This window comes from Mytilus californianus, unplaced genomic scaffold, assembly GCF_021869535.1.
Source record: "Mytilus californianus isolate M0D057914Y unplaced genomic scaffold, xbMytCali1.0.p SCAF_7, whole genome shotgun sequence".
In the NCBI taxonomy this organism is placed as follows: domain Eukaryota; kingdom Metazoa; phylum Mollusca; class Bivalvia; order Mytilida; family Mytilidae; genus Mytilus; species Mytilus californianus.
The window spans coordinates 58,699,103-58,969,135 of NW_026262723.1; the positions used below are offsets into that span (position 1 = coordinate 58,699,103).

Here is a 270,033-nt window from a genome sequence, read left to right on the forward strand (position 1 = left end):
ATCAAAGTCATCATTTCATTTATTTTGTAATTTAGCAATCACCAATCAATCAATTATATAAAGTCCTAAATCTGGATTGTTCTAGAGAAAAAAAAACAGAACACAATAATCATAGTTACATTACTCATCATGCATTCATGATAAAAGTAAAATAAAAGTAAAGGTTTCTTCCAAATTGACTAATGATTTACAAATATTTTTTTTAAAAAGGTTCCAATTTAATCCTGCGAGGGCCTCATGTTTTTTTACGAAACAGTGGCCAGAACCTAATCAGCTGAGCGCATTGTTTAGGAAAATCAACATGGCCGCTATGGTATGAAAATTTATTGTCGAAGTCAAACTTCGACTGTTAAGTATTCAACCATCTGTTGACAATGTGAAGCTGTTACGGTCCTAAAATGGATGAAAGTCACAAAGAGTTGCTGAAAATACACCAGGATAAGTTTTTAGCTTCAATAGAAGTTGACAGACTATTTCCAATTTTACAAGATGCAGGAGTCCTCGATTCGGATGACATTTCATTGATCAAGTCAGCAACAAGTCGAAGTAGTCAAGTCGAAAAACTGTTGAACATCCTTCCAGAAAAGACCAGCTATTCATTTCAGACCTTATGTCTTGCTTTAGAACATACTTATCCACATCTATTGACTGTCATGTTTCTTGGGAGTAACAACACTGTCTCAACACCAGGTATAAAACTTGTTTGTTTACAATATTTGTATTCAAAATTATAAATTTCGTCTTTATAAATGTACATGTAACAACTTCTTAGTTTCAACACTGGAGAGAGAGGTGTGTAACTGTGTTGATGAATTTAAAATGCAAAATCTGTTCATAAATTTTAGAGTTAAGAACTTGTCAGAGGTGGATCCAGGGGTTGCCATCCGTTGGCAAAAGTGTTGCACCATTTAGAGTATAATTTAAATTTTGAGAAGGCTTCTTTTTTCTCTTTCTCGTTACACATTGTCTGCCCTACTGCCATCATTAAGTTAACTCAACTTCTCAAAGGCATTGACAGCCGTTTATGCTTCATCCTGAGCCCAATTCTGTGCAACATTAGCGAAATCGTTTTTTTATAATATGTGGATTGATTTTAGTAGTAAATTGAACACGTTACATTCTAAATCTGTTTGTCAATTCACCAACATATACCGTCTGTCCAACCTGCAAACATTCTGACTTTTGGTCTAAAGAAAGGTTCATCATATCGTAATTATCTGGAATTGGTGTCATTGTATTTTTTGCGTACATGTGATCACATTTCGCATATTTGATAACTAATACGCGACATGATTGTCGACAAGCCTAGGACCTACAGGCTACGGTTCCGCAGCTACGACAAGCCATGCTTGTTTATTAAAATCTTGAATCTTGATACACTTTACTGATGCGTATTAGTCTTAATTATCAAACGCTTTGTCACTAGGAAAGCCATATGGTTATAGTGCCCGATTAATGGCAAGAACGCCAGATTATGGTTAATAAATAACCATAATTCGTAATTATAGATGTTTGACACAGAAATAGACGTCCTCCTCTGACTTTAGACGTTTGCTATATTTTTAGACTTTTGTCCGGCGTTTTAGATGTTTGCCGTAATCCCTCTCATACTCTTAGATAACGATGTCCCTTTAATAACTCGCGCGAACGACGTGTGTATTATTTAACATTAGCTATAGTATTTTTAAAAGCGTTTCAGTTAATACACATGATTTATCGTGTCGACGGGAATTAGCTGTTTGTCCGATAAAACTGATGTGTATTGAGTCGTCAATAGAACCAGTGAAGCGTGAGCGACGGTTATAAATACATCGTTAAAATGTAGAACAGATATATATAATCAATGCAAATCAGAATCTGTTAAAATTAACCATCTTATTTACGATGTATTTGAAAATATAGTTACCTGTAAATGAAGGCAGAAACAGATAGTATAGATATATGGAGTAGACTGAGACTTATAATATAAAATGTCGCTGGATTAGATGATTAGTCTACATTTTTTTTCTTGGATTCTTTTATCAGTGTTGCAGGTTTCAAATTAAGGGGAAAGATCGAAATACAAATACGAAACGCTTTTAAGCATGGCTTTTCTGATGAATTAAATATCGAATTTTTTCATTGGTCAATAATAAAAATCTATTTTAATACGACCAATGTACACGATGAATACACGTGGTACCTTTGCAATACACAACTGCAAATATTTATGAATGGAAGTGGTTTATTAAGTTAAAGGTTCAAATTAGAAAATACGGAAATAAATGCAAATAAATTAAAGGTTCAAATTGGAAAATACGGAAATGAATGCAATCAAGTTAAAGGTTCAAATTGGAAAATGTGTTTAACCAGAGACATATATATATATACACAGAGATTGACAACTGTAACAATGGTCAGCATAAGTCTCTGGTTTAACTTTGAGTTTTATTTCTATTTTTGTCACTTGTCAGTAGCCTATTCATTCTATATACAGTGTCTCATATAAAGTCAATTTGTTTGGCTGGGTGTTGATTATTTTAATTATTGCATATGTTTTAATAGTTATAATTTATTATTATAATTATATATAAACATGAATCGTTAAGTATGTCCCAGGTTATAAATAGGAGGGACTTAATTATAGGAATATTGATTGGTATGAACACACTTAACAGGCACCTGATATTTATTTTTGTTATAATATGATGACCATACTAGAATTTATTAAATGCATTTCTGGTGATATTACTATTTAATTTTAACCTGGCTTATATTTTGAATACCTATGTCTCTCATATATAAATATAGATACTGTTCCCGGATTTACTCAATATATACGAGTACTAACAGGACACTATCCAATGTCTTTGTTGCATTTATTTGTAATGTAAAGGTCTCCCATTTAGATAGGCGTGCAGAGTAATAAAGTTGCAATCGATTTTGGTAAATTGCTAACAATAAACAAGGTATAATAAATAGTAAAAGCTACAGGCTCAGCCCTTTATTCGTGAAACGAACTAAATATTCGATCAGGACAGGAAATACCTGATCAATATATTTCAGGATAACATATTTATCTAAAATAATGTCCACTTTAATGTTTACCATCTTCATGGCAATTTTAGATATTTTATTTTGTTGATAAAATATATTTTGTTGGCCGGGAGCGCTTTTCCTTTTACAATCACCAGCAAACCACATTATTTAATAATCGAGGGGTGGACAGGGGTACTGTAACGTACAGGAAAATGAGAATGAGTGGTCGGGAAGAGAGTGTCGGATGGAGGAAAGCGGAAGTCAGAGGGTGTCAGATGGAGGTGCGGGCAGAGTTGGAGTAAGAATAGTTTTTTTCTTTTCTCTCTCCTCTCCTTACTTTTCGGTAATTAAATCCAAATAATAAGTACGTATAATATACACTACATACGTAATAAATACGGTGTACAGAATATATATATAGAGATGAATTTGCAAAGACAACATTTCATATAAAATAGTTAAAGGTATGTTCCTACCACACAAAGAGCATTACAGTACAAGTAAATCAAATATGTTCCCAAACTCCATACACCACAATTATTCTCGGTGTGACATCAGGAAACTCCAATAATCCTCCCTAAATTCCCTCCGACTTCCGCTACTTTGTTTATTTCATTAGCGACATCTCTCCCAGCACAGTGTCACATCAGGTAATTAATTGCCCTAATCCTCTTGATCTATGCCAGCACGCGACAGTCAGGGTATGTGAAATTTCTTATGTAATTAAACAATTGTATTTCCTGTCTATTTATAATCAGGTTATATATCTAATTGCTTGAAACAAATAAAAGATTTAAAAGCAAAATGTTGTTGTTAATTCCTTCAATTGCATTAAATAAAAAAAAAAACTATACTTGATTTTGACCTCGTTTTTTTTTTCTCACCGGTAAAATGATATTTTATTTACGAAAAGGGACATACTTGTGTAAAAATAAACGTAAACTACCACTTAATAAATGTGATCAGTTTAAAGAAAATTACGTGTCTCAATGTTTTGTATATGCAAATAAAAAATACCCAAATTATTCACCATTCACTATGTTTAAGTCTACGGCATTTTCTTATTACGATTTGTTGGCATTATTTTAGGATATTTAATACATTTCGGCTACAACAGGAATACTTCCATACATGTAACTAAATCAACCTTGGTACACAAATACGTGGTCTACGCGTGACATATTTGTCATTCGATGGGTATACATTGAATGAATGAATGAATGAGAATTAGGTCCGGGCGATCTTTTCTAATCAAATTAATAATTAAAATTTGCTTTTTCTTACGAGCAGGGGAACGTCATAACCTATGCAATATCGTGCTTTTAGGTTGCTGCATTAACTCGTCGCTGCATAAATAATATTAATTTACGCACAATGAATGTAATCTTTGTGTGTTGTATTTTGGACAATTTAAAAAAATTAATTTGCCGTGGGAAGACAATTCCACGATACACATCTCAGTGAATAACAGCATGTGGTTGAACTTGAACTTGAACTTGACTTCGCTCACTATATTGAATGCTAAAAATAGCCGACATCAATTTTGTCCACGGCACGAGATTTTTAATGGCGGGAAATTTCACGTTACATTAAACTCATGTGACCTTTATGAACGACCGTGGGAAAAATCATTCAGGTTTTAAATTTGCTATGTAATGATGTACATTTTTGTGCCTTAATATTGAGGCTCTATCAGGTCCTTTTACAATTGATTTACCGGAATCTAAAATATAATCCTTTTCCAAATAAACGATGATACGTCTTCTTTAACTATTTTATTTTTTATCAGTCAAAACAGGACATAGTCCTGTTAGTTAGGGGACGATCATTTGATATTTTGGGGGAGGGGCCAGGAGGATTTTGAAAAAAAAAATAACTCCGCCTTGATAATAACAAAAGTAAATGGTTTGTTCTGGTGTAGTTTGAAAATAAATAACCTGACTTACGATGTATTGAAAATAAATAAGTCGGCAGGTCTTTTAAGCCATTTTATAATAAATGCTATTCTTAAGTATGAGATGGCACCAGATTCTCCCAAAATTCGTCTTTTTATGCCCCCGCCGTAGTGAAGGGGGCATTAAGTTTTACCCATGTCCGTCTGTACGTCCGTCCCAAAGTTGGTTTCCGTTCTCTAACTTTTAATAGTTTGCCTAAACCAAATGTTATGAAACTTAAACACAATGCTTATTACCACTAAATACAGACCAAGTTTGAATTTTGGTGGCGTCACTTTTACTGTTCTAGAGTTATGCTCCTTTATAAATGGTAAAATTGCTAAATTTTTCGTTTCCGTTCTCTAACTTAAGTTTGCCTCAACCAAATGTAAGGAGACTTACACACAATGCTTATTACCACAAAACTCAGATCAAGTTCAAATTTGGATAGCGTCACTTTTACCGTTCTTCAGTTATGTCCCTTTATAACTATATGATATGCAAGCGGGGGCATCATCTGTGTCCACATGTGGACACAATCCACATTTTTTTCATATTTTTTTCGGGAAAAACTTTCCAAATCTTTTAAAAATACAATGTATAAATATAAATGTATTTGAAATGTCTGAAAATGGGTTTTATTTAACTTGAGGTATATTTTCTCAGGAACATTTACCTCCCTTTTATTACAAGGCTGTTACTACATTATGGCAAACGCCTCATGTGGGAAGTTTCAAAAACAAAAGCTTGTCTTCATACCTACTTAATGAGGGTTTTAATATTGTACTACTGTCTACTGAACTCCTTGATTCAAAATAATTCTATAATATATAATTTGTAGATTAATTTTAAAAAAAAGTTGTGAACGTAACGTAATTGCAATGCATTATTACTGTATGCTGATTTTCTTTGAACATATATACAAGGATCTCTATTCTTTATAAATTTTGCCCATTATTCTCTATTATTTATAAATTAGCACAGAGTGACCCTTAATTCTCTATTCTTTATGGTCTATTTTTCACTAGTCTTTTTTTTTTGCCCTTTATTCTGTAAACCCCATCCAGACCCTCATATACATGATGAAAAATCTAGTACGTAAGTTCTGCTTCGAACACTAGTTGACATGGGTATAGAAAATTGTCATCTATGTTCTTTTCCCATCCGCAGTATCTATTACCCTTTCTTGCAACGTTAGGCAGCTCTGGATCTAGGATTTATACAAAATTTCCATTATCTCTGCATGATATGACATATAGATTTAAGTATTTACAGGAAAGAAACCTGCGCTAGCCAAACTAAATAAATGCCGAAAAGCAAGATCTCAAAATGACAGTAAAACAAAACGGATTAAAACCACAGGGACTCGGTTAGCAGATTAAAATTGTATTAATCAATGTTTATCTAAAAATTTTTCGTATTTCCTGTCTATTTGTATAACATTATAACGTTTTTAACGTTGGCATCAATATTTTTTTTGTATTCTAACAATGTGCAGTTTACTATCCATATCCATATACTGAAAAATCTTATTCAGGCAAAGGACTGAAATAAAAATAAACAAAAGAAATAAAGATAAACTTGAAACAAAATATCGGACATTAATCGTACATTAACGTATGCCTTTATTAAATGTGGACACCTGTAACAAATAAATACACAGTTTATTTATGTTTCAGTTAACGGTTCTCATAAAATATTATACTTAACTGCGGCCAAGCTTAGCGAAAGGCCGTGCGACATAATCAGTCAAACAAACTTTATTAGATCAACCCGTTAAGGAACGAGTGTTGTCATTGGTCAATTCAAACCTTTGACCTCAAATAAACTCAGTTAAGCCCCGCTCAAGCACACCTGCTAAAAAAACAAAACACGCGTACAATAAACGATCGAAAGTTGAATGATCGCGTACATGATTGTGTACTTGATTATCTCAAGACGTTCTAAATTATATACATGTGCATGTGAAATTTATTTATTTCATAATGTGCAAAAGTTCTAATAAGGTCCTTTTGTTTTAAATTTGATTTTTTTTTAACAAAGACTCTTAACAGTTTTCACGGCGAAATATATTGAATCCAACTGTATCCTCTCAAGTAGTTCTGGACTAACCCCGTGCACCTTTTCTATCTGTTAATTTACATCATCATGTGTTTGCAATGAGACCAAATTAGGAATTATGAATGAAATGACTCGAGGCTGTTGGATAAACGTAAATGAGACCGTAATTAACTACAAACATAATTAACCAAATTACATAATATACTTTACGGTAAATAGGTTTTGTGTTCAATATTCATATTCTTTAGTAAGTATATCACAGCCTCCTCCTCGACCCTTAAACTAATCTCGCGTATACTAAACTTTTTGTTATAAATATGAAAAAACATAGAAATAAGAAAATAGAATCACAAATGACAACTTAAATTTACATATCATTTCATGGCTTTTAAAAACAGGGACGTTTTGGGATTTTATGGATTTGACTTTGGATTGTGTGTTTTTTCCCTTCATATTCAGTTTACTCTGGGACATAATATATTTTAGTATAATAGTCCCAGGTTTACTTAATTTTGAAAACAAATCCCGAATTCTAAGTAAATTCGGTGCAGGTAACCATGCTTTCTTTAGAGGAAAATGGAGATAGCAAAACACTGGCCACAATGAAAGGAAATGTACTTTACACATGTTTGAAACTCCGGCGATGTAGGTGATGAAAATATTTACATGGATTTACATAGAAAACCAAGTATTATGTCAACGAACTCGCTAATTGGTAATGAAAAACAATCAATTGAACATGTTTAAAGAAATTGTGTTCATTCATTAAATGTATTAATAAAAAGGTGAAAGGTGGGTCCCTCCGGATCCATGTACATTTATTTTGTCATCCTTAAATTTCTTTATATTTGGTTTAACAGTTTATTGTACATGTATTATTTTGTACTTCATTTAAAATAAGCATACTAAATTTGTTAACCTTCAATTTCATGTTTCTCGATAAATTCATTCAATTCCAAGTTTTGGGAGAAATGTGAAACCCATCATGAATTATTTTTATTATGAGATCTTTATTACATGTAACTAAAACATTGTCGAGACAATAAGGTAGGATATAATTGTATCCCGTCAGTGTGAAAGAAATTTAAAAGTATCAGTATTAATGTGGCACATGTATTTATCCTTATCAGTGGCGGATCCAGAACTTTTCATAAGGGGGGGGGGGGGGGCTCCAGTCATGCTTCAGTGATTCCCCATATAATCAACCAAATTTTTCCCACAAATTGGATTCGCCTATGCTAATATTTTTCATAAACCGGTACATGATAATTGGGTTGTTACAAAGAGAACATTTATAAATACAAAAAATATATCACAAGGATAATATTTCTACCCCGTTATTTTTAAATCAGGCGACAACACAGCAGTACACAAACCTGTTTACGTTCGTAGTAAAACATAGTACATTCCATTGTCGGTCACTTGTGTCAATTCACGTGCACACTACGATTGTTGCTGTATTTGAATCTTTCGGCCAATGAAATGGGACGTTACAAGTTGTTTGTTTGTGTTACACCAGAATGTTATCAATGAATTATCAAATGCTAAACTGCAGTGTAAAATTGAAAACATTATTTACAAATAATAAAAAAATGGAATACTCTCCTGTTCTTTTGAGCCTTTCCGAATAGCATTAGTTATGTCCGTGTCTAGTGCATCTGCTCCTTCTAAAGACATTGTTATTTCAAGAATGAACAAGAATGTGTCCATAGTACACGAATGCCCCACCCGCACTATCATTTTCTATGTTCGTGTGCGGGATTTTCTCGCTGCCTTGAAGACCCATTGGTGACCTTCGGCTGTTATCTGCTCTTTGGTCGGGTTGTTGTCTCTTTGACACATTCCCCATTTCCATTCTCAATTTTATTAGTGGACCGTGAAATTGGGGTCAAAACTCTAATTTGGCATAATAATTAGAAAGATCATATCATAGGGAACATATGTACTAAGTTTCAAGTTGATTGGACGTTAACTTCATCTAAAACTTCTTTGACCAAAAACTTTAACCTGAAGCGGGACAGACGAACGAACGGACGAACGGACGTACAGATGCATAGACCAGAAAACATAATGTCCGTTCTTAGGAGAAAATTTCAGGGACTGAATTATCGGCTCTCTCTTGACACCTTTTGCGAGTATGGCCCGTGTTATGAGAGAGCAATATCTCTTGCACGTAAAAGACACCCTTGTAGATTTCGAAAAAGAGCAGGCTAATGCCGCTACAAGGCAGCACTCGCAAAGTGGAAAGGGATTAATATAAGTTGCAATAACTTGTTTCCCAATCCTCTATAAATAAATATGTTTAAACTAACATAATGTCCATAAATGGGGCATACAAAGATCTAAATGAATTGCTGCCTAACTTCTACATTTTGACATTTCGAGATCGTTTTCGTGTGTATTTTGTATTTTTTATCTGTTCTAAAACAGTCCCAGGATTTTGAAGGCGGAAAGTTTACCCTTAGCAATAAATAAATAAAAACTTTACTCTACAACATTATTTATCAGAAAGAAAAATATATATATATATATATATATACAAAATATTTGCCACTGGACTTGTAACCAGTTTTCACGCTTAACCAGTGGCGGATCCAGAGGGAGGCGTAGAGGGCGTACGCCCCCCCTTTGCTTGCACTTTTTTTTTTTTTTTTTTGTAAAATGATTAATCAGACTAGACTTCGTGAACTTTGCCATGTCCCGTGTATTTAATTTTTATGCGACAATTCTTTTCTTATAAAGATATTTTTTGCTCGTATTTACTGTAATATATTATTGATTTTGTCAATGTCATATGATTCGCTACGGTGGAGTTGAACAGTGCGTCGAAAAAACGTCACTCAGTCATTTTGAAATTCAAATTACAGTAACACATTGCTTAGGCTTAGGATGACAAGCATGACACCTTCAAAGCGACAAAGGATTGAGCAAGAACGTATTGCCTTTTATTCCACAATTCCACCAAACAGAAAGTAATACTCTTTTACACTCTCATGAAAATAAAAGTTCCACAGCAATATTATTTACCTACGAAAACATGTTTAACCCCACACTCCCCAGCCTATTAATAACATAGCTGAATAATGATCCCCAGTCAGTAAGCTCTAGATAGATTTAAAGTCTAAGGTACGGACCATTTGATTTAAGGGGGCAGTCTCAGATATTTGAGAAAAAAAAATCTGACCATGAGTTTTGCCTTAAACAAAAATTCTGGCCGTATCTGGATTGATAACAATAATCTTGTCCACTTTTTTGCTATTAAAAACAAAAATTTCCAACAGAATTATTTAGCCTTAAATGAACATGATGAATAAAAACGGGCGTAATTTTTTTGGGGCCGGGGGTTTGCATGTAAATCCCATATTTGACCAGAATGTCTGTTTCGCCGAACTGATATATTGAATACTTTTTTCAAGGCCCGACTGCAACCTGCCTGCTGGGTGTGGCCTTTATGTCTCAATTTGTCGACCGTCATTCATAAATTCGTTGTCATTTCAGACTCATTCGTAGCCTTTGGTTGATTTGGAACCCCTCACTTCCCTTGTTGGGTGAAACATTTCAACCAAACATTTGGATAAAAATTGCTTGTTTGTCTTTCTTAACTCGTGTCGGTCGTATTATAAATTTCATTGAATAGCCCGGCGTATATCTTGTTTACAACAAGAAATCTGTGAGGATATGCTTACTAAACATACAACAAACGAGAATTTTCCATGTCCATTTTTTACTGACAAGTCCCACATCAAATATATTAATACATTGCTTTGGATCCATCCAATCATTTTATAATAGACAATTAATGGGGAGAATACGGCATCAAAAATGTCCAACCCTTACACTTTAACTATAAAATATACATGCCCCATGTCAGGAACCGTTAAAAAAGTGCATTTTACACTTATTTTATGTTTTTTAGCCAAAAAAAGGTCCAAAATTTTTTTCGCCTCGCTCTGCTCGGCAAACTTTCAATACTTCGCCCCCCCCTTTCCAAAATCCTGGATCCGCCCCTGTTAACCACAAGTCCTATGGCAATGGCTTGTAAAATTGCTTTCGGGCTTGTAAAAGCCTTCTCTACAAGCCACAGAATCCAACTAAAATTTTAAAAAAATTGAGCTTCTGGCTTGTGGACTCCAAAGTTAAGCGTGAAGGCTGTGTAACGACAAACTTCCAATCAGTCCAAAGTGAGTAGAAATATGTCAGTTAGTAATTTGCTTTAGACATGTTAGAACGAAATCATACTTTTAATTTTAACATTTAAAAAGTTAGGGGGAGTTTGCATCTTTAAAACTTTGTGTCATATATATTTAATAAAATCGCGTCGAAGACAATAATCAGACAGTCCGATGACGTCCTATCTTTTTGAAATTAATGCATTAAAGTACATTAATTACATATGATGTTTGCAATCAATTTACATTACTTTGTCTAAACCATTATTCAACAATCAATGAAATAATTAAAAATGTAACCGCAGCAGTTATGCAAGTGTTCAATTAACACACTTCTGTTTACCTGTTGACGTTTAAACTGGACACAAATTTGTTTATAATAGTAGGTGTGCGTTGTCTAATACATTTTGTATTTAGGACAACCAGTCATGCGTTCTCAAACATCTCGGGGTAATGATTGACAGGTATTGTAATCTATGTAACATATAAATCGGGGTACACTAAAGGATAGCATGTTTTCAATTAGTAAAAACAGTTCACTTTTTATAGGAAGACAAAATTAAAATATTTTCCGTTGAATCAACACAAGTAATATAATTATCACAATATAAATTTGTTATAAATAAACAAGTGTTTAAATTTTTATTTAAAATTCTACACACAGACCTTGATAGACCTCGTTGCTTGTCTTAATTGCTCTCACTAAAGATAGCAAACTTCAGTATTGGAATTGATTTTAAAATCTTAAATTCCCAATAATAGACTGTCAATGCCGACTTCGCAGATCAACGGGACATTATCTAGGTGACATGTCGCGATCATTTAATTGTATGTGTTCATAAGAAATTTCAGTAAACTTTAATTAATGTCCATCACGGAATTGAGGGATACGCGTTTTCCATTATAGCTGCAGAGTAGAAACCTGACAAATTCTTCAAGTCAAGCCCAACAATTTTTTTCACTAATGACATTATCCATATACTTCTGTGTTTCCGTGACCAATATGTATTTAGTTTTCCGGGACAAGGACCAAAAATAGACATAACTGATTTATTTTTCTAAACATGGCAATTAAAGACGAATTTAATTTGATAAAAAAAATCACATTCTGACCCAAACTATCGGTTAACGTTATGTATCTACCATAGCTGTAAGTTCAATTTACGTTTTTTGTTTTACGTAAAACGACTTCCATTCATAGATATTTGCAGTTGTGTATTGCAAAGGTACCACGTGTATTCATCGTTTACATTGGTCGTATTAAAATAGATTTTTATTACTGACCAATGAAAAAAAATCGATAGTTATTTCATCAGAAAAGCAATGCTTAAAAGTGTTTCGTATTTGTATTTCGATCTTTCCCCTTAATTTGAAAAAACCTGCAACACTGATAAAAGAAAACGAAAAAAGATGTTATCATCTAAACCAGCGACATTTTATATTATATGTCTCTGTCTTAACCATAGATCTATACTATCTGTTTCTGTCTTCATTTACAGGTAACTATATTTTCAAAAACATCGGAAATAAGATGGTTAAGTTTAACAGATTCTGATTTGCATTGAATATATATATATATCTGTTCTACATTTTAACGATGTATTTATAACCGTCGCTCACGCTTCACTAGTTCTATTGACGACTCAATACACATCAGTTTTATCGGACAAACAGCTTTTCCCGTCGACACGATAAATCATGTGTATTAACTGAAACACTTTTAAAAATACTATAGCTAATGTTAAATAATACACACGTCGTTCGCGCGAGTTATTAAAGGGACATCGTTATCTAAGAGTATGAGAGGGATTACGGCAAACATCTAAAACGCCGGACGAAAGTCTAAAAATACAGCAAACGTCTAAAGTCAGAGGAGGACGTCTATATCTGTGTCAAACATCTATAATTACGAATTATGGTTATTTATTAACCATAATCTGGCGTTCTTGCCATTAATCGGGCACTATAACCATATGGCTTTCCTAGTGTGTAGATCAATAGTATTCTAAACGAATAATCAGATCCGTAAAGTCCGACAATTCCGGATTTAGAATTTTTTTTATATCGTCAATAAAATGTGTAGGGTTGGTGTCTGAAACAGAGGTAGGGTCGGGAAACAGGAAACACAAATTTATTTATTTTGGCCTTACCAATTAGTCTATCATTAATAATAAATTGATTTTTTTTCTTATGCAGTAGATATACCTTAAATGGGCATTAGCTGTCAAATTCATGTTCTCCGATTTGACTCAAATTCTCATATTTTATTTATAACAAACTAAAACATCTTTATATCTGAATTACAAAAAGTCTAAAATAAACAATAAACAATGCATGGACTCAATAATATGTATCAACATTCTGTGTGTATTTTTGTCTAAATGTCATCTAATTAACCATCAAGAAGACCTCCGAAAACGGTCATATAACCCGATATAAACATAAATATAAATAGATAGCGACCACATGCAATTGGATTTTTCTAGGTCTGTTTGATTTCATACTGTAGGTTTAAAAGTATGTTTATCATTGTTTTTACCCTTAGAAGAATGATTTTTTGTGGATCGAATCAGCCAACCAAATGGTTCATCCTTGTTTCACTTTAAATGTTGATATTCTTGTCCTTTTAAAAGCTGCATTCATGCTAACCCATCTCCAGCTGATGGGTTAAATTGATGGTCACATGAATACGGATTCAATGAGGTGGAATTATTTACTTGCAAGTGAATAATTCATCAGTGATGTTTCTCAGCTTATTTTTACAAAATTGAACCAAATTGGCTGCTAAAAGCGAATCATTATTTCACTAATACACTTTTATGAATGATTGAACAAAGTAAATCATATTTTATTTTGTTATATCTCATAGCTAATGCCCATTTAAGCAAAAAGACATGTTTATACAATGACCATGCAATTACCCAATTGTTGATTACTAATTCAGTTCCCCTGATGTGGAGTTTGCAAAATGAGAGACAATTCTTAATTATACCCCACGCAATTTATTGCGTTGGGTATAATGTTTTTGACCCGTCCGCCCGTCTGTCCATCTGTCAGTCCTGTTCTTGTCATCGCAACTCCTCTGAAACCACACAACAGAAATTCATGAAACTTTGTAGATAATAAGGACATACTATGTAGATGTGTATATTGACAGGAAATTATGATTCAATTTTTTTTCTAGGAGTTATGCCCCTTTGCACTTATTGGCCTCAATATACTACTGCACAGTTTGTCATCGGAACTCCTCTGAAACCACACAACAGAATTTCATGAAACTTTGTAGATAATAAGGACATACTATGTAGATGTGCATATTTACAGGAAATTATGATTCAATTTTTTTTCTAGGAGTTATGCCCCTTTGAACTTACTGGCCTCAATATACTACAGTCCGTCAGTCCTGTTCTTGTCATCGCAACTCCTCTGAAACCACACAACAGAATTTCATGAAACTTGTAGATAATAAGGACATACTATGCAGATGTGCATATCGACAGGAAATTATGATGTAATTATTTTTCGAGGAGTTATGCCCCTTTGAACTTACAATTTTGGCCTAGATATACTACTGCAACAGTTTGTAATTGCAACTCCTCTGAAACCACACAACAGAATTTCATGAAACTTTGTAGTTAATGACGACATAATATGTTAATGTGCATATCCACAAGAAAATTTTTATCAGTTGACTTTTGTAGAGTTGTGAGTCTTTGAACTTAGGAATCTGGTGAGATTTTGTTTGTCCACTGACAATGAGGGGGAGTGGGGTATGTGAGCGTGCTCACAAAGGTTCTTTAATTTTTAAATGTTTTTTCTCTTATTAAGTATGTCTATATAAATTTACTTTAGTTTATAACTATTTTATGTTATTGATAAATTTTTTCAAAATTTTATTTTTTCTGCTGTGATCCCTAAATCCCCAAAAGGGGGTATCTCTCTTTTATGTGGTGGTCTCTCAAAGCAGGTTTCACTGTATATTGATTTTTATTTTTTTCCCACTGTTATGACATGATTGAGGACTTTCCTCTATAATTATTTGTTTAGTTGCAATATACATGAATTATCATATGAAGCACCATTTTGTATCAGATTAAGTGATCAGCAGAATTTGACCAAATGGTGATGTCAAAATTAAAATTTAAATCAGTCTGTAGTACAATTATTGATCTTAGTTATATCTGAAGCAGCACAAGATATTTTTTAATTGATATGCTCCTCAAACAGCTGTTGAAATTTGCATAGTTGAAATACTGTTATAGGTTTGATGTAAATTTCATGTTTTTTATTCCTGCCTACCTTACAAATTTTAATCCATTATCACTGAATTATGAATAAAACTATGTGTTATTTTACAAGACCACTTACTGATCACACTAGCTCTAGGGTAGCTTTCAACAAACTGACCATGGCTGTCATGATCAGCAACACTGTCTGATCTGGGAAGAAACACTCAGAAAAGAATTTTGGAATTGAAATTAAAAATATTGAGAAGATGTTATTTAGAGGGTTTATTTGATACTACAAAAATGTCACTACTAATGACAGATGTATAATTTAATGCACTGCCATAGGAAGTTCACCCAGTGTTTTTTAGTTGTTTTGAACTATGGGACTGCCTTACAGGTGTAATACCACCAAATCATAGTACGTCACATCCGGTTGCATACGAAAATAGGTCGAAAAAAAATATTCCCTTGAATTTGACAGTTGTAGATAATTGATCCTACATTTCATTGCAGTAAAACATTTCTGGGTCATAAACATATATCTTGGGTATTTCAAAGCACCATTTTTTTTTTATTTGGGGTTTCTATAGAATATTTTGGAAACTTGAGGTTACATGGTTACTAAAGCTTGTACACAGGTTAAAAAAGGGGGAAAATTTGATTGGTTAACTTCCAGTGATGGTTATTTTCTTATATGCAATGAAATGTTATGTGAAATTTTTTCTATAGTACTGGACAGGATCAAACTTTACTCATGCCAAGTATTTCTTTATTTGAAACAAAGATAAGTTCTGCACAATTTTTTGAAAAGTGCAAATTTAACAAAGACTAATAGGGGAAAATCAATGGTGGTATTACACCTAATATGGGAAGCTGTACATGCACCTTTGACCTTGTGAGTACTCTCATGTGTTAAAATTTCTTGCTATTTAAGTGAAATATTACTAATAATGAAATATTCTGAGTGGATTGAGTCTCCAAAACACATTTTATGAGAAAATTTCCTTGAAATAGGACTTTACCATGAATATTAGTTGACAGAATAAGCCATACTTAGAGTTTTGGGGAGCTTTTTCTCCTTTTTTCTTATATTCTGCTATACTAGAAAATTTTTCCTAAGAAATACTTTAATAAATATATAGTTTTAAGTAAATGAAATTATTTTTAAAGCAGTAACAACAAATTATTCACCAAAAGAGAAGCTTTTTATGTCCCTCTCTGGAACGCGGCATAAATTTAAGTTTTACGTAAGGACTTATGGAAACCTCCTTGGAGACAGTAAACTTTTATACGGATAGTTCATTCAGCTTGAATACTTCAATTAATCATTTATTATAACATTTGTATCATAAATGAGTGAAAGTTACCCCAAAATTTGTATTTATTGGCCTATAAAGTAGAAATTTTGAGGAAATGAGAGGTATAAATGGACCAAAAGAGACCTTATAAAGAAGACAAAGAGGTCCATTAGTAGTATTTATCATCCTAAAGTCATCTTTTGTATCATATTCAACTGTTTGTAGGCAGATGAGATAAATATTTGATCATTTATTGGTCCACACTATATTCTATCATGATGCGGCTTGGTTTGGATTTTTCGAAGAAATTTAGCTCGAATCGCTGTAGATGTCGTCTTACATTATACTAGATTTTTCTCAAACTATTGAACTGATTATGACAAAACTTGACAGGAATGCTTGAAATAACCAGTATTACAAAGGAAAAAAGTCACATTCAGTTTATTTAACAAAAAAGTCTTCTTTAGGTGTAATACCACCAAATCATAGTACGTCACATCCGGTTGCATACGAAAATAGGTCGAAAAAAAATATTCCCTTGAATTTGACAGTTGTAGATAATTGATCCTACATTTCATTGCAGTAAAACATTTCTGGGTCATAAACATATATCTTGGGTATTTCAAAGCACCATTTTTTTTTTATTTGGGGTTTCTATAGAATATTTTGGAAACTTGAGGTTACATGGTTACTAAAGCTTGTACACAGGTTAAAAAAGGGGGAAAATTTGATTGGTTAACTTCCAGTGATGGTTATTTTCTTATATGCAATGAAATGTTATGTGAAATTTTTTCTATAGTACTGGACAGGATCAAACTTTACTCATGCCAAGTATTTCTTTATTTGAAACAAAGATAAGTTCTGCACAATTTTTTGAAAAGTGCAAATTTAACAAAGACTAATAGGGGAAAATCAATGGTGGTATTACACCTACAGGTTTTAGTTTTTATACGCCCGTTTACGGGACGTATTATGGTATACCGTTGTCCGTCTGTCCGTCCGTCGTCAACATATCGGACATTAACTCAAAAATGCTTTAACCAATTTGCATAAAACTTTGGTGAATTGTTTATATCTATTGACGTGAGCTCCCTTTCGTTTTTTATAAAATTTAGATTTTATGTTTCTGAGTTATGGGGTTTTATTCATTAAAAAAAGGGGGATTTTCCAGTTTTTGAACAATAAGTCAAGAATGCTTTCACCAACTTGCAGGTGTAATACCACCATTGATTTTCCCCTATTAGTCTTTGTTAAATTTGCACTTTTCAAAAAATTGTGCAGAATTTATCTTTGTTTCAAATAAAGAAATACTTGGCATGAGTAAAGTTTTATCCTGTCCAGTACTATAGAAAAAATTTCACATAACGTTTCATTGCATATAAGAAAATAACCATCACTGGAAGTTAACCAATCAAATTTTCCCCCTTTTTTAACCTGTGTACAAGCTTTAGTAACCATGTAACCTCAAGTTTCCAAAATATTCTATAGAAACCCCAAATAAAAAAATAATGGTGCTTTGAAATACCCAAGATATATGTTTATGACCCAGAAATGTTTTACTGCAATGAAATGTATGATCAATTACCTACAACTGTCAAATTCAAGGGAATATTTTTTTTCGACCTATTTTCGTATGCAACCGGATGTGACGTACTATGATTTGGTGGTATTACACCTAAAGAAGACTTTTTTGTTAAATAAACTGAATGTGACTTTTTTCCTTTGTAATACTGGTTATTTCAAGCATTCCTGTCAAGTTTTGTCATAATCAGTTCAATAGTTTGAGAAAAATCTAGTATAATGTAAGACGACATCTACAGTGTTTCGAGCAAATTTCCTTCGAAAAATCCAAACCAAGCCGCATCATGATAGAATATAGTGTGGACCAATAAATGATCAAATATTTATCTCATCTGCCTACAAACAGTTGAATATGATACAAAAGATGACTTTAGGATGATAAATACTACTAATGGACCTCTTTGTCTTCCTTATAAGATTTCTTTTGGTCCATTTATACCTCTCATTTCCTCAAAATTACTACTTTTTAAGCCAATAAATAAAATTTTTGGGGTAACTTTCTCTCATTTATGATAGAAATGTTATAATAAATGATTAATTGAAGTATTCAAGCTGAATGAACTATCCGTATAAAAGTTTACTGTCTCCAAGGAGGTTTCAATAAGTCCTTACGTAAAATTTAAATTTACGCCGCGTTCCAGAGAGTGACACAAAAAGCTTCTCTTTTGGTGAATAATTTGTTGTTACTGCTTTAAAAATAATTTCATTTGCTTAAAACTATATAGTTTTTAAAGTATTTCTAAGGAAAAATTTTCTGGTATAGCAGAATATAAGAAATAAGGAGAAAAAGCTTCCCAAAACTCTAAGTATGGCTTGTTCTGTCAACTAATATTCAGGGTAAAGTCCTATTTCAAGGAAATTTTCTCATAAAATGTGTTTTGGAGACTCAATCCACTCAGAATATTTCATTATTTGTAATATTTCACTTAAATAGCAAGAAATTTTAACACATGACAGTACTCACAAGGTCAAAGGTGCATGTACAGCTTCCCATATTAGGTGTAATACCACCATTGATTTTCCCCTATTAGTCTTTGTTAAATTTGCACTTTTCAAAAAATTGTGCAGAATTTATCTTTGTTTCAAATAAAGAAATACTTGGCATGAGTAAAGTTTTATCCTGTCCAGTACTATAGAAAAAATTTCACATAACGTTTCATTGCATATAAGAAAATAACCATCACTGGAAGTTAACCAATCAAATTTTCCCCCTTTTTTAACCTGTGTACAAGCTTTAGTAACCATGTAACCTCAAGTTTCCAAAATATTCTATAGAAACCCCAAATAAAAAAATAATGGTGCTTTGAAATACCCAAGATATATGTTTATGACCCAGAAATGTTTTACTGCAATGAAATGTATGATCAATTACCTACAACTGTCAAATTCAAGGGAATATTTTTTTTCGACCTATTTTCGTATGCAACCGGATGTGACGTACTATGATTTGGTGGTATTACACCTAAAGAAGACTTTTTTGTTAAATAAACTGAATGTGACTTTTTTCCTTTGTAATACTGGTTATTTCAAGCATTCCTGTCAAGTTTTGTCATAATCAGTTCAATAGTTTGAGAAAAATCTAGTATAATGTAAGACGACATCTACAGTGTTTCGAGCAAATTTTCTTCGAAAAATCCAAACCAAGCCGCATCATGATAGAATATAGTGTGGACCAATAAATGATCAAATATTTATCTCATCTGCCTACAAACAGTTGAATATGATACAAAAGATGACTTTAGGATGATAAATACTACTAATGGACCTCTTTGTCTTCCTTATAAGATTTCTTTTGGTCCATTTATACCTCTCATTTCCTCAAAATTACTACTTTTTAAGCCAATAAATAAAATTTTTGGGGTAACTTTCTCTCATTTATGATAGAAATGTTATAATAAATGATTAATTGAAGTATTCAAGCTGAATGAACTATCCGTATAAAAGTTTACTGTCTCCAAGGAGGTTTCAATAAGTCCTTACGTAAAATTTAAATTTACGCCGCGTTCCAGAGAGTGACACAAAAAGCTTCTCTTTTGGTGAATAATTTGTTGTTACTGCTTTAAAAATAATTTCATTTGCTTAAAACTATATAGTTTTTAAAGTATTTCTAAGGAAAAATTTTCTGGTATAGCAGAATATAAGAAATAAGGAGAAAAAGCTTCCCAAAACTCTAAGTATGGCTTGTTCTGTCAACTAATATTCAGGGTAAAGTCCTATTTCAAGGAAATTTTCTCATAAAATGTGTTTTGGAGACTCAATCCACTCAGAATATTTCATTATTTGTAATATTTCACTTAAATAGCAAGAAATTTTAACACATGACAGTACTCACAAGGTCAAAGGTGCATGTACAGCTTCCCATATTAGGTGTAATACCACCATTGATTTTCCCCTATTAGTCTTTGTTAAATTTGCACTTTTCAAAAAATTGTGCAGAATTTATCTTTGTTTCAAATAAAGAAATACTTGGCATGAGTAAAGTTTTATCCTGTCCAGTACTATAGAAAAAATTTCACATAACGTTTCATTGCATATAAGAAAATAACCATCACTGGAAGTTAACCAATCAAATTTTCCCCCTTTTTTAACCTGTGTACAAGCTTTAGTAACCATGTAACCTCAAGTTTCCAAAATATTCTATAGAAACCCCAAATAAAAAAATAATGGTGCTTTGAAATACCCAAGATATATGTTTATGACCCAGAAATGTTTTACTGCAATGAAATGTATGATCAATTACCTACAACTGTCAAATTCAAGGGAATATTTTTTTTCGACCTATTTTCGTATGCAACCGGATGTGACGTACTATGATTTGGTGGTATTACACCTGCAAGAAATTGTGGTGAATTGTTAATATCTATTGACATGAGCTCCCTTTCGATTTTTATAAATTTTAGATTTTACGTTTCCGAGTTACAGGGTTTTATTCATAAAAAAAGGGGGGATTTTCCAGTTTTCGGACAAGAACTCAAAAATGCTTTCAGCAATTCTTATGTAACTTTGGTGAATTGTTTGTATGTATTGATGTAAGCTCCGTTTAGAATTTTATAAATTTTACATTTTACATTTCTGAGTTGTGGGATTTTATTCATTAAAAAAAGGGGTGATTTTCCAGTTTTTGGACAATAACTCAAAAATGCTGTCACCAATTCTCATGAAACTTTGGGGAATTGTTTATACCTATTGATGTAAGCTCCCTTTTTATTTTCATAAATTTCTAATATGACGTTGAGAATTAATTGAACTTTTATTTGTTTATAGTCTGACAACAGATTTACTAAGTATTGTGCACAACAGCAAGAAATCTTTAATTGAATATAAATTCAATTCATATAACCAATTTCAAGTTCTTTGACTACATTTATTCAGAAACCTATAATATGTCAAATATTTAATTACAATCCAAATTCAGACCTGAATCAAGCTTGAATATTGTGTCCATTTTTGCCCCAACTGTTCAGGGTTGGACCTCTGCGGGCGTATCTAGCTGCGCTCAGCGAAGCAGTTTATTAAGCTATTGGGTCAGAACTGTAGCACTAGTCGGGTCACCAATTGTTCCATGGATTCATTTTGGGTGATTCCCTTAAAAGGTGGAAATGTTTCTCCTTAATTTTATTGCTATTATTAACTTTGCATGAATCCAGCAAAGCTACAAAATTTACATTGTAAAAATATAGATATAAAATAAGGAGATGTGGTATGATTGCCAATGAGACAACTATCCAACAGAGTTCAAATGAAGCTATAACTATAGGTTACTGTACATACATTTTTATTCATGTTTCAAGGGGGGGGGGCGAAGTATTTTTTGTCCTTTGTAGGGCACAAGTTTCTTTTCAGTGTTACATAATAGCATAGATATCTGAGTAAGTTTGAGAAGAAAACTTTTTAGCAAACATTAACCCCCATTCCTACTTTGGATACTGAAGTACTAACAGAAAATCTATACAGTATAACTGGCAGGAAATCTAAACAGTTTAACTGGCAGGAAATCTAAACAGTTTAACTGGCAGGAAATCTAAACAGTATAACTGGCAGGAAATCTAAACAGTATAACTGACAAGAAATCTAAACATTATAACTGGCAGTAAATCTAAACAGTTTAACTGGCAGGAAATCTAAACAGTATAACTGACAGGAAATCTAAACATTATAACTGGCAGTAAATCTAAACAGTATAACTGGCAGTAAATCTAAACAGTATAACTGGCAGGAAATCTAAACATTATAACTGACAGGAAATCTAAACATTATAACTGGCAGTAAATCTAAACAGTATGACTCACAGGAAATCTAAACATTATAACTGACAGGAAATCTAAACATTATAACTGACAGGACAATCGAAAATGAAATTTGTTTTGAAAGTACATGTGTTCCCGAGATGATTCAAACTAAATAATGAATAATGAGTTAGAAAACAATATGTTCACTATTCATGCTAGTTTCAGGAATTCTAGGACACAGAGTTAGACTGATAAATATAATCTGGTTGTAGAAGGGACATGCAAAAAAAAAGGGTGACCTCAATTAAGATATACTTTGTAGGCTCTGGTTGATTTTGTCATTTCTTCCTGTCCATCATGAATAGCACATTGTACTATCTGGTTAACCTCAATTTAACTGAATTATGTAAAAATTTTAAAGAAAAAACATTTTACTTGTTTCTCAAGGTTTTGTATGTACAAGTCTCAGGATAACTAATATGAAAGAAAAGTATACAAAATTCATTAAATAGTGCTGAATATGGTTCATGTACCTAAATAGTGGATTTAGGATTTTCGCTATTGTATCTAAGCATTTTAATCCTTTTCGCTATCTGTCATGGTGGCCTACCATAATAATTTATAAGGGCAGATCGTACATGTAAATTTATGTCATGGTAGAATGAGCAGATCACACCAAAAACCATGCAAGATTGATGCTTGTCTAAGTTTTTAATGATTGCCTAAATAAAAATACATGTATAATACACTTGAAAGGATTGATTCCTTCCCTATGTGCCCTTCATCGATCCTAAAGGTAATCTTCATGTGGTAGACAGTGGTATGCCAATAGAAATAATCTTAATAGTTTATTTGGTCACTAGCACCTTATTTGGTGGCAAATCCTGATTCCTCTGTATTTGGCCAAATTTTCACCAATCATTCTTGGTATTTTTAATATTTATATATTTCCAAATTGATAACGAAATATTGCACCCTGAAAATATAATTTCTTGCTTTCATTGTCCTTAATGTTATAGCAATTCTATTTTTATTTTATTTTGTGGTAGGAAGAGGGGGGGGGGGGGGGGGGGGGGGGGGGGGGGGGGGGGGGGGGGGGGGGTAGTAGGAGGATTTTGGAATTGAATATTCTGGCCTGATACATGTAAAAACTGATAAATAAAAATATTGCCTGAGACAAGATGAAAATGAATATACTAATCCACCAACAGATTCCAAAGAGGTTCTGAACATAACAAACAATAATGCCTCTTTCAAACAATACTTTGAAAAAAATCCATTTAGAACTGCTGTGCAATCTCTATTAAGGAAACATTGAAGAAAGTGTCCATGATCATGCTTTTAAACCACTTGAAATGTTATTCAGCAAATATTTTAATGATACATAATGTCCCTTACAGAACACAAATGCAATAGGAAATTCTGCTATGGTGAATACTCCATAATTAAACCCTTTTAATATTATACATGCGTGTATCCCTATCCAACATACCCTCATTTTCCAGTGGCAATCTAAATTTCCTCCCTTCTTTCTGGTCGACCCTTAGGCTTACTCCTACTTTGCAGAACCTACATAGTACATTGCACCTATGGTTTTAATTATTTATTTGTGGTCATTACCATGCATGAAATATTTGTCACTGGCCCATGGACATAAAGCAAACTGCAATCAATCTATTTGATTTTAAATGTGTGAGCTTTAGGATATATATAAAAGAGTCATCTCACAAATTGAATCTTGTGAGATAAAGAAATGTTCATCCATCATATACATGTAATATGTAAAAGTTCTTGGTGCCCAATGTCTATTTAAAAGTCCATTGTGTGAAATTGATTATTTCACAGTCTGTTTGTGCAAAAAGATGCCATAATTTTGTTAATATTTTTGTTAGAATAATCATGCACAAATTTTGGCCATTTTTGTACATTTTCCTAAATGAAACAAATTAAGGATTTCCTGGTTTATTTTTCATTTTACCCTGGTTATAATGCATTGTATTCTGATATTACACCGTTTCAGAATCTAATTCATTCTTAGTAATATTTTCAAAAGCGTACACCAAATCGTTGTGATTAGTGTAAAACGTCATAACTTAGCTATGTTCCATTTAGGGTAAAAAAAAATAAAAAAATAAAGCTACCCAGGGTAAAATCTCCAATAATAGTTTAAATAATCTCAATCTTTAAGCTTCTCTGTTGAGTGTTTGTTTACTCCAACAATGTGTCATCCTGCATTTGGGCGGAGTGCACTTTAAAAAAATATAAAATGTAGCACTTTAACAACTAATGGATCAGTTAAATGAAGTCTGAGTTAAATACATGTATAATAGTATATATTGTGTTATCAGTTTTCTGATAAGTCGTAAATTGCCAATTTTTGCTGTGCAAGATAAAAACCCTAATACCGGTTTGTATTGATTATTTTTTATTCTAATGCTTTATTTATGAGTAATACGCAGATGTCACCAGTTACTGAAAAGGTCATTTGTGTTTCTACATACAGGACTGACATTTTTAACATTTAGGGTAAACCTGTTTGCAGATTATTTTCGTGGTTATTTATCACTTTCATATTTGTTTTAGAATAGAGAACTTAGGCCTGTCAATGTATTTCCAATTTCTTTTTTCTAAGGGTGTGGAAAGAGGGGATATTGCGTATGTAGGAGATTAGGAAAAATAAAGGAGATATAGTTGGAGATTAAGGGAGAAAATTCCAAATCTATCCCATGTCTTTCATTTCTTAAAACATTTTAAAAATTTGAACATTGTTAAAAACATTTATACTTTTAAATGGAAATCTTACATTTTCATTGAATTTGAATTCAGGAGCACAAGTAGTATCCTAAATTTAAACCGAAATAATGAAATAATCAATTATAACTGACCTACATGGAATTTTTCCTTGGAATTTTTAACATTAATTTACATTAAGTTTTTCTGATTAGGTCTGTTTCAAACAATGGTACTAGGAGTAAAAAGTTATGTATATTTGATTGAAAAGATCATTGTATTGAAAGAGTACATTTCCAACTAACAATTTTTTAAATTTAAGCATTTAAATGTTTTCAGGAATCCTTATGAAATGTTCACATATTGTTATTATTATTTACAAATAAAGAAAAGCTTACATTAATAAAGTTTATGACCCCTTCTGTAGCCATGTGAATTAGGAAATTTTCAAAGTGTAATTATATAAAAAAAAAGCAAAGATAATGAATAATAGAGATGTGCCATTTTGTACATATACCAAAGGGAAAAGTTCAAAGCAATATTATTTATTGTTTTATTGCATTTTATAGAAAATGGGGGTTTTGTGGCAAATAAAGCCAAGATTTTTGCAGAAAATCCACAGACTTTAATTCAGAAATTTTAGTTATAAAATTTTAAACATAGATTACTCACTTGCTTGTCCATGATGTGCTAGTGTCTTTTGTTTACAAAAAATCCTAAACAACCTTTACATTCCAAAAAACCTCCTGCTGAGTCACTTAAGTCTAGTGCACCCTGGAAGGTGTACTTGAATTGGTTCATATTTGTATTTGTTTAAACCCATATCTTAATTTATAAACTTGTTTTAAGGAAATCATTGCTAGCACTGCATGCAATAATCCTCTATCTATCAAGCACTGTATTGTCAAATATTGGAGTACAAGGGTAAAGGCTGTGGATTTTCTATAAAATTTCCATATGTTAAGCATTGAAATAACAAAAGGGTACATAATCCTTAAATTTTTATGATTTTTAGCTCAGTCATTACAGATTTATTGGTCTTAATCTTAATCTTAAAAGCTGAGGCAACTTTTCATATTTCTCTCTCTGTCATGAATATTCATTCACAAATTTGTATGAAAAGAGTAGGTTCATGAAGGGCCAGTATTGGCGCAATAATTCTGTGAATTTTAACTTCAGTAATAACAGCAAGGATTTATATGGTAACTCTTACTATATAAATCCTTGATAAAAGTAATTAGTTGTTGACAAAATATGTAAAAATACAAAATCAACAAGTTCTTGTGCATTAAAACCCTTATGATGTCACGAGATCATAAAGGTATAATTTTAGGAAGAAAATAATCATTTTGACTAATTTCTTGGCTAAATTATAATAGACTTTTTGTGTTTGCTTCAAACAGCATTGGCCAGATGCTTCAACCACCATAATTTTTTTGTTAGGAAGTGTATATGACCCATATAATATGTTGCATAACACATTTATTTTGGTCAAGTTTTTAGAAGGAAATGGATCCTTTGAAAAAATGCATAAAAAACAGATATTCTGGCTAAATTTTTTAAAATACCTTTAAAGTTGTGTATTTAAGATCGTAAATCTAGGTTTTTACATATGATGACAAAATTCAATTTTATGGCTATCTAAAACCCTTCATGCCCTCTTTTAAACACAAAGTTTGCTTTTATATTAAAGGCAAGTAACTTTTGATTTTTGTAATTTTCAGATTACTTGTCTCAGAGTTGTATTTTTTTTAAACCTTAATGAAATAGGCAATAATTCTTACAATTCTCAAGAGTTTAAGTATGCTTTCTAAAGTATCTAAAAGTTATTGTGAGACGTATGAATTATTATTTATGCTTCACAAATCCTTATCAATATTTTAAACAATTTTAGGTTTTATTGAGACAAGCTACAACTTTAAAATTTGATGGTTTTCAGATCAGTGATGCCAGAGTAATGGGACATTTAGGCAGTTAATACTTGTTTGATGATAAGTCAAGTTTACTTTCATGAATGACATGATATGTTTTTTTTAACTTCACTTTCATGAATGACATTATGTTTTTTTTTGCAATTTTACAACAAATTAAAGTAAGTTTCCTATTGATTTTTTTTTTTTTTTACAATTGTCAAATAAGTCATTCCTGAGTTAAGGGACTTTAATTGTCAAGCAACTAGGCAATTTTTCATATCCCATGTTAACTTAAACATGCATTCATGATTCATTATGCAATTTTTACACAAATCTAAACTTCAAAGTTATGCTACCTTTTGAATTTTTTTTTAAACATGTAATATGTTCTACTTTGTGTGATTTCATATGCATGTAAATAATCATATGTACATGTATACAAATTGAAGCAAGGAAACTTTTTAAAACTTATTACATGTATACATATTTGATGTGTCTGTTAAAAAAAATATTCAAGACATTTGGTCCGAGTACACAGTTATTTCGTAGTGCATTTCTTTTAGACAATAAATGAAAATAAAAAAAATCCCACCTGCGCTTTCTCAATAATATTTTTACAGTGTGTTGTACTACTTTTGGGACAAATTATATCAAAATTATAGAAAACTTCATCGGCTCTAACTCAAAATATGGACAATTCTATGTTAAGGGGGTCTTGAAATCTTTTGACAGCTTCCGAAGTGCTAATTTTTAACCTTTTTCAGCTGGACCAAATCACTACTTTACTTTACAATTCATGACCCAAATTTTTTTACAGTGTAATTTCATCCCCCTACTTGCTATTTGAGGCATAAAACATGAAGGAATACATTTGGAAGGGGTACTAAAAAAATTGGCAAGCAACACACTGTCCACACTAGGGACTTTATTCGTGGACAACGAAAATCAAAGGACGATAACTGTGTACTCGGACCTAATAGGATAGAAAAATTTGACCAATCTTAATAAAACTTGGTATGACTAAAGCTTAATAAATTATGAGACTGCTGACAAAGTTTCATGGCAATAGGATATATATTATAGACAATATGATAAATTCTATATTCAACTTCGCGTGTTAAATTTTGACGTTTAAATTGAAAAATTTCAACTATCAACATTTGGGCTTTAAAAATTAAAATATTGCAAAAAATTACATTTTAAAGGGCTTTATATATGACATATTATGTATTTAAAGCAATAGAATACTCATTTGATTTATCAGACTTATCACAATTATTTAAAAGTCAAATTTATATGAGCCTGTGCCAAAAAATGGAGGTTTTCCAATGAAGGGGGGCCTTACATGAAGATGTATTTTTTTCCAGCAATTTTAAATTTGTGGAGTTTTTTGGTTATAAATAATCCTTACATATGTATTAAATGTACTTTAAATGGAAAGAAAAATTACAAATAGCATACCATATTAGTATAAAAGGGTCTTAAGCCAAGTAAGACTGAAAATAATTTAGGGTCAATTTAGGCCGTAGCACATATTTACATTTAAAAATGCATACTGAAGCTATAGGAAATAAAAATTTGTGTCTCTTTTATAATTTCTATACTCAGGTTACATGATACAATAAATCTGAGCATAAAGGGACTCTTGCATTCTACTTTTTTTGCAGACAGTATGGTCTGATACAAAGATTTTTCACTTTTTAGTGAAAAACTCGCATGCAATTTTAGTCTCAGCAGGCTTATATTTGAACCACTTGCTATTTAACATAAGAAAAGAAAGATACTATGTGAAATGAAACAGGTACAAAAGACATTGTGAAGTGCTTTTAATACAAATTTAGTGAAATCTTTATTATGGACTTCAACTTTTATGTACCTAGGTCCTCACATTTAACTTGATCCAAACAGGCCGTTACACGAGGGTCATTTATACAACACATTTTGCACATATTGTCTGAGATAATCTTATTTTCTGTAGATTCAGAGTTCACAAATGAGTAATACAACTGGGTTAAAGCATAGAAACACAAATATTGACACAGGAAAACCTGTCACATAGAAAGTCAGAATGCCACTTATGCATCAAAATTGAAAAAGCTTTGAAATGCTTATTTTGACCATATAATGCCAAAATTGGTAATTTTTGCAGAATTTCTATCAAATAAAAGTTTAAATCCTTTAGTTTCATGCTATCTGACAAATTGACACCATTAAATCATTCAGGGAAGTTGCCAAAGTACAGATTCTATATTTACTGATTTCGCCTCTTAGGTCCGAGTACACAGTTATTTCGTAGTGCATTTCTTTTAGACAATAAATGAAAATAAAAAAAATCCCACCTGCGCTTTCTCAATAATATTTTTACAGTGTGTTGTACTACTTTTGGGACAAATTATATCAAAATTATAGAAAACTTCATCGGCTCTAACTCAAAATATGGACAATTCTATGTTAAGGGGGTCTTGAAATCTTTTGACAGCTTCCGAAGTGCTAATTTTTAACCTTTTTCAGCTGGACCAAATCACTACTTTACTTTACAATTCATGACCCAAATTTTTTTACAGTGTAATTTCATCCCCCTACTTGCTATTTGAGGCATAAAACATGAAGGAATACATTTGGAAGGGGTACTAAAAAAATTGGCAAGCAACACACTGTCCACACTAGGGACTTTATTCGTGGACAACGAAAATCAAAGGACGATAACTGTGTACTCGGACCATTTGTCAGAATATTAATAAAAATGATCTTAGAGTTATTTCCCTTAGTTCACTAAGAAAAAATATTGATAGTCTTTTTAATGTTAAGGTAATCAATATTGATACAGGTAATAGATATAACAAATGTAATCCTGTCATTTATTATTTTGATTCAAACAGGATTTGCAAAAACCCAGGTTTTATGAGTATTGCCCATCTCAGTGGGGAATACTGGGAAAAGTCAGGTTTAATTTTACAGGGTAAAACTGGGCAAAACTGGGTAATATGAAATAATGGTCTGAAACTTTAAGAGGATTCAGTGATCAATTACAAATGTAATACATAAAAGATAATATTTATATATATATATATATAACCCCTGTACCAAGAAATTTGTTTTGCATGCACACGTATAAAAATTGCGGTTTTTATCCAACGCAATCACAGGTTTGAACGTTGTTTTCAATGTAGACTTATATATATATATATATAAACAAGTCTAAATTGAAATATATATATATATATAAATATACATTTATAAGGCATAATATCTTAATTTAAAAGTTCACTTGTTTTAGACTTATTTTAAAACTTGTTAAAATTTGAGGAAGTATTGGTGCAGCAACTCTTTAGAAATACATGAGCAGTGCACACATAGACTTATGTGAAAAGTTTTCTCAGTAAGATTAAAACATATACAAATTAAATAATGTCTTTTTTTTTTTTACACTGACAAGTGTAAAAAAAAAGGAATACAGATAAACTTCTCTTTGATCTTTACATATTTAAATTTACCCAATGGTATTTTTTCCTCGAAAGTGACCTACCGAATTAGACTTATCACTGGGTTTGTACTTACATGAGGAATGTGACGGGTGCCAAGTGTGGAGCAGGATCTGCTTCCCCTTCCTTGAATGTCCTTTTGGTATCTTTCCCTTCTCTTTTGCATTCATCCGAGTTGTCCTTCCATTTCTCCATCACTTTCCCAGGTACTACAGAAAAGAATGACTTCATATTTGTTTAGACATGATGTTGACAATGATGATTCGTAAAATGTGAACCTTTTTTGCATCAGTCAGACACCTACTTCCTGTTTGCCAATATTTTGAATCATTTAACATGATGCATATTTCTTCAGCATGAAAGATTGCCTTGTATTTATCCCATATCAGATCTTTACCCTATCACCCTTGAAGTTGGGTGGTGATTTAAACAATGACATGGCCACTTAAAAGATAAAAATAGTTCATAAAGCAGTGGGTATCAATCTTTTTAAAAAAAATGCTGAAAACCCTATTATAAAGTCCATATTCCTGCTTTATTGGGGAAAATATTACATTTGTGATTCTAGTTAAGACTTTTGGTAGATGATCTTAACTTAGATTCAAATTGACTGCCACAATTGCTAAAGTTTGATATAAAAAAAATCATGTGAAGAATGCATTTGTCATGAAACTTAAAAAAAAAAAAATGTTAGTAGATATGGTATGACTATATGTACTTGGTTCTGATGAAAACTTGTGGAAAACACAACATTACCATTACTATAGATGATGAACAAAAAAATGTCATAAAATTCAATAAGAAATATCTGGAAAAACTTTTTCCATTACAAGAAAACTTCTTTAAATATATGCTGATTTTCAAATAAGCACATTTATCTAACCTGCAATAAGGAAATTATCCAATTAAGATATTTATTTATTTGCTTAATGTGCTGATTTATGTTTTATACCCAAACAAATGCATATGTGACGTTTTTTAACACAATCTAACATCAAATACTATGACTGAAAATAACCATTGGTACAAGCATAGTAGTACCAAATTGGTTAAAAAAACATGAGTGATTGATCCGCTTTGAAAATAGGGTTGATGACTTACTTCTTGCTAATGTATTAAAATCAAAGTTTTACACACAAAAATTAAATAAAAAAATATTGTGAAAATCATGTGAAAGGCCAAGTACATGTACTATCAAGCTTTGATATGCTTTTTATCCTCTCTGATAATTATTGTTGATAATCAGGGGGAAAAAAACAGCTAACAAAGAGATTTTCATGACCCCTATATATATATAGAAGGGGAAAATATATTTTATTGCAAGACAACAACAGACCTTGGAAAGTTCATTTGATAAATGAAAAAATAAGAATTCCAATATACCTGCAAAAAATATAAGCAATATTGAATCTCTTTGATTGAATTCAAAAAGAGATGCAGAAGATACCAAATAGATATAAGAAGATGTGGTATGAGTGCCAATGAGACAACTCTCCATCCAAGTCAAATAGATATAAGAAGATGTGGTATGAGTGCCAATGAGACAACTCTCCATCCAAGTCAAAATTTATAAAAGTGCAAAGCCTGTAAGTTTTTATACGACCACAAAAAAATTTTGAGGTCGTATATGGGTATGACGTTGGCGTCGTCGTCGTCGTCGTCGTCGTCTGGCGTCGTCGTCCGAATACACAATGGTTTTCGCACTCTAACTTTAGTTTAAGTGAATGGATCTCTATGAAATTTCACCATAAGGTTCAATACCACAATAGGAAGGTGGGGATTGATTTTGGGGGTTATGGTACCAACAGTTAAGGAATTAGGGGCCAAAAAGGGGCCGAAAATAAGCATTTTTGCAACTTCCAGACATAACTTGTGTGTTAGCATATGGATCTCTTTGACATTGTACCACAAGATTCCATATCACAAAGGGTCAATGCTGGGATTGATTTTGGGGTTAATTGCCTCAAAATTTTAGGAATAAGGGGCCAAAAGGGGGCAAAAAACAAGCATTTTTCTAGTTTCATGACAATAACTTGTGTGTAAGTGTATGGATCTTTCTGAAATTTTACTACAAGGTTCCATTTCACAAAGGGAAAGCTGGAATTGAGTGTTGTGGTAATTGCCCAAAACGTTTAGTAATAAGGGGCCTAAAAAGGGGTTTAAAATAAGCATTTTTTAGTTTCTAGACAATAACTTGTGTTCAAGTGTATGGATCTCTCTAAAATTGTATTACAAGGTACCATACCACAAAGGCAAGGCTGTTATTGAGCTTGGTTTGGGGGGAAAGGGGGCTGGGGGTGATGAATCATAAGGGGGGCGGGGGTAAAAAAAGGGGTAATTTTTTTTTTTCCTTTTTTTTTTGTTTAAAATTTACATTTTAAGTTAGTTATTTTTTATCACGAAGAGAAAGTATGAATTGAGTTTTGGGGTTAATTGCTCAAACATTTATGAATAAGGGGCCAAATATTGGTCAAAAATAAGGATTTTTTTAGTTTGCAACAAAAACTTGTGTTCAAGTGTATGGATCTCTGTGAAATTGTATTGCAATGTACCATACCACAAATTGAAGGTTGTGATTGAGGTGGGGGATGATGAATCAAAAGGGGGTTGAAAAAATGTGTGGGAGGTAGGATTTTTTTTTTTCCTTTTTTTTTCTTTAAAATTTTCCATTTAAAGATGGTTGTTTCAGATTTATATATGAAAGAAAATAATAATGATACGGTTATATATCATGAGGAATTGAAATTTAAAATTATGTATATTGGAAATTTAAGTTACATTGGAAAGTAATAATTGGCTTTGGGGGGGGGGGGGGGGGGTGGTTATGGCTCTAATGTTTAAGGAATAAGGGGAAAAAAGGTTAAAAAACAAGGGTTTCCATTTTAATAGACAAATAATTGAGTAAAGAACATTATTTAAAAGCAGTGTAAGGTTGGTAATTCAAACTCATTTAAATATCTCATCTACACTGCTTTTAAATTATGTAAATTGGAAATTTGCCAATAACTTTATTGTTAATAAATGCATTTGAAATTTGCCAACAATTTTAGTGTAATAAACTTCATTGGAAATTTGCCAATATAAAATTTTGCTGATGAAGGTTTTTTGTTTACCTTTAGCCTTGACTATGAAGTCATTTTCTATTTTTATAGCCTTATGATGTAGTTGAATTATTTAATACTTTTATGAAGTGTTTAAATGGGGTTTTATCATGTTTATGGTTGCAAATTTATTGTTTTAGTATAATAAACTCCATTTAAAATTTGCCAATAAAAAAAATTTTTGTTTATTTTTAGCTATGATTATGATGTCATTTTCTATTTTACTTTTATGGTTGCAAAGAAATTTTTATTTTTAGATATTACTGTTAAATGATGCTGATTAAGGTTTTTGCTATGTTTAGCCATGACTATGATGTCATTTTCTATTTTAATATCTGTTATGATGTATTTAAATGGGCTTTTATGGTTACAAAGGAATTTTATTTTTAGATATTACTATAAAATGTTGCTGATGCTGATTAAGGATTTTGTTTATTTTTAGCCATGACTATGATGTCATTTTCTATTTTAATACCTTTATGATGTAATTTCCATTTTTAGATATTACTGTTAAATGATGCTGATTAAGGGTTTTTATACGACCGCAAAAAAATTTTGTGGTCGTATATTGGTATGACGTTGGCGTCGTCGTCGTTGTCGTCGTCGTCGTCGTCCGGCGTCGTCGTCCGAATACACATTGGTTTTCGCACTCTAACTTTAGTTCAAGTGAATGGATCTTTTTGAAATTTGACCATAAGGTTAAATACCACAAAAGGAAGGTTGGGATTGATTTTGGGGGTTATGGTACCAACAGTTAAGGAATTAGGGGCCAAAAAGGGGCCAAAAATAAGCATTTCCTAGTTTCCAGACAATAACTGTGGAACGGTGTATGGATCTCTCTGAAATTATACTACAAGTTTCCATACCACAAAGGGATGGTTAGGATTTGCTTTGGGGGGTTATGGCTCAAACCGTTTAGGAATTAGGGGCAAAAAAGGGGGAAAAACAAGGTTGTCCTGGTTAATGGACTAATACTTTAGTACAAAACATAATTTAAAGCAGTGTAAGGGAGATAAATCAAATACATCATTGAAATTATCTCCCTTACACTGCTTTTAAATTATGTATAAAGTAATGGTTAATGAACAATAAAGATAAATTAAAACAGTGTAAGGGAGGTAATCCAAATACAACGTTTTGGTTACTTCCCTTACACTGCTTTTAAATTATGTTTAAAGAAATGCATATTTATAAAGGAAGACCAGTAAAAATATCTGCAAATGTTGCATCTTTTTTTTTACAAAAAAATCCATATGAAAGATTTGACACTATATTTTTAATTCTATTATAAAATAGATTAAGTTAGCACTATGGTAAATTTAAATGGGTAATAATGGTTGCCAACTCCATTGGAAATTTGAATTGAGATTTTGACCATATCTTGAGGGAAAGAATTTTTTGGGGGGAAAAAGGGGGGGGGGATAAAAAGAAATTGTGGGGGGTCAATTTTTTCTCATTTCAGATTTCAGAAATTAAAAAGAATTATTCTTCAAATATAATTTTTTTTCAAATTTCAAATATTGAAAAATTTCAAGAAGTAATCTTTAATTGCACAGTATGGCGCATTGGATTTGTAAAATCTTTCATCACATTTATTTATTTGTTATGCCGAATCTAACAGTGTATTTAGATTTTTAATTTTGGGTCCAGTTTTCAAATTGGTCTACATTTAGGTCCAAAGGGTCCAAAATTAAACTTTGTTTGATTTTAGCAAAAATTGAATATATGGGGTTCTTTGATATGCTGAATCTAAACATGTATTTAGATTTTTGATTTTTGGCCCAGTTTTCAAGTTGGTCCAAATTGGGGTCCAAAATTAAACTGTGTTTGATTTCAACAAAAATTGAATATATGGGGTTCTTTGATATGCTGAATCTAACCATGTATTTAGATTTTTTATTTGTGGACCCCGTTATCAAATTGGTTCATATTGAGGTCAAAAGGGTCCAAAATTAAACTTTGTTTGATTTCATCTAAAATTGAATTATTAGGGTTCTTTGATATTCCAAATCTAACCATGTATTTAGATTTTTAATTTTGGGTCCTGTTTTTTAAATTGGTCTACATTAAGGTCCAAAGGGTCCAAAATTAAACTTAGTTTGATTTTAACAAAAATTGAATTCTTGGGGTTCTTTGATATGCTGAATCTAAACATGTGTTTAGATTTTTTATTATGGTCCCAGTTTTCAAGTTGGTCCAAGATAGGGTCCAGTATTTAAACTTTGTTTGATTTCAACAAAAATTGAATATATGGGGTTCTTTGATATGCTGAATCTAAACATGTATTTAGATTTTTGATTATGGGCCCAGTTTTCAAGTTGGTCCAAATTGGGGTCCAAAATTAAACTTTGTTTGATTTCATCAAAAATTGAATTATTGGGGTTCTTTGATATGCCAAATCTAACCGTGTTTTTAGATTTTTAATTTGGGTCCCTTTTTTTTAAATTGGTCTTCATTGAGGTCCAAAGGGTCCAAAATTAAACTTAGTTTGATTTTAACAAAAATTGAATACTTGGGGTTCTTTGATATGCTGAATCTAAACATGTGTTTAGATTTTTGATTATGGGCCCAGTTTTCAAGTTGGACCAAGTTGGGGTCCAAAATTAAACTTTTTTTGATTTCAACAAAAATTGAATATATGGGGTTCTTTGATATGCTGAATCTAACCATGAATTTAGATTTTTTATTTGTGGGCCCCGCTATCAAATTGGTTCATATTGAGGTCAAAAGGGTCCAAAATTAAACTTTGTTTGATTTCATCAAAAATTGAATTATTGGGGTTCTTTGATATTCCAAATCTAACCGTGTATTTAGATTTTTAATTTAAAGTCCCGTTTTTTAAATTGGTCTACATTAAGGTCCAAAGGGTCCAAAATTAAACATAGTTTGATTTTAGCAAAAATTGAATTCTTGGGGTTCTTTGATATGCTGAATCTAAACACGTGTTTAGATTTTTGATTATGGGCCAAGTTTTCAAGTTTGTCCAAGTTGGGGTCCAAAATTAAACTTTTGTTTGATTTTAACAAAAATTGAATATATGGGGTTCTTTGATATGCTGAATCTAACCATGTATTTTGATTTTGGACATTGGACCATAATAGGTAAATTAAAAAAATTCAAGTTCTTAGACCACATTCTTTCTGTGTCAGAAACCTATGCTGTGTCAAATATTTAATAACAATCCAAATTCAGAGCTGTATCAAGCTTGAATGTTGTGTCCATACTTGCCCCAACTGTTCAGGGTTTGACCTCTGCGGTCGTATCAAGCTGCGCCCCAGCGAAGCATTTTATTAGCTATGTTTAGCCATGACTATGATGTCATTTTCTATTTTAATATCTTTATGATGTATTTAAATGGGCATTTATGGTTACAAAGGAATTTTATTTTTAGATATTACTTTAAATGTTGCTGATTAAGGATTTTTGTTTATTTTTAGCCATGACTATGATGTCACTTTCTATTTTAATACCTTTATGATGTATTTAAATGGGCTCCCATGTATTTAGATTTTTGATTATTTATACATGTTACCAAATTGGTCCACATTGAACAAAAACGGTCCAAATTTCAACTTTATTACATTACATCAAACATTGAATTCTACATATTCTTTGATATATTGAAATTAACAAACAATTTAGTTTATGGATATTCCACCATAATAGGTAAATTAAATTTTTTCCAGTTCTTACACCACATTCATCCTGTGTCAGAAACCTATGCTGTGTCAAATATTTAATGACAATCCAAAGTCATAGCTGTATCAAGCTTGAATTTTGTGTCCATACTTGCCCCAACTGCTCAGGGTTCGACCTCTGCGGTCGTATCAAGCTGCGCCCCAGCGAAGCATTTTATTATAAGTTCAAATCCAAAAATCAGCTTGGTGTGGCCTTTATTTCATCTATAGGTACTGTGAGCTCGTACTGTATGTGAAAGGTAAATATGTCTGTATTTATAATTTATATATATCCAGACTATTTATTATTAATAATGTCTTCATTTTAGTTGATGTACAGTTCTATTCATAAAATATAATTACAGGTGATTTTCTTCTGTAAAAAAATTTGTCACCTGTAGGGGGTTTTGTCAGGGATGAAAACATTCCTGTCTAGTGATCCGGAACTGACATTTACCCTAAGATCTTCCCATGTATATGAAATATACAACTGGATGTACATTTCCAATTTTTTGTGATACATTTGGGATAAAAATATGGATATACTTTGGCTGTTATTCATCTAATTGTATATGAATAATTAAGGTAAGGAAATGGCCAATTGAATTGTTATCTTATTTAGATAATGCAAAGATTAAATAAGATATTAAAAGAAATTTACATACTTATAAATATTCTATAGATGGCTTTGACATATGATTTAAATTTACAAATGGATATATATAATATATGTAGAGATACCAAACGTAACTTACATCATGTACATTGAATGCTAAATAAAAATGTGGAGAGCTTCTGCAATCTACAAAATTTCAAAACTTTTTCATTTAGAAATCAAAAATTCTGCAATATGATTTTGAAGTTCTATGATATTTTACAGTTGCACTTTACACTTTCTATATTTTCATTCTGATGGCAACTGCTAAGTTAGTTTTATGACAAACCTTCTGGGACAACAAAATGTGAAGGATTCAAAACCTCTCGAAAAAAGAAAGTATATTTTAGAATCAAGTAATCAGATTCAAACAAGTTCACTTTTGGCATGATTGTATTGCTTAGGGCAATCATAAATCTAATACTTGTGAAAATATAGTGTCAATATTTTTAGTTGTTTTAAATATTGTTTGTTTCTTGCTGTAAGGATGGTATACTGTGGAATCATTTATTTTCGTGGTACCAACTTTCATGGATTGCAGATTTTTTTGTTGTTCATGGATTGCAGATTTTGTGGTTTTGCCAAAGGAAATTGACTAGTATGCATGTTGTGTGTTGCATGTTGCGTGTTGCATGTTGCATGTTGCATGTTGCGTTTTGCGTGTTGCGTGTTGCGTGTTGCATGATCTTCGATTATTTCTTTTACATTTTTTGTAAAATTGGAAGAATTTTAAATTTGGATATACAAAATATGTAAAAAAAAAATTATCAGTCATCGTATTTTCACCCTTATGTCTTTGACATACATCATGGAGTCTGCACTTTTATCAATATCTTTTTTTTAATTAAAGTTTAAAATACTGTCATTGAGCTTAAGTTTGTAAACTATATCTTTTCTCTAATATGTATTTAATTGCTGACAATAATTTGCTATTTTCAGGAGTGTTGAGATAACTAATTAATTAAAGACTGAAAATTATCAGTACTTAGAGAGGTCCTCATGCCACCCATCCACTACTTTCAGAGGCATAATTAAAGGAGAAATGCTTCGCTTTAAGAGATGTACGAATGATCCAGTAGATTTGCAAACAAAATATGCGTTATTTTCTGAACGCCTTATTAAAAGGGGATATCCTAAAAATGAAATCAAAACTGTTATGCAGGAAGTGACTGCAAAACAAAGAAATGACACATTAATGGTAAAACCCAAATCTGTATTACAGTCCCTTCACTGAAAATTTAAATTAGTCACTATGACTATTCAGTTAGTCAAATATTAGCCGAAAGGTAGTCAACAGCATATATGACTACCCATCAAGTCATTGTGACTACCTGCACGGTCAATTTGACTATGTTAGTGGTCACATCACCACGTGGTGTACAGTATCGGTTTTCACGCGCACTCTTTCGCGTTCCCTTTGTTCCCTAGATCGTGTAGATGTAAACAAACCAGGAGGCACGAAACTGTTATTTTGTCAATTAAACCAATTGTTTAAAGTAAGTATCATGTATATTTGTTTTAATTTAAACTTAAAAAAATTAAATTTAAGAAAAAGAAGTGTAATGAATGTAATATCGACACATGTTGACGTAATGACAATAAAAAAGGGGGAGATATGTCACATGATACGGGATATCAATTTTGATACAAATACAGCGTATTGTCGATTGAAAAGAGTATTCAGCGATATCTTTTTTTCACCTGACCAAAAGCTGTTAAAAATAAACACTGCAATCGATATTCACAACAATAAATTTAAAAAAAAGCTCAGGATGGCTGTCAAGATACTGGTGCTTACAATACAATGCTGTGATATAGGATGGGTGGCTGTCAAGATCTTGGTGCTTACATTACAATGGTGTGGCATAAGATGGGTGGCTGTCAAGATCCTGGTGCTTACATTACAATGTTGTGGTATAAGATGGGTGGCTGTCAAGATCCCGGTGCTTACATTACAATGTTGTGGTATAATATGGGTGGTTGTCAAGATCCCTGTGCTTACATTACAATGTTGTGTTATAAGATGGGTGGCTGTCAAGATCCTGGTGCTTACATCACAATGTTGTGGTATAAGATGGGTGGCTGTCAAGATCCCGGTGCTTACATTACAATGTTGTGGTATAAGATGGGTGGCTGTCAAGATCCCGGTGCTAACATTACAATGTTGTGATATAGGATGGTGGCTGTCAAGATCCCGGTGCTTACATTACAATGTTGTAGTATAAGATGGGTGGCTGTCAAGATCCCGGTGCTTACATTACAATGTTTTGATATAGGATGGGTGGCTGTCAAGATCCCGGTGCTTACATTACAAAATAATGGTATAAGATGAGTGACTAAATCACTAGATCAAAGATTTTAAAATTTGTTTTTTTTCTTTTAACTTTTAACATGACTGATATACTTATTTATTGTTATATTTAAACTTCTAAAATGATATAATTATATTTTTCAGCAAATGAAGACATTGCTATTTGTATGAACACAGCTGAGAGATTTTTGGCCAGAGAGAATATTACACTGACACATGCAGAGTTGATACCGACAAAATATCTGAAATAAACACTTCAAATTCTGACATACTGAAAATGTATAAAATATATATTTAAGTTGGGATATCATAATGTACGTAGAAATGAGTTTATAATAAATATATTTTCTTTATTTGATTTTTAGACTTCAATATATGTCACTGGGTAATGGTAACACATGGAAACTTAAGATATAGGAAGGTTTTGAACATTGAGCACTTTGTGGTCCTATACTGTTGTCATTGTTAGTATTGCTGCTGTGGTATTTTTAATGATATTATATTCCAGATGTATTTGTCAATCCTATGGAAGAGAAACAACATAAAGTAGAATAACAGAAGAAATGAAACATAAAAGTACAAAACGGATAGAAACACACACAAAGTAAAATGGTAGAACAAAAAAAACACAACACAAATTAAAATAACAGTCTAACAGTCTATTGGTCGTGACTATTCACAGTGATCATGTTGACTAACCAACATGGTCACTTCGATCATTTCAATAAGTCATATGGACTGCATTCAATTGTCAAACTGACAAATGTGCATTGTCAATTGAAAAATCCAATTCGTCAAAACGAGTATAACATATAGTCATTTTGACTTCCTAACATAGTCATAATTACCACCCTACTCAGTCAAATGTGACTAACCATCTAGTCAAACGACTAAGAGCATAGTCACAATGATTAAAGTGCATTGTCATCTAGAGGACAGTCAAAATGACCAATTAAATTGGTCAAATTGACTAATTTAGGTTTTCAGTGTTCCCTTGATATTCTCTACAGTGTTTTCAAGACAGAAATCACACATAAAGAACAATATCTTAAAACACTGGGATAAATTAAAGGATGACGAAGAGGCAAAACTTTTATTTTATAAAAGACCTCTTTTTGCTTTCCGTAGGCATAAAAACTTGAAAGAAACAGTAACATCAGCAACTCTGGGTAATTAACATATTGCAGATTATGAAAATAGATTCTATACAATATTTGTTAAATTGATAAACATGGTTAAATAGAAAAAGAGTATAGAAAAGTATTATTCAAACAGATCACAAGGTGTGGAGCCCCTAATACAAATTACAGTATTTTTATGATAAGTGTCACTATGCAATGGCTTGGGCTCCTGACGATGGACATGACCATGGTCAATTAGTTAATTCTAATTGGTCTAAATAGATGTTCGAAACACCTTGTGATCTATGGAGTTGGGGTGCTGGGATAGGATTTGACAACGATTTATTGAAATACAGATTAGAAAAATGAAGCAGGCCTGTCCTCGTTTCGGAAAAATTGGATCGCTTCTGATTAGCTATTCCCGTTTGATACGCCTATGCTAATGAATGTGTCTCTTTTTAACTATGAATTTGTATATATGATCAAACTTGTAGATAACAAATATGAATATATGAAATTTGAATCAATTCAATTCCATATTTTAGTTAAGTCTCATCTCTCTCAACAAGTATAATACAGTTATAAAACTAACAATGCAGCATCAAATTGTGAGTATAATATACATTAAAACAAATCAAAACTATTGATGTTTATTGAATGTTCACATTGCTTCATCTTTTTATACCAGTTTTGAAAAAGAAATTCAGGAATTTAAGATATAAACAAAAAATTCAATAAAAATTACTGTAAATATATGTTAACATTGATACGTAAATATGTATTGTTCTTTTTATGAAATCATTATAATGAGTGGCAACTTATTGCTTTCTGAAGGATGTACTTAATAAAATAACTATTTTTATACAGTTGTCCATCATTCAGAATAAAATCCTTGTTGTAAGCAAATTTGAATTTTCCAAAAATAACTATTAAACATTGCTAATTATCTATTAGAATATATACCAAATAAGAAGGAACTGGCAGGAGATACCCAAAATGGACAAATAAATCGTATAAAGTAGACTTTTTAATAGTAAAGCATTTGTTCAAACATACATGTTTGAAAATATATATCAGCTGTGTTTGAATCCAGACTGCATTCTTAAAATGTTTTTTTTTTTTATATTTGTATAAACGAATAATACTTCTGATATTATAAATGATCTGATATGTACCAATATTACAAAAATAAGAGACATTAAGGTTGATATTCTCATGATTTAAACAACAGGTAATTTAAAACACAAGTTAAATCTGGGGTTAATTCGAGCAAACCTATGTACCTTTAGCTTGATTGTTTATTTATTTTAGCAGGAATATAAAAATCTCTATGTTGAGAGAAAATCTCTGTCATTGAAAATAATTAACAGGTCATAAAATTCTATCAAATTATCCCATATCATCTAATTAATACTATAGATCAATCTCCAGAATCCAAGTTTTGATGACTTTTGTTGATAGGTTAATTATAAATTTCAAATAAATTGAAGGATACACTATGTCAATAGATAGTTTCATGTTTGATCCATTTATTACCAAGAATATTATAGTGCAGAATAAGTTTGACTCATATACATTTAGTTATAACATAAACCTAAACATTGAACCTCATGTAAATTTAACAAATGAATATTCAAAATTTTTAGCCTTTATTTTTCAAATTCTTTTACTTTTTAAATACAGACACTGGTAAAAACATAAAATACATAAATTTGTTCTCATGATAATTAATTAACCACCCTTAAAAACCAACCCACCATTCATCTAACATGTAATGAAGGTATTGTAATATAATTTTGAATGACATCATTGAAACAGAAATCAAACAACAACAAACAAAAAAATGTCATTTAACTTTATCCTTTAAGTCAACATACAACACGCAAAACGCAACTCGCAACACGCAACATGCAACACGCAACATGCAACATGCAACATGCAAAATAGCAGTACCCTTGCCAAAGTAGGCATATAAGCCTATGGAAATTTTGCACTTTGTTGAATACTTGAATTTGTGGTTCACCTATTCCCATGAAATCCAGGAAAATTGGTATCCCACGATTAATAATGAATCTGCAGTATTTTGTATTAAGACAGGGTCTTTGACATAGTTGTGCTTTAAAACATATAACTTTCAGCCTTGCTGATTTAGTATACCTATACATCCATTAGTTTTATGTTAAAAGATAAATTGCATGACTCAAAAACATCAAATTTAATCTGAGCTGAACCATGCTTTGACAGACAGTCTTTATGTTGAATGATAGGGGTATGATGCCATTGACAAAATCACCATCCATAATCTGGCCTTTTTGGCATTGCTTGACATATTTGATCAAATTTCTTCAGCATGAAAGAGTGCCTGTTGATATGTATATTATATTTCTCCCATATCAGATCTTTGCCCTATCACCCTTGAAGTTGGGTGGAGATTTAAACAATGTTGATTATAAACCTATTGTGTGAGTATAGATATTCAGGTCACCTCACTTTTCCTTCTCTAATCAGCCATTGATAGTCAAAATATCTGTCATGTGTCTCCTGGCTTGTTCATGTGTAAAAAAAATTGTGGTCTGGAAAAATAATTTGTGTCATCCTTTAGGAAAACATAACATTATTTTGGTTACAGCCAATTTACTTCAGAAAATGGATATTGTTATTATTATGCAAAAGAAACTAGAGACTCCACATTTTCACTGGTTTTTAATCTATTCCACTGGATTTAAATTTTCTTGACGCTAGTTTCACTGTGAATGTTAATTTCATAGTCACAGTGTGGGAAAAACTATTTTAATCCAGTCTGTTTCTATATAAGGCTGGAATAAGCCCAAAATAGTTCTGGATTTGTTTGTAACACATCTACAGGCAAGTTTTTATCAAAAATTAATTAATTTCATTTAATTAAATTGTAATTGTATTCGTGTAAGATATGTATGTACAGGGTTCTCAGTAAGATGAGTTCATGAGTCCTGCACTCATGAAAATCTGTCTGGACTAATCATTTTCAAAACTGAGTTCAAAGATGCATCAATATTGTAAAATGTTGTATCAGCTGAGCACATATATCATCATTTTATAACCAAAGTTTAAAATAACCTAAATTTCATGTCATTTCCTTGCTCTATTTTGTCATGGAGACTGAAATAATGAATTATATAGTAATAAGATTTCATCTTCATACTGTTGGACTAATCGCAGCCATGGTCAAAGTTGTTGAGTCACTGACCATCCATCTGTGTCATCCTGTCTGTTCTCAACACTGTTTGAGGCCATTCATAAGACCAATCTGGCCTGTATACTTTGTTCTGTGCTTGACGATTGAGAGTATTTATTTTAAAGGTCAGAGGTCAAAGGATAAGTACTCAACCTGAAATGAGAATACTAAAGAGCAATCTTGCATCATAATTTCACAATTCTTGGAAGAGCTTGAACCTATATTTTAACTCAAGGTCAAAGGTCTACGACACTTGATAGCATAATGGGGGTGTAAGAAGATGCTAAGATTATACACATGTACTAGTTTTGGGGCCTTAGTATAGATGTTTTTCAGCATAAACTAGCTGATTTTTCATATAACCAGTATTACTGCAGATTTATTAATGTTCATGGTATGGGATACCAACTTTTGTGGATTTTATACATTTACAATGGAAGGAGAAACCAAGAATTTAAATTCTCAATGAACTACAAAATTTAGTTACTAAATTGATTGGAGCAAATAAGGAAACCACAAAATTTTGAAAACTTGAACTTAGTAAAATTTTTCTCAATAAGTAAAAAAAAAAATTCATTTCGATAATTCGCAGCTACTGGGGATTCATTAAGTCGTGGGGACCAATTCTCCTACTTGGATACTTGATTTTGTGGTTTTGCCAAAGTTTCTTTACAAGCCTATGAGAAATTTATACTTCATTGAAGTGGTTAATCTATACCTATGAAATCCAGGAAAATTAATACCCAAATGAATAATAATGAATCCACAGAAATACATATATTTTGCAAAATTTCCGATATTAAGAAATTTGGTAAGCTGCAGGAGTCTTTTCTGCTTTTGTTTAAAATTTTGGACATATATTCTTAACCTGAAATAAAACATTATGTGAATTTGGGTATTCATATTATGAGTAAATACGGGTATAATTTTCATGTTATTTATTGGTCATTAAATCAATTTTTAAAGGTTGAATGATTTATGGTATTATTTTCATTTTTATTGATCTTTGGATAACTTGATAAGTGGTTGAATATATCCCAATACACCAAAACCTGGTTGCTTTATTTATTGTATTTATTTAAAAATTTTAAATGTGTATCAGCTTCTTAAAAGAAGTTTTGAATTATAAAGTTTTGAAAATGTGAATATTTTGTAACAAAAGATATTATTACGCTTTAAGAGTTAAGAATTTGGGACGTCTTTTAAAAGCTTGTATATGTACTGTAAACAAGTGTGAGATAATGTTATTTCAAAGTTTTTACATCTTTGTTAAATGAATGATTTTTATTTTTAAGGATACATTTAGCTTGTGAGAAGTAGAGCCTTGGGCATTGTCAAGTAAATTTAATTTGTTTTACAAGGTGAAACTTGTTTATATAGTTGAAAAAAGTTGTTAGTTGTAATAAAAAAGCTTTCACAGAAAAATAATGGATGTAACTTGAAAACTAATGCTTGTAACTTGAGAATGTTTATTTGGCCAAAAAACCATTGTATTTCATTACCTTTTTATGAAATAATTATATCCTGTATCTATAAAGAAGTGAGTGTGTTTTGGTCCTTCACTAGTGAAGTAGGGTACATGATTTTTGAAACGGATAGTAATTTGGAATATGTACAATAGGCTATTGGATTACCTTACTTAACTTTTATATCAGTCTATATGAGGAGGTTGTGAGTTGGAGCCTCGCTCGTGGAAGCTGGTGTATTAAACTATCTTAATGACTAGGAATGCAAGTTGTCCTGCAGAAGGACGATGGTTCTGTACGGGTACTCTGGCTTCCTCAGACCAATAATAACTGTCCGCCAAGACATGGCCAATTGAGCTGAAAGAGGTGTTAAACACCATCAATCAATAGTCAAAATGAGGTTAACATTCAGATTTTACAGTTTTTGCCTCGCCTTGACAGAGTAAAAAAGCGAGACATAGGTATGCTGTTTCCGGCGTCGGCGGCGTCAACAATGTATTAGTTTGTGATTAGGTCTAGTTTAAGGTGAACCACTAGTGGTTGGTCAATGATATTTGGTATGCAGTTGTATTAGCATTGGCATATCACATTTCCATGGAGATTATTTGGCCCTGCCCCTTCAGTCATGGTCTATTGACTTTGAAACTTTTGCTTAGTTTACATGTATTAATTTGTGATTAGGTCAGTTTTCGGGGAACCACTAGTGGTAAGTCAATGATATTTGGCATGCAGTTGTATAAGCATTGGCATATCACATTTCCATGGAGATTATTAGGCTCCTCCCCCTCAGTCATGGTCTATTGATCTTAAAACTATTGCTTAGTTTACATGTATTTGTTTGTAATTAGGTCAGTTCAAGGGGAACCACTAGTGGTAAGTCAGTGATATTTGGTATGCAGTTGTATAAGCATTGGCATATCTCGTTTCCATGGAGAATATTTGGTCCTGCCCCCTGCAGTCATGGTCTATAGACTTTGAAACTTTAGCTTAGTTTACATGTATTAGTTTTTGATTAGGTCAGTTCAAGGGGAACCATTAGTGGTAGACCAATATCAATTGGTATGCAATTGTATAAGCATTGGCATATCTCATTTCCATGGAGAATATTTGGTCCCGCCCCCTGCAGTCATGGTCTATTGACTTTGAAACTTTAGCTTAGTTTACATGTATTTGTTTGTGATTAGGTCAGTTCAAGGGGAACCACTAGTGGTAAGTCAGTGATATTTGGTATGCAATTGTATAAGCATTGGCATATCTCATTTCCATGGAGAATATTTGGTCCCGCCCCCTGCAGTCATGGTCTATTGACTTTGAAACTTTAGCTTAGTTTACATGTATTAGTTTTTGATTAGGTCAGTTCAAGGGGAACCATTAGTGGTAGACCAATATCAATTGGTATGCAATTGTATAAGCATTAGCACATCTCATTTCCATGGAGAATATTTGGTCCCCCCCCCCCCCCCTCAGTCATGGCCTATTGACTTTGAAACTTTTGCTTAGTTTACATGTATTAGTTTGTGATTAGATCAGTTTAAGATGAACCGCTAATGTTAAGTCAATGATACTTGGTATGCAAATTTATTGGCATTTGCATGTCTCGTTTCCATGGAGATTATATAATCCCACCCCCTCATCATGGTTCATTGAACTTGAAACTTTAACATGTTTACAAGTCAATGTTTGTGTTTAGGTTTGTTGAAAGGGAACGACTTATGAAAAGTCAATGGTATTTGGTATTCAGTTGTATTAGCATTGGCACATCTCATTTCCATGGAGATTGCTTAGCCATGTACCTTCAGTCATGGTTCATTGACTTTGAATATTTGCATAACTTACATGTTAAAAGTATTGCTTTTTTAATTTCAACATTTGCATTATCAAAAGTACAAAAAGGCGAGACATATCTCTGTGTTGACAGTTTATTGCAATGATATTGATAGAGACTAATAATATTTCAGTTTGAATTTGACTAGAAATCACAAAAGTATATATGGCAATGTCTAGATAATTTATATGCATACAGTTGAAAGAAATATCAGTAATTATGCATGCATTTATTGGATTGTTGTACAATGGAAAGAAATGCTAAGGTTTAATTATAATGATTTTAGGAAATGTTGCATATAAATAATGCTATCAAAAATGTAAATGCAAATTTTATTTTTGCAAAACCTGTCCCGATAATAAACACATCCCAAAAATTTCTGAATTGACAGAATTATTACACTACTTAAAGGCATTAGCAAAATATCTGTTGCATCATCATAAAGTCTGTTTAAGGAAGCTGAAGGTGTGAATGTGTTAGCACAATACACAAATGAAATATGTCGATTGATATATAGTGTGTCTGTGATATAAAAAGATACCATCTAAACTAAAGGTAAGACTTGAAGTTTGAGTGAATAAGTCATTACAATGAATGTTTTAGAAAATAAGAAATTTTCTTCTCTTTTTTTTCAGACTCTCGCTCACTGTCTCTTGCATCCTCGGAAGAAGATATACTTAACCAATCCAGCACAACAGGTAATCTATACCAAAATTTCAGACCTGCAATCATTCGAAAAAGATCTGTTATATGCAGTTTTAAGAGTTAATATAAGTAGATCTCTGTTAAAAAAAACAATTAATTATTGTATATATCTTCATTAAGAAACCAATAATCAATCTCTGTAGATTTCTGTCAAGCAACCTTCAGTCAATATACAAATGTTAAGCATTTTGCAATCAATCTAAATTGATGTCCAGGAAGCATCCTGTAGTTGATGTACCACAGTCAGTCTTATGTATACCTCCATAAAGTGACCTGAAAGCAATATACAATCAGCTGTAGACATCCATGAAGTATTATAATCTATCTACACTGATCTCCAGTGAGCATACTGTACCACAGTCAGTCTTATGTATACCTCCATAAAGTGACCTGCATGCAATATACAATCAGCTGTAGACATCCATGAAGTATCATATTCAATCTACACTGATCTCCAGTGAGCATACTGTAGTCAATTTACCACAGTAAATCTAAGTAGATCTCTATGAAAAACTTAAATTTGGAAATATATTTAAAATGGTGTTCATTTTGAAATAAAGTCTTGGAATTGGATCTGCCCTGAATAAAAGACAACACCAAGTTATTTCACTTCTTAAAGGCATGTACAGTCTCAACTCTTGGAGCTTTAATAATATTAAATACAAATATATTGTATGAACAATTTTATCCATTTTATTTGTGAAAATTAAGAAAAAAATGTTCTGTCTGCAATATTTAGTCATGGTAAAAAATGAGTAAAAATAATGAAAGATCATGATCAGTAGCAATTTTGATGTACATCAACTCTGACAAGGCCATTTTGCATTGTTTACTCTGAAACAAACATTGACCTAGAATAATCATATATAATTTATTCTGACTGCTGGACATAGGTTGATGTGGCTTGCTTTGTCAGGTAATTGTTTATTTGATGTTTCGAATATGATTGTGATTGAGATATAAGTGACCCACCTGTGAGATCAAAGGGAAGTTATCCAGCAGCAGCAAGAAATTGAGTTATGTCCCTTGGTTTTTTAGTACTCTAGAATATACAGAAACATTTGGTACAGATATTTACATCCCACGGATATCAGGTTATATATATTTGTGTTGTAATTAAAGGCATTTGTTTGTTTTTTAGTCTATAATTAAATATAACATCATGGATATAGCACCTCTGACATTGTCAGGATAAAAATATAATAGGTAAACCTAAAATGTTCCCTGATCAAACCATTACATGTAACTGATAGACAGACTTAAGTAGTGTAAAGTTGACAAGTAAATTGAGAAACTTGAAGTTTCATATCTACTTTTAAGCTTGCAGTCTTTTAAGTAGGCGTTTAAAAAACCTTTCAGGACTAACCAGTCAATCTTATCATCTTTCTCACAAATCTCGCATATTCAGACATTTTGAATATAGTTTTTTTCACTCCTGAGATAAGGTTATCCTGTGTCCACTCAGAATTCGTTTGGATCATGCATGTCTACATTTAAGGCCACTTGAAACCAGTTCTCCTTCCTTAAAAAAATATGGGAAAAGAAGGGAAAAAAGTTTTGCTTGATTTTCATTGAAATTTCAAAATGTTTTAGAGAAATATTTCAAAATGTAAAATGAAATATGGCAGTGAGGGAAATAATTTGGAAAATAGAATCTTAGAAAAGAAAAAGAAGTGACTGAAAGCAAATTCTATGCATTATTATTGTGATGGAGACTTGACCTTGCAGGTCAAAAGTTCACTGACCACCAACATAAGAGATAAAAACTATACAAATGCAATATGACATTTACTGGTCAGTGGGTGGGTGGGGTTAGATCAAGAACAAAAAAATACAAGAGTAAAGAGAGGGGTTTGCAACAGAATATTAAGTTATATTTGTAAATACCAAAGGTGAAGGATATAACATGCATGTTATTGCTACATTTTGAACTCTAATTTAGCACACAATGGGATTTTTCATTGCCACACAATGACCACCAAACCTCTCTCGCTATTTACTTAATACTGAAATCAGCTTAACTATATCCATTTAATATATTCAGAAATGAATACCTATAATAATTATTGTAGATCTCTAAGGATAAACAAAACAGTGTCAGATGTTAAATATTATGCACATATTGTAAGGTACATACGACTGGTTTATATCGAGTAGCACTTCATACTCTTCAGTTCTCCTCAAGGAAGTGTATATATTTGAGGCCAAATAAGTGTATCTGCCCACTGCCAGTTGACAAACAACCATGTAATTTGGTATGCAGGTGCATCTATGAGATTTCACTGCTTACTACAATATTGTGGTTATAATAATTATTATGTGGCCATATCATATGAATCACTGGTTTAGGTCATTTTACATTTTGAGTTACAATTTGACAGAGGAAACTTATTTGATAATCTCAGATGTCAAATGTACATGAAAGTTGATACTGTGGATTCTCTATATTTATAATTCATGGGATACCAATTTTCATGGATATTGCTGGTACAGATGAACCATATATTTAAATATAACGAATTACAAATTTTCTCTAGTCTTATGCAGTTGATCAGGTTTCCATTAAAATGTAGGCAATCCTCATTGAATCCTGACCTTCTTTTCATGCTGCATCGACTTTTGTGTACGGTATCTAAGTCCGTGTTTTAGCTTGGATTTTAGGGCAGAGGTGCACAGTTTTAAAATGATTCGGACACATCGTTGTGGTTTCTTGCCTGAAAAGGGACAAAGTTGATCATGTTTAAAGATAAAAATTTGAAACAATTAGATAAGTAATGTATTATTGGTAGATTTATGGTATTTGGGGTTTATTAAAAGCTTGTCTTGTTATGATATTTGAAATAGCTCTCACCGATGAGATGCGGCGTAAAGCAATTACCAATCAATGTAAAAAGCTTAATTTTGAGTTATTTAAATGATTTGTTTTCATTGAAAAGGGTTTACTTTCCTTCAGAAAGCAAAAATGCATAGGACAAGACTATAAGGACAGAGGGTGCATTGAAAGGGCAGATGGGAGCTTCACCCCTCTATTTTGGTCAACTTTGGACACTATAAGCAATACATTCTATTATTAAATGATTGATATTTCTTCCTCTTTTTCCTGAGAAATGCCTTTGTTCAGGATTTGTTTGGCTGCTGTCTCGTTGAAATATTCTTCTCGTCTCCTTTAATTCATATGTATCTTTATTTAAGCCAATTTAGAGAAAAACACAAATTTGAATTTCCTGAAGGAATTCGTAAGAGATTATATGAAAATCCTTTAATAATATCAAGGATTTTTCCAATATTATTTCTGAAACACAAAGCTTCGTAATCATAGGATTTCATTATGGACTGAACTTCAATTAAGAAAAAGGCTTAAAGGCTGTCTGACTAATTTAATTGCTCACGACTTTTTCAAATGCGTAAGGTATTATTTTTATAACGAAGACAGGTTTTAAATAGTAATGGAAGTAAAATATTCATGTTTTTAGTATCCAACTTTGCGTTAAATGTATTTCTGCTTGATTCGTTAAAAGAAATAATTATCTAGTTTGCGTAATTAATTTGGGACGACATTGATTTCTCCATAAAAAAAAGCCAGTCCTGAATACTTGTTGTAGAAATTGTTCCATATGGATATATGAAGATTTGATTGACAATATATCATAAAATGTCAAAATGGTTATGAATTTAAGATGAATCAGTTTCATAAATGATTTTATGTGTTACATGTTCGACTCAGGAAATTCATATTACAAGATAGTGTATTGGCCGGTATGGTTATCATTTCCAAATTAATTGGATATATATTTATATAAGTGGGAGTCATTAATTGCAAGATTATTACATGTACATGTAAAAATTTGTATAAACCATTAATGGCTGGAGAGGATTGGAAATATATGATAGGGTCATGTACTTTTGTAGCTTAGAGGCTTTGGTTTGTTTACATTTTGTTTGTGAAGTCAGAATATGACTTTGTGCGTATGCAGTGTAACATCCATGTAAATGTAGATTGGATGAGACTTTTTTTATACTGTCTTCACCCGACTTTGTTTCTTCAATAGTAAAATAGACAAAACTTAGAAAAAATGTTTAGTAATAGGAGTGATTAGGATAATTCTTTAAGATTTTTTTTTTTTTTTTTTTGTATGTTTATTTTTTTTCAGTGTAATGTATTGTTGTTGATTGAAATCTTATGTTGGATTTTATAACAATGAAATAATTCTTAGAGACAAAACTTTAGAATGCCATCATGATAATCTTGAACTTTTTAAGCAGATATATATATACATGTACTTTGAATTGTAATGAAAACATTGGATAATCAGTTAAATAAATTTTTTAACTTTACAAAGAATAAATAATCCTGACAAACACGATAGACTTTGAATAGTGGGTTTGTTTCTCATGCAGTGGATTAACAGATAAAAGGAAAGTAGATTTTGTGGTTGATCTGCAATGTTTATCAAACATACTGAGTGAATGTTTAGATTGAAGGATTTTGATGTGTAATATGTGTAATTTGGAGTGAACTATCTAGGTCAGGCGAATCTAAATACAGCTAATAGCTTTGCACACTCAGACAGATGTTTATAGCACAAAACAACCTGGTTTCTCCACCAGATTCAGTGTAATTTAGACATGGACTCTCAAAATGCAAGGAATTATGGATTTATGGTAGGATTTCATAGGGGTAAGTTCAGCAACAATTTATATTGTTTGATTGTCTTGAAAGTGAGCTTGTTTTGATGATGGGTGGATTATAATAATTTTATCTTTTCTTCTTGCATGTAAAACTGATTGGACTTTGACCTAGCTGTTGGTGCAGTCAATGAGGTTTTTGTCTTTTTTTTCTAGTTGAGTTTAAATAATGGTTTCTTGAAAAGGATTGGTATTTTTTTTTTATTTGTGTAGAAACTGTCCTACGATTTCAGAATTTGAGATGTTGGAACCTTTCTTATGGTGATGATTTTATTTAATAGAAGTGACTTTATTGTTGATTTATTATTATTTAATTTTATTGGCCACCAATTTTCTTATATTTTGTGGGTATAAGTAAACTACAAATTGAAATGTTCAGCAAAGTTATGCTTGTATGCAGACTTCATCAAATGAAATCGAAATCAAATGTCTGTCAAAATACTATTTTCCCTCAATCCGTGAAAAATTGGTACCCATGGAAATAAATGAATCCACAGTAACTACAAAAAGGTGTCTTCCAAAATGTGATATCAAAAATGAATTTTAAAACTTTAGAAATAGGAAATGATATTGTTCATTTGAATTTAAAATCATTTCTGATGAGCTTGCAATTTAAGTCAAATGTATGATTAATTGTACCCAAATGTACCTCATATGTAAATGGTAAAAAGAATGGATTTCTTGGCTTGAATTTGTTTTTGTAGTGTACATGTTTTAAGATGAAAAAATATGATGTAGGATTATTACTGTTGATATTATTTTGCCACATTCCCAATTAGTGCTGTTGAACTTTTGATAACCTTGAACCTTATGTACTTCCTGTCTGCAGGTTTGGAGAATCAGTAACCAACTCTCCTCAATACTAAGTATTGTTATGACAGTTATTGCCATGTATTTGTCTCATCAACATAGGAAATATTACGTTTTATCTGATATATCATAATAATATTCCTTCAGATGTAATACTGTAAAAATCTTCTTCCATTTTCTTTTTTTTTTGGATGTGGGGGAGAGAATATTATGAACAAACAAATTGGAAAATTTGATGTTTCTGCATTGTGTATATTCAGTGTGATTTATGAATGTCATATTTGATCTAAAAACCAGAGAAAAATTTGTTGTATCTATTTTGGTTGTGTCTCCTTGAATAAAATAACTTTATAAGGGTTTGTTTAAGATCAGAATAAATTATTGATTTTTGTCGAGCCTGCGACTTTTGTCGCAGAAAGCTCGACATAGGGATAGTGATCCGGCGGCGGCGGCGGCGGCTACGGCGGCGGCGGCGGCGTTAGCTAACTTCTTAAAAGCTTTATATTTTAGAAGGTGGAAGGTCTGGATGCTTCATACTTTGTATATGGATGCCTCATGTTACGAAGTTTCCTTCAGTCACATGTCCAATGTCCTTGACCTCATTTTCATGGTTCAGTGACTACTTGAAAAAAAAGTTCAGATTTTTTGTAATGTTAGATTCTCTCTTATTATAAGTAATAGGATAACTATATTTGGTATGTGCGTACCTTGCAAGGTCCTCATGCCCGTCAGACAGTTTTCACTTGACCTCGACCTCATTTCATGGATCAGTGAACAAGGTTAAGTTTTGGTGGTCAAGTCCATTTCTCAGATACTATAAGCAATAGGTCTAGTATATTCGGTGTATGGAAGGACTGTAAGGTGTACATGTCCAACTGGCAGGTGTCATCTGACCTTGACCTCATTTTCATGGTTCAGTGGTTATAGTTAAGTTTTTGTGTTTTGGTCTGTTTTTCTTATACTGTATGCCATAGGTCTACTATATTTGGTGTATGGAATGATTGTAAGGTGTACATGTCTAGCGGGCAGGTGTCATCTGACTTTGACCTCATTTTCATGGTTCAGTGGTCAAAGTTAAGTTTTTGAGTTTTGGTCTTTTTTTCTAATACTATGTGCAATAGTTCAACTATATTTGGTATGTGCGTACCTTGCAAGGTCCTCATGCCCGTCAGACAGTTTTCACTTGACCTCGACCTCATTTCATGGATCAATGAACAAGGTTAAGTTTTGGTGGTCAAGTCCATATCTCAGATACTATAAGCAATAGGTCTAGTATATTCGGTGTATGGAAGGACTGTAAGGTGTACATGTCCAACTGGCAGGTGTCATCTGACCTTGACCTCATTTTCATGGTTCAGTGGTTATAGTTAAGTTTTTGTGTTTTGGTCTGTTTTTCTTATACTATATGCAATAGTTCAACTATATTTGGTGTATGGAAATATTTTATGATCTATTTGGCAGTCACGCAGGTTTTATTTGACCTTGACCTCATTTTCAAGGTTCATTGCTCAGTGTTTAGTTTACTTGGTTAATGTTAAGTTTATGTGACAGTTGTAATAAAGCTTTATATTTAGGACTATCAACATAATATCAATGATTAGTAAAGAAGGCGAGACATTTCAGCGTGTGCACTCTTGTTAAAGAATCCACAATTTAATTTTGGTTATTAATATAAATCCTTGTGTTGTAAATATACCCACGAGTACCCTTGTATTTTTATTGCATAAAATACATGTGAAGTGGTAAAAGTTTGTAGCTTCCAGATATTTATGTCAAAAAGTTGTGAATCAGAGGAATTAACTCCATAAAATATAACTTCAGACCCCTTAGGATGTGTTGTTTATATCAGGCAAAATTATGTAAACAAACAAAGTTTGATTAATGTTTTTATTGATAACGATTTATGATAGTTTTGTTGATCTTTTATTTTATTGTCAACCCTCAAGATCTCAAAAGAATTGTCTGAAATTTAGGACATTGGTTGATCATGAATTGATAAAGTAAAATTCAGATATTTAGTCAGAAGCGTCCTCATTTATAAGAAAAATCCATCACTGTTCTCTTTTTTTTGGCAGCAAAATATGAAATATTGATGATACCTGTCATTAACCTTTACTTAAACATAAACAGTAAAATTGATGTGTTTTCTTAAGACATGTTCAACTGTTGAAATTGAATATTCCTGTCCCCTATTCACAATTTTGAAAAGAAAAACAGGGTGATCATACAGGCATATTCATTTATCTTGAAATCTGTTGTGTTTAAAAATACTACTCTACATAAAAGTATAAATTGGCTATTGTTTGGATAATGTCCAGTGGCAAACATTTCATGCATTTTGTGGGCATAGCATGGAATGAACAGACTAATGGAACTGGTCAAATTACAGGCCAGCATTGTTTTGAATTCTGGACAAGGCAATAAGCCAATCACCAGGTTGTCTAAAAGTGACAGGAAACATAAAGTTATTGAGATTTTAAAAAAGTAGGAAGGTCTAGTACCATCACAAATGTAAAACAATAAGTGCATTTATAAGCATGAAGATAAGAATCACTGAAGCTGTAAATAAAAACAGCTTGTAATCAGTTTGATGCATGATATCAAACTTTATATTGGATGGATCTAAGATTTAAAAAAAAAACCCAAATATTAAGAATATTAAAATATTTTTATTAAAGAAAGATGTTACAAAAAATTTTAATGATAACAATATTGAAAATATAAGACAACAAAGAAAAAGTGTGCAAACTTCTTTTCTCTGCAGTATTTAAGAAAATAGAATTTAGAACGTATTTTATTCAAGTTTAATAAGTGATTGATAATAACAAAATGTTTGAAAATATATAACGAACACAGAATTTTATTTGGACCAGGAATATTCTGTGAAATTCATGTCAAAAAGTCATAAGTTGGTAGAATTTTTTGTAACCTGGTCCAAAAGAGCATTTATGAGATATATATACATGTAAGCATTTTTATTTGATAGTTCTGAATACCAATTTATGTTTGTAACAAAACTTTCTCATCATGAATATGCATGAAATATTTGCCACTGGACATGAAGCAAACAACAATGAATCAATGTTACAAAACTGAATGCGTGATTTAAGGTACTAAGCAATCAATTTGAAGTCAACATAAAAAGAATCTATCTAAAGAAAATATCATGTTTTACTGTGATTAGTATCAATTTTTTTGTCTTTCATTAAAATCTGAACAAAATATCAAGCTTAATTGGTCCTAACGGTATTCATCAAAGCACTAGATCATACTCTAACTAATTGTAGGTTTTCCTATTGTATTAAATTCAAAGCAAACAAAATTACCGTGTATTGTGTAGATTTACTTTATAAAAATTTGATGATCGATTTATTTTGTCCTTGCTGTAGAGATATTTACCTGCATGATGTTGTTAAATGCTCATACTGAATTTTTGAAGCAACTGTTTGAATTTTGAGGGTTAAAAAAAATTATAAAGATTTAAGGCTTGAAGATAAAACGAACAAAATTTCAAAAGAGGATAAATATGTTGCAAAAAAATTAAGTTTGCAATGACATGAACATACAACTGAAGAAAAAGATTAGCCCTGTTAAATTTAATCCAATAAAATACTGCTGTCGTAAATAAGTATTTTACAGAAAAAATTACTTGATGTGTAAAGCATCAGTTAGTTGATACTTAAATGGCTATTCCATCCAATAAGGCATTCATGGATGGTCATAGTCAAATTAAATGATTGCAGGTAAGTATACTTTTTTCCTTTTCCTTTTAATCTAGGAAATATAGTGCTAAAGGGAGATTACTCTCTTACCTGGTTTGTTTTGAATTTGGTTTTTATACAATTATACAAAATGCTGTATGAATCAGACAAAAGTTGGTTGAGAATGTATAAAACATTAAAATTCATAAGTAGATAACAAAACTGACCATGCCATGACAAAAAACTACGTATAGACAACAGTATACAAAACACAACATAGAAAACTAAAGACTGAGCAACACGAACCCCACCAAAATCCATGGGTGATCTCAGGTGCTCCCGATATAAAATTAAGATTACTTTTTGCACCAAATTGCAGAACTGAAGTTAAAACTGGTACTAATTTGACATAGAGTTTGAAAACTTGTGCAGATAACAGCAGCTCAGTCAGAAAATTGTGGTAGTTTTATCTTTACTGAACAATGTATGGTGCTGAGAAATGCAAATTTTATCATAGGATCTGTATATACATAAGATAAAATGGCCAGATGTGCAGTTCCAAACAACATAGATGGCAGATGCGATCTTACCACCAAAGGAGTATAATCACCTTCTTCCTATCTTGTCAATTATAAAATCAGTTTCAGAAATTAACAAGTATACAACAGAATTGCTTTATCATACACTGTGATGATGCGTTTGCCGAAAAAATCTGTTCTGTTGTTGTATAACTCAGCTAACTCTGCTATCTTTGTAATCTTTCTATCTTTTATTCATACCCACAAAGGGGTTAAGTTAAAGGAACCATACTAGAAGTGTAAGATACACCTATGAGGGTGTTAGTGACTGACTGGTTGTATCCAATAATTACACTTTTATATCACAGTAAATGCCAATTGGTAGCTTTCAATGAATTAGGTTAGGGGCCTCAGTGGCTAAGTGGTCTAACTACCGGACATGTTAGGTGCGTTCAACTGCAATCTTAATAATTGACTAGTATATCCAGTTTTCCTGCCTAATTGTTGATGGTTCTCTCAGCACTTTGGCAGGAAAATCCTTGTCAATTAAGATCAGAGTCGAACACACCTTGAACAAGCAGGGCTCTAATCACAACCTCAGCATTGAAAGACTAGTGCTCACTGTAGATGTACTACTTAGACCACCAGGCCATTGAAACCCTTATAATATTTTAGCTCCTCCTGTATTTTCCTCATTGATGCATTAATTAAATTTGCTGAGTAACCCCTATATTTCTTCTTTCTTTAGTATTTAGACTAAAATCCAAAGATGTTATATTCAAGCCAAATTTTTGTTTTTGTGAAAGATTTTCATCTCAAAACCAAGCACATAATCTTTATTTTACCATTTAGTTGGTGCATGGTATTATATCTGATAAGTATAATGTTAAAGTAAAAAAGAAAATATTTTGACTATCTATTCCTAACATCCTTGAGTGCAATTCTTCGGTGACTCTTCCTCCCATAAGATTTTGCACTATATAGTATTGACCTAGTTCTGTGACGTCAAACTTACATTATGATAGTGGTTGATTCTTTAGAGTATCTAATTTGATTTTTTTTTATTCATATAAAGCTCTCACTTCTATACACTAGTAAGCTTTTCAAAGCTTTCTGAACCAAACTTATGAACTGTTTGTTTAATTAATTGCAAGCTTATGATTTAGCAAATTCCAAGTTGGCAAATGTTACTACATTTTATATCAACACAGCTATTTTGTGCAAGATTTATGATTCTAATGAAGATTTATTGAAGATATATATTTTCTAGAGGAGTCAAAAGCTGTGTTTTATAGATGCACGTCAGAAGCAGCCAAAATTGTAGAATGTGACTTCGTACAGTCTAGTTTCACTAACAGAAACGTCATTGTAAATTATGATAAATTTAATGTTGAACAGAGTTGAAATATGTCAAGGATTTTTCTGACATTGTCAAAGGTTCAGCTAAAGGACCAAGTTCAAAAGAAACGTCATCTTACCCACTTCTTTGGAACCAGGTGACCCGATTTTGTGTAACGACTTGAAAAAAAGATAGCAAATGGTGGTTCCGAAAATGAAGAGATAAATTTCTTCAGTATTTGTGTTTAATAGAAGAGCTTCAATGGAAAAAAAAAAAGAACATTCTTCATTATTCCTTGGGCAGGCTCAACCTGCCACAATATGAAAGATTAAACATAAGCCCTATGGATTTTTTTCAGCTTTGATTTCGGGACCTTGTCCAAATTTTAGTAGCATGGGCATCTGGACCCCTGCTGATTTATTTTACCTGTTTAAGAATAATAGAATAGAATATCATATAACAGGGCATAAATGAATTCAAGAAGTGGTATTTAGTACCTGATCATATATTCTAAACAAATCACATTTCAAAGGGAATTGGGCCTCTGTTGCCCAGTGATCTAAGTAATTCATCTACTGCAATCACTAGCCTGTCAACACTGAGGATGTGAGGTTGAATCTGATATGTGGACGGTGCGTTTGACTCAGAGGTCTCCAATCTTAATTGACTATGATTTTTTTTGTCAGTTTTCCTGCCAAAGGTTGGTGGTTTACGGCACTCCAGCTTCCTCCACCAATTATAAATGGCCGCCATGAAATAGCCAATAGTGCTGAAAGTGGCGCTAAACACCAATAGTTAAAAAAGAGAATTACCAACATTTTCTCTGAAAAATCTACAAAAGTAGTGTTACACTACCTGTTCATCATTGAAAAACTCTTAGTTGGAATTTTATGCCCCCGCCTTAGCAGAGGGGGCATTAAGTTTTATCCTTGTCCGTCCATATGTATGTCCGTTAGAGAACGGAAACAAAAAAAAAAGCAATTTTCCATTTGTTAAGGGCATAACTCTAGAACGGTTAAAGTGACGCCACCAAAATTCAGTTGCTGATATCCACATCTTTTTGCAGAGATCTTGAAATATTATTTTCCCTGGTGGTCCTTTAAGAAAATCTGCTAGTCCTCTATTATTTCTATTGCAAAATACCAAAATTGTGTCGGTCCTTTGCAAAATTTTGGTGGTCAAAACCTTCAGACCATCACTTTTCGAGAACTTTGCTTTTTATCTCTGGTGGATAGTTATCTCATTGGCTATCATATCACAGATCCTTATTTTATTTTATATTGCTAAGCAAAATAGAAAAAAACTTATCAATTACACAGTATTGAAAACAGAAGTCTTACAAATAGCAGTATTCCAATTATATTGTGCAAAATGAAAAAAAGTATTATCATCTGCCTTGAACTGAGTCTAGGTGCAAAGTTGGTTGTAATTGTCAAGGTTGCTAATATAATGAGGAAAACAAAAATTATTGAAGGTGAAATTACTATTAGGTGCCAAAATTATTTTTAACAAGTTGGTTAATTAAGGATGATTACAATATTGATGATGTATTACCAGTAAGTTTTCAAATGGTTGACATATTGAAGTTTGCTTCCTCAGATAATCTTATAAATCAGGGTGGGCCCCCAGGCATAAAATGCATAAAGTTGTAAGTTTTGTTGTTGATACTGTAAGAGTTAAGCTTCATTGCATTTTCTCTGTTAGCCTTTCGAATATATCATGCTTGCAATGAAGGTTTATTGTCGTAAATTTTGTCTCTGATGCTATCACAAACAAGTTTTATAAAACTTTTGTAGCTTTCAAAAATGTTGACAAACTTAAATTTTTGTTTATATAATAACTCTTAATTTTATTTATTGGACTTGAAGTGAAGATAGGAAGATTAGGGAACATACTGTAAATTCAGAAATTATTGGTGCATTTATTATTGCTATTTTTGAAGAATGGACAAAAATGCAATTTTAATTTTTGCGATTTCAGAAAAATCTGCATAGAGATCAATGTATCAGATATCATGCAGAATGCCAATTCTTATTATTGCAATACCCACCCAGTCGCAATATTCGCATTAATAAAAACCTCACAATAATTTCTGAAGATACATGCAGTCATTTGCATTCCTGCATATCAAAATATACTAAAAATTAGTGTCTTTAGCAATAATTTTCTGTTCATGATATGTTTAGTAAAATAATTTCCAAGAAACAACACATCTATAAGATAGATAAATTTTATTTCCAATAGAGGACCCATTATTGGCATAATCAGTACAGTGATTTTTTTCTCGCCTTGACGGAGTCAAAAAGCGAGACATAGGTATGCTGTTTTCGGCGGCGGAAGCGTCAACAATGTATTAGTTTGTGATTAGGTCTAGTTTAAGGTGAACCATTAGTGGTAAGTCAATGATATTTGGTATGCAGTTGTATAAGCATTGGCATATCCAATTTCCATGGAGATTATGTGGATCCGCCCCCTCAGTCGTGGTCTATTGACTTTAAAACTTTTGCTTAGTTTACATGTATTAGTTTGTGATTAGGTCAGTTCAAGGGGAACCATTAGTGGAAGGCCAATGTTAATTGGTATGCAATTGTATAAGCATTAGCACATCTCATTTCCATGGAGAATATTTGGTCCCGCCCCTCAGTCATGGTCTATTGACTTTGAAACTTTTGCTTAGTTTACATGTATTAGTTTGTGATTAGATCAGTTTAAGATCAACCGCTAATGTTAAGTCAATGATATTTGGTATGCAAATTTATTGGCATTTGCAAGTCTTGTTTCCATGGAGATTATATAGCCCCACCCCCTCATCATGGTTTATTGACTTTGAAACTTTTACATAGTTTACAAGTCAATGTTTATGTTTAGGTTTGTTGAAAGGGAACAACTTATGATAAGTCTATGGTATTTGGTATGCAGTTTTATTAGCATAATTTGGCACATCTCATTTCCATGGAGATTGTTTTGCCATGTACCTTCAGTCATGGTTCATTGACTTTGAATATTTGCATAACTTACATGTTAAATTATTGCTATTTCAATTTCAACACAAATTTGCATTATCAAAAGTACAAAAAGGTGAGACATATCTCTGTGTTAACAGTTTATTATATTAAACAATTGCAGTATAGACAATACACAAGAAAAAAAACACAAACCATGATATTCAATTGATGTGTTAAAAATACCATAAAACTCATCTCTTCTGAAATCATCTACATTTTTTAGAATTGATTGAATGGTTATTCATTGATTAACATGATTAAGATGGTTATTCATTGATTAAGATGATTAAGATGGTTATTCATTGATTAAGATGATTAAGACATCGTAAGAAGATTGTTAGCAATACCTTCATATTGTAAGAAAATTAATCCAAAAGCTTTTTTGATGCAAAAATTGTCATTATATGGGAGGCTTTTTCAAAGAAAAAAAGTAATACACATATGAAAAGTTTAATCTGTGACAGTGTGGCTTTTTAATATTAACAATATTCATAGACATTAAAAACACAAGTGATAACATAAGATTAATTTATTTTAAAAAAAAATGATGCATTGATTTCATGCCATATTTTCGAGCTAGTAGGAATTATGGAGCACATATAAGAACTGAGTAAATGTATGTGATAAAGGTGTCTTCATAGGTATTTAGACCTAGTTTATCTACTGAAGGTCGGTGGTTCTTTCTTGGTATCTGGCTTCCTCCACCAATAAAAACGAGACCACCACAAAATAGCACAATAGTGTTGAAAGTGTTGTTTAACACCAATCAATTAATCAAACATAGGTATTTGTTGCTCTTTGCATTAGCATTATATTTGCAGATCTAAAAACCATTTGAAAATCAACCAAAATATATGGATTTGTTTACGAAAACACTTGAAAAGGCTTTCAATTTATGTCATGGATTTGATACATGTACTTGTTTTTAAATTTACACTTTCAAACAGACATAAAAATGGAATTCTCAAGATTCAAGTTGCAATGAAAAGTCCGTCTAAATAAGGTCCTCGTTACACCAAATGTTTTTATTTTGTTGAGTGTGTGCGAAAATGAATTTGTGACCCAGTATATAATCACATTAAAACTGTACCCAAAAGAACAGCTGATCTGTAAGATGTTCTAATTTTGTTTGTACCTACTTGTGAAGACAAATTTTGATTTCTTTTTTTACTTGGAGATAACCTGAGTGTTTGGAGATTTCTGTATAATGAGATTTAAGTTTGATATAATCAGTTCAGCTTCCATCTGCTTGATGAGGTTTTGAGGCTCTTCAATTCGAATTGCTATGTAATTTTTGAGTTGGTGTAGAATTATATATAATATTGAAATTATACTTGGGATTCGTTATTAATCGTTGGATACAAATTTTCGTGGATTTTAAGGTTAGGTTAACCATGAATTTAAAGGTTCAATGACATACAAATTATCTTTTTGTTTGTGTATGAAGACTTTTGTAGAACCATGAAATCAAGTATACACGAAAAAACTCATTACCCATAGTCCTTGAAAATTGATATCTCCAAAAATAAATGAATTCACAGAACATTGCCTTATTTTAAGGACAGTTTATAGTAATAACAAAACAAATCCATGTATGTTTTATTACACTGGACAAGAAAAAATTGTATGGATATGTTGAATCATGCGGTAATGTGTACCATAAAGGCAAATTTAGAGGAACCTTGATTTCCTATATAGCTGCCAGGAAATATCTGTTCATTTTATATTCACAGTGTTTTTTATTGATTGAAAGCCAACATGTTTTTTTTGGTTTTGAACATCTTAATTACTAGTTTCCATAGTAAAACTTTTTCTAAATCTGTAAGTTAGCTTAGTTTGTAGGTCAGTATCCTACCATTTTAGAGAAGATGGTTAACTAATTGTCCTGTGACCTAATGACCTTTAATCATCCCTAATTACCTTTACATCTGCTGACCTCTATGTAGAGCCTCATTATGGCTTTGATACTCAATAATAATTTGATGATATTGGCCCCCATCCAACATTTAATGTTTTCTTCTGGTATCTGTCCATTTTGTAGTATTTTTACAGAATTTGTAAAAACAGAGCAATCTATAACACATTGAAATTGGAATAAGAAAGAGTTTGAAACTTGGTAAATGTGTTGTCACTCCCACGCTTGTTTGAAAGGTCACTTATGGTAAATAAACAATCTTGATTGCATTAAAATTTTGAAGTTTTGACTTTCAGAACTGTTTGTTTATAGACCTAAAAGTATATAATACATATGTTTCTGTTGTAGTTGGGTATGGAGGGTAAAATGTCATGTATTTGACCAGGCAAGGACACACAGGGGGGCAAAAAAAATCTAACAAGTATAATTTCAAACATACAAACACATGTGTTACACCACTGCAATTAAGCTTTAAAGAAATAGTACGATTAAAGCTTCAATAAAAAAACATGACTATTAAAGTTGATGTGGAATATGAATTAGGTCCAGCAGTCAATATGTGTATTAGGCCAAACAAATATATAGTAATATACTGTATATACCTCTTGCCATAAAAAGAATAGGGTTAGTAGGTAGGTTAAATGATATGATTTTTTAGAATATTTACATAGACTATATACTGATATTGGGAAATGTCCAGGTCTTTAACAGGACTTCACCAAAAATGTCTGAACTATTATTTACTGTGCTTAACTGAAAAATTTTCCATAGAAAGTTTTAGGGTAGATAAGGAGGCAAGGGGGGGGGGGGGGGGGGCTTAAAGAGGTTCTGTAGCCTATATGATAATAAGTATCTGTAGATATGTAGTTTTAGGCATTAACTGATATTTCGGTGAAAATAAATTGTTTGTTTGAAATTAAGACCACCAATATCAATTTAACCAAATTTGATGATGCTATCTGCTTGCCAGAAAGCAGTCACAAGTACATTAGTGAAACCCAGTAGTTAAATCATGGTGAATCAAAGTATCGAAGGTTTTAATTTTCCCGACTGAATAAGAAATAGATCTCTATAATATAGCACCTGACACCTATATTATAAAGGTGTTATAAACTGTAAGTAATTTCATCTGTCGCCTTTTATGATTCCTATGAGTGAGTCACTCGTCTGTTTAAAAGAAAAAGCTCAATGTCATTTTATGGGATCAAAAAGTACAAGTAGATGACAATTTGAATGTTTTAACATCTCCTAGGATAACCTAAGTTCAAGAATATGAACAATTTTAACCATAAAGTTTTTAGAATGTTAGGAAGGATGCTTTGAGCTGAATCACATGGCACTACTTTTTTTTCATGAAAAAGGTAAAATTTGATAAGATTGCACCTCTTACTAAAGTTCTTTTATACAGTGGTGTGCAAAGGGTTGTTAAGATTATCCCTGAATGCATCAAAATAGTGCCAGTTCTTGAAATTTTCTTTCATCATTAATGGTTACCATCAGACCATCACACCTGATATTCAGAAACCTGATTTTGGCCATGAAAGCAAATAAAAGCCTATAGTTATGTCATTCAAATCTGCAGGGTAATTGATATTGTTAGTATACTGAATGTACTATAGGGTTAGTTGTCACTTACCCACAGTATATCATGTAATTTATATTCTTGTGTCCTTGATTCTAGTACAGTCTGCTTAGCTATATAAATTTATAAATTTCATGCATCTGTAGCACTTTTCTAGATTGACCATCATGACAGGAATGCTCAAAGCTGAATATTTTGAAAGCCAAGGATGTATTAATATTGAAACAGTTGAAGAGCTATATGACCAAAAAGGATCTAGAAATGATAGCCAAATCATCTTATCTATTATTTACCATCAACAATTCCATATACATGTACTATTAAACTAAAAAAATTCCTTTACCATGTTCACCGAAACTTTTTATTTAAAAATCCTTAGGAAGTCTAGCCCTAACCTTATGGATATTCAAAGACAGCTTTAATAGCTCTTCATAGATTAAAATAAATGCAGACTGAACAGTTTATCAGTCAAAATTACAATTTTATGATGAATCTTGAAATTAAAGATAGATTTATAAAATCAGATAGATTTGATCCACCCTTATTGTTTGTTATTGGCGATAATGTCATCTAGATATAGTAACATAAGATTTTACTCTGCCATAAAATACCCATCTCAGAAAGTCAAGTACGTAATGGTCAGCATAATGTTTCTAAGGCAATATATAGTTTGAAATATTCTTTGGAAGTTAAATATATTGTGTGCTCAATTGATTGTTTTAGAATAAACAGTTGCATAAGTGTTTAGGTAGAAGGAAGTTTAAATAATAATTTTATTCATACATGCACTGTAATATAAACAGAGATTATAATATATTACAGTAGTGGAAATATACATGGAAATTGGTCAGTCTGCATTCACACTTTATTCACAGTTGTTTTGATTTACTTAAGAGTGGTAGATGTGTTCTGTTTTCAGATTTATTATTTTTATGTGGGAATAGATGATACCTCTTTGTGTGCTGTATTAGGTTGAAATTTATCTTTACATGAACATATAAGCACTTATTTTGGATTGATATCATTCAATTGATTTTTTATGTGTGGTTGATTTGAAATGATAAATTGAAAAAGAAAACATCAGCAATGTGATAGTACCATTTGTAAAAATTGGAATTTACAAAATCATATTTTTGCAGTATGTGGATGCACAATTGATCGGTGCATTATGATTTTCTAAAATGTGTTATGAATAGAAAAACGTTATGCCGTGGATTCATTTATTTTTGTTGATACCAATTTTCGTAGATTGAAATTGTAACTAATGATTAATATTGATTATCTTTAATATTCTTTTATCATTTTAGATACTCGCTCACTAGATGGCCCAAAGACCTACACACGTATTATCCCTTCACATGAATATGATTTGCCAGAAACTTATCCATCTCTCACTAAAGATTCAAAAAGCAGTAAAAGTAGTAAACATAAACACAGAATGGAAATAAATAGTCGTTCAGGCATGAATGAGGACAGGACTTCACTAGATCGCCAGAGGGAATATGACCGTCTCAAAACCGAATGTGAAAATGCCATGGCCGAAGTTCAGTCCTTGAAACGGCAACAAGAAGAAACTGTTAAACGATACAATCATGCTTTAAAAGACACAGACAGTTATCAACAAAAATACAAATCGGTACTTTTACAATTGCAACATGCTAGGGACGAAATTGACAATTGGAAATCACAATGTGAAGATTTACGAAGTTTTCAAAATGTTTCAGGAAACGATTCATCTGGAAGTGACATATTTGAAAATCAGGCTGAAAGGTATGCAAATATTTTAGGAAAATTCAAAGAATCAGAAGGTAAGGTAAGACTTTTAGTTGAGGATAATATGAAACTTAGAAAACAATTTGAATCCGTTTCTCTCGAAAAGGAGTCTGCTTATGCTGAGAGAAATGGTTTAAAACAGCAATGTACGGCTGCCATTCGGGATCTTGCAAAAGTGACACAACAAAGAGATGACATGATAAAAGAAAATCATAAAGTAAACTCGGAATATCTGTCGAAAGTGTCAAAACTTCATAAAGAGTGTGAGGAAGCTAAACAGGACCAATATCTTGTTTTATCTGAAAGGGACAACGTTCTGAAGGAAATTAACCAATTACAAGATGAGGTTAATGATTCGAGACAAAAAATCGAAACAATGGAAAAAGAGAAGAAATTCTCACTTGAAGAAATTGATAAATTAAAGTTAGAAATGTCACAAATTAAAAAGGAACGTGAACAATTATTCAAAGATCGTAATGACATATATGATAAATATGGCGACTTAATATCAAAGAAAGATCAGATTGAAAATCAGAGGAATGAATATAGGAAAGATTTCCAACTAGCTAAACAGGAAAGGGACATGGCAATCAAGGAAAGTCAGGAAGCAATCATGGAAAAGGAAAGAATACTGAGGGAAACGTATGAAAGAGAGAGAAGTAGGAAAGAAGAGGCAGAAGACCGAGATCACGATTCCAAAGAAACGGAGAAACTAAAGAAACTTATAGAAAAGTTACAAAATGATTTACATGGTAGGTGTATATATTTTGGTAAGGATTGATTCTTTGTAGATCTGTAGGATAAAAGGTACTTGAAAAGGTGGACCATTTTACCAAACATACATGTACTCAAAAGCAAGTTAAGAGATGCATAATAAAAAAAAAGAGACTTATAAAAATCATTTCCAAAAATATGAAATAATGTAACAGAATTCAATACCTAATTACATCTATGGGGTTAACTCGCATACCTTGAAGAATTGTCCAAATTAACTATAAATCAGAGAATTGAAATAAAAGTTGTAAAAGATTGTAGGCAAGTTGAATCTAAATTGTCTGAAACTTTAAAAGCTTGCAAATTTTGGGAGAAAAAGTAAACACTTTGCAGTGCCTAAAATCTAGCAGATATACATAAATAAAGCACTTCCATGTGCATGCATTCATTATTCAAACATAAATCATAAATGACAAAAATAACAATTGGCCTTCATGTACTTTACCTACATGATAAACCTGTATGACTAGTGTGAAACATGTAAAGGGAATACAGGTAAGGTTTTTATTGTACACCTGGCAAGTGTAAACATTATTTATTTATGTGACAACTGAAGCATGACAAGAATATATCCTTAGCCAACAACTATGTCAATAAAAATGAGACTTTTTTTACGATTCCAATTAACCTTTCCTTTGATCAGCGATATTAATTTAGCAAATGACCAGGTTCGGTGATTGACCGACTTCAAGGTTTACCACAGTCGTTAGGTGAAACTATCGACTCTTTGTTTATAAGTGGTAACAACTCACCCTCAAGTGTTTACAGTATACTTATCTTTTACTTACAAATAACAAGTGCTTCCGAACTTATTCAGGGTTGTCAAGAGACACTTTTGATGAGCAAGGCTTTTGTGTTTTTCTCTCAAGTGGGGTGGTACTGTTCATAAAAATTAAATATTTTACAACTGTACTTTTACTTATTTTGGCTCATCATTAATAATTAAATGTGGTGTATGACTAAATACAATATTATTATTTTAAAGTTGTCAAGGATAAAATGTTTGCATACAGTTGCTCTCAAAACTTAGAAGCATTTCTCTGTTATTTTGAATATTATGGAAGAAATATCCAAAATGCAATGGTTTGAAAAGGAACTAACAGAAAATTTTAAAGGACCCTATTAGATTAGTTTCTTAACATGACTTTTATATTTTTCATGAGAAAATTATATATTCAAGTTTGAGAAAAATGAAAAATTAGAAATACAATGCCATAATGATAAAGAGTAATAATTTCTAACTCAAAATGAGATGATTATGATCAACTGTGTTTTATTTTCATAATTATAATTTGCACAACACAAAAATACAGTTTTCATTAGGATACTTTTTACACAGTCAAGGTTATATTTTCCATCATTAGACCTAGAAAAAGTAGGATGAAATTCAGTCAGGGGTACTACTTGTACAAGTAATCTTTATTTACTTGAAGAAGTAAATAAAATATACTTATATAATTTAATTTTGGATATAACGCATCTTCTGATTGGCTGACGTTGTTTTGTTTATCAGCTCATAGACATAATTTTGTCATGTGACCGTGACGTCATCAACGTTTTTTCATGATTTACTCCGGTTTAAAATGGGTTTTAGAATTAAATTATAAGGAATGACTGTAATATTTTTTTCTGTCTATTCGAAATAACATAAAAAATGTGGTGCACACTTTAAAATAACTCGCTACGCGGGTTATTCAGTGTGCACCACATTTTTGATGTTATTTCTTCATAGACAGAAAAAATATTACAGTCATTTCTTAAATAAGTTAATTATAATGTTTGAATAATCTCCACTTAATTTTCTCAAAAATTCACTTGTATAAGTATTTTTTTTTTAACAATCCCACAAAAATTCTCAAGTTTTGAGATGTAAAAACATGCCTTTAACAATTTTTCTCAGGTTAGCTCATAATTTTTTATTAGAGTTCAATGTTTCATCTCATTAATTCAACAAAGAAACTGATTGCGCAAAGATCTTAAGTATTTGCGCAAGGCCTTCAAAAATTACCCCTTGGGGGCTTGTAAATGAGCAGTGTTCTGAAGATAACAGACAAATGAGATTTTCATTGTCCATGAAATTACACTTAAATGATTAGTAAAGACATCTGTAAAGGACAGACAATTAAAAAATTCTATTAGAGCAAAGAAGTCCTAAGAATTCAAGAAAAGAAGATAGGATGACTTTTTTACTTGTATAAGTAAAAAAATCTGAATGTCTAAGGGACATAAGTAAGCCAAAAAATTATTTACCTATACAAGTAAATAAAATACACTTGTATAAGAATCCTACAAATTTACTTGTACAAGTATATTAATATTTAATTCTTCAAGTAAATAGAAATTACTTGTACAAGTAGTACCCCTGACTGAAATTAGGTTAAGTATCCTGATGATTCAAAGATGATGCAAGGATTGTTGCATAAAGAAAGGGAAATATGAGGCAAAGATCGTTTGACATGAACCCGACAGCAAATATTGAAAACACATGTCATAAACATTATTTTTTGTAAACAAAGTTAAGAATTATAATTAGGGGCTCGTCTTCACCATACATTTGACCTTCACAGTGCAGTCTTCAGTAAAGGAGGAAAAAATTATATTCAGATGTACAAATGGTTTCATGTGGTTAATTACTTGATATACATGAAAGTCTCCAGATAGCTTGAACATGATTTCCCTTGAGACATATACATATATATAGTATATATACATCTGTTTTCTTTTATTGTTTGATTGAGTCAAGATTTTGACACACTATGTGGTTGCCCTCTCCATACGAGGTTATTTCCCCCAATAGAAATGTACAATGTCCCCTATTGTTTGTCGTGAAAGCGGTTATTGATAAGCTTCAGTGTTTCCCAGGCACTTACGATCAAGTAGGTTGTAATGGTTTACAGTCTATTTAAAGATCATGAAGGAAGTACTCCCGTAATGATCCGTCACAACATTCGTCAGTTGAAGTATAACGTTTCCTATAGGGAGCATACACTGTTTCCTATTACATTGTGAAAAACAGGAAACATTACACTGTTATCATTTTTGATAAACAATGTACTGTATCCCTGTACAAAAAACAAAGTAATCTCACTGTTTCCCTTTATACTTGATACTGCTGTTAAAGGCCAAGGGCATTCAATGAGTTGCAGACAGCAACTGTAGAATTACTTGAAAACCAGTGTATAATACCTATATATATATATATTGCCGTGGTCTATTATAAAATTGAGAATGGGAACAGAGAATGCATCAAAGACAACAACCCAACCATAGAGCAGAAAATAGCCTAAGGCTAATGTATCCTTGTTGTTCAGCAGTCTACGGGCCAACTAGCCTAGGCTTGTAAAATTTCTATTGGGCCTGAAAGAATTTCTACTATGTATACAAACCAATAGAATCCTTACAAAATTTCCAAAAAATGAGGGTCTGCATATTTTTCTGTGTATATTTGATTTATTCTTGAGGGTGTATTATATAAGCTGTTAGCATGGTTAATGCAAAATTATAGCATTCAATAATTTAGATACTATTGAAGGATCTTTCAGGAATTAAACACTATTTTAGGATAGAGAATGATAATTGCATAATATTCAATTACATTAAGTGACATCATGTGTGTATAGAGATAGACAGTGAGCAAGAATTATATTAGGATTTTATTTGTATCACAGTTATCTGCTATAGGCTTCATAGTACTGCTAAGCTCCTATGATAGATAAAATATAGCCAATATCAAAATTAGAAATATTCTGATTCCCAAATTCAGTTTGGAACAACACTGACAACAAAATTTTATTTCAATGTGTGCATATAATATGGTATTTTGTAATTTTGCATTACATATATACGCTAATTTACAAAATGCTGCTAAATTTCCAAACCGTTAGAAAAAGGTTTATTTATATTTCAGATGCATTGGGTGAAGTTGAAAAGTACAAAAAGAGCAGAGACTGGGCACTTAGTTGTAGAGAGAAGAGCTTGCAGGAATGTGACAGTATCAGAACTCTTGGAGAGAACTTGCGTCGTCAGAGGGACAGAGCAGACAATGAGAAGGCTCAGGCTCTGAGGGATTATGATAACCTGAAGAAGCAGAAAGATGAAGCTGTACGGGAACTGAAGGAAATAAGGTATAACCTTGATTAAGTCATTAACATGATTTATTTATTATTATACATGTTCTGTTAATTGCTCATGTTATTAGTTAGTCATCATGTCATATTATGATAATGAAACTAACACTTATCTAATTATTGAAATTGACAAATACTATTTTGGGATGTGGCCACTCATACTGTACTTATGAAATTGATGTTTCTTAGAATCCTGGTCCAATCCCTTCTTTTGCAGATATAAATGAAAGTTCAAATATAAATCAGAAATATTGAAATTATTTCCATGTTATTTCATGTAATAAATGAATCATATGAATCTAGATTAATTTAATTTTGAATTCTTGAAAATTGATAAAAAATGTATAATGAAAACTGACTAAACTAAAGAGGCCCATGGCTAAGGTTCACGTTACTTTCACTGATAATTCAGTATGAACTAACTAACCCCATTAGCCACATGCATGGCTAACCCTCCTTAATTTAGAAATTATTCCAGATTCAACTTATTCCTTGTTTGTATAGATTTTATCCAATCTTTCTGATGTCCAGAACATAGACAATGAACAATTTCGTACTTTTATATTTTTTATTTGCAATTTTTTAGCCACTATCTAATTTCAAACTTGACACATTCTTTAGACATATGTTTATTGTTGAAGACCCTTGTTGACCTTGAGATGTTTTTTTTGTGTTTGGGTTGCTGTCTCATGGATGTACACCCCACATTTACTATTATTCATGTTAAAATAAATAATTTGTAGAAAGAAAAAATAAATCACAGTAAATTTTTAACCCATCAACATTGTATATGTGCCTGTCCCAAGTCAGTAGTACCCTGTCATTCAGTGATTGACATTGGTTACTGTCTTAAATTTGTTTCATTTAATGTTTTCTCATAAATTAGGCCATTGTTTTTTTTTTGTTTTGAATTGGTTTAACATTTTGCAATAGATAACGTTTAACATTGGTTTGTCATGTCTGGACCTTTTGTAGCTTGCTATATGGTATGGGTTTTACTCATTGTTGAAGGCTGGACTATGACCTACAGTTGCTTAAATTCACATCATTTGATCTCTGGTGGATAGTTGTCCCATTGGCAATCATACCAAGTCTTATTTTATATGCCTTATTATTTTAGGGAGAAATATGAAGCCATGGTAGAAAAAGAAGCAAGGAAAAGTCAGCTGAATGGAGTTGGACACAATCATAGTCGAGATTCAGCCATTGATGCAGACTTACAGGAATGGGAAACAGAAACACACGAAATAGAAATCGTATGTAGATTTACACCTTGTACAAAACTACTACATACATTATAACAGAAAGAAAAATGGTAAAAACACATGGTTGAACTTAATAGAGTTATATTTTGTGGAAGGAAATAGGAAATTATCTCTGATTAAAGTCTAATAACAAAATTATTAAAAAAACATAAACTAATCTATAAAACTACTGAATATTAATGCCTCAAATTTTAGAAATGATCTTAAATAGATATTCACATGCACAGATAAGCTACAAATTTAAGATGACCTGCAGCAGAAATCTTATCTCTTACTATATGTAATGAGTCAATATTGGTCAACTGTGTTGGTCGATAAAATTTTATGCTTACATTTTTCTGACAACAGTATTCTGACCTTGACCTCATTTTCATAGTTTATTAAACTTTCAGGATAGGGCAAGCTTCTGTGGCTGTTCATGGTTAATTTGTTCTTCTGCTGATCAAAGTACTAAGCGGAAAAAACAAAAAAACATTTTAATGCATTTTATTTGCATGCAACATGACGTCAGATACAAGAAGGTACAAATTGCAAAAATGACATTTAAAACATTATATGAAATTATTATAATACTGACTTCACCTGGTTTCAATTTGGTCAGATATTGGACCTGAAAAAAGACTAAGAAAACAATGTAGACATGCATAATACACTTTCCATTCTTAGAAACTTTTATCAGGTTAAAAATCTATTGAACACAACCGAAAAAACTCTTGTTCGTCATTGAAATGTATGTTTACATCTTAATGTCATTTGGTTGTTGTCTTTTTAGTTTCCTGACTTTCCATTTTATTCATATGCATTTTTAGAAATTTAAATGCACTTTATTTTGAAAGAATTTTACCAAATTTATCACACTTCTTCAGTTAATTACATATTATTAAATGACTAATTACTAAAAATCTGATTACAAGTATTTTGAATTATTTTAATTTCAGGGAGGATTAAACCCAGAAAATTTAGGATTTGATTTATGTGGAGGGAAAGAGGACCCACAATGTCCTAGTGATAACTCTATCTTAGTCAGTTATGTCAAAGCATCTAGTCCTGCTGATGGAAAGTTAAGGTAAGACCAAGTACACAGAGTGTCCCAGTGATAATTCTATCTTAGTCAGTTATGTCAAACCATTTAGTCCTGCTGATGGAAAGTTAAGGTAAGACCAAGTACACAGAGTGTCCCAGTGATAACTCATCTTAGTCAGTTATGTCAAACCATCTAGTCTTGATGATGGAAAGTTAAGGTAAGGACAAGTAAAAATATAAAGTAGATTATCATTTTTAAGAAATATAATCAAATATCTTTGAAAAAAATTGCCTTGTTGATTCAATGGAAGAGTGGTTGCATCATGTTGAATACTATCAGATTGATCATTGCTTGGGTTATTTTAACGATATTGATTACAATTAGTACTTGCTGCGAGTTTTCTTCGAATAAGAATGAACTGGTTTGTTGTCTTGATAATGAGCCTGTACACATGGTACAGCAATATTCATATTCATGCTATAATTATTGATTTTTATCATAGACATGATAGATATTTTTCAAAAATCCATTAGTTATCATTAAACTGAAGTTAATCCAATGAACCTCAATATTTAGAGATAGACATACAAGCATTTGGGATCCAAAAACAGATAATGTTTAAGTAAATCTGTTGCTCTATCTCAATAATATCAAACAAAGTAGATGCAAGATGTAGATGAAAGAGTTAACTCTCTGCTTAGACAGTCATTCATTAAACACTATATCAGTGACTTATGCCATAAAGAGGTATAATTATTAATAACATGTATTATTTCTGCATTTAAAAAAAATGTTTATTTTTTTTTTTTTTTTTTTTTTTATAGAGTAAATGATGTTATTGTACAGATAAACAACATTGATGTCACAAATTTTGACAAGCGATCAGCTTTACAAGTTCTCAGGAATTCTTCTTCTAGTGTAGCTTCATTTGTAAGTAGAATGTCAAACAGATCATACTATACTCAACAACAAAAGAAACGCATCACCATTATTAATTTCTTTGGAGTATCTTTTCTCTGAAAACAAAGAGAATGACTTTAATTTTCACTTTCTTAATCCAATTCTTGTATAGTGACCAATTTGAAGTTGACTTTTCTGAGACTTGTTTTTGTGGCTGAAATCTCCAATGTAGCCACATAAATAAAAATTTCTCTGTAAACTCAGCATTAATTTCAAGGTTGGGCTTAAAATGAATTAGATTTTTACAAATTTGTAGCAAAAAACAAAAAAGGTGAAACTGCTATGGATGGTAAGATGTTGTGCGTTATTTATGTTGTTAAGTATAGATCATACTAGAATCATGTTGACCAACATCTGAACAAATTCTGACTGGATGTTTTTTCTTCTATTTTTAGATTTTTATTAAAGTATGAATTTCATCAGGTTCTATTTAAACAGAACTTTGTTCGGTATTGATATATGTAAATATTGTTCTGTCGAATCAGCCTCTGTCCTTTTGAACAATTTTGTTTTCAACATCTGTCACAAGAAAATTAATTTATGTGTCTGTGGTTTATGTTTTAATAATTTCAATCCTTTTTACATAATAGGGGAAAACAAACATGACAAATGTTAAACACAATAGCTTTGTAAACAGAAATGAAATGGATTTTTTATTTGTGGTTTCTTAGTCAGACTTGAATTTAATAATCATAGAGCATATATTAGCTTTAAACACCAGTTGTATTTCAAAGTACCATTTATATAAACATTTCATGAAGTACTTATTATTTCTATAGATAGATATAAGAAGATGTGGTATGAGTGCCAATGAGACAACTCTCCATCCAAGTCACAATTTGTAAAAGTAAACCATTATAGGTCAAAGTATGTCCTTCAACACGGAGCCTTGGCTCACACCGAACAGCAAGCTAGAGTCTGATTTGGTTTTGCTCATTTTAACATTTTGAACAGAAACACAGAAGAAAATTAAAAGACAATAAAATTTTAAAACGATTACTGATATCTGTAAACATATACAGCCACAAGTATAAATTATTAGTTGTTTCTTCCTATAGATAAAAGATGTGTGGTACATGTCAAAGAAACAGCAACCTAACAGCACAAAAAAAAAAATAGACAAGAAATTTAGTCCATCTTTTCTTTTTATATTAATAAAAGGAGAAATGGGGTATACTTCAAAGAAACAGCAGCCCATTAACCCATTGCCACAAAAAAAAAACAACCAAAAGACCAACAGAGATCAACACATGTTTTTACATGTATATATGTAGATGTGGGTAAAGGTCAATGGGACAGCAACCCAAATTACCAATAGACATCTAGATGTCAACATAGAGTCTTTGACAATAGAAAAGTGTCTGCAGTTTGTCAAGTACTTTAATAATTGTCCTTTGTCTAGATATAGTTAGAAGAAATTTAACAGACACCATCAAAGATTTGCTACACACAAATTAATTTGATCACATTTACTCATTGTTATTTTTGTTGTTACAGTTGGTAAGAAGAAGAAGATGCATTACTCCGAGAACCTGGCAACCATTACAACTAAGTGTCATGCTTGGCAAAGGTTGGTATTGATTAGTTAGATTGATTAACTGTTTTGGAAGTCAAGTAATTTGGAATTTTATTTTGTAATCTTTAAGAAATCACTAATAAGAAAATGTTATAAACAGGCTGTAAGTTTAGGTTCATACCTTTGATCTGTCACTGAATTGAATAAAGACTTTGAAAAAAGGCTGTGATAGTATGTTCACTGTGTTAGAATATGCCTATCTAATTACAGACCTTCACATTGTCATACAATAAAATTGAAAGTTCCTATTCACACATATTCCTACTTTTTGGCCACCAAACTTTCCTATGGTGAAATTGAACTACTTTTTAATTGCCCATAATACATTGGTAGATGTCACACTGGCACACTGGTTTGATAGAACATTTATCATAGAAAAACACAGGATTTGGGGTATCCATCCATGACACAAAATCAGTACATGCACAGCAAAAAACGCACAAAAAGCGAAAGGAACAGCGCTTTTATTGCTTCATCTCAAAGTCACAGTGAGGCCTTCAACACGGAGCAATCAGTCAATTACAGTCAAAAGAAACTTATTCAATCATACTGTTAGGATTAACAACCAAGATGGCAATCTTGTTATGTTGCTCCTAGTAATATAATCAACTTATTTTTAAAAAAAAAATGGTGTAAGACCTGAGAAGTCATTGACAAAATAAAATTAAGATTCTAAGAGCAAAATTGTATTTTTAAAAGTTTGTCATTCAAAAAAGGAGGGATGTTGTTACATTCTGAGTTCCATAAAATCAGGCACTGACTTTTAAAGATTGCATATTCGAAAACAATATTCTGCTTTACAAAGTGAGTATTAGTATTACTCAGTCTTCGTTGGCTATGTACATAACTAATGATTGACAACATATTCATTATTTCTTTCAGATCTTGGATTACATATAGAACATGGCTTATACATTAGTAGGATCACACCAGGATCTATTGTTGCAAAGGAAGGTATTCTTACCACTGGAGACAGAATTGTCTGTGTAAGTCATGCTATCATTATACCTAGAATGTAGCTTTGGTCTAAAATACAAATATTGTAATTACAAGAACATGTACAATGAAACTGGTGGCTATATCTTTTGAGGCATTATTTTTTTCTTGTCATACCTCAACATTGAGGCATTATTTGTTTCAATTGTTTCAGTTAGAATCATACCAGGAAGGTAAAAGATGATGAATAAAAATACATGGCACTTCCTTCATTATATCTGGACTTGTTTACTTCACAGATTTTTGCTAAGATCTCTATGTATGGTGTTTCTAGTTAATCCTTGTTCATAATTGTCATGGATTATGCATTTTATGTTGGATTTTAAACTGTTTAATATTAAAAGAACATGAGCTATTCCGTTGAAAATAGTAAAAATACAAAATCATGGTTAATTAGTTGTGATGAGTTTTCTTGAATTTGTCTGTTAAAAATGTGCTACTCTCACTCACTGCATGGATTTTACAATTCAAAATATAAGCCTATCAGGATGGTAAGACAGTTAAACTGCTGGAAAATGAGTTATTTCTCCGGGAATTAATGTGCAAATCATTAGATATATTACTAATAGAGAAATTACAATTTACTTCTCTCTTTTTTAACAGGTGAATGGCCGTTCAGTAGAAAATTTAACCCCAAAGGAATTAATAAAAGTTTTAGAAGACTGTAAGGATCCAGTGTCATTAGATATTTGGAGGCAGACGACATTTAATTCTGCTGCTTCTTCACCGACACCAATAACACAAACCACAATCTCGCCAAAAACCGAACAAATGTCTTATTCAAAACCAGAAACCATATCCATGAAGAAAAATGCCTGGGAACCAAATAGTTCTCCAGATAATAATAAAAACTTAAAAAGTAGTGAATCACAAACTGATACTATTAAAAAAAGTGATTCCAAGTTTTTAAATGGGAGTAATCGACACAAAGAAAATGATCATAAACAAGGGTTGTTAAAAAAGTTTTTTGGTGGTAATACACGAATGGGAAAAAATCATGATAAACCACATAATTTGGAAGAATCAAATCATGTGTCACCAATGACAACATCACATATATCTTCACAACAGACGACAGATGATGACTTTTGGAAAGACCTTGGATTACACACAGGTTTAATGGACAAAAAGAATGATTACTTTCAAAAGTCCAGCCGGAAACGTGAATATGAAGTAGAAAATAATGGCACATGGCCAAAGTGTAATAGGATTATTCCTCCTCAAGTGAATGGAACTGTGATGGTTCCATCTCCTCGTAAAAAGCAGGAAAGACCAAGTATTCTAACCTCTAATTTAGATGGCACACAAAAAGTTCCACCTGATCCTCCAGAGAGGACAATTTCTTCATATGAAGCTGTTCGTCATAGTCCTCAAAGTTCTGATTCTACTGTGAAATACCACCATAGTCCACAGAGTAGTGATTCCACAGTTCGTCGTTACCCTTCTTATTCTCCTGTAAGTTCACCAAAACCAAGGGTAAAATCTTCACCGTTTGTGCAAAATTCTGCTATGACTACCAGCATGCCGCCATACTCTTCCTATATTCATGAAAATTCATATCTGCCCAGAAAGACAGTGTCTCCAAACCGTAATTCTTATGTTTCACAGAAAGCGTATCCACATAAAAATAGACATCATGATGTGCCATCCACTTATTCAAGAGACATAATCAGAGAACCTGGAGGAAATAATAAACCCCAACGACGGCGACCTGTTGAACGTGACAACAAGGAGCGCCGTCATCATTATTCAGGACCACATTCTAGATCTAGTCATCCATTTAACACATCAACTGATTCACAAAGTAGTCGAATGTCAACTTCAAGTCCGCGATGGTCAAGTGAAACATCAACATTTGATTCATTACATTCACCACCATATCTAACAGAGAGAGTACCGTCAACTAGTTCATTCCCGTCAAGTAGAGGCAGCCATTATGGGTAATTATATTTTTTACCAGAGTTCTCAAAATCAATTTTTCTTGGTGGTCCTTGAAGAAAATCTGCTGTTCCTCACTATTATTTCTATTGCAAGATAACAAAAATGTGTTGGTCCTTTAAAAATTTTGGTGGTCAAAACCTTTGGACCTCCACTTTCCAAGAACTCTGTTTTTACTCAAGCAAACAAAGTTTTGGGGGTATTTAGGAATCACTCTGTCAGTCTGTCTCTTGCCTGTCCATGTGTCTTACAAGTGCAACTCCTCCTTAACAACAGGAAAGAAATTGATGAAATTTTACACAGTTATAGAACACTACATGAGGATGTGCATGAAAGAATATAATCCTAATCAAACATGTTAAAGGGGAGACAATCAAATTTACTTACTTCAATATACTAATAGTCAGGATAGTATTGTGTATTTAATCACAGTTCTAGTTTTGGATTGTTTTCCTAAAAACATTTAAAAAAGTTGATAACAAAATTTTAGGTTAGTATAGTATGGTGTTTCCGGTTTACTCACATTGCAAAAATCCCTTTAATTATTTACATACATAAATGTTTTCACAAAAAAATCATTATTTGTTCATATCATTCTGTTCTCATATTTAAGGATGGAAATGTGTAATTTCCCTAAACATGTAAGGCATTAACATCTCACTCATCTTAACATCTTTTAATATTAGAAATTTCAACTTGGAAAAGTTAGTGCAAACCTACGAAGCCCAAATTGGTTAACAAAATAATAGATGACTAGGACCAGTTCTTTATTGCTGTTCTTCATCATGAAATCGTGACAGCAGTCTTGTAGGTGGTTGAAAACTTTGTGTAGTTAATTCTGATAAAGCAGATTGCACAAATACTTTAAAAAGTTTTATCAGCTGTACTTTTATATATATAAAAATAAGAAGATGTGGTATGATTGCCAATGAGACAACTCTCCACAAGAGATCAAATGACACAGAAATTAACAGCGATACGTCACCGTACGGCCTGCAACAATGAGCAAAGCCCATACTGCATAGTCAGCTATAAAAGGCCCCGAAATGACAATTGTAAAACAATTCAAAAGAGAAAACTAACTGCCTAATTTACGTACTAAATAATGAACGAAAGCAAATATGTTACACAGCAACAAATGATAACCACTGAATTACAGGCTCCTGACTTAGTACAGGCACATATGGAATGTAGCATTGTTAATTTTAGAGGATAATATTAAGCTATGGTCAATCAAATCAATACATAATTTCCTTTAATTTATGACTTTATGTTTTTATTACTGCAGAAGTACAGGGATGTCTCCAGTTGGCCCTAAACCATTTCCAATGCCACATACAGACCAAGAATTCAGAAGGCCCTCACCTTCCTTCCCTGAATGGTGTAGTTCTCCTAGTCCTTCTCAGATAAGTTCTACACCTAGTGACCATATGTTATATTCAAGTCACCAAGGACCCAGGAAGTCAGCGGAATATGAAACCAGCACATTTCCCAGAAAAGTGCCACAGTCCAACTGGATGTGGATTCCTCCATCTAATCAGAGCATAGCTTCTACAGGTTCTGTTGAAGTTGGTAAGTTTCTGTTCCTACTAGGAAAATAAGCATACCATATATTTTGTAATTTAGTAGATGTCGCATTATCACTAGTTTCTTTGAAGACAATATTTTGTAAAATTTACCCTACGCAAATATTTCTTTGTCACTTTGAGTGCATTGAACAAATTTAACTGGCCTATTTAACATACAAACCACGAACAAAACCTGATGCATATATTGAAATCCTTGCAGTTGTTTGCTGGTAAAATTAAATTCTTGCAATGTAATAAAAAGCTGGCAAAAAGGTCAATGTAACCATTAAAACCTTTATCTTACAAAAGCTACAAAAAGTTTGTCTTAAGGTAGATCATAAGTAAATATTTCTTGAGATTGAATTTTCTTATACTTTGCCAAAATGAAGATTTTACTATGCTTTTTTCAAAAATATAATAAAAAGTATGGGTCACCGTGCTATTTTCCAAGCTATGAGTCGTTGAAAATTGCCTAAATTTGGTTAGAATGTTCATGAAAAAACACATTTGTGTGCTTAAAAAAAAATCTATGAGATAAAATTTTGAAATAAATTGTGAGAAGATAGGTTTTATAATATGTTTTATGAAAATGAAAAGAAAAAATGGTGTCACCGAACTTGTTTTCGTGCTACAAGTAAAAATTAAAATTTTCCCTATCTGCCCAGTATATAATTTTTACTAAAAGAGTTATCTCCCCTTAAATGGCTTATTTGAAAAAAATGATTCTGAAAACACAAAATTTGATATTTGTTTAAATATTTTGAGTTATACAATAAATCACCAAGTTTTCTTTATATAAATAAACAGTCTAACAAATAAATTGCAAATCTGTCTCCAAATTTGCAGATTTGGGCAAATAACTAGACCGATTTTATACTGGGATTGTACAATCCAAGATGGCGGTATACCATGAATCTACCTTAAATTCATCAAACTTTCGGATCAGGAAAATAGTAACATTTAAACTATCTTCATTTTTTAACAAGTTGATCAAAGAAAGTTAACATTCTCAAACTACACATCTATCAAAATAGTTTTCTTAGTCATTTTTACAATATTATTACAAAAGATAGAGTTCAATGTAGAGTGAAGTCATTTGTGAGTTTGAAAAGATAAAAAAACAACCATAACAGATTTCTTTTCAGGCTAATGTTTGTATATGCAATTTTTTCACATTATATGTATAGTGCTTGTATTCCATTTTGAAGTTTCTAAGTAAAGCTATTAGACAGAGTATAATAAATTTTAACATACATCTTTACAATTGAATGGGAGTCTGTTGGCTGTATTTTTTTATGCCCCCGCCGTAGCGGAGGGGGCATTAAGTTTTACCCTTGTCTGTCTGTACGTCCCACAATTGGTTTCCGTTCTCTAACTTTAGTTTGCCTCAACCAAATGTTATGAAACTTATACACAATGCTTATTTAAAATACCACAAAACACAGATCAAGTTTGAATTTTGGTGGTGTCACTTTTACCGTTCTAGAGTTATGCCCCTTTACAAATGGAAAAATTGCTGAATTTTTCGTTTCCGTTCTTTATTTTTAGTTTGCCTAAACTAAATGTTATGAAACATATATACAATGCTAATTACCACAAAACACAGATCAAATTTGAATTTTGTCGGCGTCACTTTTACTGTTCTAGAGTTATGCCCCTTAAAAATGGAAAAATTGCTGAATTACGTTTCCGTTCTCTAACTTAAATATGCAAGTATATATAGATAACACAATCACTATTTGATACAAAAGCTTTGAAATTAAACTTTATTTCAGATTACTTTTTATATGATTATTTTTTACAGTGTCTGCCAGAAGTAGCCCCGGATCTCCCATGTTTGAATCAGAAAATATTGATGACCCAGAACATGCAAGAAGAAGGTAAATTTAGGCTGTTGATTTAAATATGTCTCCTTTGTAAAGAGTGTCTTCATGTTGAAGTTTCCATACAGATCGAAGTACATTCTTTCCAACTGAAAAGAGTACATGGCATGACAAAAGTCAAATTTTACTGGATAAGTAAATTGTTATGATAGTAAATACTTCATTAAATTTAGATGAGTAACCATTTACAGAGGGGTGGTAGGAGGGGATGTCATCCAGTATTCCCCAAAAAATAAATCTTTCTTTCCCGGATCCGAAAAATTAATTATTAATTCCCGAGTCCCAATAGGTGTAAATCCTGAATTCATGCAAAAATAAGGGCCCAATCCCGAATTCCTGTAGAAATAAAAGCCAGATCCCAGCTTCCCAAAAAAGGTCCTTCTGCCCCTCTTCCCATAATATGTTGTGAAGAAATATAGACAAATGACAGAACATTGTACACAGAGAATCATGATTATTTGTATGAACATTTCATCTGAAATATCGGATAGAAAAAGAAGTTATAAACACAAGTCGTGTAAGAACATTAGTACAATGTTCTTATTTTAGCAGTGAGAAAATGATAAGTCTAATGCTTATTAAATCATTTGCCAATGTTTAGTTATTTAAAACCACAATGTGGTGACTTAGAGAAATTAGCCATAAATTTGATAGTTAAAGGAAAGGTAATGTTACTGTGTAGTGCTAACAGTGCCTAATGCTCATTGTATGCCTGTCTGGTTTAGGTCCTTTATGGACCTTCTTCAGATGCAGAATTATGTGGTGGTTGTTAGAGTCTCCTTTAAAGTGTTTCTTGCACTGCATCCCTTTAAATCAATACTTAGAGACCTCCAAATATCAGTTTACGTCTCATTCTGTTCTTTCTTAGTCATATATTTTCTTTGTTTAATATGAAACATTAATCACTTGATAAATATATACTGTACACTTTACTGATCTATGGAGCCTTGGTGGCCAGGTTGTCTTAAGAAGTTTATCTTCAGTATTCACTAGTCTGTCAACTCTGTTGTTGCAAGGTTTGAAACCCCACTATGGTAAGGTGTATTTGGTTCTGATCTTTATGGACATGGTTTTCCTGTGGAAGGTTGGTGGTTCACTTGGTGTACTCCAACTACATCCACCAATAAAAACTGGCTGCTTTACATAAGGAAATGCATGTTCCAAGTCAGGAATATGACAGCTGTTTTCCATTAGTTTGATGTGTTTGAGCTTTTGATTTTGCCATTTGATTAAGGACTTTCCGTTTTGACTTTTCCTTGGAGTTTGGTATTTTTGTTATTTTACTTTTTTTTTAGCTAAAGTATTTGAAAGTTGGATTAAACACTAATAAACAAGCAAAACTTTACTGATCACTTAAACCCATGTTCAACATTTACATAAACCTGACTCAGAAAATTTTTAAAGATTCAAACCCACCTATTCATACATACAAAATCCATAAATTTTCTTCAATCATGCAGTTGTGTGACTTGATGAAATATGAACTTTTGTTATAGATTCATAATAAAACTATGACATTTTAATTTCAGACTTCATCCAGGACAGACCAGAACAATATATATAGAACGAACCTCACAACCTGTAGGATTCCAGATAGAGACTGGTCCTAAAGGAGGAACTTTTGTCTCCAGTGTAAATGAGAATAGTTTGGCAGCTAAAGCAGGACTTGTTATAGGGGATCAATTTTTAGAGGTGAGTTAACAAGGGAAAATCTTTTTTGCCTCACTTTCAGGATTAAATGTCAGTTATGGGTGTCTGTCTATATTGTATTTGAGCTGGCATGGTATTGTATCAGCATACAATATTTACAGTGTTTGCAATTTATTTTTCATAGAACCTTTAGAACAGAGAAGGAAAGCTTGATTCCTTGCCCAATTTTTACTTTTTTGTTTTTGTTATTATTAAAGCTCTTCATATTTTTAATATTTTTAATATTTGGCGTCCAGCATCACTGAAGAGACATTTATTGCCAAAATGCGCATCTGGTACAGAAAAATCGGTACCGTTAATGTTATTTTAAAAATGAAAAGGATTGCACTTCACCTCAAGCTATATTTTTTTTTTTTTAAAAAGACACAATTGATTTTTGGAATTAATTTTGTAAGAAGCTTTTTTTATAACAAATAACAAAAGAGTAAACTTGACATAAGAATCAGAACATTTAGCATGCCTGTTTCTACTTAAACTACTATAAACAACTTAATTTTGCATTTAGCTCTTTTCAGTGATTTTGCTGTGATTTATATTTACAAGTTCCTAACTTTGTTTGTGTGTGTATATATATATTTAAGAAAAGATATGACTTTGACATATATATTCATGCCCATTTATATTTGTGAAATTCACAAAAAAAATAAGCTGCCTGCAAATATAAGTAACATAATATTTGGTTTACATTTTCCATTTTATAATTATGCAAAACAATGGAACAATATGTAAATATGAAAAGCAATATGTTTATAGATGAGGCATTCCAAAAAGAAAACAAGGTATAATTAATATGAAAATATATCTTTATTTTTAGATTTGTGGAATAAACATGAGAACTGCATCTCAGGAAATGGCGTCACAAATATTGAAGCAGGTGGGGAATTCCCTCAGTCTGCTTGTACAACATAATCCTGATGGTAAGTGGTCTTATCAACATACATAGATCAAGGTATGGTTTAGAACCATGAAATGTGGCAAAATTGTTGTTCCAAAATATCTGCATGTTTGCTTCAATTACTTTGTAAAAGTCTATGTACTATAGTTCTGTATTTTAAAACATTGACAAGCCATAACTGCCAGCATTCATTGGTGTTCATTGGGTACTCTCATAATCCACTGATATTAAAAATAAAATTGTATTTATCTTATAGATGGTCTTAGTTTTTTTGTTGTTAACATTATATAATGTAAGGGTTACATTTTTAGACATAAATAACTTTGACAAGTCTTAATTCCAATGTGACCAATCTTGAACAGAAGAATCTTCAACAAAAAAGCAATATTATTTTTGGTATTTCACTGATAAATTGACTTGTTTTTAGTCCGTCAACATTTCACTTTTAAGCTGATAGCAGCAATTACTAATGAGACATGTTTCTGGGGAACTCTTTACAATTTTTTATTTTGATGGCTTAACCTCCAGTGGAATTTCACAAATGAAATTAGGCCTGTAGCAATAATGAATATGTATTAAGAAATGAATTATCATTGTTAAGTTTATATTTAGAAGACAACATTTATCTTCAAATTGCGAGTTTATGAACAGATTTTGTAACACTTATTTTCGGTTACAGAATATTACAGTAAAACTGGTGATTCATCAGGGGAAGACAGTGCTAATAATTCTCCTAAAAATTCTCCTGGTTTAGGAACATTTAAACGTAACCATAACGGTACAGGTTCCAGTGGAAGAAATAAAACTCCAAGAGCTTCTATTGTTGAGTAAGTATTTTGTTACTTCGCAATTCTATATATTAAACTCATTTTTGTTCCGATGGCAGGATTATGACATGAAGTCAAGTGTTTCCATAGTATCATTTATTATGCATATTTGAACTTTATGTCCTGTATCAAAAAGGTTTTCCTTGTCAGAATACCAGTGAACTGAACACAATCTACTTTAAACTATTCAACTGATGAAAAATGTCAGCCAATTGTGAAAAAAAAGGTATTGTTAGTGTAGTTCAATTAAAAATTCTGATCTTTCAATTTACTGATTGTAAAATCATATTTGGCTAGTTGAAATGATGAAAATGCAAATCCTCTTTGATTTGTTTTACAATAACTTGACCTCTCTGTATCATATGAATACAGTTTCACTTAATATAATTATATGGGGTTTTTTTTTCCTTCACCAGTGCCAGTGATACAGCATGTGAGGCAGCCAGAGTCTTGTCATTTAAGAAAAGTTCTCCAAACCTTAGTCTTGGCATCAGTACCATTGGTGGCAATGCTGTAGGAATATTTGTCCATGAGGTTCAACCACAAAGTTTTGCTTTCGGCCATGATGGTCTTCATTGCTGTGATCAAATTTTAGAAGTAAGTGTTTTGGAAATTTACAAATTTATGTTCATATTAAAATAAATACAACCCTTGCTTTGCAAAAAAATATTTTTGTTTGCTATTTATAAAAACTAGCTTTACAGATGTTTACAGTCTGTAACTTAGAATTGATCATAAATCTCCTTAAGAGATTCTTCTACAAACTAAAATTATGTTGTCACATATGGTGGCAGCATTTGATAGCATAGTAAAATAAAATTTTAGTTATAGGGTAGCCTGCTCTAAAAAGAATCATAATATCTCCTTAAATGAGTTGAATACACAAGAATCTTATTATTATTTCTATATATGTTCTTCTTGCGGCTGATAAAGTGAAAAATTAATGATTTATTTTGCAGTATAATGGAGTTGACTTCAGAAAGCTGACAGCCGAAGAAGCATCTCTAGAACTGACCAAACCATGCCCTTCTGTTAGAATGCTAGTACAATATAATCCTGCCAGTAAGTTACAAAGACTAATATTTACTGTTACCTCTTAACTAAGTAAAAACTATCTCCACTGGAGACCTGGTAGATATACTTTTAATCTCCTAAAGGGTGTCTAGTTACTGATAGGAGTTGTTAATAGGGTTTTAGAACAGTAAAGCTATGAATGAGGCAAAGTACAAACAAAAAGTTCAGGTTATAAGTTTTGTTTTGACTATGAAGGTCAACACTAAAATAGTTCACCTTTACATTTATTCTGCACAATACCTAATCCATTTATTCTGATTCCTTATGTTAAGAAGCATTGACTGCAACACCTATCTCGTCAAATGTTTAATTATCTCAAAATCAATTTCACACCCCTTAACCGTAAACATCCTTATAACAAGATACATTTACTGCAACACACCTCTTCTTTAAGGGACTCATTTCCAACCCCTCAAATCAATATTAAATCTTTGAAAAATATTGATCAGAGCCGCATCCATATCCATATATTATTTTTTTTTATCTCATTACAAGATGCTTAAAGATTGAAAGCAACATCCCCCTAACTTTCATAAATCAATAATTTATTTCAATCATAAATCATTGAGATCCCTACCTCAAAACCAACCATATATATTATTGTTTCTCATTGCAACCTACATTGACAACAGCATACCCATACCCTCTAAGGGGGGTAATCCACATCATCACAATCCTTCAATACCACAAATTGCATACATTTGTTCATAATATAAAAATAAGGAGATGTGGTATGATTACCAATGAGACAACTAACCACCAAAGTTCAAATGAAGTGGATGTGAGCAATTATAGGCAACCATACAGCCTTCAACAAGAAAAACCTATACCGTTGTATAGTTGGCTATAAAAGACACTGACATGAAAAACATGAAACAATTCAATTGAGAAATCTACAGGCCTAATTTATAGTAAAACAATTTACGAAAAAAAAAACAAATATGACAGACATAAACTAATGACAACCACTAAACTATAGGCTCCTGACTTGGGACAAGCACATATAGAATGCGGATAGGTTAAACATGTTTGAAGGCACCAACCCTCCCCTAACCAGGGATAATGAAGTAACAGTACAACTTGAGAACAAACTATGAAAATCAGTAAAAATAGAAAAACATCTTAACAAAAACACAGAGACCTAGGTAGGGTATTTATACATCCCTAAAGTTAAGATTATTTCTTTCAGGAGACTTATGATCACCAGCTTATAATTATATCATGTTTGTTATTCTTCTAACAGGATACAAGAAGGTTTACAATCAACCAGGAGACCATTTTTATGTAAGAGTCCATTTTGATCACACAGCTGAAAATCACGGAGAATTGAGCTTCAAGAAAAATGACATTTTATTGGTTGAAAGTACAATCCATGATGGCAAGCTAGGTCATTGGTTTGCATGGCTGGTGGATGATGAGGGCAGAAAAACACAGAAATGTGGTACCATTCCAAGTAAAGAAAGGTATATAATGTATATAATATTAAATATGTATCCATATTCCTGCATTCTATGCACATTTCTGGGTTTACTTTCATAAGAGCAAATAGTTTGGAAAGTAAAAAAAGTAAAAAGATGCAATGAGCTATTTATTGAGAGAGATATAGCAGTAGAATAGATAATTTGTATGCTTAACACAACAAAGTTACAGAGGGTATAATGTTTTTAACCGTTCATCATCACTTTCTTATTGCAAGGTTTTTTTTGTCAGAACCTCTTCAAGCTTAAAGAAGATTTCCTTTCCTCAATACCTTGAAAGAGTTTGATAGTCATTTTTCTCATAAAAGATTATACTTAGTCTTGTGAAAAAATTTTTTATTCTGCAAATGCATTTTTACAAATCAGAAACAATAACTTAGTATTCGTTCATTAACAGGTTAGAAGATGATTTTAATTTAAAGAGAAGCCAGTCAGAGAATGAATTCGAAGACCTGAAAGGTTCCAGACGAGGGTCAGGAAATGTCAGGAGAAGTTTTCTTCAAAGACGGAAACATAAAAGAAACAATTCCAAAGATAGCCGAGAATTCAACTCTTTTTCTGATGCCTCTTTAAATAGTGATTCAGTCCCACAGTTAGATGGTAGGTTTACATGTACATTTGTGTGTTAGTATTTCAAATCTTGTCTAATTCATTTACATTTTTTGATTTTATTCATTTCGCTTTTATTCACTATTGTGAACAAATTTGAAATAATTCTCATAAAGTTCATTCTTATTTTAAAAACCGTCCTTAATGTCCTTCTTCTTTACTTAGTAATTCCTACTAAGATTTGTGGGATTTCAGAGGTGGATAGTGTATTAGTTTTCAAATTCGGTGGATTCATATACTAAAAGAAATATGTATTCTGTTCCATTGGATTTATCCGTATTTAAAGTGAAATACTTTTTATGCCCACGCCATAGCGGAGGGGGCATTAAGTTTTACCCTTGTCTGTCTGTACGTCTTGAAATTGGTTTACGTTCTCTAACTTTAGTTTGTCTCAACCAAATGTTGTGAAATTTATACACAATGCTTATTACCATAAAACACAGATCAAGTCTGAATTTTGGTGGTGTCACTTTTACCTTTATAGAGTTATGCCCCTTTACAAATGGAAACATTGCTGAATTTTTCATTTCTGTATCTTAAGTTTGCCTCAATCAAATGTTATGAAACTTATACACAATGCTTATAACCACAAAACTCAGATCAAGTACAAATTTTGGTAGCGTCACTTTTACCTTTCTTGAGTTATGTCCCTTTATAACGTTATATGCAAACAGGGGCATTATCTGTGTCCCATGGACACATTCCCCATTTATTTGTTTATACTCATGCTAATGGCTTCTTGTTTCTTTCCAGATATTTCTGTATACACCTATACCAAAATTGAAAGAATGGAATGTAAGTATAATAGGAAATATGTGTTGCAGCAAAATTGTCTTATTGATTATGTAAGAAAATATGTGAAAAAAGAACTAGAAACTTTTCCTTTCCGATATGTAAAATTGTTTGGATAAATGATGCAGAATTTAACCTTCCTTTAAAATGCTGTATGATTTTGTTGGTTAAAAGTGGTTTTGAAATTTTGAAGATCAGAATAATGAAATTAACGAAAATGACTCGGGGAAATATTATTCCTTTGTCAGGCACATATTGCAATGTTTTATTGTGGTGAACCTTTAGAAAATTTTACCCAGTGTTTGGTTCGATAAATAAAGGCTTCCTATAAATTTTTGAAGACTTTAAGATATTGCAGAGGTCTCTGACTTCAATTGTAAAACTCAGCAGTTTAGCAATGAAATACTGAAAGAAGAGGACACACACTTCATACACTCCTGGCTATTTTTGTTTAGTTTTTGTCCTATAATGGTGACAATTTGAATTTTCTATTCATATGCATTGTGTAATATATAAAAAAACTTAATTTGAACATTTATATTTATAGGTAAAAAGATACGCCCTGTGATTTTATTAGCTCCGTTGTCTGATCCTTTAATTAAAAAACTAGTCTCAGAATCTCCTGATATATATTTAGCTTGTCAACCAGGTAGGTACATTTTATCTGATGAATTCTTCCAAAAATAAATTTATGTAAATTTTTGATCAATTTGCTGTTTCAGAATCTAATGCATTCTGGCTTATATTCTCAAAAGTGTACACCAAAACAATATGATTTGTTAAAAACATCCTATACAATGGAAATTTTACCAATGATGTGTTGTTACTTTTATTTTGGGGTACGAATAATTTAATTACCCATAGTTTTTTAGGTTCTAAAACGGCCAATTGCAAAATTAACTAAATTATTTGTTGTTTTTAAGCCGACTAATTGTGGTATGAGTTTTGGTATAGTTTTATTATGATGTACATGTTCTTATTAAAGAAATATTCTTAATATTAATCACAAATAAGTTGCTGTTAATGCAGTACATATCTTTTCTTTTGCTTTAGATTTTTTTTTAATCAAGAGATTATTTTGTGCTTATTTTAAACAAATACATGTGTTTACTTCTCATTTCAAAATCAAGGATTTGTTTTTTTCAAGCTGTGATGCAAGCCTCTGTTCAAGTAATGGAACAAGGATTAGCAGATGGTACTTACATTGATTATTGGCAGGAAGACGACCATTTTGTGTGTATTCGTGTCACAAGTATTCATGAAATCAGCGACAAGGTACAAAGTTAATTATAGCAGTTGTTTTCTTATCTTAAAACATTTATAACAAATCAAATTTCATGTTAACATGAAAGGAGCCAAAATAAATTTGTTTTCTATATCTTTTGAAATTGATACATATTTTTAAAGAAAAAATCTATAAACGTAACTCTTCTTTGTATAATATAATATGATTTATGAGTGGAATAATGAATTTTTTTGACATTGATCAATCTAGTTCACAATATCTTAATGTTAAAACCTCTTTTTTTTCAGGGCATGCACAGCCTACTAAATGGAAGTCCATCATCTATAGAAAGACTTCACAGGCAACATATATATCCTATTGTAATATTTGCAAGACACAAATCTGTCAAACAGTTAAGGTATGTTATCTTGTGACATAAAAGGTAAACCAGGGGCGACATTTGAAGTCATCCAAACATGTAAACATATCTGAAATATAAATATAATTATGAATTTGAGAGGCGAATTTAGAGGAGGATGTTCAAATAGAACTTGTATGATCAAACAGATAAATACCACAATACTACAATTGTACTGTAATTCAGAAACTTTTGCAATGTTTTTATTATTGTGAAAATTGTGACAAAATAGTTTTTTTTAAGCTTTGATAGTGTAATAGGTATGTAGCATTTCCGGAAATTGCAATTATCTAGCATCTGTGTCCATCATTCGACAATCACCATAATAAATGCATGCAAAAACTTATGCTTTACAATACATTCTGATCTGTTGCCCTATAAAGAAACTTAGCTTATATTGCTTTTCTAGTCCACTGTTTCTGCTTTCTTATCTCGTCTTGACAGAGTCAAACAGTGAGACATAGGTATGCTCTTTCCAGCTGCAGCTTTGTCAGTGTATTAGTTTGTGATTAGTAGATATGAGAAGATGTGGTATAAGTGCCAATGAGACAACTCTCCATCCAAGTCAAAATTTATAAAAGTAAACCATTATAGGTCAAAGTATGGTCTTCAACACGGAGCCTTGGCTCACACCGAACAGCAAGCTATAAAGGGCCCCAAAAATAACTAGTGTAAAACCATTCAGGAAAACCAATGGTCTAATCTATATAAAAAACAAGAAACACTTATGAACCACATCAACAAACAACAACTACTGAACATCAGATTCCTGACTTAGGACAGGTGCAAACAATTGCAACGGGTTTAAACGTTTTAATGGTACCAAACCTTCACCTTTATCTGAAAAATTAGTGTTACATCACAACATAGAAAGACACACTATAAAATATCAATTGAAATGGCTTAATTCAATTAAAAGACATATCAACACCAGTGAACATGCACTGAACAAATAAATTTGATCTATGATACAATGTAAATACAAAATAAATAAACTAAGGGAAGAATAATTAAAGTAACATGTTATACCGCTGTGAAATGTTAAGCAATTTTAGAAAAACAATATGCTAGAACCAAAAATATCAGCCATTTGCAATTACTTTAAACACAGGTAAATGAAAATAATTTTGTAGTTAGGTATACGTGTACAGTTCAAATGGAGAGAGATATTTTTACAAAATAAATAATTTTGATGTTCATAGGTCAGTTTATGGGGAACCACTAGTGGTAGGTCAGTGATATTTGGTATGCAGTTGTATTAGCATTGGCACATCTCATTAATATGGAGATTATTTGGCCCTGCCCCCTCAGTCATGGTCTACTGACTTTGAAACTTTTGCTTTATTTACATGTATTAGTTTGTGATTCGGTCAGTTTATGGGGAACCACTAGTGGTTGGTCAATGATATTTGGTGTGCAGTTGTATTAGTATTTGCACATCCCATTACCATGATTACTATGGAGATTGTTTGGCCCCGCCCCATCAGTCATGGTCTATTGTCTTTGAAACTTTTGCTTAGTTTATATGTATTAGTTTGTGATTAGGTCAGTTTATGGGGAACTTCCAATGGTAGGTCAGTTATATTTGGTATGTAATTATTTAGCATTGGCACATCTCATTTCCATGGAGATTGCTTGGCTCTATACCTCAGTCATGGTTCATTGACTTTGAATAGTTTGCATAACTTACATGTTAAAGTTTTGCTATTTTAATATCAACTTTTGCATTTTACTATCAAATTATCAAAAAAGGGAGACATATCTCTGTGTTACAGTATATTTTGTCTGTCTTATTCAGTAAATGAAGTAAAGCATTCAAAAACTTCATTACATTGTTCTAACATGGTATGATTCATTTTTAATTGAGATAGATGTTTCACTTTTCCTGTTAAAAATGATTAATAATTTTCAATTTCAGGGAATTACGTGATCCACAGTTTTTACCAGAAAGGTTAAATGCTAAAGCTGCCAAAGATATATTTGAAAAATTCCAGAAATTTGAAAAAGACTATAACCACCAATTTTCGGGTAAGGAGTAGAGAAATTAGTATTAATTATATTGACGATCGTGAATAAAAGGAGATCTAGGGTAAATGTCAAAAATGAGACAACAACCTGATGAAAAATAACAAAAAGACAAGTAGTAGAGGACAACATACAGTCTTTAAAAATAGACTGTGGTCTATAAAATTTGTCAAGCTCTAAATTGTCCGCAGCATATAAAAATTGTGAATGAACCTATTAAACAGATTAACATAGAGTTTCAAATGTCTAATGATTGTTCTACCAATTTATTCCTGCAGATACTTTTTTTTATATCAAGCCCTTTTCAGCTGTTTTCACAGCAATTTAAATTCACTATTTTCTATTTCTGTCCTATACTCATATAAGAGAAGGAAATATATTGCTTTGAATACAAGTTGGTTAACAATATTTATAATACATTGCTATCATGTAGAAGCCATAAATCCCTTTTCACCTGGAGTCGGTTTCACAAAAAAACTTACGACTAAGATTGATCGTAAGTATACTGAATTGTTCATGACTTAGAATCAATCTTAGTCTTAAGTTTTTTTGTAAAACCGACTCCCGGACATTAAAACTGATGGTGATCCTACACCAAAATGTATTACAGCCAAATTGTAATGGTCGATGAGGGATGTTTTATGTTTTAGTGCCATTGTTGTATGAAATGTAAAATTTATTTAAAATACTGTGGATTCATTAGTATTTGTTGGATACCAATTTTCATGGATTTCTTTGGTACAGGTGAACCACGAATTTCAATGTTTAATGATTTACAAATTTTCTAAAGGCTTGTAGGCAGACTATGGCAAAATAATGAAATCAAATATTCACGAAAAGACAATTTTCCCATAATCGTTGAAAATTGTTATCCACAGTATGTTGTATTTCATCCTCTATTTGCTTTTCAATGAATGGAATGATGAGCTATCATTAAAAAACTATTAAAAATGTCTAAATTGAATGGTAAAAACAAGAAAAAAACAACACTCTTGAAAGAATTTCACGGGCAGATTTGTATTTAAGGAATAAAGTTATGTTCTTTTTCTTCAATGAAATACACCACATGTCTACATTTATCTATTTCAGCTGTTATCCAAGGTGGCAACATTGCAGAGATGCATCAACAGATAAAAACAGTGATATCGTCAGAGCAAAAAAAGGGCATTTGGGTCCCTTCTGTGTTGTGATAAACCACAGTGTATTTTAAGTGTTGTGATACTAAAACTATATCATGTGGCCATCGTTCAAAGTGGTACAAATTTTCTGTGTTGTGATGTCAACATTTGACAATAGGACACTGCATTTTTTCATTATTTGTTTTCATATTTTCATGAAACTTATTTTAGTATTTGGAAGAAAGGGAGAGCTACAAATGATTTTAGTGCTTTATATATTACTTTTTTTTTGTATTTGTTTTTAAAGGAGTATGTAATAAGGATCTTTCTTTAGTCTTTTAATAAGGAGAAAAAAAAGAGGTTTTACTAAGGGAGACAATTTGTAATGTTAATTTATTAACTCCCTTGATGAAGGGCTTTGGTGAAACTTGATTGACAATGAAGGCATTTTTTAAATAGTCACATAAGTGCTTTATTGCATGTACATATTATCTAGTCAAATGAGATCTCTATGTGTCCAGATTGACACAGAACTGCGTACAGCCTGTCTCGGAGGAAAGATTTCAAGAGTTTTTTTTATCTACAAATTAGTTTTTTATGTCATTTTTAGAGGATGTGACTGGTCATTATGAACTATTATTTCTGACGATCTTTTGACATTCATCTCCATGTTAAATAAAATCCTAGTAAATGTGGTATCAATAGTAGTATTTAAAAATGTAAGGCATTTTAAACCAAATCAAAGGCAATAAATTTGTGATCTTAAAAAAAAGTGGAAATGGAAATTTGTTACAAATATTCCTATTAAGCAGATATAATTTATTATGGATTACAAGTGTTGTTTGAAGGCATTCAGATACTTTTGAAAACATTGATACATTTTTTTTTTTTTTTTTTATATTATCAAGCACATAATACAAGCCTTCAGCAGAGCTCCTTAGTTTCTTAAGGCTTTTGCATTTTTTTTTCTACAGATAGATATACAAAATCAGATACTTGTATACATTTATATTAAATGGAAGTGTATTCTGTGATATTGATTAGGACTTTTTAATGTTATATGTTTGTGGTTACCGTGGTAACATGTGTCTGTCTTGAATGAGAAGTGATTTTATTGTAAAGTTAAATGGTAATTTTATTTTTTAAGAGTTGGGAAGAAGTTGAGAAACCATTTGATTTCAGTTGTAGTAAATAGATGTTTTGCTTTTTTGAGTTTTGACTTTTAAGATTTTTACTAAAACCATTAGTTTTAATAACATTAGATCTTACTTTTTAAATCATGTATATTTTTTTTTATTTGCTTAGTCAGCTGTGGTTGAGGGAAGACTTAAAAGAATACATTCAAATAAACTGGAAAATTCTAATGTGGTTAATTTAAAAAAAAAATTACGTAAATTTTTTGTAAAAAATCTTTTAAATTATAATAAACCCTAGATAGATTGTGTACATTACAGAGCTCTTAAGGTTTAAGCAGACAGCTCAAGAAGAAGAAATATTGAAAAAAGAAACAATATAGTATTGATTAGCATGAAAAATATTCATGAAGTATTAAAAGACTGGTTATAAAACTAGATTATTGAAAATCTTACCCAAATTACTTTTTTCACACTTTTGAATTGTGATACTATGTAAGTTTATAATGGTTATGTTCTAAAAATTAATATACAATGCTGATTAAATTTCTGTTTAATGAGTATTTTATATTTCTTGAAGTAAAAGTATTCTAAAAAATCAGAAAGAGATAATTTGGAAGTATTTACTTTCCTTATCATTGACCACATTTTAGTCTGGTAATCAGCAAACAGTATCTACAAATCTTTCATTTAAGATGAGTTAAGATATAGTTTTGTTTCATTTTAAAAAATAGAAATCTTCATTTTTACTTCTGTTTCATGGTTTACAAAAATATAGGAACACTTCTTCATTACTGCTGTCAGATTTAGTAGAGAAATTTCATTGTGTGAAATATTTTAGAATTTTAAATTTCTTGGATTTGAAAAAATGATTACATGTATGAATGTTTCCAATTTCTACAAAGTTTTAAATACAGATTTTTTTTGTATGCTTGCTTTTTTAGAAAAAAAAACATGGCTGTAGAATTTTGTCGAGGGTGATTGTGAGATGGGTGTTGGTATGCATGTCTAATATTGTGTTTACACCATCAATCATAGACATGGAAAAATAAATGGTTTAAAATATAAAGATGTTATTTATTGTTGAGTTGGAATATGGAACTCTCTTGAAGTTCACTTAACTTTACAATGGCCACAGTTTTATCCCTTTTATTCAGTATATATTATTATTATTCTTTACTATAATTGCTACTGATACCAAGTATAAACCCTTACTCCTGCAGGAAACGTACAATAATCACCAAGAATATAAACCCTTACTCCTGCAGGAAACGTACAATAATCACCAAGAATATAAACCCTTACTCCTGCAGGAAACATACAATAATCACCAAGAATAAACCCTTACTCCTGAAGCAAACGTACAATAATCACCAAGAATAAACCCTTACTCCTGCAGGAAACGTACAATAATCACCAAGAATAAACCCTTTCTCCTGCAGGAAACGTACAATAATCACCAAGAATAAACCCTTACTCCTGCAGGAAAGGAAACGTACAATAATCACCAAGAATATAAACCCTTACTCCTGCAGGAAACGTACAATAATCACCAAGAATATAAACCCTTACTCCTGCAGGAAACGTACAATAATCACCAAGAATAAACCCTCACTCCTGCAGGAAACTGCAAGTAGTGACCATAACCCTTTTAAATTTGGCGCATTTTTGCAAGTCAGAAAAATAACTAGCTGTGAAAATTGCTGCAGCAACAAGATTCTGTTGCACTTCTGATTTATAAACGTAGACATTACTCTACAGTAAAAGTACTCTAAAAACACTTCACATGCAACAAAAGTAGCATTACCTCATATTTAGTTCAGTATGATAATACAATTATGACCTTCATCAAAAGTTAATATCAAAATTATAACATCTAGAAACTTTTATTTTCCACAAGGCCTGCAGGTTTTTGTTAAATAGTTTTGGTTCTTAACTTTTAGTGAAGGTCATAATTACATATAATGATATTTTGAAAAGAAAATGATTTTTGTCAACATCTAGAAATTCCATAGGTTGCAGAAGCAGAAGCTTGCAATTCAGAGGTCTTGATTTTATTTCTTTGAAAGGAAAATATGATGTTCATGTACAATAAGGTCATGGAAGAACTAGATACAAACTATTATCTTTTAGGATGTTAATATGAGTCTCTGCAAGAATAAGTGGTTTTTCTTTCTGAAAAACTAGAATGTTCCTTATCTTATTACCACACATCAAAATGTTGGTACTGATTGATGAAATGATATGAATGCATTTACAAGAGCCAGCATAAATGCAGTGACAAAAAAACGTTTTAAACAATGATAACATTTAAAATGACCATAAGGGTTTTAGCTGAGCGTCACTGATGAGTCTTATGTAGACGAAACGCGTGTCTGGCGTATCAAATTATAAGCCTGGTACCTTTAATACCTATTATAGAAACCCATGCTGTGCAAACATCCATATATATAAAATGAAAAAAATATTTTCGGAATTATGCCTCGTAGAACAAAGGAACTTGAACACTACAGTAAATACCTTGTCACAAATTGACTTGGAGATTTTGCATAGTCTATGGCAGTGGGCCTGGATCCAAGGCTAAAGATTATTTATTTCTCTGCTAGTTGTCCTGCAACTTTTTTGCATTTGTGGTTCCAATCCACTTTGTAACATGATGTTCCTGTACATCAATAGCTCAGTAGCAGTTCTATATTTTAGAACTTCTAAAAGTGTATTTGTTACTTGTATTTTTATTTTTGTTCACTCACTTTTCAATTAAAATTTAAGTATATTTATTATATCATTCATGAAATTCATGAAATATATTTAAAAAAAAGAACCATCGATTTTTTAACAAAAGCCCTTGATGACGGACTACTTTTGGATCTTAAAAATGCACAACTTAAAATAAAAATCTAATTTTTGTGTGTGTCATCTTGGGTTATTAGTCTATTCTTAACATCTGAAAACATCCTGTTTATTCAAATAGAATTTGTTTTTTTAAACTTTCGAAAATTCTGCCCTCCCCTGACAAAAGATAAGAAAATAATTGTGTGTTGACAAAAGGCTTTACAGTACAGTAAATAAAGGCAACAGTAGTATACCCCTGTTCAAAAGTCATAAATTGATTGAGAGAAAACAAATCTGGGTTACAAACTAAAACCGAGGGAAACACATCAACTATAAGAGGAAAACAACGGAACAACAGAAACACTGAGGTGCAACAAAAACAAAACGCCAATGCAACAAACATAGAAACGAACTATTTGATAACAACTGCCATATTCCTGACTTGGTACAGGACATTTCAAGAAAAAATGGTGGGTTGGACCTGGTTTTATGGCTAGTATCCCGCTTATATGGCAATGTTAAAAATACCGTTAAAATGACATAACGTGACAGGAATACAGTACAAATAAATGCAAGAACACTGAGGACAAAGAAATACATAAATAAATAATATACTAGTACATTTCAACATATAAATGATGCTTAATAGCTAATAGATACATTTGTCTTTTAATATCTAAATGGGATCCCCTCCATGTTGAAAAATGATTTCAGGATAAAATGATTATCTGCTGTAATCAAATATCATTCAATTACACACATTTTCTGTATCAATGATCTTGAATATTTGCCACTTTTTGACAAAATTTTAAGGCACAAAACCAGGACATAGGTGCACAGAACCAGGACCGTTTTTTCTAATCATCAGCACATCATCAGGACAATTTCGTTTCGGCGAATTTGAAAGATATTTGCAATAAATAATCATAGTAATATACCTTCCAAGGTACGTATACTGTATTAGTGAAAAATTTAACAGCATAATGGTTGTTTTATTGCCGTTCCGATACTATGTTAACAAAGCCATCAGCACACAATTGGGACCCACCAGCACCGGTGAGGACCAAATCACCAACATAGAACATTCTCTCGCAGGACAACCTTACCCACCGTGAAGCAGGGTCATATTCATATCATAATCACCAGAGACATTTGTATATATGTCTCTGATATCACATTAACACGTCCTCGCCATGAAATGTATGCAATATTTGCTACTGGATGGCATTTGTTGTAGCCACAGTTTCTCTCCTCCTGTCCTCGTTTATGACTTATCACCGAAAGCAACATCCCACTTTTTTTAAATGTCATTAAGCATCACCAATTTTGGACAGTATCTGCTTACCTTCTGTAGCGCATGAGTTCACTTTTTTTTGTGGGGTTGTGATGTTAAGTCTTTTCTGTGTAGGGTTTTGTGGAACGTCGTTTTTTCTTTTTATTGCATTGTTTTTCTTTCATTCAATGTGTTGTCTGCATTTCTTGATTAATGGGTTTTATTGCCGTTTTGGTCTACTCGAACTTTTTTCAATACAAAACAAAAACAAAATTATGCCAACAAACATTCATCATTTGTTAATGATTCATTCATTTATTATTTCATTTTACATTTTTACTTTTTCTGCACGTCGCGTCCTTTTCAAGAATTGAACTTATTTTATCGGCACGCGGTCTCATCATAGTTCAGTTCAACGAATACCTGTCTTCTACCACCCATGTATCAATCGACAGATTTCAGAGGGGACAAGAGGTTCTTATGTTATAGTCCTCACGGAAGTCCTAACGATTCATCATTATCAAATTCTTCATGCGTCCCATCATCATAATGTAAAGTCTTTTTTATTACCTGCAATAATAGTTCAACATTTAGATAAATATCAGTAGAGACTGTATGTGTAGCATCACAATTATATACTTCTAGCAGAGTCCATAACTCTGTTAGTCAAATACTTCGCAGTTTTTATCCTTGTTAATTCCACGGTATAGAGTATTCTATATTTCGATTGGTTTGTAGTTAGTGTATTTTCTTTTATCAGATGATTTTTGTTTATTTCACCGTCACCGGATTATGTGCAAACATGTGCATTTTTATCTCGAAAACCCTACTAAATAGGTAAAACCTGTAAACAGCAAAAATCATCAACAATACAAGACATACAAGATCTACAACAGGTCAATGTGACCAAAACCGACTCCTTACGGAGTAGTAGCTTCAAAAGGTGATTTTTTACTAATTTTCGTGTTTTTGTCTTTTATCTCATAAACTATAACATATAGGTCGAAGGTCGAAGCTGTAATCAGCTAAACAAAAAATGTCAGTAACATTTTTTTTTTCATGAGAAATTGAAAAAGACTGACGGCGAAAACGTAGCAAGACATAAGATAAAGGTTTAATGTCAGATTGAAACAAGAACACAGCAGAAAGAAAGAGTGACGGGGAAAAACATGTTAATGAAGTCAGATTATGATGTTTAGGCTTACATTTCACCATTTAAAAGAATTTAAATAAATTATGTTGCAACAACATTAATTTTATAGTTATGACTGTAAGATTTTTTTCTATCAAATATGAGTTTAGATGTCACGATAATTACACATGTAAAATATACGATGCATTTCACTGAAATATCATTCCCAAATGATCAAATAAAGTTTGATCTTAAATAACTTACTCTTTTTTTGCGTGTAAATAGAAGTGACTTAGTCAAAGTTGATGTAAAACTAGGAACCTGGCAAACATTGGCCAACTCTCTAGATGTGGTAGCAGTGACTTCAGTTAATATATCTGTAAGTTTTGTTGTAAATCCTTGTTGAAAGAGAAGTTTAGATAAATTCCTTATATAAATAGATCCATATCGGTTATCTCTGTAGGCAACAAAATCTGAAAATAATGAAATTTTAGACCTGATATAATAGACATATCTTATAATATAAAATATGTTTTTCATTCAAACTCCTTACTCGTCACTTTAATACTCTTGTGAACCAGGAACTGTTAACCCTTCCAGAACATACCAGTTAACTTCCGTTTTTTCTTTAACGTTTCGTGTTGATTGATTGATTGATTGGTGTTTAACGCCACTTTCAACACTTGAGCTATTTCGTGGTGGTCAGTTTTTATTGGTGTAGGAATTTAATTTTGCTGGAGTTCACTAGAAGTCAAGTTTGGAGCATATATTTAGTAGTTGAGTTTTATCTCACACATACATTATCTAAATAAGCTGCAGACAGAGCCGTTCATAAACGAGAAATAACAAGATAAAATAATACATTAAATATCAAATCAATATCTTCAAGCATAAAGAAAAATTGTGTGGAAAACTGATTTGCCGGACTGACGGATGGACAGACAGACAGACAGACAAACAGACGGACGGAGTGCAAACCATAAGTCCCCTTCGACTTCGTCGGTAGGGGACTAAAAACAATATTCAAAGGATTAAAGAGTAAAACAAATGTGATGCCGCAAACATTGCTATTTTATATTAGCGCTTCTTGGTATATAGCTTATCAAATCCCAATTAGTCGACTTATAACCTTACGCTTCTGAACAGTATGTAAAGATTACTTGAAATAAATAAGGTACATAAAACTTCAGAATTTACACATTATTTCCACTAGGATTTTGTTTTTTTCCATTTCAGGGGTCAGGTGTTTAAATCAAATATATTATTTAGGTACCACATTTGTTTATTGATAAGGGATCCTATCAATCTCCCACTTACCTCTCTACCTAGTGAAAAATATTTAAAAGGCATACATTTATTTTGCTCAAATACTTTCGAGGTTTTATATCGATACACGTATAACATTTGTTTATTGAGAAGGGAGCCTGTGCCGCCGGGACCCTATTAATCCACTAATAACCTCTAAATCAAGTGAACAGTATTTAGAGGATATTAATTTATCATGCTCAACTACGTTACCTTTTACAGTTGCATAGGAAACTAATACATCAGTATTCGATGAAAATCTTATCATCTGTGTATTTTCCATGTCACCTTCTGCATCTGTTGTTATTCCGTGGTCAACGTTGTTTCCCCGGCAGGCCTAAGTCATATAGAACAATTCATCAAAATGAAATTACAAAATAATGATAAAGGTTTCGGAAAACACACTTTATGCGCCTTCCTTTTTTCAGTTAAAAGTTTTAATATATACCACCCGTAAAAATCTCTTTTTTGCTAAATTGAAGCACTGCAATTACTTTTGCGTTTTGCTTCTCATAAAAAAAAGTTTGATTATTACACAAACATAATTAAAACTACAACTTTTTTTCAAGTATTATTAGAAAAGGTTATATTAAAGAAGTACTGCCTACAGAATAAAATGTTCTTTCTTGTTCTTTGACGATAATCTAAAACTTTAAAGCTTCCCTTTTTCGACGAAATGTTTTAGTTGATTTGCAAAAAACAAACAAAACGGATAAGACAGATGTTTATCAAACTTAGCAAGTCATCCCCTACTGCGTATTACAAAATAAAGGCAACAGTAGTATACCGGTGTTCAAAAGTCATAAATCGATTGAGAGAAAACAAAATCCTGGTTACAAACTAAAACCGAGGGAAACACATCAACTATAAGAGGAAAACAAAGGAACAACAGGAACACTGAAATGCAACAAAAACAAACGCCAACATACATAGAAACGAACTATTTGATAACAACTGTCATATTCCTGACTTGGTACATTTCATAGCAACTTTTTCACTATAATTCAAAACATAATATAACATAAATTGCCGTGGCTTTGTCAGTTTGTCTTCAACGACTTATGAGTTGGAATATTCCTTTGGTATCTTCCGCAGCTCTCTTATTTAATCATGATATTTGAGAAAGATAATACAGAAAAAGATGGAAAAAAAAGATTTATATACGTGCTGCTGCATGTATTTCATTCATCTGGTGATTCTCGCATGTAGATCATTTACATGAAAGAAACCTTTATCTTTTTTTTAAATATTACTTGGTTCTGTTCGTATGTTTAAATATCGTTAAAATATCAAGAGTCAACAAATATATTAAGATCAATGATGTCATGCAAGCAAACAGTTTAAACTATTAATCAAACTAGATTGCATGCATGTCTAATCGGTGGATGACAATGTTCGTGTCTGATGTATGTCTTGCCATTTTTACAATTTTTCTAATGAAGCATTCGAACACGTTATTAGAACTTTTAAAATCAACTTGGATTTTGTTCTCTGGTCCAGTTTTCGTTTTGTCGTTTTCGATTGTCATAGCTCCTTTACATTTGTTTTAGGTTTTGGGTTTTAAAATATGTCTAGTGCTAGCATAACTGAAATTTTTTTCCCAACAAATTAAGTAGAAGTTTTTGTGATTGCAAATGAAACAAGTGTTAGACAAATCCAAAGGACATCAACGTGGATATATACACATTAAAAGGCCGCCAACAATGACAATGAGCCATACCGTAAGATAAATCATAAAGATATCATACTTTTCGTTTGTTGATGTGATTGTCGTTTGTTGATGCGGTTGTCGTTTGTTGATGTGGTTCATAAGTGTTTCTCTCGTTTCTCGTTTTTTATATAGATTAGACCGTTGGTTTTCCTATTTGAATGGTTTTACACTAGTCATTTTTGGGGCCCTTTATAGCTTGCTGTTCGGTGTGAGCCAAGGCTCCGTGTTGAAGACCGTACTTTGAGCTATAATGGTTTACTTTTACAAATTGTGACTTGGATGGAGAGTTGTCTCATTAGCACTCATACCACATCTTCTTATTCCTGACTGTATTAATGATTTTGATGTTGTTGTTTACTTAAACTAGCAAATGAATTTACATGAATGAAAATTTTGCTGAATGAGAAATATATATATTTTGAGTCCAAATTTACGCATGTATGAATTTGATATACAATGTTGAAGTAGATATGGTACATAGCATGCTAATTAAGATTTACAGAAAACCATAGTGGCTTTTGCAGTGAAAAATGGCTTCCGGAATGTCTAAATGTGATGAATATTCAACTCAAGATATACATGGTTCTCTCAAAGTTAAAACTTAATGTAAAATTATTATAAAGAGCTGTGAAAAATTGAAAAAAAAAAAATCGAATATATAGGGATTTTAAATTAGTGGTTGTGCATCTTAATAAAAAAAAATATGATTAATAAACTAATTTAGACGCACGCTGTCTCGCTGCATTTAGAGTCCATCCGATTTCATCAAATTTTCCTCTGTTTACAAAAATAGATTTACGAGTTTTGAACATCGGTAAACATACGTTTCTGTAAACTACAGTTGCCTCTTATTTCTTATTTTAGTAACTTGTATTTTAATCTGCCGAAATATTTGTTATCTTGTTTGTATATTTTCCATCTTTCGTCAGTATAGTTGTATATCTTAAAGCTATTCTATTTGTCCTGTTTGTGCATTATCGCAAATTTTATACCATCCGGTAGTTATCTAATTAGGTGGATGGTTGATTTCTATAGAATTATGCATAAATTCCAGTCCAAAACTAATTTGTGTCTAGTTTAAGGAACGCAGTGACTCTTTTTCTACTGAAAAATATGATGATCCAGTTACAAACACTATTACAAAAATGCTCTACAATGAATAAGTTATCTACAAAAGGTACAGAAAACATGAATTTGGACAACTATCGTATGAGCCAATCTTTCTTGAACAAAGAAAAGTTTCGGCTTTCCAAGAAGAGTGCGACAATTTTTAACATAGTCCATAACTTCTTGTAGCGATACGTCTTCATTGTTGGTTGATCTAATGTGTTCATCTCGGCCGTGACTAAGAATTACACATACGAAACAATCGTCATTGCTGTGATTTACAGAGCGATCTGAAATAATGATATTGGTGTTTTAACATAGATAATATAAGAATATAAATTGAATTAGAGTAAGTCTTGGAGAACATAATTATTTTTAGTAGTAATTAGCTTAGAACCAGCTTTCATAAATGCGAGTACTTTTATGTCGGTGCTTTATATCTATTGTTTTTAAGTTACCTATATATTAAGTACGATCTGAGCCATTTGCAACTGATTTTTACAATTTTTTCTTATGTTGTGCTGTTACACCACTGTCCCAGGTTAAGGGAGGGTTGAGCGCTCACAAACATGTTTAAAAAATTGAAAACAACACGTTTGATAACTTCATGCGTCCGAAGCGCTTTTCTGGATTTACCTTCATCAGGAACGCTCAAAGCCAAACATTTGAAATCCGAGGGATGTATAAGTACCGAAACAGTTGAAGAGCTATATGACAAAATTACCTACAACAAATATCCAAATTCATCTAAGGTTTAATTGTCTCGTTGGCACTCATACCACATCTTCTTATTTATATCAACCCCGCCACATTCTTTAGGTGCCTGTCCATGAGACAGTAGTTTAGTGGTTGTCGTTGGTTCATGTCTGTGATATTTGTTTTTCGTACTTTTTTGTTATAAATTAGGCCGTTGGCTCTCTTGTTTGGGTTGTTTCACATTGAGTCATATCGGGGCCTTTTATAGCTGACTATAAGTATAGGTTTGTTCGATGTTTAAGGCGGTGACCTATAATTGCTTACATCCAGGTCATTTGAACTCTGGTGGATAGTTGTCTCATCTGCAATCATACCAGATTATTTTTATATTGAATGAAATTAGCTGTTAGTACAGTCCAGTGAATATTATTACAAAATCATAATTAATGATAAGGTACGTTTTCCCAAGTATTATACTGTTTTTATTGGATTTTGAACAAATGATCAATGTTTTTTTCTTTTGCACATAATATGAAAATAAAGCTTATAATTATAGATAAAGATTAATTAATCCAAAGATAATATGTGCAAGTTTCAGGACTATAATTGAAGCAGTTATGATTGCGAAGAATTGAATTTACGTGGTACACCTTGATGAACCTTCTTACTAAGAACTGATAGTTATAAGTCAGGGAAACATTTTAAATAAAACGTAAACAGAAAGGGAATTACAAAGATTTAATTCATCGAAATTAAAACGATAATCAAACACTTGTTAACTTAAATCTTAACTGAAAAATATGACTGCCACATTTACGTATTTTTTTATACAGTATTGCTACGTCGGCAATCGTATTTTATCCTCTATAAATTGAGATATTCCTCGCTGTACATTGGAAAATACGTAGAATAAATCTTCTTCAGTCTTTGTTTCTATGCATTACTTGAACGACACACGTACTTCACCATGTTCACATTCAAAGTTATTGTTGAATGAGAGTCCGTTTTTTGCTGACATACTAGAATTTTTATCTTTCTATTGATTTGGAAGTTTATTCAAAATTCTAAATATGCTTCGATAACTCAAGACAAAAGACAAAACAGAATAAATAATCAAGCAGTTGTTTTATTGTTAGATTTCATAGGTTCATTCATATCAGTTTAATATTGGCATATCACACATCCTTATTTTTATACTAATAGTCTTGTATGCTGAATTGTAAAACAACTTACGCTGTGTCATTGGTATATTAAAACAATTATTATAAATCAACTTACAACCTTTCATTGTACTGTTAATTACTGCTCTGGATGGATTGTGCTTTACAACTACATGAAATCCTAAATGTTTAAAACTGTTTTCCATTCTTTTTGCATCAATATTAGTACCATTTCTTATACTTCCACCGACATCTTCCACGTTGAAAATGATACAATACCCACGTATCTTGTTATTCATAGGATAAGATTCTTCACGATTGCCTATATATTGGGAATCGAAAATCCTAGAAAAGATTAAAATAATTTCCATGGTTCATATTCACGAGATATAATGTGCAAGTGGAAAACTTTGTACTTTACAATGAGACTACAATGATGAAATTGTTAGAATTGTAAAGTTTCTTAATTTCGAGAATCAATTAAATCATGTTATGCCTCTTCTTGTCGACCTGTTCCTTTATTTGTATGAGGCTTACTTCAAACAGGAACTTCTTTCGAAGAATGAAAAGACGCTAGCATTATCCTTTAACGTTACTTTCCGCTTTAGAGATGATGTCCTCTCACTAACTAATTCAAAGTTTGGTGACTATGTTGGACGCATCTATCCTATAGAACTTGAGAAAAGGATACAACAGATACAAATAAGTCAGCCTCATATCTTGACTTACATCTAGAAATTGACAACGAGGATGTGTTGAAAACAAAACTTTACGACAAAAACATAATTTCAGCTTCCAAATTGTGAACTTTCCATTTCTATGAAGCAAAATTCCAACAGCGCCTGCATATGGAGTATTTATCTTACCTCCTATACATTTCTAGGAATATGATTGGTTAAAAGCGTCCGCGTGGAGACCTTGTATATTCCATATTAGGTTAGTAGGGAGGCGGGGCTTATTTCATACACGGTTAATAGTGGTGTTACGTCCCTTTATAAAAACAAAACGGTCCTGAGAAAAAATCTTTAAGGTTTCAACAGACGAAGAAAGTGATGATGAAAGATTGAAATAAATTCATAAAACTTATTTAAACCTAACAAGTTGTTATTGTTGGCATCTGTTTTGTACGATCAATGGAAGTAGTTTCTTAATGCTAACGGTATTGAAGACTTGCTCATGTTGATAGGTGACTAGTCTAAATTTCACACGTTAAGATAGTCGGTAAGATAAATTCGTTACATAGTGTGATAGTGACGTAATACGGTATATATGGGGTCAGTAAATTTTATATGGGGATTCGAGCTTCGCTCTCACCCCATATGGAATTTACTGACCCCATATATACCGTATTAGGTCACTAGCACACTATGTAACTAATAATATCTCTCAATTGATACGATATTCCAGAGCTCGCATTTCCTATCATGCTATCCGTGACAGAGTGTTGCTGCTCACAAGAAAGCTATTAAACCAAGAATTCCAAGAGATAAAATTGAAATCATCCTTTCTAAAATTTCACGGAAGGCATCACGAGTTGATTGACCTTTATAGAATAAATGTTTCACAAATGACGACGGATATATTTTAAATATCGTAGCCACAATCCGGTCCTCTTTCCTCGAATGTGATCTACCGAATTAGACTTATCACCGGGTTTGTACTTACATGAATAACACGACGGGTGCCACTAATTGAGCTTACCCTTCCGGAGCACTTTAGATAATCCCCAGGTTTTGGTGGGGTTCGTCTTGCTCAGTTTTTAGTTTATCATGTTGTGTTTTGTATACTGCTTTTTGCTTTTTTTCTTTTTTTGCCATGGTGATGTCAGTGTATATTTGACTTATGAGTTTGAATAATCCTTTGGTATCTGTTGGCACTCTTTTATGTCTAAATATTATATATTTTTTTGATTCTATGCTACAACCTTTTCTTATCCAATGTTCCTCACTATTTAACATCAAATTCTACTGTTTTGTTTGTGGTTATTGATCAAAATTAGAATTAAAGGAAACAACATGGCTATTTGAATATTTTCTTTCTGCTTTTATTATACTTGAACTTAATATTATTACCAAATCTAATCGGTGTCTAAAACGCTGGTTTCTTTTCAAATGTAATCACAATGAAAAAATGCCAATATGAAAACTAAAGATAATTGTTAAAATGCAACACTTGTTAATATTCTTTGCAAGAGGGGATCGTTGTGGTTCAATTTTACCACACGAAGTGCAATTTGTATTTAAGAATGGCGACACTGTCGCAGATTTTCTTCATACATATCCTTAAAATCTTCAAAATCCTACAGCGATTAGTCAATACACGTAGGTGTGGCGTTTCTATAGGTATTTTATATGTATTGTTGAATGTTTAGTCAGTTTGACATTAATATAGGCTGAAGTTATTGATGTTCATTTCAATTTCAACATATATTGATTCTTTTTTTAATTCAACATATCATCGGCTTCAATTAGAAATCCTTTCCTGTTGATAAATATGTTTCAGGGTGTTTGTAAAAGTGAGTCAATAAAGACGGCGTATGATTAGATTTTATTGACAGTAACTAAGTTAAGGATTTTCTGTTTCTCTATCTATATATATGATCTGCTATAGTTTTTTCCCAACTTCACAATTATCTATCGGTAAATATCACAATTTAAGGGCAATAAATCCTACAAAATGTGGACTGAGATTTTCGCCTTTGGTATATTTGTAGATCTTGTCTTGCTGATCATGTTTGCTGTTTACAGTTTCACTCTGTCTTCTATAGTTTTTGTCAGAAGCATAAAAAAGAATTTAAGGACAATAACTCTTATAAGGAATCAACTAACAAAAAAGTAGAATAACAAAAATACCGAACTCCAAGGAAAATTCTAAACGGAAGGTCCCTTATCAAATGGCAAAATCAAAAGCTCGAATTTCGACTATGTTGACTATTTTGCAGAATTTGTCTTCCTTTTTTATGTTTACAGTTTCTCTTCATTTTACAGGTAGTATAGTTTTTAAAAAACGCAATCATTATTAAAGGATAATAACTTGATATTGAGTCGACCGACAATTTCGGTTATGCTTTCTTGTTGTAGCTCTTGTCTTGCTGATCATTTTGATGTTGGCAGTTTCCCTTTATCAACTTTAGTTTTACCAAAAAAGTAAAAAATTGGAAACTATCAGTATTCAAAAACAACAACTTCTATAATAAGTAGACTAAATATTATGGTCTTGGATACCTATATCTATATCTACCCATTCTGATCGTTTATGCTTTTTAAAGTTTTCTCTCTATCTATTAGGAATTTCAAGATAATAGGCAAAAACATAAAAAAAAAATGGAAAAACATCGTCGTTTAAGGGTAAAACTCCTACAAGGAGACGACTGATTATTTCGGTCTTGGTAAATTATCTATAGATAAACTCATCATAGATATATACCAGGATTGAAATTTTGTATTTGCTTCAGACGCGCGTTTCGTCTACAAAAGACTCATCAGTGACGCTCGAATACAAAACAAAAGTTAAAAAGGCCAAATAAAGTACGAAGTTGAAGAGCATTGAGGACCAAAAATTCCTAAAAGTTTTGCCAAATACAGCTAATGTAATCTATTCCTGAGGTAGAAAAGCCTTAGTATTTCAAAAATTCAAAGTTTTGTAAACAGTTAATTTATAATTATGACCATATCAATGATAATTCATGTCAACACAGAAGTGCTGATTACTGGGCTGGTGAAACCCTCGGGGAATAAAAACTCCACCAGGTGTAATACCACCATTGATTTTCCCCTATTAGTCTTTGTTAAATTTGCACTTTTCAAAAAATTGTGCAGAATGTGTCTTTGTTTCAAATAAAGAAATACTTGGCATGAGTAAAGATTTATCCTGTCCAGTACTATAGAAAAAATTTCACATAACATTTCATTGCATATAAGAAAACAAACCATCACTGGAAGTTAACCAATCAAATTTTCCCCCTTTTTTAACCTGTGTACAAGCTTTAGTAACCATGTAACCTCAAGTTTCCAAAATATTCTATAGAAACCCCAAATAAAGAAATAATGGTGCTTTGAAATACCCAAGATATATGTTTATGACTCAGAAATGTTTTACTGCAATGAAATGTAGGATCAATTACCTACAACTGTCAAATTCAAGGGAATATTTTTTTTCGACCTATTTTCGTATGCAACCGGATGTGACGTACTATGATTTGGTGGTATTACACCTAAAGAAGACTTTTTTGTTAAATAAACTGAATGTGACTTTTTTCCTTTGTAATACTGGTTATTTCAAGCATTCCTGTCAAGTTTTGTCATAATCGGTTCAATAGTTTGAGAAAAATCTAGTATAATGTAAGACGACATCTACAGCGATTCGAGCAAAATTTCTTCGAAAAATCCAAACCAAGCCGCATCATGATAGAATATAGTGTGGACCAATAAATGATCAAATATTTATCTCATCTGCCTACAAACAGTTGAATATGATACAAAAGATGACTTTAGGATGATAAATACTACTAATGGACCTCTTTGTCTTCCTTATAAGGTCTCTTTTGGTCCATTTATACCTCTCATTTCCTCAAAATTTCTACTTTTTAGGCCAATAAATAAAAATTTTGGGGTAACTTTCACTCATTTATGATAGAAATGTTATTATAAATGATTAATTGAAGTATTCAAGCTGAATGAACTATCCGTATAAAAGTTTACTGTCTCCAAGGAGTTTTCAATAAGTCCTTACGTAAAACTTAAATTTACGCCGCGTTCCAGAGAGGGACACAAAAAACTTCTCTTTTGGTAAATAATTTGTTGTTACTGCTTTAAAAATAATTTCATTTACTTAAAACTATATATTTATTAAAGTATTTCTTAGGAAAATTTTTCTAGTATAGCAGAATATAAGAAATAAGGAGAAAAAGCTCCCCAAAACTCTAAGTATGGCTTGTTCTGTCAACTAATATTCATGGTAAAGTCCTATTTCAAGGAAATTTTCTCATAAAATGTATTTTGGAGACTCAATCCACTCAGAATATTTCATTATTTGTAATATTTCACTTAAATAGCAAGAAATTTTAACACATGAGAGTATTCACAAGGTCAAAGGTGCATGTACAGCTTCCCATATTAGGTGTAATACCACCATTGATTTTCCCCTATTAGTCTTTGTTAAATTTGCACTTTTCAAAAAATTGTGCAGAATGTGTCTTTGTTTCAAATAAAGAAATACTTGGCATGAGTAAAGATTTATCCTGTCCAGTACTATAGAAAAAATTTCACATAACATTTCATTGCATATAAGAAAATAACCATCACTGGAAGTTAACCAATCAAATTTTCCCCCTTTTTTAACCTGTGTACAAGCTTTAGTAACCATGTAACCTCAAGTTTCCAAAATATTCTATAGAAACCCCAAATAAAGAAATAATGGTGCTTTGAAATACCCAAGATATATGTTTATGACTCAGAAATGTTTTACTGCAATGAAATGTAGGATCAATTACCTACAACTGTCAAATTCAAGGGAATATTTTTTTTCGACCTATTTTCGTATGCAACCGGATGTGACGTACTATGATTTGGTGGTATTACACCTAAAGAAGACTTTTTTGTTAAATAAACTGAATGTGACTTTTTTCCTTTGTAATACTGGTTATTTCAAGCATTCCTGTCAAGTTTTGTCATAATCGGTTCAATAGTTTGAGAAAAATCTAGTATAATGTAAGACGACATCTACAGCGATTCGAGCAAAATTTCTTCGAAAAATCCAAACCAAGCCGCATCATGATAGAATATAGTGTGGACCAATAAATGATCAAATATTTATCTCATCTGCCTACAAACAGTTGAATATGATACAAAAGATGACTTTAGGATGATAAATACTACTAATGGACCTCTTTGTCTTCCTTATAAGGTCTCTTTTGGTCCATTTATACCTCTCATTTCCTCAAAATTTCTACTTTTTAGGCCAATAAATAAAAATTTTGGGGTAACTTTCACTCATTTATGATAGAAATGTTATTATAAATGATTAATTGAAGTATTCAAGCTGAATGAACTATCCGTATAAAAGTTTACTGTCTCCAAGGAGTTTTCAATAAGTCCTTACGTAAAACTTAAATTTACGCCGCGTTCCAGAGAGGGACACAAAAAACTTCTCTTTTGGTAAATAATTTGTTGTTACTGCTTTAAAAATAATTTCATTTACTTAAAACTATATATTTATTAAAGTATTTCTTAGGAAAATTTTTCTAGTATAGCAGAATATAAGAAATAAGGAGAAAAAGCTCCCCAAAACTCTAAGTATGGCTTGTTCTGTCAACTAATATTCATGGTAAAGTCCTATTTCAAGGAAATTTTCTCATAAAATGTATTTTGGAGACTCAATCCACTCAGAATATTTCATTATTTGTAATATTTCACTTAAATAGCAAGAAATTTTAACACATGAGAGTATTCACAAGGTCAAAGGTGCATGTACAGCTTCCCATATTAGGTGTAATACCACCATTGATTTTCCCCTATTAGTCTTTGTTAAATTTGCACTTTTCAAAAAATTGTGCAGAATGTGTCTTTGTTTCAAATAAAGAAATACTTGGCATGAGTAAAGATTTATCCTGTCCAGTACTATAGAAAAAATTTCACATAACATTTCATTGCATATAAGAAAATAACCATCACTGGAAGTTAACCAATCAAATTTTCCCCCTTTTTTAACCTGTGTACAAGCTTTAGTAACCATGTAACCTCAAGTTTCCAAAATATTCTATAGAAACCCCAAATAAAGAAATAATGGTGCTTTGAAATACCCAAGATATATGTTTATGACTCAGAAATGTTTTACTGCAATGAAATGTAGGATCAATTACCTACAACTGTCAAATTCAAGGGAATATTTTTTTTCGACCTATTTTCGTATGCAACCGGATGTGACGTACTATGATTTGGTGGTATTACACCTAAAGAAGACTTTTTTGTTAAATAAACTGAATGTGACTTTTTTCCTTTGTAATACTGGTTATTTCAAGCATTCCTGTCAAGTTTTGTCATAATCGGTTCAATAGTTTGAGAAAAATCTAGTATAATGTAAGACGACATCTACAGCGATTCGAGCAAAATTTCTTCGAAAAATCCAAACCAAGCCGCATCATGATAGAATATAGTGTGGACCAATAAATGATCAAATATTTATCTCATCTGCCTACAAACAGTTGAATATGATACAAAAGATGACTTTAGGATGATAAATACTACTAATGGACCTCTTTGTCTTCCTTATAAGGTCTCTTTTGGTCCATTTATACCTCTCATTTCCTCAAAATTTCTACTTTTTAGGCCAATAAATAAAAATTTTGGGGTAACTTTCACTCATTTATGATAGAAATGTTATTATAAATGATTAATTGAAGTATTCAAGCTGAATGAACTATCCGTATAAAAGTTTACTGTCTCCAAGGAGTTTTCAATAAGTCCTTACGTAAAACTTAAATTTACGCCGCGTTCCAGAGAGGGACACAAAAAACTTCTCTTTTGGTAAATAATTTGTTGTTACTGCTTTAAAAATAATTTCATTTACTTAAAACTATATATTTATTAAAGTATTTCTTAGGAAAATTTTTCTAGTATAGCAGAATATAAGAAATAAGGAGAAAAAGCTCCCCAAAACTCTAAGTATGGCTTGTTCTGTCAACTAATATTCATGGTAAAGTCCTATTTCAAGGAAATTTTCTCATAAAATGTATTTTGGAGACTCAATCCACTCAGAATATTTCATTATTTGTAATATTTCACTTAAATAGCAAGAAATTTTAACACATGAGAGTATTCACAAGGTCAAAGGTGCATGTACAGCTTCCCATATTAGGTGTAATACCACCATTGATTTTCCCCTATTAGTCTTTGTTAAATTTGCACTTTTCAAAAAATTGTGCAGAATGTGTCTTTGTTTCAAATAAAGAAATACTTGGCATGAGTAAAGATTTATCCTGTCCAGTACTATAGAAAAAATTTCACATAACATTTCATTGCATATAAGAAAATAACCATCACTGGAAGTTAACCAATCAAATTTTCCCCCTTTTTTAACCTGTGTACAAGCTTTAGTAACCATGTAACCTCAAGTTTCCAAAATATTCTATAGAAACCCCAAATAAAGAAATAATGGTGCTTTGAAATACCCAAGATATATGTTTATGACTCAGAAATGTTTTACTGCAATGAAATGTAGGATCAATTACCTACAACTGTCAAATTCAAGGGAATATTTTTTTTCGACCTATTTTCGTATGCAACCGGATGTGACGTACTATGATTTGGTGGTATTACACCTAAAGAAGACTTTTTTGTTAAATAAACTGAATGTGACTTTTTTCCTTTGTAATACTGGTTATTTCAAGCATTCCTGTCAAGTTTTGTCATAATCGGTTCAATAGTTTGAGAAAAATCTAGTATAATGTAAGACGACATCTACAGCGATTCGAGCAAAATTTCTTCGAAAAATCCAAACCAAGCCGCATCATGATAGAATATAGTGTGGACCAATAAATGATCAAATATTTATCTCATCTGCCTACAAACAGTTGAATATGATACAAAAGATGACTTTAGGATGATAAATACTACTAATGGACCTCTTTGTCTTCCTTATAAGGTCTCTTTTGGTCCATTTATACCTCTCATTTCCTCAAAATTTCTACTTTTTAGGCCAATAAATAAAAATTTTGGGGTAACTTTCACTCATTTATGATAGAAATGTTATTATAAATGATTAATTGAAGTATTCAAGCTGAATGAACTATCCGTATAAAAGTTTACTGTCTCCAAGGAGTTTTCAATAAGTCCTTACGTAAAACTTAAATTTACGCCGCGTTCCAGAGAGGGACACAAAAAACTTCTCTTTTGGTAAATAATTTGTTGTTACTGCTTTAAAAATAATTTCATTTACTTAAAACTATATATTTATTAAAGTATTTCTTAGGAAAATTTTTCTAGTATAGCAGAATATAAGAAATAAGGAGAAAAAGCTCCCCAAAACTCTAAGTATGGCTTGTTCTGTCAACTAATATTCATGGTAAAGTCCTATTTCAAGGAAATTTTCTCATAAAATGTATTTTGGAGACTCAATCCACTCAGAATATTTCATTATTTGTAATATTTCACTTAAATAGCAAGAAATTTTAACACATGAGAGTATTCACAAGGTCAAAGGTGCATGTACAGCTTCCCATATTAGGTGTAATACCACCATTGATTTTCCCCTATTAGTCTTTGTTAAATTTGCACTTTTCAAAAAATTGTGCAGAATGTGTCTTTGTTTCAAATAAAGAAATACTTGGCATGAGTAAAGATTTATCCTGTCCAGTACTATAGAAAAAATTTCACATAACATTTCATTGCATATAAGAAAATAACCATCACTGGAAGTTAACCAATCAAATTTTCCCCCTTTTTTAACCTGTGTACAAGCTTTAGTAACCATGTAACCTCAAGTTTCCAAAATATTCTATAGAAACCCCAAATAAAGAAATAATGGTGCTTTGAAATACCCAAGATATATGTTTATGACTCAGAAATGTTTTACTGCAATGAAATGTAGGATCAATTACCTACAACTGTCAAATTCAAGGGAATATTTTTTTTCGACCTATTTTCGTATGCAACCGGATGTGACGTACTATGATTTGGTGGTATTACACCTAAAGAAGACTTTTTTGTTAAATAAACTGAATGTGACTTTTTTCCTTTGTAATACTGGTTATTTCAAGCATTCCTGTCAAGTTTTGTCATAATCGGTTCAATAGTTTGAGAAAAATCTAGTATAATGTAAGACGACATCTACAGCGATTCGAGCAAAATTTCTTCGAAAAATCCAAACCAAGCCGCATCATGATAGAATATAGTGTGGACCAATAAATGATCAAATATTTATCTCATCTGCCTACAAACAGTTGAATATGATACAAAAGATGACTTTAGGATGATAAATACTACTAATGGACCTCTTTGTCTTCCTTATAAGGTCTCTTTTGGTCCATTTATACCTCTCATTTCCTCAAAATTTCTACTTTTTAGGCCAATAAATAAAAATTTTGGGGTAACTTTCACTCATTTATGATAGAAATGTTATTATAAATGATTAATTGAAGTATTCAAGCTGAATGAACTATCCGTATAAAAGTTTACTGTCTCCAAGGAGTTTTCAATAAGTCCTTACGTAAAACTTAAATTTACGCCGCGTTCCAGAGAGGGACACAAAAAACTTCTCTTTTGGTAAATAATTTGTTGTTACTGCTTTAAAAATAATTTCATTTACTTAAAACTATATATTTATTAAAGTATTTCTTAGGAAAATTTTTCTAGTATAGCAGAATATAAGAAATAAGGAGAAAAAGCTCCCCAAAACTCTAAGTATGGCTTGTTCTGTCAACTAATATTCATGGTAAAGTCCTATTTCAAGGAAATTTTCTCATAAAATGTATTTTGGAGACTCAATCCACTCAGAATATTTCATTATTTGTAATATTTCACTTAAATAGCAAGAAATTTTAACACATGAGAGTATTCACAAGGTCAAAGGTGCATGTACAGCTTCCCATATTAGGTGTAATACCACCATTGATTTTCCCCTATTAGTCTTTGTTAAATTTGCACTTTTCAAAAAATTGTGCAGAATGTGTCTTTGTTTCAAATAAAGAAATACTTGGCATGAGTAAAGATTTATCCTGTCCAGTACTATAGAAAAAATTTCACATAACATTTCATTGCATATAAGAAAATAACCATCACTGGAAGTTAACCAATCAAATTTTCCCCCTTTTTTAACCTGTGTACAAGCTTTAGTAACCATGTAACCTCAAGTTTCCAAAATATTCTATAGAAACCCCAAATAAAGAAATAATGGTGCTTTGAAATACCCAAGATATATGTTTATGACTCAGAAATGTTTTATTGCAATGAAATGTAGGATCAATTACCTACAACTGTCAAATTCAAGGGAATATTTTTTTTCGACCTATTTTCGTATGCAACCGGATGTGACGTACTATGATTTGGTGGTATTACACCTAAAGAAGACTTTTTTGTTAAATAAACTGAATGTGACTTTTTTCCTTTGTAATACTGGTTATTTCAAGCATTCCTGTCAAGTTTTGTCATAATCGGTTCAATAGTTTGAGAAAAATCTAGTATAATGTAAGACGACATCTACAGCGATTCGAGCAAAATTTCTTCGAAAAATCCAAACCAAGCCGCATCATGATAGAATATAGTGTGGACCAATAAATGATCAAATATTTATCTCATCTGCCTACAAACAGTTGAATATGATACAAAAGATGACTTTAGGATGATAAATACTACTAATGGACCTCTTTGTCTTCCTTATAAGGTCTCTTTTGGTCCATTTATACCTCTCATTTCCTCAAAATTTCTACTTTTTAGGCCAATAAATAAAAATTTTGGGGTAACTTTCACTCATTTATGATAGAAATGTTATTATAAATGATTAATTGAAGTATTCAAGCTGAATGAACTATCCGTATAAAAGTTTACTGTCTCCAAGGAGTTTTCAATAAGTCCTTACGTAAAACTTAAATTTACGCCGCGTTCCAGAGAGGGACACAAAAAACTTCTCTTTTGGTAAATAATTTGTTGTTACTGCTTTAAATATAATTTCATTTACTTAAAACTATATATTTATTAAAGTATTTCTTAGGAAAATTTTTCTAGTATAGCAGAATATAAGAAATAAGGAGAAAAAGCTCCCCAAAACTCTAAGTATGGCTTGTTCTGTCAACTAATATTCATGGTAAAGTCCTATTTCAAGGAAATTTTCTCATAAAATGTATTTTGGAGACTCAATCCACTCAGAATATTTCATTATTTGTAATATTTCACTTAAATAGCAAGAAATTTTAACACATGAGAGTATTCACAAGGTCAAAGGTGCATGTACAGCTTCCCATATTAGGTGTAATACCACCATTGATTTTCCCCTATTAGTCTTTGTTAAATTTGCACTTTTCAAAAAATTGTGCAGAATGTGTCTTTGTTTCAAATAAAGAAATACTTGGCATGAGTAAAGATTTATCCTGTCCAGTACTATAGAAAAAATTTCACATAACATTTCATTGCATATAAGAAAATAACCATCACTGGAAGTTAACCAATCAAATTTTCCCCCTTTTTTAACCTGTGTACAAGCTTTAGTAACCATGTAACCTCAAGTTTCCAAAATATTCTATAGAAACCCCAAATAAAGAAATAATGGTGCTTTGAAATACCCAAGATATATGTTTATGACTCAGAAATGTTTTACTGCAATGAAATGTAGGATCAATTACCTACAACTGTCAAATTCAAGGGAATATTTTTTTTCGACCTATTTTCGTATGCAACCGGATGTGACGTACTATGATTTGGTGGTATTACACCTAAAGAAGACTTTTTTGTTAAATAAACTGAATGTGACTTTTTTCCTTTGTAATACTGGTTATTTCAAGCATTCCTGTCAAGTTTTGTCATAATCGGTTCAATAGTTTGAGAAAAATCTAGTATAATGTAAGACGACATCTACAGCGATTCGAGCAAAATTTCTTCGAAAAATCCAAACCAAGCCGCATCATGATAGAATATAGTGTGGACCAATAAATGATCAAATATTTATCTCATCTGCCTACAAACAGTTGAATATGATACAAAAGATGACTTTAGGATGATAAATACTACTAATGGACCTCTTTGTCTTCCTTATAAGGTCTCTTTTGGTCCATTTATACCTCTCATTTCCTCAAAATTTCTACTTTTTAGGCCAATAAATAAAAATTTTGGGGTAACTTTCACTCATTTATGATAGAAATGTTATTATAAATGATTAATTGAAGTATTCAAGCTGAATGAACTATCCGTATAAAAGTTTACTGTCTCCAAGGAGTTTTCAATAAGTCCTTACGTAAAACTTAAATTTACGCCGCGTTCCAGAGAGGGACACAAAAAACTTCTCTTTTGGTAAATAATTTGTTGTTACTGCTTTAAAAATAATTTCATTTACTTAAAACTATATATTTATTAAAGTATTTCTTAGGAAAATTTTTCTAGTATAGCAGAATATAAGAAATAAGGAGAAAAAGCTCCCCAAAACTCTAAGTATGGCTTGTTCTGTCAACTAATATTCATGGTAAAGTCCTATTTCAAGGAAATTTTCTCATAAAATGTATTTTGGAGACTCAATCCACTCAGAATATTTCATTATTTGTAATATTTCACTTAAATAGCAAGAAATTTTAACACATGAGAGTATTCACAAGGTCAAAGGTGCATGTACAGCTTCCCATATTAGGTGTAATACCACCATTGATTTTCCCCTATTAGTCTTTGTTAAATTTGCACTTTTCAAAAAATTGTGCAGAATGTGTCTTTGTTTCAAATAAAGAAATACTTGGCATGAGTAAAGATTTATCCTGTCCAGTACTATAGAAAAAATTTCACATAACATTTCATTGCATATAAGAAAATAACCATCACTGGAAGTTAACCAATCAAATTTTCCCCCTTTTTTAACCTGTGTACAAGCTTTAGTAACCATGTAACCTCAAGTTTCCAAAATATTCTATAGAAACCCCAAATAAAGAAATAATGGTGCTTTGAAATACCCAAGATATATGTTTATGACTCAGAAATGTTTTACTGCAATGAAATGTAGGATCAATTACCTACAACTGTCAAATTCAAGGGAATATTTTTTTTCGACCTATTTTCGTATGCAACCGGATGTGACGTACTATGATTTGGTGGTATTACACCACCAGCAGTGGCATCGACCCAGTGGTTGTAAATAAACTCATCATAGATACCAGGATTGAAATTTTGTATTTGCGCCAGACGCGCGTTTCGTCTACAAAAGACCCATCAGTGACGCTCGAATCAAAAAAAGTTCAAAAGGCCAAATTAAGTACGAAGTTGAAGAGCATTGAAGACCAATAGATCTTTTCATGTTGGGCTAATTTTCTTATAGTTTCTCTCTGACTATCATAGTTTGCAAGATAATAGGCAAACATTTTTATTTTATATAAAAAAAGTCATCAAAGGGCAACATTTGGTTTGGAAGTTTGGCTGTTCCTAACGAGATGGCACACCCTAATTTTTACAGCAAAGTTGTTTACCGAGCCGGTAAATTTAGATACGAACTGGGTTAACCTACCAATAATATTAAATAAACTTATTCTAAAAGGTTACCAGTTTAATACTGTAATTAGATCTTTGAATATTGTTGTTATCGGTATAAATATTGATTTTGTTATCAGTAAATTAAAACCATACTAAGTATTATTGTTGTACATATGCACAATCACGGTACTACAATCTGTCGATACCTATATGTTGGCATTGCACAAGGTAATGTTTTTCTCTGACTTTTTATGACGTCTTTACTCAATCCATTGGATATTGGATGTATACTAATTGATATTTTAATCTTAGAAACATGATTTTTTTATTAGTTGTTATTGGCTTTGAACTAGCTTTCAGTAACTGTGAGTACTATCAGATCTGTGCTTTATGTCTTTTTTGTTGTGAGGGATGTATAAATTCCCTGCCACGTCCGGTCTGTGTTTTTGTTAATTGTTTTTTCTACTTTGTATTGATCTGATGAGTTAAGCCCTTTTCAACTAATTTTTATAGTTAGTTCTTAGGCAAAATATAATTAATCGATAGATTTTCATCCCCGCCCGCCCCTCTGAAATTGTTTTTTTATGATTATATGTGCTTTGTATCAATCTGATGAGTTAAGTGCTGATTTTATCGTTTGTTCTTATGTCGTACTGTAGCAACACTGTCCCAGGTTAGAGGGAGGGTTTTGGACCTTTATCGGCTAGCTATGTGGTATTGGTTTTTCTCATTATGTAAGCCGTAAGGTGACCCATAGTTGTTAACTTCTACGTCATTTGGTCTCTTGTAGACAGTTGTTTCATTGGCAATAATACTACATCTTCTTATTTTTATAAACACCTATAAGGAGTCGACTGACAATTTGGTCGAATAGACAGTATGTAGATCTTGCCATTCCGAGACTTTTTGCCTTGTCATACTTATAAAGATATTCCAAATAGTAGATAATACTTGCATTTTCTTGCATTTTACCTCTTTGCTATATTTTTAGCCTTTGGATCCATGTTGATTGGACGGCAAAATTACCGGACACATTTTAAAACTAATTTGGTTTAATTTGTCCCAGCAGTTTGAGAAGAGAAGATTTTCTTAAATGTAAATGAACGTTGACGACGACGGACGATAGACCTCGGACGCCAAAAAAAGAAAAAAAAACCCACTGACCCTTAAGGCCAGTAGAGCTAAACACTGGTGGTTTTAAAACGCATTCACTCCAGGATTGAAGAGCTGACACCTGCTTGTAGAAAAATATATAACCGAATCTTCGGTTCCTTTTATACGTATAAAGGACAAAACAATATTGAGCAAGGAGAGAAAATGTTTCACGTGTTTAATAAAGCAGTTTGATTGACTGTGAAGTTGATAGTATATGTTAAGTAAAGGTTAGTCAACGGAAAGGCATTTACTATCAATATTAGGCCGAGGGGCTGTGCCTATACACATACGTTATTTTATTAACTTTTTTCATTTGTGACTGACAGCACGCAAACCTTACAGTAATCATCAGGAATCAATTGACAACGATACGACCGAATTGTATGTGTCTCAACTCATGAAAGTACGTTTACACATTCTTATATCCTAAGACACTCAGTCATCTGATTTGTAAAGTTATCGATTGTGTCTATATTTTAACTGGGTCTGGATTCGAACAGCGGGTGTTGTAAGCATAACATATATCGATACACCCGGTCGTGTACTGTGTTTGCAGTTCATACATTTCCCTAAATGTTTTCCTTCATGGTTTGATATTTTAGTTAGATTTGCGAATTTTGAACATCGGTAAACTTACTGTCACCCTCTAGTTCTTATCTATATATGAAGTATATTTTGTTTTATTGTATAGTCCGTCAGTATAATGGTAACTCTATTATGATAAGCATATCTGTACCACCAATGATAAAAAGGTGCAATTTCAAGCAAAATCGATATTAAGTAATAAAGCTTTAAATATTTGATAGTGAAAAAAAAAAGTTCGAAAAGTTGTGCCAAACATGAATAAGGCTATCTATGTCTGGAAGTAGAAAAAAAAACACCAGCGTTTCGAATAATTCAACATTTTATAAGCAATAAATTTACAGACAATTAACGATGAAGGATATTTCATGTCAACACATTAGTGTTAACAAGTGGGCTGATAGGTGATAATACTCTTGGAGATAGAACGTCCACCTGAAGTGGTATCGATCCAGTGGTTGTAAAAACTCATCAATGAAACAAGGCCTATAAGTGGGTAAGTCAGACAGGTAAACATCTCTTATCAAACTTAAAATTGTAGTTTTGTAATTGGAACCTATTCAGATGTAATTTCGACCATCCTTATAAACGTTTAATGTTTTTTTACAAATATTTCGATTGATGGGTTCACTTATCCTTTAAGAAATACTGTATTTTCTTGATCTGAACTTACATCATTTTGTATGGTCTGACCGATATACCTGGTCAAGAAATTTTGTTTAATCGCCTATGTACTTTATACAATACAAGAAAAAATTTTGCTATATTTTTCATCTCGCCCATTTGTCTTTACAATTACGTGTTAAAAGCAAAGACGAATCAACTTACCATATTTGACTGTCTTCTAAAAAATATATATATATATACATATGTAAAATATATAAATGGTTTAAGTAATTAAAAAGATAATAAATCAATGAGTACTTTTATGTTTGTGAATCCGATGATTTTCGTATAATTTCTTAATTTTGTATCATTTGAATTGAAATTGAAATTAATTGTTGATGTTATTGGGTCTATTTGACAAAACAATGGAAAAATCCATGTTAAAACGAAAAAATAACAAACAATGTTATGAGATATTATGTCATTGGATTAATTCACTGTATTTTATCAGTGTAAAAATGTTGTTTACACATATAAAAATAAAGAGATATGGTATGACTGCCAACGAGACAACTATCCACCAAATTTCAAACAATGTGGATGCAAGCAATTAAAGGCAACCGTACAGCCTTCAACAATGAGAAAAACCAATACCGTATAGTCGGCTATAAAAGGCCTCGACATGAAAAATATGAAACAATTCAATTGAGAAAACTAACGGCCTAATTTATAACAAAACAATTTACGAAAAACAAATATGAAGGACGTCAACCAACGACAACCACTGAACTACAGGCTCCTGACTTGAGACAGGCACATACAGAATGTGGAAGGGTAAAACGTGTTTGTGAGGGCTCAACCCTACCCTAACCTGGGACAGTGGTGTAACAGCACAACATAAGAACAAACTATAAAAATCAGTTGAAAAAACTTAACTCATCAGATCGATACAAAGAAAAACATCAAACAAAAACACAGACAGGACGTGGCAGGGTATATATCCATGCATCATCCCTAACAACAAAAAAGACACTAAGTACAGATCTGAGAGTACTCGCAGTTACTGCCAGCTAGTTCAAAACCAATAACAACTTATAAAAAAAATCATGTATCTAAGACTAAAATATCAATCAGTACACATCCAACATCCTATGGACTTAGTGTAAAGACGTCGTAAACAGTCAGAGAAAAACATGCCCTTGTGAAATTCCAAAATATAGATATCGACAGATTGTAGTACCATGAAAGTACATATGTGTAATATTTAGTATGGTTTTAATTTACTGATCACAAAATCAATATTTATACCAATAAAAACACTATTTAAAGATTTGATTACAGTGTTGAATAGGTAACCTTTTAGAATAAGTTTATTTAAAGGATTTATAAGTCTACCCGGATCGTTTCTAAATTTTCGGGCTCGATTAACAACATCACCGACTATTATTCATCTTACCATGTTCTGGATCTGCATCTGTATCTTGGTTCGACTGATACAAATTTCCAAACGTTGGTCTTCTATAATATAAAATAATCAAGCTAAACAATCATTAAAACAAATGATAAGATACGAATTTAAATGATCTCTCATATACTATAAAAAATATCAAAATATATATACGAGTGAATAATATTGAAGGATTATTACACAATCAGTAATGCATATTGTGTCCAGTTAATTGTTTAATATTTAATGAGCTTATCGAATGATAAAATGCAACAATTTTCGTGCAATATCCCTTTCATTGTATGGCAAAACAATCGAAAGAAAAGAACAGAGTTCAAATGTTCCCCGCGTTGCACATAGTGTATCTGTCCAAGGTCTATAACGAAAAATATCTTTGTTCTTGTTTTTTAAAACTTTTTAAAATCATCTTAGAGAGTTGAAGACTTGAAAACAATTTCTGATATATCTAATATTTCTAAGGGCATAACTGATTAAAAATATTTGATCGGCAATTATTTTCGAAATTGTCCGTGCCATTCCTGATATTAACCTTTGATATGAATTTGATAAAAATCTGGCAAAAATTGTTCATGTGAGAGCGCTTACAATGCAAATTTCCATATAAATAATATTTCTAAGGGGCATAACTCTTTTAAAGTTAATTGATCGGCACTGATTTCCACACTTGTCCGAGACATTGAAATTAGAAACCTATGATATAAGTTTCATAAAAATTTGTTAAGAATAGTACACATGAGTACAAATGTTCCCCGCGTTGCACATATTGTACCTGTTCAAGGCCAATAACGAAAAAATATCGTTGTTTTTGTTTTTTAAAACTTTTTTAAATCATCTTAGAGAGTTGAAGACTTGAGAGCAATTTCTGATATATCTAATATTTCCTAGGGGCATAACTGATTAAAAATAATTGATCGGCACTGATTTTAGAACTAATCCGAGACATCGCTGATATAAACCTACAATATAAGTTTCATAAAAATCAGGTAAGAATTGTACACACGAGAGCGCTAACGATGCAATTTTCCAAATAATTAATGTTCCAAAGGGGCATAACCCTTTTAAAAATAATTCATCGGCACTGATTTTCGAACTCGGCCGAGACATTGCTGATATAAACCTATGATTTAAGTTTTATAAAAATCTGGCAAGAATTGTACATGTGAGAACACTAACAAGACTGGACGGACGCCCAGTATTTTTATGTCACCCGCAACGCGTTGCGCGAGGACAAAAATACAATATTTGGTTGCTTCTAGTGCAATATCACCGTAACATGATTACGTTTTAGTGATAAGATACTAGCTCATATACTGTTGTTTGTCTTTTGGTCTTGTTCTTTTTTTGCCATGACGCTGTCAGTTTATTTACGACTTATGAGTTTGAATGTCCCTTGGAATCTTTCGCCTCTCTTTAAAAACAAATAACATAATCAAGTTCTGATAACACTATATTAGTTGCTCATGAAACAGAAGCGTTCAGATGAAAACTTGCATTTGATTAAAGGTTATACATTAGGCAACAGCAGTTAACCGAGGTTCAAATCCCATATGTTGTTAATGTCTCTTTATCTATTATACTAGATTAAAACGCTAAAATTTTAACATCCGTTATAGTTTCAAGATAACTGCCAAATACGCAAAAATAGGAAAAATTGTCATTCAAATAGAGACAACTACTTTAAAGAGTTGATTGTCCGGTTATTTGACTTATATGGAAATTTTAATTTGCTGATAGTTTTTAGCTGAACTGACCCAAAGGGTTAAGTTAGTTTTTCTCATCATTTGGTAAATCGTCCGTTAACTTTTTCAAAAATCTTCTCCCCTGAAACTACCGGGCAAATTATAATAAAACTTGGCCACAATCATCATGGGGTTATCTAGTGTACAAAATGTGTCCAATAATACCGCTTGACAACCAACATGGCTGACATGTCTTAAAATAGAACATCGATGTAAAATGCAATTTTGTCTATTAGCTTGGAAATCGCTATTGATAGAGAAAATTTGACGAATAAAAAATGTTCAGAATGTTGTGATCTATCTTCTGTCTGTTTGCAGCAAAATTATTATACGACTTCTTATAGGATTTATTGAAATAAACTGAATAATTTTACCATTTCTTTTCATTTTTGCCTATTATCTTGAAAACCAAATTAGATAGAAAGAAACTTTTATTACAAAAATTATCAGCCAGACATGTCCAAAATCATCAGACGACTTCTTACAGGAGTTATTGTTCTTCAATACAATTTTTACCATCATTGTGTTTTTGACTAATACTAGTATCTTGAAAACTATAATAGATAAATATAAATACTCAAAGCAAGAACTATCAGTAAGACAAGATCTGCAAATAGGTCATCATAACCGAAATAGTCAGTTCACTCCTTTTTGGAGTAAAGTCCTTTAAATAATGATTTTTTAGAGCTTCTTGCGTTTTTTGGCAAAAATATAGAAGATATAGAGGAGGTGTAAACAGTAAAAATATTAACAAGACACGATCAACAAATAGGTCAACAAAGCCAAAATTGTCAGTCCACTTTTTATAGGAGTTTCCTCCCTTGAATGATGATCTTGACTCCTTTTGTGTTTTTGGCAAAAACAAGCAGATAGAGAGAAAATAAACAGGACTAAAGATTACAATACAACATAAGAAAACAAGAGATTTGTGTCTACAATGTTGAAAAGTGGCCATTATTGAAGATGTACACAGATAAAATAAATATAGTTGGTACTTGCTGTAATAGTTTTCAAGCTTTTCGGATTTTATAAAGACAAGGTCATGTTTTTTCTCTGACTGTTAAAGACGTCTTTACACTAAATCGATTGGATGTTGGATGTGTACTGATTGATATTCTAGTCTTAGATACATGATTTTTTTCATTAGTTGGTATTGGCTTTGAACTAGCTGTCAGTAACTGCGAGTACTCTCAGATCTGTACTTAGTGGCTTTTTGTTTTTGGGATGTATAAGTACCCGTCCACGTCCACTATGTGTTTTTGTTAGATGTATTTCTATTTGTATCCATCTGATGAGTTAGGCCTTTTTCAACTGATTTTTATAGTTTGTTCTTATGTTGTGCTGTAACACTACTGTCCCAGGTTAGGGGGAGGATTGAGCGCTCACAAACATGTTTAACCTCGTCACATTCTTTATGTACCTGTTCCAAGTCAGGAGCCTGTAGTTCAGTGGTTGTCGTTGGTTCATGTCTGTCATATTTGTTTTTCGTAAACTGTTTTGTTATAAATTAGGCCGTTAGTTTTCTCAGTTGAATTATTTCATATTTTTTCATGTCGGGGCCTTTTATAGCCGACCATACGGTATGGGTTTTTCTCGTTGTTGAAGGCCGTACGGTTGCCTATAATTGCTTACATCCACTTCATTTGAACTTTGGTGGATAGTTGTCTCATTGCCAATCATACCACAACTTCTTATTTTTATATCTTATAGAATGGACAGTTGCCTATTGTAGAAGATTTTACCATGAAAAGGTGTCGATATTTGCCTTTATATCTTCTGGGAAATATAACTCATCCTTTGCTAGTAAATTTGGATATTCGAAGAACGAAATAAAGTCATTCGTTTTCAACTATCCTTTTTTCGTTGACGCTAATGTTATTGGAAAGGCCATTCTGTGAACTTAACCCATCGTTTATGCTTTTAGTTTCTTTATACAGATGTTAGACGCAGATTTTGAATTTCTACTGAACTGATATTCCTATTCAAGGTCCCAATGTCATAATAAACATTTCTATGACTTTGCATCTTACCTTAAGTTTTGTTTGTATAATTTTCATTGTTACTTAAGTTTCTTTAAAAAAATAAGAAGAAATCATAAATCTAAGATATTAGTTTTTATATATTACCTCGTCAATATTTGACAAAACTATTTGGAAATTTGGGTCCTCAGTGCTCTTTAACATCATATTTGTTTTGGTCTTAAAACTATTTTAACTCGCGCGAGTCTTGTGTAGATGAAACGCGCGTCTGGCGTACACAATTATAAATCTGGTATCTTTGGATAAGTTTTCATCACACAAGATAACTCTACAGAGGCCGCTGGTCTGCGGAAAAAGAACAAGCCCTTAATATTTATAAATTTTAATGAATGGCCTGTAAAGTAGCCTTTTATTTTTGATTCAGTAAGATATGATCAAAATAATATGTGTGTTCAAATAGAAATTCAATTCGTTGTTTATTCTTAGAATGCCAAAATGGTTGCAGACAAAGCCATGACAGATATCGTAATGTGACTGTTTACTATACTATATATAAAAATAAATGTTGTGGTGAACATTTTGGGTCGGAAAATTCCACCACAAAATTCAAGAGTAGGGAAAGAAATACAAATCATGTGAATACACAGAACCCTGATCCAATCCTTCTTTTGCTAAAAGAGTTCATTATTCCCTAGTTTATATCTTCTAAAAGCGTTCTATTTTTCTATAATTTCCATTTTAGTATGCGAAAATATGCAAAATCTGCTTCAAAAGATAGATTTTAAAATTCCGCTGATTGGTTGAACTACTGTGACGATCCCAAAGAGTCACAAAAAATACTATTAATAAATTTCCTCCGCTCAAATTTAATTCCTAAGTGAAGTACACTGGTAAGGTAATATATTATTAATCTTGACAAAGATATATATAAAACGTATCCCATGCTTATGTATGTTTATATTTTTTAACACTGAAATATTGTTTAATAAAATTCTAAACAAACTTGTTATATAAATCGATAGTGAGTAAAGAACTATCGCGCCATAAATTTTTTTCCCATGAATTAGGCATGTCAATGATGATCTTCTTAGACTTCAATTGAGAATGTAATCTTTTTGTTTTCAGTAATTTCGGTGAGCATTATTTATAATTAAATTGTTATGTATTTGGGTTCTGTCTACTTTCGAGAGCGGTAAGTAACGATCCCATTTCTTAGAAATTGAACAATGGACAAAAAAAGTGAACCCTGACGATTTGGGTCACTGACATTTTCATTCTTTGATGTATCTGACCAACATAATTTCTGAATTATCTGTATTTGTAATATCTTTGTATTTAACGTGTAATCATAAACATATCTTTTGCATGTCATTTTTTTTGTTGAAGTTGTTCAAGTTGTTCAAGATGATACAAGATAAATAAATGGCTAATAATAAGGAATTTTGTATGCACACATAGAGATGGCGGGGTTCTAGAATAATGAATCTGACATCATTGAATATTCACGTTACATTATTATTTGTAAACAAACGAACAGGTGTCGAAACTTTCCATACTATTTCAAATTTTTGCAGATTTTGCAAAAATTACTGAATTTCCACCTATTTGTCTAACCAAATTTTTGTCTCAAAACTCAAAAAAAATGGAAATCCAGCATCTTCCATAGGGTTGGAGAATAAAAAAAATTGTCTGGAATTCCAGCATCTTCCATAAGGGGGGAGGGGGGGAGGTCAATTATTTCTGGAATAGCCAATTGAACCCTAATACGTCCCTGCAACTTTGTCATTACAACATCATCATCCGTATATAGCTATAAGTCTGCATGAAGCAATACTTTAAAAATATGATCTTAACAAATCTGTTAAATATTAGAAAAAAAACATGTAGTGAAGATATTTTGGTTAAAATATATGGTTACATATAATTTTTGTATTACCTTTTCCTTCACATTATTTATAATCTACATGTATTTTTAAAGTACACATTGAGTGCTCCCAAATAGTATTATTTATTTACACTCAGAAACATGTCCATCCCCCTAAACGTGTCCATATGTCAAGACGTCAATGAACGTGTCCTTTTTATGAACGCCCAAACGTTCCATATGAAGCCAAAACGTCCCCCTTTAATGAACGCTTATTCGTGTCCCCCGTTATTATATAGTGATTGGTAAATTGTCACATGTTGTTTTAAATATAAATCCAATCGATATTATTACAGGAACCTTCCTTTTGTTTTGTTGTAAAAATAGAACAGTAATTCTCTAAAAGCCCAGAAACCACTCTTGCAGGAAGCTGTCCGTGCAATACCCTGATACATTATTAAGATATTTAGGCATCACTGCAGGATATTAGTACAAAAGAATTTACTTTGTAAACAATGAATTTAACTGTACAAAACTAACTAATTGCAATCTTTATGTTTGCTCTAAATATGCATGAAATATTTGCCACTGGACATTAAGTAATCAACCGTCAAGAGTTAATGTATGTGTTAAAAACTAAATTTCCAATTATGCTAAATATAAACAACCGACTTTGAACAAACTAATGCTAATGAATGACCACTTAATCAATAGTTGAAGCACAGAGAAAACTTGCACTAGTCTAGTGAAAACTTGCAAGATAAAATGTATAAGATTTTTTAATTCTGAAATACCTTCATCTAAATTATAACAATAATAATCATATTGATGAAGAATTAATAAAAGCTTCCAAGTGAAGATAATTTTTTATTGTGATATTCTATATCTTATCTAGTGTCTATTTATTTGAGAGCAGAATTAAGTCAGTGATTTCATCTTTCACTGTGCATAGTGTACCACATTTTGGACTATACGGATCACTACACCTTTCCACCTGATGTCCTTGGATAGCGGCTTTATTTTTTTTTTATTAGAAATGACAGAAACCCGACGTCTTCAGTCGTGTTATCCCCCCACCCCCCATCATTGAATGTCGTAAACGTTATTGCATTAATACTGAGGACATATGTGAGCTAAAAGTTTTCATAAGTTCTCGGAGAATAAAAATTGTAGGCCAGGTCTTATTTTAGCGAGGTAAATAATTGGACCATTTGGGGATGTGATATTGGACATGTTTGGACGATTTGTGATTTAAAGGACACCTTTGGGCGAAATGAACACGTCTGAGAGGGTTACATATATGAGAAATCAATGGTCAAAAAATGACAATCATTGATAATTACATGTAGGTTAGTTTAACGGGAACTACTTATGGGAAGTCAATGATTGTGGTATGTACTATAATGCAGTTAGAGGAGCATTTGCATATCTAATTCTATTGATATTAAGGGGCCTGCCCCAAAAAATCATTGTCTACTTACTTTAAAAATTTGGCTTAGTTTATATGCTAAATCTGATTTGTTCAGTTTGAGGGGAACCATTAATGGTAAGTCAATGATATTTGGTGTATTGTTGTACATGTATCAGAATTATAACATCTCATCCATAGAGATTAGTTGGTCAACCCCCTTTGTCATGGTCTATTGACATTAAATATTCGGCATGTTACAGTTTAAAAATAAAAGGTCAAACATCAGAAAATGACAATAAGACAACCATCGACATCATCTTACATGTACATGCATATTAATATTTTGGTGAAAGAAGTTCATCCTCTTGATCTACGTTGGCATATTCCTTTCATATTCATATAAATGAATGCAACGTGGATAAATACAACAATAAGACAACAACCCAATGCCAAAGATAATTGAAAGACATCTGGAGGTCAATATAAGTCTCAAACAATAGTCAAAATAAAAAAGTACAGCCAATTGTTGAAATGTAAACATGTATTTGCAAGATTTAAAATATTATATCTTTCACGACTTTTTTAGTATTGGGATCAACCTACCATTTTATAAAACTGTGATATCATTGCGGCTAGTCTGTAAAAAGGAAATCAGTTAGAAAAGCCAATACTATTGGGACATTGATTTGAGAAAAACAAAACAGACTTGAGGAATGGAGGTCGATTAGAGACTGGACGTCAATCTGAGTCTTACATATATATATATATATATATATATATATATATATATATATATATATATATATTGATTCAGTTGTGACGGTCAATAGACACTGAGGGGCACTCAGCATATTTTAATCTGTGCATGAACTGACAACTACTTGTTAGGAACCGAATGTTTTTACCACAACTTTGTTTGAAGTTTTAACCGGGGTACGTACATATTATATAAAAATAATTACATCGTCTTTTTCGGGACTTCTGATCCATGTAGTTTGGCATGTTTGTTAGATCACAGATGTGGTTATGAAGGGCTAATGTTCATGAAGAGCCTGTATTACAAAGTATATCATTGGATTGAGCTCTTTGTCTAAGTGTATTAGTTAAGTGGTTTGCTTTGAGCTCAGTTCATTGTTATGCAAATGCATTCTTTGTGAAATAAAGATTTGACAGACAACTCACATTTGCACATGATCTGTAAGATAAGATGATTAAAACTGTCAGCACGTGACAAGTAATTGTTGAAGAGACATCCATTCAATGTAAGTAGTTAATGGGAGATTAAAGCAGCATTTTATTTACATTGAACCAAACATTTTTTGTCCAGAAGCTAAAAAAAAAAGCACAAATTTACCTAACAATGCTACTCGTGCTGCTACCAATATGATGCTAGGTGGTTTTGAAACACCTTTTTTAAACATCTGAACTGCCTACTGACGAGTCCTGGGTGTAAATGGTCATTCACTTATACATTATATTTATTTATGAAAAAAGAAAAGGACAAAAATTCACAAGGCCTAATCGATTTCTAAAATTATCTTTCATTGTTCAACATTTATCATTCATTCGTTAATTTCTTAGTTTGTGTAAATGTTAATTAGAGCACTGTTCATTTTATATCACAACAAAACTGCATCTCACTGTACAGGTAGCACTTATATTTTTATCCATATAACAAAAATCTTGAAACAAGAATTATTTTGCAATACCTTTTTCATTTCAAATACTAAAAAATCATAGTTCATATTTCTTCACGTCTACACTATTTTTCATAATTTATTTCTAGAAATTAAGAATCATAAACAAATTCATTGGATTGACCAAGTTATTATACCCCACACAACAAAGTAAATAAGTATAATATTTTTGACCCGTCAGTCCGTTTGTCCATCAGTCCTGTTCTTTTCATTGCAACTCCTCTGAAACCATACAATAGAATTTCAGGAAACTTTGTTGATAATTAAAACATATTATGAAGATGTTAATATCCACAAGAAATTTTATCGGTTGACTTTTGTAGTAGTTATGACCATCTGTATTGGTATCTGCCATATCTGGTGTATTGTCATTACTTAAAACCATTAGATATCTTCTAAGAAACAATTTCGGCATTTTCACGAAATATTTTGCTAATGATACTGAGAAGATCCTTAACTAATTTACAGTTTTTGTGTTCAAACCCAAGTAAGAAATGACCTCCACAAAGGAACATAAATAGGACCATACAAATAGTACATGCATGCAGGTTCTCAGATACCATCTCACATATTAAAATCTCATCATGCATTAAAACTAAATATTAAATAAACGACACTGCTAATTTTTAGTGTTTGTTACAGGTTTGCTGTCACTGTGCAACATATTTTAACATATAACCCTATGCGAAAAAAATAACTCTTTTTGTCAGAAAACACTGTCAAACATCCAAACATACTATCCACACTGATCTGTGAACACTCTTGTTATTGTTATAAAAATAACTCGGCAAAATGTAGTAAATTAAACCAAAAATAAATTTTGCCAACGTTATATGATTGATTTGAATGTTAACCAACCTCTCACTATTGTTTCCATATTCTTGGTAAAGGTGTCCATATGTTGAATTCGGGTATGATTCTGTAATGAAAATGAACAGCTAAGAAAATTAAAAAAAGATCCGTATATTTAGTAATTTAATATTTAAATTCTAGAGAAAAAAAAAGGAACAGAACTAAATTTTACCAATATGACGTCTTTATACTAAATCAATTGGATGTTACGTGTGTACTGATTGATATATTAGTCTTAGATACATGATTTCTTTTATTAGTTGTAATTGGCTTTGAACTAGCTGTCAGTGAATGCGAGTACTCTCAGATCTGTACTTTGTGTCTTTAGTTGTTAGGGATGTATAAATAACCTACCACGTCCGGTCTGTGTTTCTGTTTTTCTGCTTCACATAGATCTGATGAGTAAGACATTCATCTGATTTTTGTGACACCCGTTCCCAGGTTAAGAGGAGGGTTGAGCACTCACAAACGTGTTTAACCTCGCCACATTCTTTATGTGCCTGTCCCAAGTGAGGAGCCTTTAGTTCATTGGTTGACGTTGGTTCATGTCTGTGATATTTGTTTTCGTAAATTGTTTTGTTATAAATTAGCCCGTTAGTTTTCTCAATTGTATTGTTTTATACTTTTTATGTCGGGGCCTTTTTTGCCGACCATACGGTATGGGTTTTTCTCATTGTTGAAGGCCGTATGTTGCTTATAATTGCTTACATCCACTTCATTTGAACTTGGATGGATAGGTGTGTCATTTTCAATTATACCATATCTCCTTATTTTTATATTGTCGGGCTGTACCAAGTCAGGAATATGACAGTTGTTGTCCATTCGTTTGATGTGTTTGAGCTTTTGATTTTGCCATTTGATTAGGGACTTTCCGATTTGAATTTTCCTCGGAGTTCAGTATTTTTGTGATTTTACTTTTTTTTTATAACAAGTTCTTGCCATTCTAATTATAGACAAGATAATAACCAAATCAGTTTCTTACAGTTGAAATCTTACTGATAAAAAGTCTGATAAACATGAAGTGTTAGTCAAACATATTAGGTTTAAAAAATAAAATGTTATATACCTTTACTGTAAGTGTGATTTATTGTAATAGTGATATACTTGATGACTGATAGATTTGTTTACAAATATTTAAATGAAATATGAATGAGTGTTTTATAAGACCTTAACAAACCGTTTCTTTGTTTATGCCTCGAGCTAATTCAATATACTTAATTGTCATATATAGAAAACGTAATTTCATCGTACCATAGTCTGATGTATGTGCATTCCATATGTCACTGCAAAAGAAAAAGGGAAAATAAGGCACTGACTAGGGGTTACTTGAGCGCTACTTTGGATGAAAAAATGCTATTACTAGTAGTAGTATGATGTATCAAAGTAAAGGAAGTCAAGAATAAATTCAAACATATATATTTCAGCAGATGTATTGTTATATCTATATACAAATAATTCTTGTTTTGTTGTGCATTATGACATTTTCTTAAGACGTAAAATGGTAATAAAGTGGTACTTGCGTGTGTGTTGTAGGAAAACTAATGCAACATTTATCTAACAGATCCTATTGTTGCTGCTCACAAGGAAGCTATTAAACCAAGAGTTCGGAACAGGAGCTGCTTACCCATCCAGAGAACACCCCTAGATTTTGATGATGTGTTGTGCACTGTTGTTTGTCTGTCCCTTTGGTATCTCTCGCCTGTCTTTTTCAATAGGTCTAAACAAAATGATTTTACTAAATTGTAGGACCAAGAGTGGTGCAAATACTAAAAGCATATTGTGTATATTAGAGAGTGAATTACTGAAATTTAAACTACCGTATACTAGTAGTAATGTTTCTACTGTTTACTTCATTTCGATAACTGTTATGACGACGACCAATTGTCGTAACCACAATCCTGTCCTCTTTCCCCCTGATGGCCCTACTGAATTAGATTTTCCCCGGCTTTGTATTTACATTAGCAACACGTCGGGTGCCACATGTGAAGCAGGATCTGCTAACTCTTCCGGAGCACATGAGAGTACCCCAAGTTTTTGGTGGGGTTCGTGTTGCTCAATCTTTAGTTTTCGATGTTATGTTTTGTGTTCTGTTGTTTGTCTTGGCGTTGTCAGTTTATTTTCGAATTACGATTTTGAATGTACCTCTGATATCTTTCGACTCTCTTTTGTAAAGAATGCATATAACGTTGTGTTGGGATAACAATAGGCAGCTATGTTTTTTTTTCCTGATAATTGTAGTCGTTTGTAAAATGGATGTGTACAGCTAGGAAAATTTAGAAAAAAAATGTTTCTATTAACAAATTAAACAAGTAAATTGTAGAGGAAATAATCATAAATAGAACTAAATTTAATCATTTGTGGTACTTAAAATATAGTGTTTGCCACATTAACATTCAAATTTAGCTTAAAATGTAGAATTTCTATTTCTATTTTAGAAGAGAGGCAAAAGATACCAAAGGGATATTCAAACTCATAAGTCGAAAAAAGGCCATGGCAAAATACGAAAACGATCAAAAGACAAACAACAGTATACAAAACACAACATGGAAAAACTAAAGGATGAACAACACGAACTCCACCAAGAAATTGGAGGGAATCTATAGTGTTCCGGAAGGGTAAACAGTTCCTGTTCCACACGTAGCATCTGTTGTGGTGCTCGTGTAATTAAAAACCCGGTCATAAGTTTTATTCGGTAAGTAAAAGATAAAGGCAATTGGTCGTCGTCGTTTGTAAAACAGATATTCCATGACGGTCACCCAACTCGTGATTTTATGAATGTACGAAATCAGAAGTTTTTTGTCATGCATTTAGTTGTATACAGTGTCTTTATCCAATAGCAGACCCTCTATAAGAATCCTTTGCTAGTTCATAAAAAGAAGAAGCTGTCTTTGGGTTTATATATATATGTACCGTGGTCTTATCTCATCGTTGTATAAAAGCTCCGCTATTATTTATGTAATGTTTCATTTGATGTTAACAAATGAACATCTACACCATTTTTCTAAAATTTCAATCAAGTTTGTTTACAATTATGCTTTCTAAAAAACACCACTTTCATAAATAGCCTTCATTTTGCAGAAATATTTAAAAAAAAAAAAGTTGACAGAACTAACTAATTTTTATAAAAAGAATTAGAGTATACTCATGATTAATTGGAATTAAGATGTTAAATTTAAAATAACTTATCGTTTGAAAGACTCCATCCATTTAGTATTTATAATATGTACACCACCCATTAAACAAGTAATTGAAGCAAAAGTGAAGATCACGAAGGAAATATTTTAAAGTTCTACAAGTACAAACATGCATGATAAATACAAAAAAAAATGCAACGACAACCTCGTATCAATGTGAACTAAAAAAGAAAATGATGGAAATTATTAATACAAAACCAACTGTGACAGCATGGTTCGTTTGGGACGAAAAAACTAAATATTTTGGAATTCCCATTATGCTTTTCTGAAATAAGCTCTCATAAAAAGTCATTGTGATTTTGGAAAAATAATTCCTTTTAACTGTAGCAAATAGAAAGCTAATATCATAAAAGATTTTATGTTGATTTAAATAGTATTTGGGAAGTATAAGATACATTAATTATATATTGACACATTTGGTAGGAAAAAAGTAGGATAATACCAACTATGTGGAAACCAAAATCTTAAATTAGAAAAAAGAAAGAAAACGCCATGGTAATAAAAGACGAACAGTATCTAAAACTAAACTGAAATCACAAAGGAAGACAGTTTATTCAATTCTGCCAAAAGTTAGTCGAGAATATGAAATTTGTAAAAGACCAGAGACACGAATTGTTATGTAGATATAGTTTCAAGAAAAAATCTGGTTACGTATTAGTTCAGTTTTGCAAGATGAAAAAGATTTTATCTGTCTCATTATATCAAGACTGCAACACCATAAATAAGAAATCAGTTACAATGAGGCTCTATTTGAGAAACATGTATACATATACTAACATTAAAATAACAATGATAAAAAACTTTACATCATGAATAAACATGATTCAGTATTCATTAAAAAAAGAAGGATATTGTATGCATTTGGTTAACTTATAAGCTTTGTAAGACTTTTACAAAACGGTGCCGTCGTTAACTAAAAAGTATTTTATATTTGTTTATATGCTACCGGATTTGATTTAAGGAATTTTAATGAATTTTTCCAGTTAGGATAAAGGGGTAAAATAGAATTATGAAATGTATTTGCCCCCTTAAAAATACTGTCGTTTTATTCTCTTCTTTCATCTGGAGTAGAATATTTATATCAAAATAATTCCAACAGTGGTGTATTGAAATATGGCCACGACCGGTCGGAGCGGAGACGTTAAATTTAATTTTCATGTTGGAAAAGCGCTACATTATCTGCCCGTCAAAGAACCCTTGCAACAACACTTTTTGGAGACCGTATGTGGCCAGATCCAAGAAGTAGCAACAGCACATTTTCCATAGTGTTATATTGCGGTACCAGATTGGCGATATGACATATAAATTCATAACTGAAAATCCTTTAACGCAGTTGACATAAGCTAAATCGATGGAAAAACACTATTATTGATTTCCTCCTTCCCTAATGAACTGTTTCAGGTTAAGGCAAACCTCATAAATCAAGGTAACAAACACAAAACTGAGGGAATCGCATGAAATTCAACAGAAGCGAGATCGGGTTCATCGCCAGTCTATTGCCATCCACGCACCACCCGCCATGCGAATCCAAACTCAGTCAAAAAATTAAAATCGGGAATAGGAGACAACCGATAACAACAGAGTAGACAAATATTCCGACATTTAAAGAAGTAAGACTTCGATAGCATGTCATTAATGAGTTGAGGCACAGACTATCGTATCAGTCAATAAATTAGTAATGGTGACCTTAAAATTTATATAGTTTCGATTTTAGTTGCTCATCCTCATAACTCTCATCATTTTTCTATCAGGAGCGCATCCTGCTAATGAAGTCCGTATAGTCTTAGAGATAGTGTCAAACGGGGCAAAAGCATACTCTTCGCTTAAAGTTCAAGAAGATCCCAAAACCGCTTTAGCATGTGTAGGTGAATATTCTGTAGTAGATGTTGAAACGTTATCTGTGTACAAATTAGCAAAGGAGTGAAGTAATATACATATTAATTGTTCAGTGTTGTTATAAGGGGGAAAGAATGAAATTTTTGCGTAAATATTGATGAAGTTGTTTTTATGTAATTTAAATTAAAAGAATACTTTTGTATCCTTCAATTTGTTTACTTCCCTGGCAGGTTAACAATTTAAACTACTGATGTCCTACAAAAAAGTAACCCCTGTTGACAATCAATGTTCTTCTAATATGTCAAACCCTATTTGTTTTCAAATATATCCTGGATAAGATTATTGAACTGATATAAAATAAAAGAAAGCAAGGATATTATATAGACATACACACCTGCTAGACCAATAATCATCTGAAATGACATGCAAAGATGGCAAACATGTTGCACATAACAAACGTAAACGATTGACAATCATCCCACTAAATAAGTATAACAAATGTTAACTTGATTAATTAGATGCTTTATAGTAAACGATGTTGAAATTATTTCGAAAAAAACCATCAAATTCGATTATCAAGCAGCAATTATTTGAATAAATGTCGCATACCATATACCACGGCCCCTATATACTATGTTAAAACATCTAAATGTGGAATACTCTAAGCAACGGTTTGTGAGTTATTTTATTTTGCCCCTTTCAATTCATAAATTATTAAAGGCACTAATATTTAAAAAAAAAAACAAATATCTGCAATGTAGAATTTCCCAGGAAACAGTTAATCACTTCCAGCTTTATCCTTATTATTTTAAACCCTACTGTATTTTTTTTTAAATGTACAGAAGCAACCTAGCTAAAATACCTGGTCGACGAGGGAGCTCTCTGGTCTGGTAGAAAGGCTCAGTAAACGTTGTAGACCTTGATTTTTCGCTGCCTTTCTTGCTGTTTGGTCTACTAAGAACTGGACAAGAAAAAGTTTTCATAGTTAAAGGTTTGTGATTCACAATTGTATTCCGACGATATTCCCACCAAATTTTATTTTCAAGTGTAAATAACCAATTTGAGTCAAAAATACTGTTCACAACATATAAAAATACAATAGGCAGGTTCCACATAATGGGTTAAAAGGGATGGAAAATGCGATATTTCAACTGTCACTGTAAAATGATGGCATGTGGGATAACGGTAGCAGTTTTGCCTCACAAACATCCACCTATGACCACACCATAATTGTTTCAATGAATCTTTAACTTGAAGAGAGCGTGACAATCTCCTTACACGAGGCATCGAAATAAACGTCCCAATTGGGACCGAACGGGTCTGTGGAATTATACAGCCCACACAATAGAACGGACGTCCCTCTTCTTTAGCGTAGGGTTTATTGCTAAATAAAATACTTGTATATCCCAGTCAACCCACGGGGTAAAAAAAAGTGAGCAAAAAGAAAAAGATACTATGGGGGAATCAAAAATGTTAAGTCGGAGATGACCAAAAATATGACCAAAGAAAAAAAAAAGACAAACAACTGTCTACAGGCATTTCAATGTCGCGAAAGGGTTAACAGGAACTAGTGAAATCGTCGTGTCAAATCCTGTTTAAATTGGTAGACACCAGTTGGGCAATACAGACAGAAAAGACCACACCATGGTCGACGACAAATAGACTAACAACAGTCCATATAACATTACATAAAAACTATACATTGGTCAACAAGAACCCCGAAAGAAAAGGTTGTAAAATGATTCTTATTCTTTTTACATACACACATCAGAAGCCAAAAACAAAACATTCAATATTACCCACCACCCACCACTCTCCACCAAATACGAAAAAAAAACCAATTAGATTTTAAAAAGACAACAAAAAAAAAACAAACAAACAAACAAGGCAAAACCCCAAAAAACCTTATCACTTAAAAAAATATACCAACTTCTGTAACTGTGATGCATGTACAAAACATTAAATCATATACTTACTAGGTTTTAAAGTTACTGTAGTACTTGAATCACAGAACGGTGCACTATATATCGCAGATCGTAAGGTTGCATTGCTTTTTCTACTGCTATTCCTACTAAGTTCTGTAAATACCAACGATACCAAAAACTAAATAGTATTTGGTCTGCATATTGAAAACAGTTGTTAGATTTCACATGTATAAAGTATTATATAGTAAACAGTGAGAAGTTGCAAGACGAATGAATTTTTTTATTACTGCACTCATCAATTCAAATAAGTTTTTTTGGTTTAGTTAACCATAATCAATGCTTACAGTCAAATTTCCATAAAATTTTAGTTTTCAAACCGAATGCGACTGCTTATCATTTCTTTCAGCAAACTTGAGTACACAACCCCCGAATTGATTTTTTTGTTCGGTTCATACTGTTCAATCTTAGCATTCATTTGAAGTGAATTTTGAACTGAAGTCATGGTTTTGTCTGTCTTTTCTCGATGATTGTTGACTCCCCCGTGATAACGTTGCACTTGATTTCTGTCATGTTTGATTCACACTACCTCGAGGAGTAGCCGATCCCTCACAAATTTATAAGTTAAAGTGGATATCTAAGCTCAAATTGCATACAAGAACGGTTGTTATAAGAATAAACAAATTAGTTTCATTTTACAGCAATAAGTTACATGTTGGTATTTCATGTCAGATTATTGAATTTAAACAAAACACATTACAAAGGTAGAAATTATTCGCTAAAAGATAAAACTAAGGAATCTATTTGTAAATACGCTAAACAAATTACCACAACATGCAGTCCCATTTCTAAATCAAAAATAAAACTTTTATCAAAGCGAAGAGCTAAGGACTTTAAACAAAAAACATAAACAAAATTTCATCTTAAATTTAGAAGCACATAACTCATACCGTCTCTTTTCTGTTTTGCCAAAAAACCTTTACGCTCAACATTTCGCTCTGGAATTTCTTGGTAAACTGCCATGTCATCATCCAATCGTATGTTTCCAGGAACATTTGTTCTCTGGGAAATAAATCCATATTTTGCATCTGTTCAAATAAAAATAAAAAACTTGTATGTAATACTGTGCATTTGCAGGAGAAAAAAATGTTTGCTTTGCAGAGATTATTTAAATTAAAATCATTGTTCTAGTTGTGTTTGCATTATTAATACACATGTGTTCTATGCATATAAAACTAAACATTGCAATGTAAAGTTTCTTTGCATTGAAAAGTTTGTTCGTTAACTTAAAAAATCATTTTTAATGAATAATCTAATCAAATAAAAAATATGAAATACATTTAACATCATTACACAAACGATTTTTGAGTCCAGTTGACTAAAATTTGAATTAAGTGATTTAAGCTTGCTTAACGTTGAGTAGCAATTATTTCATGCATATTCAGGACGAGAAATATAAACAACTAATACAATAGGTAGGGTCTGCAATGTAGTACGACAGGAATGAATTCGAAGGACAGGAAATTTAAAGTGCCGCTAGAAAACAATGATATGTTGGATAGGATCAGAAAATTTGCTTTTCAACTGGTCACATGGGAACTCCTCAATGAGTCATTGCAAAAGTTCTTAATCGTGCAGAGAGCGAGGCAATCTCTATATGAGTGTCATCGGATTAAACGTCCCCATTCTGACCGGACGTGGCTGCGAATAATATGTCCTTGACTATCAAAACGGACGTCCCCACTTTGGCAAGGGTTTTACTGCCGGTCGGAAGAAACCAATTTGACCATATTTGTATACCCCCAATCACCCTTGGGATACAAATTTTAAAGGGACCAACATCAAATTGATTTACCAGATGTTTCATAAAAAAATATCGAAAAAGGTGTACAAGTATGTTAAATAAAACCAATACTAGTCGGAGACAAAAATTTGATATAGATTGAAATTATCATGCAAAGTCGTTTCAGCACGTTTCCGTTAACAAACAAATGATCCAAGAACAGGAAAGTGGAGTAGCCAATTTTACATCCGGGCTAAACATGGTGTTGGTGTTAACTTTCCCTTGTAATGCTGTATGCGTGTTTACTTTTAGACAAAACTTTTGGCATTTTTTCATTGAAAAAGACCATGATTTTACCTTTCTTTTTCGCCTCTATATTTCCGGTTGAACAAGCCTGAAATAAGAAATTGGAGCTTTTAAAAAAATCACTAATTGTATTGTTATGAATTATTACGAAAACATGCCATTCAAATATTTTAACAACACGGAATAACTACTAATAGCACCGTGTTTTACTTACAGCAGATATAAATTCATGGGAACAGTTATCCTTCCTCTTTACTGTCACTTAAGATCAAGGACCAGTAAATGGTATATATCATGCATATAAAATTTTGCATATTATAACTTTGGCTTGTTGAATTTAAACTGAAAATCGAAAAAAATATTGCATTTATGTCTTTTATTGTCTGAAATGTTACTGATTGAATTCATTCAAAATAGATGAATATTTGTATAGAAAGCATATAAAATCGGCGAAAAAAGTTCTTAATTTTTTTTAAACATCAAGTCTCCAATTTCAAATCCAAAGATTTGTTTTTGGTGTACTGACCAATTTATTATCTAGTTGGTAGCGAAAAGCGTCAAAAATCAACGTTTTACGGCTTACAACGCAAGACGTTATGCTTATTTTGACGTTTTGTGGTATTTTTTGACACAGAACTCCAGTTTGAATGATGTATACCTTAAACATTAAGTCGGTGACCCTATCATTATTTTACACCATTAAAACGGACATGTATATATCATTATGTAATCATTAATGAAAGTGAAATAGTGAAATAATGATTCGCCATTTTTTTTTTTTCATTTTTGTCAAAATAAGCTTAGAAACATCGCTGATGAATTATTCACTTGCAAATGAATAATTCGACCTCATTGAATCCGTATTTATGTGACCTTCAATTTAACCCCTTAGCTAGAAATAGGTTACGCATAAACTAGGCGTGTTCAGCTATTCAAAGGAAAAAAATGTCAACATTGAAAGTGAAACAAGGGTAAACCATTTGACTAATTCGTTCCACAAATACTCATTCTTATACAGGTAAAAACAATGATTCACAATTTTTTTAAACTTATTATATGAAAATTCAAATTGCACGTGTTCGCTATCTACATATATTTATATTTAGGTTTATAACGGGTTATATGACCGTCGGCAGTCTTCGGAGGTCACCTCGATGGTTAATTAGATGGCGTCTAGACTAAATTAAACACGAAAAGCTGATACATATTAGCAAGTCTATGCATCTTTAATTGTTTATTTTAGACTTTTTATAATTTATATATACGTTTCAGTATGTTATAAATCAAATATGAGAATTTGAGTCAAATCGGTGAACATTAATTTGACAGCTATTGCCCCTTTTAGTAATTATGAAATGAAACCTTGTCTACAGATTCCAAAAAAAAAAAACGACAATGCATCGCCGAGAGAACAATTACGACAGACCTTGTTCATATCACCGCAAAATAATGAAAGCGTGTAAAAATTAAATCATACCTTTTCTTATACCTACGTTATAATTTTTATCTACTTTTCTTGGTTATAACAAAGGAAATTTCAAATTGTCAGGTAAGCAGAATGCGTTCGTGCATCGTACATTTTTACGGTTTATATAAACACAGTTGAGTGAATTATTTTACAGATATATGAAACGAGTTTCTTGTAATTTAAATGTTATCGAAATTATTGAGCCAATGCATGCATATATACTAAACTAAAAATATTTATTACGAATCTATAACGTATTATCGACAAATAATATTTCATTCAATGATTGTTGATCGGAAGCTAATTAACTTTCGAGTTTGTTTCCGACGTTTTCCGCATCGTGACATCGATAAAACATCAGCACAGAGCACTTGACAAATAAGTGGATTAATAGAGCCATGATATTTTTTTTAAAATTTTCCATGCGTTCCCATTTGTTAATTTAACTTTTGCTTAACAGTTGTTAAATGATGTGTTGATTAACATTTGTTCTTTAAGAATCAGTTATTACTTATTTACCTTCTAGTGCACGTTTGTTTACATTCTTTCATCACGGTTTTCCCCTCGCACTTGCGCTGTGCAGTGATCGAAGTTCTAACGATAGGATCTCGTAGTTAAGGTCACTACATACGGGAACATATCGGCTAATTATTGCGCGGGAAGACAATAATTCAGTATATTTATGAAGATTAAAATGATAAAGGATTTATTTTACGTGAAAGTTCATGTACACTTGTTTTATAGTAAAACGTAGCCATTCAAGTATATAAGTCATATTTAACTCCTATTTTAAATTTGAAGTTTCATACGACTTTAAGGAACTCATACATTTGTAATTAAAAATGGAATATGGTGTGTTGTATCTATTGTTTATGGAATTTTCGTTATTAAACATATACTGCATTGTGTTTATTTATACCTTTCATTAATTCAAACCACATTGTAACTGTTTTGCATGTATACCCTTTAAGTAATGAATATATTATAAAGTGGACAGTTGGTACTAAACAGATGCTCCTCGAATCGAGAGAGAAAATGCAATACATATACTGTCTGTATTATATTTCTAGTGTTCAAAATACAGTCCTAGTATATTTGGAGGTACACATTTAATAACCCGACAGGTAATCTTTAATTTTAGAGTAAATGACCATTCCTCCGAAGTTGAAATGGGGAAATATCGTTCAAAATATTCTCTAGGACCACAGTATAAAACCCTGTTACACAAAACATCTAGCATTTTCCATATTATAACAAATTTGAATACTAAAGAACTTTTGTCAGCAAACTGTGACTTTAAAAAAAGCAATCTTTAGAGTTGTCAAAAAGAGGTTTTTGTCCATCGAGAATACTATGTTCTTGTTTTATTTCTCATGCTGTAATTATGGATTGTGTAACTATGCTGTGTTTACTAATTTTTGTTTGTTTTATGTACTGCTCGACCCATACGGGCTTAACATGCAAATAAAATATATTGATGTAAATGAGCAGAGAAAAAAGGTAACAATTCATAATCTATAGAAATAAACTCTCTATGATTACTAGTAAAATTCACTACAAAGATGCCAAATTTTGAAATGTCAAATTATTGTCTCAAATTGTATCATTTTGTCTTAACATTGTGAAAAGTATGGATAATATCTGACTTTGTTTCAACATATTATTCTTGACATTATCATAGCCTTCGTTACAATTTCTTTACATTTTAAAGTCTTCTTTAAACATTCTTAATATTCTTAATACATGTACCCTTCGTTACAAATTCTTAACATTCTTAATACCCTTCGTTACAAAATAGTAATATTATAGTAGTAAAAGTTTTCTTAAAAAATTCTTACTTTCTAAATTTGTATCAACAGATTCTTAACATTGTGATGCCTTAAACTGTGTAATTAATATTTTACTTTTTTATTTTTTCATCCAACATGCATCTTGGGGTCATACTTTCATCAGTTTAATGAAATAATACTCAGTTTTTATAACAATAAACATATTGGAATGGGTTTTTCGTTAGACTAACTTTTTTTTCGGCTTTAATCTATTTTTTTTTCAAATGACATACATGTACAATTAATTATTAATTAACGTTGTATTCAAAAACAAATGAATTGGAATCATTAAGACCCCTCCCTTTTCACTCTCGATTTGAATTTTGTTTGTTTGAATAATTTCATAACCAAACAAATTATTAAACAATACTTCAAATTACTTGATTATTTTTAAATACAAATATATACATGTAAAAATGTACACAATATAAATACTGAACACGAGTTTAAGGGTAATGCAGATAGTAATACTTAGGGACCTCTTTTTTCGAAAGTATCGTAAGATATATATTATGATAGATTTTAGGATTATCATGGGTTCATTCTAGGATACGTCTTTGACTGTAAAACAAAGCTGTATTATAGTCCTACTCAGATATATTACCTTTCTATTTAAGGCATTCTTTCGTCAATATATCTCATTTACTTTGATAATTACACTAATGATTATGAAAAAGACTTACCTGTCCCATATTTAGAAGACAACGAATGATTGTATTTTGCGTTTAGTTAAAACCCATGTGACAGTATTTGAAATCCCCAAGAGCACAAATGATTTTTACTGAAATTAGGGAAAATACTTCATTTTAAACTGCCTCTGTTGAAGCATAAAAGGGGTTCAAAAGGAGATATATCTGAAATAAATATGACATTTAGAATCAGTTTTCCCCAATAGCCAAATATTTAGGTATTATTAACAATGACATGCAGGTATATATTAAATGCTAAAGTTCCACTCTAAGTTATTTTTCAAACAAATAAACACTAGTAATGAACTGAATAAATGTAAGCTATAAAAATCCACACAAAACAATGTAAACACATTAACTCAAATAACATAAGAAATTATTGAAAAATATAAAAAATAACAGACATTTTTCACACAAAACAACTAATTCTCCATTGATTTTTGTTCTCTCTATAACATGATGATTTTCTTACAGTTGAAAGAACAAAATATAATGACTATCAAAGTTAAGAATATCCCATTCACGACTTTTTTCGGGAGTCGGTAAGCATCCATAACAAAGTCAGATTTTTCTTCGTCAAAATTTTTTTCCCATAATGCCAACTAATTTTATGGAAGCCATTTTCGGGATGAGGCGCTATCAATTTAGCTCTTGTAAACCGACAAATTTATCACCATGGCATCATTACGATTCTTATTTGACAGTTGTATTCAAAAGACAAATGTATATACAAACTATAAATCATCATTAGATATACTTTGATACCTTTTGTCAACTTAAAAAAGCTATTGCTTGATTGGTTATCAGGGTTAATTTTCAAAATTAAAAAAATCTATTCAAATATTTCTTGGAAGGGCAGACTAAACGTTTTGAGAGGTTGAAGACCAATTTCCCTAGATAACACACACAAAACATTTTTTTTAAAGTTATGCATAAAAAATTATATCTGATATTCAGTTAAAATTAAACACACAAAAAATGGAACTTTTTATTAGCGGAGGTAAAAATTGGCAAGATTGTATATTTGAATTGTTTACATCAGCTTCTGTGGCCTTTAAAAGTTAAATGTAGAGGGATGATTTTGGATTTGTTTTAAATCTAATATACGTGTTTGTACTCAAATTATAGTATGGAGCTTTGAAATGTTTGAAAACTTTTATACTGCTCCAACAGAGTTATGAGGAGGAAATATTAAAAATGACACTCCGTAAATTTCATGGACACCACCACGAATTGGTTGATCTATACGATGTGTCTGTGTCTAAACTAACTAATGACATTTTTACCACGTCTTAGATTGTGGTTTAACATCTATGTCGTCTGTCTGATAAGTACGGAACGTGACCTATTTCCGAATATGACTGTTATACCGAGTGTGAATTTGCATTGCTATACGACGTGTCTCGGTATTTTGTACATCCAACATTCATGTATTTATTTTTGAAGTTTTTGTTATGGTTTCGGTTGAATAATGTTTTATGTCTTAGCGTTTGTTGTTCAAATAATTATAACATTGCCTTTCAATACCATCATTGTCATATTCCAGACTACTGGAAAACTGATTATTTAAGTGAATTTTCTAAGGCCAAAAACCATACCTCTGCACAAAATTATCAGACCGGAACAAAACACGAACTTGATCTGTAACTTGTCATGATTAAACAATATACCAAATATCAAATCAATATGTGTGGAAAACTGATTTGCCGGACTGACGGACAGACAGACAGACAGACAGACGGACGGACGGAGTGCAAACCTAAAGTCCCCTTCGACTTCGTCAGTAGGGGACTAATAATTGTATAAAGTTCGAGATTTCATGTTAGTTACGTAAGCGTGTCATTGTTTGTGATATCCTGTGGTGTTTGTCGTTGATGGAATATGTTCGTTGTTGTTCTACGGTTTGCATGTTGTGTCGACTTTTATATTATATATTTGTGCGTTTCTCTGTGATGAATGTTTTTGCGTGTGTTTGTGGTGTATTTCTGTCATGTAGTGTTGTCATTTTAGCGATATTTTTTAACATTGTCATAAAGCGGGAGGTTTGGCTAGCCATTAAACCAGGTTCAACCCATTATTTTTTTTTAAAATTTCCTGTACCAAGTCAGGAATATGGCAGTTGTTATCAAATAGTTCGTTTCTATGTATGTTGGCGTTTGTTTTTGTTGCATTTCAGTGTTCCTGTTGTTCCTTTGTTTTCCCCTTATAGTTGATGTGTTTCCCTCGGTTTTAGTTTGTAACCCGAATTCATTTTCCCACTATCGATTTATGACTTTTGAACACCGGTATACTACTGTTGCCTTTTTTTACATTAAAGACAAATATTTACTAAACAGTAGATTATGCCAGGTGTCAATACATTTGAATCTTTGATATACATAAGATTAAATTTCACCGAAAAAAATCCACAGAAAGATAAAAGATTGATTTTCTCAAATCATTTATTTGTATCTCTAACCCCTGACCTAGTTGTTTTTTTTGAAGAAATCATAAAAAATGGCAATAATCTTATCGAAAACATGAAGCGGAATTCACCTTTTGCGTTGAGGCGTGTTTAATTTGACTGTTTTGTCTTGAAAACGTATAAAAAATCTGTGGAGTCTTTTCGGTGGATTATGCTTATGCATATTAAAGATCCAAAATGTATTTGTACCTACCATATTCTACTTTTATGTGAAAATGTGTCTCTAATTTGAAAGTTTACAAATATCTCGAAGTCCCATACTATAATTTGAGTATATATAAGATGCAAAAAATCTTAAATTATGACCTACATTTAGATTTTAGAGGCTATAAAATCTGTTTCACTTATCAACAATTTAAGTGTATACATTTATATATTATTTTTACCTTCTATTAAATAATTCCATTTATTTTGTTTAATTTCAACTGGATATCAGTCTGTTAAGAAATATTGGTGATAAAGATCTACCTCTTCATTATTTCAGTCGCAGGTAATTACCGATTCTTAGACAATAAGTGTACATCTCCTCCTTTCAGAATCATGAGAATAGAAGATTAAAAAAAACTTCTTAAATATTTTTAATAACATTATACAAGAATTAAGATCCTTATGTGGATTTGAAAAATACTTTTACATTAATTGGTATATTTCGGCCAAAAAACTATATATCCGATTCGAATTACTTTTTATTTCCAGACTATACGTTTTAAAAAGTGAAATCTGACATGTAAGAGAATAAATATCAATAGTATAGAGATCATTTAGAATTTGCCAGTAATGAAACACCCATCCTCGCGAAATAAAACCATTATGCGGAAGCGTATTTGATTTTTTTTTCATAGTCGAAATTTCAATATCTAAAATCTTAAAACTTGGCTATTAGACAACAGATTTGCTTTTAATATCTTGAAATTTTTATTTTAATTCAAAATTTTACTTTTGAAATCTCGTCTATTCAAATCCTCTAAATTTCGAGTTTTGTAACTCCGAAATTTCTTCATTTTAAAACGTTTAATGACGAATGTATTTTCACAATGTCCCTAATATTCTTCAGTATTATTAATCAACTAAATTCTCTTTTCAGTCTACTATCTGTAAAATGGGATTTCGTCGCTCTTCTTTATTTTTTCAGATTAAATCCAAGTCATTCGGACTCGGGTGGATAGTTGTCTCATTGATAATCATAACTCATCTCTTTATGATGAAGGGTGTATACAGTCATGACACATAGCCTTATTTGCACTAAATAAAACCCGAAATCAAAGGAACAGCACTCCATCTTTATAACTTTTTTATCATATTGTTTTACATCAAACATAAAAAAGTATTCATATTTAATACATAGTTGGATATGCTTAGACAATTCATTTTCTAGTTATTACCTTGAAGAATTGTAAATATAAAAGTGTAAAATAAAAACAATAAGAGTGTTATCAAATAACAAAAATAAACACATTGAAAATATATCTTATGTTTTATTTTATTCGTGACATGGAAGAAAACTGTACATTGAAAATCGTGGTTTAAATATTGATAGTGTTTTATCAGTAATCTGTATGCCTAGCGTAGTATAAGGTTTAATGTTTATACGGAATAACCCTGATTATTTACATGCAGCTGGGATCATCATCTAATATTAAGATTAAAGTAAATTTTTACAGTTTAATCACTGTATTATTGAATTAAAATTTAGATCTGTTGAAAAGTTTACGGTATGGTTTCATAATATATATATTTAGATAATTATAAGGTTATAGCTATTTATAGTTGACACATACAGTAGTATAGAATATCAATGATAATGTGTTATTTGTATCATTTAAAACAATATAATACCGTGAATTACAAAATCCGATTGGATGTTTGAAGTTATATTTCATATTATTTGTTATTATTCAAAAATATGCGTAAAAGTTTTAAAGATATTTTTCATTTGATGACACAATGAAGAAGCAAGCTTACCTGACCCATCTTGTAATATCATGTAAGAGGCGATAATTTTAAACCACGTCATAATCTAAAAATATACTCTCTCCAATTTCAAATCTGAGGAATGCCTTAAAGTTTAAAGTTATATGAAACGATTTTTATTGTAATTTTAATGTTATCGAAATTAGTGAGCCAATGCATGCAACATAATTAACTAAGTCCTTTATGTACGTTTTTTTTTATATTTAGTACAAATCTATAACGAATTATCGACAAATAATATTTCATTCAGTGATTGTTGATCGCAAGCTTATTCACTTTTGAGTTTGTTGCTGTAGTTTACCGGATCCTGACATTTGTCAGAGCACGTGGAGCTCGTGACAAACACGTGAACTGATTGAGCCATGATATTTGTTTTATTTTTTCGATGCGTTCCCATTTGTTAATTAAACTTTTCCCTAACAGTTGTTAAATGATTTGTTGTATCGGATTTATTCTTTAAGAATCAGATATTACTTCTTATCTTCCAGTACACGTTAATTTACATTCTTTCATCACGGTTTTCTCCCTCGCACTTGCGCTGTGCGTTGGCCGAAGTTTTAACTAGAGGTCTCGTGGTTAAGGTCGCTGCATACGAGAAAAACTCGGCGAATTGGTGCACGGGAAGACAATAATTTAAATATTTTGATAATTTAAAGGATTTTCTTAAGAAAGTTCACGTACACTTGTTTTTTATTGTAGCCATTCAAGTATATAAACCATATTCATTTTTTAGTTTAAATTTGCATATGACTATAAACATTTTGGATTACGCTCAACATTGTCGCACGAACGTCAGACAATAGAAAGTTGTATTTTGTTTTCTGTTTTATAGCGAGGATAAATACTTGATATACCAATATAGTTATTTTCAGTACATATTTTCCCCCTTACTTATTCAGATATAAACGCTAGTAAAACATTTTGGTTTTTTTTTCAAACACAAATCTATTTTTTGTTCCTTCTCCCTCCTGAAAAATGGACACATCTTGTAGATGAACCAAGAATTAAAAAAAAATAATAAAATTTAACTGAGCTAGATATCAGGAGAAAATATACGTTTATGTTGCAAATGGCATATTGATGAATAAATAAAGCATTTTTTGCATTGATTATTGTGAGGTGTATTGTGATAGCGCTGAATTGTGAAAGTTGAGGATCTTTATTTTGGACTATGTAAACAGAGTATTTTTCTAAATTTAGCCGAAATTTAAAAAAAATGTTGATATCTTTGACAGTGAAGTCTGTTAAACAATACACGCAGTTCTGGTGTAAACATAGTTAGCCTTTTGATTTTAAGTCATATTAAACTTCAAGTTTAAAAAAAAATTGAATATGTTTTATTTTCTTGAATGGATAAGTTTAACTCTAAAAAAGTGTACATGATAAATAAAATTGAGAATGGAAATGGGGAATGTGTCAAAGAGACAACAACCCGACCAAAGAGCAAAAAACAGCCGAAGGCCACCCAAGGGTCTTCAACACAGCAAGAAAATGTGTACTAGTTCAGTGAAAATGGACGTCATACTAAAATAAAAAACATACAAATGAAGTAAAATTAAAAACATACAAGACTAACAAATGCCAGAGGCTCCTGACTTCAGACAGGCGCAAAAATGCGGCGGGGATAAACATGTTTTGTGAGATCTCAACCCTCCCCCTATACCTCTATGTAGATTAAACAAACACAAAGCAATATGCACAGTAAAAATCAGTTTGAAAGAAGTCCGAGTCCGATGTCAGAATAAGTAACAAAAGAAACTTAGCAAAATGACAATGATACATAAATTAACAAAGAACTACTACCAGTTACTGACATGCCAGCTCCAGACCTTAATTAAACTGATTGAAAGATTATGTCTTCATCATATGAAAATCAAGCACAATCCCTCCGGTTAGGGGTTTAGAATCATACCATCATAAAATATATCAGAAGAACATAACCCGTATCATACGTATCATACCAACAAACTGGTTTGAGAATAAATGTGTTTATTTCCGATGCAAAGACCCTATGAGTGAATCAATATTAATACCAAAATATGCCATCTTTAATGACCTGACAACAGTATCTAACTATATCCCTCCTGAATAAGTCTGTTTAAAGGTTTGGTTAGCTTTTGAGGTGAATGCCGACATTTTTGTGCTTTGTAAAGAATATTACCATAAAAGATTGGATATGAAATAGCTGAACGTATAAGATGTAAAAGAAAATCCTTTATATTATCAAAATCTTCATAAATGCACAGCTATTGAATTATTGTTTTCCTGTAAACTAAGTCGCTGATATTTTCTCGTTTAACCTCTCGTTAGAACTTAGGCAACCGCACAGCGCAAGTGCGAGGAAAACCCGTGAAAAAAGAATGAAAACAAACGTGCACTGAAAGGTAAAATAGTAATAACTGATTTTTAAAGAACAAATTTAGTACAACAAATCATTTAACAACTGTTACGGTAAAGTTTAATTAACAAATGGAAACGTATTGAAAATATAAAAAAAAAAAATCATATGGCTCTATTAATACCCTTATTTGTCACGGGCTCCTTTGCTCTGTGTTGATTGTTTATCAATGTCACGATCCGGTAAACTTCGGCAACAAACTCGAAAGTTAATTAGCTTGCGATCAACAATCACTGAATGAAATATTATTAGTCGATAATACGTCATTTTAATATTAATTGAGGGGTGTTTTCATAATGACTCTGTTATATGTCCAAGGTCTGTTATAATGGTCGAGGATGCCTGTAATGGCACGAGGCACTGTATAAATGCCCTGCTATTCTGTTATGGACTTGTTTGCCTTTATTGATAAAGGGGAAGTTTCATATATAATGCAATAAACTGGTTAATAAAAGTTCGTAATAATTATAAAAAAACGTGCATACAGGACTTAGTTATATATGGATGCATTGGTTCACTAATTTCGATAACATTAAAATTACAATAAACTCGTTTCATATGAATTTAATATAGTATCTGAGGACCATTTGTTGAAAGAAATGGAAAAAGCAGCTTCTCAAAGTAATGTTGGCGAATGCTCGTTGGGCGAAATAACGGGTAAATGTCTCAAAGTTAGTAAAAATATTGATTAAATGGTACAATAACTTCATCGACCATTGCGTGTATCGTGTAGAGTTGAACAAAGTCCACTTTATTTAATATTATGGTCAATGTTTATCAATTTGTCTACAAAATTGTAAAATATACAATTTGCAGATAACATGCTATATAAAAATCAGGTTCATGCATGGGGTTTTTAAATTTCTCCATGTAAAAACTGTTGCTATGATATTTACTTGTGTAAAATGTAAATACAACTTAGAAACTTGACAATCATTTATTGGAAATTCTATTAGCAGTTAAAGAAATTAAATTTTAGGATTAATTTTTGGCAGGAAATTAACTTTGCATAAGCATATTTTCCAAAATTTACAAACAAAAAGCATGTAAGGGATACATTGTATGAAATTAATTATAGGAACAAGATGGGGTGCAACCAGCCATACACTTAAGAAAAATATTTATCTTTGATTGGATGACATACATGTACATTATTTTTTATTAACGTTGTATTTAAAAAAAATCCAATTTGCATTGGAAATATTTACTTTCCACTTTCGATTTGATATTTTTTTGTTTGAATAATTTTATAACCAAGCAATTCATTAAGAATAAAATATACAATAAAATATTTTGAAATACTTGATTATTTCTAAATACAAATATATGCATGTGAAATGTACACAATATAAATACTGGACACAAGTTTTAGGGTAATGTAGATATTTAATTCGAATAAGTAATACTTAGGTACCTCGTTTTCGAAAGTAGCGTAAGCTATATATTATGATAGATTTTAGGACTATCAAGGGTCCATTCTAGGATACGTCTTTGACTATAAAACAAAGCTGTATTATAGTCCTATTCAGATACATTAACCTTCTATATAAAGGCATTCTTTCGTCAATATATCTCATTTACTTTAAACATTACACTAGTGATTAGAAAAAAAACTTACCTGTCCCATATTTAGTAGACAATGGGTGATTGTATTTTTCGTTAAGTTAAAATCCATGTGACAGTATTGAAAATCCCCATGAGCACAAATAATGTTTACTAAAATTAGGGAATTAATTCATTTTAAACTACATCTGTTGAAGCATAATCGGGGTTCAAAATGAAATATTACCTTTTGAATCAGTTGTCCCAATAGTCAGATATTTTGGTATTATTAACAAGACCTGCAGGTTTTTATTCAATGCTAAATGATAAAAAGATGCGAGAACTGAAAAATATCATAAAGATATATTTCACGACTTTGTCGAGAGTCGGAAAGCAGTCATTAAGCTAGGTTCAAATACCGATCAGATCGACTCGATGAACCCGATTGGCCAAATTTCTACGACCAAGCGTAACCTACATTTTTGATCGGGCCTGTTAACGACTGCTACTCAACCGCTGTCTGACCGTACACGACTCTAACTCGACCATGCACGACTTCTTAACGACTCTTTCACTACTTCATCCCGACCACTTATTGGATATCTATTCAATTATCCCCACCAATTCACGATCTCTACTCAATCTTTACTCGACTTGATAGACTAAATCAACTTTACTAGATCTCAAACCGATCTTGACCAGACCAGATCGACCTGATCGTATAGGGGTAGTAGGGATAGTCGGGTATGTAAAGTTTCAGTATGAAAACAGTTTTTTTTTATACTGTAAATTCAGAAATTATTGCGAGGTTTTTATTAATGCGAATAATGCGACTCGGTGAGTATCGCAATAATAAGAACTCGCATTTTGATTACTGAAACGTAGACCTGTATGCAGTTGTTTTCGAAATCGCATTAATCAAACTCGCATTTTTGTCCTTATTTGGAAAATCGCAATAATAAATGCACGCAATAATTTCTGAATTTACAGTATCATTCAGTGATCACAGAAGCTCTGAGAGAAAAATCGTACATTTAAAATATCTACATGGAGATAGAGCAGTTGCATTTCTGGGCAAGGTGGTTAGAGCTCCAGATATACAGGTTCATCGCTGTTACGGAGCTTGAGTAGGAGCATAGAATACAAGCAAGAAGTCGTAGACAGCAACAGCGCCGATAAATCTGGGTGAGGCAGTGGCTGACAGACCACTGTATGGGCAGTATTAAAGACTGTTGCAGAAGCACAACAGAGAGGACCCCAATGATTATAAAAACTTTCTCAGAGTGGACGCTGATATGTTTGGGGAGCGTTTAGACAGTATCTCACACAGAATTGAAAAGCAGAACACCAATTTTAGGTAAGCTGACATGTTTATGCATTGATAATTTCATCCGAATGAAAGAGAGATAAAATTATAATATCATTGCAGGAATGACATTTATAAATTTTTCAGAGAAGCCTTAGAGCCTGGACTGAAATTGGATGTCACCCTTCGCCATCTCGTGACTGACGCGTCTTTTGCAGAGCTCTTTTCGAGTGGCTCAAAACACCATTTGCTTCTTCGTTCTGGAATTTTTAGAAGCTGTAATACATGAGTACTCGGAGAACGTGATGCCAGCCGTCGTCAGAACCGAACAGTGGCAACTGATTGCCGATGACTTTCAGGCCTAGTGGAACTTTCCTCATGCATGTGGAGCACTGGATGGCAAGAACGTGAGAATAAAGTACCCGAAGGACTCTGGTACTCTGTACTACAACTACAAAGGATTTTTCTCAATCATAATACTGGCCCTCGTAGACTCAGACTATAAGTTCAAATAGGGTCAGTGTTAGAGCTTATGGAAGTGAGTCCGAGTAAAGACTTTGATTGAGGAAAACAACCTCGGGATGCCGTTAACTGACCCACTGCTCGGCGATGACAAGAGAACACCAATACTTCATGATTGGAGATGATGCATTCCCACTGAAAACCCTGGTAATGAAGCCATACTCCAGATGTAAACTAACCGACGAAGAGCGCATATTCAATTACAGGATTGTCAAAGTTATGAATTACCTTTAGCAAACTTAAGTTAGTTATAAAATAGCATAAGCTTAACGTATATCTTTTGCTGTTTGAGCAATGTTGAGGGTATCATTTTTTTATTCTTTCAAAAGTAATTTTTCATCATGGTATTCCCCTTTCAGTCTCTACCGTTACTGATGAAATGCAAAGAGAAAGAATTCTATTGGTTTAACATAACAACGAAATTTCAATTGTTTTATTGTTATTGATTTGCGAAAAAAACATCAGAGTTGTGATAAAAGTCTTGCATTTCTCTGCGTTTAAAAAAATGTAGTTTCTTGATTACACGTTTATAAGGAGATCCTTAGAGTTAAGAAAATCCTTGAAATAATAATAATAATAATAATAATAATAATAATAATAATAATTTTAAGCGTTTTTATTTTCTTATTTATAAATTAAAATGTATTGCTCTTTTCAAGAAAATAACACCTCTAAAGAGACTTGTCACCGGATTGGTACCTATGTTAAGCAATATGAAGGGCGCAACGTGTAATGTAAGATCTACTCATCCTTCCGGAGCACCTAAGATCTCCCCAGTTGTTTGTACGGTTTCGTGTTTTTAAGTGTTTAGTTTTTTATGTTGTGTTATGTGGACTGCTGTTTGTCTTGTTGTCGTTTTTTGCCATGGCTGTGTTAATCAGACCTGCTCACCCTTTTATAGAATCATGTAGCAGTCATGTGAACTCGTGTATGACCGAGTAGAGATCAAAAAGTTGTCGAATTTAGTCGAAAAGATATCGGGTATTGGTAGATTTGGTCTAGGATAAAAAAAATATTAGTTGCAGTGATCGGGAAGCGATCGGGCATTGGTCGAGTAAATCTGGAACACAGATGAAACAGGAGGACGTTAATCATGAAGCGATGTGATATTAGTCGAGCAAAGGTCGAGATGATTGAGCACTGATCGATAAAATATTTGTATTCTGACCAAACTCGATCTCTACACGATTCTTTCCCGATCATTTCGACCACTACTCGACGAATTCCCGATCTCTTCTCGATTGATTTGTTTCTCGATCCCTTTTGAATTTTTTTGACATGTCAAAAGTTGTCGGGTAGTAAGTCAGAGCAATGACGAGCAAGGTACACCACCCTGAACATTCTTGTCGAACGAGTCAGACCAGTCTCCCGATCGCTTTATCTGTCTTGATCGGGTATGATTTAGTTGATCTGATCGGCAGTGCGAACCTAGCTTTACACAGTCAGGATTCTACTTCGTCAAAATTATCTTCCCATTACTTCATTTAATTTTGAATTTTTATACAAACCATTGTTGGGATGACGTGCTGTCAATTTAGCTCCTCAAAACCGATAAATTTATTCACATGGCATCATTACGATCCTTAAATGAGAGTTGTGTTTTGAAAGACAACTGCATCTACTAGCTATAAAGCATCATTTAATGTACGTTAAGGCCGTGTGTTAACTTTTAAAAAGTTATGTATGATTGGTTGTCAGGTGTAATTTGCAAAAGTAAAAACATTCTATTTACATATTTTGTGGAATGGCAGACTAAACAATTACCGAGTTTGAAGACTAATTACCTTAGATAACACTCACAAAAATAATATTTTTCAAAAAGTTATGCATTAAAAAGATCCACAAAAAAACAGGCTGATATCCAGTTGAAATGAAACAAAAGAAATGATTCTCTGTATTAGGAAAGATAAATGTGGTCAAGTTGGTATATTTTGAATTGATCGCATCTGATTCTGTGGCCTTAACAACTTTACTGAAGGTGCATAATTTGGGATTGTTTGCGTCTAATATACGTCTTTATACTTAAATTATAATATGAAGCTTTGAGATGGCTTTACACTTTTTGAATTAAAGACATATTTTTACAAAACAGTAAAGTATGGTAGGTACACAAAAATTTGGATCTTTAATATGCATAAGCATAAATTCCACCGAAAAAAAGATCTTTATAATGCATGTTTTGCATCTCTGTCCACAGCCATAGTTTTTTTAAAAAACTCTAAAAATGGACAATAATCTTATTGAAAGGAAGAAGTCGGGAACACCGTTTTACGTTAGAGCGTGCTTGAGTTGACCGGTTTTTCTTGAAAACGTATAAAGCAAAAATATTTGATATATCATCTCGCTTCGGATTCTACTATTTTTATATATCTACGCTTTATGTTGATATAAAAACATTGAAAATTCACAGTACTAAAAAAATTAAATATATGGGTCACGAGAAGTACCTTTCTAATGAGACATACCAATAGAGTTGCTGTTTTGAATATAAAAACAGCTTTGTGCTACTACAAAGTAGACTGACTCGTATTTTTTTCAAATTTCGTTCACTCATTTTTCAATTAAAATATAAACATATCAATTTTTCTATCAAAGAAATGTAGTAAAGAAAAGAAAAGTCTGACACATCGGTCAATAATATCCCCTTTACTTGTGGATCTTTTTTTTAAAATAACATTTATTGTGCGTGTTATCTAGGGTAATAAGTCTTCAACCTCTGAATATTTTTTGTCTGTCCTTCCATATAAGATTTCAATGGCCTGTTTTAGTGATTATGGAACTTTTGAACATCCCCCCTGACAACTATTCAGACAATAGCGTTTAGTTGACAAAGACTTTATAGCTAGTAGATACATTTGCCTTCTTAAATACAACTGTCATGTAAGAATCGTAGCGATGCCATGTGGATAAATGTATCGGTTTTCAAGAGCTGAATTGACAGCGCGTGTCATTCCTACAACGGTTTCCATTTTTACGGTTGAATAGATTAGACGTCGTAATGGGGAGATAGTTTTGACGAAATAGAATCTGGATTGTAAAATTTGTCGTCAAGGGCTTTTAGAAAAAAAAAAAAGAGGGATGGTAGTGAACGGTGTATCTGACTTTTCTTTTTATAGTACATTGCATGACTGAAATATATAAAATGCCTTAAATTTGAATCAAAAAGGGGTGATCGATAATTAAAAATTTACAAGTCCGAAATACACCATAAGTTTAAACATTTGTACTAGCACTAAACCCTTTTTTTATTGAAACACACATATATAAAAATAAGGATATGTGATATGATTGCCAATTAGACAAATATCCAAATGTTCAAATAAACTGGATCTCAGCAATATATTGTGCATTCTTAATGGTATTATATCAACTTACAATATGAATAAATATGAAAAAAGTCAAATGTGAAGTGAGATGATGTATCAAATATTTTTGCTGTATATGTTCACAAGACAGAACAGTCAACTGAAACACGTCCATTTTTAGAATTTTCCCAAAAACTGTTGCCAGGGGGCAGAGATGCAAAATAATGCTTTAAACAGATCAATCTTTTATCTTTCTGTGGAAATTTTTCTGTGGAATTTATGCTTACGCATAGTAAATTCTAAATGTACTTGTACCTACCATATTCTACTGTTACGTGAAAGTTTATCAGTGATAAAATATAAAAGTTTACAAATATCTATAAACCCCATACTTCAATTTGAGTAGTAACTCCTATATACAAAAAAAATCGTAAATTATGCACCAATATTTAACCTTAAAAGGCAATACGAACAGATTCAAAAATACTAACTTGGCCATTTTTACCTTCTCTAATAAAGATTTCCATTTATTTTGTTTAATTTCAACTGGATATCAGCCTGCTACATAGATATTGGAGATAAAGGTCTACCACCTCACTCTAACATTCGCAGATAATTGACGATTCCTAAACAAAAGGCATATATCTCATCCTTTCAGAATAATGAGAACAGAAGAGTTAAAAAACACTTTTTATATTTATTTTAGAATATCATAAAAGAATTAAGACCCTTGTGTGGATTTGAAACATACTTTAACCTTAACTGGTAAATGTCGGGCAAAAAAACCCTATATATTCGATTCGGATCACTTTTTTTCCAGACTATTTGTTTCTGAAAGTAAAATCTGGTATGTAAGAGAATGAATATAAATATTATATAGATAATTAAGAATTTGTCAGGAATGAAACACTCTTCATCGCGAAATAAAACCATTATGCGGAAGAGTATCTGATTTTTTTTCATAGTCGAAATTTCAATATTTAAAATCTTAGAATTTGGCTTTAAGACAAAAGATTTTCTTTTAATATATTGAAATTTGAATTTTAATTCGAAACTTTTACTTTTGAAATCTCGTCTTTTAGAACCCTACAAATTTCAATTTTATTAAACCCGAAATGTCTTTATCTTAAAATGTTTAATGCTGAATGTATTTTCACAATACCCCTAATATTCTCCCGTGTTATTAATCAACCAAATTCCTTTTTCCGTGTACTATTTGTAAAATGGGATTTGGTCGTCCTTGTTTATATTTTCATGTAATTACAAGTAATAAATCAAATTCAAGTTGTTTAATAGGATCTACGTAAAGCAAAGATCTAGACCGATGGTGTTCTGCAATTATACTATCTACGATGTTGGAGAACCCCAAATAAATCTGACTGGTGGATAGTTGCCTCATTGGCAATTATACCACATCTCCATATATTTGTATGACAATACTGTAATTGAGATGAAGATGTGGTATGAGTGCCAATAAGAGAACTCTCCATCGAAGTCAAAATTTATAAAAGTAAACCATTATAAGTCAAAGTAGGGTCTTCAACACGGAGCTTTGGCTCACACCGAACAGCAAGCTATAAAGGGCCCCAAAAATTACTAGTGTGAAACCATTCAAACGGGAAAACCAACGGTCTAATCTGTATAAAAAAAGAGAAACGAGAAACACTTATGAACAACATCAACAAACGACAACTACTGAACATCAGATTCCTGACTTGGGACAGGTGCAAATAATTGCAGCGGGTTTAAACATTTTACTGGTACCAAACCTTCACCCTTATCTGAAACAATAGTGTAACATCACAACATAGAAAGACACACTATAAAATATTAATTGAAATGGCTTATCTCAATAAAAAGACATATAAACATCAGTGAACATACACTGAACAAATAAATTTGATCTATGATACAATGCAAATACAAAATAAATAAACTAAGGGAAGAATAATTAAAGTAACATTAGTTTATTTTAAGTTTTATTTAATACGGACATGGAAGAATACTGTACGTTGAAAGTCATCGTCTTAAAAAATGGTAGGGACTAGTGACTTGTCAGTAAATGTATGCATTCCGTAGTTTGTGGTATAATGTTTATAAGGATTTGATTATTTACATGCAGTGGGGATCACTTGTAATTAAGATTAAAGCAGATTTTTACAGTTTTATCACTTTAATATTGAATTAAAATGTAGTTAGGTCGAAAAATTGACAATATGGTTTCATAATATCTATATTCAGAGAGTTAAATGGTTATAGTTATTTATAGTTGACATATGAATCAATATTGAATATGCACAAATGATAATGTGATTATTTGTATCATTTAAAACTTGTAAATTACCTGTGTTTGTTTACCTATGTAGAAAATAAAATACTGTGAACTACAAGATACGATTGAATATTTGTAGTTATTATATTGTAAATCTTTTGATATTCTTAAAAATATGTACAAACGTTTCAAAGATTATTTCATTTGATGAGTGACATAATGGAGAAGCAAGCTTACCTGTCCCATCTTGTAATATCATGTATACAGGCGATAATTATAAACCACGTGATGATCTAAAAAAACATCATATGCAATTTTCAATTGTTGGAAACATTTAATTACGCTCGACACTGTCGCGCGAGAATATTTTAATACTCTCAAAAGTCGCGAAGTACGAACGTCAGACTATAGAAAGTTGTTTGTTTCTTCTGTTTTATATCGAGGATAAATACTTGATATACAAAAAAAATAAAATAAAAGAAGTTAAATAACAAAAATACCGAACTCCAAGGAAAAATTCAAAACGGAACGTTCCTTATCAAATGGCCTAATCAAAAGCTCAAACACATCAAACGAATGGAGAACAACTGTCACATTCCTGACTTGGCACAGGCATTTCCTTATGTAGAAAATGGTGGATTAAACCTGGTTTTATAGCTAGCTAAACCTCTCACTTGTATGACAGTCGCATAAAATTCCATTGGATTGACAACAACGTGTGAACAAAACAAACAGGCATAGAAGGTAAAATGTCAAAAAAATGGGTACAACAGTCAACATTGTGTTATAATCCTAATCACTATAAAAACAAACAAATATGTCAACAAAGAAAAGCAAAAATGTCATCTAGACAAAAGCACATGAGCAAAATGGTTCATCAACTTTCTGCTCAGACAAATATAGTTATTTTTACAGTACATATTAGTATTTTTCTTTCTTTATCTAAATATTTTCGCTAGTAAAATGATTTAGATTTTTTTACACACAAATCTATTTTTTATGTCCCCTTCCCTCCCGAAAAATGATTTATTCTTATAGATGAACCGAAATCAAACAGTAAATGTAATTTAATGAGCTAGATATCAGGAGAAAATATAAGTTCAGCATCTATATATTGCATAAATTTACTTGTGCTTCTTTTTGTGTGCAGTAAAATGGCATTAAAAAAAGAACCCACGATCTTAACATATTTTAGGAACGTATTCATATATTTTGAAATTAAAATGTGAATTGCCATCATTTTCATTCAATTTAATCTATGATGAGTTTTATTAAATTCGCATTTAAATGAATTTTCTGCCAAACTGAATTTACTTATTTAAAAATATCCAAAAGTTGCAAGCAAAACAAAAAGCTAAACAATCTTGCGTAATTAATCAACTTTAACATACAGAGCTTGCAACAAACCAAAGTGCGCTACATTTAAAAAATCCACTTGAAGTTTAATATATGATTCTACATTAATAATATAAAGCACCTCTTTTCGAGCCTGTACCAAGTCAGGTTATCTGGAACATGGAATGTTCGTTGTTGTTTGCCTTTGTTCGTACATCTGTTATTTTTTCAGAGGAGTCGGGCGTTCGTGGGTTGTTGTTGTGTATTGTGATAGCTCAAAAAATTGAGAAAATTGTGCATCTTTATTTTGGACGATGTAAAATGAGTATTGTTCTAAATTCGGACGATATTTTTTAAATTTTTATATCTTTGACAGTAAAGTTTAACAATACAACGCAGTTCTGGTATAAACGAAATCAATACCATTTATCATTCAAAGTAGCAACACATAATGAATCTGGGTACGTGTTTACTTGTTTTGTTCCGTCAACTGTAATTTCATTCAAGAAAAATGGTATTTCATTACTTATTTTAAGATTGAGGCAACCTAACTTTCAATGGTCTTCGTAAGTTTCTTTTGGAAAATTCGAAAGCAAGCGTTCTGAATATACGCCGTGAACCTGCCATGAGAAATTCAACCTACTATCTCCAGCGCTCGAGGTGAACACACTATCACGATTCCTCAAATACTGTTCAATGGTTCACAAAGAAAACAAGTGGCTAAGAATAGTCTAGCAATGGTGATCTGTAATGCATATAAGGGGAATAGGAACTGATTTCCGGAGCACATGACCTCATCTTGTCTTTAGTGGGATCTTCGTGCTTGATCTTTATTTGTCTGTGCTGACTATTTTACTATTGTTAGTCTTGTATTTTATTTACTATAGTCTGATCTTTCCCTCTCCGACTTCATAAATATTCTATTATTATCCGTATTGTTTTCCTTATCAATATTCAGGATTATCATGAAACTGATTTCCGTAAAAAGCCATACTGAATTCAAGTTTTTTTTGCACTCTTTGACTCTCCGTTATTTTTTCTTAAGCTATATCTAAAAGATTTTTTAGCCGATGATATTGGTTTTCGTGTTGTCAGGGGATTCTTTTAACATTTGGTTACACCCTTTTTAATCACTATGTTCTTGCTAGACTTTTTGCAGATCAGAACATTTGGATTAAAAGCATGACTGACAGGTTAACACAAAGGATGATAGTCATGCATTACTATAGAAATAAACCATACAAGCCATATGTTTGTTAGAAATTTTCACATGGCCTTGGCCGTTATATTCGAATTTTATCCAGATTGTTCATGGAATTAACTTAATCCATAGAGCCAATGGTTTGGCTAAAATGTGAAAGAGTTCAACAGTTTAATATTGAAGATACTAATGACAATAACACTTCGGTCAAAAGAAAAAAAAAAACAAAGGCTACAACACAATGATCCGAAAGCCACTGAAAATTGGTGTTAAACTACGGTGCATTTCTATCAGCTATGAGAAAAAAAAAGTATATCTTTAAAGCATTTGCGCAGTGATGCAATTGCTCCTCGCTGTTCAAACTCGATCTATAATGCAATTGCACCCTTGTTGCTACGGCTCGAGTTATGATACAACTGCCTCCTTGCTGTTCTGGCTCGGACTATTATGCACTTGCTCCCGTGTTGCTCCAGTCCGGACTATGATGCAATTGATCTCTTGCTGTTCTTGCTTCTTCAGCATTTGATAAGGTGTGTATTTCACTGATCTTACCGTTAGAAGCTTTTTATGCAGGATTCCCGTGTGATCCAGATTCTGTTATCAACAATGAGCAAAACCCATACCGTATGTAGTAAGCTATAAAAGGCCCCGGGATGACCAAGGTGTATAAAAATGAAAATAGCACTTTATAAATGATATCCATCCGAAGCGCTTTTCTTGATTTACCTTCGTCACGCTCAAAGCCAAATATTTGAAAGACAAGGATATATAAGTACCGAAACACGCAAAGAGCTATATTCCCAAAAGGGACATACGAAGTATAGCCAAATAAATCTAATTTCATAATTTTGCCTCAGGGAGTTGGAACATTTGTGTAGATTTATAAACAAATTTTAACGAGATAGAAATAAAAATAAAAAAAAAAAAACAGCTTGAAATGGCTTAGTTGCATACAATATTTCACAAATATCCGAAAGACCGCCAAATTCCGTGTATGTCACCCTAAATATTTTCACTTGTGTATCTTTACTGGGAAGGGTGATCAGTCTCTTCATTTAGCATTAGTCCAGAATAAAGCAGGTAAAAAATGTGAAACTTTTTTTTAAATTTTACTTAAATAACATATATAATAAAAACAACGCAAATGTCAGATAAATTGTGTGTCTAATACCTTAAACATCTTGGTTTTCTACGTTTCTAGATTGCCTTAACCACAAATCGATTAGAAAAATATAAACTTGGATAAATAAAACAAAAATAAAAAAGATACAAAAATATTATTAGTGTAAAATAACATACATGAACATAGTTACATTGTGTTTTATTTTTATGAAACATGCAGTATAATCATTTGTTGTTATTCCCATTCACCATATAGGATAATAATAAAATGAACTTCAATAAGGCCAAAACAAAATATAGTTATGTTTCCTGTCGTCCTTCCTACCCTTGGTGTGAATGCCTACTCTAAGACATGTTATAGACATTTTTGGTTTAGCACCGTTAATTCCAGACAAATTTGGTTATGCACCGTTTCAGTCCAGAAAATCTTCCTATATATGTCTATGTAAATCACAAAAACAAAATCAGATTACCTAAACTACCCAATTGTTTTCTGTAAGGAGGCCGGGCACTAGTATATATGTTGTTTTCCTGTTGATGCAATACCATCCAAATTGGAACTGCATAACTCAACTTTTAAGTAATTTGATTTCAAATAACATATCATGGCTTCCGACTACTTTTTATTGTTAGTTTTGTTTCGCTAAGTATTACAAACATTCGATTATTCAAAGTGTATATATCTACTTTTTGCTGATTGTCTTACTTATAACAAATAACGGCCTTTTTCCACGAGGGAAGGGGGGGGGGTGTTACTCCCTATTAATGGGTATACGGGGATGTGCCAAAAATATGGGTAATAATTTTGCGAGATTTTATATTAAAATGACCCTCCTTTTTAATGTTATCCTATATTAAAATGCATTTATGTTTGATAACTATATATTGATTTGAGGTATGATCTACATATCATATATAAATATGCCATTCAGAATCTTACATTTATAATGGTCAATTATTATATTAAAAAATTAAATCAATTCATTTGAAAGTTCATCTTTCAAATAAGTTCCCAAATGAAACCTGGATGTCAAATCATATATTAAAACTTAAGGGTAGCTATATATTTATGAATTATGCGTGATGTATAGATTTAGTGCTTATATAAGCATGGGTCATACTTTAAATATTGTATATAAGTATAGGTCATTCTTTCTTAAATATTAATATTACTATATGTACTGAATGTTAGTGAATGTTATATTACAATGGTAAGTTTTTGAGGCAAAAATGGCACACCCCTACTAACAAAATATCGAAGTAACCCCTCCCCCCTTATCGAAAGGATATTCTTCTAAGCTCGTAAACCATTTAGATGATTTTTCTCTATACAGTCGTGAAATCATAACTTTGTAGCCAATAATCGTTTTTTCTGTAGTTCCAATATCATCATTGGCAAACTGAAGCAAACGCCTGGTATTAACTAAACGATCATTATCTAGAAAATGCACATATTTGGTATTTATATTACGTGCTACTAAACAATCGATTGGAATAATCGTTTTATATACTTGACAATCGTATGTGTCCTTTAAAAGAGGGACGAAAGATACCAGAGGGACAGTCAAACTCATAGATCGAAACCAAACTGACAACGTCATGGCCAAAAAATAAAAAGACAAACAGACAAATAATAGTACAGATGACACAACATAGAAAACTAAAGACTAAGCAACACGAACCCCACCAAAAACTGGGGGTGATCTTAGGTGCTCCGGAAGGGTAAGCAGATCCTGCTTCACATGTGGCACCCGTCGTGCCGGAGATAATCGCCATATTGTTCATATTCAAAATCAACAAACGTTTGAAAACTTTCTAGATATCCTAAAACGAAAAACGTTTTCGCACGTGGATTTTTCTTTGATCCCCAAGTGTTCCGAATGGTAACGCTCTGGCCAAAATTGCCCACGAATGACTTGACAATAAAAACCATATCGAAACTATCACACGCTTCACTTCTACAAAATTTTGTGGACGGGTCTCTCTTGATGACATAATATTTAGTAACACTGTGAAATGGATTTTCTGCTGTCCGACCATTAGGTTCGATTTCGTCAACAACATCAATTAAATTGTTTAACTGTAAACTGGATGAAGTAAATCTTTTCTCCGGTTGACCATCTTCTCAATATCAACAACACTAGCAGTGTGCAAAATATTCATGGCCATTTTTTAAAACTGGAAACAGAAAATAATATTAAACATGTCAAGGTCATAATTAAAATACTATCTTCACATGTCTTCTTTTTTGTCGTAATGCTATCTGTCTTATGAATCTTTGGTAGTTTCTAAATATATTATTTCTCATATATTTTATATGCTCAGAAAATGTTATCATGAAAGAAAAGTTTTTACTGGCAATGAAATTAACACTTAGTCATAAAATAAATTATTTATGCAGTGATTACAGAATTGTCTATCGTTACTTGTAGAATTTTTTTCGACGTTTCGACGTGGTAACTTGCATGAATATACGACTATTGTGTATATTGAAATTTGCTGTTACAAAATGTATGAAGTTATTTTGAATTAAGAAATAAATCATGGGGACTTGCATTTATACTGATTTTAACACGGGTTGGCCCTATATGTTAAATATTTTGCCACGAGCGATAGCGAGGGGTAAAATATCGGCATAAAGGACAAACCCGTGATAAAATCAGTATACAGTCAAGCCAACATGAATTATTTCTGTTCTAATACGACAAATACGACAATTCTTTTGGATCGAAGTGCTCCAGGTGAAGGCAGACATTTGCCGTTCCCGTCATTTAACACACTATTAACATTGACGTAAAAAAATGGAGAAAACTGAACTATTGACATGCTTAAACTATTTACAATAACGTACTTAGGTAAGTTTGGATGAATTTAAATGATAATCTTGCTTATGAAACAAAAAATGCATTTTAACAAATTTTATTATCGTTTGTTTATGTTTCCTTGTTTGGATGACTTTCAGTTTTCCCGTAAAATGCTTATATTCTTACGTCATCGTTCAATGACGTCATTTACACCGATTTACACCGATTCACGCCGGGTAGCTCATTCATAAAAAAACATATGACGTGGGAGTATGGTCGGAACAGCCCAAAAAAATCATGACGTTGCCGATCAGCTGACAATATTCATATTTTACCACGGGTGTGTACTCAAAGATTTTGAAGAACGTTATATTAGAATTAAGGAATATATCTCCCTCATGCAAAGCTCTGATTCCTTGCCTGGCTTTAGCTTTACTTTTTGTTTTTTTGTTGGTTTATCAGCTTTTCACTTTTATAATAAGGTTTGGATTTTCAAATATTTTGGCCTCGAGCATCACTTAAGAGAGATGTATTGTCGAGATCCGCATCTAGTGCAGTACAATTGGTATCGTCGATGCTAATACTTATTTTAAATCATTGATCTTAAAATCTAATAATTCTTGTGGTATCATTTCATAAAATTCTGGCTGTAATTTATAAGATGATACATTGGGTGTAATAGAAAATCATCAGTTAATGGAGGACATATACAACATTACGATTAAAAAGAAAACAACAACAAATAATATCCAACAGTTTATTGCAGATCATCATACGAAAGAAATATGGGCACCAATAAAAGCCAATGATAAACTCTAGAAAGTGGAGCAGTTCATGCTCTTCTAGAGCCTCCCGTTGGACTACAGTATTGCGTTTTGACCGATTTAAAAAAATACAGTTAATGATTCATTTTCGCCTCAAATCTTAGTTTTATTTTATTAATATCAAAATTGACCAATTAATGTTTCCTAATACCAGTCGCATTGCTAGTTTTTATAATATTAATTCACCAGCAGAATTACAATAGCATACTATTAGATAGACAGGTTAACTAGCATTATAATTTGACGAAAACGGTAGTTTTGCTGCATTATAGAAATTGTACTGATATATCATTATTCAAAAATGGAGACTGTTTGTGGGACAAAACTCAACAAATATGAAGTATATCATTTATATGGTACTATATGCGGTTGATATTTTGTTGGAATCAATATGATTTTTGACAAATAATCTCATCATAGATACCAGGATTATCATTTTGTACGCCAGACCGCGCGCGTTTCGCCTACAAGGTTTTTTTCATGACCTGAAACAGTGAATTTGAAGCTAAGAAACCAATTTTTCAGGAAAAGCTCTCTTTAAGAGAAGATGTAGTCGATCTTTTAATTGAGCATGGGGGATACTTAGTGTACATCGTAAAAATTCAAGTTTTGATATAACTGCAAAATTGTAAATATTGTGATTGTGATCATTTTGGAGTAAATCTTAAGAATGTTTTAAAATCCACGTCTAATAATTTACACCACTGGTTGAACTTAACTCATCACAAAATTTCGGAAGGTTATTGTTTACTGTAGAAAGATGTTTAGTCGAACATCTAGACAAAACGGCTATTTATCATTCTTGATGATGATTTTGTGAAGTTAAGGTATCCAGTATAAAGACTCGAAATTTTCGTTGTACCTTTTTTCATGTTAATACCAAAGGACAGAAAAATACCAAAGGACAGAAAAACTAAACTTTGGTTTCCTAAAAATCTCCTCTTTCGTGAATAATGTAGGGGTATATATCAGTTTCTCATATTTACTGCGAATTCACAGTCCTCAACTGCATTCATCATTAACCTGAAGCTCTTATTCAAGTTGATGGGCTATGGAATTCGACACTTCAGGCTAACAATACTTTAAATTAATTTTTAACTTTTTTTTTTTTACTTTTTGGATTCGAGCGTCACTGATGAGTCTATTGTAAATGAAACGTGCGTTTGGCGTCCAACTTTTTAATCCTCGTATCTATGATGAGTTTATTGTTCATTGTTTACGATGCAAATGTCCTCGGTGATTATATGACCATCCAAACTCGTATAAGCGAATTCTACTTTAACAAAAACTACTTTTCATTATCTTTTGATGTCGTTGTCATGGGTTTTATTTTGACCGTGATTAGCAATGTCAATACCTATTGCAACCAGTCTATAATTTGTAGATTTTGAATCAGTAAGGAAATTGCTTTGGTCTGACAATCTCTGTAGTTTACTTTAGCATAGTTTTATATACTGGTACAAAGTAAACTTATCATAGATACCAGGATTAACATTTTATACGCCAGACGCGTGGTTTCGTCTACAAAAGATTCATCATTGACGCTCAATCAAAAAAGTTTAAAGTACGATGTAATAAACGAAGACATAAGCAATACATGTATATTGAAATTGAGCAGGAAATTAGTTTGACATTAATTATATGTCTGTATTTAGTATAAACCTTTGTTCTTGATTAAGTTCAGGTAAGGATTGTTTTTCGGTCATGTGGAAAATCTAGAGACACGAAATTACCTCTACTGCATACGTAGAGAAATTGAACTCTCCAGTGTTTTACATGTCCCACGTGAGGACGCATTTGATTACAAGTTCCAAAGAAAACGTGATGGTAAATAGTGATGATTATTCCTTTCAAAGTAGCAAACAATAAGGGCAGCACATACGTTTTAAATTGTTATATTCACGAAAAGACACTTTTTCATATTGAAAGTTTCCTGGAAATGTTACCATACTAAGAACTACGTGGAACACTCTGACAGTTTGTGGATAGAACGAGCTTTATATTTTGTATGTACATGATTTTTTTCTTTTTTTGTAATCCGCATGCTGCAAAGATTAACTTTTTTAAAAATATCAGAATGAAAAAGCATCTTTTGCAATGAATGAAAATTACACTTTATTATTTGCGTGCGTCTGAAGAGCTTTCTTTGATACACCTTCACCAGGAACACTCTAACACAAATATTAGAAAGCCAAGGATGTATAAAACATAAACACATCACGAGCCTTATGACCCATTCTCTCGATAAACAATCAAATCAAGACAACATGCATTTGTCATAATATTTTTTTCAATCTGTACGATTGAGAATTCGAAATACTTTTAATCTGTATGGTTACCAATGCAAACAAACTACAATAAAATGTATAGATTTTGTTATCTTTATCTTAAGGAGAGTTACTTTTCTGTTGTTTCCTCTACACCAGTTAACCCATTCAGTCTAGGTTTAAAGTGTAAAATTAAAGATCCAGGTATTCCAATCCGATATTCGTCAACGTTTTCGAAAATCAGAATGTATGATAATTAATCACGCTATGTAACACTAGTAGTTATTCTGAAAGAAAAATGGTAGTGCACCAAATCATTTGACAACTGGTATGAAAAAGTCTAAGTAACAAATGGGAACCAAATAAATATCTCGCTCATTATATTACTTATAATACACATGATCAATGATCTTGTGTTTACTATTGGTTAAGGTCACGATCGGTTAACTTTGGTAACAAACCGGAAAGTAAATTGACAGTCAAAGTTTTCGACCAACAATCAGCGAATGAGTATGTTTTTGTCGATTATACGTTATGGACATCTTTACAATAAGCCGAAAGCAAAACCAAAACCAAAACCACACTTAGTGAATGGATGAGTTAAATGCTTAGATACGAATGTACCAAAGCATATAAACAAATAACTGCAACGTTTTTATTTCAGTAACTATCCGTTTATAAATTTTATCAGAATTATATGAGGAGAACCCAACAGTGTATTTGCTTATGGGAAAAATATCTTCAAGCAGTTTATTATATGTTTTATATTTCTTATTTCATTTTGTCCCCTTTTCCTTGTGGTTGGTGTTGTTTGTATTCCATTTTTTTGTGGTCAATTTCTCTCTGCACATGCTAGGTTTTTGTTTTAATGGTATTTCTGGTTCATTCATGTCCTCAACTGTAAATCAAATTATAGCCTAGTTCTTTTTTATCTATCAAAAAACATTAATTTGAAACTCAATAATATACATTTATTATTCACATATCATTCACAGTAGAATTTAGAGTTCTCAAAGCATTTATAACCATTTGTTTTTGTTCAGGAGACGCCGATTGTACAAAACCGTATCTTGTTTAGTCAACTTTATTAAAAAAAAAAATACAAATGATAGAAATATGGCAAATATAATATTTATAAGCTTTTTAAAAACAAAACTATTCATGTAGTAATCGTGTGTGTGTGTGTGTGTGTGTGAATTGACGGAGGAATGCAAAAGTGTAAGCAACATTAACAATAACTCAAACAGCAATGAAACATCTGACCTGACCATTGTATTTCAGAACTATTATGTTTAATTTATCTACCAGTGAGATCAGTGTCACTAGTGAGGAATGTTTCACCTTCTAATATAAAAAAGCAGTTCGATATTTAATCTTTTAATCAACTATAGTATTAAACGAAGCTTCTGCAAATTTTGATTTCGAAATAAAGGATAAATAAAGCCATAAATTCATAAAATCAAAAGTTTAATGAAAAGTCAAATTTTGTGGATTGTTAAAAAATCCTTTATAAATTAGATGTAACACATCAACATGCAACGGAAGCAGTATACACTGTCAGCCTTAAATGCCATTCCAAAGAATAAACAAATTCAGAAACTGTTATTGGAATAGATCTTTACCAGCGCACTCCTCCCTTCAACCCAATTTGTACGTGCGTAATTCACAAAAACTTTAACAGGTTCTCTCTGCTTCATTCTCCTTGTGGTTTAATGTTTTGCTGCTTACTAGTGCATGCATTTCGTAAATAGTCTGACTTTTAAAAAAATGCAAAAGTTATTGTAATGTTGATTTGTAAACAATAACGGACTTCCTTTTTTAATTTCATAAAAATACAATATTAAAGTTTATGTGAAGTCAAGTTATATTCAGTTTATAGCTCTTGGTTGAAAATTTTGTTTTGTATATGATGAAGACACTGTATACAGTAAATGCAATGCTATGAGTTTTAATAATGATACATTTCTCAATGAAGAACAATTCTTCTGGAATCATTTCTCAACCAAACAAATACATTTCGATACCTTATTTTATCATCTTGTATACTAGTATTCCTCTTCAAAGAGAGCTTCAGAAAAATATATCTCCCTCTTGCTTGAAACCTATTTGTATGGTTGTTTTAAGTTTCTCGATGATGTTTACAGGTTTTGTTTTCAATGACTTTTCAAAACGGTACGCAATCAAGGTCCGATAAACCGCGATTACCACTCATTTTCCGAGTAAAAAGAGATAATATGAAACATTCAAAGTTCACAGGCACAGTCGAAACGATATTGGTCCAATTTTTGAACTATTTGCATATCCATCCCGAGGACGAAATATGCTACAGGATTAATGAATATAATAGATAAATTTATATCAACTTATTATATCGTATACATATATATACTTGTACTTGTGTTTTTGTTAAAGTTTGAATTAATGTTAACGTCTAGGCTAAAATCGTTAGTTTCGGTTTCGCTTTCAGTATCGGTTTCTGTTTCTGTTTTGCCTTATGGTGATGATGCCTAATAAGAGAACAGATTACTTCGTTTACTATATACGCATGTATTGCATTGCTGAAAATAATCCTTTACATTATAATCACAAGAAACTCGTTTCACATTACTTTAGGTTTTTCATCCTAATATTCTTAGCATCAACGTTTTCCGAAAATCCCAATGTATGTCAATCGATCACACCTAGTAACAATACAGATTTTATACATGATATCAATCGTAGCAGAGCATTGGTAAAAATATTAGGTAAGTACTTGTTAAAGTTATCGTTTTACAGCTGAACATTTTATTCTTTCGTGAATTATGGTTTTATTTGTAAGAATTACCCTGGAGTTATTTTTTAGATAAATATGAATAGTAAAAATAGGACATGTTAATAAATCGGCAAAAAAAAATATCCGTCAGTGTTAACACTATATTAACAAGATAATTTTCTTCGTTGAATTTCGGCTTGGTTTCTAGTAGGTTGTTTGGCTGTTTAGTTGACATATACTCCGCATCACAATTAATATATTCACATTAGAGAATTTATTTTCAAAATGTCTTCATAGTCTAGAATAAAGTGTCAGCTATATTTAATTTTTCCTAACTTTGTTTTTTTTACCTAACTTTTTATCACATTTGCAAATTCAATGAAAGAGATTAAACTATTGTTTTCTGAATAATTATAGAGTCAAACAATAACAAATGACATCAACAAATAACACGGCATTATAAAATCCTCATGCAGTATTTTGTTCACCTTTGAAATAGCTACGGACATTTGAAATTTGTAATTACCCATGTCATACTCCAAATTTGAAAAAGAAATTGCTTTAACGCTGTTAAATTACAATGTATGGTAGATTTATACTACATGAATGGTTATTAACAACCCAGGTTATACTGAACTGTGATTGCTTATTTTATCCATTTGCAATTTTACCCAAAGAAACTAATTGTTTAAACGAATTCAATAAAAAATGATAAATATGGTAAAAAATTATGAACTACCACTACCACTACCACATATTACCTATATGTTATCCTTGATATGTGAATTTATCATGGTCATTACAAAAACATATATTTTTTAGTTGTTCTTATGAACTTGTCCTTTTAATGTCGCGAATTTATAGATGTTATCATTGATAAACTATGCATTATTTCATTCAAATGTTTGCAGTACTTTTTAAGAAACTTTCAATTAAGAAATCAGACAATGGAAATTTTCACATTTCAGTTTAATTAAAGATTATGGAAAAAATAGGAACAGAAATAAAAAAAACAAAATAATATATTATTTAAAAAAAAGACTGGAGAACATGTCCTACACCATTAAACGGACGAGAGGGATACCAACATTGGCCCTATGCACAGAAAATATAGACTTACGTCCAAATGCCTGACACTTTCATTCTGAAATTGTTTTGCTCACTATACTACATTGTTTCGGGTAATATTCCATTCCTCCCTCAACTTCCCCATCAGCTTATGCATACAGCGAGATTTCCCCTTAATTTGAAACTTTTTCCATGTACCAAGGAATACAATAATATTTGGTCATCGTTTATTTTACAGAAAGCTTTTGCAAAGAAATAAATGAATAATTTCAAGTTACGTTATTTGGTTCAATCTTAATATGAATATTCAAAAGGCTTAGTCCTTGCATTCCTATTCGACGTCGTACTTTTTTGGCCTTTTAACTTTTTTTATTCGAGTGTTACTGATAATCACAATATCAATTAAACACAATGTTTTTTTCAAGTTGAAGTTTGAATTAATCTTCAAACTGATCAACTGGTGAATCTGTTGGTAGTCAAGGGTTGTTATTAAGAAACAAGCGCAGTATAATGAAAACATTTTTAGCAATCAGTTCAAGATATTGTCTTGTTTAATTAAAAAGTTATAACTATATTGAACACGACTGCTAACTCATAAATCATAAAACAACCAAAGAAGTATCGTACGGTTTTTTTTTTCAGAAAATTTAAGTTTATCATCAACGAAATGGTAGGTCATTTAAAGTACACAAGATGCAGCATTATAGTAATCAAAGTGTTTTCACAAATGATGCAAGAAATAATAGGGAAATCAGATGTTCATCCAGATCAAATATACCAAATTATAATGAGAGCAAAAAAGTTTAAAGAGAGATTAAAACATTCAGAGATGACAACGATACAAACTCTTCAGACGGACGGATTTTCAAATCTAGATGCAAGTCTGGTATATAAGATCGGAAAATTCTTTAACTTCATTCCACCACCGACACGTCAATGGGGCGCTTCTCCCCTACCGAATGACATAGAAATTGGGGATGATATCGAACGCATCAGAAATGCCAGAAATGAAATGGTTCACAGAAAGGACTGTGAAATGTCTGATGATGAAATGTCGTTTTTTTTCACTGAGTTTATTGCAGTCGGAGAGCGCATTGATGTCTATCTAAATAAAGAAAGTGGTATTGGATTCAAAGACAGTATAAAATTGTATCAAACTTGCCCTCTTGATGAAAAAATGGAAGAAAATGCAAAAGCGCTACAAGGAATCGAATCACTGAATGGTAAGTGCAATAAGTCAGACTTACTTGAAATATTACACGACAGGTGTCTCAAGAAAAGAAGAAACTGCTGACCCTTCGAAAGCAACTGAGTACTAATGTATTTTCCACTGAAAAGGAATATTCTATATTTAAGTTCGAATAAAAGCCGTCTACGTGGTTCAAGGATCCGGCATAATAGAAATATAGGAGTTTGCTATTTGTTTCACGTACATATAAAACATGGGAAAAATATAATCTCAAGTAAAAATAAAGATCCAAATGTGTACTGTTTTGAGACCCCTTCAACATTTCGGCTTGAATTCGTGTCACACATACACAACTATTCATTATAAACAATCGGCGTGTGCTATTAACAATTGTTTTTAAATTGTAAGGACTCAAATGCTTTTTCCCGGAAGTTATTGAAATTCAAACTTCACTAATTAGCCCACAAACGTAAGGTGAAATTCATTCGAACCAAACTTGACTTATTAACTTTCAAATTTTACGAAAATACAAAAGGAGTTTGTAACTAAATTGGTCCAGTGTAAGCATCAATAAACTACGGAAAACGTGTTTAAAAGAAATTTGAACCACTTTTTATTTTGTTAAATTTGTTAACCTATCATCTGTTAGCTAATCTGTTGATTTCGAGATCATTTTGTCTCTTTACGATCAGGCACAAAAAACAAACAATTGTTATTTTTATACATCACAATGTTGAATGTTATGATTATTAGTGCATAAGAAGAGTTATCTAAAAAGAAAAACCTTGAACTGGAGTCTTTTTGTATTATATTTTGTTAATGTTGTTTCTTCTTTTCTCTGCAGAACAGTTTCAAGTCTCAGTTGATGGGAAAGTTATCCGCGTTTTCTATGGAAATTCAATGAAGGAGTTGATTGAAGGATGTCGACAGGAGGATGGTGAACACATTTTTTTTTCTATTTTATCAGTTCAACAAAAAATAGCTTTTCAAAAAATTATCATCGAGAAGATATTCGGTAAATTAACAAAAATGTGCTGTTCATTTTTCTCTATGTAACATAATGGGTATACTTTTTTTTAAAGCCATTGATGTAGTTACACTACATATGCTCCATGCAAGAAAGTACCATGAAACAGGGATACGTTTAATGTAATTTTTATATTATAGAACTCTTTTATCTTATTTATATCCTGAAATATTCAAGATAGCAGAGATTTGCTGACCTTGCGTTCTCTTAGACATTTTTCATACTGTTATTAAACAGGCCGTACAAATTTCCTTGTCAGTGACGTTGGTTTGGCTTTTACGTCATTATAAGTATAACATTAGCAATATTCTTTTTAATTTTACATGGACCATAGAAAAAATTACACAAAATTTGGGTATATTTTTGTAGACAAAAATCAAACATTTGACAAGACATTTCTGTGCGAAAATGGGAAATTGAGTATTATATTCTAGGGTATTTTAATTTCTTTAAATTCTTAGTTTACCATATATTTATCAAGCTGACCAGTCAACACGTTGTTTTTGTCAATTGATATATAGAAAATGCCAATTGCGCGAACACCGTGTGTAAAGTCGATATACACAATCTTGTTGGAAATGTAATCGGGAATTATACAGACCTGATGCACTGTTTAGTTTACAAAACCTTCGACTACTAAATACAACTCAATGGCAATTACAATGTGTTATCTTGACACATAGGCAAATACACTTTTTCACGCGTCAGCCACTCGTAAAATCACGATACTAGCTGAATGTAAGTTATTTTACAACATTCTTCTTTTGTTGGTGTTTTCTCCTAATCAAAATATTGCTTAAGAAAATCTTACAGCAATTACTGCATGTAACGTACACTAACTTCATGTTATTTTATAGAATATCTGTCTGCAACACTTTTTTTTGTAACAATGTGACTTATTTTATTTTTGATTTATTTACAAAGGCTTAACATTTGGGAGGCCTTTTTTAATACATGCTTTAAAAATAAAATTATATTAAGTTACCATTTTCGAAAAGATTTTGGATTTTATTTCTTAGATCATTTATTCTTTACCGGTTTTAAAATTTAACATCAATTACATGATATGCGAGGTCAAATATTGGTCTCAAATCTCAACATATTCACATTACCAAGACCAAAAAGTTGACCCGAAGTGTTATTTCTGTAGCGAATATTTATACTTGCAGCATCATCCAGTTCTGCCGTGATATTTGTTGTGAAAGGTGTTGAGGATTCAGAAAATAAAGCAGAACTTCTGAACTCATTAAGCGATCAGATAAACAGTGGTTCTGTAGCCATTCAATTAAAAGAAGCAAGGAAAGGTAGCATCATACTGTACACAGATATTAAGGATTCTGTTTTACAGAATGGTAGGAGTTTTGCTCATGAATTATCGACATTTATGGAGCTAGTTTTTACCACAGTAGAATTGAAGTTAACAACTGACGAAACATGTAGTGTCATCATCATACCAAATGAAGGTAAACACTTTTAAACAGTTTTTTTTTTAGTTTTTCTTTTATGCACGATATGTCATAATAAATTGAATGATATCAAATGATATCACCATTAATTAGGAGTGGCATATATTAGTAAGTTTTGAACATAAATGTTTTTTTTAATCAATATTCTTTTTGGATATTGAAACGTTTGACGTGCCATAGTAAATATATTTTAGATATTGAAGACAAAAACATACAACAAAGAAAATATTTAAACAGTTATTCCTTGGACTAACATGGTTGATCTTTCAGGATCAAAACTCCTGTGGTCAATATAACAGATATTCTGTGGAACAAAAGTTTGTCTTGAATTGTATTTGGTTGAATCGTGATTTGACATTCTGTTTGATTTGCTCGTGATCTAAATTATAAAATTACTCGTCTGAAGTTTAGCACAATACCGCGGTAACAAACTTTTGTTTTGTACCCTAACTTCTGTTATATCGTGGCAACACAGCTTGCACTGTGACCCACGTCCTATTCTACTAGGTCAACTAGGATATACAGCTTTCGTTAGTTTGGTTCTACCTTTCTTAGTCAGCTCCTTGAACGCCTAATATTTAATAATCACTAAGTCTTTTTTATTATTTCTTACATACACCTGCTTTAATGCGAATATCGATAGTCCTTGATTTCTTTTATATTTCAGTACACTTTATTGAATTTCTATTGAAAAGCATTTTTACGAAACAAGAAGTGTTTCTTTTCTAGACGATGAACAGACTTCGGCAGATGTGGAATTTTGTGACAATATTGAGAACACAGATCTTGTATTGGAACTAAATGTATCGAAAGAAGTTTTTAGTACAGATGAGTCATTTCAGCAGCATGTTGATTGTTTCATTCAAAAGGTTTCACAAATGACGAATGAAAAGGAAGCTCTGATAAGATCAGATAGGATAGCAGAAATGTATCCGGTTCATGGTAATTTTTTTAGTACCCATTTGAAATTTGTATTGAAAGTGCCAAAATATCACGCAATCGCCTAACTTTTTAATTGAATAAATTTGGCGTTCTCAAAAATCAACATATAGTCTTCAACAATAGACAAATATCAATACAATATGCTTTAATCATTCGAAATGGAGTATCTGTCAACGACACCATATTAACCCCTTACATGCATAAAACATCCAGAAATCACTTAAGTCAGCAAATTACAAGGTTACTGATGGGAACATGAATATGTGGTGAGGTTAGCACTCGAAAACCGAACAACACTGATAATTAACACATGCGCTACACGCATTCGTGAATTAATGTGTTGGTCACTCGTTGAATATTGTTCTACATACTAATTCTTGGACAAGTTATTCTATAAATATGTTCCTCTTTAACAATTATTGGTAATAACACATAAAATTGAACTAAAATTCCAATATTAATAAGATAGAATAATATCTTGCATCAACTACCAACACCCGATTTATGCATAAAATATGTGTACCAATAAATACAAACAACAACGACAAAAAGATGTGGCAGATGGCACGAGTTGGTGGAGGCACAAATATTATTGGGCTAAAGCAGATGCTTAATAGAACCTATGTTGTAAAAGTAGAACACGCAAAAGGCAACCTGCATAGTCCATCTACCAACTGCTTAAAATTGATTAGGGAATGGGTCGTAATAGGCACTTTAAATTTAAGTGAGCGATTCAGGCTTCTTGTATCATGTGATATGATTATAATCACTATTGAACTAATTATTTAAAACTAAATAATTCATTTATGTATTTCATTAATGTCATTCCCCCATTACATATATTTTGATAAATCTAGCATTAATTCGTTTAATGACATAATAGGTCGAGACTTGAAAGAAGATGTACCTGATAATGAAAATTCGTCTGATCAAGACAACGACGACGAAAAGCGAAACCAAGAAAGTGGTGAAAACAAATCTCAGTATCAGATCCCTGAAGAACATATAACAGGTGAGCTTTATGATATTTTGTTTCAGTCGTTTATGTAAAGAAGGCCCTATATAGTTAACTGATGTTTAAATATCCAGCAGTAATTCATTACTGTCGAAAGTGAATCAATTTCAAAAGCATGTTTGAATTACACACTATATATTATCATCACATGCAGTCACGTATCCACTTTTCACAGAGAGTGGTGTTTTGATTTGAAACATGATGGCAACATTTATTTTCTAATGGTTTATGGTGAACTTTTTCTTCCGAAATTTTGTATTAAATACAGAAATATTTGATTCGATTGTTTACCGACAGGAAAACAAATGATGTATTAAAATAAAGCAGTATTCGCGTTCATGTACGTCTTTATACAAATTATTTTATGAAGACAGTTTTAACATTTGAATAGTTTACAAATTTCAAAAGCATTGATTCCGTTCCCTTTAAGTTATTCGTATTTCTCCTGCCTGCAATTGTTAATAAATGTTGTGACAGAGACTAAATGGGTCAAAACCTCACCATAACATGGACCAAATTTTCATCAAACTTGGATTGGATTTTGTACTTTGTTCCTGTTAACAAGAGTCAATGATAAATTGACAACGCATCGTTGCAGAACTTTGAAGATTCGGGTAACGATGTCACAAACATATTTACATGACATCCTCGTTACCAAAAAAGTCCAAAATATAGCAACATTCGACAAACGAACGGACTGTCGGAAAAGTTGAATGCAATAAAGCCCTGATTTCAAGAGTGTGGGTGAAAAAGAAATAACACAACTAGTATTGTAGTTTAAACCTTAAATACGGAAGGGGAACACAAGGTCTTAAGACGAGGATACGTAGAAAATCCTTTCAAAGTCAAAATCCTAAAGTTAATTTATCTTACAATGAAATATTTTAATTCTACCTGTCTTTTGCTTTCCTAGATATTTTTGTTTGTATTTTTTTTATAAACATCAAGCCCGTATAAATGTTAAAAAAAATATTGATTGAGAGAAAAGTCCTACTTATGTTTTGTAGTTCAGTATTCTGAAGATACACATAATCTTGATTGAATTGTTTTTTAATAAAGATTATAAGTAACAAACCAAATTTACATGTAAAGGTCAAATGAAATGACAATCCACAGAACCATACACATAAACAAATTAAGTCAAAAGCAGCAAGATATATAAAATTGCAATCAAAGAAAAACGTTACCGAAAAGGCAACAGTATAAATAATTTAAATTGTTAGTATTTTTAACTTCCAAAAAACTAATATGCTGTGCTTTGAAAGGATAAGCCCACACTGATTTGAATCCAACACATTGCAAAGTGATCAACTTTTGTAATAGCACAAGAACAATTTCGGAGCATATTTCTTCAATCACTTGTGGAAAAAGTATAACAAAAATACCGAACTCTAAGGTAAATCCAAAAAGGTGAAGTCCATAACAACTGACAAAAATAAACGTTATCAACCAACGGAACGAAAGGAAAACAACTGTGTTATTCTTGACTTGGTACAGGCATTTTCCGAAAAAAATGGTGGGTTACACCTGGTTTTATATTTTATATGTGAGTGTAAATTGAGTGCAAATGATTGTACTCTGACGTACGTTTAATTCTTATGATCTTAATATTCGGATCGTACTTGTATCCAGCATCTGTGTTTCCACATTTATCTTGTCATTTATACAGATCAAAACTAAACGAGTCTGACGAACAATCTACATTTAAAGTGTTATCCACAATTGAATACCTTTCAGTCGAAAATGTTTACAATCTTCCATACTCCGTCTACGATAATGTTTGCGTTTTCCAGTATCTGCGTCCGTCGTGTTACTGTTTTGAACTATTTTGATATGTTATATCAAGTTATTAGGCATCACGCAATATCGGATTTGGTAATTGACTCTTATCTAACATTAAGACATCAACAAATTCATAAACCATCGGTCATGTAAATGTTTTAACCCTGAAACTTAACCGAATGTGAAATTTTGAAATTGAAACATTTTAATCATGACGAATGACAGACAATATAGAAATAAGAAGATGTGGTATAATTGCCAATGAGACTACTCTCCACCAGAGACCAAATGACAAGACTGTTACCGGTATAAACATCAATACATGAAAAAAATAAAAAAACACAAAAAAACAAAAATAAAAACTAAGGCAAAATCAACACGAACCCCTTTCAAAAAGTGTGATCTCAGGGTAAGCAGATCATTTAAGGTTCATCAAACATGTAAATGTTTTCTCGATTCAGAATAATTAATACAACAGCCGGGCCTAGTCTGTAGATCTTTTTAATTAATTTCAGGTAGGTCTAGTTATCAAGACAATAATGAAATTAATGCTGACAAGTCAAATTTGAAAACACAACACGAAAGTACAGATAACAAAAGTTCCTACGAGTCGACTGAGACAGAGCGTATAACAGTTAAACAGGAAGACCCTTCTCAGCCTAATCAAGTTTCAAACAGAGGGTTGACTCTGAAGTCTGATACAAAGGTATGTAATGACGCTTGCAACTTTGTAGAAATGGTTCAAGCTCCGAGTTCAGAGATAGACCTACCTGACATAGTTGACGAGATTAATGAAGACATCTTGAAAAAAAAGAAAAGAAAAGAAATCACAGATGAAGATGGCAATGACAGACCAGAAATAACTTACAATTCAGATAAGGTTGAAAAGCAGATAGTTAAGTTATGTTTATCAAACGTAGAAAACGAGATTACAGGCAAAGGTATAGCAAATAAAAATAGTGTATTAGAAGGGTTTATAAAAAATCTTGGGTTAGAAAACTATTTTCCTGATAAGATCAATTTAATTGACGTTATGGTTGTACAAAATCCTGTTAAGACTGTTAGTTACACTGATGTACCATGGATAATTTTAAGAAGTCTTGTTATGGGTAATTTCAATTCTCGAGATAAAATGGTTCAGGAATTGCTAGAAAAATCAGAAGAAACAAAACCAACAACAAAACCGACGGTTTCTGGAGAATATGATAATATTTTTGAAAGTTTGCTTGATGAAGATGAAAATACTATGTCCTTAAATCCTATGGATCTTTTGGTTATTCTGTTTTATTGTAGTTCTCCTATCTTTAAACAGATTCTTGCACAGAAGCTATTTTTATGCAAATTAGCAGTTCCAATTTGCTTTCCATCATTAACTCCTGATAAAATTTCATTTTCAACATGGATGTTGCAGACCATTATCATAGATTGCAAAACAGAAACAAAAGGTTCACAGCAATCAGATATTACAAATTGCCCTTGCCATACAGTTGGTTTTCTGCGTTTAGGTAAAATTTCTGTGTCTAAATCCAAAGTGATTAATGATGTTCTGACGGATCAATACCACAATACATTTTTCAACAAAGACTGCCCTTTGGGGACATCTGCAAGAAGCATAAGTGACGGCACGATCGAAGGTGCATGGATCCTACCATCAGATCAATCGGAATTTTCAAGTGATGTAGTCATGTGTTTGAATTTGCGGGGTGATGGACTGACAAACGAAAGTCAAACTAAACGTTTAAAATTGGTTTCGTCAATAGTGGTTGTTATGATAGATGTAACATTGTTACAAGAAGAAACGCAAAGAAATGTTTTATTAGATTTGCACAAATCAGTTAAAGGTGTTGTCATAGCTATTGATGCAAATTCAGTTGACAAGAACCTTCTTAGAAATATCTACAAGGAGTATTCAAGTCGCATCGAGCATTTTATGAAACAGACGGAATTTTGCATATTGTCGAGAGAGGGTAAAGCAACAAGTGTTTCTGATATCAAAAAGTCAATTCGACGGTCTATAACAAAATTGACAACAAATGTAGAACCTACTACTTTATCACATCGGCTTGATAATAAAGGATACACACATTCTGAAGTTGACAGTAAATTTAAAGAATGTAGGGAGAAAGCAGAATACATTCTTCGCTATATGGACACTAGGCATTCCAATATCAAAGACGTTGTCCCTCTTCAAGGTGAAACTTGGAGGACTTGGACAAAATACTGTAAAACCTTGAATAAGTCTAGGCAGTATACATCGATTCAAGAAGCAGACACAATTAAGCAAAAAATGAGAGAAGTAAGAAATAAACAAATGCATATTTGCAAAAATTTAGGTCCATTTATGAAATCATTCATTGATATAACTGTTAAATATTTGGATCAAGATCTTCTTTTTAGTTTTTTTATTTGGTGGCTAAAATTACTATTGGATGATAGATCAAGATTTGTTCTTCCAAAATATCTAGCAGAATACCAGCAGGATTGGCAGGCACTACGATCAGTCAAAAATCAAAAACAACAAGACGTTATGGAAAATTTAAGAAAGAAACTCAACAAAAGTGAATTTGAACTAGCTGAGGCTTCTTTTGGATTAGAACATTTGGTTCGAGAAATTGGACAAATGTATGAAACAATGAATGAGCGTAAATTGGAATCTCCGTGTAATTTGCATCTTGAGACCAATCTTGCGAAAATTGGTGCAAAAATGCTTTTAAGCGGTCAACCATTTGAATTAATGGATGGAGATGCGGCTAATGTACCTGTAATATGGGTCAAAGCAGTACTAACTGAGTTAAAAGATATGATTGGAGACAAGAATTTATTGGCATTATCTGTCCTTGGTGTTCAAAGTTCTGGGAAGTCAACATTACTAAATACCATGTTCGGTTTGCAGTTCGTTGTAAGCGCAGGTCGATGCACACGTGGTGTCTTTATGCAGCTTGTCAAAGTAGAAAAGGATAGTGTTCCGGTCGACTTCATTGTCGTTATTGATACTGAAGGATTAAGAGCTCCAGAACTAGCTGATCAAAAATACAGTCACGACAATGAATTAGCAACCTTTGTTATTGGTTTAGGGGACATCACCATAATCAATATCAAGGGTGAAAATACTGCAGAAGTCAAAGATGTTCTCCAAATAGCTGTTCATGCCTTCTTGAGACTTAAGCTTGCAAACAGCAGATTAAATCTGAAACAAAGTTGTATTTTTGTTCATCAAAACGTACCTGCTTCTGATGCTAATGATAAAATGATGCAAGGAAGGCAAAAATTTCTGGAAACACTGGATAAAATGACACAGGAAGCTGCTGATCAAGAAAATATAGGTGATATTCACTCTTTCAGTCAAGTTATAGATTTTGACTGTAATAAAGACGTTTGGTACCTGTCAGACTTATGGAATGGTGATCCTCCAATGGCACCCATAAACCCAGGGTACTGCAGACGGGTCGAGGAAGTCGGATGTACCATATTATACGAAATAGCTTCAGTCCGAGAAACATATCTTACAATTACTGATACCATTGCACGGATTGAAGATTTGTGGAAAGGAATATTCAAAGACGATTTCGTATTTAGTTTCAGAAATAGCTTAGAGCTGAAGGCATATAACAATATGGAACAGAAATATCAAGAATTGTCCTGGAAATTGGAAAAATTTGTTTCAGAGTTTGTTCTTTCAGAAGCAAAAGGCCAACTTATGTATTGTTCGAATGATGAAGATTTGGCAAATTCCATACCAAGGATTTTAAAACTATGTTCGAATAACGTTTGCAAGCAGGTTGGTGTTTTGAACCATGAACTGGATATTTTTGTTGACTCAAGTTCCCTGAAGGATATAATGATTCAGTGGAAACAAAGCAAACAGAACAGACTGAGGATGATGTCCGAAGTTTTAATTGACAGATCAAAATTAGGTATTTTGAAAAACAAAGGACGAGATTTGGATTGAAAAACTAAGAAAGAACGTACAAAAAAGTCATGAAATGGAAATAAATCAACGTGCACAGCAATTAGCAACTGAAATGAGAGGAGCAAAACCTACTGGGGATATTTTGAAAGGCAAATTTGATCTCATGTGGGAAACCTGGATGACAGAGTTTAATACAGAAACATCGGAAGATAGTGTATCAATCAAACAGCATATTGAATCTCTTATTTGGGACAAGTTTAGCGCAGATGCTGCATTTTTGGAGTGCCAAGTAGATGATTCTGAACCCAATACAAGCATGATGCAAATAGATGAATACACACCAATAAAAGACGATATACATTCTAGTCTCAAAAGAATATATGGACCAGAAATAGCTAGCAATATAGTACAAATGTCGGATGATGAATTCCAGATTTTTCAGGATTTGATTCGACTTGAAGGAAGTATTGGCATAATCGATATAGCTGATTGTCATATACAAATTAAGCGATCCTTGTTTGGCTTTGGAAAGGACAAAGAGGATAGGGATACTTGCAAGAAGCAAACTGTTTACTCTACTAATACGCTTTTGCAGAAAATTGATATGTTCTTGGACAGAGAGATTGCTTTGAATTTTAATGTCAAGTATGCAGAACACATTTTTGAAACAATACAGCGTCATATTGAAAGTCAAAATAAAATTCTATTGAGCAAGTTCCATTTTGCTTTGACACCTAACTATGGAATTATGGTCACTACACATATAATAAGGTATGCTATGATATGGTTCACAAATCTAAACGTAAACTATAGAAGGAGACATATTACCCAATCTGCACAAAACACTGCCCTTGGTAATCGACAGAAATCTGGAAACGTTGTATCAGGTTCATATAGAAAAACGAAACCCAATAAAAAACTTGTGAAACTTGAAGGAAGCATTAATACATCAGACATTCTGGCAAATCATATAAGTATGATTAAATCATACGAGAAGAAAAACTGGAATACATTTACGGATATTAGAAACGATGCAGTTGCGGTTACTGATAAAATGTTGAAGAAAATAGACACAAGACTGACTGAATACAACGCACAGGATGTGCGATTTGACATTTCGTTTGCTACAGAAATACTGTTATTGATTTCACAAGAAATAGATAAACATAATAAACACCTGGAAAACACTTACAAATTTAATCTGTTACCACCTTACAGAGTAATGGTCGTCACCCATGTTCAACCCTTCATTACAGATTTTCTCGTTTATTTGAATGATAAATATAACAAGAAACATAGTCCCAAAGGTCAAATGGAGGAATACAAAGGAACTGTTTGGACATTGTTTCAGAATGTTGTGGATAGCAAGACAGAAAATGTAATTGCATCAAATTTCTTTAGAAAAGCTATCTGCAAGGCCGTAACTGATCATTTGGATGGACTTCTTCCAATTATTGTACAGGAGCACATAATGATGTCATTTGCACATGAAAAGTATTCGTTAATGAAAACAATCATGATCGATTTAGCTGAAAAAGAAGACTTTTATCATTTCGCTGTATTCATAAATGACCCTAGTGAATATACAAGACTATGGATGAATCAGTATATAATTAATGAAATATTTGATCAAGGAGACGAAAACTGTACCACTTACGGACGTTTAGCGCAATCGCAAATAAAAAAGATACTGAAACAGTTATCAAAGTGCTTTTCAGAAGCATCACGTATTTGTCGCAATTCTGAAATGAACGATATATCAAGCTGGATACAATCATTCATTGAACATAGCAGAGAATTAAACACAATTCCATTTTCAAACGAAGATTTTGTTCATGTGCAAAATAGACACGTGGATGACTTAGATAATTATACCGAAATCATTATCGTTGACTTGGAGGATATTGAAAATGACATCGTTCAGCCTTATCGTAATACTGACCAATATACTGTTCAATGGAAGGAAAATCCAATATCAGGAATAATGGAAAAGCTGTGGGGTTGTACGGCAAAATGTATGTTTTGTGCAGAACCTTGCAGGCACACAGGTAAAACCCATATGGAGGAAGATATCCCACATCAATGCATACAGCACAGACCCCAAGGAATTGGCGGTTTTCACTGGGAAGATACTAAATATCTTGTGACAGAGTTTTGCAATTTTTGGGTGCAAACACAGCAGCGCTATAGATGGGGAGAGACAGAAAAGAAAGAATACAGATATTATAGGGAATATAAGAAACATTTTCCAGATTGGGATATCGTACCCTCGTCTGACACGTCAAAATATTGGATGTGGGTAATGAGCAAATATCCAAATGAACTAAAAGAAAGATATAGTGTTGAAGAACCAAATTTGCCAGCAACATGGAAGCTTATTACAAAACAGGAAGCAATAGACAGTCTTTCATTTGTTTGAGACTCGAGCTCTTTGCTGAACACGTATTTCAAATCAATGATCAAAATTTAATATCATGACTTGTCTTGAGAAATCCGTTTTTAAACTGGGGACCTTTAAAACTTACAACTATGACTTAACAATATAGAATAGTTCATAAAAGGAACTGCCAAAAATATTAGACAGTACAACAGACCATACAAACCACCAACACTTGACTCCTCCATGAAAACAGATATAGAAAAAAGATAACCAAAGTCGAACAATGCATGGTCAAGATCGACTGACTTATGCAAAGCAGGAGTACGCTAACCGTGTTAAGGCACCCGGTCTTTGTCCTTTGGGGTTCATGTTATTACCTCAGTTTTTATTTGTTACCGTGGTTTGTCTTCTTAATCGATTTATGATATTCGAACATTGGTAAACTATTGCTGCCTATATTTGGTACTAGTTTTACTTACACACAATCCACTCTTTGCCATAAAATTTAAATTAAATGATAAAACAATTTTCAATGATAATGTTAATGCATAACTTAAAATATGAACTAGACTACACTTTATCTAGAAAATACTGTATTCAAGTTAAACTGAAAAGATGCATTAAACATGGTTGCGATATTTTGAATTAGTCGATGAGCAGAACGTGTGAAAAAGGATAATGCTAGCTCCTTTTTATTCTTCCCGGGAAGCTCTGCATGTTTAACGAATAAAAAAAAAATCATTCATCTAGAAGATAAGCATGGTTGGTTATCATAGAATTATCTCTCAAAATGAATTCAAAATGAATGCATGAATGAATGAATGAATGAATGCAAATAGAAAGTCGTGGATATTGTTTTCGGATGTTAAATACTAGAATAAGACTTTGAACTTTTTTGTACATACTATGAACGAAATAAATCTACATTTATATCGTTTTTCAGTAAGGTGTGGTGAGAAAGTTATATCTATGTATGTACCAATTTCAAAAGGTATCAACTGTCATTGATTATTTTGAAAGTTATAAAATCCTTATCAAAGTGTTATAATTTTTGCGATATCTTAGACAAGTGTTCATTTTTACTGACCCATGACTATAGGGGTAATTAAGTAAAAAAGTCTATCTTTGACTTTATTGCAAACTTTTTTCTTAAATTAAATGTATAATTGGTTTACTTTTTGATATCATAAGCTTTCATATATCATACATTAAAGTACAAAATAAGCCGCATATCATTTTTGGGCCTTTCACATGACCTTGTTTAAAAACAGTGTTCTCAATAAATTCATAAACTGACCCTATTACAATTTAAACCTGTAGTAAAACCTTTTTTTTATTCAGCATTAATTTGTTTTATTTTCTTTACCTTAGTTTTTTATCCATCTTATGAAAAAAACAAACATTATCTAACCAATCAGTGGAACACAGGTATTTAGTGTTACCCAGAACGTTCTCCCCAAAATAGTCAGTCCTTGATGTCGTGTATTTTTTTTACTGAATTTTCCCCTATAGATAAAATCTTTTAAATAATATTGGCAATTGTTGCTAGTTTTAAAAATCATCATCTTGTGTACTTTATCAGATTTTTGAATGATACACAAACAATGTTGTTTATTCACGTAAAAAGATTAGCTTCACTATTTGACATGCATTATGCTGACTCAAAACAAAAATATATGACTAAATTTGAGAAATATGATGTGTATAAGTTGCAACTTTGTACATATCCACTCTTCGTATTGCCTAATATGAAATCTTATCGCACCTCGGGTAAATCAGTGACGTTGTGATGTCCTGTGATTGGTTTGACGCCGTTATGTGGTGACCCCCTATGAATCTGTAAACTTCATATGGGTGTCATGACGCCACGTCTAATAATAATGGTGACGTCATCTATTATTGTTACTGTAGTTTTATACATAACTTGGCAGGAAACGTCCCGTGTACGATAAATTCGTTATACGGTTCACAACGGTTATACGGTTCTACGGATCTATAGAAGGTTAGTAAAATCCATAGGGAATTCGGCCTCCGTAGGGGGACAGTAGCAAACCATATGGTAACTTATAATGTGATGAGCCCAATCAAATGGAAATATGATTTCCAATCATATTTGTGAAACTAACCTCATGGTCTTAATATGCCAATTAACTCGTGATTGCTTGAAGAAATAGTGTAAATCTCAAATCCTTTTGTAACAATTTTTTTTCTATTTTACTTCTTATTTTGTATTTATACATGTAGAGTTCCTAATGTTAACATTACACTATTACACCACACACAATTGGCTCTGAAATGTAAACGATTTTCACTTTTCGAAATCATCCATTTCATGCATGAGGGTCACGTCTGATTGTGGTTAACAGAATAGATAATAATGGGAAAAGTGAAGAATAATGGGCAAAATATAATAAGTATAGAGAAAAATAGGGCAAAAAAAATAAAAAAAATAGAGAATAATGAGGTGCTGAAATATAAAGAATAGAGAATAACAGGCAAAATTTATAATGAATAAAGAATAACAGGCAAAATTTATAAAGAAAAATTACCTCAAAATTTAAAGAAAACAGAAATGAATAACCCCCAATCCTGACCCTCATGCATCAGCTCTATTAAACTCTTACAGTATGACTGGCATTGTTTTCTTGTCAATTAGTTATGTGGGTTTTTTTAGCATAATGAAAATGCAACAATTTTCTGCGTTTTGTAAAAAACAATCGATTAGTGAATTATTGTCCATCGGTCAGTTCTGGTATTAAATTCATGCTTTGTTCGATCATAAAATTTTCAAAGGTAAATATTTGAATAAAGCATCAAGGGTCAAATTATTGTGTAAGGATATATACTTTCAGTTGAAGGTCACATTTGTCAGTATAGTCCTTCTGAATACTGTGATCCTTTTTTTAACAACATTAACAAACTTAGATTTAACTATGATACTGTTTGACTCTTGGTGAATTATATATGTGTTTTATATCACCTTTAATTTCTTAGAAGTGTATTTTGTGACACAGTTTGTGAAACATATATGGCGCAATAAGCAATATTTTATTTACCGAGTTTAGAACGGTATTGTTGTGATTTTTATTGTAAACTGGTGAAATACATGTACCTTTTTTTTTAGATACTTTGTGGTTTTTTGTAGATGTGATGTAATGTCGTATTATATGATTATAGATTTAAAATAAAATATATTGAGAATTCTTGTTTGTATGATGATTTGCATTCAAGAACTTCTGGTCCAAGACCTTGCGGTGAACTTCATGTGTTTGTTCAATTCTATAATTTGGACGTTGTCCATTTACATCTATACACCAAGTCTTCATATACAAGAGCAAAAATAATATATGAAAATTATTATGATAATAAATATTTTCCGTTTGATTTCAAAAAGTGGAATTTTGGTTGAATTTTACTGGTTTTCAGTACGAAATCTTCATTGGATACGCATAATGGAGAGAAAACAATTGGACTCATACAATTCAAACGATTCATTGTTTATTCTTCAAATGACCCCAAGCCCTTACATAAAAGTTGTACATTAAGATCGTTGAAAAACTTGATATTTTTAACAAAATATATATAACATTTATCAATCTAAAAAGTATGATTCTTTCTTGACTATTTAATAACAAAAACGACCACCATACGAAGATCTACAAACAGTTCAACATAAGCTAAGGAGGTTGCTGCTCTTGAATGACGTTTGTACCAATTTATGCGTTTTTCTAAAATTAAATTGAGAACTATTATACATAAAGAAAAGCAGTTTTATCAAAAAATACCATTAAACCGAGATTCAGAAATAAGTTAACATACTGTGATTAAGTGAAAATATCAATTGGCTAGTTAAAGGGACTATTTTCCTTAATATTGTACCGATTTTTTGCATTTCTGCAACTATCTTGAACACTATACAAAATAGAAAGAAACTGTAAACAGTAAAAATGATAGGCAAACCAGGATCTGCAATATCAGTCAAATATGACAGAAAATGTCAATCGACTATTTGAAGGAGTTGTTGACGTTGAACTACATATCTTAACACATACGTTTTGCGTTTTATGGTGGCCTTTTAAAACTATAAACGAAAGAAAAATTGTAAACAGCCAAAAATATCAGCATGATTAGATCTGCATGCAACTAAGTCAACATTTTATAACCAAAATTGCCATTAGACTCCCTATAGTTATGTAATATCTGTATCACAGATGAGTTCAATTGTTGTAGCCACAATCTCCATTCCTCTTTTCTTCGATAGTAACATAACCGAATGGGACATTTCATCGAATTTGTACTTACCATGAGTAACATGACGGGTACCAACGCTGGAGCGGGATTTTCTTACCTTTCCGGAGCACATGATGTCACCTAATTTTTTTGTAGGGTTCGTGTTGCTCAGTCTTAAGTTTTTAAATAACATTTGATAAATTTCGTGCGTACAAAACTCTTTTCTCGATTTACCTTAATCAGCAACGCTCATACCAAAACATTTGAAAGCCATTGATGTAGAAATACGTAGAAACGTTAGGAACTATATGACCAAAAGGGACCAAAAAGGAATAGCCGAACTTGGCTGAAATAGTAAAAAAAGAAACAAAAGTTAAATGATAGCAAATTAAAGAATATGATAAAAGAAAGTCAATTGGAAGTTAAAAGAAAATCCAGAAATCATCTACTAAGCAGCTCAAAAGAAAGAAAAACAAAATATTTAGAAAAGAGAAAATATTTTGCTCAGGTTCATCTCATTCAAAGAATATTCAGTCATTTTTCGGTGTTAACAGTCGTCGTAGACTTGATCCGAATCATATGAGCCAGTCCATGCAAAAAGGTACAAAAACGAAAATTTTGCGAAATTCTAAAAAGTGTGCATAATTATTGGTAGCAGACTTGTGATCTTTAAACCATAGTTACTTTTTCTCATACTATATAAGCTGTAAGCTACACCTTTCAGTGCTTATACTCCCCTTCCTTGTTTATTTTTAGAATTTTGCTCAATTATTTCACATTTTCTATTCATGTTTCTATGTATAGTTTAAGTGTCTTAACTTGCCACTTAATTATGTTCTCTCGGGTAGCAGTAGGGATAAGACTATCGCTTACAAAGCAGAAATCAAAGCAATTTAATGGTGGTAACGATTCGAATCCCGTCCAAGGACGTTTGATTTATATAATATGTAATAAGTTATCTTAGCTTAACTTAACCTTGCTTTATATAATATCTAATAACTTAACTTAACTTAACTTAACTTATTAGTTAAACTAAATAATTGGTGAGAATTGTTGACCTTTTCTCTCTTGAGTGTCAAAAATGGTTTTATTGCGGCTCAGTGTAGCATCGTTCCGGGTAACAAACGATTTTACCCTTGCCTCAGTACAAATATTCAGATATTTCTATATTTCTTCATCTGTTTCCGTTTTAACTGACAAATTCTGGACAGAACTGACCATTTTAAGAATATTTACATTAATACGGATAAAATCGTTTTTCAAAAATATTAACGAACTTTACCAACGTGTCCTGTAAAATTTATCAAAAACACTTTTTTTACCTTTTCGCATGGCATAGTGAATACTGTGCCAAATTTAACCTTTTGACTTCTTACTGTAAATATAGAAAAAAGAAGGCAAAGACAAAAAATACTTACTACATAAAATAAGAATATGTGGTATGCTTGCCAATGAGACTTTCTACAAGAGACCAACTGACGTAGAAGTTAGCAACTATAGGTTACCGTCTCGCCTTCAACAATGAACAAAACCCATACCATATGACAAATGTATACCAATTTAAACAAGAAAACTAACGGCCGGATTTAGTCACAAAGAGATAAAAAATACGAAAGATGAAAATGATATATACAGCAACAAAAGATAACCTCTGAACTACAGCTCCTGACCTGGGACAGGCACATACATAATATGGCGGGTTAAAAATGTTTGCATGTGCCTAGCCTCGGGAGTCCTCTAATCTGCGACAGTGGTGTAACAGCACAACATAAGAATGAACTATAAAAATGGAGATAGTTTTATACATGAATAACCGACCTGATGCTGTTTCTTACTGAATTAATTTAGTTTAAACTTGTATAACACAAGTTCATACTAAATTAAATCAGTTGGAAAGGGGTGTACGAAAAAAATATCCAAATTAATCTAAGATCAAGTTTGCCAACGGGAGTTGGGACCTTAATTTCTAAGCAATTTCTCAATTATCAACGGGGAAATTAAGAACTGTATATATAAATATATATTTAATTATATAATTACTCTAAATATCAGCACAAGAATGTTAAATCTTCAAATTTGCATTGGCAAATTTTTGTTCTCCCATCGCCGGGATTCAAACTCATGCTATTGGGATATCGAGACAACTCCGCCTGCACTGTGTCCAGCGCTCTAGACCACACGGCCACCTAGAATGAACTAATAATTCAGCTTTCGGTGGCCTAGTGTTACCTTTCCTCGTCAGTAGAATCTAGAGTTGTAACACAGTACATGGTATATATAAGAACGTCTAAACAAGTGACAACTCCATCCATTGGTTCACCAGTGAAGGTGATACACGGCTGAAAACACATATTATATTCATAATTACTCTAAATATCAGCACAACAATGTTAAATCTGCAAATTTGCGGAAGCAAATTTTTGTTCTTCCCTCGCCGGGATTCGAACTCATGCTATTGGGATATCGAGACAACATCGCCTGCACTGTGTCCAGCGCTCTAGACCACACGGCCACCTAGACTGAACTAATAATTCAGCTTTCGGTGGCCAAGTGTTACCTTTCCTCTTCAGTAGAATCTAGAGTTGTAACACAGTACATGATATATTAGGCATGAAGATGGAATTGATTGCAGATTAGCTAAATATCTATCGTAATGGATCGTAAGATACAGTCACAGAAATAATTATTTTGATAAGTACGTCTAAACAAGTGACAACTGAAGAGACATAAATTGTCGAAATCCGGATATGGTGTACCAATTTTTGCACCTTATGTTTGCGATATACCATCTTTTCCGCAAGTTTATTGTTTTCTGTTTGGTATTAAATTAATAATTAAGATCCATTTTGTTACATCTGGTGATCTTTTTATTTGGCAATCGCCATGGCAGTCACCAGGGTTTAAGAACATCTGTTGTTCGACCTGTTAGTCAAATGCGTTTTGTTAAAATATACTTTTTCACTTTTTTGGTCTTTTGGAAAATGTTGTTTGTGCTGTATTTAGACCCCTCTACGAAGAAATTTGTTTTGCATGCACACGTATAAAAATTGCGGTTTTTATCGAACGCAATCATAGGTTTGAACGTTGTTTTCAATTTAGACTTGTTTATATTTTTTCGTTTGGGCTTGTATTATATTTGATTTCGGGTTTATATGATCCGTTCATCCTATTTTGACTCCTCAAAATTCAAGAGTCTATCCTTAATTGAGGTAAATTGTATGGCTTTCCAAATACTGTTTTGATTCCTAACATCACTGAAGAGACAGTAATTGTCGAAATCCGGATATGGTGTACAAAACCTTTGCACCTTTTGTTTGCGGTATATCATCTTTTCCGCAAGTTTATTGTTTTCTGTTCCGTATTAAATTTTTAATTAAGATCCATTTATTACATCGGTGATCCGTTTATTTGGCAATCGCCAATGGCAGTCAGCAGGGTTTAAGAACATTTGTTGTTCGACCTGTTGGTCAAATGCGTTTTGTTAAAATATGCTTTTTTCCCTTTATTTGTCTTTTGGAAAATGTTGTTCGTGCTGTATTTAGACCCCTCTAACAAGAAATTTGTTTTGCCTGCACACGTATAAAAATTGCGGTTTTTATCCAACGCAATCATAGGTTTGAACGTTGTTTTCAATTTAGACTTGTTTATATTTTTTCGTTTGGGCTTGTATTATATTTGCCTTCTGATTTATATGATCCGTTCATCCTATTTTGACTCCTCAAAATTCAAGAGTCTATCCTAAATTGAGGTAAATTGTACGGCTTTCCAAATACTGTTTCGATTCCTAACATCACTGAAGAGACATTAATTGTCGAAATCCGGATATGGTGTACAAAACCTTTGCATCTTTTGTTTGCGGTATATCATCTTTTCCGCAAGTTTATTGTTTTCTGTTCAGTATTAAATTTTTAATTAAGATCCATTTATTACATCGGTGATCCGTTTATTTGGCAATCGCCAATGGCAGTCAGCAGGGTTTAAGAACATATGTTGTTCGACCTGTTGGTCAAATGCGTTTTGTTAAAATATACTTTTTCCCCTTTTTTGGTCTTTTGGAAAATGTTGTTTGTGCTGTATTTAGACCCCTCTAACAAGAAATTTGTTTTGCATGCACACGTATAAAAATTGCGTTTTTTTCCAACGCAATCATAGGTTTGAATGTTGTTTTCAATTTAGACTTGTATATATATATATATATATATATCATGTACTGTGTTACAACTCTAGATTCTACTGACGAGGAAAGGTAACACTAGGCCACCGAAAGCTGAATTATTAGTTCAGTCTAGGTGGCCGTGTGGTCTAGAGCGCTGGACACAGTGCAGGCGGTGTTGTCTCGATATCCCAATAGAATGAGTTCGAATCCCGGCGAGGGAAGACACAAAAATTTGCCAATGCAAATTTGCAGATTTAACATTGTTGTGCTGATATTTAGAGTAATTATGTATATATATATATATATATATATATAAACAAGTCTAAATTGATAACAACGTTCAAACCTATGATTGCGTTCGATAAAAACCGCAATTTTTTATACGTGTGCATGTAACAAATTTCGTTGTAGAAGGGTCTAAATACAGCACAAACAACATGTTCCAAAAGACCAAAAGAGTGAAAAAATATATTTTAACAAAACGCATTTGACTAGCAGGTCGAACAACTGATGTTCTTAAACCCTGCTTACTGCCATTGACGATTGCCAAATAAATTGATCACAAGGTGTAACAAAATGGATCTCTATATTAATTTAATACCAAGTAGAAAACAATAAACTTGGAGCAAAGATGGTAAACCACAACATGAGGTGCTAAATTTTTTACATCATATCCGGATTTCGACAATTAATGTCTCTTCAGTGATGTCAGGGATCGAAAAGTATTTGGAAGGCCATTTAATTTACCCCTATTTTATGAAAGACTCTTGAATTTTAAAGAGTCAAAATAGGATGAACGGATTATATAAACCGGAGGGAAAATATAATACAAGCCCAAACGAAATAAATATAAACAAGTCTAAATTGAAAACAACGTTCAAACCTATGATTGCGTTCGATAAAAACCGCAATTTTTATACGTGTGCATGCAACAAATTTCGTTGTAGAAGTGTTTAAATACAGCACAAACAACATTTTCCAAAAGACCAAAAGAGTGAAAAAATATATTTTAACAAAACGCATTTGACTAGCAGGTCGAACAACTGATGTTCTTAAACCCTGCTGACTGCCATTGACGATTGCCAAATAAATTGATCACAGGGTGTAACAAAATGGATCTCTATATTAATTTAATACCAAGTAGAAAACTTTGAATATTTTCGAGTTTTTAGTGATGTCATCGGCGCTTTCAAAAATCCCAAGTTCGCCACCGGAAATTGGGTACCAACGAAGCGGAGAGAAAGGAGAAAAAAATAAACAAGGTAAGAAATCCTTTATTTCTATGGTTTTGTTGAGGTTACCGCTGATGAAACGATTTTCTGATATATAGCACTTTAATTTTTTATGCCAACAAGTATCAAACAAAGACAAAACTTTGTGTTATACTCCAAAATAGTGCACTTGGTACCAGAAAATTTCGAGGTCAATCGACCTTCGACGTCCCGCTAGCCAGATATTCAACTGTTTTTCATTCATTTTCCAGATAAACTTTTAGATTATGATAGTGTGACATCATATTTAATGAAAATTCGCTATCAAAAAGATGTTTTCTAAAGAATATGGACCAAAACAATAATTGTTTACTGTATGGCGAATTGAAAGACGTTGTATGGCGAATTGCAAAATAACAACTTTTTTCTGTACGGCGTCTTGCGATAAACTGAAAAGTTAAGATGATATTAATTACTATATAGAAAATAACAAGGGTGATATGGTGTACATATCAACACGTACCAGCTTACAAATATGCGAAATAAACTACATAGCCAATAATATCTTAATATATATGTCGTTAATTTCATTCAGATGTCATCATTGCGTATCCGTATTGCAAGTTGTGTTTTAACAGAAAAAAATTGTAACATTAACTTAATCATTATTAATATATTCATATGTATGTATACTAATAACAACTGTTGTCTTATTTGTTGTTAGGGCGAATTTTCAAAAGTTTAATAAAACCCCGACCATTCATCTTTTGTGGGTTTTTTTTTTATATATATATATACATTTTTAATTTTAAATCTCTTGAATATATAATTTAAATAATTCCTTTTTTAGAAGGAAAGTGAACAAAATAATTTGTTTGCATTGAAAATAAGGGGGGGGGGGATAAATTATTCATTGTGTTTCGTAAAAAAGTCTAGTTACTGCATGTTATTGAGAAATAGGTTGTTTTTTGTATAAGTCGGGAAAAAATGTTTGTCACGTGAAAAAAAAACAAAAAAAACAAGCCCCTAAAAAAGAACGGTCAATGCCTAAAATATAATTCAATAAAAAAATCCGCAAAGGGATCGCCGACTTAGAATATTTAGTTCTTTTAGAACGTTTAACATCCAAACTACTATTACGAAAGACTATAAATGTGTGGTAACCAAATACAAATAGTCACATATAACCGGAAAAAAATACAATTTTTTATTTTTAAGATAGAAAAATACAACTTTTTAATTTTCAAGTCTTTTTGTTTGGTCTAAATTAAAAGGAGTGGGTTGAGGGGTATTTCAACCAAACTGTATCCAAGAGCAGATATCTAAATTAACGCCATATCAAATGAATCTTTACTAATTCGTGGATTTTTCAAAGAATTTACAAGAATACACTATCAGGATCTAAACTGATTTGTACCTGCCTTTATTAGATTTTATGTGACTATATTTCTTAAACTAATAAGATGCATTATAACTTCTAGCTCTGGTGTATAAATAAGTATACAACATATTAATCTTAAAATGTTACCACAATTGTTCTGTATACAAGATATGCGTATCAGGTTTATCTTCTCTATTATATGCTTTATATAGTCTATGCCGTAGCCGCAGCCGGATTTGCATCCCTTGTATAGGTATCAGACCAGTGAGATCACCAATTCAAAAATCCCTATCTATTCAACCATTTTTTTTTTTATTTTAACAGCTTTCTGAATATTTTACCTTAAGTTAAACTCATAGAAACCAGGCATATACTTAATTGTACATGTATTACCTTTCTACATTATACCAAAAAGGAGATGTGGTATGATTGCCAATGAGACAACTATCCACCAAAGTTCAAATGAAGTGCCAATTTTCAACCCATGTTTAAAGTTATTGTTGTGAAATACCAACGTTCTGAAGGTAACTTCTACTGAAAATAACCCCTGGTTTTCATTGAAATCTTAAATAAGTATATACTATGGAGCACATTAATCCTCAATTTTTAATGCAAACTCATGGACAAGTAAATTTCAGCTCAAAATGGTCTAAATATATTTCTCTTTCACCAACAGTTTCATTTCTGTTGGTTAGTTTAAGTAAACAATGACATCAAAAACACAATTTTTGTCAGGGAAAGGCTACTTTTACGTTCTAAATTGGAGTTGGTGAATTGGTGGTCTGACACCTGTATAGCATTCTGCGATACAAATACCTTCTTAAAATGATGTTTTATAGCATTTTATTTTCAAAAATTTCAAACAGTATGAGTCACGAGCTTGTATCTTTTTCTTTTTACCTAAGAACATTTTTTGTTTTATTCGAAATGTTCATTAAACTAGCATACTGGTTGTAGTTGCCTTTAAAAATAAGTCAATAATACTTATAAAATAAGGAGATGTGTTATGATTGTCAATGAGCCGACTATCCAACAGAGTCCAAATGAAGCGGATTGAAGCAATTACAGGTCACCGCACGGCCTTCAACAATGAGAAAATTCCAAACCGTATAGTCAGCTATAAAAGTTTCCGACTTGACAAACGAAAATAACAATGGTCTGATTTATGTGTAGAAAGGAAATCATATACAAGCTTTTTTTACAAGGAAGGATGATAAATCTCTTCTTTAAAAGCCGGCTGAGTAAAAATCCTAAATAAAAGCAAGCACAAGCAAAAGTGTAAAACGTTTTTATTTTTCATCAGTAGCAAATGACATAAAAACAACACATGTCAAATGTCAGATAATGATGTATCTAATACCTTAAGCATATTTGGTTTTCACGTTTCTTGATTTTCTTAACCACAGAAAAATAAAACAAAAATAAAAAAGATACAAAAAATATAAGTATATTAAAATAACATACATAAACATAGTAACATTGTGTTTTATTTTTATGAAACATGCAGTATACCCCTTTATTGTTGTTCCCAGGCATCATTTAGGGAAATGATATTCATAAGGCCAACACAAAATATAGTTATGTGTTCTGCCTTCCTACTAACCATAAGTTTTCATGACTACTCTACATAAGACATTTTATGGAATTTTTGGTTAAGAATCGTTATGTCCAGACAATCTGGGTTATGCACCTTTAAAGTCTAGAACATTTTCCTAAATATATGTAAAAACAACCCTTTCTGTAAGGAGGCCAGACACTAATATATATGTGTTTTCCTGCTGATGCAATACCATCCAAATTGGAACTAACCAAACAATATTTCATAACCCATTTTTTTATAATTTTGATTTCAGATAACACAGCATGGCTTCAGACTACTCTTTTAATAGTTAGTTTTGTTTCGCTCAGTATTACAAACATTCGATTATTCAAAGTGCTTATATATACTTTATTGATTGTCTTACTTATAGCAAATAACAGCCCATTCGGAAGATTTTGTTACAAACCTTACAAAAATGGACTATTTTCAATATGAAACTTGACGTAATTCAATTAGCATTTAAAGCTCTACGTATTAACACATTATCCGCTTCAGAATCTTAGGAATTATGGGTAATATATTAAAAAGCGTATATCGAAAACTTTTGTTTCGCTAAGTATAACAAACATTCGATTATTCAAAGTGCTTATATATACTTATGGTGATTGTCTTACTTATAACAAAAGACAGCCTTTTCTGAAGTATTCGATAAAAACTTAAAAAACATAGACTATTTTCAATATGAAACTTAATGTACATGCAATTAGTATTTATAAATCGTATATTAACCAAATAAACGTTTCAGAATCTAATGAATTATAGGTAATATTTTCTAAAGCGTACATCAACAAGTTGTGATTGGCTACTAACGTCCTAAACAATGGAAAGTCAATCAATGACGTTACGTCATTTTCATTTTGGGGTTCGAAAAAAGAAATTACCCATAATCCTTTGTATTTTGAAACGGCAAACTGATGAAAAGAACCATTTGATACACTACTGAGATTATCGTCTGCGTCTTTTTCCCGCACTTTAGTTTTGTAGTTGTTTCCAGCCGTCGATTATTGAATGATAAGATTTATAGTCTGGACTTGATAATTTATCTTTCAAATCAGAACCGGAAGTATAATATGGCATAAAGCCACAATTGTGTACAACGTTTATCTTAAGTAGCTTAGAAAGGATTCCTATGAAAACATCTTCCATTCTGATAATTCTTGTGAAAGGAATGGAATAAGCAAGACTTTTGACTACTTTCATATTCGTCAGTATTGTTCCTCCAATTATATATTGCGGCCAATAATCAAAAGGATATTCTTCTAAGCTCGTAAACCATTTAGATGATTTTTCCCTATACGGTCGTGAAATCATAACTTTGTAGCCAATAATCGTTTTTTCTGTTGTTCCAGTATTATCATTGGCAAACTGGAGTAAATGCCTAGTATTTACTAGACAATCATCATCTAGAAAATGCACATATTTGGTATTTATATTACGTTTTACTAACCAATCGATTGGAATAATCGTTTTATATACTAGACTATCGTATGTGTCCATGAATCCAGGCTGGAGAATATCGCCATATTGTTCATATTCAAAATCAACGAACGATTGAAAACTTTCTAGATATCCTAAAACGAACAACGTTTTCACACGTGGATTTTTCTTTGATCCCCAAGTGTTCCGAATGGCAACCCTCTGGCCAAAATTGCCCACGAATGACTTGACAATAAAAACCATATCGAAACTATCACACGCTTCACTTCTACAAAACTTTGTGGACGGGTCTTTCTTAATAACATAATGCTTAGTAACATTGTTCAATGGATTTTCTGCTGTCCGACCAGTTGTCTCGATTTGGTCAACAACATCAATTAAATTGTTTAATGGGTATGTAAACTGGATAAAGTAAATCTTTTCTCCGGTTGACCATCTTCTCAACACCAGCAACACAAGCAGTGTGCAAAATATCCACGGCCTTTTTTAAATCTGAAAACAGAAAATAATATTAAATGTGTCAAGGTCATAATTAAAATACGATCTACATATCTCATATTTTTTGTCGATTTTATCTGTCTTATGAATCTTTGGTACTTTCTTAATATATCATTTCTCATATATTCAATATGCTCAGAAAATATGAACATAGAAGAAAAGTTTTCGTTGGCAAAGAAAATGAATACTTAATCATAAAATAATCTATTTATGCAGTGATTGCAGAATTGTCTACCGTTTTTTAGACTTGTTTAGACGTGGTGACTTGCATGAAAATACGGATATTGTGTTACTGAAATTTGCTGTTATAAAATTCGTAAAATTATTCTAATTTAACGAATATATCTCCCTCCCTCATGCAAAGCTCTGATTCCTTTGGCCATTTTGGTTATTCAGCTCATATTTTTTAATACGGTTTGGAGATTAAATATTTTGGCCTCGATTATCACTGAAGAGACATTTATTGTCGAAGTGTGCATATGGTGCAGTAAAATTGGTACCGTTAATGTTATCACATATTTTGAATTCAAAATCTAAAAATTTAACTGTTCTGGTGGTATCATTTCACAAAATTATAGCTGTGGTTTATTAGAAGATAAAATGGGTGCAATAGAAAATACATCAGTTGATGGAGGACATATACAACATCTCGATCAAAAAGAAAAAAAAACAAATAATAATCAACAGTATATTTAAGGGGAAAACTGTATTGTATTTGAAGCTTTGCGGACGTCCATAGGTAGGTTTTTACTGTCGCAAATGGAGATTATCTGGCGACATGTAGCGGCTCCCGTTAGAATAATTGCGTTTGCACATATTTAAAAATTATAGTTAAAGATTCTTTTTCGCCAAACAAATGTACAGATCGATCTTATAAGAGATGCCTAGCTACCAAAACATATCATGTTGTGTTAAATAAACATATCAGTTTTGTCTTGAGAAAATATATTGCATTCAGTCTTCCTGCTAGATGATTGTCTTCAGATTTCAATAGACGTCTCATGTAATTTCAAGTCTTTGTTGTTTTGGCATGATCAGTTTGGAGTATTTGTAATTGTTCGCGGGCTTATTGTTAGCTAGCTTAAATGGTGTACTTATGTGCTAATGAAATTTAATTTACACTTAAAACGAACCTCTTTTTTAATTCACTTTCATCAGGAACGCATAAGCCAAAAACTTTGAAAGCCGGGGACTCAAATACATGTGGATCTATATAAACAAAAAGGAACATAAAACGAAAAGCTAATTCAACCTATGGTCATCTTTGCCCGAGGGAATTCAAATCTCAGTTTTAATAATATTAAAATTGATAAATTTATCTTTCCTAATACCAGTCGGATTGCTAGTTTTTCTAATTTTCATTTACCAGCAGAATTGCAATAGCATACCATGAGATAGACAGATTGACCAGCAGTATTATTTGATAAAAACGGTAATGTTGATGTATTATAGAAATTGTATTTATATCATTGTTCTATAATGAATACAAGAAAGACAAAAGTTATTCTTACTATAATGTTAATTAGAATGCATGGATTGTCGTGCTGAGCATTCCCCCACTCGTAATACAAAGTACATGTTTCTAACACAAATGCACCATTCATTAATAACCCAAGCCACAGCATAATTATGAAATTATTCTGTTGAATAGTTTTTGAGAAAAGTGTAACAAAAATATTTGTTTACATTCAATACGTTGAAAATAATCAAAGAATCGGCAAACAGAAAGTAGGTGTCCAACAGATCAGTTCATTCAACATACTGAGCTGTTTAAAGTATCAGCAAATGGGAAGTACTGAAAGGCCCGATAAGTGCTTACACAATACAACTTATCATTATCAAGCTGCTGACCAAATTTGAAGTCGTTCTGTTTATGGGTTCCTGGCGAAAAAGTAACGAAAATATTTGTTTGACGAGCGGGCAGATTGGGGAACGGACGGACAAGGATATTGCAATGAAGTCACTATTTTAAGAGTTAGGGTATAATTACGGTATGTTTTTTTTAACTTTGTAGATCCTATAGTATCAAGATTCGTCAGTTCAATGACCTACATCTTACTATTTTAAGGAATATTTGTTTAGCCACTGGCACCGACATTTGTAATACAGAATAACTTAGCCAGATCAATTCAAACATTAACTTCTGAAATACGAATGAAAATGACCTATTGGATAATAAAGTTGACCTATATATAATGTGTATTAAAGATATAGATTTGATAAAAAGCAATATAGAAACTTATAAGATAGGATGATACATATAATTGGTTTAAGTTACTATTAAAAATGAAAACGATAACTCTTCTTAATAGAAACAAAATGTATATGCAACCGGACTTAACTGATTATCAGGCATTTCCTTTTTGTACGCTCATTCGATAACCTCCATGAAAAAGCATCATATTTGAGTTGATATTTTACAATACATTGTAATACACTTTACTTTCTCTTAAATGTAACTTATTGTATAGTTTACGTTTCAGTTTTGATCATGACTTAATTGCTCAAATACAATACAGACTATAACATAAAGAAAAAAAAAAAGAATGTTTACCGATTTAGAAAAACAAAAATATTCAAAAGTCGGATCCGGTTTTTTATGCGAACAAAACTTGAATATTAGGAATTCTAACATGACGTTCTTCAAACGCTTTGAATACACACCCGTGGTAAAATATGAATATATTGTTTGGGCTGTTCCGATCGTACTCCCGTTTCATATGCTTTTTTATGAATGGGCTACCCGACGTTATAAAACGATGACGTAAGAATATAAGCATTTTACAGGAAAATACACGCTTGTGAAACCGAAAATCATCACAACAAGGAAACGTAAACAAAAGATGCTAAAATGTGTTATATAAGCCATTTTTTTGTTTACATATAAGACATATAAATACAATTATCATTTAGATTCATCCAAACCTATCTAAATATGTCATTTTATATAGTTTAAACATGTCATTTATTCAGTTTGCTCCGTTCTTTTACGTCAATTTAATAGTGCAATTATTTATGGGAACGGCAAATAATGCCTTCACCTAGACCTCTACGATCCAAAAGAATTGCCGTATTTGTCCTATTAGAATCGAAATAATTCATGGGGGCTTGGATATATCGTGATTTTACCACGGGTTGTCCCTTTATGCCGATATTTTACCCCTCACTATCGCTCAGGGTAAAATATTTGTCATAAAGGGCCAACCCGTGGTAAAATCACGATATATTCAAGCCCCCATGAATTATTTCTTAAATATATATTTGAATGATTTTTGAAGGTTTAGGTTGTGTTAAACAATATTTGCATAATATTGTTTTTATGTACGTATGTAAACTGAAGACACATTACGAAATTTCAATGTTACCTAATGATTTTTTTCATCATTTTGCACCAACATATCAATCAATGTAAAAAAAAGAGGCGAAAGATACCAAAGAAACATTCAAACTCATAAGTCAAAAATAAACTGACAACGCCATGGATAAAAATGAAAAAGACAAACAGACAATCAACAAAACACAACATAGAAAACTAAAAACTGAGCAACACGAACCCCACCAAAAACTAGGGGTTATCTCAGGTGCTCCGGGTAAGCAGATTCTGCTCCACATGTGGCACCCGTCGTGTTGCTCATGTTTGTACAAAAACATGAAGCTTATTAACTGTTGATGTGTTCTCCTTGCACAAATTGACTTCTAAGCGACGGTTCGTCAATGACCTATTACGCGACCTAACGCGAAACCGATTTAGGTCAGAAATCTGTGCAGGTTAATCATCTCTCGTAAAGCTTTCCCTAGTTGACTAGATTATTAATAAATGTAACCATTATATTTTTTAACCACGTCGCAAAGTTTTCTATCAACCCATAGGAAACTATATCATCAGATGTTGTTTGTACTTGTTTTTCTGTTATATTTATACAATATTTATTTGATTTCAGTATGTTATATAATATCAGTAGTGTAAAAAGGGGTTTCGAGATCAACAAACCCAACACGATTCTCAAACACAAATCTTTTGGCATGATGTAACAAACATCCGCAAACAGGAACCATAAATGATGTTATAAAAGTCCACAAACTGGAACCACCAGGAATGATGTAACAAAATTCCGCAAACAGGAACCACCTGGAATGATGTAACAAAAAACCACAAACATACACAAAAATACACACACACACACACTTACAAATTCACAAATTCAACAAAAGAATCCACGAATCCGGTCCCCATTAGATATTACGGAAGGGAACATGATCAACATCATTAACAAAACCCATTTATAAGCATTTCATGGATATTGAGAATTAATTTTGATTGATTGATTGCTTGATTTTTTTAGTGTTTTACGGCCACTTTCAGCACTATTGGCTATTTCGTGGTGGCAAGTTTTTATTCGGGGAGGTAGCCGGAGTGCTCGGAGGTAACCATCGAACTTCGGCAGGAAAACTGGTAATCCTGGTCAATTAAGATTTGAGTCGAACGTACCTGCTACGTGCGGGGCTCCAACTCACAACCTCAGTGTTGACTAGTGATAAAGTAGTAGAACTACTTAAACCACTCTGTCACCGAGGCTCCATTTGCATTTGATTATTGAAAAGCCATGAGATGTGCAAATATATAACCAGAGCTTATGTTCATAAGTAACTTCTATTGTAGATATAATTTTTTGAATATTGTATTTTGGAAGTAGTTTTCAGTAAATGCAAGTACTCTCAAATCGGTAATTTGTGTCTTTAATGTTCTTGTTATTTGTTTGTTTTCCTTTGTATCAATCTGACGAGTCTAGTACTTTTCAACTGATTTTTTTTATAGTTTGCTCTTATGGTGTACGTTTACACCACTGTCCCAGGTTAGGAGAGGGCAACCACAAACGTGTTTATCACCGCCACATTCTGTATGTGCCTGTCCCGAGTCAGGTGCCTGTTATTCAGTGGTTGTTGTTTGTAGCAGTATATCATATTTGTTTTTCGTTTGTTATTTTGTACATAAATCTATAAAATTAAGATTCTCTCAGTATCAATTATAAATAATTTGATACTCACTTACTGTCTTGTAATCTAATTAATTAGTACAACAACCGATTTGTTTTTGCAACGCAACTTTAACAACACATAGAAACACTTATAACCCATACACCGTAGCTGTTATATAAGACATCAAAGAAAGTTTAGTTTACACAGTTACGAGAACAGTTGACCAGGAGCTTTTAAATAATTAGATAACGCGTTTACATCGGTACATTATCACAATGGTCACACAAAGCTCTGCTACTTGTGGTCAAAATTATAAAAATATAACATAAATAAAACAAACTTTAATTCAAAATTTCCTAAAAACTATTTTACATGCATAAAACCTAAGTATAATTATCCTGTCGTCTTTCAAAATCTTCTTGCACTATTTTACATTTTCGTATTTAATAATTATATTAAAACCGAAAATTCATCATCTGATCGTTTTCAAGAAATAATAATTATTTTGTTTTATTTTGACGAACATTTTGAAGAGCCTTAATTACTCTTGCTATGTGGTATGGGCGTTAAATTTATTCATTGTTAATTTTCTCATTTGAATTGTTTTACATTTTGTTATTTTGTTTTATAGCTTGCTATGTGGTATGGGCTTTGAATTTATTCATTGTTAAAGGCCGTACATCGACCTATAATTGCTGACATCTATTTCAAACGGTTCCTGATGAATGGATGTTTCATTACCGATCATATTTCTTCTCCTTATTTTATATTTGTAGTTAAATTTATTTTCAATATAGAATAGTTTATTGTTGTAATAGCTATCTTGTTTATATGTTTTTGAAAAACAAACAAAATATGAAATGCTTATGAATGATGTTGTTCGTGTTCTCTTCTTTTGTTACATCATGCCAAGCGATTCCTGTTTGTGAATTTTTTGTTATATCATTCAAAGTGGTTCCTGTTTGTGTATGTTTGTAGCATTATTCTTGGTGGTTCCAGTTTGTGAATTTTTGTCAAATCTTTCATATGGCTTCTGTTTGTCCATTGTTGTCGAAAGAGTCGTCGCGAGTGCAAAAATGTTCCCTGTGCTTTACTGGGAACTAAACGCGAACTCTGATATATTATTAATAATATCAAAATAAGATTTGCCACCACTGACCGCGAAGGTATAATGTCTTAACAGAATTCGTAATTTGTATATATTGCAATACCGTTACTTATTACATGTTAAACTTCTAGCTTCTAACGTTTCTACGTATTTAAAAATCCCTGGCTTACAAATGTTTGTGTTTGGGCGGTTCTCAGCGATTCGGACGCACGAAATTTATAAAATGACAATTTCATTTAAATAGATTGTTTTTCTTTTTCTGTCAGTTATATGCTTTGTGTTTCTTTTTCTTTTAGTTATATGCTTTCTTTTTCTTTTCTGTCAGATATGCTTTGTGCAAGGCATATTTACTTATTGATCATGCGCTTGAGGTATGTATTACGAAGTTTTTTCGTTGGAGTATAAAGTAATACAAGCCACCAACTGTAATTGGGTTTGTCCTACCTGAAATACAAGTAACCTATCAACATTTCCAAGCACCGCATCTGGAATTAAAATCAGCAACCCGTACCAAATACTTGCTGAAGACAAACAACCTACACATGAAAAAAGGCAGTTGTTAGAACCACAAGTATAGAAACTTCACTAACACCAAGATGGTTTCAATAGACATCGATGGTTTAAGAGGATAAAAATAAGAGTTACAGACTTATTAAACAACTGACAGTCCTGATAAAGTTGCTCTACAAGAAATTGAAACTGACTCACCATGTCAAACGCGATTATACCAGAATGCTTAGAATATGACATCTATCGAAACGACAGAACTTGAAATGGAGGAGGCACAATGTCGCTAGTAAAAACTTGCCTTGGATCAGCCTTTAAGAAAGTAGAAAACGTATCAGAATCTATATCTACAAGGTAACATCACTTCATAAAAAGTTGGTACAAACCACCTGACACTCCAGCTGATAGTCTTTACTTACTTAATTACCAACTGGACAAAATCAAATAGCTAGGAAACAGCCGTTCAAACATGTACTAGGTGATTTCAACTATAGCAAAATAAGCTGGCAGTCCATAATCAACAGACACTAATCACTGTCTCTGCATAGCGCTATCGTTGAACAATTCGCTTATCGATATAATTATTGAAGCAAGCGCCGAACAGCTAGTGTTATTTTTAACCAGAGAAAACAACATACTAGATCTCGACACTTCCTGGTCAGTTCACAGACATTCACACACCGGATTAACTTAGCGATCAATACATAGTTATGGGCACACTAAAATGTACAGCGCCGAAAAAAACTAGACCTGAAAGAACAAACTATCAATACTGAAAGACTAAGAGAGACTACAATCAAACGAGGGAGGTCACTAAAATTTCACCAGTGTCAAATATTTCAATGGTCATCAACACAACAGATCTGCGGAGGAAAATCATTAAAACCTTCAATCTATGAAACAACTGGAAAGAACTTACCAAAGAAAACATCAAAAGGTAAACAATCACTTCCATGGATTAATAACAACATTAAGACCTGATACTTTCTAAAGGAAACAAAGTTGCAGAAACAGACTTAGAAAAGGCTGAGACACGAAACCAACAATTTACATATATTTTCACACCACCCATTTCTAATAGATAAAATGAAAAAAATCAATCACCAAAAAAGGAATCGAAAAAATACTGAAATACTTAAACATTGCTAAGGCAATGGGCCAGATAATATCCACCAAGAATGCTGAAATAACTGGAAACTGAACTCACGGAGGTAATTGTTCTCTTTTTTCAACAATCTAGGGAACCATACCAACTGAGTGGAAAAGCGCCAACATCTGCCCACTATTTAAGAAAAAACGATAAATCAATCCCAAGTAATTACAAACCGATCTCACTCACATGTATTTTATGCAAACTTTGGAACATATTACTTGCTGCAATTTGATGCAGTATTTCGAAAAGAACAACATTCTCAACAATAGGCAACATGCTTTCAGGAAACATCATAGATGCAAAACTCAACTAAAGTGCCTAACAAGATTTTGTGAGGTAGACGAAATTGACCTTAAAACGATCGTATTGAAGTTTGATGTCCAAAAATAGGCAGATCGGACATATTTTGACTCTATTTACTGACTACTTTTGTCTGTGAATAATTGTAATTATAATATTATAATGAGACTGAAAAATTATTTTTTTTAAGATAAACAATAATTTTACCTGGCGTAGCCGTGCGTAAAATGTATTTCCGCATTTCTTTTCGAAAAATGACTTGCTTAATGGAATAAAACGTCTGATTTGTAAACCTTCTTTTTTTCTCTCTCCAAAATAGGCTATTATATGGACTCGTCCAGTATCCAGTTTGAAGCTCATTTAAGTAACTGTACACATTCATGCACGTTCTGGTTTAATCAATATCACTGTGTATCATCGCCACCAGAAATTGGGTACCTACGAAGTGGAGAGAAAGAAGGAAAAAAATATTCAAGGTAAGAAATCCTTCAATTTAAACCATTTCTACCATGTTGATGAGGTTTCCGCTTATGAAACGATTTTCTGAAAGATAGTGCTTTAATTTGTTATTCCAACAAGAAGCAAACAAAGACACGATTTTGAAAACTGTTCACTTGGTTCCAGAAAATTTCGAGATCAATTGCCTTCCGACGTCCCGCTGGCCAGATATTCAACTGTTTTTCATTCTTTTTTCCAGACAAATTTTTATTATGATAGTATGACTTCATATTTACCGAAATTCGCTCTCAAAACGATATTTTTTAAAGAATATGGACGAAACAGTAATTTTTTTTCTGTACGGCGAATTGAAGGGCGTTGTACGGCGAATTCCAAAATATGAATAACTATGAAGATAATAACAAGAGTGATATGGTGAAAATATCGACGCGTAACAAGATTACAAATATGCAAAATAAACTACATAGCAAAAGATATCGTAAAATATATGCAGTTAATTTTAATTTATTATTTCAAATCTCATCAATGCGTACCCTTATTGGATGTTGTGTTTTGAAAGAAAAAAAAATGGTTACTTTAATCTAATCATTATTAATTTATTCATATGCCTTTAAATTACTGACAACTGTTGTCTTATTTGTTGTAAGGGCAACCTACAACGACTATTATATTACAGGCTCCTGACTAAGGACATATAGAATATGGTGCGGTTTAACATGCTTGTGAGCGCTCAAATCTCCCCTCACCTAGGACAGTGAATAGCACAACATAAGAACAAACCGGTTTTTTTTTTAAAGAAAAAAGATATTTAATTAGTAATTTAGTTTAAAACTGTGTTTAAATCTAAATCTATATTTTGTGACCTTGTCCTTGTTTGACAAACTGAATGTCTGTTTAAAGAGTATATGGGGAAGACATTTTTCCAAATAAACAATACGATGATACATGGGATAATCAAAGTGTAAAACGAGTCATTCTTAAGTGTGTATAAAAATATTTTCTCACAAGGTTAACAGAGTTAAAATAGAAAAACGATAACCGATTTCTAGTTTACATAAAATGTGAGGGTAAAATATCATTTGAATTTGCTTTACTAAGGACAACTATCATTTAATTATACTAGTAGCCTGTCAAAGACACAACAAAAATGTAAAAGAAAGTCAAAAACATTTATCCGCTGTCGTATGTTTCGTATTTAAATTGCAAACGCTTAATTAATTTATTTTTTTTAATATCATAATTTTATGACTGGGAGAAAAGATAAACTGATTTTCTTTTTTTCAATGTATTAAAATTGACTACCTTTCATTGCATCTCATATCTGATGTAAACTCGGATATATAAGAAATATAATGCATAATTAGGTATTTGAACTTATAGCGCTATTTCTTGAAAAGGACGGCATATTGTTTTTAAACTAGCAAGTTTCGATACAGTTGGAAAACAAGTTGCCGTATAGCACTGTAAATCTGTAAACATGAGCAAGTAGCCGTACCCTAGGCTTGATTGGTTTTAACCGATATTCTTTAGAAAACATCTTTTTGATAGCGAATTTCAGTAAATATGATGACACACTATCATCATCTAAAAATTTGTCTGGAAAAAGAATGAAAAACAGTTGAAAATCTGGCCAGCGGTACGTCAGAGGGCAATTGACCTCGAAATTTTCTGATACCAAGTGCACAGTTTTGAAGTATAACACACAATTGTGTCTTTGTTTGTTACTTGTTGGCATAAAATATTAAAGCACTATCTATCAGAAAATCGTTTCATAAGCGGTAACCTCATCAACATGGTAGAAATGGTTTGAATTAAAGGATTTCTTACCTTGTTTATTTTTTTCTCCTTTCTCTGATCTTCGTTGTTCCAAATTTCCGGTGGCGATGATACACAGTGAATATTCTTTGAATCTTCTCAAAACAAACGAAGCTGTACAAACAATGAATGGTAGAAATTGTCAGCAAAGGAAACTGCACAATTTTTTAGATAAACTATCAAGATTATACAATAAACGCCAGTCATTTTATCAATTGCTCGATTGAAAATGCCATGGTATTACCGGTAAAAATCAAACTTTTTCCAAACAAAACCCCCAGAAGAAGACAACTGTATGTGATCGGTTGTTATTTAGGATTTATGTGAATTTTGTATTGGTAGAGAACTCGTTGAACTGCATTTTAATATTGAAAAAAATGATATTCATTACAATTATACTTAGAGTGAATCATTTAAAATCGTAAAATAGATTTATGAATGTATACAATGCATAACAAATAGACATAAAAATGCATTTTTTCATTTCAATTTAATTGTAACCTCTCCAATACCTGTCCTATGAAAGTTGTTTAAAACGCATGTTAATGCTATGAATAATTCTGTTTAGTGACATAAACTTTATATGGACTCACTGGATTGATTTTAAGTCTTGATGAGTTCAGTGACAAAACGGAAAACGGATAAAATACGAGTAACGTCATGATGGCGTCATGCAACAAAAGACCTTCCTCAACAAATATTCGTACGGAGAAATTTCAAAGTGAAAAATCTTCTTTTTTTTTTTGGCAATTTTCACGTGCATGCTATACATTTATACTTCTATTTCCCAATTTTTTAATCGATTGGATATTTGTAACTGTTATGCTACATTTATTATTTTTCGACATTCAGATGCAGATCAGCAATATAAAATTTGAGGAGATATGAATTGCCAAAGAGACAACTATCCACCAAGAGACCAAAATCAGAAAGATGTGAAAACGTTTCTTATAGACTGTTTTTGACGACTTTAAACTAAATTCGTTGGACGTGTACTGATAATGTTGATACTTAAGTCCGGGAGAACAAGTTATTTATGACGTTGTTATTAGCTTTGAACAAGCTTTCAGTAACTGCGAGTACTTTTATTTTGGTGCTTTGTGTTATTGTTTGATGTTAGTTGTTTTTGTGCTTCGTACCGATCTATTGAGTTAAGCTTTTCACAACTAATTTTCCAGTGTTTTTATGTTGTGTTGTTAAACCACTGTAACAGGTTAGAAGGAGGGTTGAGTTCTCACAATCATGTGTAACCCCGCCACATTCTTTATGTACTTGTCAGGAGCCTATTATGCAGTGGTTGTTGTTGATTCATGTCTGTCGTATTTGTTTTTCGTACATTGCATTGTTATAAATTTGCCGTCGGTTTTCTTGTTTGAATTGTTTGACATTTTTCATGTCGGGGCCTTTTATAGCTGACTATACGGTATGGGTTTTTTTCAAAGTTGAGGGTCGTACATTTAGGTATATTTGCTTAAGGTTCATCATAAACTTTTAGCAAATATGGCCGTATTTACACTACAAATTTCACTCTAAGTACAGACAAACCTGTGCACCTGGGAACTATTTGGAGCATGGCTGGACCAAGATATATAAAATTTAAATACATTTTAAGTTTCAGAACATTAAAAACTTAACTTGATTTTGCTATTCATTTTTTTTTTGGTTCCTGCGAAAAAGTGCCAAAATAAACTAAGTTGGGAAAGAGGTTTTAAATGAAGCTCCCCTTAAATTCACAATAGATGAACAATAGACATCTGCAAGCAATAGGTGATTTAAACTGTGTAACTGAGTGGACCGTATCAAATGAAACTAGTATGTTAGTTTAATTTGCTATCTCCTGCAGACTGGAAAAAAATGCACATCAAAATCCAGGTATTTTTTTAATTTTCTGAAGCATAAACTACATATAACTTTTATATATCTAGGTCCTGCCTTGCCTTAAAACTTTCCTAGATGCATCAGTTTGTCTGTACTCTTTGTAGATTTTGTGGTGTAAACACGCATATTTTTCAATTCCTTTTGATGAACCTTAAATCCACGTAATTTGATTGCTTGTTGGTTGTCTGTTGTTAATGTCCAGTTGCAATATTTCATGCATCTTCCAGACGATGACCACTGGTGGAAAGTTGTCTCATTGGCAATTATACCACATCTTCTTATTTTTACAGAAACAGTTCCCTCTAACAATGAGCAAAACTCATACCGTACAACAAGCTATTAAAGGCTCCGCGATGACAAAATGTGAATTTAAAAGAGAACACCAACGGCCTGACTTTATACAACAACAATATTCGAAAAAAAACAATATGACAAAACAGCAGTAAACTATAACCACTGCATGACCGGTCAACGACTTTGGACATGCACATAAAGACTATGGCGGTATTAAACATGTTTGTGAGCGCTCAGTCAATTAACAAACAGGCTTCGAATGTTCACAGAACATTAGTATTCATATTTTTATATGTTGTCTTGCATATTTACAATCGGGGTTCAAACTCTTTGTAGTTTGTTCATAACTGCAAAAACTGCATAGCGACTTCACAATTGACCTTTCTGTGCTAATGTGTTCAGAATATTTTAGCGAGTTACAAAAGCAAGAACAAGTAAAATTGTAAAACGTTTTTATTTTTCTTCAATAGCATATGACATAAAAACAAAACATGTCAAATGTCAGATAATGATGTATCTAATACCTTAAACATATTTGGATTTCACTTTTCTTGACTGTCTTAAACACAAATCAATTCGAAAAATAAAACTTAGATAAATAAAACAAAAATAAAAAAGATACAAAAAATATAAGTATAAAATAACATACATGAACATAGTTACATTGTTTTATTTTTAATAAACATGCAGTATACTCCTTTATATTTGTTCCAAGTCATCATTTAGAGAAATTATCTTCAATAAGGCTAACACAAATATAGTTATGGTTCCTATCTCCCTACTAATCGTAAGTTTTCATGACCACTCTACATAAGACATTTTATGGAATTTTTGGTTTAGCATCGTTATGTCCAGACAAATTTGGTTATGTACCTTTAAAGTCTAGAACATTTTCCTAAATATATGTAGTCTATGTAAATTATTGAAAATAATCATTTACATAAACAACCCTTTTCTGTAAGGAAGCCGGACACTAGTATATATGTGTTTTCTTGTTGATGCAATACCATCCAAATTGGAACTGGGCCAAACAATATTTCATAACCCAATTTTTTAGAATTTTGATTTCAGATAACACATCATGGCTTCCGACTTCTCTTTTGATAGTTAGTTTTGTATCGCTCAGTATTACAAACATTCGATTATTCAAAGTGCTTATATATACTTTTGGTGATTGTTTTACTTATAGCAAGTAACAGCCTTTTCGGAAGATTTCGATACAAACCTTACAAACATGGACTATTTTCAATATGAAACTTGACCTACATGCAATTAGTATTTAAAACTCTACGTATTAACCAATTATCCGCTTCACAATCTTGTGAGTTATAAGTAATATATTTAAAAGCGTATATCAAAATATTTGTTTCGCGATGTATTACAAACATTCGATTATTCAAAGTGTTTATATTTACTGTTTGCTGATTGTCTAATTTATATCCAATAACGGCCTCTTCTGAAATATTTGATAAAAACCTAACAAACATGGACTATTTTCAATATGAAACTTGATGTACATGCAATTAGCATTTATAAATCGTATATTAACCAATTGGCCGTTTCAGAATCTGATTAATTATGGGTAATATTTTCTTAAGTGTATATCAAAAAGTTGTGATTGGATTACGTCCTAAACAATGGAATTTAACCAATGACGGTACGTCATTTTCAATTTGGAGTTCGAAAAATGAAATTACCCATAATCCTTTGTATTATGAAACGGCGAATTGATGACAAGAACTATTTGATACACTACTGAGATTATCGTCTGCGTCCCCCCGCCACACTTTAGTTTTGTAGCTGTTTCCAGCCGTCGATTATTGAATTATAAGATTTATAGTCTGGACTAGATAATTTATCTTTCAAATCAGAACCGGAAGTATAATATGACATAAGGATACTCTTCTAAGCTTATAAACCATTTAGAAGATGTTTCTCCATACGGTCGTGCAATTATAAATGTGTAGCTAATGATAGTTTTTTTTCGGTAGTTCCAATATTATCAATGGCAAGCATTTTCCTATAGTCTATGTAAATTATTAAAAAATCATTTTACCTAAACTACCCTTTTGTTTTCTATCAGGAGGCCGGACATTAATATTTTTGTCCTTATTGGCATGATGATGCATTATCATTCAAATAGGAACTGGGCCAAACAATATGTCATAACTCAACTTTGGAGTAATTTGATTTCAAATAAAAATATCATGGCTTCCGACAACTCTTTATATAATTAGTTTTGTTTCGCTAAGTATTACAAACATTCGATTATTCAAAGTGCTTATATATACTTTTTGCTGATTGTCTTACTAATAGCAAATAACAGCCTTTTCGGAAGTTTTTGATACAAAACTTAAAAACATGGACAAACATGGACTATTTTCAATACGAAACTACCAATTAGCCGTTTAAGAATCTATTGAATTCTGGGTAATATTTTCAAAAGAGTTCATAAAAAAATTATGATTGGCTAGTAACGTATGGAAATTAAACCAATGAGGTAACGTCATTTTCATTTTGGAGTTCGAACAATGAAATTACCCATAGTCCTTTGTATATGAAACGGCGAATTGATGACAAGAACCATTTGATACACTACTGGGACGACCGTCTGCGTCTTTTTTCCCGCACTTTAGTTTTGTAGTTGTTTCCATCCGTCGATTATTGAATGATAAGATTTATAGTCTGGACTTGATAATTTATCTTTCAATTCAGAACCCGGAGTATAATATGGCATAAAGCCACAATTGTGTACAACGTTTATCTTAAGTAGCTTAGAAAGGATTCCTATGAAAACATCTTCCATTCGGATAATTCTGGTGAAAGGAATGGAATATGCAAGACTTTTGACTACTTTCATATTCGTCAGTAGTGTTCCTCCAATTATATATTGCGGCCAATAATCGAAAGGATATTCTTCTAAGCTCGTAAACCATTTAGATGATTTTTCCCTATACGGTCGTGAAATCATAACTTTGTAGCCAATTATCGTTTTTTCTGTAGTTCCAATATTATCATTGGCAAACTGAAGCAAACGCCTGGTATTAACTAGACGATCATCATCTAGAAAATGCACATATTTGGTATTTATTTTACGTTTTACTAACCAATCGATTGGAATAATCGTTTTATATACTAAACTATCGTATGTGTCCTTGAATCCAAGCTGGAGAATATCGCCATATTGTTCATATTCAAAATCAACGAACGGTTGAAAACTTTCTAGATATCCTAAAACGAACAACGTTTTGACACGTAAATTTTTCTGGGATCCCCAAGTGTTCCGAATGGCAACCCTCTGGCCAAAATTGCCCACGAATGACTTGACAATAAAAACCATATCAAAACTATCACACGCTTCACTTCTACAAAACTTTGTGGACGGGTCTTTCTTTATGACATAATGCTTAGTAACATTGTTCAATGGATTTTCTGCTGTCCGACCAGTTGTCTCGATTTCGTCAACAACATCAATTAAATTGTTTAATGGGTATGTAAACTGAATAAGGTAAATCTTTTCTCCGGTTGACCATCTTCTCAACACCAGCAACACAAGCAGTGTGCAAAATATCCACGGCCATTTTTTAAATCTGAAAACAGAAAATAATATTAAACATGTCAAGGTCATAATTAAAATACGATCTACATATCGCGTCTTTTTTGTCGTTATGTTATCTGTCTTATGAAACTTGGTACCTTCTTAATATATCATTTCTCATAATTATATTCAATATGCTCAGAAAATATGAACATAAAAGAAAAGTTTTCGCTGGCAAAGAAAATTAATACTTAGTCATAAAATAATCTATTTATGCAGTGATTTCAGAATTGTCTATCGCTTTTTAGACTTGTTTAGACTTGTTTAGACGTGGTGACTTACATGAAAATACGGATATTGTGTTATTGAAATTTGCTGTTACACGACTCGTGTAATCTATACTATTAAATGAGAAGACCTCATTTTGTGTGTCGCTTCTCTTCTTTGCACAATAAATTAATCATCATGCATCTGTGTCCTATATGTACCATGCATAGTCGCATTTGTCATGCTCGCTTATGATTATTCAGTTTGGGTCATTTTGGGAGAAAAACAAAAAAAAGGGGTCCGAATATTGTTTCCGTCATCGGACGGACTTTTAAGTCATGGACAAGACTTCCGTTTAGGACTGTTTTTAAAATTACACATAATTTTCATCAGTACTTGGGGACAGGACAATTATTTTCGCGTTTTTCTGCATACCATGATCATACATATACTATAAATATAGTGTATTTGCTATTTACTATCAATTCAAAGTTTACTATCCGCGGCTGTCACTGATATATATTATAAAGAGAGTCTCTATAATGACTATATCGCCTAAGATAGTATTACAACTTGGAATTGATAGTTAATAGCAAATACACTTTATTTATAGTATATGTATGTTCATAGTATACAGAAAAACAGAAAACAAAAAATAACGGGCTTTGGAAAAAAGGGGGAGGGCTAAATAAAATTGTCCTTTCACCAAGTACCTATAACTTTTGATACCTCTCCTGAAATTCTCCAGTCATAAAATCTTTTTACAAAAACTCATCTTTCAACAGTTTACATACTTTCAACCACACTCTAAATGCCCGCGATTTCTCGGGTGTGTTCTAGTTATTCGAAATTAAGGAATATGTCTCCCTCCCTGATGCAAAGCTCTGATTCCTTGCTAGGCTTTGGCCATTTTGGTTATTCAGCTCATGTTTTTTAATAAGGTTTGGGGTTTTAAATATTTTGGCCTCGATCATCACTGAAGAGACATTTATTGTCGAAGTGTGCATATGGTGCAGTAAAATTAGTACCGTTAATGTTATCACATATTTTGAATTCAAAATCTTAAAATCTAACAATTTTGGTGGTATCATTGCACAAAATTATGGCTGTGATTTATTAGAAGATACAATGGTAGCAGTAGAAAATACATCAGTTGATGGAGGACATATACAACATCACGATAAAAAAGAAAAAAAACAAATAATATTCAACAGTATTTTAAGGGGAAAACTGTATTGTATTTGAAGCTTTGCAGACGGCCGTAGGTAGTTTTTACTGTCGCAAATTGAGATTACCTCGCGACATATAGCGGCTCCCGTTAGATGAATTGCGTTTGGACCTATATGAAAAATTGTAGTTAAAGGTTCATTTTCGCCAAAAAAATGTATATATCTTATAAGAGATGCCTAGCTACCAAAACATATCATGTTGTTTTAATAAACATATCAGTTTTGTCTTTGAGAAAAGGTATTGCATTTCGTCTTCCTGCTATATGATTGTCATCAGATTTCAAAAGACGTTTCATGTAATTGAAAGTCTTTGGTTTTTTGGCATGATCAGTTTGGGGCTAATGAAATTAAATTTACACTTAAAACGAACCTCTTTTACAATTCACATTCATCAGAACATAAAACAAATAGCTAATTCAACCTATGGTCATCTTTGCCCGAGGGAATTCAAATCTTAGTTTTAATAATATTAAAATTGATTAATTTATCTTTCCTAATACCAGTCGGATTGCTAGTTTTTCTAATTTTCATTTACCAGCAGAATTACAATAGCATACCATGAGATAGACAATTCGACCAGCGGTATAATTTGATAAAAACGGTAATTTTAATGTATTATAGAAATTGTACTGATATATCATTATTCTATAATGAAGATGAGAAAGACAAAAGCTATTCTTACTATATTCTTACTATAATTTTAACTAGAATGCATGGGTTGTCGTGCTAAGCATTCCCCCACTCGTAATACAAAGTACATTTTTGTAACTTAAATGCGTCATTCATTTATAACTCAAGCCACAGCCACAGCAATAATTATGAAATTATTCTGTTGAATAGTTTTTTAGAAAAGTGTAACAAAAATATTTGTTTGCATGTTGAAAAAATCAAAGAATCGGCAAACAGAAAGTAGGTGTCCAACAGATCCAAAAAGATCTTAAATGTTACAATTCATCATTGGCAAGTTGATGACCAAATATGAAGTCATTTTGTTCCGTAGTACTGGAAAAATGTGTGACGAACATTTTGAAGTTCATTTAACATATTGAGCTGTTTAAAGTATCAGCAAATGGGAAGTACTGAAAGGCCCGATAAGTGCTTACACAATACAACTCATCACTATCAAGCTGCTGACTAAATTTGAAATCGTTCTGTTTAGTGGTTCCTGACGAAAAAGTAACAAAAATATTTGTTTGACGAGCGGGCAGATGGGGGAACGGACGGACAAGGATATTGCAATGTAGTCCCTATTTCAAGAGTTAGGGTATAATTACGGTATGGTTTTCTTTTTTTAATTTTGTACACCCTATTATATCCATATTCTTCAGTTCAATGACTTACATCTTACTATTTTAAGGAATATTTACTTCGCCACTGGCACCGACATTTGCAATACAGAATAACTTAGCCAGATCAATTCAAACATTAACTTCTGAAATACGAATGAAAATGACCTATTGGATAATAAAGTTGACCCATATATAATGTGTATCAAAGATTTAGAAAAAGATATAGATTTGATATAAAGCAATATTGAATCAAATAAAATAGGATGATACAGATAATTGGTTTAAGTTACTAATAAAAATGAAAACGATAACTCTTCTTAATAGAAAATAAAATGTATATACAACCGGACTTAACTGATTATCAGGCATTTCCTTTTTGTACGCTCATTCGATAACCTCCATGAAAAAGCTTCATATTTGAGTTGATATTTTACAATACATTTTAATACACTATACTTTGTCTTAAATGCAACTTATTGTATAGTTTACATTTCAGTTTTGATCATGACTTACTTGCTCAAATACAATACAGACTATAACATAAAGAAAAAGAATGTTTACCGATTTAGAAAAATAAAAATGAATGATTTTTGAAGGTTTAGGTTGTGTTAAGCAATATTTGCATAATATCGTATTTACGTACGTACGTAAACTGAAGACACATTACGAATATTCTTTTCAATGTGACCTAATGATTTTGTTCATCATTTTGCACCAAAATATCAATAAATGTTAAAAAAAGAGGCGAAAGATACCAAAGAAACATTCAAACTTATAAGTCAAAAATAAACTGTCAACGTCATGGCTAAAAAAGAAAAAGACAAACAACAGTACACAAAACACAACATAGAAAACTAAAGACTGAGCAACACGAACCCCAGCAAAGACTGGGGGTGATCTCAGGTGCTCCGGGTAAGCAGATTCTGCTCCACATGTGGCACCCGTCGTGTTGCTCGTGTTAGTACACAAAGCATGTAGCTTATTAACTGTTGATGGGTTCTCCTTGCACAAGTTGACTTCTATGCGACGGTTCGTCAATGACCTGTTAAGCGACCTAACGCGAAACCGATTTAGGTCAGGAATCTGTGCAGGTTAATCATCTCTCGTAAATCTTTCCCTAGTTGACTAGATTATTAATAAATGTAACCATTATATTGTTTAACCACGTCGCAAATTTTTCTATTAACCCAAAGGAAACTATATCATCAGATGTTGTTTGTACTTGTTTTTCTGTTATATTTATACAATATTTATTTGATTTCAGTAGGTTATATAATATCAGTAGCGTAAAATGGGGTTTCGAAATCAACAAACCCAACACGATTCTCAAACACAAATCTCTTGGTATGATGTAACAAACATCCGCAAACAGGAACCATAAATGATGTAATAAAAGTCCACAAACTGGAACCACCAGGAATGATGTTACAAAATTCCGCAAACAGGAACCACCTGGAATGATGTAACAAAAAACCACAAACATACACAAAAATACACACACACAAACACTTACAAATTCACAAATTCAACAAAAGAATACACGAATCCGGTCCCCATTAAATATCACGGAAGGGAACATGAACCACATCATTAACAAAACCCATTTATAAGCATTTCATGGATATTTAGCATTAATTTTGATTGATTGATTGCCTGATTTTGTTAGTGTTTTACGGCCACTTTCAGCACTATTGGCTATTTCGTGGTGGCAAGTTTTTATTCGGGGAGGCAGCCGGAGTGCTCGGAGGTAACCATCGAACTTCGGCAGGAAAACTGGTAATCCTGGTCATTTAAGATTTGAGTCGAACGTACCTGCTACGTGCGGGGCTCAAACTCACAACCTCAGTGTTGACAGACTAGTGATACAGTAGTAGAACTACTTAAACCACTCTGACACCGAGGCTCCTTTTGCATTTGATTATTAAAAAGCCATGGGATGTGCAAATATATAACCAGAGCTTATGTTCATAAGTAACTTTTATTGTAGATATAATTTTTTAAATTGTATTTTGGAACTAGTTTTCAGTAAATGCAAGTACTCTCAAATCGGTAATTTGTGTCTTTAATGTTCTTGTTATTTGTTTGTTTTGCTTTGTATCAATCTGACGAGTCTCGTACTTTTCAACTGATTTTTTTTATAGTTTGCTCTTATAGTGTACGTTTACACTACTGTCCCAGGTTAGGAGAGGGCAACCACAAACTTGTTTATCACCGCCACATTCTGTATGTGCCTGTCCCGAGTCAGGAGCCTGTTATTCAGTGGTTGTTGTTTGTAGCAGTATATCATATTTGTTTTTCGTTTGTTATTTTGTACATAAATCAGGCCGTTAATTTTCTCATTTGAATTATTTTACATTTTGTTATTTTGTTTTATAGCTTGCTATGTGGTATGGGCTTTATTAATTGTTAAAGGCCGTACATCGACCTATAATTGCTGACATCTATTTCATACGGTTCCTGATGGATGGTTGTTTCATTACCGATCATATTTCTTCTCCTTATTTTATATTTGTAGTTAAATATATTTTCAATATAGAATAATTTATTGTTGTAATAACTATCTTGTTTATATGTTTTTGAAAAACAAACAAAATATAAAATGCTAATGAATCTTTGTTAATGATGTGGTTCGTGTTCTCTTCTTTTGTTACATAATGCCAAGCGGTTCCTGTTTGTGTATTGTTTTTTTATATCATTCAAAGTGGTTCCTGTTTGTGGATGTTTGTAGCATTGTTCTTGGTGGTTCCAGTTTGTGGTTTTTTGTCAAATCTTTTCTTTGGCTTCTCTTTATGAATTTGTGGATTTTACAACCCCATCTAATACTACTGACACCTTACATTTTAGAAATACTAGTATTGTTTCTTGTCTTTTTTCATCCTGAATAACCATTATACAATCAATCAATAATCAATCAATTCCCCTTCTAATCATTTTAGCTTATGTCACAAATGTTCATTTTTGCCATTGTTATCAGAAAGAGTCGACGCGAGTGCAAAAATGTTCCTTGTGCTTTACTGGGATCTAAACGCGAACTCTGATATTTTATTAATATGAAGTTTTATTAATATCAAAATAATATTTTCCACAATTGACCGCGAAGGTATGTCTAAACTGCAACAGAATTCGTAATTTTGATATATTGTAAAACCGTTACTTTCTACATGTTAAACATCTAGCTTCTAACGTTTCTACGTATTTAAAAATCCCTGGCTTTCAAATGTTTGGGTTTTGGCGTTTCTCAGCGCTTCGGACGCACGAAATTTATAAAATGACATTTTCATTTAAATAGATTTTCTTTTTCTGTCAGTTATATGCTTTGTTTTTCTTTTTCTGTCAGTTATATGATTTGTTTTTCTTTTCTGTCAGTTATATGCTTTGTTTTTCTTTTTCTGTCAGTTATATGCTTTGTGCAAGGCATATTTACTTTTTGATCATGCGCTTGAGGTATCTATTACGATTTTTTTTTTCGTTGGAATATAAAGTAATACAAGCCACCAACTGTAATTGGATTTGTCCTACCTGTAACACAAGCCACCTATCAACATTTCCAAGCACCTCATCTGGAATTGAAAACAGCAACTCGTACCAAATACTTGCTGAAGACAAACAACCTACACATGAAAAAAGCAGTTGTAAGAACCACAAGTATAGAAACTTCACTAACATCAAGATGGTTTCAATAGACATCAAGGGTATAAAAGGAAAAAAATAAGAGTTACAGACTTATTTAACAACTGACAATCCTAATAAAGTCGCTCTACAAGAAATTGAAACTGACTCCATCACGATGTCAAACACGATTATACCAGAATGCTTAGAATATGATATCTATCGAAATGACAGAATTTGAAATGGAGGAGGCACAATGTCGCTAGTAAAAACTTGCCTTGGATCAGCCTTTAAGAAAGTAGAAAACGTATCAGAATCTACATCTACAAGGAAAACATCACTACATAGAAAGCTGGTACAAACCACCTGACACTCCAGCTGATAGTCTTTACTTACTTAATTACCAACTGGAAAAAATCAAATAGCTAGGAAAAACCCAACAGCCATTCATACATGTATTAGGTGATTTCAACTATCGCAAAGTAAACAGGCAACCTATCGTCAACAAAGACACTAATTCTTGTCTCTGCGATAGCGATTGACAAATGCTTATTGACATAATCAATGAAGCAAGCGCCGAAAAACTAGTGCTATTTTCAATCAGAGAAAACAACATACTAGATCTCGACACTTCTTGGTCAGTTCACAAACATTCACACACCGGATATACTTAACGATCAATACATAATTATGGGCACACTCAAATGTACATCGCCGAAAAAATCTAGACCTGAAAGAACAAACTATCAATACTCAAAGACTAAGAGAGACTACAATCAAACAAGGGAGGTCATTAAAATTTCACTTGTGACAAATATTTCAATGGTCATCAATACAACAGATTTGCAGAGGAAAATCATTAAAACCTTCAATCTATGAAACAACTGGAAGGAACTTACCAAAGAAAACATCAAAAGGTAAACAATTCACTTCCATGGATTAATAACAACATTAAGACCTGATAAGAAGACGTAACAAGATACATGCTAACTACAAGAAGACTAGCAGCATTAGACTAAAACAAATTGCAGGAAACTAGGCGATTGGTAAACAAGGAAATAGATATGGCACACAACACTTATTTTAACAACATTATATATAGGGGATATAAAATAAGGACTCGAAACCCTTTTGGAAGTCCGTAAACAACCAAAAAAGTTGACAAACAAAGAATTCCACTATTACTTTCTAAAGGAAACAAAGTTTCAGAAACAGACTTAGAAACAATTTACAATTATTTTAACACCACCCATTTCTAATAGATAAAATGAGAAAAATCAATCACCAAAAAGGGAATCGAAAAAATACTGAAATGATTAAACATTGCTAAGGTAATGGGCCAGATAATATCCACCAAGAGTGCTGAAATAACTGGCAACTGAACTCTCGGATGTAATGGTTCTCTTGTTTCAATAATCTAGGGAACCATACCAACTGAGTGGAAAAGCGCCAACATCTGCCCACTATTTAAGAAAAACGATAGATCAATCCCAAGTATTACAGACCGATCTCACTCACATGTATTTTATGCAAACCTTAGAACATATTACTTGCTGCCATTTGATGCAGCATTTCGAAAAGAACAACATTCTCAACAATAGGCAACATGCTTTCAGGAAACATCATAGATGCGAAACTCAACTATAGTGCCTAACAAGATTTTGTGAGGTAGACGAAATTGACCTTAAAACGATCGTATTGGATTTTGGTGTCCAAAAATAGGCAGATCGGACATATTTTGACTCTATTTACTGTCTACTTTTATTTGGGAATAATTGTAATTATAATATTATAATGAGACTGAAAAATTATTTTTTTGTTAAGATAAACAATAATTTTACCTGGCGTAGCCGTGCGTAAAATGTATTTCCGCATTTCTTTTCGAAAAATAACTTGTTTAATGGAATAAAACGTCTGATTTGTAAACTTTCTTTTTTTCTCTCTCCAAAATAGGCTATTAAAAAATGATTTATCTACTCTATATGTGGAATATTTTGTGAAAATATAAGAAGAGACAATTCTTACAGTTTCATTGATAAAAAATAATATGGACTCGTCCAGTATCCAGTTTGAAGGTCATTTAAGTAACTGTACACATTCATGCACGTTCTGGTTTAATCAATATCACTGTGTATCATCGCCACCAGAAATTGGGTACCTACGAAGTGGAGAGAAAGGAGGAAAAAAATAAACAAGGTAAGAAATCCTTCAATTTAAACCATTTCTACCATGTTGATGAAGTTTCCGCTTATGAAACGATTTTCTGATAGATAGTGCTTTAATTTGTTATGCCAACAAGTAGCAAACAAAGACAAGATTTTGAAAACTGTTCACTTGGTACCAGAAAATTTCGAGGTCAATTGCCCTCCGACGTCCCGCTGGCCAGATATTCAACTGTTTTTCATTCTTTTTTCCAGACAAATTTTTAGATTATGACAGTGTGACTTCTTATTTACTGAAATTCGCTATCAAAACGATATTTTCTAAAGGATATGGACGAACAGTAATGTTTTACTGTACGGCGAATTGAAGGGCGTTGTACGGCGAATTCCAAAATATGAATAACTATATAGATAATAGCAAGTGTGATACGGTGAAAAGATCGACGCGTAACAAGATTAGAAATATGTAAAATAAATTACATAGCAAAAAAGATCGTAAAATATTTGCAGTTAATTTTATTCAAATCTCATCAATGCGTACCCTTATTGGATGTTGTGTTTGAAAAAAAAATGGTTACTTTACTACTACATGTAGTAATCATCATTAATTTCATATGTCTTTAAATTACTGACAACTGTTGTCTTATTTGTTGTAAGGGCGAATTTTCAAAAGTTCAATAAAACACCGACCATTCATCTTTTGTGGGTTTATTTCCTTTAAATATAAATTCTAGTTACTGTATGTTATAGAGAACTAACTTGTTTTTTGTTGAAGTCGGGAAAAAAATGTTTGTCACGAGAAAAAAAACCCATGCCCCCTAAAAAAAGAACGGTCAGTGCCTAAATTATAATTCAATACAAAAAAAATCCGAAATGGATCGCCAACTTAGAATATTTAGTTCTTTTGTAGGACGTTTAACATCCAACCTACTATTACGACAGACTATACATGTGTGGTAAACATATATAAATAGTCAATATAAAAGAATAAAATACATCTTTTTATTTTCAAGATAGAAAAGTACAACTTTTTTATTTTCAAGTCTTTTTGTTTGGTCTAAATTAAAAGGAGTGGGTTGAGTGAGGGGTAGGGTGAGCGGGATATATTCGCCCGACATCTCTTTTTGTAGTACGTTTTCACGAATAAGACTGATATTGTGTCAAATAAAATGATATAATTCAATACAAGTTAGACTTGCAATTGCATTAACAGTTACAGCTGCACGTGGTTATCTTGTTTTCAATCACACCTTCTCTGTTTTGAAACTTACGAAATTGCTATTTGATTTTCTTGAAGACAGCAGGAGCATTATGAAGGATAATTAACTTGGCCGAGTAAGAACTGAAAATAAATAACTTTGCACAAGACAGATTAAAAATGCCGGAAACAAAAATGTACAAAAAGGTAGAAAAAATAAGGGAATAAAAGATCAATAAAAAAAAATCCTCGTGCCCCCCTCCTTTTTCAAACAAGAGTGCACACCCTGAAATTTCTCGCCATTGATGTTATGTTGAAAGTCTTATAATGTTTACTAAAAGCATTACAGAAACTTAACATTATAGAAAATCTATGACAATGAGGTCTGAGTCAGATAAATTGTGTCAGACAGACATATACACCTTACAACTTTTTTATACTACAAATATAGTTCACCTATTGTGTGAGCTAATTGAATAAACTGTTAACACAGAGATATGTCTCGCCTATTTGTTATTTTGATAATGCAAATGTTGAAATTAAAATAGCAATACTTTAACATGTAAGTCATGCAAATATTCAAAGTCAATGAACCATGACTGAAGGTACAGGGCTAAACAATCTCCATGGAAATGACATGTGCCAATGCTAACACAACTGCAAACCAAATACCATTGACTTTTCATAAGTCGTTCCCTTTAAACAAACCTAAACACAAACATTAACTTGTAAACTATGTAAAAGTTTCAAAGTCAATGAACCATAATTAGGGGGTGGGGTTATATAATCTCCATGGAAATGAAACTTGCAAATGCCAATACATTTGCATACCGAATATCATTGACTTAACATTAGTGGTTCATCTTGAACTGACCTAATCACAAACCAATACATGTAAACTAAGCAAAAGTTTCAAAGTCAATAGACCATGACTGAGGGGTAAGGACCAAATATTCTCCATGGAAATGAGATGTACTAATGCTTATACAACTGCATACCAATTATCATTGACCTACCACTAACAGTTACCCTTAAACTGACCTAATCACAAACTAATACATGAAAACTAAGCAAAAGTTTCAAAGTCAATAGACCACGAATGAGGCGCGGGGCCAAATAATCTCCATGGAAATGAGATATGCCAATGATTATACAACTGCATACCAAATATCATTGACCTACCACTAGTTGTTCCCCATAAACTGACCTAATCACAAACTAAAACATGTAAACCAAGCAAAGTTTCAAAGTCAATAGACCTTGACTGAGGGGGCAGGGCTAAATAATCTCCATGGTAATGAGATGTACCAATGATAATACAACTGCATACCAAATATCATTGACCTACCACTAGTGGTTCCCCATAAACTTACCTAATCACAAACTAATACATGTAAACAAACAAAGTTTCAAAGTCAATAGACCTTGACTGAGGGGGCGGGGCCAAATAATCTCCATGATAATGAGATGTGCCAATGCTAATACAACTGCATACCAAATATCATTGACCTACCACTAGTGGTTCACCATGAACTAGACCTATTAATCACAAACTAATACATTGTTGACGCCGCCGTCGTCGCCGACGCCGGAAACAGCATACCTATGTCACGCTTTTTGACTCCGTTAGGGCGAGACAAAAACAGACCAAAACACAAACCTTAACAATAACCAATGAACCATAAATATGAGGTCAAGGTCAGATGATACCTGCCAGACAGACATGTGCACCTCACAAGTTACAAGAATACCATACACCAAATATAGCTGACCTATTTTATTAGTATTTGAAAAACAGACCGAAATACAAAAACTTAACATTGACCGTTGAACCATAAAAATGAGGTCAAGGTCAGACGATACCTTCCAAACAGACATGTATACCTTACAATCATTCCATACACCAAATATAGTTGACCTATTGCTTATAGTACTTGAAAAATAGACCAAAACACTAAAAAAACTTAACATTGACCAATGAACCATGAAAATGAGGTCAAGGTCAGATGATACATGCCAGACAGACATGTACACCTTACAATCTTTCCATACACCAAATATAGTTGACCTTTTGCTTATAGTACTTGAAAAACAGACAAAAACCCAAAAACTTAACATTGACCAATGAACTATGAAAATGAGGTCAAGGTCAGATGATACCTGCAAGACAGACTTGTACAACTAACAATCGTTCCATACACAAAATATAGTTGACCTACTGCTTATAGTATTTGAGAAACCGACCTAATCACGTAACTTTAACCTTGATCACTGATCCATTAAATGAGGTTGAGGTCAGGTGAACTCTGTCTGACGGACATGTAGACGTTGCAAGGAACCCATATACCAAATATAGTTATCCTATTACTCATAATAAGTGAGAAATTCACATGACAAAAAAACTTAATTTTTTTTAAGCAGTCACTGAACCATGAAAATGCGGTCGAGGGCAATGAACATAATATTTTATGATTGACGGAAACCTTGTAACATAAGGTATCTGCATACAAGATACGAAGCATCCAGGTCTTCTACCTTCTGAGATATAAAGCTTTATACAAATAGTTTACGCCGCCGCCGGATAGTAATACCTATGTCTCGCATACTACGAGTTTCTTCGCAGGCGAGACAAAAAAAATCATATGGTCTGGTCGTCCCTTTGTAATGATATGAAACTCGACCTATTTAAGCAATTATAGGTCTCCGTACAGCCTTCAACAATGAGAAAATCCCATACCGTATAGTCAGTTATAAAAGGCCCCGTCTGATATATCTGATATGGTCTGATTTATAACAAAACGACAAACGAATAACAATATGACAGCAACCTACAACAACTACTAAATTACAGGCACATATAGAATGTGGTGCGGTTTAACATGCTTGTGAGCGCTCAAATCGCCCCTCATCTTGGACAGTGAATAGCACAACATGAGAACAAACCGGTTTTATTTTAAGAAAAAGATATTTAACTAGTAATTTATGTCAACTGTGTTATAAATCTAAAACTATATTTTGTGGCCTGGTCCTTGTTTGGCAAACTGAATGTCTGTTTAAAGAGAGCATATGGGGAAGACATTTTTCCAAGTAAACAATACGATGATACATGGGATAATCAAAGTGAAAGGCGAGTCATTCTTAAGTGTGTATAAAAAGATTTTCTCACAAGATTAACAGAGTTCAAATAGTCTAGTTTACATAAAATGTGTGGGTAAAATATCATTTGAATTTGCTTTGCTAAGGACAGCTATCATTTAATTATACTAGTAGCCTATCAAAGACAAAACAAAAGTGTAAAAGAAAGTCAAAAACATTTATCCGCTGTCGTTTGTTTCGTATTTAAATTGTAACCTTTCATTGCATCTAATATCTGATGAAAACTCGGATATATAAGAAATACAATGCATAATTAGGTATTTGAACTTATAGCGCTATTTCTTGAAAAGGACGGCATATGTTTTTTTTTAAATTAGCAAGTTGCCGTACACTTGGAAAACAAGTTGCTGTAAAGTAAATCTGTAAACGTGAGCAAGTTGTTGTACCCTAGGCGTGATTTGTTTTAACCGATATTCTTTAGAAAACATCTTTTTAATAGCGAATTTCAGTAAATATGATTTCACACTAACATAGTCTAAAAATTTGTCTGGAAAAAGAATGAAAAACAGTTGAATATCAGGCCAGCGGGACGTCGCAGGGCGATTGACCTCGAAATTTCCTGGTACTAAGTGAACAGTGAGTATTGAAGTATAACACAAAATGATGTCTTCGTATGCTAATTGTTGGCATAAAAAATTAAAGCACTTTCTATCAGAAAATCGTTTCATAAGTGGAAACCTCGTCAAAACAGTAGAAATGGTTTAAATTAAATGATGTCTTGCCTTGTTTATTTTTTTTTTCTCCTTTCTCTCCGCTTCGTAGGTACCCAATTTTCGGTGGCGATGCTACACAGTGAATATACATGCATAAAAAATAAACAGTTTGAAGGTAAACTAAAAATAACTTATTAATCCAATCAAATTGCGTAAGATTCATTAACAATGACCTGTCCACATCATAATAAGGAATAGGGGTAAACTGGGTAGATAGAAAATGACAGATATATTAGGTTATTTTTTTGCAATAACGAATTTGTCAACCAAAACTTTTGCTATCATTTCAAAAACATGTCGTTCTGTATTGGTACAGTTTTCGGATCTTTCATTTGCGTATTTAAGGCAATAGAAAGTTTGGGCTTCAAAAGTCTACATAATTATTGACTTTATACAGAAAATTCGCCTTTTAAAACATCTATTGTTTCACAAATAATACATGGATACAAAGTAAAATCATTTCTTAAAACACTGCAAAACATTTAATTCTGATTGGTTTCGTGGTTTTGTCATTAAGTGCGTTCATTTTCAAATGAACCGTGGTATAGCAAACATCGAATTCCCTCACTAAATGTTATCACACACTATAGTAAATGTCATTCATGATTGGACAAGTGCCATCGATAACCTGCAACAAGTAGACATTTTCTTTAATTTTAGATTTTAAAAATGCATTCGACACAGTACCACACGAACTACTTAAAAAAAAACTCCACAAACATGGCGTACCAAAACAAAAACATCATTATAAATAAGAAGATGTGGTATGAGTGCCAATGAGACAACTCTCCATCCAAGTCACAATGTATAAAAAGTTAACAATTATAGGTCAAAGTAGGGCATTCAACACGGAGCATTGGCTCACACCGAACAGCAAGCTATAAAGGGCCCCAAAATGACTAGTATAAAACAATTCAAACAGGAAAACCAACGGTCTAATCTATATAAAAAAGAGAAACGAGAAATACCTATGAACCACACCAACAAACGACAACCACTGATCAACAGGCTCCTGACTTAGGACAGGTGCGTAAAAATGCAGCGGATTTAAACGTTTTAACAGGCGCCAACCTTCACCCTTACCTGAGACAGTAGTGTAACATTACAACATAAAAAACACACTATAAAATTGAAATGGCTTAACTCGAACAAAAGACATTTAAACAAAAAAGAGTAAACATACACTGAACGAATAAGTTAGATCTATGACACAATATATAAAATGGCGTAAAATAAAAAGACGTACACAGGTAAATTTAAATATAATAATTTTGTTGTTAGGAGTACGGAAGTAAACATAAATAAATGTTCAGAGTACCAGTACAGAAATGAAAATTTATCGTCATACTAAATACTTATCAAAGGTGGTAAATATTAAAAATAGTGATACGAGATATAACACAAAATAAGTCAACATTAAAATGCATTACAAATTGTGTCAACAGGTCAAATTAACACGAGAGTACGATTTGGGAGTACTCGATAGACTCATTTCTGTCTAACAGGTCGCAATGCGTAGTTGTAAATGGGAGTACACCAGGTGATTCAGTGGTACTTTCAGAAGTCCCGCAGGGAGCAGTTTTCGGACCAATACCGTTCCTTTTTCATATTAACGACATAGCGGATCATGTGACATCGAAGAATAGACTATTTGCAGACGATTGTAAGTACTATAGAGAAATAAACAATAACTAAGACTGCTCGGAGCTACAAAAATACATTGACACCTAAGGTACATGGGCTGATACTTGGGGAATGCGTTTCAAACCTGTCAAATGTAACATGATAAACAGAAACAATCAACAATGTATGGGCTCGCTTTAAGCATTTCCAACGTATTTAAGACCAGACGCCATTTATTTATCCATCGAAATGACCCCTGCAGACTGCCGACGATCAAATAACCTGATATCAACATAAATATAAATATAAAAATAGATAGCGAGCATGTGCAATCGGATTTTTGTTTCACTTTTCAATGTTGACATAATTATCTTTTTAATGAATGATCATGCTGATCACCACAATCTTAATACATGCACAAAAAGTTCAAACTAAAGGTTGCATGAATATGGAATTGAATGAGTTGAATTATTTACTTACAAGTCAATAATACATTAATGATGTTTTTGAACTTATTTAGAGGAATTATTATTTCGTTATTCCACTTTTATAAATGTTTGCAACAACAGAAGTCATATTTTATTTTTTGTCGAATTCGTAACTGATTCCCCTTTTAATATCAATTCTTTTTTCCAGAAAAGCTAAGCTGTTTTTTTTTAATCAGATTGGATTCTATGTAAATATAAGAAGCAAGAGTTATGTTAACTAAATTGATCTGTCAATAAATTAGTGTATGATTAATGTACAAAACAATAAACGAAAAACAGCAATAAACGAGAACTACTGAATTACAGGCTCACTTGGGACAGGCACATTCAGAATGTGGCGGGGTTTAACATATTTGCTGGTGCCAAACCCTTCACCTAACCTGGGATAGTGGTGTAACTTAAATGTATTAACTAACCTTTCTATTTTCATTCAAAAAGTTGAAAAACTACTGCTTTCTCTGTAAATCATCACATATGAATATATTTATATATGTTACACTTTTTGTTACTATCCATTATCATTTTATTGTGTTCATGTGATCACGTGGTTATGTAAACTTTACAGATTGCACGGACGTTTTGCGATCTGGTCAATAGATGAAGTATACATTTAGTTTTGTGAAAAAAAAAATATTTATTCTGTTTTATTTTATTTATTCTACTCATTTCGCTTCTATGTTATTCGTAAATTTATGTGTATTTGTCGCTCCTGTTACGCAGAAAATCTGCGTCTGAGTGTGTTTTGAATAAACAGTACAAACAAATTATAAAAATTAGTTGATGCATAAAATGTTGACACATAAGATATATGCCAATGGTTATAAAACTGCTTACGAAATACCATTGAATTATCATAGGTGGTGTCCTGTACACTAACCAATACACAAACTTTAACTTTAAATTAAAGTTTCAAAGTCAATGAACCACGATGAAAGGACGGTGCCATATAATCTCCCTGGAAAAGACGCTTGTAAATGATAATACAACTGCATACCGAATATCATTGACTTACTACCATTAGTGGTTCTTCTAAACTGATCTAATCACAAACTTGAACATGTAAACTAAGCAAAACATTCAAAGTCAATAGAACATGACTGAAGGGGCGGAGCCAAATAATCTCCATGGAACAGAGGTGTACCAATGCTTATGAATCTACATACCAAATAACATTGACCTACCACTAGTAGTCGCCTTAAACTAACCAAATCAAAAATAATACATGTAAATTAAACAAAAGTTTCAAAGACAATAGACCATGACTGAGGGGGCGCGACCAAATTATATCCATGGAAATTAGATGTGCCAATGCATGTACAACTGCATATCAAATATCATTGACCTTCCACTAGTGGTTCCCCGTAAACTGACCTAATCACAATTGTATATTGTTGACGCCGCCGCCGCCGCCGCCGCCGCCGCCGTCTGAAACAGCATACCTTAGTCTCGCTTTTTTGACTCCGCCAAGGCAATACAAAAACCAGATGAAAAGGGCTTAACTCATCAGATCAATATACACTAAATATTTCTTACCAAAGCTGTATTGTCTGTACTCGGAGTAAATTTTGAGGTGACAACAAAGCCGTTTTAGCCAAAGGGTCCACATGACCCTGTTAACATGTTAATTTTCTGTTTCTCAAATCTTTTAATCCAGATTGATTGTCCTCTCTTTTTGTCAGAATAAACTTGCTTAATATGCTACTTACATGTAATATAATGTCTTTCTGTTACAAATCTGCATTATTTTTCTCACAATCTAGGCATGGAACTCATGCCATTTCTCTTCGTACTGAAATACAAAAAATATAATTGCACATGATATACATACAGTTAAAATACTAAACAAGTTTAAGAATTGGGAGAGCGGGTTTTCCGGATTGGTGTATGGAGAGGGGGCAATATACTGTATATAAATATGTAACAATTAGAGTATATGGTTACCTATTTGCCATTTGAAATTATACATTGTTATATCTTTCTGTCGTTTTCGTTTTTGCCATGGCGTTGTCAATTTGTCTTTGACTTAGTAGTTTGAATGTCATTTTGATATCTTTCGCCTCTCTTGAATACATTTGTAAGCATGACTTATATGTTTGCATTTAGAAATGCGCATCATTTGTTATGAAACATAATCTATAAGATTTAATTAATGCTTTATTCAGAAATGTGAAATTGTATTTTTGCGTTGATTGTCCTAAAATTAAATTGATTGCTACTTGCTTCACGTCCCAGTGGCAAATATTTTGTGCGTTAGGACGAGAACAATTAATACAGTAAGTAGGTTCTGTAAAGAATGTCTGAATGATAACTGACATTAAGAGCGGGAAATTTGGACTTCTTCTGCAAATGAGGGTATACTGATAGGGGCAAAAATATTGTATTGAAACAGGCTACTAATGGACCCCTCGGAGAATTTTGGCAAGTGTTCTTTGAATTGCAGAGAGCGTGTCACTCATCCTACACAAGGCATCGGATATATATCTCTATACCGACCAGACTTTGCTGCGTATGCATACATTCCGCACAACCAAACGGATGCCCCACTCTAGCCATGGTGTTTCCTGTCGGAAGAGAGAAGTCAAGGAATGACCATACTTCTATGCCCTAGTCAACCCTTGGGAAGATTTTGCCTAGAGAAAGAAGTCATTATAATTAAGATAAGCCAGGATTATACTTAGTTCATGTACAACAGGTCCATATATAAAAGCATCTGTTGAATTATTTACAGTATCAACTTTATTCAAATAATGTTAATTAATAATTCACATAAAATTCACTGTACCATACTCTGAACAATGTTGAAAAATCCCATAACAAGTGACTTCGGAGAATTGTATTTACCAATTGACTTTCATTTCAAATGCTATCAATCGACTTAACAGACTGGACATTGATTTTTTGAAAAACTTAGTTCATAATTGACAAACATGTCCCATTATCATCCTGAACGCACTTATATACACTACTCGCATTTTTTTTTTTAAAGCTATAAAGGTACTCAATAGACATTCATACAAAATGACTGAAAAAGTTGAATCTAAAAATATATAGAGCACTTGTAAAATAAGTGTTTCCTTCCCTAACGAATTTGTTTCATAATACGACATAAGGAAACAATATGAGTGTTATCTTATGTCAGAATCACCACACTATGACTTAAACAGTTTACCTTAATATCTTTCTATATATGTAAATAACACTTGAGGGTCTGGATGGGTTATAAAGATTAGATGATAGTGAGCCAATACTACAAAAAAAGGCCAAAAATACAAAATAGAGAAAAATAGGCCAAAAATACAGAATAGAGAATATTAGGCAAAAAAAAAAAAGAAAAAAAAGAATAGAGAATAATCGGGTGCTAAAATATAAATAATGGAGAATAAGGGGCAAAATTTATAAAGAATAGACAAAACTGGCTTAAAAATTACAGAATTTAGAATTTAAGGACCACCATCAACACACTCAAAAGTACAATCTTCGCCTTCTGTTTACTTTGATACTCTCTCCTTATGTCGCAGTCATCATTTGAATCATTACAAGCCATGTGGCCAGGATCTCCATTTTTACTTTGTCTTGAAAATCCTACACATTGATGTCATTATCTTACAACTCTTTGAGTCTCATCTAAAACTTATTAACTAAATGTAAAATCAACTAAGTGATAAATTATTAATAAATAAACTGTTAACACAGAGATATGTCTCGCCTTTTTGTTATTTTGATAATGCAAATGTTGAAGTTAAAGTAGCAATACTTTAAGCTGTAAGTTATGCAAATATTCAAATCGAAGGTACAGGACTAACAATTTCCATGGAAATGAGATGTGCCAATGCTAATACAACTGCATACAAAATACCATTGACTTATCATAAGTCATTCATAATGTGAATCATAAGTCATTTATAATGTGAAACAAGACTCACTAATTAATATTGATATACTAGTAAACTTTAGAAATCATTATCCAGGCACAATGAAAATATTACTGTAACTGCATGAAACAAGACACAAATGATACCGCCCGATAACGGTGCATGAAAAATACAAGTCACTTTGTAATTTATCGAACCAACTTGGTTTATGAAAGGGGGATGCTAAGGGTTTTTTTTCATGACATTTTTATCGCGGAAAAGCAGATTTTTTTTTCAACAATTTTTAACAAATTGAACTATTCAGAATAATTTTCTTTTGAATGGCAATACATTTTTTTAAACCAAGAATCAGGATTAAATTTATACTCCCCCTCCTCCCATTATAAAGTACGTGGCTGTTAATCTATAGAAAATAAGAATATAAGGTCATTTGATCAATTGATAGAGTAAAAGCTATATATAGATGTAAAAAGTTAAGAAATGGCACGAAGAGAGCACGAAATCGTGATACATGTACATGTAACACGAAAAACGAAAAACGAATATCTATACATTTATAGGACAAAGTATGATTTCCAATACAGTGTGAATCTAATAAACAGAGGAAAGGATTGTTTCTGCTTTAAACTTATCAAAGATGGAATATTAAAAAGTAAACCCCCAACTGGCAACAACACACGATAACTATCAAACGAATTAAATGTTTAGTTTAGTAAATTATATATTTGCATTTTGATCAGCGAAAATAATGACCTCACGCATGTCATTATTTTACGCCTTGAAGCATATTTCATTGAAACTTGGTATCGTCCGGGTTGATTCTTCGAAAGAATGACCTATCGTTCTGAAAGAAAATAACTCCATATAGGTATACAGTAATTCATAATAAAGTGAACAATATCCTTGTATACATATGCTCTGGTCATCCGTTATACAATTACTCTTACGTGTTATTTATGGAACGCCACAGCTGTCTTATGTGGAACTCTGATATTACGTTATGTTGTTTTATTATTACTTGATGATATTTTGTCTTTACATAATATGGTTTTGACATTACGTAATGATGTTTTGATATAACTCAATATGGAATAGTCATTACTTAATGATATTTCGATATTACACGATATGGTTTCGTATTGACTTGATATAGTTTTGTCATTACTCAATATGGTTTTGTCATTACTCGATGTGGTTTCACCATTATTTAATGTGGTTGTGTCATTAAGCAATGTGGTTTTAACATTACTTGACGTGTATGTGACTTAACGTAATGTAGTTGTTTCATTACATGATGTGATTTTGTTATTTCGTAATGATGATTTGCCAATTCTTTATATGGCTTTAACATTCCGTAATGATGTTTCAAAATTTGACGATTTTACACTACATGATGTGTTTGTTTCAGTATTTGATGTGGCCCTGTCATTCTTTGATGTGGTTATCACATTATTTGATGAGGTAAAACCACGTGACTATTTCGGAAAAAAATATGTTCTATTTTTAAACCGATTTCCATATGTCGTATGTTTAATATGCTTTGGATGAGTATCGCTATCAATTGAGTTAAAGTTCAAATTAAAGTTCGAGTTCTTGTTCAGAGTTATTTGGTATGAAAAAGGGGAACGGCAGACAAAAATTAGAAAAAGTACTAAAAAATTAACAGTATTTCGGACATAAGGGGGATATCCCCTAACCACTTGGTCCTGCCGTTTTTTTTCCATAGTTCTCAAATGGAGGCAGTATTATAAATAATTCGTAAAAGATTCCACGGAACCCTGTGTCTCGCCTGATATTGCTGCTGTCAGTGTAAAAGTGTAATGTTGACTGTACATTTATCGGTACATTTATCGGTAAAAAAAAAGTTTAAAAAAAAATGTTTTTCTGTAGATGCTTTATCTTGATCTTGAAGAATAACTCCTATACAAGTTTTATAACATTTCATGGAGGTTTACAAATTTATCATGTCAAAACAGTTTAATTCGGTAATATTTAATGCAAAAAAAACCTTATATAAAAATAAGAAAATGTGGTATGATTGCCAATGAGACAACTCTCAACCACATACCAAATGACGTAGAAGTTAACAACTATATGTGACTGTATGGTCTTCAACAATGAGCAAAACCCATAACATAGTAAGCTATAAAAGGTCCCGAAATGAAAAATGTAAAAACAATTCAAACGAGAAACCTAACGATCTAAATGATGAAGACGCCAACGCCACTACCGACGACGGAATATAGGTTTGTTGTGTCTCACTGCCGCTACATTAATGTCGCAGGCTCGACACAAATCAAAAGACTTGTACTTTATGGTCAACAAATGTCAACAAATGAGACACTTTAAATCAACTCACACTAAAGTTACAGGGAAATGGGGGGATCGGACTAAGCGACAAAGCATCAATTCTATAAAATAAGAATTCTCCGATTTTTTTTAGCGTGTATGATCATTTTAACATATACGAATATTAATCTTTTATTTTTATAAATTGCATTCTCTGATATACCTCGCACTAATTAAAAAAACTAACTTTTTGGAATATCTGTTTCACAGGTGACGACGGATATGTTCCAGTTATCGTAACCACAATCCCGTCATCTTTTCCTCGAATGTGAACTACCAAATAAAACCAAATCACTGGGTTTGTACTTTCACGAATAACACGACGGGTGCCACACGTTAAGCAGAATCTGCTTACCCTTCCGGAGCACCCGAGATCACCCCCGATGGATTTATATTCAGTCATACCGATCTATTGAGTTAAGCCAATTGAAAATGTTTTTTACATTTTTTTTCTTATGTTGTGCTGTTACACTACAGTCCGAGGTTAGGATAGGGTTTAGCGCTCACATACATGTTAAACTCCACCACGTGCACTTTCTTTATGTGCCTGTCCAAAGTCAGGAACCTGTAGTTCAATGGTTGTCGTTGTTTCATGTGTATCATATTTGTTTTTCGTAGATTGTTTAGTTATAAATTAGACCGTTAGTTTTCTCGTTTGAATTGTTTCACATTTTCACGTGGTGGCCTTTTGTAGCCGACTATACGGTATGTTGAAGGCTGTACGGTTGCCTATGATTGCTTACATCCACTGCATTTAAACTCTGGTGGATAGTTGTCTCATTGGCAATCACACCACATCTAACTTTATTGCAACGTCTATGTTGTGTTTTGTATACTGTAACATTGTTTATCTTTTGTACGCATACCCCAGAGCCCTCTTTTCGGAAGCCCGAGCAAAAGCCCTTGATCCGCGATAGAAATTTAAATACGAACTCATATTAGATAACTCGAATTTCAACTCGAAATCTTAATCTAAATGAGACTCAATTTCGAGTCTAACTCGAACTGTACCTCAAAAGGTGACTCAAATTCAAAGTTGAAGTCGAATTGTAACTCGAACTCTACCTTTAAATGTGACTCAAACTCGAAGTTCAACTCGAAACTCAATGCTAACTAGAACTTTAATTCTAATAATGGCTTGAATTCTAAACTCAAAATCGAAGACTAACTCAAAGTTTAACTCGAACAGTAACCCGAACTTTAATTTGAACTCTAACTCGATGGATGGCCACAATCATCCAAGACACATAAAACATGGAAATCTATTTAAAAATAGAACTAGTTTTTCCGAATTGGTCACGTGGTTTTACCTCATCAAGTAATGTGATAACCACATCAAAGAATGACAGGACCTCATCAAATACTGAAACAAACACATCATGTAGTGTAAAATCGTCAAATTTTGAAACATCATTACGTAATGTTAAAGCCATATAAAGAATTGGCAAATCATCATTACGAAATAACAAAACCACATCATGTAATGAAACAACTACATTACGTTAAGTCACATACACATCAAGTAATGTAACAAGAGTGGACACGCTGAAATGTCTCGCCTTCTTTACTAACCATTGATATTATGTTGATAGTCCTAAATGAAAGCTTTACTACAACTATTACATAAACTTAACATGATCCAAGAAAATGAAGTCAAGGTCATATAAACCAAACAAGAAATACATGTACACCTTACAATCATTCAATACACTAAATATAGTTGACCTATTGCTTATAGTTTCTAAGAAACAGACTTAACCAAGAAAACTAAACATTGACCAATGAATCGTGAAAATGAGGTCAAAGTCAGATGAACCATGCCAGGCAGACATGAACAGCTTACAATCCTTCCATACAACAAATATAGCTGACCTATTGCTTATAGTTTAAGAAAAACAGACTGAAACACATAAACTTAACACTGAGCAATGAACTGTGAAAATGAGGTCAAGGTCAAATAAAACCTGCGAGACTGACATGTACATCATAGAATATTTCCATACACCAAATATAGTTGACTTATTGCATAATAGTATAAGAAAAAAGACCAAAACTCAAAAACTTAACTTTGACCACTGAACCATGAAAATGAGGTCAAAGTCAGATGACACCTGGCAGTTGGACATGTACACCTTACAATCATTCCATACACCAAATATAGTAGACCTATTGGATAAAGTATAAGAAAAACGGACCAAAACACAAAAACTTAACTATAACCACTGAACCATGAAAATGAGGTCAAGGTCAGATGACACCTGCCAGTTGGACATGTAAACCTTACAATCATTCCATACACCAAATATAATAGACCTATTGCATACAGTATAAGAAAAACGGACCAAAACACAAAAACTTAACTATAACCACTGAACCATGAAAATGAGGTCAAGGTCAGATGACACCTGCCAGTTGGACATGTACACCTTACAATCATTCCATACACCAAATATAATAGACCTATAATTGCATACAGTATAAGAAAAACAGACCAAAACACAAAAACTTAACTATAACCACTGAACCATGAAAATGAGGTCAAGGTCAGATGACACCTGCCAGTTGGACATGTACACCTACCAATCATTCCATACACCAAATATAATAGACCTATTGCATACAGTATAAGAAAAACACACCAAAACACAAAAACTTAACTATAACCACTGAACCATGAAAATGAGGTCAAGGTCAGATGACACCTGCCAGTTGGACATGTACACCTTACAGTCCTTCCATACACCAAATATACTAGACCTATTGCTTATAGTATCTGAGATATGGACTTGACCACCAAAACTTAACCTTGTTCACTGATCCATGAAATGAGGTCGAGGTCAAGTGAAAACTGTCTGACAGGCATGAGGACCTTGCAAGGTACGCACATACTAAATATAGTTATCCTATTACTTATAATAAGAGAGAATTTAACATTACAAATAATCTGAACTTTTTTTTCAAGTAGTCACTGAACCATGAAAATGAGGTCAAGGAAATTGGACAAGTGACTGACGGAAACTTCGTAACATGAGGCATCCATATACAAAGTATGAAGCATCCAGGTCTTCCACCTTCTAAAATATAAAGCTTTTAAGAAGTTAGCTAACTCCGCCGCCGCCGCCGCCGTAGCCGCCGCCGCCGCCGCCGCCGGATCGCTATCCCTATGTCGAGCTTTCTGCGACAAAAGTCGCAGGCTCGACAAAAACCACATTGCCTAATAACACAACCACATTAAATAATGGTGAAACCACGTCGAGTAATGACAAAACCATATTGAGTAATGACAAAACTATATCAAGTCAATACGAAACCATATCGTGTAATATCGAAATATCATTAAGTAATGACTATTCCATATTGAGTTATATCAAAACATCATTACGTAATGTCAAAACCATATTATGTAAAGACAAAATATCATCAAGTAATAATAAAACAACATAACGTAATATCAGAGTTCCACATAAGACAGCTGTGGCGTTCCATAGTTATTACAAAGCCCTTGTGTCAATAAGATTTAACAAATCCATACTAGGTATTTAACACATGCAATGTTTACATTTGATTTTTTTTTTCGGATACAACATTGAAGACTTTTGATAAAGTATAAAAAATGAAGTAGTGGGATAAACTTCAATGTGACAGAAATCCAATAACAGAAATACCCACAACGCAGGGGCAGATCCAGTAGTAATTTCGGAAAAAGGAATATATATGGTATATATTGTATAGCGGAGCGAGTCCAAAACAATTTTGGGGCGATTTTATGAATAAAAAAGATATTTTACCGATCAAAGGGGAGAGAGTATGCACTCTTTTACACCCCCTCCCCCCAAATCCGCTACTGCAACCGGTCAAGACACAACAAGGTCTTCTTTTTGAAACCCCTGGTTGACAGAATAGCAAAATACACAGGTGAGGGCTGTTCAAATGGTAGTTTTGCCCACAGGAATACCGACTATCGGTTGGAATATCATTTTAACAAACTTAAAAATATGTTGTCGATTAAAAAGTCACACATTTTGTTCACGTCTGCTTGTCTGCTTTAGAGTTTTTGTCATTAGAAAATCAATATTGACTTTACCATCTTGTACCGTGACAGGAATTTTCTAGACGTAGGAGAATACAATGGTATTATGGTTAAGTAACTTATTTTTGGACGTTGGACAAGACTCTTGTATGTTAACGGATTCAAAGTTCTCAATGTAGAACAGGAAAGCAGTATTGCAACTGATTTTTAGACTTATGTTTTTTATACCATTTTTCTCTATTCTTTATCTATTTTGCCCATTTTCCCCCTATTTTTCTCTTTTCTTATTATTTTTTTTTGCCATTATAGTGCACTATTGTCCATTTTTCTCTATTCTGTAAACCCCATGGAGACCCTCATACATGCATGCTCCTGTTCCGGTTCCAATTCTACTGCACCAGATGCGCATTTCGACAATTTATGTCTCTTCAGTGATGCTTAGAGGCCGAAATATTTGAAAATCAAAAACCTTATATATACAAAAAAAAAAAAAAAAAAAAAAACGCTGAAGAGCTGATCAAATAAAAAATAACCTATATATAGTATAGCCAAATCCGGACAAGGAACCAGACCTTTACATGAGGGAGATATATTTCTTAATTTAAAATGATTTCCAAAATTTTATAATAGTAAATTTCAATCTAACAATAGCTAGCTACTGGGTTTTCAAGTCAGGAGATGTCTCATGTATAGTAAAATCTTAACGTTTTTACAACCATCGTTTTGATAATGTATTGTTGATGGCGGATCTTTCGTGGTTTCTGATTACTGATTTAATTATTCAAATCTTTTTTTATAGACTCTATGACGATCTAGAGCTTTACGCATTGAAAAATAACGTGTCTTTTGTTAATTGATTTATTGGTGCTTGGTTCGCGCCCAGTGAAAAATATCTCAATTATTTAAGGCAACCATTTCAGTTTATATTCCATTAATTTTGATCTTAGTTTTGACAGATTGATGGATATTTGTTTACATAACTTCCAGCGGCAAATATTTCACGTATATTCAGAACACTTACAATTTAACAACCAATTAAAAGTGTAATTTCTGCCGAGTCAAAGAAGGGAAATTAAAATGTCGCTGGAAAAGAGAGCATGTTGTAAGTAAGGATATAAATGTTGTCTACAATATTACCTAAGGATCTCTCCAAGATTTCGTGTATGGGTTCTTTGACTTGCAGAAAAGGAGAGCAAAATTTGGTAGAATTCACTCAAACGAATGAGTAACTGTTGCATAGTTGTCTCTCATATTTCACGTGTATTTTACTATCAAGTGACAGTCGTCAGTCATTTATTGTCATTGGTTAAATCGTTATAATCGTTTTAAGTTAACTATAGTGACTCAGTTACATACTGTTTTATGCGACTGTCATAAAAGTGAGAGGTTTATAAAGACAATATAATAGAGAGCTATAAAACCAGGTTTAATCCACCATTTTCTACATAAGGAAATGCCTGTACCAAGTCAGGAATATGACAGTTGTTTTCCATTCGTTTGATGTGTTTGAGCGTTTGATTTTGCCATTTGATAAGGGACTTTCCAATTTGAATTTTCGGTATTTTTGTTATTTTACTTTTTACATACTGTCATATTGCTGATAGAATCCCAGCAAACATTGTGATAACACGTGAATTTATGCAAGTTTTTACATTAAATTGAACATAATTTCAAAAGTGTAATTGTCACTATTTAATAGAACAATATAGAATATTTCGTCAATTTAAATTTGAAAAAATATCAACATGAAAAATAATTATATAATAATCAATCAGAGACCAAGGGACGATGATGTAAACAAATAAAGGGTACTATACGGTTTCCAACCATTGGGAAAACACATACAGTATGGGTAAGCTATATAAGGGCCCGACATGTCAAAATGTGAAACAAACCAAACGAGAGAAAAAAAAAACAACGGCCTGGTATAATCCTAAAATGACACTCGAAAAACTTATAAGGCAGACATCAACCAACGACAATTACAAAATTACAGGCTCCAGACTTGGGACCAGCACATATAAAAAAAAGAATGTGGAGGTGTTTCACATGTTTTTGAGCGACCAAACCTCCCTAAACTGGAACAGTGGTGTAACAGCACAACATAAGTACAAACTATCAATAAGTTTGAAAAGGCTTGACTTACCAGATTGATACTAAACACACACAAAATTACGAAAAACTACAAAAAAAAAACCAAAAGGTATGGATATTAAAGTCCCCACAGTTACTAAAAGCTAGTAGTTCAAAGCAAATTCCCACTTATGAATAAACCGTGTTTTCCCTGACTAAACATGTTTACTTCCATGTTGGTCAAAATTTATAAAATAAGTATAGCATTGTAATTAAAACCAAATATATTACGTCTATAATTGACAGGAACTGAAACAATCAAAGTAATTTACTTTTAAAATAGGAAAAAAAAAACCAGAAATATATCAAAAAGTTAGAAATACAAAAATTATACTTAATATAATAACGCTATAACGAATACTTGTGTACATGATACCCATATCACTGATGATACTTTCTGATATATCTTGTGGAAATCCCTACTTGAAAAAAAAGTGAGACATGTTTAAACTGTTTGGATGACAGCTATATTGTGGAATAAATATTTAAATTATTATAAACATGTGGTATTTAAAAATGGCACAGTGTCTTTATTTTTTCATTTTATTAGCGTGTTCATGCTCAAACGAAAACAGTCTTGTAGAAAAAGTAACTCATTAAATTTCTATGTATAATGTGTGGCGGAAAATAAGAGTAGAGGGGCCGCGTAAAAAACGAAAAAAAGGCTGTAATATGTATACCATTAACACAGAAAATGATCGAATATGTTCTGTGGTAAATAATGCACATGGTTTTATTTTGCGATTTTCCGTTGCTAGATAAATAATCAACTAAATTCAATACAAATTGGTTTACTTAAACTATACGAAAATGGCTATATTTACTGCAACAAATTATACACAACTTACCGGTTTATATTTGATACCAAAAGTTGATTAACTCAACCAGGACCTAACAAAACAAAAAGCAACATCATACAACTCTTTCGTGTCGCCATTTTAAATTCACGGTTCAATTCATAGAACTTTAAATCAATCTACCTGTACGGACTACATTTATATGTTTAAATATATTAATCACACGAATCCAAAACCAATTATTTGAAGTATTGAATTGTATGCAGGAATCCGTAATGAATAGGGACACGTTTCTTTCCGATAGAGGACCTATAAAATGGGATTATACAGTGCAACGATTAGCACATTCACTATTTATACTATAAATAATTTAAAAGAAAAGAAAAGAAAAACAGCAAAAATATAGAATATAACATTAGCTCATAAAATTACCATTTAACATTATGTGCAGTGTGTGTTGACCATGCACCAGAAGCAGCATCATTATGAAATAAGATGTTTTATGAATTTCATTGAGATAACTACCCAACCGAGTCTAAATAAAGTGGATTTAGAAACTATAAGGTCGCCTTTCAGAATCTAAAGTTTAAAATTATAAAAATCATAATTTGTGTCTAAATATAACTTAGATTCAAATGCGTGTAATGTCTATGACTATAGAAAAATAAAATATCATTATATTGATAAAAACTCACCATTCATCTTATAAATGGGGCATGGATTTTTTTTTAATAAATTGTTGGACTCTTTTAATTTTGAAAAAAAAAATAATTTGTTTCAGTTATCATATATGATCTAGGGGTAATTTCTCTTTTCTCTGTCATCCGTTTGTACGTGCGCTAATGTTCATTATCAGCAGCCGTATCATATGTTTTAAAAATAGTTTGTAATTTAGATACGATCGAAAAAATTGCTTATCCCGGGGAAAAAATCACCATATGTGCCCCCAAAAGATGAATGGTCGATGCTTTAATATTATTATGAGTATTAGCCTGGGATCCAGGCTAACTGCTAGACAGAAGATTTTATTTGTATTAACCTCTAGTACACTTGAATATTGTATTAGGTACCAGATTAATTGGACATAACCAAAAAGTACAAAAGTACAACAAACAGAGAAAGTAGAAGTTTTGTTGAAATAACAAAATGTCGGGACAATTTACACACCCTAATATCGGCGATTGGTACCGAAGATACAACAGGTAACGCAGACCAAAATATGTTGTCCACTGTACTGCAATGGTAATCGGAAACGCAGACCAAAATATACGTGATAGCCAATGGCAATCGGAGACACAAATCCTATTGTATCCGCTGTACTCGTAGCCCGTAATATGATGTGAATAATGTAATAACCTTTTACATCACGACACTTCTACTTTTGGGTTTTTGCAATGGGCGACACAGATCATTATTTACACGGTTGCAAAATCCACTTTATTGCAATGGCAATCGGAAACGACAGACAGCTCAGATAATCTGCAATACACGATAGCCTAAACAATTGTTTTGATTGGCAATCTGGAACACAGATCCTATTGTATCTGTCGTAAAGATAGCTAGCTGGTAATATAGTGTGGTCTAAGATTCCAAAATAATGTAGACAACAGCGGGACAGACACGCAGTCAGGAGAGCAGTCATTGACAACTTAGTCTTACTTTACCTTTTCCAATGGCTGTATTAATAGATTCCAACCATTTTTGTGACGTTGGAAAGCCTATTATTTAAACTATATACAACTGTTTAACTGTATAATAACCTTAATTTATATAACCTTAAATAACCTTTTGTTCGTTGATAGTATTAATGTTCTCTACGGTAGGTTGATTACGGTATTTAAAACTGAGGTACAAATTATCATCCCTCTGTGGACAGAAAATATGACTCGCGGCATAGTTTTTTTTTTTTAAACTTTTGACAAAGTACAATGTTCTAAATCCTTACCGGTTTTCATATTACAGACAAACCTGTGTAAATTGATCCTTCGATTATACATGAATATTTCATAATTGATAATCAAATGGATTGGATAGTAGACACAGTACTTACCTATGCTCTCCAAATACAAGATGAACAAGTTAAATATATACAAAATATTGAACAAAAATCCACGTAGAATGAATCCATAGATTTTACTATATCCAACTGAATATAATCAACTTAAGGAATAATGGTAAATTTAATACATGTATTTGCAATCTATAAAAAGTAAATTGAACTGAATTATTATGTATGCGTATATTTTATCCCAGGATGTATTTTTAACGGCTTGCTAATTATCACTATAGTAAAATCAGTCCGTAAATAGTGTATTATAGACCTTATTGACTTTTACTCAGGTAATGCTTATCTGTTTATTGTCGTGTACTTTACATGATTCCTCATTTTAACAATTGACTAGCACGAACGCTTTGCTGTTTTACGATAATCTGTCATATATTGATTTTTTGAAATGCAAGGAAATATTTATATAAGAGCATATATAAGTCTAAGATAATGTAACCCGAATAATTCAGTCCCTCCCCGTGATCGACTCTCCCACTCGCGAGGGCCTGAACTCTTTATACGATAAAAACGCGTCACGAATCCAGGATTTTGATTAATGTAGCCATCGTAGAGCAGTGGAATATAACGACTGAATTATTCGGGTTAAAGATAATAAAAAAAATTCACCAAAGATACCAGGCTTATAATCTTTCACGTCAGACGCGCGTTTCGTCGACAAAAGTTAAGACTCATCAGTCACGGGACGCTCGAATCAAAAAAGGTAAAAGACCACAAAAATGTACGAATTTGGAGACCATTAAGGGCAAAAACATTTCGAAAGATTTTGCCACTTACAGCTGAGGTAATCTATTCTTAGGGTAGAAAAGTTAAGTATTTCGAACATTAACAATTCTTCAAATGCATTTTATTCTTCTAAAAAATACTTGACATATTAACTATTGTATTTTTTTAGGTAACCCGTATTATTATACTTCATGTCAAAATGCCAGATTTTGATTGCCGTAGAAATACGAGGGAGACAATTTACTCTATCCCATGGCAAAAATACTCTATTACCCTTCACGGAGACGCTTGCTCAAGTGTGCGCTTTAATAGATACGGATGATTGTTATGTACAAGATGATATAGTTTATTACTTTGAATTTGAAATTAAATAGACAGTTATAACAGAACATTCAGTATAATAAATTAAATAACACATATCTGAGAGGGTGATAGAGCAGATTGTTACCCCTCGAAAAGACATGGTCAACCTTGGCTTCGCCTCAGTTGACAATGTTTTCTCGGGGTAACAATCTGCCCTTTCACCCTCTCAGCTATGTGTTATTTATATAATGTTATACAACTGAGGGGAAAACACTACCAAATTTTCTCCAACATGTCCAAATAAAGACGATATCAATCTGCAACAAATATAAAGCCTAGACCCATTTTTTAATTTCCTCTAAAAACTCTCATCATAATGTTTGACTCTTCTAAACTGTTACATGCATAAATATCCTAGCTAGGAAAGGAGAAAAAATGTATTTAATATGGTAAAATCCATGAGGATGATTAAAAATATTAAACTATGATAATTTTTCCTATGGAATACATACACCGGCGGAATGAATCCACTGTAACATTACATGTATACATCCTGTCGATACGATGAATTAATATTTTGGCATTGCAAAAGGTCATGAAATTACTACAAATGAATGCGTTAACCAAAAATATATTCATGCGCCAGGCCAATTCAATGACACAAATATACAATTTACGCGTGATAGAGGTTACGGGTGGGGAAATTAAATTATTTATCTCCAGTTTTAAAGAAATATAAGGAATAACGCTTTTTAAAGGATTTTATTGGTGTATACATAAACTGGTCCAGTCTATACACCAATAAATTCCGTTAGAAAGGTGTTTAATCCTATAATAATATTAGCTAGTTTGGTTTTAATTTATTGATAACAAAATCAATATGTATACCAATAAAACAATATTTAAAAATAGATCTAATTACATTGTCGAACTGGTAACCTTTTAGAATATTAAAGGATTGATTAGTTTACCCGGATCGTATCTAAATTTCCGGGCTCGGTAAATAACATATCTACGTAAAATTCAGCCAGTCACATATATTAGGGTTTTAATTTGAATATATTAATTTGGGTTTAACAGTCACAGGAATAATAAAAAAGAACAACACTATAAAAATAAATTGCGTGAAACTAAAACGGGTAAACCGGTTTTATTTCGAAGATTCTCCAAATTTTATGGGTCCTTGTAAAGATAGCAAAGCCGGAAACACAAACGAAACGAAACCGAGCGAAACCAAACTGAAAACGCGATATAGAACACAACCTTACGAAACAAAATCTGTAACTTAAGAGGATGTAGTCAGGTGAAATTTAAAATATATGGAATTTAAAATTGATGCTTTAAATCAGAAGGAACTAAATAAGTAAAGCTAAAACTATTGACGGTGTTATGGAACTCCTTTTCGAGATATTTGATTTAAAAAAAAATTGCGGGAAAAAGCCGACCCGGACTTTTACCTTCTTATATTTAGCACTGGCATTATTTGGGTCTCAAATCGTAAGAAAAGAATCTGCTTAAATTTTGGTAATGACCTTTTAATTATGGAGCCTCCTCATGGGGTTTTTGATTATGTGATTACTTGGTCGTTTTCATAGTGATTATTTGATTACCAGACAGGGGCGTAGCTACCCGGAGGCATGGCAGCACGTGCATCCACGTCGTTTTCACACAAAAAAAAAAGAAGAAAAATAAAGAAAAAAAAAACAGAGAGAAAGTGGCGGACAAAGTTAACATATATAGGAATTGGGTTTTCTATGTATGCATTTTAAAAACAACACAAAGAATAAAAGCAAGAGGAATACACATGCAGCGAAATTTTTAATCATGTAAGACATGTATGTGTACCATAAATACATACAACTGGTGTAAACGTTTTATATTACGGGCATTGTTTAGAAAATACCAGCTACATAGTTGTTGGTACCACCACCATTACGTAGACTCGCTTTGAGTGCAAAAAAAACATAATCCCTTTAGGGTTAACAAAAAAACTTGCAAATTATTATTTTCCGCTTCGCCCTATAGCACACATCTTACTAGAACGAAGACTCTGCAACTCGTATCGATCCGGGAATAATGACTGTTACCTTGTGAACTAGTTCAAAATTGACTAAGTATGTAGGTTAACACATTTATTTAAAAACCAGTTGTTGGCATGACACGGGTTATGTTCTTCACATATATGTTATGATGGTATGATACTAAACCCCTAACGGGAAGGATTGTGCCTGATATTCATATGATGAAGACATAATCTTTCAATCAGTTTAATTGAAGTCTGGAGCTGGCATGTCAGTTAACTGCTAGTAGTCTGCTGTTATTTATGTATTATTGTCATTTTGTTTATTTTCTTTGGTTACATCTTCTGACATCAGACTCGGACTTCTCTTGAACTGAATTTTAATGTGCGTATTGTTATGCGTTTACTTTTCTACATTGGCTAGAGGTATAGGGGGAGGGTTGAGATCTCATAAACATGTTTAACCCCGCCGCATTTTTGCGCCTGTCCCAAGTCAGGAGCCTCTAGCCTTTGTTAGTCTTGTATTATTTTTAATTTTAGTTTCTTGTGTACAATTTGGAGTTTAGTATGGCGTTCATTATCACTGAACTAGTATATATATTTGTTTAGGGGCCAGCTGAAGGACGCCTCCGGGTGCGGGAATTTCTCGCTGCATTGAAGACCTGTTGGTGGCCTTCTGCTGTTGTCTGTCCTGTGGTCGGGTTGTTGTCTCTTTGACACATTCCCCATTTCCATTCTCAGTTTTATTTGACAACCTGAATAGTTCATTTTCACATCAAGTCAACGTATTCTTGTCCTGGTGTGCATTTAATATTTGCTACCGGACATTAATAACCATTCAATCAATCAATAGTTCATGTATTACGTTTTCATCTATTTTACAAAAAAACATCTTGTATATAGATTCGATAATTGGAAGTCGTTTCTATATGGGCCGGCTATACGAATGGTTGATTGTTAAAGCATTTAATTCTAACTCGTTTTACCTGACTATTTGGTCATTCAATTTTATAATGAATTTTCTGTCCGAGTCGGACACTAAACTGCTGATTCTTGTTCGAAAGATACACCAAACTTTTAATACACGTATCTTCACTGTTATCATCTAGATATTGCCATACAACTGGTCGAATGCATATGTATTTGTTAATTAGCTGGATAATAAACAAACGCAGATCATGAAAAAGATCGTATAAGTACCATTCCCTATGAAAAAGTTCATTAATTTCAACTTCGACAATTCCTAACTGCGTAAAATTAGAAATTCATATCCCTCTCTCTTGTAGAGTTTACCCACAAAATTTTTAAACATCTAAATACATATGTTAAGTAAAATATTGGAGAATGTTTCCACCAAGTATTTGGTATCCAATGATGTTTATGCTAACAGAAACTCCACATATAGTATTGTGTTTATGTTTATTGTTTGTTTTCTATACTTCTTCGCTCAATACAAATACTAGCATATGGAACAATTAATCTCCGTGATTTTAAAAGCTTTCACGGCGTACAAAAAACGCAAACGACAATGTTTAGTCTTCATTCGACTCGAAGTTAAAGAAATAGTTGACAACAAAAACACAACAAAAATGTCCAAGTTTTATTACGGTTGTGATTGTTTTGAAACGCTATATATGCGCCCCCCCCCACTGGACCCCCTACCAGGGCTTTGCCCTGGACATACTGGGGGCCTTAGGCGGCCCCCAGACCCCTCGCCCTTTAGTTTGTGATTCCACTTCATTTAGAAGGTAGCTACTCCCATGCAAGACCATATATTTCATGATTATTTGATTATTTGATAATCTAGGACTGTATATTTTATCATTTGATTATCTTGTTTAAAAAAAAAAAATAATGATTATGTGATTATATTGGCAAAAAAATTGTGATTATGTGATTAATTGGACCAAGGACGTATATTAGAGTTATACGTCCTTGATTGGACACCCCATGAGGGGCCTCATTGTGAGCTATTGCACTTTGCAGTCTTCAATCAAAAGAACAGTGGGTGATATTGGGCAAATATTTTACCCTGTATCCGAAAATCTGAAAAAAATTCATAAACCTGAAATGACTAGTACTACATCCTTAAGTAACGGCACATGTATATTGTATACTGGAGACATTAAATTTACGTCGTAACATGCATGCCGTAAAAACATAAAAATCAATTTCGTTTGTCTCCCTTTGTTTACAAGACCACTGACATGCGAAAGACGATCTAGTAAGTTTTTTAAATTTTAATGTTTTATCAGCACAAACAACATATTTTATCGTTCTAATGTCTTTATATAGATTGAGAAAACAAAGGATAGCTATCAAAGTGATTGCTGTTAAGGCAAAATGAACACGACATAAAATCCAAAGAAAAGAGGGTGTCCTTTCGCCCCATAGTCCGTTTGCACCCATTATTACTTTTCAAAAAATACATCTGTATTATTGAATAGTACTTGGTGTAAAATTTTCATCTATTTATTTCGTTCATGTGAATAAAAGGCAAAATTTTAGAAATGAAAATAATGAAATTGATTGATTAGTTTCAAGCTGTTTGGCAAATGTTTGGCTTTATCTGTTTATTGTTAGTAGGAGTTATATCCCTTAAATTACTATTTTTTTTTTACATTTTTGTGATTACCATGATTACAGTGAAAACTCTAAGAGATAGTTACAATATGTACACAGCAGAAATGATCAGCAATTCAAGATCTTTTTGACTGACAACGTCTTTGTTACATTTGGATGTCATATTTTTCAACAGACAATTGGCATTCCTTTGAGAATCAACTGTGCCCCTTTTCTAGAAAATTTGTTTCATTATTTCCAGGAGGCAGACTTCTTTCAGGAACTCAATAACAGAGCTCCAGATAAGCTGCGTAATTGCGTGATCACGCAATACAAATGATTAAAAACCCAATGCAATTGCCCATTGCAGGGTTCAATAACCCAATTAATTCAAAGGAAAACCCAATTATATGCCAAAACCATGAGTTCTTAACGCTTTTATTCGCTATCGTTTGCGTTATTTACCCTTATCTAATTACAATCGTCGCGTAAATCTATTTTTATAATATTTACAATTGGAAATTTCCTTTCGTTCTATAAATAGAGCCCTGCATCAAGTAGCTGAAATGGGTCCCTGTTGGAATTTTCCGTTGCTCAAAAGGTACACGTGTTTATGAAAACATTTCGATCTTCTCGGCGTTTATCCAATTAGCGTTTTTTTTTAATTGCTCGGGACTTATCGTAACATACAATGAATTAAAACGAAAGTAAATGTCCGGTAAAAATATTGAATAGAAGCATGTTTTCAGCTTCTTTTTGATAGCTGAGGACAAGTTATGGTGATAACAAGACTCAGCTAGTGTTTTATGAAGCGTCCGTCGAACGCACGGGCGTGTTGGCGTACCTTAACGAGAACATTGCTAGAACGATAAACACGGGGTTTCTTCAAGAACGAAATGAGTTGGAAAAAGTGAAAGGCCAAATTAATTATGACATGTTATATAGTTGGAAAGCATCGGAAACCAAAAGTTCTAATAAGGGACAACTTAACCCAGATTTATGTTAATTAAATTAAACAAAAACATTCAGGTATAATTTTAGTTTATATATTATTTTTTCATTTTTAGATGATGAGTGAATACACATATCTGTTTTTTTTACGTCAATGCAGCTTGACACTTTCTTTATTTTGGTCTAATTGTTCTGTATGCTTAAGATAGCTGTCTTATTGGCAAGTGTTATTTATTTATTTGATGTTGCAGAATTATTTGTAAATTGAAGTTGAATGTGGTGTCCGTAATTAAACCACCCTTTAAACCTGGTCAAGGTTTTGGGGTATATCTTGAATCAGGGAACTACTTATTATTTTTATTAAAAAGTAGATCTGGCAAATAGGTGAAAGGACTGGCAAAACTTTCTTACAGCACCTAAATTTCACATATATTACATAAAAATCTTAACACTAAGCCACACCTACCCCAAATAAACTGTAGGATATCATATAGGATCTAGAAAGGTAATTAGTTACTGTCCAACTAGTGATTGATACCAGCTGCAGTTTATATAAGTTGCGAGAAAATACAAAACTGGCAGAACGTTTAAAACGGGACACAAATCAAACGTACAATTGCTCGTCAGTGAATAAACCAAACAAAACAGCTAGCACATATACAAAGAAAGAAACATATTAAAGATGGAAAAACATCTTGGGTTGATATAATGTGATTATAACATGCCTAAATATTCAATATTGTGTTGATGAAAAAACCCAATACATTAAGGAGCTTGGTGGTGAAAAACCCAATTTGATATTTGCTTGAGGGGTGAATCGGAATTGATAATGCAATTAAAAAACTCTATCACCCAATTACATAAAAAAATGATGGGTAAAAACCCCAATTTGTGAATTCTTATCTGGAGCTCTGCAATAAAAAAAATGAAAAAGAAGCTTGCATTGACCTTTAACTTTACATTCTGCTTATATAGATGATGTCTTTTCACTAAATAACTCGAAGTTTGGTGACTGTGTTTACTGCATCTATCCAAATCACTTTGAAATAAAAGATACCACAGATACAGTTAAATCATATCTTGACTAACATCTACAAATTGACAAAGAAGGTCTGTTGGCAACTAAACTTAACAATGAAAAGATGATTTCGATTTTCTAATTGTGAACTTCCCATTTCTGTGTATCATTATTCAAGTTCCTGCATATAGAGTATATATCTCCTAGCTGATAAGTCATTCCAGGGATTGTTTTTCCTGTCATGATTATTCTGCTTACCTATAAGCTATTGCATAAAGGGTTCCAAATGGTAAAGTTGAACGTCATCCCTATGCAATTTTTATTTAGTTGATCATTATGGAATATCTATTTCACAGATGAACATGCATATGTTCCACTTGTTGTAACCAAAATCCCAGTCTCTTTTCATTGATAGCAACATAAACAGAGTGTGACTTATCGCCATATTTGTTATTGTTGATGGTCTTTTTGGTTTTTTTTGTTTCGTGTCGCCAAGTTGTTGTCTGTTTATATTTTATTTATGATTGCCCCTCCAATGGTACAACATGTACACATGTACGCAATGTATCTTTTATCTAAAGAAAAATGCCAGTATGACTGAATTGATAAATTGGTTTTCTATGTTGTGTTTTGTGTACTGTTGTTTGTTTGTTTGTCTTTTTCTTTTGTAGCCATGGCTTTGTCAGTTTAATTTTCGACTTATGAGTTTGAATGTCCCTTTGGCATGTTTGGTATACTTCGCCTCTTTTTTTTAAAGCCTCTCAGTCATGTCAGTACTTACTGCCGTTAAATGATGATTTTAAACATTTTGATCTGCTTAAGTGATCAGCAATTTGATATCTATAAAATAAATGGATTATTTTACAAATAGTTTTTGTCTCCCCTTGACGAAGTCAAAAATCAAGACATAAGTATGCTGTTTCCGGCGTCGGCGGCATCAACAATGTATTAGTTTGTGATTAGGTCTAGTTTATGGTGAGTGACAAGTGGTAGGTCAATGATATTTGGTATGCAGTTGTATTAGCATTGTCACATCTCATTTCCATGGAGATTATTTGGCCCTGCCCCCTCAGTCATGGTCTATTGACTTTGAAACTTTTGTTTACCTAGTTTACATGTATTAGTTTGTGATTAGGTCAGTTTATGGGGAACCACTAGTGGTAGGTCAATGATATTTGGTATGCAGTTGTATAAGCATTGGCATATCTCATTTCTATGGAGATTATTTGACTCTGACCCCATAGTCATGGTCTATTGACTTTGAAACTTTTGCTTAGTTTACATGTATTAGTTTGTGATTAGGTCAGTTTATGGGGAACCACTAGTGGTAGGTCAATGATATTTGGTATGCAGTTGTATAAGCATTGTCATATCTCATTTCTATGGAGATTATTTGACTCTGCCCCCATAGTCATGGTCTATTGACTTTGAAACTTTTGCTTAGTTTACATGTATTAGTTTGTGATTAGGTCAGTTTATGGGGAACCACTAGTGGTAGGTCAATGATATTTGGTATGCAGTTGTATAAGCATTGGCATATCTCATTTCTGTGGAGTTTATTTGACTCTGCCCCCATAGTCAGGGTCTATTGACTTTGAAAATATTGCTTAGTTTACATGTATTAGTTTGTGATTAGGTCAGTTCAAGAGGAACCATTAGTGGTAGGCCAATGTTAATTGGTATTCAGTTGTATAAGCATTAGCACATCTCATTTCCATGGAGAATATTTGGCCCCGCCCCATCAGTCATGGTCTTTTGACTTTGAAACTTTTGCTTAGTTTAAATGTATTAGTGATAAGATCAGTTTAAGATGAACTGCTAATGTTAAGTCAATGATATTTGGTATGCAAATGTATTGGCATTTGCAAGTATCTTTTCCATGGAGATTATATAGCCCCACCCCCTCATCATGGTTCCTTGACTTTGAAAATTTTACATAGTTTACAAGTTAATGTTTGTGTTTAGGTTTGTTTAAACGGAACGACTTATAATAAGTCAATGGTATTTGGTATGCAGTTGTATTTAGCATTAATGGCACATCTCATTTCCATTGAGATTGTTTAGCCATGTACCTTCAGTCATGGTTCATTGACTTTGAATATTTGCATAACTTACATGTTAAAGTATTGCTATTTTAATTTCAACATTTGCATAATCAAAATTACAAAAAGGCGAGACATATCTCTGTGATAACAGTTTATTTTCCTGATTTTTATGTTCATATCAATATGCATCATATGGCATGATTTTTTCTGAACGAGGGATTCAGCTACTTTTGAAATTTGTTATGTACACTGTATTGTAAAGATCTTCAATGTGTAAGTATATCTAAGTTTTATATACCAGGGTTTACTTTCGAATAAAGAGGCATATATACATGATATATAAAGAGGGTTCTCACGAAGGGGAGTCCATGAGTCCTGGACTTGTCAATCCAAAACTGGTTAGTCCAAAGATGCATTAAGATCATGAAGATTGTAATATTTTGTATCAACTGAGCACAAATATCATCATTTAATGACAAAAGTTTAAAAATAATTTAAAGTTGATGTCATTTACTTGCTCAATTTTGTCATGGGGATTGAAATAATAAATGATATAGTAATAAAATTTCATCTTCTTACTGTTGGATACACCATGGCCAAAAATGATGAGTCCCTGGACTTGCCATAAAAAATCCTAAGTGAGAACCCTGGCTTAATTCACTGTTTCAGAATCTAATCCAATTGAAATGATAAATGATATAGCAATAAGATTTCATCTTCTCACTGTTGGATACACCATGGCCAAAAATGATGAGTCCCTGGACTTGCCATCAAAAATCCCAAGTGAGAACCCTGGCTTAATTCACTGTTTCAGAATCTAATGCATTCTGGGTAATATACTAAGGACACAGCAATTGAGAGTGCAGCGACTGGTTGCTCAGAATTAGAATAGTTTGTCCTGATAGGTTGACATTTCTTCCTGCAGACTGGTACCTGCCAGTACTAACAGGGTTTATACTCAATCATGTCACATTAAATAACATATGCTTATCAATAATATGCATGTTATGATTGAAACTGGACGTTAAACAGCCATTGCTATCTTACTACATGTATTACCAATAATCTAAAGTTTTCTTTTTCTCTTTTAGGCAGGACCCAGAACTTCATGAGACGATTGCATTTTGAAAATCAAGTATCAATACTGGTTTCATTATAGTTATATCTACATTATATATATGTATATATACATGTATATCCAACACATTTGATATAAAATGATAAAGTCATGAATGAAAACAGTAATAAATGTGATATATGTGGTGAACAGGAATGTCTAGGACATTTACATTTGTACGTAGAAACAAACATCGAAGATGAAAACAATGTAACACCTACTGAAGAAAACGGAACGAATATTATCACTGAAAATGTAACATATACTGATGATGAAAACGAAATATACCATGATAATGATGAAAATGAAAAACACACTAATGATGAAAGCAAAACACTTAATTATGGTGAAAAAAATAATTTAGGACTTAGTTATGATAATGAAACAAACACAAATGATGAAAAAGAAACTTTAACTAAATATGAAAAGGAAACTCTGACTAATGACAGAAATAGTGACAAAAACTTTAAATGTTATTTATGTGGAAAACTATTTGGTCAAAAAGGTAGTTTACAGATACACTTGAGATTCCATAATAATGAAAAACCTTTTACTTCTGGTAATATAGGATATTTAGAAGCAAATAAGGAAAAACATTCTCGTGTAAAAACTTATAAATGTGACATATGTTGTAAAACTTTTCGTTATTCTAATTCGTTTTTAAAACACAAAAAAATGCATACTGACGTGAAAACTAATGAGTGTGATGAATGTGGTAAATTGTTTTATGATATTAAAGACTTCAAGCGTCATTTGAAAAATCATACCAGTGAAAAAAAACATAAATGTGACGTATGTGGTAAAAGTTTTGCTCATGAATCTATATTGCGGACACACAAGAGAATTCATAGTGGAGACTATCTTTATAAATGTGATGTTTGCGGTAAATCATTTAATCAAAGTGGAAATTTATTGTCACACATGAGAGTACACACTGGTGAGAAACCGTTTATGTGTACTGTATGCGGTAAAAAGTTTACACAGAGTAGCACATTGACGCTGCACCTGAGAATACATGCTGATGACAAACCTTTCAAATGTGAGCAATGCGGGAAATTTTTTCGTTGGAAAGGCGATTTAAAAAATCACATTGCAAAGCATAGCGGCAAAAACCTTTATGAATGCCATATTTGTGGTAAAAAGTTAAGTCAGAGTGAAAATTTAAGAGAACACATTAGAATACATACTGGTGAAAAACCCTTCAAATGTGATTTCTGTGGTTTTGAGTTTAGTAGAAAAAATTACTACAAGAAACATATTAAAATGCATACTGGAGATCAACCTTATAAGTGTGGTGTGTGCAACAAAGGATTTAATTACAACACAGGCCTCCAAACTCATATGCGAAAACACACTGGAGAAAAACCGTACAATTGCGATGTTTGTGGTAAAAAGTTTAATCAGAATAGAAGTCTAAAAACTCACATAAAGAAACATGCTTGTGAAAAAGTAGAAAATTATAAATGCGATATTTGTCGTAAAGGTTTTCTTAAGTTAAGTGACTTACAGAGCCATACTATGATTATTGAAAGCAAAGAATTGAAGATGTATTTTTGTGAACAGTGTGCATCTGGTCAGCAATAAATAACAAACAAATAATCTTTCAATGTTATATATTTTGAATATCTTTTTTTAACAAAAAAGGATAGAATATAAAAATAAGGAGATGTGGTATGACTGCCAATAAGACAACTACCCACCAGAGTTCGAATGAAGTGGATATAAGCGAGAATAGTCTTTTTTTTCTTGGGGGGGGGGGGGGGGGGGTTACATGATTTTATTTATATATGCAAAATGTGTTGCTTTTGTCTTTTATGGAAGTTGTCTCTTTGGCATTTAAATCACATGTACTTATTTTTCTTTTGGAAAAACATGAGGAATGGAACAAAAATCGATTTCTTGAATTTTCAAAACATCATATCTATAATTCATAGATGTATAAAAATTCTTCAAAAATTCTTCAAAATGTACATATACTGAATCACACATAACAGTTTCCTATTTCTTCTAAAACGGTATACGTTTTATAGTTCACATTTATATGCATGGGATTCCTTAATAGGTTCAATGCCTTGGAAGATGAATATATACTATATAGTCAAAATATTCCATTTATATTCCCCCTATTTAAACATAAGAACATGTGATATGATTTACAATGAGACAAATATCCAACAGAGGCCAAACGACGTAGATGTAAGCAACTTTATATAACCATATACTTCCTTCAACAATGAGCAAAACCCATACTATATAGTTAATAGTAAGCTATAAAAGGTCCCGATATGACAAAATGTAAAACAATTCAAACGTGAAAATCAATGGCCTGATCTATCTATTTAAAAAAACAAGAAAAAAAAACCATCAACATCATAGGTATAATAATATGACTGCAACAATTTGAGCACTAGAATAGTTTTTCAAAGCCAAGAGCGTGTTATCCACAGCACAGCCAATGCGGAACTATATGCTAAATACTACAACCGACACAACCATCGTATTCTAGTAAATACTACACGGAAGTTCTTAAGAATGAAATTATATATAGTAAACAATCATATCATAACCACATCACAGCTTAAGGACTCTTCTGAACATTTGAAGGTCCCTACTATGTATTGGTTACCTAAACTACACAAAAAAAAAACCCATAAAAAAATATCGTTTCATCTCGGCCTCTAGTAAGTGTTATACAACTAATATTTCAGTACTTTTAACTAGTTCCTTAACTACTATCAAAGAACTTATCATTAACTTTTGTTATAAAATATATGAAAATAGTGGAATTAACTATTTTTGGAGAGTAAAAAAATCTTTAGATGTTTGAGATAAATTACGTGCTTCGGATCCTGTTGACAGTATTGACTTTTCAACTCTTCACACTACACTTCCACACAATCTTACCAAACAAACGTTTCCTATTCAATTAAATGGCCGTTTGGTAAATCTGAATGCAAATATATTTGCTGCAACTCATTTAAAGCCTTTTTCTCTAATGAGAAAGGTAAATATGCTAGATATACTTACTTGAGGTGTGATGAGAAGATTGAAGCTGTTAATTTTCTCATTGATAATATTTATGTACGTTTCGGCAATAAAGTTTATCGACAGGTTGTAGGTATTCCTATGGGCACCAATTGCGCCCCTTTAATAGCAGATTTGTTCTTGTACTGTTATGAATCATAGTTTATGACCAAACTCAGTAAAGACCCCTCTAAATTTCATTTAATTGAAAAATTCAACAACATTTACCGTTAACCTGATGACATTTTTTTCGTTAAATAATCAAGAACTTTCTAAATATACTGTCGAAATTTACCCATAGGAATTTACTTTAAATAAATCAAATATAAACCGTAATAATTTAATTTTGGATGTAACACGTCTTCTGATTGGCTGAATGTTTTTTTGTCTATCAGCTCATAGACATAATTTTGTCATGTGACCGTGACGTCATCAACGTTTTTTTCATGATTTACTCCTTAAAAAATGGAATTTAGAATTAAATTATAAAGAATGACTGTAATAATTTTTCTGTCTATTCGAAATAACTACGCGGGTTATTCAGTTTTACATGAGAAACTCTACACTAAAATTTCCGACAAAAGGGACGATTTTTCGTTCTCTATTGTTAACTTTCCTTTTTTGGATGGTAATGTTCCTTTGGCACCATCTTTCGGTGTTTATATATCACAACTCGTTCGCTATGCCCGTGTCTGTTGTGACGGTTTGGATTTCAATTAACGTAATCTATGTATTACTGGTAATTTTTTAAGTCAGGGATTTCGTTAACACAATTTACTTCAAACCTTTACTAAATTTTTCTTTAGATACAAAGATTTGGTTTGGAAGTTTGGTTGTAACTGTAGAAAACTTATTTCAAACGGGGTAGCACATCCTAATTTTTACGAAGATGCTGTTTACCGAACCGGGAAATTTAGATACGATCCGGGTAAACTTATCGATCCTTTAAATACACTTCTAAAAGGTTACCAATTCAACACTGTAATTAGATCTTTGAATATTATTTTTATTGGTATTAATATTGATTTTGTTCTCAGTAAATAAAAATCAAACTAAAACGTTATTTTTATGTACATATGCACATTCATGGATCTACAATCAATCGATACCGTATCTTTGCATTGCATAAGGTCATGTTTTTCTCTGACTGTAAATGACGTCTTTACACTTAATCCATTGATGTTGGATGCGTACTGATTGATATTTTAGTTTTTGTCTTAGATGCATGATTTTTTTATTAGTTGTTATTGGCTTTGATCTAGTTGTCAGTAACTACGAGTACTAGATCAGATCTATAATAACCGGTTTTGTCTTTTTTTGTTGTGGGGATGCATAAGTACACTGCCACTTCAGGTCTGCGTTTTTATACGACCGCAAAAAAATTTTTGTGGTCGTATATTGGTATGACGTTGGCGTCGTCGTCGTCGTCGTCGTCCGGCGTCGTCGTCGTCGTCCGGCGTCGTCCTGCGTCGTCCGAAGACACATTGGTTTTCGCACTCTAACTTTAGTTTAAGTGAATGGATCTTTATGAAATTTAACCACAAGGTTCAATACCACAAAAGGAAGGTTGGGATTGATTTTGGGGGTTATGGTAATAACAGTAAAGGAATTAGGGGCCAAAAAGGGGCCAAAAATAAGCAAATTTTGTAACTTCCAGACATAACTTGTGTGTTAGTGTATGGATCTCTCTGACATTGTACCACAAGGTTCCATATCACTAAAGGAATGCTGGGATTGATTTTGGGGGTAATTGCCTCCAAATTTTAGGAATTAGGGGCCAAAAAAGGGGCAAAAAACAAGCATTTTTCTAGTTTCATGACAATAACTTGTGTGTTAGTGTATGGATCTTTCTGAAATTGTACTACAAGGTTCCATATCACAAAGGGAAAGCTGGAATTGAGTTTGGGGGTAATTGCCCTAAACGTTTAGGAATTTGGGGCCAAAAAGGGGCCAAAAAACACATTTTTTTCTAGTTTCCAGACAATAACTTGTGTTCAAGTCTATGGATCTCTCTGAAATTGTACTGCAAGGTACCATACCACAAAGGGAAGGCTGGGATTGAGTTTGGGGGTGATGAATCATAATGGGGGTTCAAAAAATTTGGGGGGGGGGATTTATTTTTTTTTCATTTTTTTTCTTTTTTTCCTTTTTTGTTTCTTTTAAAATTTTCCATTTTAAGTTGGTTATTTCTGATTTATATTTAAAATCAAATAATAATGATATGGTAGGAGATACACACCAAACAGGATGTGTAAATTATTATATAATAAGTATTGTGCAATAGCAAGAAATTTTCAATTGCACAGTATTGCACAATAGCAAGAAATCTTCAATTGCACAGTATTGCGCAATAGCAAGAAATCTTCAATTGCACAGTATTGCGCAATAGCAAGAAATATCCAATAGCACAATATTGCGCAATAGCAAGAAATTGTCAATTGTACAGTATTGCGCAATAGCAAGAAATATTTAATAGCACAGGATTGTGCAAAAGAAGATACTTGCTATAAATTGCTTATTTCTTGACCAATTTCAATGGGGTTTTATTCTTGATTTCATGAGGTTCTTTAATATTCTGAATCTAACCGTGTATTTAGTTTTTGGATTTTGGGCCCCGTTTTTAAATTGGTCCACATTGAGGTCCAAAGGGTCCAAAATTAAACTTTGTT

General features: G+C 32.2%; 6 protein-coding genes and 2 long non-coding RNA genes across 16 annotated transcripts; 4 read left to right on the forward strand and 4 right to left on the reverse strand.

The window, feature by feature from the left end:
* The first annotated feature begins 270 nt into the window (after nt 1-270).
* LOC127709437 (disks large homolog 5-like) lies at nt 271-98,532 on the forward strand. Of its 3 annotated transcripts, XM_052214978.1 has the most exons (25): nt 271-690; nt 48,650-48,712; nt 67,583-68,800; nt 72,730-72,946; nt 74,070-74,205; nt 75,153-75,280; nt 76,063-76,168; nt 77,696-77,768; nt 78,657-78,760; nt 79,374-80,710; nt 81,997-82,280; nt 84,081-84,156; nt 85,689-85,851; nt 86,684-86,786; nt 87,444-87,591; nt 88,008-88,188; nt 88,551-88,653; nt 89,909-90,128; nt 90,541-90,743; nt 91,506-91,547; nt 92,092-92,193; nt 92,692-92,819; nt 93,078-93,187; nt 95,106-95,215; nt 96,302-98,532. In XM_052214978.1, the coding sequence occupies exons 1-25, from the start codon at nt 399-401 to the stop codon at nt 96,400-96,402; spliced, it is 5,748 nt and encodes a 1,915-aa protein (XP_052070938.1). In that variant the 5' UTR covers nt 271-398; the 3' UTR covers nt 96,403-98,532. The 3 variants fall into 3 exon arrangements, with proteins under 3 accessions (XP_052070938.1, XP_052070939.1, XP_052070940.1); XM_052214979.1 differs by lacking the exons at nt 271-690; nt 48,650-48,712 and adding an exon at nt 53,043-53,397; XM_052214980.1 differs by lacking the exons at nt 271-690; nt 48,650-48,712 and adding an exon at nt 67,180-67,246.
* Nucleotides 98,533-101,841: 3,309 nt separating this feature from the next.
* Nucleotides 101,842-104,534, reverse strand: LOC127707972 (uncharacterized). The gene is made up of 3 exons (XR_007985111.1): nt 104,219-104,534; nt 102,965-103,173; nt 101,842-102,138 (listed from the first exon to the last, which is right to left on the reverse strand). It is a non-coding gene; the product is annotated as an uncharacterized LOC127707972 (long non-coding RNA).
* A 2,411-nt stretch (nt 104,535-106,945) lies between these two features.
* Nucleotides 106,946-137,554, reverse strand: LOC127708124 (uncharacterized). The gene is made up of 6 exons (XR_007985167.1): nt 137,437-137,554; nt 136,192-136,252; nt 126,632-126,693; nt 125,398-125,413; nt 108,798-109,024; nt 106,946-107,113 (listed from the first exon to the last, which is right to left on the reverse strand). It is a non-coding gene; the product is annotated as an uncharacterized LOC127708124 (long non-coding RNA).
* A 4,491-nt stretch (nt 137,555-142,045) lies between these two features.
* LOC127708508 (uncharacterized) lies at nt 142,046-153,677 on the reverse strand. Its single transcript, XM_052213399.1, has 5 exons — nt 153,639-153,677; nt 145,278-145,314; nt 144,088-144,225; nt 143,192-143,293; nt 142,046-142,176 (listed from the first exon to the last, which is right to left on the reverse strand). The coding sequence occupies exons 1-5, from the start codon at nt 153,645-153,647 to the stop codon at nt 142,046-142,048; spliced, it is 417 nt and encodes a 138-aa protein (XP_052069359.1). The 5' UTR covers nt 153,648-153,677.
* Nucleotides 153,678-177,249: 23,572 nt separating this feature from the next.
* LOC127708029 (interferon-induced very large GTPase 1-like) lies at nt 177,250-189,735 on the forward strand. The gene is made up of 7 exons (XM_052212826.1): nt 177,250-177,289; nt 179,008-179,588; nt 180,399-180,491; nt 181,751-182,044; nt 182,777-182,989; nt 183,873-184,001; nt 186,302-189,735. Exons 2-7 carry the CDS (start codon nt 179,033-179,035, stop codon nt 189,733-189,735), a joined length of 4,719 nt encoding a protein of 1,572 aa, XP_052068786.1. The 5' UTR covers nt 177,250-177,289; nt 179,008-179,032.
* On the forward strand, nt 189,733-195,279 carry LOC127708030 (interferon-induced very large GTPase 1-like). The gene has a single exon (XM_052212827.1). It carries the CDS (start codon nt 189,770-189,772, stop codon nt 192,113-192,115), a length of 2,346 nt encoding a protein of 781 aa, XP_052068787.1. The 5' UTR covers nt 189,733-189,769; the 3' UTR covers nt 192,116-195,279.
* A 24,236-nt stretch (nt 195,280-219,515) lies between these two features.
* On the reverse strand, nt 219,516-253,242 carry LOC127710293 (beta-1,3-galactosyltransferase brn-like). Of its 7 annotated transcripts, none has more exons than XM_052216086.1 (5): nt 253,198-253,241; nt 240,059-240,141; nt 228,923-229,014; nt 226,718-226,855; nt 219,516-222,670 (listed from the first exon to the last, which is right to left on the reverse strand). In XM_052216086.1, exons 3-5 carry the CDS (start codon nt 228,961-228,963, stop codon nt 221,713-221,715), a joined length of 1,137 nt encoding a protein of 378 aa, XP_052072046.1. In that variant the 5' UTR covers nt 228,964-229,014; nt 240,059-240,141; nt 253,198-253,241; the 3' UTR covers nt 219,516-221,712. The 7 variants fall into 7 exon arrangements, with proteins under 7 accessions (XP_052072046.1, XP_052072045.1, XP_052072044.1 ...); XM_052216085.1 differs by lacking the exon at nt 253,198-253,241 and adding an exon at nt 251,585-251,703 and having other exon boundaries at nt 228,923-228,999; XM_052216084.1 differs by lacking the exon at nt 253,198-253,241 and adding an exon at nt 251,585-251,703.
* A 5,586-nt stretch (nt 253,243-258,828) lies between these two features.
* On the forward strand, nt 258,829-265,941 carry LOC127707617 (zinc finger protein 664-like). The gene is made up of 2 exons (XM_052212233.1): nt 258,829-258,871; nt 264,315-265,941. Exon 2 carries the CDS (start codon nt 264,452-264,454, stop codon nt 265,922-265,924), a length of 1,473 nt encoding a protein of 490 aa, XP_052068193.1. The 5' UTR covers nt 258,829-258,871; nt 264,315-264,451; the 3' UTR covers nt 265,925-265,941.
* Nucleotides 265,942-270,033: the final 4,092 nt, after the last annotated feature.

What these genes read in the sequence shown, in the direction of transcription:
- LOC127707617 (XM_052212233.1), top strand. Translation starts at nt 264,452, where the DNA reads ATGAATGAAAACAGTAATAAATGTGATATATGTGGTGAACAGGAATGT.
- LOC127709437 (XM_052214978.1), top strand. Translation starts at nt 399, where the DNA reads ATGGATGAAAGTCACAAAGAGTTGCTGAAAATACACCAGGATAAGTTT. An exon ending in CAACACTGTCTCAACACCAG is followed by an intron (nt 691 to 48,649) that starts GTATAAAACTTG and finishes CTTTTTTTTCAG; the next exon opens with ACTCTCGCTCACTGTCTCTT. An exon ending in AGTAGAGGCAGCCATTATGG is followed by an intron (nt 80,711 to 81,996) that starts GTAATTATATTT and finishes TTATTACTGCAG; the next exon opens with AAGTACAGGGATGTCTCCAG.
- LOC127708508 (XM_052213399.1), bottom strand. An exon ending in TATAGAGGCGAAAAAGAAAG is followed by an intron (nt 144,226 to 145,277) that starts GTAAAATCATGG and finishes TTATTTGAACAG; the next exon opens with ATGCAAAATATGGATTTATT. An exon ending in GGCAAAACAGAAAAGAGACG is followed by an intron (nt 143,294 to 144,087) that starts GTATGAGTTATG and finishes TGGTATTTACAG; the next exon opens with AACTTAGTAGGAATAGCAGT.
- LOC127710293 (XM_052216086.1), bottom strand. Translation starts at nt 228,963, where the DNA reads ATGAGGTGCTTGGAAATGTTGATAGGTGGCTTGTGTTACAG. An exon ending in ATAGGTGGCTTGTGTTACAG is followed by an intron (nt 226,856 to 228,922) that starts GTAGGACAAATC and finishes ACATCATTCCAG; the next exon opens with GTGGTTCCTGTTTGCGGAAT. An exon ending in GTGTTTGAGAATCGTGTTGG is followed by an intron (nt 222,671 to 226,717) that starts GTTTGTTGATTT and finishes TTCTGTTTTCAG; the next exon opens with ATTTAAAAAATGGCCGTGGA.
- LOC127708030 (XM_052212827.1), top strand. Translation starts at nt 189,770, where the DNA reads ATGGAAATAAATCAACGTGCACAGCAATTAGCAACTGAAATGAGAGGA.
- LOC127708029 (XM_052212826.1), top strand. Translation starts at nt 179,033, where the DNA reads ATGGTAGGTCATTTAAAGTACACAAGATGCAGCATTATAGTAATCAAA. An exon ending in CATCATCATACCAAATGAAG is followed by an intron (nt 182,045 to 182,776) that starts GTAAACACTTTT and finishes TTTCTTTTCTAG; the next exon opens with ACGATGAACAGACTTCGGCA. An exon ending in AGAAATGTATCCGGTTCATG is followed by an intron (nt 182,990 to 183,872) that starts GTAATTTTTTTA and finishes ATGACATAATAG; the next exon opens with GTCGAGACTTGAAAGAAGAT.